General features: G+C 38.1%; 5 protein-coding genes across 33 annotated transcripts; 3 read left to right on the top strand and 2 right to left on the bottom strand.

Moving 5' to 3' along the window:
- Nucleotides 1-5,325: 5,325 nt before the first annotated feature.
- Nucleotides 5,326-39,832, top strand: PLAC8 (placenta associated 8). Its single transcript, XM_007167940.1, has 5 exons — nucleotides 5,326-5,433; nucleotides 18,756-18,897; nucleotides 21,109-21,233; nucleotides 26,138-26,252; nucleotides 39,510-39,832. Exons 2-4 carry the CDS (start codon nucleotides 18,786-18,788, stop codon nucleotides 26,240-26,242), a joined length of 342 nt encoding a protein of 113 aa, XP_007168002.1. The 5' UTR covers nucleotides 5,326-5,433; nucleotides 18,756-18,785; the 3' UTR covers nucleotides 26,243-26,252; nucleotides 39,510-39,832.
- Nucleotides 39,833-45,236: 5,404 nt separating this feature from the next.
- On the bottom strand, nucleotides 45,237-91,022 carry COPS4 (COP9 signalosome subunit 4). Of its 2 annotated transcripts, XM_007167941.3 has the most exons (10): nucleotides 90,869-91,022; nucleotides 82,334-82,413; nucleotides 80,068-80,219; nucleotides 70,721-70,824; nucleotides 65,399-65,552; nucleotides 65,095-65,245; nucleotides 58,387-58,557; nucleotides 53,131-53,246; nucleotides 50,868-50,952; nucleotides 45,237-45,758 (listed from the first exon to the last, which is right to left on the bottom strand). In XM_007167941.3, exons 1-10 carry the CDS (start codon nucleotides 90,940-90,942, stop codon nucleotides 45,625-45,627), a joined length of 1,221 nt encoding a protein of 406 aa, XP_007168003.1. In that variant the 5' UTR covers nucleotides 90,943-91,022; the 3' UTR covers nucleotides 45,237-45,624. The 2 variants fall into 2 exon arrangements, with proteins under 2 accessions (XP_007168003.1, XP_007168004.1); XM_007167942.3 differs by lacking the exon at nucleotides 50,868-50,952.
- Nucleotides 91,023-108,920: 17,898 nt separating this feature from the next.
- LIN54 (lin-54 DREAM MuvB core complex component) lies at nucleotides 108,921-176,702 on the top strand. Of its 6 annotated transcripts, none has more exons than XM_057547203.1 (13): nucleotides 108,921-109,079; nucleotides 122,000-122,052; nucleotides 126,627-126,750; nucleotides 133,037-133,179; nucleotides 158,238-158,454; nucleotides 163,676-163,749; nucleotides 164,113-164,310; nucleotides 165,450-165,541; nucleotides 166,356-166,427; nucleotides 167,213-167,315; nucleotides 167,475-167,612; nucleotides 171,513-171,715; nucleotides 174,244-176,702. In XM_057547203.1, exons 2-13 carry the CDS (start codon nucleotides 122,032-122,034, stop codon nucleotides 174,443-174,445), a joined length of 1,587 nt encoding a protein of 528 aa, XP_057403186.1. In that variant the 5' UTR covers nucleotides 108,921-109,079; nucleotides 122,000-122,031; the 3' UTR covers nucleotides 174,446-176,702. The 6 variants fall into 6 exon arrangements, with proteins under 6 accessions (XP_057403186.1, XP_057403183.1, XP_057403184.1 ...); XM_057547200.1 differs by having other exon boundaries at nucleotides 122,000-122,712; XM_057547201.1 differs by lacking the exon at nucleotides 108,921-109,079 and adding an exon at nucleotides 109,825-109,843.
- A 3,600-nt stretch (nucleotides 176,703-180,302) lies between these two features.
- On the bottom strand, nucleotides 180,303-202,457 carry THAP9 (THAP domain containing 9). 3 transcript variants are annotated; one of them, XM_057547245.1, is made up of 6 exons: nucleotides 202,252-202,386; nucleotides 199,879-199,973; nucleotides 195,359-195,554; nucleotides 193,409-193,712; nucleotides 191,498-191,648; nucleotides 180,305-184,028 (listed from the first exon to the last, which is right to left on the bottom strand). In XM_057547245.1, exons 3-6 carry the CDS (start codon nucleotides 195,500-195,502, stop codon nucleotides 182,048-182,050), a joined length of 2,580 nt encoding a protein of 859 aa, XP_057403228.1. In that variant the 5' UTR covers nucleotides 195,503-195,554; nucleotides 199,879-199,973; nucleotides 202,252-202,386; the 3' UTR covers nucleotides 180,305-182,047. The 3 variants fall into 3 exon arrangements, with proteins under 3 accessions (XP_057403229.1, XP_057403228.1, XP_007168008.2); XM_007167946.3 differs by lacking the exon at nucleotides 199,879-199,973 and having other exon boundaries at nucleotides 180,306-184,028; nucleotides 202,252-202,457; XM_057547246.1 differs by lacking the exons at nucleotides 195,359-195,554; nucleotides 199,879-199,973 and having other exon boundaries at nucleotides 180,303-184,028; nucleotides 202,252-202,349.
- A 131-nt stretch (nucleotides 202,458-202,588) lies between these two features.
- SEC31A (SEC31 homolog A, COPII coat complex component) lies at nucleotides 202,589-281,305 on the top strand. Of its 21 annotated transcripts, XM_057546475.1 has the most exons (33): nucleotides 202,589-202,757; nucleotides 203,215-203,334; nucleotides 203,694-203,788; nucleotides 205,438-205,511; nucleotides 207,839-207,913; nucleotides 223,669-223,751; nucleotides 224,571-224,694; nucleotides 226,316-226,514; nucleotides 228,251-228,346; nucleotides 229,616-229,756; nucleotides 231,094-231,236; nucleotides 235,226-235,325; nucleotides 237,682-237,843; nucleotides 238,044-238,196; nucleotides 240,148-240,384; nucleotides 245,075-245,149; nucleotides 246,581-246,619; nucleotides 247,117-247,194; nucleotides 249,815-249,890; nucleotides 250,327-250,505; nucleotides 251,719-251,845; nucleotides 252,799-252,944; nucleotides 254,199-254,372; nucleotides 256,527-256,703; nucleotides 259,746-259,838; nucleotides 260,525-260,651; nucleotides 262,324-262,665; nucleotides 270,852-270,890; nucleotides 272,398-272,456; nucleotides 273,959-274,222; nucleotides 276,620-276,739; nucleotides 279,168-279,239; nucleotides 280,716-281,305. In XM_057546475.1, exons 6-33 carry the CDS (start codon nucleotides 223,673-223,675, stop codon nucleotides 280,893-280,895), a joined length of 3,801 nt encoding a protein of 1,266 aa, XP_057402458.1. In that variant the 5' UTR covers nucleotides 202,589-202,757; nucleotides 203,215-203,334; nucleotides 203,694-203,788; nucleotides 205,438-205,511; nucleotides 207,839-207,913; nucleotides 223,669-223,672; the 3' UTR covers nucleotides 280,896-281,305. The 21 variants fall into 21 exon arrangements, with proteins under 21 accessions (XP_057402458.1, XP_057402459.1, XP_057402465.1 ...); XM_057546476.1 differs by lacking the exon at nucleotides 202,589-202,757 and having other exon boundaries at nucleotides 203,197-203,334; XM_057546482.1 differs by lacking the exons at nucleotides 202,589-202,757; nucleotides 203,215-203,334; nucleotides 203,694-203,788; nucleotides 205,438-205,511; nucleotides 207,839-207,913 and adding an exon at nucleotides 212,675-212,832 and having other exon boundaries at nucleotides 262,324-262,620.
- Nucleotides 281,306-286,382: the final 5,077 nt, after the last annotated feature.

The raw sequence follows: 286,382 nt of genomic DNA, 5'->3' as shown, positions 1-286,382 counted from the left end.
TAAAAATAATCACAGAGTCACAATAATATTCATATTGATTTTTTTAAAAAACGAATTAGATTCAAACGATTGGGCAATGTACACGTTTCTTAATTATGTGTAGAGAACAGGATGTGAGTTTTATCAACTTCAAAAACACAAAAGTAAAAACAAAGAGGTCACCTGAGTGCAGTGGGATGCCAGTGACACACAGCTCAGTGCCTGGGTTCCTACTGAGCCATCACACAGGGACCAAGGGACACACTGGGTCAATTGTGCCCTCCTCTTCAGCGTGCTTCTCCCAAGTGCCAGGCAAGCCTGTGATAAAAGAAATTTCCACATATTGAGATATAGGGAAGTCATTCTGGCTTATGCATGAGTTAACTTGAATTTTATGCTAACTAAAATAGCCTGTTTGTGGCCTATCAAACATACATTGTACATCTGCTTTAATTACTATAGAAAAAGGCACATTGACCAGTAGTAAAGAATGTCCAAGTGAAAAATAAAGATTAAATGCCTCTCTTCCTGGGACACTAACCCTGGTACTCCTTTGAGGATAAGACTCCCTTCCCAGGTGCCAAGGCCATGCTGACTTGTGCTGATCTATGTGTTTTGTTTTGTTTTTTCTATACGTGCTGATCTATGTGTGTTTTTGTTTGTTTGTTTGTTTGTTTTTGAAACCTTGAAGATATGTATCCTTAACTTGTTTAATGTTCTTTGTTCTGACAAGATATAAAACTGTGCTGGAAACCATGCTTCTCTGGAGCAGCTTCTCAGAGTAATCTGGGAAGCTGGCTTCCAGGCTAATCCTTAGTTTGGCTCAAATAAAACTCTTTTGTTATCAGAGATTGTTTGATTATTTTCGTTAACACTGTGCTACCACAGGTTGAATCTTTGCAGTTTCCGCTCCAGCCTGTCAAGATAAGTCCCATCATTTTATATGATTTTGTCTATCCTGAGGCAGGCACCCACTCCCTATTTCAGACAAGGCCAGTCTGCAATAAAAAAGAACAAAGATGAGACAGAAAGAGATCGCAACCCTATTCAAGTCCCTGGTTCCAGTCATTTTGAAGGGCTGTTTATATCCCTGCCCTCAGGCTCTTGCTTCTTATTTTCATGTTTTGTTTGGGATAAAGGGGCAGGTAAGTGGGTTCTGTTACTTGCAGCCTACACACAGCCTCTCCCTAATGGAAGTTACTACATTTCATGAAGAAAGCTGGGCCTGTCTACAAGTCTGTAGCCACTGAGTATGGAGACAGGGTCCCTCCAAGAAATGGAGAATCTTCCATCTAGCTGCAGAAGGACAGGAATTTAATCTGCAGTTAGGATTCCCACAATAAGATATAGGGAAACAAATGTCACAACTTCTTCCATAGCACCTCCTCATTATCATAAAACTGTGTTCTCAGTTGCAACCTTCTGGAAATGTATTTCCACCAGATATAAACTGACGAGTTGCTGGCATGAGCTGGGGGTGAATGAGCATCTAAGCACAGAAATAGATTTCCACAGAGATTCGTCTTGCAATATTGATCTTCTCCTTTACCAAGCGTGTTGTAAATCATCTGGTCTTTATTTGTTCATTTTCCTTCCCTGGGAGAGAATGTTTGGATAGAGACGTAACTACATGAGCTGGACCCTTTCTCTGTGCTGCACTTACTGTATAAGCCAGCTCCCCCCCAATTTAGAGGTAACAGGCTCTTAGTCTTCTCTCCACAGGAAGGTTAATGACTTGTATACGTTAACTAAAAAACAAGAGCTCATAAACCAAAACGAGCTTTGGCATCCGTCCTTTTTCAGACAGGATATGACTTCTTCTGCAGAGCTGCCAAGATTTCTAACAACGTTTGTAACAATGGGCCCAGAGGACAAGCAAAGGAAATCAAGATTCATTTACACATGACCTGATAAAAGCCTGAGAAATAGAAATGTTTTGCCCTCATTTGCATCTGGAGATGCTCAAATTTTCTATGAAAATTTTTATATCATGGCCAGTTTTCTGGCTCGAAGAATATTAATTATAATTTCACAAGAAACTGGCCCTCTATTCGATATGAATGATAGCTCCAGTTATTCCAGATGCTGATTAGAGAATGGCATTGAACACAGAGCTTAGCTCCAGCTGTTTCCTTTTAAAGAATAAAAAGGATTTCTAACTCACGGCTTTTTAAAATTTGACATATGATTCACATACCATAAAATTCACCCTTTTAAAGCACAATTCAGTGGGTTTTGGTATATTCACAAAGTTGTGCAAAGCTGGGGCTGTGGGTTGGGTCTCAGTCCCTCTCCACATAAGTACAAAATAGATAAAGGAAGATAAACCAGAAACTAAAGAGACAGGGGATGGATAGGAAAGGGGGGTGAGGGGATGGTAACAGGACAGCAGAGATGAAGAGGGAGTGACCTTTTTCTGAATAGATCTTACATTACCACACCAAAGGGGACAGGAAAGAAAAGAAGTAACCTAAGTAACTTTGGAAAACAGTGTTTTGACTTGATCCTGTAAAGCTAAAAAAGCAAAAAGAACTGTCCACAACACTGTAGTCTAGTTGGTAAATTGGCTTCTCACAGAGGTGTCGGTTAGCAATTCTGAAAGCATCATGTGTACATAAAAGGGTTGGATTGAACAAATAAGTAAATATATTGTAGATAATGAAAGCTAAGTTTTTCACTGCCTGAAAAAGAACTTAAAATAAGGCAAGGAGGAAAGCTAGAATTAAACCTCGTGGAATTGGATTAGAATTAGAGGTATCAGTGTGAAGTCACAGTTTGGATTGATAATGATGGGCGTATGCACGCATATCCATATATGTACATGTATACACATTCATTCATGTGTATAAATAAATATACATATATCACCTCTCTTTACTGAAGGAGCCTAAAAGCAATGAGAATCCAACAGCACCCAGATCTTTTCTAAATACCGTTCTCCAATGAAAAGACCCAGGGCTCCTTGGAGAAGAGGTTAATTCCACATAGGTCCTCTTCAAACATGTCAAAGTCATGTAAAGCAAGAAAAACCTGGGGCACTTCTCCAGATCGGAGGAGATTAAAGAGAGAGATGACAACTAAATGCACGGTGGAATCCTGGATTGGATCCTTGAACAGAGAATGGAAAAACTATTAAGATTCAAATAGTTTTGTCTGTGGTTGAGTTAATGTTCTTGTACCAATGTTAATTTTCAATTTTTGATCATCTTACTATGACTATATGAGATGTTAATTTTTTTTTTTTTGTCTTAGATGTATTTTTTTTTAATTTATTTATTTATTTTTGGCTGTGTTGGGTCTTCGTTTCTGTGCGAGGGCTTTCTCTAGTTGCGGCGAGCAGGGGCCACTCTTCATCGCGGTGCGCGGGCCTCTCACTATCGCGGCCTCTCTTGTTGCAGAGCACAGGCTCCAGACGCGCAGGCTCAGTAGTTGTGGCTCACGGGCCCAGTTGCTCCGCGGCATGTGGGATCTTCCCAGACCAGGGCTTGAACCCGTGTCTCCTGCATTGACAGGTGGATTCTCAACCACTGCACCACCAGGGAAGCCCATGAGATGTTAATTTTAAAGGAAGCTAGGTGAAGGGCATATGAGAACTCTTCTATTTTTGCAACTTTTCTGTTAAGTCAAAAATTGTTTCAAAATTTTATAAAAGGTTTACTTCACATAGAATTCACTGTCCTTGAGTGTTCTTCTCCCATTGCCCCCAGCGTAGCTCAAAGGGATAGACTGTGTAGTTAAGCTCTTTTATCCCTTACCCTGGGTAGCATAGTAGGCTAAACACAGACTTGACATGATTTGACCCTTTCTTTCCTGTATTCTTTCAGGCCTGGGACCAGGGTGAGGTAAACAAAAAGCCTATGGGCACAGAATTTAAGAAGACACTCACTCTTAGTGAAATTGCTGGGCCAAAGGATAAGTCTATTTTTTGATTCTGCTACGTAGGTATATAGCCAATACTGCCTGCCAAAAAGAGAGTACCAATTTATAATGCCACCAAAAATCAATGAGTCTATCATCCATTTCGCAAAACCTTGTCAATACTGGATGTCACCTGGGTGGGAGGTGTGCGGCGGGGGGGGGGGGGGGATCATTGTTTCAGATTATAGTTGGTATCTCAACAGTCTTTCAGTGATATCAGCTAACATACATCGAACATTATAATGGACTAAGCCTGACTTCCCTGGCAGTCCAGTGGCTAAGGCTCCACGCTTCCACTGCGGGGGGCTCGGGTTCGATCTCTGGTCAGGGAATAAGATCCCACGTGCCGTGCGGCGTGACCAAAAAAAAATTTTTTTTAATTTAAAAATAATAATAAAATAAAACAGACTAAGCCTTATCAATGACACCCAATGACTTTGGTAGGTAAACCTTATTTTTCTAATCTTAGAGGTAAGGAAACCAAAGTTTAGACTTTTTAGTTGACTTTCCAAGTCCACACAGCTAACAGGATTTTATCCCCTGTCAGCTCAGCTACAAACTATGGCACTTTTTACTACATCACGCCCAATCTCTTTACACCGTTTCTTTTATGTCTGAATTTCTTCCTTTTGAAATACCTGTTCATAACATTTTGATTTCTGATTCCGTAATTTGAGCCTTTCAGAAATAAAAGTGGCCAGCCGTCTCACTCCCTCTGAGGTTGTGAGGAACGGCAGATGTTTCCCACTAGAGCGAGGCTAGCGTCAAACTGCAGGGTGAGAATGCGAGGCAGGATGTGGTGCAGACCTCCAAAGACACAGATTAGAGTCCCTTTTCAGCCAGTTCCTAGCTGCCAACTTCTACCACTTAGCATTGCTGTGACTCAGTTTCCTTGCCAGTTAAATGGGGATGATAATCATACCTACCCCACAGACTTGTGAGGAGAATTCAATAAATTAATACATGAAAAGCATTTAGTACAGTGCCTAACACTTAGTAGGCATTTATTTAACCAATGCCAGGGAGAACAAAGGAGTCCAAAGAGGCAGAAGAAAAAAAGAAAAGTGTCTGATTAGGTATGGAATTCCAGATAGCCTGTTTTCTCCTTAACCCTACCTACAAGCTCCCCAATTTAAAAATGGCAATAAATACACACTAAATCTTATTTATTGTATTAAAGGGAAAAAGTAAAATTTAAAAATTGGTAAGCTCTGCCAGACGTGTAAAACCAGTCAAATTATATAATGAATCAAATCCTTTCCCCCCCCCCAAAAATGATACATGAGTGTACTTACCACAATGTAGGAGAAGGAACACAATTTTGGGGGCAAGAAATGCTTTCGTTTTCAAAATCACAGAACATACCTTGAACACTCCTCTGCCCAGATTGCACTGGCCAATGAAAAACCACTCATTATGTACTTTGTACTGCATACTGCGATGGAAACACACTTCTCTCTTTCCTGTATCTCTCACTTCTAGTGAGATTCTCTCTCAAGCCACAAGATACAGCCTGCCCAGACCTATTTCTTAACTGTAAGTACTTTGAAATGAAGCACTTCTTTAAAAGCTTATCTTAGCCCTGGGGGTGGGGGAAGTATTTGATTTTCTTGTTATTATTTCTAACATGCAATATTTTGAGGTTCAGCCGAAAGACCAATGTTCTCTTATCTAATTGCTTTAAATTTAGTTAAGTTAGTCAAATTCAACATGTGCCAGGCATGTATGAGATGCCATGCTTTTCATAAGGTAGTCTTGAATCGTCATCAACTACTGCTTTCAGCAGGATATATATATTAGGCATTGTGTTTATAACTTGATCATTAATTTCACTCTTTATTTCATACATAGGCATGTTTACTTGTGCTAGTCTAATTTCTTTGTCTTCTGAAACTATTTTGCTTGATTTTTTTTCCATTAGAAAAAGAAGACGGGATTTTATAGATTTAGCTAATGAATCATGAGAATCCTTGAATTTTTGGTATGACAGTAAGAAAAACAGACTAGAAGGCTTCAAACTTAAATTCTGGTGCTTTATTTATATGTATAAAGAAAGAGACCCTTCTCACCTCACATTTGTTAACTTCTGAGATGAGAAATTAGGAAATGGAAATGTTTCAATCAAAGCAAAAAAAAAATTAAAGTTTAACATTGATAAACACTAGAAAGAAGAGGAAAATCTAAGCGATATATTGATTAATATTAATGTAATTAATGTAGTAGATTAATACTAATTAATATTAGTAAGATAGGGGCTGTCCTTCTCAAGAGTGAGGTTTTCCAGGGCAGGGGAGACAGGTATAAGGTTAGTTGTAACTAAAACTAATGGATGAAATTAGGGTGTTTAAAATGTGGGCCAAATCCTGCAAGGTTTCTGGGCATTGAGGGCATTCCACAAAAGGGGTCTTCTAAAGAAAGGGGTCTCAGTCTCTCTTCAAAGCTTGTCCACCAAGATTCCCATTTCAATTCCTCCTGCCTCCATTCTTCCTTTCTCCGGAGTGGCCCCCACCAACTTTTTTCCATCACCTGTCTGCTCTGTGGCATCAAAGACAACATGAAACGAAACAGCTGTGTGGTCCCTCAGTGATGGGCAGAGCTACCGGCTGTGGAGAGGAAACTACAGACTCTCCTGAACCCCTACCATATCTAACACAAGCGCTACACACGTTGGATGCCCAGTAATGTTTGCTAACGTGGGTTGGATCTGCAGTTATTCTTAACAGAAGAGAAATAAAAACGCCCAGGGCCGTGGGTTACAAAGTGTCCTCTGTAAGGGCACTGATGCTGGAATCTCCTGAGATGCCAGGCCTCTGCATGGGCAGGCAGCCCAGGGGTGAGTGGGGCTAGTTCCTGTGCTCCTCGGGAAAGCTGGAGGCCCTGGCATGGTTACACCTGCCTGGAGAAGGGGATGGTATTTTTCTAATTCTCACCAAGCTGTGTCCATGCAGAGGGCCACATTTCTCTACATGACAGCACCCTATGCCATAGGGGCAGCAGCCCTGAGGGTGCTCGGTACAGATTCCTGGACCCCAGCCCATCCCACCTAAATCACAATCTCAGAGGATAGTGCCCAGGAATCTACATCGTAAACAAACTCTCCAAGTGGCTTTTACGCGCACAGTAAGCATTGAAGACCACTGAACGGAGGAGACAAGCTTGTAGACAAGGTCCCAGAAATTCTTGGAAACATTACTGGGCACTAAAGTGATTTCAGGGAAGTTGTCTTTTGTTATCTTCCCCTCAACTCCTACTGTCGATCTTTTACCTTGAATGGTTAAGGTTAAAGACTATTGGGTATTTAATGGCTGAAGCAAAGAGACTTGCAACCGTTTAGGATATTTTGAGTTCGTTTTTATTTTATATTTTATTGCAACCTAAAGGATCCCTAGAATTGTGAAATGATATTTAAACCACAGAGCTGCACAGGAGTAAGTGGGCTTGTTTTCTCTTCTGTTTGATAGCTATCAGGGAGCTCTTTCTGGAGTAAGAAATCTCATGTGAGAAGTTACAAGACCTCTTTCAGAATAAGCCACATTGGTCAAAAAGAAGTCTGGGGCGCTGGTTCCTAGTGCTGTTGTTCTGGGCTGGGCCGGATAGAGTAGCCTTCCCCCCTGCTGTAGGTAACCTTCACTAGAGATGAAACTTGAAACCTCCTGGGGCCCCCAATCTCTGCTCAGTTCTCTGTGCTAAAGTCCACAGAAACACCTGGGGCGCCCAGTTTTCCGTATTCAAAAAAGGAAGTCAAAAGCAGTGAAAGAAACAGAAACCGAGAGCTTTTGACTTTGGGGCTAAAGACTGTTGAGGCCACTACACTGAGAAAGTAAACTGTGGTACAAACTAACTGGCAGTCAGCACATGGATATTTCCGACCAAGCTGCTGGCTGCAAAATGTGCAGTTTACCATTGAATACTCCAGTCTCTGCTTTAAGGGCTAACAGCGGCCAATCTGAATACACAGATATATAAAGTATATACTGAGTGAGGACAGTTAGGAAAAAGAAAGGATGGTTAGATAATTGCAGGCAAGATTTTATTTTGAAATCTTCAGATCATTCTATTCAAAATCACAGCATAGACTTCTTAAAAAATAAGCAAGTTAAATGAACATGTTTTTCCTGAGAGAGATCATGGGAAGGGTATAAGTTCATTCATTCAACAAGTAGTTACTGAATGCCAACTTGTGCCAGGCACTGGCCAGGGGCTAAGGAGAAAAAAATTCAGACAGCTATAGGATAATCAGCACAGCCCTTTACTTTTTTTTTTTTTTTTTAGTCACTGCATTTGCTTTTTGTTTCCAAAGTGGGTATTTCTTGTGTTGATTATAAAAGGAATAAATGCTAATTGTAAAAAATTTTTTCAGACAATGCACAAAATTATAAAGATAAAAGTTAAAAATATCTACCAGCCAATCACCTAGTGATAACCACCGAACATTTTGTATAGCCTTTCCTGTTTTTTTCTGATATTTGATTATTAAAAAGAAATACAAAAGAAAGTCTGAATATCCTTTTTTTAAAGCATTTCCTGCAACGCCTCTTCTTCCCAGGCCCCAAATATGGGAAGCTATCACCCAAAACTATGGTTTCTGTCATGTGAGTACTGGGGTTTGGGATATAGGATGTCTGGCGGTCTAAAGGAGTTCTAGGGAGAACTGCCACTGCTTAAGTGGTTTTCAGGGCTGAGCACTAGCCTGTGTCTGATGTGCACCGGCTCCAGCGGGCATCACGCACTAAGACCGCGGCGGCGGGCGTGTTAATGGGCACCTACTGTGTGCCAGGCCCTGCGCTAAGCTTTTGCGTTACCTCAGAGAACACAGCCCACAAAAATTCCCTGCCCTTGTAGAGCTTACGCCCAGGACTGGGAGCTTCCTTTTCCCAAAACCAAGGTGATTATTGTAAAAAGCTTGAGCAACAGAAATGGCACAATTGCAGTTTCTTTATCTCCTTTTTCATGAATCCACAGAACGAGTGTGTTTAGAAAGCTATGGATGCTTCTTACTAAACCGAAAAACAGGCATGTGCACTAGAAGTAGAATCTGGGGACCACTTAAGAGGTGTTAAAATCAGCGGGGCCAGGGGCAGGGGGTTGGTGATGATAGTTTCTTTCTGTCTTACTTCCTGATCAGAAGTGAGCTGATCAGCCCACTCATCTGATGAAAACTTTACAAAATGTATTACAAATGCCTGGTGAGACGGAGCGGCCGCGGCTGGCGGAGCGGCAGGGTGCCGGGCAGCGGCGCCCCGACCCTGTCCCAAGACCCCGGGCTCCCTCGCGCCTGCCCGGCCAATCTTGGCTCCCACCAAATCCGGCAGGTCCAGCCGCGTACGGCGACAGGGACCAGCCCGGGTCCCAGCCTCGCGGACCCTCCCCGCGTCCGCGAGATGCAGCCGCCTGGAGCTGGCCGCGCCCTGACTGCGGCCGACCCTGCCCGCGGGCTCCGCGCTGCCTGCCCGGAGGGATTCGGGGGCAAAAAGTCAGGTCCCAGCAGAGGAGACGGCCGGGTACACAGCTCACGTACTGGGAGGCCGAACGTGGGTGCCTGGTGGAGAACACGTTCTGCGCCGCCACGCTGCGCGCACTCACCACCCTGAGGGGCGAGAGGTCACGGCGGTGAGAAGCCCACCCCACCCTGCGGCCCGCGCTGCTGAAGCCCCCGGCCCTGCTCCTGCCGAGGCCACACCTCCCGCGTGCACCGGAAACGGGGAGCGAGTGGGCTCTCCGCCCCAAAGGGAAAAGCGGAGGCTGCCGATGGGCCCGTGTGGTTTGATAACTTGGTTCAGCCTGACACCGGCGCGCCCCGCCACCGGCGACTGTCCTGCCCTTGTCCCTTCTCCCTGCGAGGGAGCCAGAGGCAAGTTCGCTTCGTTCCACCACCTGATGATCCTACCCTTCAAGATAGACTCCTGCCTACAAAGACACCCACAGATAACGCAGGCCCCGAATGATCGCCCCCCGCCACCTTCCCTCCTCCCCCACATTTTTGTTCACTTACTAAACCTTCTTTCGCAGTGTTTTCTGTGAGATCCACAGTGGTTAGCCTCTCTCTGTTATTGTAAAAGAGCAGTAAAAAGCCATTATGGCGCGTTAAAAAATAAATAAAGCAAAAACCAAAATAAAAAACCACTTTAATGCATAAAAAAGGACAAACCTAATAAATTTTAAATAAGCTTCAGCTATTCTGAATGCATTTTATGGTGTTTTATGCGAAAAAGAGAAATTCTTTAGAATGGTTCCTAAGAATTATAAGGCGGAAATGCAACCACAGTTCAAAAATCTTCTTATGGCTATGTTTACATTATATATTACTTGGATTTGGGAATATACGTTTTACAGTTTTTGTAACAGATTGCTTTTCTATTTTTCACTCTAAGCCCTATGGGGGCTCTCCTCTTCCCATATTCTCTTATGTTTTGTTTTCTTATTTTTTAGAAATAATTTCAGATTTATGAAAAATGTTGGAACAATAACACACAAAAAGACAAACAATAACAAACGTTGGCCATGATGATGGAACCCGCAAACAAAATGCAGCAGTTTTGGAAAACAATGTGAAGCAGTTCGAAATGCTAAACATGGCCTTGGTGGTATAGTGGTGAGCATAGCTGCCTTCCAAAATGCTAAACATAAAGTTAGTATTTTGACCTAGCAATTCCACTTCTAGATAGACACCCAAGAGGAATGAAAACAAATGTCCGCACAAAAATCTGTGTGGTACGCAGATAGTAATAGGAGCGTTATTCATAATAACAAAAAAGTAGAAGCAATCTAAATGACCATCAGCTGATCAATGGACAAACACAAAATGGTATATCCACACAATGGAATATTATTCAGCAGTAAAAAAAAAAAAGTACTAATACATGCTGTGATAAGGATGAACCTTGAAAACATTACACTAACTAAAGGAAGTCAGTTACAAAAAAACCCATATATTCTCTTATTCCATTTATATGAAATGACTAGAATAAGCAAACCAATAGAAACAAAAAGGAGATTAGAGATTGGACGTAGGGGAGGCGAGAGGAAGTGGGGAGTGACTGTTAATGGACATGGGTTTTCTTTAGAGGATGTGTGCTAAAATATTTCAAAATTAGATTATGGTGATGGTTATGCAAGTATGAATATACTAAGTCACTGAACTGTATCCATTTTAAACGATTGAATTTTATAGTATGTAAAATATATCTCAATAAGATATTTTTTAAAATAACAGGGACTTTCCTGGCAGTCCAGTGGTTAGGACTCCACGTTTCCATTGCAGGGGGTGCGGGTTCAATCCCTGGTCGGGGAACTAAGATCCCACATGCACACAGCACAGCCTAAAAAATACAAAAATAAAAAAGTAATACACAGAGTCCCCATACACCCCTCACTGACTTTCCTGGTTAATGTTTTACATAACAATAGTACACATACTGAAACCAGGGAATTAATATTGGCAAACTGCTATCACCTAATTAATCTACAGATCTTATCCAAATGTTACCAATTGTCCCACTATTGTCCTAAGGAAGAGAAAAGCAGCTCTTGCCATCGTGGAGCTGGCCCAGTGCTGTGAGCTAGGCTTTGGTGTTGCAGCAAGCTGGTCTGGCACTCACACCAGGTCTTATTTTTTTTTTTGAGATATAATTGACATATAACATTATATTAGTTTCAGGTGTACAACATAATGATTTGATATTTGTATATACTGTGAAATGATCACCACAGTAAATCTAGTTAACATGCATCGCCACACAGTTACAAAATTTTTTCCTGAGATGAGAACTTTTAAGATTTATTCTCTTAGCAACTTTTAAATATACAATACAGTGTTATTCACTATAGTCACCATGCTGTACATTACAGCCCCAGGACTTATTTATTTTACAACTGCAAGTTTGTACCTTTAGACCACCTTCACCCATTTCTCCCACGCCCTACCCCTCACCTCTAACAACCACCAATCTGTTCTCCGTATCCATGAGTTTGGTTTGTTTGCTTGTTTTAGATTCCACGTATAAGTGAGATCATACTGTATTTGTCTTTCTGTGTCTGACTTATTTCACTTAGCATAATGCCTTTAAGGTCCATCCATATTGTCCTCCCCACTGGGTCTTGATGCTCCCCTCTAGCACATGAACAATTTCACAGAGCATCAACATCAGATAAGACCATGATGGATCAAATAAAAACACTAACACTCCGTAATCATATTTGAACACAGATGAACTTTAAACATTATCCAAGCCATAAATACCAAACATTTCCCTTTCCTGACTAATATGAGTGATTGCTGTTTCTTTACCTGTTGCAGAGTTAGGCTTGCTCTAGTCACCTTCACTCCCATAGATAAGATTTATTAATATACCCAGTCATAGCATTGTCTCCACTTTCTGGAGCACATCAGTATGTCCCATTACTGATAATATCAACTTTGGTCACTTGACTAAGATAGTGTCTGCCAGGTTTATCCACTAGAGTTGTTTTTCTCTTTGTAATTAATAAGTAGCCTGTGGGGAGATACTTGGAGATGTGTAAATATGTTGTTTCTCATCATACTTTCAAAGTCTAATTTTAGCATCCATCTGTGAGTCTTGCCTGTAACAATTATTACTGTAGTGTTTGCCAAATTGTGATCTTGTATTTCCGTCACTCCCTCTATATTCGTTAATAGGAATTCTCCCTCATTTTATTTATTGTTATTATTATTATTATTTTGGCCGTGCCGTGTAGCCTGCAGGATCTTAGTTCCCTGAGCAGGGATCGAACCTTGCCTCTTGCACTGGAAACGCGGAGTCTTAACCTCTGGGGACCACCAGGGAATTCCCCCCTTCTCCCTCAGAGTAAATAAAATTTACTCTTTTATTTATATCAGTAGAGAGTTATGGATAGTTTAGTCTATGAATTATAATCGGATATTAACATTGTTTGGTTACACAAATTGTCCCAGATTTAGCCATTGGAAGAGTCGTCAAGTTGGCTCTGAGGTCCTATCTCTAATCCATATTTGCACCCTTTTTTACTTTTTGGTACACAAGATGTTCCAGGCTTATCTTGTACTTCCCTTTCCCAGCCCTGGAATCATCCATTTCTCTAATGAACTCAGGCTCTTTTTTTAATTGGAAAATGGTATTTAGAAACCAAGATTTGGGCACAAGGTGTGTTCATTGATAGTGGGTTTTTGTTGCTTCTAGGTCCTCTCAATGGAGAGGGCTAGGAAATATTTATGTATTCATACATATATACACATTTCTATATCTCTCTGTGTGTATGGGTGTGTGTGTGTGTGTGTACTGTAAAGTTGTTGTTTCTTGCCTCAGTGGCTTCCTAAGTGCTTGTTTTGAACTTTTACCAAGTTATTGCCCACTTCTAAGTACCCATCCCCAATACATGTGTTCATAAGCCTTATAATGACTTCCCCATCTTACCCTTTTCCTACTTTCCATGTTGACCCAGTTACATTTAAATTACCCAGTGAGAATGCTTCCTGCATGCCACAAGCTACCCCACTCATGACCCTCAATAAAGGCATTCGCCCATGGGTCCTGGCTCTGTTCTCTCGATGCCTGCTGTTACCAAACTTCAGGCTTTTAAGGGACTTTGCATGGCCCTCTGGGCATGTCATGCCTCCCCCTTTAGGACCTGTGAGTAGAATAAATTCTTTAATTTCATATGCTTGTCTGAATGGAATTTCTGTAGCTGTGTTGGAGTGACCCTTAAAGACCCCACAAAGGAGTCTTACCCCCTCATTTACAACTGTGTGTGTGTGTGTGTGTGTGTGTGTGTGTGTGTAAATAACCATGAGTTCATACCACTGATTCCAATCCAACAGGACTCATACTAGCTGTCCTCCTTTCCTTATTTGTAATTTCTTTCTCTGACAGGGAAAAATCTCAATCTCATTATCCACAGTATATTGTTCAAGCCATATATATAGATAGATAGATAGATTTCAGAATTGCTAATTCATACCCATGTGAAAAACAAGTTTACTAACTAGAGTATAATATTTATGTCAGTTATTTTTTTATAGCTTTATGTTATATAGTCAAAATACTTTCCAAGGTTATTTAGGTTACTTTTTTCTTCCTCAGTGTGGTTATAATATTAATTGTAATACAGTCAGGTCTACTTGTTACTGTTTATATTGCATTTTGGGATCCTGCCACATTCTGGTTGATTTTGACTATCCATTTATGCATTGACTTGATATGTGAAATATTAGCATGGTTGGAAGAGTCAGAGCCATATGAAAAGGTACACTTAGAGAAGTGTTGCCCCCAGCCCTGCTACTCCATTTCCATTCTCTCATTCTTTCCACCTCATTTACCCTGAACATAACAAGTTTCATTTGTGTCTGGTTTATTCTTCCTGTATTTCTTATTGCACAGTTGAACAGATACATGTGTGTTTTCTTATTTCCCTTTATTTCTTACATGAAGGATATCATACCAAAAACATTCTTTTGTACATTTTTTTTCCCACTTACATATATCTTGGAAGTTACTTCATGTCAGTTTATAGAGCTCGTCCTCATTCTTTTTTTGATAGCTATCAAAAACACGCTGCTGTGTGGGTGTACCATAGTTTATTCAACCTGTCTCCCATATAGTGCTTACAATTATTTTGCAAAAACAAACAATGCTGCTAGGAATAACCTCATGCATATGTGTTTTTGCATTTTTGGAGGTATATCTTCAGGATGAATTTCTAGATATGGGATTGCTTGGGCAAATGGTAAGCGTAAGTGTAGTTTTGTTAAGTATTGCCAAAGTTCCTTCCAGAAAGGTTGCACCAGTTTGCATTCTCACTGGAAATACATGAGTACCTGTTCCTCCACAGCCTTGCCAAAAGAATGTGTTGCATACTCTTTAATTTTTGCCACCTGACAAGTGTTTAATTTGCATTTCTTTAATATTGAGTTTGAACATCTTTTTTAATATACTTTTAAGGTCATTTTCATGTCTTCTTTTGTGAATTATCTGTTCCTGCCTTGTCATTTTGTCAACCTTGGGGCTTTTAAATTTCTCTCATTTTAAAGATTTTTTTTTTAATACTTAATGTCAGATTTTGTCCTCTCTTTGTGTACCTATAATCATTTTATTAAAACTTAGAAAAATATATGTTTGCAGACCACACTCACTAATGGGAAGGGAAATACCTAGAGCTATTTTCTGATGGTGATAAAGTTCAACAGACAGAAACCTTTAAAAAAAACGTTTTAAAGCTTCTTCCTTCTTTCTAAAAAAAATAAAAATAAACTCGTTTAATACTCATCCAGAAACACTGTGTCCTTCACATGAGGCTGTTTGCTAGGACTCAGGGGACCATTTATAATGATAGACCTGGTTAATTTACAATTAGCTATGATGAAGCCTGGGCAGATTTAGACATGTTTGAACCATTGTTGATACGCTTTCAATTGTGTGGAAAAACATCCAGGATGTTGCCTTGTTTCATATACTGCTCTCTCTTTTTGTCCATGGGAACTACCAAACTAGCCAGGCATTACTGAGCAATGCAATCTAGAAAGAAACCCAGTTAATTCAAGACATAGAAAAAGTGTAAAGTAATATGGAACAATGGAGGTAATTTGCTTGTTTTTGACACTGCCCTATGAGGGAAATAATACAAGAAAGCATTAGTATAATCACATTGCCTGAGTATCTTGAAGCACTGTATTTTCAATTTTAGTGTTTTTCTTTTGTCCTGAATTCTGAAGTGGAAATGTATTACATCTCAGTGTCTGGCACACTGTGAGTGAGTCAAACATATAATAAGTACTTAATTCAAGAAGACAAGGAAAAGTACCTTCTATTAGATTAACATTGAGGTTTGTGCTAAAGGAATAAATATGAAAAGAGAGTTCCAGTTCTCAAGGAGATCACAACAAACCAATGAAAATGCCACCCTGTAATAAGTGCTGTGATGGAGCAGGGCTCTAAAGCTAAGGGGCAAAGGGAGGGACAGGGATTGTGGAGTGAGCCAGAGAAGGATTTGAATTTCATAATTTACTTAAACTCTCTGAGCCTCCATTTCCTCATCAACTCAATAAAGATAATAATTCCTACTTAGCAGGGCTGTTGTAACATTAAGTGGACAGTGTGAGTCTAGCACAGTGCCTGATATAAGGTAGAATCTCAATGAATATTAGCTGATATTATTGCCAATAGATATTTGTGGAAATCATCAAAAGAAATTTCCTTGCTGCATTTTTGTACATTTTAGCCACTCTCCCTGATACTAATCTGATTTTTTTCATTGTTCATTAAATTCATCCCTAGACTTTATCTCATAGAAGGTACTCATAGAAGGTACTTTTCATTGTCTTCTTGAATTAAGTACTTATTATATGCTTGACTCACTCACAGTGTGCTAGACACTGAGATGTAATACATTTCCACTTCAGAATACAGGGCAAAAGAAAGTACTCTCAATAAGCACAGAAGGTGGATAGGTCAGAAACCATTTCCATTTTTACAGATTAGTAGGAGGAAATTTAAATGACTAGTTAAATAACTAGGCTGATCAATGACTAGTCCAAGATCACACGGTTTAAGAAACCAGAATTTGAGCAAAGATATTCTCACTTCAAATCAAATCAATGTTGCATGACCCCACACTGCCTCTCATGATGGAGAGAAATTAGGACTAACCTAACAAAGTGTACTTCCTAATGAACTTTGCTGGGGCACACCATCAGGGCTTGTCCCTAACACGTACCAAGGGTCTGTCACCACTGACAGTCGGCACTGTCAGAGGGATACAGGCTCCAGGTAAATTTGAAGTGAAGGACCAACTTGGATGCAGGAAGATTGGAGAGGACTACTGTGATATTGTGGTTTTTAATAAGAAATACATATTTGGTCTTCATTCCTGTTCTTGGCACAGAGCTCCTAAAATCTTTGGAATTTCTTACCTGGTAAGAGCGATAAAGGTGTCTTGTTATTCATAACAAGCCCCTCTCAACTACAGAGGAGTTTATGCTAATGAAGTGACTTTTTGGAAAGCCCTTGAGGGTGCTGGTTGCCAGGCGAACCAATCTTTGATTAGAGGGTTGGAACTTTTAGCCCCAGCTCTCAGACTTCCAGGGGAGGGGAGAGGGGTTTGGAGACTGAGTTCAATCACCAATGGCCAATGATTTAATCAATCATGCCTATGTAATCAAGGCTCCATAAGAACCCAAAAGGACAGGGTCCGGGGAAACCTAAGGAAGGGGTCATGGGAACCTCTGATCTAGTTGGTCAGAAGCACAGGTGACAACCTGGTCTTACAACTGGCATCTGAAGTAGGGGAGGGAGGGCAGTCTTGTGGGACTGAGCCCCTAACACGTGGAATCTGACACCGTCTCCTGTAGACAGTGTCAGAATTGAGCTAAATTGTAGGACACTGTTTGGGCAGGCTCCCCAAGATGTCTGTTCTCTTGTTCTCTGTACATTCTCTGCTCGACCAGTCCCTGCTTCACCTACATTCTATTCAGATGACTGACCTTTCCTAATCAGTAAATGCCTATGTACTTGCCCCTGGCCCCAGCTAGTGATTGTTCTAAGCTTTAGATCAGAATATCTCCCCTGTGATAGCTTATCAAAGGGGTGGTGGGAGGCTGTGCTCCTCTGCTGGTTTCCCTGGTAACCAGTGAGCCAACCTGATGTCAATCCCCCCTATAACTGGTAACCTCCCCCTCCCCCCATCCCCTGCCCTGGGAGCGAAGACTGGTGGGCTGTCACTCCAGGACCTTGCTTCAGACATGTAAGATCCCCTTATCCATTAAACCATTGATGTTTCTGTCACTGACTCTGGGCTCTTTCTTCGGTCTCTGGACAAGCACAGGGCTTGCAGGCCTGCAGCGTGCAACCCAATGGACCCCCAGCTGGTGTTGCAGAATTGCTTGGTGTGGAAAAAAGCTACCACACATTTGGTGATCACAAGTGACAGACAGTGTTCTGTGAGTAGACAGAAAACAGGGGAGTTTTTCCTTTACAACTGCTCATGAGAAACAAGTCCACAACAAAAGGGAACATAAAAGAGGGGCAAGAGGAGAAAGTGTGCGAGTGCACGAAAGCTTAGGATGGTGCAATTTTACAGAAGTCTGTTCCCGTAATTCGCTACTCCTTTTGTCAACTGAAAAAAAATGCACAACGTGAGCGTTGTGAGTTAAGTTTTATTTGGAGCCAAATGAGGACTATAGCCTGGGAGACAGCGTCTCAGATAGCTCTGAGGGACTGCTGCGAAGAGGTCGGAGGGGAGGTCAGTAATACATGGTTTTAGTGAAGGGGGCACGTGCCATCAAGCACACATTTTGGCAGAAGGTTGCTGCTGGTCACGAGGACCAGATGCCTCCGTTAATGATTTTAGTGCTTTTCTAGGTATAAGAAGATGTAAGACATGCGGCTCATAAAATCTTCTCCTAAAAAATATCTAACTCTCTGAAGGCCTGTTCTGCCAGTGTTTCCCAGAGCACACAGTGCCGCATTCCTGATCTCCGGCCTGAACTCCTTTCAGGGTGTGTTGGAGGTCAGCGACTGCAGTGGCCGGTGACTTCGTTCTTGTAGAACCAAACAGCGCGCAACAATTTTTAGTTGGCGTGGTCATTATCACGGGTTCCCTCATTTGTTTCCCTGTCTTGTGTGGAGACCAGGCATCTGTTTAAAACAGTTCTTACAACCATGTTACGTTCCCTAACGCCAAGAGAAGAATCTGTACGTTTTACCGGTTCAGCGAATCCCTTCCCCCAGGGGCCTCTGCAGAAATTCTGTTCTTCAAAGATCAACAAGTCACTTGGTCTAAATTGCCTCACTTGCCCGTTAAGCAGAGTGCCTCAAAACAGGCTTCCAAGAGCAACCTCCAGGCTACTTACACCAAGTTTTTCCTTTCAGACCACAGCCACGTAAGACCCTGCATCGAAAATGCAAGCTCCATCTCCGGTGGTCATTGTAACTCAGCCTGGAAGTGGTCCGGTTCCTCAAACCTCTAACTGGCAGACGGGCATGTGTGACTGCTTCAGCGATTGTGGCGTCTGTAAGTGCTGGGGAAAGTGCCCCCGTAACTGATGCGGAGGTGAACTACCAAAGACTAGATCCTTCCCTCATTCCTCCCTTATTGTGTAGTAAACGTTCCCCACTGATGCCAAAGCACCCTGGGTGTCAGGCAACACTTTGTTAACAGAAAAAGCCTGTACGGGATTGTAAATTAATTCTTCTCCACCCTTCGAAGAATAGTTTTACTCCTAAAATAAGTTCTGGAGTTAAGATAACAGGAAAAAAGCAGATGACTCTAACAATGAACAGACTTGGCCTAATGACTATAAATAGACCATACATCATATTAAAAGAGACATTTCAAGTTTTACTTGATTAAAAAAAAAAAAGACTGCTCTTGTTACACATAAATCAAACTCATTATTTTATAGTTACACTGTGCCCAGTAAACAAGGGATAATTTTCATCCATGGTTTCAGCATGAGCTCAGAGAAGAATTATTTTATTTGTACATTTAACTTTGTTATACACCTAAGAATAAAGAATTCTACAGGCAATTAACTTCTCATTGGGTAAAATATCTCTGACTCTCCTTGTTTTTTGTTTTGCTTCTTTTATGAGAGCTCTCTAAGTAAACTTGGGAGAGAGAAAGTTTGTGAGAAGATGGGGGTGTCAGAGAGGTCAAATGCTTAGTTCTCAACACCAAGCAGGAAACAAACAAACCTGCCTATATAACAAATTTTGCTCTGAGGTTTTTGTTTTTTTTTTTTCCCCCCGGCCTCTTTGAAGTCTACACAGTGTTCTGAGACAGGAAAGGAAACCTTGTTAACCTTTAACTTATCAGTGGAATTGAAATTTGAAATCGAGTTAATAATTACATTGAAAAGCATAAAGGGGGGCTTCCCTGGTGACGCAGTGGTTAAGGACCCGCCTGCCAATGCAAGGGACACGGGTTCAAACCCTGGTCCGGGAATATCCCACATGCTGCAGAGCAACTAAGCCCGTCGCCACAACTACTGAGGCTATACTCTAGAGCCCGCAAGCCACAACTGCTGAAGCCTGTGCTCCTAGAGCCTGTGCTCCGCAACAAAAGAAGCCACCGCAATGAGAAGCCCACGCACCACAACGAAGAGTAGCCACTGCCTTCTACAAGTAGAGAAAGCCCAAGCGAAGCAACGCAGACCAAACGCAACCAAAAATAAAGATAAATAAATTAAAAAATTTTTTAAAGTAGATTGTAAAATAATATTTAAAGTAATATTAAATATTAAAAATAATATTTTTTTTAAAAAAGCACAGAGGGAAAGAATTACCTAGGAAATGGAACAGTTGGGTTTATTGATTTGCTCTCATTGTCCTACTGGATGACCTGGGGTGATGACTTACACTTCTCAGGACATTAGTTCAACATCTGCATATCATAGTGATAATGAAACCACAATAATAAAACCTTCTAAAGATGAACATTCTAATCCCCTAACCCCTAGTATTGTTACTCGAATAAGTGAATTACAAGTCCTAATATGAGCTTAATATCTTCATATAGAATTTCTTAATTGTAGATCTGACCAAATCATTCTCCTTTCTTAAAATATTTCAGAGCTTCCTCATGACTTCCATGACCCATTCTGAGCACTCGTACTTCCTCGTTATCCAGTCTCCAACCGGCCTTGGGTCCAGCTTCATCCCCATCCCATCCCTGGCTCCAGCCATGTTGAATGAAAACCAGCCATTGTCGAGACATACCATGTTATCTAAAGAGACTCTTTTCCCTTTCCTCTACCTATAAAATTCCTAATCATTCTTCAATATTCAGATCAAGCAACATTTCCTTCCCAGAGCACTGGAGGCCCCATTTGTGTGAGTGACTCCTTGGCATCTTGAGTAGGTTTCTGTTGGAGAACTTTTCATATTATCTAACTTCCCTTTTAGACTTCAGATAGAGGCATTGTCAGTACTGAGGATAATCTCTGGAACATGGCTAAGTTTCAGTGAATCATTCAATACATGGATGAAGGCAGTACTACAAAAAGAATACAGACTTTCCAAGGTGTGGTTATTCCGGAAATGATTGGGTGGGGAGAAGGGAGAAGCTGATGCGATGCTGAGCAAAAGCAGTGAAGATGGACTTGGCAGCAGGATGTGTGACCAAGGCCCCAGGATTTGGACCGCCATTCATGAAAGCACACTAACTTTCAACTGTGGTGGGGGCAGAGTGGAGTAATTTGTACCTCTGATTTCATGTGTCCAGGTCTCTGTGGCATATTTTGCTTCACGTGTCTTGCATGTCAAGTTGCATCTGATATGAATGAATGCTGTCTGTGTGGAACAAGTGTTGCAATGAGGACCCTCTACAGGACTCGATACGGCATCCCGGTGAGTCTCTTACAATACTGTATCATTCAAGCATGTGCCCACGCTCAAAATAATTGTTATAAACATGGAGACAATTTGATGGTACCCATCATCTGAATTTGATTGGTAGGAGTTTCCTAGCATCTGCAACCTTGTATTCCATTACTGTAGCAATAGATCCTCTGGTTATGGGACCTCCTTCTACGTTTCTGTGAAAACCTTAGAAAATAAACAACTCTCATATTTGCAATGTATGTCATACAGTGGTAGAGGATTGTTCAGAGCCTACTATGCCCCAGGTACATTACGTATGTTACATCATTTAATCCTTACACCATCCCCGTAAAGTAAGTAGGCCCACCAGGCAGAATTCCTTCTTACGCAGGGGAAGTCATTCTTTCTCTATTAAGGCCTTCAACTAATTAGATGAGGCCCACCCACATTATGGAGGGTTACTCTAAGTCTACTGATTTAAATGTTAATCTCATCTGAAATATTATCTTCACAGAAACATCTAGAATAGTGTTTGATCCTATATCTGGGTACTATGACCTGGCCAAGTTGACACATAAAATTAACCATCACAGGGAATATCAATAAATAGGCAGAATATTTTAGGAACTTATTTTATTCCATTGAAATTATTTTATTTTTTCATTTGAAAATATTTCTTACTTTTTTAATTATACAAAATAATACATATATAGGTAATTTTATGACAAATTCAAACACAGAGGTATATAAAATAAAAGGTGAAAATCTCTACTCAGTGATAAATTCTATTAGTAATTTGGTGGCCTCCTTCCTCAGGTTTTTTTTTCCTATGCCTATAATGCATATACATATAGATTAGATGTACCTATAGCTATAGATCTAGACATATGGGGTCTGGGATTTGCAGGGCTCTTTTATCACTTTTTTTTCTTTTTAAATGAGTTCATACTATATTGTAACCTGTTTTTTCCACTTAATATATGGTAGACCCCCTTTATGTCTGTAATACAGATTCTTTTTAATGTCTGCATAGTATTTCATCATAGAGATAATATACTTAATCACTTCCTTGTTGATGAAAGGTTAAGTGATATTGCAGTTTAAATAGTTGTACGTATATGATTTTGTACATGCACTGGTATTTTTGTAGGATGGTGTACTAGATTAGATTGACAGATCACAGGATATGCACATTCAAAATTTGAAAAATACTGTCATGTATCCCTTCAAAAAGATTATATCAATTTATAATTTATTAATATTACAAGTGTGCCAATATAATATTTTTTTCATGTTGCCTGTCAGAGAGGCAAAAATGATATTTCCTTGTTGTTTTAGTTAAATTTTTATTAGATAGATCAAGCAACTTTTCGAAAATTTATTGTCCTTTTGCATTTCTTCTATAAATTATCTGAAATTATCTGGGGTTGGCTTTGTTCATTGTTTTATTGAGTTGTCTTTTCTAATTGATTTGTAGGAGCTCTTTATTTATTACGCTATGACTATTTAACATGAAAGTTATCAACTTTTTTAAAGGCTTAGTACATAATCAATTTTTTTAAATGCTCATTAGGAGTTTGAAAAATTAATAACAGTCTGAAACTAAAACTTTAGTTGGTTTTGACAAAATTTGGGAGATTGGAAGGAAGAGGAAGAAACAAAGATATTCTAAAGGCTTTGTCTGGCATTGATAGATAAATACACATTTTTTTATAAAAAGAACATTACAGAGGTATAACTGACTTACAATAAACTGCATATATTTAAAATGTACAATTTGATAAGTTTAGACATATGTATACACCTGTGAAACCTCACAGTCAAAATAGTGAACATATTCATCACCCCCCAAATTTACTCGCATCCCTTTGTAATCTTTCCTTCTTTCCCCTCCCCTCTTCCCCAAGTAACCACCAATATGCTTTCTGTCACTATAGATTAGTTTTCATTTTCTACCATTTTATGTAATAGAACTGTACAGTGTGTAGCTTCTTTCATTCAGTTTAATTATTTTGGGATTCTTCAAATTGTTGTGTTGTGTAAACTTACAATGTGTTAAGAGGGTAGATCTCATGTTAAGTATATATTTTTAACCCAAACAATAAAATTAGAAAAAAAAGAAAATATTTGAATGGCAAATAAGCACATAAGAAGATGTTCAACATCATCAGTCATTAGAGAAATGCAAATTAAAACCACAATGAGATACCACTACACACCTATTGGGTTAGCTAAAATTAATCAACCTAAACCACACCAAGTGTGAGCGGATATGGAGGAACTGAAACTCTTATGCACTGCTGATTGGAATGTAAAATACAGTTTCTTAAAAAGTTAAATATACACCTACTTTTTGGCCCAGCCATTCTGCTCCTAGATATTTACCCTGCAAAAATATATATCCATACCAAGACTTGTACACAAATGTTCAGAGCAGTTTTGCTTGTAATAGCCAAAAACTAAAAACCACCCAAATGTCCCCCAGCAGGTGAATGGATAAACAAATTGTGACCTATCCATATAATAGAATACTACTCAGCAATAAAAAGGAATGAACTATTGATACCCACAACAACGTAGATGAATCTCAAGATAAATATAGTGTTAATAGCCAGGACATGGAAGCAACCTAAGTGTCCATCAACCGATGAATGGATAAAGAAGATGTGGCACATATATACAATAGAATATTACTCAGCCATAAAAGGAAGCAAAATTGAGTTATTTGTAGTGAGATGGATGGACCTAGAGTCTGTCACACAGAGTGAAGTAAGTCAGAAAGAGAAAAACAAATACCATATGCTAACATATATATATGGAATCTGAAAAAAAAGAAAAGAAATGGTTCTGAAGAACCTAGGGGTAGGACAGGAATAAAGACACAGATGTAGAGAATGGACTTGACACAGGAAGGAGGAAGGGTAAGCTGGGACAAAGTGATAGAGTGGCATGGACATATATACACTACCAAATGTAAAATAGATAGCTAGTGGGAAGCAGCCATAGAGCACAGGGAGATCAGCTCGGTGCTTTGTGACCACCTAGAGGGGTGGGATAGGGAGGGTGGGAGAGAGACGGAGGGAGGAGATATGGGGATATATGTATATGTATAGCTGATTCACTTTGTTATAAAGCAGAAACTAACACAACATTGTAAAGCAATTATACTCCAATAAAGATGTTAAAAAAAATTTTTTTTAATATATAATGTTAAGTTGTGGGTAAAAATTTAAGGGTCATTGCTAATAGAAATTAGTTGTGGAATATCTAAAACTACTAAAGGGAACAAAAGGAACCAGGAAAGGTCTATTCAGCCAAAAAAAGAAAAGAAGGAAAAAATACCATTCGATGAATACCAAAAGTAAAATAATTTGGCTATCTCATGGGTGGGAGTGATTTAGATTTCTCAGCTGTGCTAAAATGTCTTTACCTTTTATTATTTCTTTTAGTGTGTTTGTGGTGAGTCTTTGAGAGTCTGACCTCTTACACGATAGGTGAATAGCTGTCCGACTTATCTCACCCCTCTTCTCTTCTGGGGCCCCAAAGCCCACATTAGGGTCATCTGTTAAACTGCTCTGCAGGCAGTGTTCCAGGCAAGGCCACAGCTGGCCCAGCTGCTCAAGCTGGCATCAGTTAACCACTCATCTTTCACTCCCCAGCCGGTTCTTCCTCCTTTCTGAACTGAGGGGTTTTGGTTTGGGGTTTATCTAATACCGTGCCTATGACTATGTTAGGTTTCATGTTCCTTAGCTCTGTTTTACTTTCTCCATCAATGTAATCCCATCTGCTTCATTTTTTTTTCCAAAAATTGCTCATGATTTCTGGCTCACTAAATCCCCCCAGCCCTGTTTTCTAGTACAGCTTTCATTTTAGTTAACAAAGCTCTGCAAGCACATAGTTTTTAAAATTATGTAATTTATAAGGTTTGTTAAGGAAAATAGTAGTCCCCAAACTTCTCTCCCCTACCTCCTCTTTCCCAAGGCTGATCTTTGGGTGTTTACCTCCGTATCTCCAAATGGTAGACTTGTATTGCTACTTTTTGACTTTTCAGTTTGGGGCATTTCTCTGGACTTCCTACTGTGGAAGATGAGAATTTAGTTCTGTTTTCTCCCCCTTCCCCACCATGGACATGCACCCTACCCCTACCCCACTCCTTCCAGTATAGTTATATATAAATTTGGTTAAATCCATATTTAGTATGTATATTATGATAGCTCTGCTTGCTCTTCAGAGTTGAGTTGAATCGTGTAGTGAACTATGATTGCCTTTTCTACTAAACTTTTTTTTTCCTACTATTAATAATGCTTGGCTTTTTCATTAGTTTTTCATTTACTTAAGAGTAGTGCAGTCCCAAACTCTTTCCCAGTTTTCTAAATCTCTTCCCCAAACATTCAATACATCAGACATTCTATCATTTTCATCTCCTTGATGAAATCACTCCCTGACCCGCTACCCTTTGAACTAGATTCTTTTCACTCCTGGTGCTCTGCTTTTGCCCTGAGATCTCCTTGCCATGACTGGAGAGTCCATTAACCGCTCCCCCATGTTAGTCTCTGGTTTCTTATACCTTTCTTGGTTTGCTCTTTCATTTTGGTGGCGGCATCCTCTAGTAGCTTCCTGAGAAAGGGAGCGGGTAGAGGAGAAAAGAGATTTTACTTCCTGAAACTCCTTATTTTACCCTCATATTGATAGTTTGGTTAGATATCTTCTATTTTCAATATCACAAAGTATAGGAAAACATTTGATGTCATAAGAAGAGACAGGAGATATATAGAGAAATCAACTAACATTTTCGTGAATGTATCCATCCAAACTCCGAATTCAAAGGATCAATGCCTTCTGCTTCTCTTCAAAATGTCTTGAAAATTCACAAGTCTTAATTCCCAAATAGGTGGATTTTACATTTCTGTTTCTTTTATATTTTCAAACAGGGATCCATTTGTGATGACTATATGGTGACACTTTGCTGTCCTCTGTGTTCTCTTTGCCAAATCAAGAGAGACATCAACAGAAGGAGAGCCATGCGTACTTTCTAAAAAAACAATGGTAAGTCTTAAAATCTCTGAATGTTGAGAAATATAATCAAGGGCTTTGTAAACTAAGCATTATTTTGAATAATAATTCAATAATAACAATTATTTAAGTCTCTCAAATGTTATCTTAATATAACGATTGACTTTGATATCTTCAAATGAAGAAAGCTTGTTTGGGCTGCCATAACAAAATAACATAGCTTAAACAGGTTAACAGGAATTTATTTCTCATAGTTCTGAATGCTGGGAAGTCCAAGACCAAGTATGAGCCAGTTCAGTTCCTTGGTGAGGATGCGCTTCCTAGCTTGCAGTTGGCCACCTTTTTGCTGTGTCCTCAAATATTGGAGAGAGACAGAGAGTTTTGGCCTTTCTTCTTACGAGGACAGTATTCCCATCGTGGGGCCCTCACCTTCATGATCTCATCTAAACCTAATTACTTCCCAAAGGCTTCACCTCCTAATACCATCACACTGGGGGTTAGGGTTTCAACATATGAGTTTTGTGGCCGGGGGGACACAAACATTCAGTTCACAAAAATAACTCTATATTTTGAAACTATATTTTAGCAAATAAAGGGATGGTGACTTCTCTAGACTTCTCAGAATTCTGATGGTCTATTAATGAAGCACCACTTGCAAAATACAAGAGTGTGGTGAGATACAAAAGAAGTGGAAAGCACTTTCCCTGCTAATACAAACAAATTGATGAAAGAAACTGGTAAATAATTATAAAGTAGTAGAGCAAATGAAAATTACATTATGTAATATTTGGATTAATTGTGGCATAATGCATCTATCAATAATGAGGTGAGGTTAAACAGGAAAGAGAAGGTGAACTTTGAAAGAGGTGGAATGGAATACAGAATATTTGGAAATGTTCTGTAGAATGTCATCATCTGAAATTCAATCAAGTCATTTCCAACTCATTTTTCCAAGATTCTCAGAATTAGCTATTGAGGATATAGTAAAGTAGAAATCAACATGATTTTGTCAGTCTTCTATAGAATGTGTCTTGAGTATGGGAAGAAAACATTAATTTTCCCATTCTTTGCAAAAATCCCACTTCCTTTCTCAAGTGAATGAGAACTCTGTATAAGTTAACAAACATAACTCTTGGAAGATATGTTTTCAAATATTCATGCATTTAGCAAATAATGTCTCAAGTACCTAGTACCATGCAGGACACTGTTAGGGACTATGGTGAATGAAGGGAAATAAGCTGGTCCTCTTCCCCTTAGAGACTTTATACTCAAAAAGAAGGCATTAGAAAAACCCTCAAATAAAATGCAAACTTTGACTAATGCCTTTAGATGAAGTGCTATTTTATTCTCAGAGGAAAGAAAGATGATATCCTGTGAGAAGTGTAAATGAAAGTTTCTTGAAAGAAGTGGTTTTAATTCTAAAGAGGAAGTGAGCATCAGGGTCACAAGAGGAAATAGATGGCACTCAAACTGTGATAATACAAGGATTTAATGAAGACCACTTACACAGGTGTGGGTGGGAGGTACAGGGAAATGACAGAGGATTGTGCAACAACAGCTGAACCGTTACCATCCCTAGGCCTCGGGAGGAGGGGAGGGAGAAGTTACCTGCATCCCAAAGGAGAAAGCTGTGTGACGGCTGCCCTGAGAGGACCTGAGCAGCCTGGGGCAACCCCTCAGGAAGGAAACAAGGGAAGAACTACCCTGACCTCATTTTCTGATGTCCTTCTGGGCTTCCCATTGGTTGAACCCACCAGGAAGACAGAGAGAAGGACAGTATTGCTGGGGTCCACAGGTCAGCCTCCCAGAACACAGGGCAGGGCAGATAATGGTAGAAATGGATTGGATGGGGCAAACGGAAGATTTCTGACGCAAGATGAATAGAAATGGGTGTTGCTTCTCATCAGCAACATTAGTGAAACTATACAGGCAAAAAAAGGAAAAAACGTCTTTATGAGCTTAGGTTCAACTTGGCAGGAACATATTGTATAAGTAAGAAAATAATGAGAAATGAAAGATTTTAAAAACTGATTTGGGGCCTTGGCATGCAATGTAGTGAATACTGGGCTAATGATTTGGCCTTTTATTTGGTAAGCACTAGGGAGTTATTGCAGGCTATAAAGGAGTAACATATGTAGACTTATACTTTAGAAAAATTAACCTGGTAATGGCATGTGGCACAGACTGGAGAGGATGAGGTCAGAAGCAAAGATTTGGCCTTACACTATTTCAACACTGTTTATCTAAATAAATGCATGAGACAGTTTGGATAAAATATCTACCCACACATATATAATAATAAATCCTGGCATTTGAGCTTTTTTTTAACCTCAAGGAAATTATCTCACGATATTTTGAGCTGGTTTGACATAAAATATCTTGGTGGTCCCGACTCCTGCTCATCAACTTGGACCCTACATTATTCATTGACAATAAAACTTTAGATATACAAATATCTGAAATGGGAGAATAAAGAGATAAAGATAAAAGAATAATGTGATTTACATTAAAAACAGATTGAGACAAAGGGATACAAGAACGAACTGAAAAAGTTCCCAGTAGCCAAAACTGGAACAATTTGAGCAACAAAATAAGGTAGTATTGGATTATAACCCAAAGCATAAAATAAATATCTGAGTATCAGTCCATACTGATATGTATGTAATGGCAATATTATTCATTACTGTGACCAACCTATATGTAAGAATAAGTTTTCTTCAAAAATACACTAATGCAGGGACTTCCCTGGTGGTTCAGTGATTAGGACTCTGCGCTTCCAATGCAGGGGGCGCAGGTTCGATCGCTGGTTGGGGAACTAAGATCCCACAGGCCGTGCAGTGCTAAACAAACAAACAGATCAGTGCGGGAGACCTTCAAGATGGAGGGGGTGTAAGATGTGGAGATCACCTTTCTCCCCACAAATACATCAAAAATACATCTACATGTGGAACAACTCCTGCAGAACACCTACTGAACGGTGGCAGAAGACCTCAGACTCCCCAAAAGGCAAGAAACTCCCCACGTACCTGGGTAGGGCAAAAGAAAAAAGAAAAAACAGAGACAAAAGAATAGGGACGGGACCTGCACTTCTGGGAGGGAGCTGTGAAGGAGGAAAAGTTTCCACACACTAGGAAGCCCCTTCACTGGTGGAGACGGGGTGGGTGCGGTAGTTGGGGGGAAGCTTCAGAGCCACGGAGGAGAGCGCAGCAGCAGGGGTGCAGAGGGCAAAGCGGAGAGATTCCCGCACAGAGGATCAGTGCCGACCAGCACTCACCAACCTGAGAGGCTTGTCTGCTCACCCACTGGGGCAGGCGGGGGCTGGGAGCTGAGGCTCGGGCTTCAGTCGGATCCCAGGGAGAGGACTGGGGTTGGCGGCGTGAACACAGCCTGAAGGGGGTTAGTGCGCCACAGCTAGCCAGGAGGGAGTCCGGGAAAATGTCTGGACCTGCCAGAGAGGCAAGAGACCTTTCTTTTGGGGGTGTGCAAGGAGTGGGGATTCCTTCCCAGTGTGCCCACAGAAGGCAGAACACTGCCTAAGCGAGCTCCAGAGATGGGCATGAGCCACGGCTATCAGCTCGGACCACAGAATGGGCCTGAACTGCTAACAGTGCTGCTGCTGCCACCAAGAAGCCTGTGTGCGAGCACAGGTCACTATCCACACCCTCCCGGGAGCCTGTGCAGCTCACCACTGCCAGGGTCCTGTGATCCAGGGACAACTTCCCCGGGAGAATACACAGCGTGCCTCAGGCTGTTGCAGCATCACGCTGGCCTCTGCCGCCTCAGGCTCACCCCACATCCCAATTATGACTACCGTACCCCTCCCTTCCCCTGGCCTTAGAGAGCAAGAGAGCCCTAATCAGCCGCTGCTTTAACCCCCAGCTCTCTGGGCAGGGAACAGACTCCTGAGGGTGGCCTACTCACAGAGTTGGGGCCAAAACCAAAGCTGAACCCCAGAAGCTGTGTGAAAGAATAAGAGAAAGGGAAATTTCTCTGTGCAGCCTCAGGAGAAGCAGATTAAATCCCCACAATCAACCTGATAAATGCTGCATCTGAAGAATACCTAAATGGACAACGAATGTTCCCAAATTTGAGGCAGTGGACTTTGGGAACAACTGTACACTTGGGGTTTGCTTTCTGCATCTAATTTTTTTCTGGTTTTATGTTTATCTTAGTTTAGTATTTAGTGCTTATTATCATTGGTGGATTTGTTTGTTGGGGTTTGGTTGCTCTCTTCCTTTTTTTTTTTAATATATATATTTTTTTTTTCCCCTTTTCTCTTTTTTGTGAGTGTGTATGTGTATGCCTCTTTGTGTGATTTTGTCTGTATAGGTTTGCTTTTACCATTTGTCCTAGGGTTCTGTCTGTTCGTTTTTTATTTTTGTTTTTTTCTCTCTTCCTTTTCTTCTAAGCTGTATGGCTGTCAGGATCTTGGTGCTCCGGCCGGTCTCAGGCCCGAGCCTCCAAGGTGGGAGGGCCAAGTCCAGGACATTGGACCACCAGAAACCTCCCAGCCCCACATAATATCAATTGGTGAGAGCTCTCCCAGAGATCTTCATCTCAACACTAAGACACAGCTCCACCCAATGGCCAGCAAGCTCCAGTGCTGAACACACCATGCCAAACAACTAGCAAGATGGGAACACAACCCTACCCATCAACAGAGAGGCTGGCTAAAGTCATACTAATTTCACAGACACTCCAAAACACACCACCAGACGTGGCCCTGCCTGCCAAAAGGACAAGATACAGCCCCACTTTATTTTTGATAAAGGAGGCAAGAATATACAATGGAGAAAAGACAGTCTCTTCAATAAGTGGTTCTGGGAAAACTGGATAGCTACATGTAAAAGAATGAAATTAGAACACTCCCTAACACCGTATACAAAAATAAACTCAAAATGGATTAAAGACCTAAATGTAAGGCCAGTCACTATTAAAATCTTAGAGAAAAACATAGGCAGAACACTCTATGACATAAATCACAGCAAGATCCTTTTTGACCCACCTCCTAGAGAAATGGAAATAAAAACAAAAATAAACAAATGGGACCTAATGAAACTTAAAAGCTTTTGCACAGCAAAGGAAACCATAAACAAGACGAAAAGACAGCACTCAGAATGGGAGAAAATATTTGCAAACGAAGCAACTGACAAAGGATTAACCTCCAAAATATACAAGCCGCTCATGCAGCTCAATATCAAAAAAACAAATAACCCAATCCAAAAATGGGCAGAAGACTTAAATAGACATTTCTCCAAAGAAGATATACAGATTGCCAACAAACACATGAAAGGATGCTCAATATCACTAATCATTAGAGAAATGCAAATCAAAACCACAGTGAGGTATCACCTTACACAGGTCAGAATGGCCATCATCAAAAAATCTACAAACAATAAATGCAGGAGAGGATGTGGAGAAATGGGAACCCTCTTGTACTGCTGGTGGGAATGTAAATTGATACAGCCAATATGGAGAACAGTATGGAGGTTCCTCAGAAAACTAAAAATAGAACTACCATAAGACCCAGCAATCCCACTACTGGACATATACCCTGAGAAAACCATAATTCAAAAAGAGGCACGGGGCTTCCCTGGTGGCGCAGTGGTTAAGAATCTGCCTGCCAAAGCAGGAGACAGAGGTTTGAGCTTTGGTCCAGGAAGATCCCACATGCCTCAGAACAACAAAGCCCATGCACCACAACTACTGAGCCTGCGCTCTAGAGCCCGTGAGCCACAACTACTGAAGCCTGTGCGCCTAGAGCCCATGCTCCACAACAAGAGGAGCCACCACAGTGAGAAGCCTGTGCACCGCAATGAAGAGTAGCCCCCGCTCGCCGCACCTAGTGAGAGCCCACGCACAGCAGCGAAGACCCAACACAGCCTATTAATTAATTAATTAATTAATTTTTTAAAAAAAAGAGTCATGTACCACAGTGTTCACTGCAGCACTATTTATAATAGCCAGGACACGAAAGCAACCTAAACGTCCATCAACAGACGAATGGATAAAGAAGATGTGGCACAAGTATACAATGGAATATTACTTGGCCATAAAAAGAAACGAACTTGAGTTATTTGTAGTGAGGTGGATGGACCTCGAGTCTGTCATACAGAGTGAAGTAAGTAAGAAAGAGAAAAACAAATACAATATGCTAACACATATATATGGAATCTAAAAAATAAAAAGGTTCTGATGAACCTAGGTACAGGACAGGAATAAAGATGCAGAGGTAGAGAATGGACTTGAGGACACGGGGAGGGGGAAGGGTAAGCTGGGACGAAATGAGAGAGTAGCACTGACATATATACACTACCAAATGTAAAATAGATAGCTAGTGGGAAGCAGCTGCATAGCACAGGGAGATCAGCTCGGTAATTTGTGACCACCTAGAGGGGTGGGATAGGGAGGGTGGGAGGGAGATGCAAGAGGGAGGGGAGGAGGAGGAACCAAGATGGCGGAGTAGAAGGACGTGCTCTCACTCTCTCTTGTGAGAACACCAGAATCACAACTAGCTGCTGGACAATCATCGACAGGAAGACACTGGAACTCACCAAAAAAGATACCCCACATCCAAAGACAAAGGAGAAGCCAAAATGATATGGTAGGAGGGGCGCAATCGGAGTACAATCAAATCCCATAACTGCTGGGTGGGTGACTCACAGACTGGCGAACACTCATACCACAGAAGTCCACTCACTGGAGTGAAGGTTCTGAGCCCCACATCAGGCTTCCCAACCTGTGGGTCCAGCAACGGGAGGAGGAATTCATAGAGAATCAGACTTTGAAGCCTAGTGGGAATTGATTGCAGGATTTCGACAGGACTGGGGGAAACAGAAACCCCACTCTTGGAGGGCGCACACAAAATAGTGTGTGCATTGGACCCAGGGGAAGGAGCAGTGACACCGGGGGAGACTGAACCAGACCTACCTGCTAGTGTTGGAAGGTCTCCTGCGGGGGGCGGGGTGACTCTGTTTCACCGTGGGGACAAGGACACTGGCAGCAGAAGTTCTGGGAAGTACTCCTTGGCGTGAGCCCTCCCAGAGTCTGTTATTAGCCCGACCAAAGAGCCCAGGTAGCCTCCAGTGTTGGGTTGCCTCAGGCAAAAAAACCAACAGGGAGGGAACCCAGCCCCACCCATCAACTGTCAAGTGGATTAAAGTTTTACTGAGCTCTGACCACCACAGCAACAGTCAGCTCTACCCACCACCAGAGCCTCCCATCAAGCCTCTTAGATAGCCTCAACCACCAGAGGGCAGACAGCAGAAGCAAGAAAATCTATAATCCTGCAGCTTGTGGAACAAAAACCATGTTCACAGAAAGATACACAAGATGAAAAGGCATAGGGCTATATACCAGATGAAGGAACAAGATAAAACCCCAGAAAAACAACTAAATGAAGTGGAGATAGGCAACCTTCCAGAAAAAGAATTCAGAATAATGATAGTGAAGATGATCCAGGACCTCGGAATAAGAATGGAGGCAAAGATTGAGAAGATGTAAGAAATGTTTAACAAAGACCTAGAAGAATTAAAGAACAAACAAACAGAGATGACCAATACAATAACTGAAATGAAAACTACACTAGAAGGAATCAAGAGCAGAATAACTGAGGCAGAAGAACGGATAAGTGACCTGGAAGACAGAATGGTGGAATTCACTGCTGCAGAACAGACTAAAGAAAAGAGAATGAAAAGAAATGAAGACAGCCTAAGAGACCTCTAGGACAACATTAAATGCAACAACATTCGCATTATAGGGGTCCCAGAAGGAGAAGAGAGAGAGGAAGGACCAGAGAAAATATTTGAAGAGATTATAGTCGAAAATTTCTGTAACATGGGAAAGGAAATAGCCACCCAAGCCCAGGAAGCACAGCGAGTCCCATACAGGATAAACCCAAGGAGAAACACACCAAGACACATAGTAATCAAATTGGCAAAAATTAAAGACAAAGAAAAATTATTGAAAGCAGCAAGGGAAAAACAATAAATAACATACAAGGGAACTCCCATAAGGTTAACAGCTGATTTCTCAGTAGAAACTCTCCAAGCCAGAAGGGAGTGGCATGATATACTTAAAGTGATGAAAGGGAAGAACCTACAACCAAGATTACTCTACCCAGCAAGGATCTCATTTAGATGTGATGGAGAAATCAAAAGCTTTACAGACAAGCAAAAGCTAAGAGAATTCAGCACCACCAAACCAGCTCTACAACAAATGCTTAAGGAACTTCTCTAAGTGGGAAACACAAGAGAAGAAAACGACCTACAAAAACAAACCCAAAACAATTAAGAAAATGGTCATAGGAACATACATATCGATAATTACCTTAAACGTGAACGGATTAAATGCTCCAACCAAAAGACACAGGCTTGCTGAATGGATACAAAAACAAGACCCATATATATACTGTCTACAAGAGACCCACTTCAGACCTAGGGACACATACAGACTGAAAGTGAGGGGATGGAAAAAGATATTCCATGCAAATGGAAATCAAAAGAAAGCTGGAGTAGCTATACTCATATCACATAAAATAGGCTTTAAAATAAAGAATGTTACAAGAGACAAGGAAGGACACTACATAATGATCAAGGGATCAATCCAAGAAGAAGATATAACAATTATAAATCTATATGCACCCAACATAGCAGCACCTCAATACATAAAGCAACTGCTAACAGCTGTAAAGAGGAAATTGACAGTAACACAATAATAGTGGGGGACTTTAACACCTCACTTACACCAATGGACAGATCATCCAAAATGAAAATAAATAAGGAAACAGAAGCTTTAAATGACACAATAGACCAGATAGATTTAATTGATATTTATAGGACATTCCATCCAGAAACAGCAGATTACACTTTCTTCTCAAGTGCGCACAGAACATTCTCCAGGATAGATCACATCTTGGGTCACAAATCAAGCCTCAGTAAATTTAAGAAAATTGAAATCATATCAAGCATCTTTTCTGACCACAACGCTATGAGATTAGAAATCAATTACAGGGGGAAAAACACAAACACATGGAGGCTAAACAATACATTACTAAATAACCAAGAGATCACTGAAGAAATCAAAGAGGAAATCAAAAAAAACCTAGAGACAAATGACAATGAAAACACGACGATCCAAAACCTATAGGATGCAGCAAAAGCAGTTCTAAAAGGGAAGTTTATAGCTATACAAGCCTACCTCAAGAAACAAGAAAAATCTCAAGTAAACAATCTAACCTTACACCTAAAGGAACTAGAGAAAGAAGAACAAATAAAACCCAAAGTTAGCAGAAGGAAAGAAATCATAAAGATCAGAGCAGAAATAAATGAAATAGAAACAAAGAAAACAATAGCAAAGATCAATAAAACTAAAAGCTGGTTCTTTGAGAAGATAAACAAAATTGATAAACCATTAGCCAGATTCATCAAGAAAAAGAGGGAGAGGACTCAAATCAATAAAATTAGAAATGAAAAAGGAGAAGTTACAACAGACACCACAGAAATACAAAGCATCCTAAGAGACTACTACAAGCAACTCTATGCCAATAAAATGGACAACCTGGAAGAAATGGACAAATTCTTAGAAAGGTATAACCTTCCAAGACTGAACCAGGAAGAAGCAGAAAATATGAACAGACCAATCACAAGTAATGAAATTGAAACTGTGATTAAAAATCTTCCAACAAACAAAAGTCCAGGACCAGATGGCTTCACAGGTGAATTCTATCAAACATTTAGAGAAGAGCTAAGGCCCATCCTTCTCAAACTCTTCCAAAAAATTGCAGAGGAAGGAACACTCCCAAACTCATTCTATGAGGCCACCATCACCCTGATACCAAAACCAGACAAAGATACTACAAAAAAAGAAAATTACAGACCAATATCACTGATGAATATAGATGCAAAAATCCTCAACAAAATACTAGCAAACAGAATCCAACAACACATTAAAAGGATCATACACCACGATCAAGTGGGATTTATCCCAGGGATGCAAGGATTCTTCAATATACGCAAATCAATCAATGTGATACACCATATTAACAAATTGAAGAATAAAAACCATATGATCATCTCAATAGATGTAGAAAAAGCTTTTGACAAAATTCAACACCCATTTATGATAAAAGCTCCCCAGAAAGTGGGCATAGAGGGAACCTACCTCAACATAATAAAGGCCATATATGACAAACCCACAGCAAACATCATTCTCAATGGTGAAAAACTGGAAACATCTCCTCTAAGATCAGGAACGAGACAAGGATGTCCACTCTCACCACGATTATTCAACATAGTTTTGGAAGTCCTAGCCACGGCAATCAGAGAAGAAAAAGAAATAAAAGGAATACAAATTGGAAAAGAAGAAGTAAAACTGTCACTGTTTGCAGATGACATGATATTATACATAGAGAATCCTAAAGATGCCACCAGAAAACTACTAGAGCTAATCAATGAATTTGGTAAAGTTGCAGTATGCAAAATTAATGTAGAAAAATCTCTTTCATTCCTATACACTAATGATGAAAAATCTGAAAGAGAAATTATGGAAACACTCCCATTTACCATTACAACAAAAAGAATAAAATACCTAGGAATAAACCTACCTAGGGAGACAAAAGATCTGTATGCAGAAAACTATAAGACACTGATGAAAGAAATTAAAGATGATACCAACAGATGGAGAGATATACCATGTTCTTGGATTGGAAGAATCAACATTGTGAAAATGACTATACTACCCAAAGCAATCTACAGATTCAATGCAATCCCTATCAAATTACCAATGGCATTTTTTTACGGAACTAGAACAAATCATCTTAAAATTTGTATGGAGACACAAAAGACCCCGAATAGCCAAAGCAGTCTTGAGGGAAAAAAACGGAGCTGGAGGAATCAGACTCCCTGACTTCAGACTATACTACAAAGCTACAGTAATCAAGACAATATGGTACTGGCACAAAAATAGAAACATAGATCAATGGAACAAGATAGAAAGCCCAGAGATAAACCCACGCACCTATGGTCAACTAATCTATGACAAAGGAGGCAAAGATATACAATGGAGAAAAGACAGTCTCTTCAATAAGTGGTGCTGGGAAAACTGGGCAGCGACATATAAAAGAATGAAATTAGAACACTCCCTAACACCATACACAAAAATAAACTCAAAATGGATTAGAGACCTAAATGTAAGACCGGACACTATAAAACTCTTAGAGGAAAACATAGGAAGAACACTCTTTGACATAAATCACAGCAAGATCTTTTTTGATCCACCTCCTAGAGTAATGGAAATAAAAACAAAAATAAACAAATGGGACCTAATGAAACTTCAAAGCTTTTGCACAGCAAAGGAAACCATAAACAAGACGGAAAGACAACCCTCAGAATGGGAGAAAATATTTGCAAACGAATCAACGGACAAAGGATTAATCTCCAAAATATATAAACAGATCATTCAGCTCAATATCAAAGAAACAAACAACCCAATCCAAAAATGGGCAGAAGACCTAAACAGACATTTCTCCAAAGAAGACATACAGATGGCCAAGAAGCACATGAAAAGCTGCTCAGCATCACTAATTATTAGAGAAATGCAAATCAAAACTACAATGAGGTATCACCTCACACCAGTTAGAATGGGCATCACCAGAAAATCTACAAACAACAAATGCTGGAGAGGGTGTGGAGAAAAGGGAACCCTCTTGCACTGTTGGTGGGAATGTAAATTGATACAGCCACTATGGAGAACAATATGGAGGTTCCTTAAAAAACTAAAAATAGATTTACCATATGATCCAGCAATCCCACTACTGGGCGTATACCCAGAGAAAACCATAATTCAGAAAGACACATGCACCGCAATGTTCATTGCAGCAATCTTTACAATAGCCGGGTCATGAAAGCAACCTAAATGCCCATGGACAGACGAATGGATAAAGAAGAGGTGGTACATATATACAATGGAATATTACTCAGCCATAAAAAGGAACGAAATTGAGTCATTTGTTGAGACGTGGATGGATCTAGAGACTGTCATACAGAGTGAAGTAAGTCAGAAAGAGAAAAACATATATCGTGTATTAACACATGTATGTGGAACCTAGAAAAATGGTACAGATGAGCCGGTTTGCAGGGCAGAAGTTGAGACACAGATGTAGAGAACAGACATATGGACACCAAGGGGGGAAAACTGCGGTGGGGTGGGGATGGTGGTGTGCTGAATTGGGGCGATTGGGATTGACATGTATACACTGATGTGTATAAAATTGATGACTAATAAGAACCTGCAGTATAAAAAAGCAAACAAACAAAACAACTAATACTAAACTTTCATTGGGTTATTTGTATGGAAATATGTTCATATAAATGTTTCAGACATTAAAAAAAAAAGAGGGAGGGGATATGGGGATATATGTATACATATAACTGATTTACTTTGTTATACAGCAGAAACTAACACAACATTGTAAAGCAATTATACTCCAATAAAAATGTTAAAAACAAACAAGGAAGGGAGAATAGACAAATCTCCCAGAAATACAGAATTTTAAATAATTTATGTAGGTACACCTCCCCCAAGGAGATAGAGTATAATTAACCACCCCTTAAGTGTGGGTTTGCATAGCAACTTTCTTTCAAAATGTATAGTATGAAAAGGAGGGATAAAACTAAGTTCACAGTGGAAAAACCTGACAAAACTACCTCAGCCAGTTAATATCAAAGTTAACATCATCAGTGGTGTCCTGTTGATAGCATGTACCCCTAAAATGATGTGATGAGATTGGCACCTTACCTCTAGGGTTTTCCTCTCATAACCCCACAACTCCAGTCTAACCATGAGAAAAACATTAGACAAACAAAAATTGAGGCCCATTGTACAAAATACAAAAATTGAGGCAGATTCTCTTCAAAACTGTCAAGACCATCAAAAACAAGGAATGTTTGAGAAACTATTGCAGTTTAGAGGAGCCTAAGGAAACATGATGACTAAAGGTAATACACCATCTAGATGGGATCTTGGAACAGCAAAGGAACATTAGGTAAAAACTGAGGAATCTAAATAAAGGATAGGCTTTGATTAATAATCTGTCAACACTGGTTCGTGGTCGCAAACCTACGACAGTAAGATGTTAACAAATAAGGGAACTGGTGCAGAGTATATGGGAACTCTCTGTACTATCTTTGCAACTTTTTTGTAAATCTAAAATGATTCTAAAATTAAACCTTTATTAAAAATAAAAAAGTAGATTGAGAAAATTTAACCCTATTTTTTGTCTGTCTCTTATAGGTGAAGAGCTCTTTTTTTTCTTTCCTTTCTTCTGTGGTCTCTCTCCTGACCTCGTGAAGAGCTCTTATTGAAGCAACGAAAATCAGCTCCACACCTCTTCAGCTTGAGTGCTTCTCCACTTTTTGCAAGTGAAATATGATTGTTATGTTTAATCACAATCAATGGGGTAAAAAAAATTGAACTTTGATATATTTTAAAGGAATGTTGTCCCTTAGTTTTGCTAAATGGTCCAGCTTAGTTTCTCCTTGCTATTAAATTTTCTGGCTTATACATTTTGTATTACATTTAAAATATAAACCAAATAAAAGATTTTACTAACATGATTCTTTATGCTTCTTTGCTCTCAATATAATGTCCTTACATCATTAGTCAATTTCAAGGGTCAATCTCATAATTTGGTTCTCGTAGTTTGGTTTCCTAACAGGAGATTTCGGTCCACAGCTACTCAGCTCTCTTTCCTCTAAGAAGTTTAAGAGATAGAGAAAACGGCTACAGACAACTATTCTAAGACGTTTATGGTACATTTAGCCAACACTTTTGCTCCTTTTCACATTATCTATAAGCATTATCAATGCTGACAAAGCAACAATGCACTATGCTCTGCTTCCCAACTGCATACCTGATGGTTTCATTGTTGTGTTATTGATTTTCTTTCTATTTTGGATATGAAGTATCAGAGCAAGTAATAAAAATTCAATTATCAATTCAATATGATTCAATTTTGGTTAAATATTGATGGATAAATGTGTGAAGAAACTATTTTTTTCACATTTCTCATCCTGTTTGATCCTCTGCAACATTGTACCCTGATGAAAATCTCACTTCCTAATTTCCGTTCGTTCTCCTCCTACACTTCTGAGTCCATTTCATTTGTTGGAGTGGGGGGTTGGGAGAGGCAAAACTATCTACTATAAGTAGATATTTCACTATAAGTATACTGTGAAATGTCAGTGAGATAAAACGTAAAAGCACCTGGAACTTAAGAGGCATTCAACAAGCTTGAGTGTTTTGCCCTTCTTTACTGGCCTTATAGATGTAGGTGCTTTGCAAGGTTCTTTCCTGGGTCCACTCCTTTTACAACTCATGTTCTTCTTAGAGTCCTCTACTCCCGTGTCTTCAGACGTCTCCTATACACCAAGGAGGACTGTATTCCTAGTTTCTCCCTTACTATTGATCTTCAGAATGTCTCTTCAGCTGCCTACTAAACAAGTCCATCTGGATGTGCCCTACCCCTTCTCTACACAACAGGTCAAAAGATATTACCACTCAGTTGTTTAAGGTGAGGGAGAAATCTAGATATCAGTGAAAGCTGAACTGTCTCAGCATACCATTCTCCCTTCTCCTCACATCTAATCCAACACCAACTTCTGTCATTTAAACTCCACTTAATACCCCCAGTGGATGATCTATTTTGTTTGTTGCTGTATCTGTGGTGCCTAGAACAATGCCTGACACCTAGTAGATACATACTGAAATCATTTATTGAATGAATTAATCTGTCCTCTCTTCTTTGTCTGCACTGCCATGGATGTAGTCCAAGCCCTAATTATGTCTTTGGAGACTCACATTTGTAGCTCCTGAACAAGTTTCTCTGCCTCTAGTAACCCCAGCTCCCATTGCCTTCTCTCCAATCCATCCTATACACAGCTTGCCATGAGTAAACTGTAAACATCCTAAAAAAATTTCCCTGGTGCTCCACAATATAACCTCAATCTAACTCGTTAGCCTATTCTCCTACTATTTTTTCACTCTACAAATTCCCTATTTTCCCTACGTTCAACACACATACTTATTTCAAATTTCAAATTCCAGCTTTTCATTGTTATATATATAGGAAAGAAACTGACTTTTGTATATTAACCTTGTATCCAGCAACTTTGCTATAACTGCTTATTGTTTGCTGGAAATTTTTTTTTTTTTGATTCCTTGGGATTTTCTACATAATCATGTCAACTTTGAATATAGTTTTATTTCTTCCTTCCCAGTCTGTATTTAAAGTTTAATTTCCTTTTCTGGAGTTATTGCATTACCTAGGACTTCCAGTACAAAGTTTAATAGGAGTGGTGAGGGAATTCCCACTGTTTAGGACTCTGCACTTTCACTGCCAAGGGTGTGGGTCAGGGAATTAAGGTCCGGAAAGCCATGAGGTGTGGCCAAAAAAAAAAAGTGTGGTGAGAGCAAACAACTTCACCTTGTTCCTGATCTTAGGGGGAAAGAATCTAGCAATCTAGTTTCTCACCATTATGATGTTAGCTATAGGTTTTTTGTACATGTTCCTTATTAAATTGAGGAAGTTCCCCCTGTATTCCTAGTTTGCTGAAAGTTTTTATCATGAGTAGGTGTTGGATTTTGTAAAATGCTTTTTCTGTACCTATTGATGTGATCAAATGATTTTTCTTCTTTAGCTTGTAGATGTGATGGATTACATTAACTGATTTTTGAATGTTGAGCCAATTTACACACCTGGAATAAATCCCACTTGGTCATGGTGTATAATTCTTTTCCTGTACTGCTGGATTTGATTCGCTAATATTTTGTTAAGGATTTTTGCATCTATATTCATGATAGATATGGGACTGCAGTTTTCCTTTCTTGTAATGCCTTTATCTGCTTTTGGTGGAAGGGTGATGCTTGCCTCATAGAATGGATTAAGATGTGTTCTCTGCTTCTATTTTCCGAAAGAGATTATAGAGTTGGTGTGATTTCTTCCTTATGTGTTTGATAGAATTCACCAGTAAACCCATCTGGGCCTGGTGCTTTCTGTCATGGAAGGTTATTAATTATTGATTAAAATTTTTTAATAGATATGGGCCTATTTAGATTATTTCTTCTTGTGAGACTTTTGGTAGATTATGTCTCTCAAAGAAATTGGTCCATTTCATCTAGGTTATCAAATCTGTCAGCACAGAGTTGTTCATATTATTCCTTAATTATCCTTCTATTCTTCATAGGATCTGTAGTGATGGCCCCCTTCATTCCTGATATTAGTAATTGTCTTCTCTTTTTATCTTATTCTGGCTAGAGTTATCAATTCTATTGATCTTGTCAAGGAACCAGACTTTGGTTTCATTGATTTTCTTTATCAGCTTCTTGTTTTCAAGTTTCACTGATTTACACTCTATTATAATTTTTATTATTTCTTCCCTTCTGCTTACTTTGGATTTAATTTGCTTTTTTTCCAGTTTCCTAATGTGGAAGCTTAAATTATTGACCTTAGATCTTTATTCTTTCCTAAGATATGCACTGCTTTCACTGCAACCCACAAATTTTGATAAGTTGTATTTTCATTTTCATTTAGTTCAAAATAGTTTTAAATTTCTCTTGAGATTTCTTCTTTAATCCATATGTTATTTAGAAGTATGTTGTTTATTTTTTATTTATTTATTTATTGGCTGCATCAGGTCTTAGTTGCAGCATGTGGGATCTTCATTGCGGTATGGAGGATCTTTCGTTGCGGCACGAGGGCTCTTCACTGTGGCTCACAGGCATCTCTCAAGTTGCGGCGCACAGGCTCCAGGGCTTGTGGGCTCTGTAGTTTGTGGCATGCGGACTTTCTAGTTAAGGCACGTGGGCTTAGCTGCCCCACAGCATGTGGGATCTTAGTTCCCTAACCAGGGATCAAACCCACATCCCCTGCATTGGAAGGCAGATTCTTTACCACTGGACCACCAGGGAAGTCCCGAAGTATGTTGTTTAATCTCCAAGTTTTGAGGGAATTTCCAGGTATCTTTCTGTTATTGATTTTCAGTTTCATTTCATTGTGGTCTGAAAGCATACATTTTAGGATATCTATTCTTTTTAACTTGTTAAGGTGTGTTTTATGGCCCAGGCTGTGGTCTACCTTGGTGAATGTTCTATGTGAGCTTGAGTGTACTCTGCTGTTGTTGGATGAAGTGGTTTAGAAATAACAATTAGATCCAGTCGATTGATGGTGCTGTTGAGTTCAACTATGTCCTTACTACTTTTCTGCCTGCTGAATCTGTCCATTGTTGATAGACGGGTATTGAAGTCTCCAAATATAGTAGTGGACTCGTCTACTTCTCCTTGCAGTTCTATCAGTTTTTGCCACATGTATTTTGACACTCTATTGTTGACGCTCTGATTTTAACTGAGCAGTTTATGATTCCGTTTTCTCCATCCTCTTAGCTATCAACTATATTTTAAAAATTTTACAGTTCCGAAACTTCAATCTGTCTGCTTATATTACCCATCTGTCCTTGCATGTTGTCTACCTTTTCCATGAGAGCCCTTAGCAAATTAAACATAGCTGTTTTAAATTTCTGTTCTGTTCTGAGAATTTCAACATCCCTGCCATATCTGAGTCTGGTTCTCATGCTTGATTTGTCTCTTCAAATTGTGCTTTTTCTTGCCTTTTATCATCCTTCGTAATTTTTTTGATTGGAGGCCAGACATGACGTATCAGGACATAGGAACTGAGGCAATTAGGCTTTTATTGTAAGGTTTTATGTTAATCTAGATAGGAGCTAGGCAGTACTTAACGTTTTCTGTAGCTCTAAGTGGCAGAGGCTTGTTTCCTCTATTTTCCTTGTTGTTTTGTCTTCTTCCCTGTTGTGTTTTTCCCCTAAGAATTCTTTCTTAAAGAGTCTGTCTTGGAGCTCTGTCATACTCCACAGATACTACACTGGAACTCTGTTGTCATGGTGGAAGGGTATTTGGGAAGCATTCAATAATCTTATATCTATCTCTGTCTTTTATTTGGCCTGGGTCCCTGGGCTGTGACCTTCAGAAGTATTTCTTAGACATTTTTTTCTCTTCTCCCATGATATAAGAAGGCTAAAGGGGGCTGAAATTGTCTAACTTGCTTTTCCCCAGGTGAGATAAGGCTCTGGTAGAGTAATTTCCTTCAGAGGGCAGGCCTTTGTCATGGAAAATGATCTGGGTGTATTTCAAAATAGTTACCTTCTCCTCCCCTGAAACACAAGGGGATCCCTGATCTTAATCATGAGAACTTGGTGGGGTTCCTGGGGATAAATGTATAAAGTGTGGAGGTTCTCCTAAGAGTGGGGTTTTTAACTGTCAAGCCAGTTGGCATCCAGTAATTTCTCAAAGTTACCATTTCACTGTTCATATCAGTTACTGGCCCAAGCAGTTCTGCTCCTGGTAAGCTGATCTCTAATGTGATTCTATCTGTCTGTTTCTGCAGTTTGGGAGTGGTGGTTTGCCCTATGACCTCAATTCTCCGTCGGATCTAAGAAAAGGCAATGATTTTTCTGCCTGTTCAGCCTTTTTCTTATGATTCCATTTTCTCCATCCTCTCTTAGCATATCAACTATATTTTTTAAAATTTTATAGTTCTGAAATTTCAATCTGTCTGCTTACATTACCCATCTGTCCTTGCATGTTGCGGGATGTGTCTTGCTGTGAGGACGGAGTGATGGCTTCTGCTCCTTATATGCTGGAGCTGAAACTGGTAATTGCCTACAAACTCTTTTTTAAAAGTTCTTCCCTGTTTTCGCTATAAAGCAAGGCTGAAATAATCCTCTCTGAGGAGTTTTCCCTGATCTCTCTCTGCTAAATGAAAAGCTCCTGCCTGTGTACTCTAGTACTTGGTAAAACTACAAGTATTTCATATACTGACTCTTAGCTCTGTGACTCTGTGAATGCCTGGAGAACAGGCTTTTTGGCTTATCTTTGCATTTCCTGCATATGGTATAAATAATTGTCTGCTTAATTGAAAGGAAAAAGGAACAAAACACTGTTCACTAATTAAAAACAAAGTACTACTTTTATTTGGCTCACTTCTCCATTTATTAGAATAACCACATGTGGAGAGGCACAAAGCACTTAAGTTTTACATAACTACAAAGTTATCACAAATCCCAAACTTTTTAGCCACAGATACTTCACTTACTCTGTTTAAAGAAAAAGCTTTCAAGACATCTGAGTTAGCCTGATACAGAGACCCTGAATAAATGGGAACTACATATTTTTAAATGCTTGTACTTCCTGCTCTAATAATGTCTTCTTTAAATTGAATCCAGCATAAAAGGGATTGAAATATGTAAGGTCATGATGCAAATGCTTTTGAGAGATAGTGAAATTAATCTGTACAACATGGAAAAAGATGTAATGTGCACAGAAGGTCTACAAGGATTCACTGAGCCATCTGGGCTTCCATGGCTTGTGCTGTCCATTCTGGTGCTGTCTGACTGATTTTCTCCAAAAGGTTATTCACTTGGAAACAAAGCGATTGGATCTGTTTGTCCCATGTTGGCAGGGCTTCTCGTGCTAAAGAAAAAAGGAATAATGTACAAAGTTGAAATTACTCCTTTGCAACCACAGTGAATGTTGAGTTAGAAGATAAATACAGTAACATTGATTTTTAAAGTTTACTCCAAAGATCTTAGTTAATGAAATTAAGCTAATTAAAAAATAGATAAGAAAAGTACCCCAATCACTGGCACAAAGTATAAACAAAACAAAACAAAAAAACACACACAAAATAAAACCAACCAACCAAACCACCTCAACCGCAGCAATAAGACAGACAACGTCACTGAGGCCAACTGTTTCCTCACCAATGTTTACTGCTTCATAAGACACTGCCACCTACTGGCGAAAGTGAAACTTGAAAACACTACGTTAAGTGAAAGAAGCTAAAAGGTCACATATTGTATGGTTTCATTCATATCAAATATCCAGAACAGGTAAATCCATAGAGACAGAATAGAAATTGGTTGCCAGAGGTTGGGGAGAGAGGTATGAGGAGTAATTGCTTAAGGGGCGTGGGATTTCCTTTTGGGAAGATGAAAATGTTCTGGAACTAGGTAGAAATGGTGGTTGCATTAACATTGTAAACATACTAAATGTTACTGAATTTTTCACTTTTAAATGATTAATTTCATGTTATGTGAATTTCAACTCAATTAAAAAATAGCAGTGGAGGAATAGGGATTGCTTTACTAACAGTAAAACTTACTATAAATTTATTACCTAATATTGTTACAGATCAATGGAACCAAATAGAGTTCAGAAATAGATCCGAACATATATGTGGAACCTAATATACGCCAAAGATCAGAAAGGATGTTTCATTTAATAAATGATATTGGGGCTTCCCTGGTGGCGCAGTGGTTGAGAATCTGCCTGCTAATGCAGGGGACACGGGTTCGAGCCCTGGTCTGGGAAGATCCCACATGCCACGGAGCAGCTGGGCCCGTGAGCCACAATTGCTGAGCCTGCGCGTCTGGAGCCTGTGCCCCGCGACGGGAGGGGCCGCGATAGAGAAAGGCCCGCGCACCGCGATGAAGAGCGGTCCCCGCACCGCGATGAAGAGTGGCCCCCGCTTGCCGCAACTGGAGAAAGCCCTCGCACGAACCGAAGACCCAACACAGCCAAAAATAAATAAATAAATAAATAAATAAATAAATAAATAAATAAGAAAATCCTTTAAAAAAAAATAAAATAAATGATATTTGCATAATTGGCAATCCATCTTTAAAAAAAAAAAACAACTACACCATGCCTTAAAATTATACACAAAAATGAACTGCAGACAGATTAAATTTCTAAATATAAAACAATAAATAAAATATTAGAAGAAATTTTAGGAAAATATTAATTTTATCCCAAAATGAGGGAGACTTTCTTAATCAATACAGAAAACACAAAAGCCATAAAACTAAAAATGGACATATTTGGCTGCAAAAGAGCTTTTAAATGTGTTTATGGTATGCATTGCGTTACAGAAACACAACTGACAGAAACAGAAAAATATCTGTAACACAGATAGGAAAGGTATGGAGGGGGAAGGAAGGAAATAGACAAGAAAAACTAACATGAATTCACAGAAAAGGAAATACTAATGGCCAATACATGGAAAGATATTAAACTTCACTAGTGCCAAGGAAATGCACAATAAAACAATAACATAGTATTTTCTCCCCAACAATTGGCAAAAGATAAAAAGAAGAATAATATCCAGTTCTTAAAGATTCATTCTCTCATATTGGTGGAAGTGTAAATGGCTACACCTTTCTGGAAAGCAAACTAGCAGTAGCTATTAAGAATCAAAACACATATATCCTCTGATGCAAAGTATACAATTTCTGAGACTCTGTTGTATAGAACTAAGTGTCCCAGTATATAAAGGTACGCACAAGGAAACTGCCTGAATGTCCATCAACAGGTGAATAGTTGAACTCCACGAAATATTATACAGCTATTAAAACAAATAACTTAGATTTATATCTAGTGACTTGCAAATATATTCACGGTACATTAACTTAAAAAAAAACAAAAACACTTTGGGACTTCCCTGGTGGTCCAGTGGCTAAGACTCTGAGCTTCCACTGCAGGGGGCATGGGCTGGATCCCTGGTCAGGGAAGTTCCACGTGCCACAAAGTGTGGCCAAAAAAACCCCAAACAAACAAACAAAAACAACAAAAACCACTTCATAGAACACTATGTACTTTAAAATTAGAAAGTAAAATATCCCATATTCTATCATGTTGGTATACGTTAATTTAAATTGTGTTTACTTGGTGACGCCTCTGCTATACCATTCATCATATACTGTGTTTGCTCATTCAATAATTATTTATTTCCCACTTACAACGTGCAGGGCACTGGAAAAGATGTTGGATATACCATGGAGAACAAGAAACACTTAATATCTATCACTAGGAAGCTGAGCTTGGTTAACAGAAACAGACATTTAGACAAATTCAGAAATTCAGGGTGACAAGAACGTATAACTTAAAGCCATACCTAACCTGGGAAGTCAGGAAAATCATTATTGATTAACATTGTTCAAACTAAGACATGGGGACAAATAGCAGATGGCTGGAGAGGCTGCTTGTGGAGAGTGATGACTATTTTGGAATGTTTAAAGTGAAAGAATTTACAATGCTGGAAAAAACAAAAAGTCCTGTGAGCTGGATTGGAAAGAGAAAACCATAAAGGATCACGCAGGACCTTTTGGAGACTTTGTCGAATCTTACTCTACAAGCAATGGGGAAGCCATTCATCAGCATGTCAAGGAAGAGAGTAACATTTAATAATTTGGTTTTTATTTCTTTTTTCTGTTTGTTCGCATTTTTAAAAGATCACAATCCCTCTGGCTCTACTAGGGCAACTGGACTAGAAAGGAGCTATTGTAGATATGAGAAAAAAAGCTAAAAGGCTGGGGCTTCCCTGGTGGCGCAGTGGTTGAGAATCTGCCTGCCAATGCAGGGGACACGGGTTCGAGCCCTGGTCTGGGAAGATCCCACATGCTGCGGAGCAACTAGACCCGTGAGCCACAACTACTGAGCCTGCGAGTCTGGAGCCTGTGCCCCGCAACAAGAGAGGCCGCGATAGTGAGAGGCCCACGCACCACAAAGAAGAGTGGCCCCCGCTTGCCGTAACTAGAGAAAGCCCTCGCACATAAACGAAGACCCTACACAGCCAAAAATAAAAAATAAATTTAAAAAAAAAAAAAAAAAAGCTAAAAGGCTATTTCTTAAGCCCAGAAGGGTTTCAGGGGTTCAGAACAGGCTGGTGACAGTAAGAAATGAAGAAAAAACCATGGATTCCAGATACACTAGGAGGTAAAATTCGAAGGATTCTGGGCAGTGAAGAAGAGAAGGGGTCAAGGGTAAGGAATGCTGGAGAAAGTGAACAGTGTAGTTTCTGGCTGGCTGGCTGGCTGCTTTAGGAGGCAGGCAGTGGGGGAGATAGTGAATTCAGTTTGGGGTATATTCATTCTGAGAAGCCCACGAAGCAATCAGGTGGGAAACACCTATTAGTCAATTAGAGCCGCTGAATCTGGGACTCAGAAGGGAGATTTACACTAGAAATCTAAGCGCTGTCTGCATAGAGATAGTAACTGAATCAATGGGAATAGGTGAGATTACCTAGGGTAACAACAGAGTGAGGAGAAAAAGGCCGAGGAGCATGTCCTGAGCAACCCCAATATTTAAACTTAAAGCACTATAGAATCTACAAAGACAACTGGGAAGAATACCTGGAGAGATAGGAGGGAAAACAGGACAACAGGGTGAAGGAGATGACAGAAGTCAAGAAGGGGCGGGGGCACTCAGAAAGGAGTGAGTGATCAACCCTATTCAATATGCGGAAAAGTCAAGATGAAGCCTGAAAGATAAAAGGATTTTTGTTAAAATGGAAGAGACCTGACCATGTTTAAATATTGATAAAAAGAAGCCAACAGAGAAAGAAAGGATGAAAATAGACAAAATAATTGCTAAGCTCAGGTTCCTAAAAAAGATTTCTTTTTTGGAGCAGGGAGTGGCAGAGTTCAGAGAAGGGATCCAAAGTGCAAGAGGAAGAACTGGGGAGAGAGATGGAAACCATCTCCCATATAACACGAAAGAAGAAAAAGACAGTATTAGATCTATAGTGAACAGAGAGTGAAGGAGGAGAAAAGTCAGAGGTTTAGGAAAATGAAATCTGAAATAGTCATTGCAGAGTAAGGAAAAAGTGGACTAGAGAAATGTATCAAGAAACCCAGGCAGCGTCGAGAATTCAGGACCTTGAATTTTGCAGTGGTATCAATCTGTCTGGTGCTCTGACTCTTCTCCAGCAACGTTAGTTAGTTACTCAAGTACAGGCATGGAAAAGATGGAGAATGGGTTCATTCAAGGTGAAGTTTTGCTGGACAGCAGGAACAAAAAGTTCGCAGGCAAGTGTTCTGGGGCATCTGTAAAAGAGTAACTGAATCATGAAAATGATTGAAATCCTGATTTCATGATTCATGATGAATCATGAAATCTAAGCTGGATAGGAAGAACAGTAAAGGTTAAAAAAGGGCTGAGCTGACTGAAAGAAAGTGAAAGTCAATAGACCAGAGGCTCCAATGCAGTCAAGGAAGAGGTGAGGTAGAAGTGCCTGAGAAAGACCACTAGAAAGGCTGGGAAAAGATCATGGTCAGAGTGGGATACTTCAAATTAAAACTGTACAAGTGGAATGGTTCTGGGTAAGGTCCAGGGCATAAATGAGGTGAGAAGAAGGGCTGAGGAGGTATTAAACAATGAGAAAGACAAGAGATCTACTTACCTGTCTGCCTTCATCAGTTTAGTGAGCTGCTGAACAGGAAATGCAACTGTCATTTCTACATGCCCAATACATGGTATGTGGTCAATAAATGTTTGGTGAGTAAATAAGTGAACTAATATAACAATTCCAGTTTCAAATTTTTCCACGGCATAGAAAATGCTGCATTAATTAGATTCACGAATATAAGTTCATAAAAATTATTTTAAATTATTTCTTTGGGAAATAAGCTCATTCCAGTAGTAAAATTCTGGGCCAAAGGAAATTGCTCAACATGTTTTAATCACAAATATACAACACTTCATTGCCATTTCATTATGATATAAACAAGCAAAACTTCTTACTTTCAAAATGAACTATTCCATCAATCTGATCAATAAATCCATTCATACGTCCTTCTGTTATCATTTGCGATGCTATCTTTTCTGCCTGTTTAAAAAAAACAATAAATTCTTAGACACTTTAATTATCATTTCTAGTTATTCACATATTCTCACCAAGAGAAAGCTCTTGGTTTAGCTACCCATCACTAAGCTTTACATATGTGTTCATCTGCCATTCATTACAAGAGTAAATCTTGTAAATTTGCCTGTTATATCCCCCTAATTCTTTCTGGGTACAATCCATTATTTTAAGTTAATTGGGATCTGTTTTTCTTGTTGTAAGATTTTAAGCAAGAATCTAGCCTTCTAACCAACTTTGCTCTCTGCTCAAAATCAAACTAACAATTTTTCCTCTCACTGGGATCCACATCTCAAAAAAATCCCTAGCTTTTCTTATTTTATTTCATTTCAATTTTCACAGTATTTATCACCCCCAAAACTCTCTAAGACAGTAATATTTTTGAAGAAAAAATTGAAAGGAGGAATAATGCTCAAATTTAAAAGGGAAACGAAAGGATTTAAAAGACCATTAAAGGGGAGCAAAAGGTCCTCTACCTAATTCCTAAAGAAATACTTCATGTTTACTGTCTGTTTAGCAAACTGGGTTGTGACAGTCATTTTAGTAACTCTGACCATCTTCACAATCAACCCTACATCACTCTTGAACAGACTGTGACTAGCATTTATTGTTAAAAATATATTCACTTGCCTTAGTCTCAGCAAGGGATCATACCTCAAAGCCTAAGAAGAAAGCATCTTTTAATGGTAACTGAAGCCTTGGTTCCGAAATTGTTCCACTTCCTTTACTGTGTGTTGAATGTGTACACGTAAAGGAATTGTATTAGAAAATACTAAATTAAAATCTCACTAACAGATAAAAGGGGATGTGACCATAACTACATGACTTTAAGCTCTACAAATTTTGTAGTGAGGTGGATGGACCTAGAGTCTGTCATACAGAGTGAAGTAAGTCAGAAAGAGAAAAACAAATACCGTATGCTAACACATACATATGAAATCTAAAAAAAAAAAAATGGTTCTGAAGAACCTAGGGGCAGGACAGGAATAATGACGCAGACGTAGAGAATGGACTTGAGGACACAGGGAGGGAGAAGGGTAAACTGGGATGAAGTGAGAGAGTGGCACTGACATATACACACTACCAAATGTAAAATAGATAGCTAGTGGGAAGCAGCCGCATAGCACAGGGAGATCAGCTCAGGTAGATCAGCTTGGTGCTTTGTGACCACCTAGAGGGTGAGATAGGGAGGGGATATGGGGATATATGTATACATATAGCTGATTCACTTTGTTATACAGCAGAATCTAACACAACAATGTAAAGCAATTATACTCCAATAAAGATGTTAAAAAAAAAAAAAGTTCTACAAGTTAGGTAAAAGTAAGGTTGATTGCTTGCTTTTACTGTTATTTAAAATTAAGAGAATGTTTTATAGATGTTACCTGAAATACCCTCTAAATACAACCGGTACTTTTTTGGAATTTAAAAATAGCCACCCAAAGGTTAGCATGACTAAGAATAAAATTAACTCCCTAATAACTCAGTCAACTTCTTAAGTTAAATCAAGCACAGAAGTTACAGTAGAATAGCCTAGAGTATTACCATAGTCATTCTCTCAAAGAGATGAACTTTTTAAACTTTGAGTCAATCTAGGGCAGAAAAAAGAATTAAGGCATAGATTAAATGTTAGTTAAAAATCAGAAACCACTATGAAGTGGATTTAAACAGATACTAAACAAAGATATTCTAACAAAATGGATATCATAACCTGGAACCCCTTTAAGATTTCCATTCTAGGTCACTATACCATAAAACACAACTTAAAAAAAAAAAGGAAAATCAAAGACAATTCCATTACAGTACTATTTTAACATTCAAATAATTTATTTCCATTTACCTTAGGCTTTTTATGTATATTTTTGTTGCAACTGCCAATATTTATCAATTACAGTCGTCTCTCGGTATCCATGGGGGATTGGTTCCAGTAGCCCCCATGAATACCAAAATCCACGGATGCTCAAGACCGTTATATAAAATGTAGTAGTACAATGAATACAGTTGGTCCTCCAAAATATTCCTCCAAAATATCCACAAGTTTTGTATCCGCAGATATGGAGGTCCAACTGTATATATTTTATTTTCTCTTTATGTCAATAATTTAGTCTCTTAACTTCCTTTTATGTATTGGAAATAAGAAAATACCTTAGCTGCAGGAATCTCTAAAAGGGCTCCAAGTTCCTCAAAGGTAATATTATTATATAATTTGCTTGCAGACAATAAATTGTGTTCAATAACAGCTCTGTCCAAGATGCTAGAACCTTAAATATAAATAAGAATGTTATAATTTTGAAACTAGTTTTACACTCTTAACAGATGCATCTTGTTAAAAATTTTCTAGGTATGTACTAACTCATAATCATTGCCTTTATTCCTATCAAAATTTTAAAAGTAACCAAAATCCCTTGATACATTTTGAATAACATGCAGTTAAATACAAATAACATTTAGAAAATGATTGGCAAGTAGTTATTAACTAGCTGAACAGATTTAATCCTCTGGGTTTGGGGTTTTGCTTCCTTGGACTAGCTATCAACTTCATTAACTTTTCTTTTCTTTCTATAAGCACATACTTTTATTAGCAAGCAGCAGCAAAACAATCATGCAAACAGTCATGCTGTTTGTAAGCTTGATAAGTCAAAAAATACTGCTCAATGGAAATATCTCTATTCCCCTGGGCACTTCACAAGCACTTTACTCTGAGGCAAACGTGAGAAATGTTTGGAAGGCAGGATCCCTTCATGAGATATCAGGCACAGGATCCTCCCTTAAGTAAGATAATACAGGGCCTGACAAAGTTATGTACCTCAGGCCCCATCCTGAAGGTGTGGCTCACCCAATTCTTTTTTTTTCCTTTCCAGTTTTATTGAGATATAATTGACATATAACATTGTATTCATTTAAGGTGTACAACATAGTGAGTTGATATATGTATATATTGTGAAATGATTACCACTATAAGTTTAGTTAATTAACATCATCACCTCACACACTTATAATTTTTTTCTTGTGACAACTTTTAAGATCTACTTTTTTAGCAACTTTCCAATATAAAGACCTAAATAAACAGGAAAATATGGAAGACTTAATATTGCTAAGATGGCAGTACTCCCCAAATTGATCTACAAATTCAGTGCAATCCCAGCTGGCTTCTTTGCAGAAATTGACAAGCTGATCTTAAAATCCATATGGAAATTCAAAGGATCCATAGAAGCCAAAACAATTTTAAAAAAGAACAAAGTTGGAAGACTCAAATTTTCTGACTTCAAAACTTACTACAAGGGACTTCTCTGGTGGCACAGTGGTTAAGAATCTGCCTGCCAATGCAGAGGACGCGGGTTCGATCCCTGGGCCAGGAAGATCCCACATGCCGCAGAGCAACTAAGCCCGTCTGCCACAACTACTGAGCCTGCACTCTAGAGCCTGCAAGCCACAACTATTGAGCCCACATGCCGCAATTACTGAAGCCCACGTGCTGCAACTACTGAAGCCTGTGCACCTAGAGCCCGTGCTCTGCAACAAGAGAAGCCACTGCAATGAGAAGCCCACGCACCACAATGAAGAACAGCCTCCGCTCGCCGCCACAAGAGAAAGCCCGCGTGCAGCAACGAAGGCCCAACGCAGCCAAATATTAAAAATTAAAAAAAAAAAACTTACTACAAAGATACAGCAACCAAGACAGTGTGGTACTGGCATGAGGACAGGCATACAGAATAATGGAATAGAATTTAGAGTCCAGAAATAAACTCACATTTACAGTCAACTGATTGTCAACAAAGATGCCAAGGCAATTCAGTGGGGAAATAAGAGTCTTTCCAACAAATGGTGCTGGGACAACTGAATACTCACATGCAAAATAATAAAGTTGAACCCCTACTTTACACCATATACAAAAATTAACTCAAAATGAATCAGAGACCTAAATGTAAGAGCTACAATTATAAAACTTATAGAAGAAAATAGAACAACTTTTCATAACCTTGGATTAGGCAATGGTTTCTTAGATACAACACTGTAAGCACAAGCCACAAAAGAAAAAACATAAATTGGACTTCATCAAAATTAATAACTTTTGTGTTTCAAAAGATACCATCAACAAAGTGAAGAAATAACACACAGAATGGGAGAAAATATTTGCAAATCATTTATCTGATAATAAGATCTAGAATATATAAAGAATTCTTACAATTCAGTAATAAAAGCACAAATAACCCAATTTAAAAGTGGCCAATAAGCATATGAAAAGGTGCTTAACACCATTAGCCCCCAGGGAAATGCAAATCAAAACCACAATAAGATACCACACTTCATACCCACTAGGATGACTAAATCAAAAAGACAGATAATATAACAAGTGTGGGAGAAAATGGAACCCTCACACACAGCTGGCAGGAATGTAAAATGGTGCAGCCACTTTGGAAAACAGTCTGGCAGATCCTAGATAGACTAAATATAGAGTTACCATATGACCCAGTACTTCCACTCCTAGATATACCTCCAAGAGAATTAAAAGCTTATGTCCATACAAAAACTTTTACATGAATGTTCACAGCAGTATTATTAATAGCCAAATAGTGAAAATAACCTAAATGTCCACTAACCGATGAAGAAATAAAATGTGGTTAACAGAATGTTATTTGGCAATAAAAGTGAATGAAGTACTGATGCACACTACAACACAGATGAACCTTGAAAACATCACGTTAAGTGAAAGAAGCCAGTCACAAAAGATCAGATATTGTATGATTCCATTTATATGAAATGTCCAGAACAGGCAAATCTATAGAGCAGAAAGTAGACTAGTAGTAACATTCTAAAACTCTGAGAATATACTGAAACCACTGAATTGTAATAACAACAACAACAAAACTATGTCTCAAGATTGCAAGCCTAGGGTTGTAATGACAATAAACAAAGATGTCCAAGAAAGATAAATAAGGAAGGCAATAAAGTCTAAAATGGAAGAAGAAGAAGACAAAATGCCTGTCCTATATATTGATACATAGTCTCCTATGAGAAATTTGAAAATCATTTGCATTCTCCGAGATCCTTGTGAGTAGCCCTCATTTGAGAAAAGAATTATCTGACGTTATCTTTTTTTTTTTTTCATGGCCATAAAACTCAAAGTCAAATGTGAAGCTCAACTACATCAATTCTGGAAACTCTTTCTTATTTATCTAGCTTTTGTTTGTCAGACATCTTCTTGCAAAAGAATTTATTTAAAGCTGCTCAAAAAAAAAAAAAAAAAAGCTGCTCAGAATACACAGAAGACAAGAAAATTTATAAGTTAAAAAGAAGGGCTTCCCTGGTGGCGCAGTGGTTGAGAGTCTGCCTGCCGATGCAGAGGACATGGGTTCAAGCCCTGGTCTGGGAAGATCCCACATGCCGTGGAGCAACTGCGCCCATGAGCCACAATTGCTGAGCCTGCGCGTCTGGAGCCTGTGCTCCGCAGGAGGAGAGGCCGCGATAGTGAGAGGCCCGCGCACCGCAATGAAGAGTGGCCCCCGCTTGCCACAACTAGAGAAAGCCCTCGCACAGAAAACGAAGACCCAACACAGCCAAAAATAAATAAAATTAAAAAAAAAAAAAAAAAGAAAAAGAATAACAACAATCAAAACACACACATTACAGGTGGGCTACAAGTTTAATTTTTTAAACTTTCTAGCAGCCCATCAAATTAAGAAAACCGGGGGGCTTCCCTGGTGGCGCAGTGGCTGAGAATCTGCCTGCCAATGCAGGGGACACGGGTTCGAGCCCTGGTCTGGGAAGATCCCACATGCCACGGAGCAACTGGGCCCGTGAGCCACAACTGCTGAGCCTGCGCGTCTGGAGCCTGTGCCCCGCAACGGGAGGGGCCGCGATGGTGAAAGGCCCGCGCACCGCGATGAAGAGCGGCCCCTGCACCGCGATGAAGAGTGGCCCCCACTTGCCGCAACTAGAGAAAGCCCTCACACGAAAACTAAGAGACCCAACACAGTCATAAATAAATAAATAAAATAAATAAATAAAGTATTAAAAACTATTAAAAAAAAAAAAAGAAAACCGGGACTTCCCTGGTGGCGCAGTGGTTAAGAATCCACCTGCCAATGCAGGGGACACGGGTTCGACACTGGGAAGATCCCACATGCCGCAGAGCAACTAAGCCCGTGTGCCACAACTACTGAGCCTGTGCTCTAGAGCCCACAAGCCACAACTACTGAGCCCACATGCCACAACTACTGAAGCCCGTGCGCTTAGAGCCCATGCTCCGCAACAAGAGAAGCCACCGCAATGAGAAGCCCACGCACCGCAACGAAGAGTAGCCCCCGCTCACTGCAACTAGAGAAAGCCCGCGCGCAGCAACGAAGACACAACGCAGCAGAAAATAAAAATAAATTAATTAATTTTTTTTAAAAATTAAGAAAACCAACCAGTTTATCAACTCACAGTGTTTAAATAAGATAAAAATCAATTGCTCCGGAGAATCACAACTAATCCTAAGACTGAAAAGGAATTTTTCTGAGGATCTGCATAAAGAATATCCTATAGAATAAATATCTCCTTTAGACAGAAAGATAATAATCAATTGATTTGTTTCTTAAAGTACAAGTAAATAAAAGAAATTCTATAGGTCAATATAATTGCTTCAATGCTCTGGTTTAACTCAGGGCAGTAAGACTGGTGAGGTATATACCTTTCAGCCAAATCTTACATAAATAATTCTTTACAGCTAGATTCTTCCATATGGGATGACGGTGAATCCAAGGCGATGAGTCTGACAGATCTGCATGTTTGTCTTGACCTTCTCTATGATCCTGGTGGCCTACATCTATATTTTTATTATCATGTGTGTTACTGTTATAAGCTACTTTAAAACCTCTGTAGATAAACATACATAAAATAATTGATGTTATGAACGAGCATCTATTACAAAATTCTTTCCTAGCAAAGGCAGTCTGACTTAAACAAATACTAGGAAACATGACACCAAGTTCTATTCTTATTGGAAACACTTTCCCTTCAGTACCTTGGGCAAGCTATTGTACCAAATTTTGCTCTGTCTAAAATAGGACTGGATAATTATGCTCTGTTACAAACTGATGTTTAAGATTAATTAAGGTACTTATCAAATGGTTTGAGTCTTTAAAAAACCAGGCACTATAAGCCTAGCCTATAATTCTTCTGCTCTTACACTTTCCAAAAAATGCTTTATTCCACGAAATGCTCTCCAATAGAGCTACTCTTAAACTTCAAACTCATATCTGTGTATAATATTCATCTTCAGTCAATACTCCTTCTTTTATCATCAAGTGTTACATAAAAATATTACAGAAAGATATCAAGATGCTTCAAATTTAACGTATGTTCTACTAGTGTGACCTCAGTATTTCCTATCACATACTTATAAGAAGTAATCATTACCATCAGCTGTAGTTGCTTTCTGGTGAGGCATCAGCATGGCGGCAAATTCTTGAAGTTGATTTCCTCTGATGATCCTATCTAGGTACATTTTCTCGAGGATTCCATAAGCAGCAAGTTGCTGGCACCTTTCATCCTTAAAAAGAGTAGCAAGCATCCGAGAACGCTGCTGTCCTGAGGGGAACAAATGAGCATCACATATTCTCACAATCTGTTTTTTCAATGAAAAACAATCTTTTTTATGACTCCATTTTTGCCTACTAAAATATGCAGATTGATTCTCATTATTTCTGGTAGTTATGTTCTATACATTTGCTGCCAACACTGTATTAGTGAATACTCAACTCCTGCTCCTAGGGGATATGTGGGGTTAGGTTCCATGAGCCTCTGGTCACAACATTTTTGTCAGCTGGTCAATATGTAACGTTGTCTTGTGTGTTTCTGTTTAAAGGCACCATATTCAACACACATTGTTGATTCATTAACATTGGATTCACGGCTCACACTATAACGCATGCCTGAATTAAGCTTACCTAACTTAAGACATGTAGTTTCTCCAAAGGGCACATCACAGACTTCCCACACTTACGTACAAAAGATAATGCTTCAGCACTATGCTAGGGGCCATTCTGAACAGCAAAACCACCAACAAAATGCATGAAAATGTGGAGAATGTGGTATTAAATAGACCACAAAGAGGACACTTGTTTATAGTATGGCAGCTGAAACAAGGTAGAACATTGCCTTGTTCGATCCCAGCTAGAAACATAAACAGGGGGACTCAAATTTTTTGCTGCTCTGCACATGTCTGCAAATGACTGTGAAAGCATCGTACTTTGAGTACTGATTTGGGGGTGACAAATTTTAGGAAGTAGGCAAAGTCACATATGGAATCTGTGAATAATGAGGATCAACTGTATATTCATTTGTGAAGACTATGATATACAATCATTCCCTCAGTATCCAATGGGGATTGGTTCCAAGACCACCCCCCCCCAGTAAATACCAAAATCTGCAGATGAAAAAGTCACTTATGTAAAGTGATGTTGTATTTGCATTACCTTCATACATCCTCCCCTATACTTTAGATCATCTCTAGATTATGTATAATACCTAGAGATGATCTATCTATGTAAATGCTATATAAATCGTTGCTGGCACATGGCAAATTCAAGTTTTCCTTTTGGAACTTCCTAGAATTTTTTCCCCCAAATATTTTCAATCCACAGTTGGTTGAATCTGCGGATGAGGAACCCCTGGATATGGAGAGCCAACTATATGCCAAAATGTTACACATGGTTCCAGTTATAGTTGTAATTTTCTTCTTCTTGCTTATCTGTACTTCTACAATGAACATGCATTCTTCCCCTAATAATAAGAAATTTATAAAAGATGAACAAACATTTCAGAGATGGGAAATTTGATTTTCATAGTTTCAATTTATACCTTCAAGGACCTTTAAATGGTGAAAAAATACATGACAACTGATGACATTAAAAACTGAACTAATGGAAATAATATTATGAACAAACTTTTTCTGTTTAAATTTATTTTTAGCTCTATATACTGAAAGAGCCTAATGACAATGATACCAAGCATCAATGAGCATATCTAGTAACCTGATCTCACTATCCTCATTAAAAGGAACTAGAGATCCTCAAAAAATAGCTGATTTCATGTCTGAAACAGGGAAAGTACAAAAGGAGCCTGAAGCATCTTTTTATGCTATTGATACATTTCAGGCAAGTACTCAAAAGACTAATGGGGCTGTGTCAAAAAGACAAAATTTGGTCATATTTGGGATAATTTGAGCATCAAAAAGAATAACAACTATAATTTATTGTAACACACTGAATAAATAAAAAAGAGTCAAATATACAAGAATGTTCACAGCAGTACTATTACTAATAGCTAATAAGAAGGCAATAGGATAAACAAATTGTGGTATATTCACATAATGGGATACCACGCAACAATGAAAATGATGAAACTGAATGTAACAATGTGGATAAATTTCATAAAGTTGAGCAAAAGAGGCAAGACAAGAGTATATATACTATATGATTTCATTTATATAAATATAAGAAGCAGGCAAAACTAATATATATTAACCATTGCTCTTGGGGGATAGGGGTTGGGGCCAGTGGTTAGGAGAAAGCAGGACAGAATATTTCAGGGTGCTGGTAATATTTTGTTTCTTGTTCTGGACGTTGATTACATGATGGTGTTCATTTGTGACAATTCATCAAATTGTACACTTTTGATATGTACAGTTTTCTGTATGTATATTATACATGCAGAAAAATAAGCTAAGAAAAAATCCACAGTGATATTTGGGAAAAAAAAAAGGAGAAAAAAGGAAGTAAAAAGGAAAGCTCCTGAAGAATACTATCTAATAAATACAGAAGAAAAGAATTAGTAGATCAACATTTTTCATTTTCATTTTATATTACACATATAATGAGTGATCCAGGCAAGGATTATTAATAGATATTAAATTATGGAAAGGAATATGTGAAAGGAATTTGGGGAACAGGATTTTTGTAGTGTCAAAGCAGCATCCCATGAATTATTTACAAAATACAAAAAGGACAATGTACCTTTACAATGGAATTTCTACCTTAATCAAATGAACAAACTCAGCATCACTAACAGTGGGACCAACCTGACAAAGTGTGTGCTCTCTGATGTGATTCAACAGCAAGTACACAGCACCATTATAAGGTATTCTTGCTAGAAAAAAATTAACCTGAATCTAATCTTACCTCTGGCTATCTTCCATTTTACAGGAAATATAGGGGATTAAGGAATAAAAAAACAATATATATATCAAAAAATCTAGGATGAAGGACATTTTACCTAACAACTTCAAAGTCAGTATTTTTTCTTTTTTTAAGTGAGGCAGCTATACAGTGTTGTATGTCAACTATATCACAATAAAGTTGGCAGGAAAAATAAGGAAACTACTCTAGACTAAAAGAGCCTAAAGACTAAAGAGCCATAACCACCAAATGCCACACAGGAAGTTGCTCCTTGTTCAAGGGGAAAAAGGCAGGTATAAAAGATATTCTTGAGCTAACTGGGGCACTGATAATATGGACCAGCTGCTAAATTCTACAGTGGAATCACTGTTAATTTTTTTAGGGATGATGATGGTATTGCAGTTATGTAGAAAAATGTTCCTGTTCTATGGAGATACATGATGATATATAAAGAGGGAGTGTCATGATGGCCTACAACTTACTTTAAAATGATACATCAAAAAATAAGTGTGTGTGCGTATGAGAGAGAGTGAGAAAGCAAATATGACAAAAAGCCAGGAAAATTTAGAAAAAGAGTAATGAAGGGGAAGTAGATCTGCTAGATAATAAAACACTATAAAGCTATAATAATTTGAAGAGCATAGTACAACTATATTCATAAATAGACAGGCTAATTAACGGAACAGAATACTATGTCCAGAAATCTACTACAGTGTGCTTCAAATCAACAGGGGAAAAAAAGATGGATTATTCAATAAAGAATGCCAGGTCAAATAACTAGCCATTTAGAAAAACAAACAAACAAACGTTAACTTCCTATCTCATTTCTTACACTAAAATAAATCCAACTGGATTAGGATTTATAGGTAAATTTAAGTAGGCGAAACTAATCTATACTAGTGATGACTCTTGGGGGGCAGGGGTTAGAGATCGTGACTAGGAGGAAGCATGAAGGTAAAAAATGAAACCCTAAAGCAGCGATTCTCAAAGGGGGTCCCCATGACCTTTTCAAGGGATCAGTGGTTGACACTAAATTTAGAATAACAAAGACATCATTTGCCTTCTTCACTGAGTTGACATTTGCACTGCTGGTGCAAAAGCAATGGTGGCAAAGATTACTGGCACCATAGCACAAATCAAGGCAGTGGCACCGGCAACAAACTATATTGTGCCACACACTCAACAGTCAAAAGAGATAGCTTCACTTAAGAATGTCCTAGCAGCAGTAAAAAATTATTTTCATTAAATCTTGACACTTGAGAACATACCTTTTTAATATTTTGTGTGACGAAATGGGAAATGTACTTACAGCACTTTTGCTATAAACCAAAGTATAATGGTTGTCCCAAGGAAACAGTGCAAGCTGAACTAGTCTCTTTTTCATGGAACACATGCACTTAAAATAACAACTGACAAATTATGGTTTCCAGACTTAGGTATTTGGCAGACGTTTTCTTATGAGCAGAGTGAGCCTGTTACCACCAACGAACAGCATTTGCTGCCCTTGATAAAATTTGAGTTTTAAAGAAAAAAATTAAAATTTTTGAAAACTTGTATCTGCTACTATGAGGCTGACAACCTTCCAATACTTAAAGGTTTTTCTGATGAGATCAGCGGTAATACATTGTATATGGGATATTGTGTAATAAAGTACATCAATATTTGGAAGCTCTGCATAAATCAGCAAACCAACATTTTCCAAACAACCAATACATGATGGTACAAAACCTTACATGGGTAAAAGATCCATCAACGTTGAAGGCAGACCAAGATTTTAACATTATAGAGTGCAAAATGTTCACTGATATGGTTTCAGATGCCACATTCCAATTAACCCATAAGAAACTACACTACTTGTCAAGTTATAGTATCAAAGATGAATACCCACGATTATCTGAAAAAGTCACTAAACATGCCTCCTTTTTCCAACTACATATCTGTGTGAGGCTGGGTTTTCTTCATATACTCCCACCAAAACATATCAAAACAGGCTAAGCACAGAAGTACATTTAAGAATTCAATTTCTGTCTATTAAGCTAGACAATGAAAAGACTTGTAAAGTCAAAAGTAAAACAATTCCAATTCTCTAACTTTTTTTGTTTTAGAAAAAACAGCTATTTTATAAAAATGTCAGGAATTCCCTGGCAGTCCAGTGGTTAGGGCTGTGCGCTCCCACTGCCTGGGGCCCGGGTTCGATCCCTGGTCGGAGAACTAAGATCCTACAAGCTGTGTGGTGCAACCAAAAAACGAATAAAATTAAATTAAAATGTCATTTATGTTTATACCTAATAGATCTATTATTGTTACTTTTAAATGAATTAATAAATATTTTAAAATTTCTCACTTCAATTTCTAATTCAATAATCAACAGATACACCCTACATAAACAAAAGCTCTCTAGGGTTCTCAATTATTCAGAGTCTAAGGGGGTCCTGAGACCAGAGGATTTGAAAACTTAAAGTACTGGAAGAAAACATGAAGGAATTTAAAATATGTAATTTCACAATAGAGAAGACCTTTCTAAGCAAGTCAACAAAACCCATAAAAGATTAAAATATTTAACTATATAAAAATTTAAAGTTTCTGCATGGCAAAAATTTCATAAACAAAGCCAAAAAGGGGACAATAAATTGGGAGAAAAATTTGTTAATTTCTTACATACATGAAGAGCTTCTATAAAAACAAAAAGATAAAAACACCAAAAAAAATGGCTAATGGACATAAACAGATAATTCACTCAAAAAAATGGGTTTTTCAACAATGTTTTTAAACATGTGAAAAGATGTCCAAGAGTATTCATGATAAATGAAATGCAAATTAAAACTAGAATGAAATACTATTTTTCTTCTACCAGGTTAGCAAGGATAAAAAAATTTGGTAATATGTGTGTGAGTAATCAGGTTCACAAAGATATTGTTGTTTAGAAGGTCTAACATTAAAGGGCAACTTATAATTTCTATCAAAATTTTAAATGTATGTACCCTTAGATTCAAGAATTTAACCTATGCATATATTCATATATGTGTATAATCACTACAGCATTGTTTATAATTGACTAATTATGATAAAGCCAAACAATAGAAAATCAAAAAGAATGAGCTTTATGTAATGACATATAAAGACCACTGTAATGAATATCCACATAAAAAAAGAAAGTTGCAAAAGTGTATCTATCATGCTATCATTTGTGTATAAAAAAGAGGATACACACTTTTATATGGAAGGAAATAAAAGAATCAGTAATAGTTCTTCAGAGTACAAAGCAGTCCATTTTATGTACTGCCTTTTCAATAACAAAAATAAAAACAAATAAGATGACTGCTTCAAAGAGAATGAAATGTGTAGTCTGAACATGTCATTAGGCTCTCAACTAAACACAGTTCAAAAATAGACATGCTAAAATGATTTAGAAAAGCCATGGCTTAGAATTATCAGCATTTCCTCTCAATGCCCTTTCCTGCTTTATAAGTTGAATGATTTACATGCTACAGTTTAGTAAAAAAGAATACAGAATAGTTTATTATTTATATTTATGGAAGAAAAAGATAAGCACCAGGTCTAAAACTGAGGCTTGAAGATTAAAAAAACAAAAACAAACCCAAAGCAGTACATTATCACAGCACTCATTTCTAGACTTTAATTTTCATTTCCCTTTGTCTAATTCTCACTTAATTTAATATCCATTTTTTCAGTGATATTTTAGGGGAACTAAACTTCAGATTATCTCTTAACTATTCCTAATGCCTGTGGGTGATAGGCTGATAAATGCATATTTTAAAATGTCTTAAGTTAGCAATGTGCTGTTTTTAACTGTTTAAATCTATCATAATTTTATTAATAAGACATCTTCTTAAAGAATAGCTCCTTGCTAAATCCTCAAATAGTAATGAACCTGAAATTATTAAGCAAAGATAACTTACTGTTCATTAAAGCGTAATGACGTGTTTACCTGCTGACGCTAAGATGGTACAGTGCAGAGCATGTTTTAAGGCCTCTAGTCTTTCACTTTCGTGCACTATTGTCTTGTAAGAGAGCTCATTGTACCTTTGTGCAGCTTCAATGAATTTTCTTCTATAATCAAGAACGCGTGCATAGCATACCTGTAAGAGGGAAAATGTTTCAATTAGGGAGAAAAATAGAAAGCAAAAGAAAATTTCTATTATGTAACAGCATTTATCAGGTATTCTGGAGCACCTTATTACTGAAGGATTCTGCAATACAAAATTAATTTTTCAAATTAGCTCATCTGTTACCTTATAATGTATCTGTAACTGTTCATTGGTTGATTCATTCTGAAGCAATGATGCCCGATTTATGTAAGCCTCTGCCTGGACTGGATCATCATCCTCCAGATATAGCCTAGCAATCTTCAGGTATGTCTCCAGCTTATAATCTACATTGTACTGTCTAGGGTGTAACAGAAAGACACAGAATGACTAAATATTTCATCAAGAAAATTTGGGGGGTGGTAGGAAATACGTTATTTTTTCTTTATATATATTCTGTTAATATAAGGGAATCATACTTTTTACTGCAGTATATTACATAGACAAGCTAAAACATATTTCCAGAATAAGAGTTATTGAATTTTTATTATTTTTATCATTGTTCATGTTTTATTTTAGCTTCTTCTAATCCTCAGGTAATCTCACAAATCAAAGATCTTAAAAAAAAACAAAAACAAAAAAAGCACAGTTCAGGGACATATCATATACTACCAGGGGAACTATGAACATGTACAACCATCCTGGAAAACAATTTGGCAGTATGCTCTCCAACCATCCTTTGAATCCTTTAAAAATGCACATCCTCTTTACCTACTGTATTTTACCTCTAAAAAATAAATCCTTAAAAAAAAAATCATGGTTGTACGTACATATATATGTACAGAATATTCATTTGTAAAGTTATTCATAAATATCCGTAATAAAAAAAAAATGGAAATCACCCATAATCGTATTTGTGGTAATCAATTAAGTTGTGGTACATAAAGATGGTAGATGCTATACAGTTATTATAATAATTACTTCTGATAATAGACATAAGTTTTTGCTAAGTGAAAAAATTGGATAAAACAGTACATAAAACATCATTCAAATGTATTTCTATACATGTAATCAAGATAGTAATAGCAATTATCTCTGAGAATACAGGTGGTTTTCATTTTTCTTCTTTACCCCAATAGTCACATTTTATGCAAGAAATGCATAACTGAAGACCCAACATAATTCAAAACTCACATAATTCAAGATTAATCCTCACAGAAAAATTAATTCTATTTACCAGCAAAAGTGGAGCCACCATTTGGCAAGAACAGAGTTTACAACTGACTTGGCCCAGCTTTGAAATTAATTCTTCAAAAATTTTTACATCAATTCAAAATTTTTCATAAGTCGTATATTATTATTTTTTATTATATTATTTCCATTCACAACTCATATTTACATAAACTGCTAATAAACAGCACCACATTTTTTGCATTTTCATATTTTATGCCAAGATATCTATTACGTCTATTACTTTCATAATCAGAATGAATCATTTTTTAAACAAACAGGCTCTCAATAATTTACCCACATCACTTTAACTTGTTTAGAAAAACCACTGAATTTTCAGTTCTTGGTATCCTCACAGATAATGTTATAGTACTCTCAAAATGATAATTACCACCACTGCAAAGAACAATATCTATTTTTTTTATAAGTTTTTAAATTTATTTTATTTATTTATTTTTGGCTGCATTGGGTCTTTGGTGCTGCGAGTGGGTTTCTCTAGTTGCAGTGAGCGGGGGCCACTCTTCCTTGCAGTATGCGGGCTTCTCATTGCAGTGGCCTCTCTTGTTGTGGAGCATGGGCTCTAGGCGCACGGGCTTCAGTAGCTGTGGCGTGTGGGATTTTCCTAGATCAGGGCTCGAACCCATGTCCCCTGCATTGGCAGGCGGATTCTTAACCACTGCGCCACCAGGGAAATCCCAACAATATTTATTTTATATTTACATCAACTACCAATGAAAATAAATCATTTGCTCTGTGCTAGGGAGAAACCAAAGCAATTAAGAAAGCCTCCAGGGCTTCCCTGGTGGCGCAGTGGTTGAGAATCTGCCTGCCAATGCAGGGGACACGGGTTCGAGCCCTGGTCCGGGAGGATCCCACATGCTGCGGAGCAACTAGGCCCGTGAGCCACAATTACTGAGCCTGCGCGTCTGGAGCCTGTGCTCCACAACAAGAGAGGCCGCGATAGTGAGAGGCTCGCGCACCGCGATTAAGAGTGGCCCTGCTCGCCGCAACTAGAGAAAGCCCTCGCACAGAAACGAAGACCCAACACAGCCATAAAATTAATAAAAAAAAAAAAAAAAACTTCTAAAAAAAAAAAAAAAAGAAAGCCTCCAGCCTTTTCAAACTATCCAAGAAAAAACCCAAATTAACAAGAGGCCTTAGAAAACAAAATTCAACATCTATGTATGAATGAAGGCTTTTTCATATACTGGTTGCTTTTTCAAGGGGCATCACTGTCTAACAATTTCATAAATGCACAAAAGGCAAGATGCCTGAAGTAGTGTTTGACTTATGATCACAAATATTAATGAAGACAAAAAAAGAATCCTTTATTCACCTGGTAAAAGAGTAGAGAAGTAACTGAAAATATTTTTTGTCATTCAGCTGGTATTTTTATACTTGCCAACTGAAAGAGGAAGTGTGTTTAATGATACAACCAAGAGTTTCACACCTTTCATCCTTCTATACAATATACTTTGGAGGAATGTTTCATAAAGAACTATAAATATTTTTAAAAATACATATCAAAGGTAAGACTGGCTGGATAAGAGTTACAAACTTTCATCTTAATTTTTTCTAATTGTTTTTCCATCTCATTTTCTCTAGTATCTCAAACCTAACAATCCATTGAACCCATTGTGACTCCAAACCACTGATCCTACTACACTGTTACTGTATTTTCCCCCTTAAAGGCCTCACTTCCTCCTTACCTGCCTTAATTCCTATGGTCAATCATTTCCATCACTGAATTGCACGTGTACTCATCTCCCTTGCCCCTCTCATGCTGTCATACTTGTTGGGCAAAATCATAATGCTGGTTAAACGTAATAGTTCATCTACTCCTTTCCAGCAACCACGTAGCCGAACTCTGATGAAGAAAAACACCCAACCAATCTGACTGATCTCGTTTTAGTGACTACAACCTTTAAATGAGCCTTAATGCTGTACACTGTACATTTCTAGTCCATTCACTGTCCCACTCTCCCAGAGAATTTTTTTTGATATTCTTATATCTCCTCAACCTCACAACTCTCACCCCCATCCACACTTCAGCTGATGACTCTGATTCCAACTTCACTAAGAGTATTGAAACAGGGGCTTCCCTGGTGGCGCAGTGGTTGAGAATCTGCCTGCCAATGCAGGGGACACGGGTTCGAGCCCTGGTCTGGGAAGATCCCACATGCCGCGGAGCAACTGGGCCCGTGAGCCACAATTACTGAGCCTGCGCATCTGGAGCCTGTGCTCCGCAACAAGAGAGGCCACGATAGTGAGAGGCCCGTGCACCGCGATGAAGAGTGGCCCCCGCTTGCCACAACTAGAGAAAGCCCTAGCACAGAAACGAAGACCCAACACAGGCATAAATAAATAAATAAATAAATTTTTAAAAAAAGAAAAAGAAAAGACACTATTCATTTAAAAAAAAAAAAGAGTATTGAAACAATCAAAGAAAAGAGTACTTGCACAAACTCCACCACCACATTACTAATATCTGCACCCATATACCCTGTGTTCCTGGCTGTTACCATAGATCACTGGGGCTATTCTGCCCACCAGGGAACAATCTGCAATGTCTACAGACATTTTTGATTGTCACAACTAGGCATAGTGGTGTCATTGGCATCTAGTGAGTAGAGGCCGCTGATGCTGCTAAACATCTGCAATACACAGGACAGCCTCCACGACAAAGAATTATCCGATCTAAAATGCCAAGAGTGCCCAGGCTGAGAAACTCTGCCACAAATGAACTGTCCATGCTCCTACCTGAAGCCTATCCCTCCACTGGATTCCTTCCCCTCTAGTCTACTCCTGCAAGAATCCTCTCCACTACTCCCCTATGTCAAATTTTTGCTTTCCACTGAATCGTAAAAGAAAAAATAATCTCAACCTAACCTCTGCTGTCATCTTCTACCCTACTTCTCTGCTCCCTTTTATGAAAACTTCCCCAAAGAGCTGCCCATGCTCACCATCTCCAATTCTTCTCTTCCCATTCTCTTTTAAACAGCTCCAATCAGGCTTTCACGCTCACCATTTCAGCAAAACAGCTTTTGTCAAGGTCACCAATGACCTTCACGTTACTACCTTTTACGGTTCACCTTCAACTCCTCATCTTATTTGACCATCAACACCATGTTGATCACTTGCTCCTTCTTGATACATTTTCCTCATTTGGCTTCTGAGATATCACACTCCACATTCTTCTGGTTTTCCTCTTACCGCAATGGACAATCCTCACTTGCTGTATCTTCCTCCTGCCCCTGACCCCTTAATGTCAGAGTGCTCAGTACTCAGTGCTCTTCTCTACCTATATGCCCTCCCTTGGAGATCTCGTCCAATCTAAAGGCTTTAAATTCCATTTATATATTAATGACTCCAAAATGTACATCTCTAGCCCAGACCTCTCTCCTAAACTCCAGACTAATATATTCAACTCCCTACTAGATATTTCCACTTGGTTATCACATGTCCAAAACAGAACTCTTGATCTTCCCCCAAAACCTATTCTTCACCACTCAGTAGATGGCAACTTTATTTTCCCAGTTATTCAGACCAAAACTCAGGACTTATCTTGGCTCTTTTTCTTGTACTCCATATCCAAGTTGTCGAGAAACCCCTAGCTTTACCTTAAAAACACATCCAGGGTCCAACATTTCTCACAATCTCCATCTCACCTGCAGTAGCTCATAAGCCTCTTCACTAATGTCCCTACTTCTGTCATTGCATGCCTACAGTTTATTCTCAACCCAGTAGTTAGAATGATCTAACATGATCAGATCATGCCAGTCCTCTGTACAAAATCCTCCAGTGGCTCCCCATTGTTTTACTTAGAAAAAAAGCCAAAGGCCTTACAATGGCTTACAAGACCCCATGTAATCTGGTACCCAGTACTCTCTGATCTCACCCTCTATCACACTCCCCTTTGCTCACTCCACCCACAGTGGTCTCCCTGCTCTTCTTAAAACACTCCAAGCATGTTCCAGTCTTAGGGCCTTTGCACTAGCCATCCTCTCTAAGAGGATCTACTGATACTCTTCCCTCAGGCAGCTCATAGCTACTCTGTTACCTCCTTCAAGTGTTTGAAAAGGTGATATCAGGACCACCCTACCACTCTAATCACCCTATTTAATAATACATCCTGTCCCCCACTTTGCCCCTTTTCCCCATAGCACTTATCACCTTCTAAAATAGTACAAATTTTACTTATTTATTTATTAAATTGTTCATTATCTGTTTCCTGTACCAGAATGTAAGAAAAAAGTAAGTGAACAATTATACATGTTTTATATCCACTATTTACTATACTTTTGTCCTGTTTCCAAAGGAATTCCCACCAACACTTGGGCTGCATTTCTCCAATCTTCTTCTTTTTCATATATGGATGCAAGATGCTGTCTTATGGAAGCAACCTGGAATAGGAGGTATACATGTTAAATTATTTCCACTGATATTAGTAAACTGGTTAAAATAAATAGATGATAATCTATTGTGACAATGCTCTCATTCAACATATTATGTAGGCAAGTAAATAGTAAAAGTTTACCTAGACTACCCAAATTTTTAATGAATTTTGCATTCACAGAATATCAAAAGAGTGAACTAACACATTTTTGCAATGTGGATTATGGCAATAATTTAGTTTAAATATTAAGTTTTGGGTTTCCCTGGTGGCGCAGTGGTTGAGAATCTGCCTGCTAATGCAGAGGACACGGGTTCGAGCCCTGGTCTGGGAGGATCCCACATGCCGCGGAGCAACTAGGCCCGTGAGCCACAACTACTGAACCTGCGCATCTGGAGCCTGTGCTCTGCAACAAGAGAGGCCACGACAGTGAGAGGCCCGTGCACCGCGATGAAGAGTGGCCCCCGCTTGCCACAACTGGAGGAACACCTCGCACAGAAACGAAGACCCAACACAGCCAAAAATAAATAAATAATAAAATAAATTAAAAAAAGAAAAAACTATTTGGGAGATTATTAAAAAAATTAACTTTAAAAAAAAAATTAAGTTTTGCTTTCGTGTCACTGCATATATAATGCTGGAGTTCTCCTATGTTCTCAGCCTAATCAACAATTTTACTGATTTTTAAAAATTATCTAGGGACTTCCCTGGTGGCACAGTGGTTAAGAATCCGCCTGCCAATGCAGGGGACACAGGTTTGAGCCCTGGTCCGGGAAGATCCCAAATGCCGCGGAGCAACTAAGCCCGTGCGCCACAACTACTGAGCCTGCACTCCAGAGCCCATGTGCCACAACTACTGAAGTCCACACGCCTAGAGCCCATGCTCCACAACAAGAGAAGCCACCGCAGTGAGAAGCCCGCGTGCCGCAACCAAGAGTAGCCCCTGCTCGCCGCAACTAGAGAAAGCCCGTGCGCAGCAACGAAGACCCAACGCGGCCAAAAATAAAATAAATAAATAAATACATAAAAATTTAAAAAAAATTATCTAAAGAGTAACATTTGGTTCATAAAACCAAATTATAGTATATGAGCAAATGTCAGATGGACTTAAAACATCATAATATTTATTTGATCTTACATTGTAAAATGCTGCTTGGCTCACTGTTTTGTAAAAATGAAGTTGAATGATTATCTCATTTAAAAATTGAATAGTATCTCTCAAAATAATTGCTGCTATCTTAAGTTTAAAAATCACCGAGGGATAGAGAAGATGGCGGAAGAGTAAGACGCGGAGATCACATTCCTTCCCACAGATACAGTAGAAATACACCTACACGTGGAACTGCTCCTACAGAACACCCACTGAACGCTGGCAGAAAACGTCCGACCTCCAAAAAGGCAAGAAACTCCCCCCGTACTTGGGTAGGGCAAAAGAAAAAAGAAATAACAGAGACAAAAGAATAGGGACGGCACCTGCACCAGTGGGAGGGAGCCGTGAAGGAGGAAAGGTTTCCACGCACTAGGAGCCCCTTCGCGGGCGGAGACTGCGGGGGGCGGAGGGGGGAAGCTTCAGAGCCACGGAGGAGAGCGCAGCCACAGAGGTGCGGAGGGCAAAGCGGAGAGGTTCCCGCACAGAGGCTCGGCGCCGAGCAGCACTCACCAGCCCGAGAGGCTTGTCTGCTTAGCCGCCGGGGCGGGCGGGGCTGGGAGCTGAGGCTCGGGCATCGGAGGTCGGATCGCAGGGAGAGGACTGGGGCTGGCAGCGTGAACACAGCCTGAAGGGGTTAGCGCACCACAGCTAGCCGGGAGGGAGTCCGGGGAAAAAGTCTGCAGCTGCCGAAGAGGCAAGAGACTTTTTCTTGCCTCTTTGTTTCGCGGCGGGCAAGGAGAGGGGATTCAGAGCGCCGCCTAAACGAACTCCAGAGAAGGGCGCGAGCCGTGGCTATCAGCGCGGATCCCACAGCAACAGGGGCGCAGAGGGAAAATCGGAGAGACTCCCGCACAGAGGCTCGGCGCCGAGCGGCGCTCACCAGCCCGAGAGGCTTGTCTGCTCCCCCGCCGGGGTGGGCGGGGCTGGGAGCTGAGGCTCGGGCTTCGGTCGGATCGCAGGGAGAGGACTGGGGCTGGCGGCGTGAACACAGCCTGAAGGGGTTAGCGCACCACAGCTAGCCCGGAAGAAGTCCGGAAAAAAGTCTGCAGCTGCCGAAGAGGCAAGAGACTTTTTCTTGCCTCTTTGTTTCGCGGCGGGCAAAGAGAGGGGATTCAGAGCGCCGCCTAAACGAACTCCAGAGAAGGGCGCGAGCCGCGGCTATCAGCGCGGATCCCACAGCAACAGGGGCGCAGAGGGAAAATCGGAGAGACTCCCGCACAGAGGCTCGGCGCCGAGCGGCGCTCACCAGCCCGAGAGGCTTGTCTGCTCCCCCGCCGGGGTGGGCGGGGCTGGGAGCTGAGGCTCGGGCTTCGGTCGGATCGCAGGGAGAGGACTGGGGCTGGCGGCGTGAACACAGCCTGAAGGGGTTGGCGCACCACAGCTAGCCGGGAGGGAGACCGGGAAAAGGTCTGCAGCTGCCGAAGAGGCAAGAGACTTTTTCTTGCCTCTTTGTTTCGCTGCGCGCAAGGAGAGGGGATTCAGAGCGCCGCCTAAACGAACTCCAGAGAAGGGCGCAAGCCGCGGCGATCAGCGCGGACCCCAGAGACAGGCATGAGACGCTGGGGCTGCTGCTGCCGCCTCCAAAAAGCCTGTGTGTGAGCACAGGTCACTCTCCACACCTCCCCTCCCGGGAGCCTGTGCAGCCCGCCACTGCCAGGGTCCCGGGATCCGGGGACAACATCCCCGGGAGAACGCACTGCGCGCCTCGAGCTGGTGCAACGTCACGCCGGCCTCGGCCGCCGCAGGCTCGCCCCGCCTCCTCCGTACCGCTCCCTCCCCGCGGCCTGGGTGAGCCAGAGCCCCCGAAGCAGCTGCTCCTTTAACCCCGTCCTGTCTGGGCGGGGAACAGACGCCCTCAGGCGACCTACACGCAGAGGCGGGTCCAAATCCAAAGCTGAACCCCAGGAGCTGTGCGAACAGGGAAGAGAAGGGGAAATCTCTCCCAGCAGCCTCAGAAGCAGCGGATTAAAGCTCCACAAACAACTTGATGTGCCTGCATCTGCTGAATACCTGAATAGACAACGAACCATCCCAAATTCAGGAGGGGGACTCTGGGAGCAGGAGATATTAATTTTTCCCCTTTTCCTTTTTTTTGTGAGTGTATATGTATATGCTTCTGGGTGAGATTTTGTCTGTATAGCTTTGCTTTACAATAGCTTTATTTTACTTCACTATATTATAGCCTCTTTCTTTCTTTCTTTCTATTTTTTCTCCCTTTTACTCTGAGCCGTGTGGACGAAAGGCTCTTGGTGCTCCAGCCAGGCATCAGGGCCGTGCCTCTGAGGTGGGAGAGCCAACTTTGGAACACTGGTCCACAAGAGACCTCCCAGCTCCACGTAATACCAAACGGCAAAAATCTCCCAGAGGTCTCCATCTCAACATCAAGACCCAGCTTCACTCAACGACCAGCAAGCTACAGTGCTGGACATCCTATGCCAAACAACTAGCTAGACAGGAACACAACCCCATCCATTGGCAGAGAGGCTGCCTAAAATCATAATAAGGCCACAGACACACCAAAATACACCACCAGACGTGGACGTGCCCACCAGAAAGACAAGATCTAGCCTCATCCACCAGAACTCAGGCACTAGTTCCCTCCACCAGGAAGCCTACACAACCCACTGAACCAACCTTAGCCGCTGGGGACAGATACCAAAAACAACGGGAACTACGAACCTGCAGCCTGTGAAAAGGAGACCCCAAACACAGTAAGATAGGCAAAATGAGACGACAGAAAAACACACAGCAGATGAAGGAGCAGGCTCAAAACACACTGGACTTAACAAATGAAGAGGAAATAGGTAGTCTACCTGAAAAAGAATTCAGAATAATGATAGTAAGGATGATCCAAAATCTTGGAAATAGAATAGACAAAATGCAAGAAACATTTAACAAGGATGTAGAAGAACTAAAGAGGAACCAAGCAATGATGAAAAACACAATAAATGAAATTAAAAATACTCTAGATGGGATCAATAGTAGAATAACTGAGGCAGAAGAAAGGATAAGTGACCTGGAAGATAAAATGGTGGAAATAACTACTACAGAGCAGGATAAAGAAAAAAGAATGAAAAGAACTGAGGACAGTCTCAGGGACCTCTGGGACAACATTAAACGTGCCAACATTAGAATTATAGGGGTACCAGAAGAAGAAGAGAAAAAGAAAGGGACTGAGAAAATTTTTGAAGAGATTATAGTGGAAAACTTCCCTAATATGGGAAAGGAAATAGTTAATCAAGTCCTGGAAGCACAGAGAGTCCCATACAGGATAAACTCAAGGAGGAACATGCCAAGACACATATTAATCAAACTGTCAAAAATTAAATATAAGGAAAACATATTAAAGGCAGCAAGGGAAAAAAAACAAATAACACACAACGGAATCCCCATAAGGTTAACATCTGATCTCTCAGCAGAAACTCTGCAAGCCAGAAGGGAGTGGCAGGATATACTTAAAGTCATGAAGGAGAAAAACCTACAACCAAGATTACTCTACCCAGCAAGGATCTCATTCAGATTCGATGGAGAAATTAAAACCTTTACAGACAAGCAAAAGCTGAGAGAGTTCAGCACCACCAAACCAGCTTTACAACAAATGCTAAAGGAAATTCTCTAGGCAAGAAACACAAGAGAAGGAAAACACCTACAATAACAAACCCAATACATTTAAGAAAATGGGAATAGGAACATACATATCGATAATTACCTTGAATGTAAATGGATTAAATGCTCCCACCAAAAGACACAGGCTGGCTGAATGGATACAAAAACAAGACCCATACATATGCTGTCTACAAGAGACCCACTTCAGACCTAGGGACACATACAGACTGAAAGTGAGGGGATGGAAAAAGATATTCCATGCAAATGGAAATCAAAAGAAAGCTGGAGTAGCAATTCTCATATCAGACAAAATAGACTTTAAAATAAAGACTATTACAAGAGACAAAGAAGGACACTATATAATGATCAAGGGATCGATCCAAGAGGAAGGTATAACAATTGTAAATATTTATGCACCCAACATAGGAGCACCTCAATACATAAGGCAAATACTAACAGCCATGAAAGGGGAAATTGACAGCAACACAATCATAGTAGGGGACTTTAACACCCCACTTTCACCAATGGACAGATCATCCAAAATGAAAATAAATAAGGAAACACAAGCTTTAAATGATACATTAAACAATATGGACTTAATTGATATTTATAGGACATTCCACCCAAAAACAACAGAATACACATTTTTCTCAAGTGCTCATGGAACATTCTCCAGGATAGATCATATCTTGGGTCACAAATCAAGCCTTGGTAAATTTAAGAAAATTGAAATCGTATCAAGTATCTTTTCCGACCACAACGCTATGAGACTAGATATCAATTACAGGAAAAGATCTGTAAAAAATACAAACACATGGAGGCTACACAATACATTACTTAATAACGAAGTGATTACTGAAGAAATCAAAGGGGAAATCAAAAAATACCTAGAAACAAATGACAATGGAGACACGACGACCCAAAACCTATGGGACACAGCAAAAGCAGTGCTAAGAGGGAAGTTTACAGCAATACAAGCCTACCTCAAGAAACAGGAAACATCTCGAATAAACAACCTAACCTTGCACCTAAAGCAATTAGAGAAAGAAGAACAAAAAAACCCCAAAGCCAGCAGAAGGAAAGAAATTATAAAGATCAGGTCAGAAATAAATGAAAAAGAAATGAAGGAAACAATAGCAAAAATCAATGAAACTAAAAGCTGGTTCTTTGAGAAGATAAACAAAATTGATAAACCATTAGCCAGACTCATCAAGAGAAAAAGGGAGAAGACTCAGATCAATAGAATTAGAAATGAAAAAGGAGAAGTAACCACTGACACTGCAGAAATACAAAAGATCATGAGAGATTACTACAAGCAACTCTATGCCAATAAAATGGACAACCTGGAAGAAATGGACAGATTCTTAGAAATGCACAAACTGCCGAGACTGAACCAGGAAGAAATAGAAAATATGAACAGACCAATCACAAGCACTGAAATTGAAACTGTGATTAAAAACCTTCCAACAAACAAAAGCCCAGGACCAGATGGCTTCACAGGCGAATTCTATCAAACATTTAGAGAAGAGCTAACACCTATCCTTCTCAAACTCTTCCAAAATATTGCAGAGGGAGGAACACTCCCAAACTCATTCTACGAGGCCACCATCACCCTGATACCAAAACCAGACAAAGATGTCACAAAGAAAGAAAACTACAGGCCAATATCACTGATGAACATAGATGCAAAAATCCTCAACAAAATACTAGCAAACAGAATCCAACAGCACATTAAAAGGATCATACACCATGATCAAGTGGGGTTTATCCCAGGAATGCAAGGATTCTTCAATATACGCAAATCAATCAATGTTATACACCATATTAACAAATTGAAGGAGAAAAACCATATGATCATCTCAATCGATGCAGAGAAAGCTTTTGACAAAATTCAACACCCATTTATGATAAAAGCCCTGCAGAAAGTAGGCATAGAGGGAACTTTCCTCAACATAATAAAGGCCATATATGACAAACCCACAGCCAACATTGTCCTCAATGGTGAAAAACTGAAACCATTTCCACTAAGATCAGGAACAAGACAAGGTTGCCCACTCTCACCACTATTATTCAACATAGTTCTGGAAGTCCTAGCCACAGCAATCAGAGAAGACAAAGAAATAAAAGGAATCCAAATCGGAAAAGAAGAAGTAAAGCTGTCACTATTTGCAGATGACATGATACTATACATAGAGAATCCTAAAGATGCTACCAGAAAACTCCTAGAGCTAATCAATGAATTTGGTAAAGTAGCAGGATACAAAATTAATGCACAGAAATCTCTTGCATTTCTATACACTAATGACGAAAAATCTGAAAGTGAAATTAAGAAAACACTCCCATTTACCATTGCAACAAAAAGAATAAAATATCTAGGAATAAACCTACCTAAGGAGACAAAAGACCTGTATGCAGAAAATTATAAGACACTGATGAAAGAAATTAAAGATGATACAAATAGATGGAGGAATATACCATGTTCCTGGATTGGAAGAATCAACATTGTGAAAATGTCTCTACTACCCAAAGCAATCTACAGATTCAATGCAATCCCTATCAAACTACCACTGGCATTTTTCACAGAACTAGAACAAAAAATTTCACAATTTGTATGGAAACACAAAAGACCCCGAATAGCCAAAGCAATCTTGAGAACGAAAAATGGAGCTGGGGGAATCAGGCTCCCTGACTTCAGACTATATTACAAAGCTTCAGTAATCAAGACAGTTTGGTATTGGCACAAAAACAGAAATATAGATCAATGGAACAGGATAGAAAGCCCAGAGATAAACCCACACACATATGGTCAACTTATCTTTGATAAAGGAGGCAAGCATATACAGTGGAGAAAAGACAGCCTCTTCAATAAGTGGTGCTGGGAAAATTGGACAGGAACATGTAAAAGTATGAAATTAGAACACTCCCTGACACCATGCACAAAAATAAACTCAAAATGGATTAAAGACCTAAGTGTAAGGGCAGACACTATCAAACTCTTAGAGGAAAACATAGGCAGAACACTCTATGACATACATCACAGCAAGATTCTTTTTGACCCAGCTCCCAGAGAAATGGAAATAAGAACACAAATAAACAAATGGGACCTAATGAAACTGAAAAGCTTTTGCACAGCAAAGGAAACCATAAACAAGACCAAAAGACAACCCTCAGAATGGGAGAAAATATTTGCAAATGAAGCAACTGACAAAGGATTAATCTCCAAGATTTACAAGCAGCTCATGCAGCTCAATAACAAAAAAACGAACAACCCAATCCAAAAATGGGCAGAAGATCTAAATAGACATTTCTCCAAAGAAGATATACAGATGGCCTACAGACACATGAAAGAATGCTCAACATCATTAATCATTAGAGAAATGCAAATCAAAACTACAATGAGATATCATCTCACACCGGTCAGAATGGCCATCATCAAAAAATCTAGAAACAATAAATGCTGGAGAGGGTGTGGAGGAAAGGGAACACTCTTGCACTGTTGGTGGGAATGTAAATTGATACAGCCACTATGGAGAACAGTATGGAGGTTCCTTAAAAAACTACAAATAGAACTACCATACGACCCAGCAATCCCACTACTGGGCATATACCCTGAGAAAACCATAGGTCAAAAAGAGTCATGTACCAAAATGTTCATGGCAGCTCTATTTACAATAGCCAGGACATGGAAGCAACCTAAATGTCCATCGACAGATGAATGGATAAAGAAGATGTGGCACATATATACAATGGAATATTACTCAGCCATAAAAAGAAATGAAATGGAGGTATTTGTAATGAGGTGGATGGAGTTAGAGTCTGTCATACAGAGTGAAGTAAGTCAGAAAGAGAAAAACAAATACAGTATGCTAACACATATATATGGAATCTAAGGGGAAAAAAAAAAAAAAAAAGCCATGAAGAACCTAGTGGCAAGACGGGAATAAAGACACAGACCTACTAGAGAATGGACTTGAGGATATGGGGAGGGGGTGGGGTGAGATGTGACAGGGTAAGAGAGTGTCATGGACATATATACACTACCAAATGTAAAATAGATAACTAGTGGGAAGCAGCCGCATAGCACAGGGAGATCAGCTCGGTGCTTTGTGACCACCTAGAGGGGTGGGATGGGGAGGGTGGGAGGGAGGGAGATGCAAGAGGGAAGAGAAATGGGAACATATTGTATATGTATAACAGATTCACTTTGTTATAAAGCAGATGCTAACACACTATTGTAAGGCAATTATACTTCAATAAAGATGTTTGAAAAAAATAAAAAAATTAAAAAATAAAAAAAAATAAATCACCACTCTAATAGCCAATATTTTATAATAACTATAAATGGAATATAACATTTAAAAATCGTGAATGACTATGTTGTACACCTGCAACTTATAATAATATTGTACATCAATTATATCTCAATTAAAAAAAAAAGAAACACATAATAAACAGAGTCCTAAAAACAAAACAAAAACCACTGCTCTAGGTTTTTACCTGCTCCTCAAATGAAATGACTCTAGGCTGGATCTTTTCCAAGGTGAAATGATAGATTTCTTTGGCTGTGCTATCAGGTAGGTTAGGGAGATGTGTGCAGAAATCAGTCAGCAACTGGCGAGAGATCACGAGGCTGACATTCTCATTTACCACTTGTTAAAAAAAGTAAGGGATAAGAAAACATGAGTAATTTATGTTTTCATTAAGCAATCAATTTTCACCTAAAATTAATACTAAAAATAATATATACCAGTGTACTCTTCAAAGCATTATTTAGGGATCTCCACACCCCTGTGACCTTATATTATAGAACCAGTTTTCCTTATGCTGAATTATTTGATCACATAACAACTACACCAAAACAGTAAAAATACCACAACTTTTCTAAGAAACAGAAATGGCTGGGAAAAAGTTTTAACAGTTGAGAATTTTACGTCATTCTTTTCTCTTCTTTATTTTTCTACAAAGTGAAGGCACAGAAACACTTACGTTTTTATTTATTTTCTTATATTCCACCTAGCTACAAAAAAAGAGTTAAAGAAGAAACAGAGAAATAATTTTCATGAAGTTTAAGTAAAGCGAGTAGTGACAGTTACTGCCACTTGTACTTTCCTGACAAAAACAACAGATAAGAACTTAGGTCAGCACTAGACGCACAGACATATTTTATGACACTGTTTATAAACAGTTATGAGGTATTATTATATATGATTAAGGATGAAAACTCTGGAACCACGCCGCTTCCAAATCCTCCTGATTACATGCCCTCAGGCAAGAGGCTTAACTTCTCTGTGCTTCTCTTTCCTCTTCTGCAAAATGTGCATAAGGTTGCTGTGAAGCTTAAATGGAATATACATAAAGTGCTTTAAACAATACCTGGCACATAGCACTCAGCAAATGTTAGTTATTATTATCACTATTATTACATTTTAAAAAGATGCATCATGCTTGTGAACCACTCCTTAGATAAATTAAGTTTAAATCAGTAGTTACTGGGGAAATAAATGACAGTTCAAAACTATTCAGTTGATGCAAATGATTTTAACAGTAGACTGCTTTTTTTTTTGGTGGTTCATTGAATTCAAAGTTTATATAAAGATCAAAGTTTATAAAAAGCACTACTCTTTTGCTACTAAGTGCAATGGTCTTAAAAAAAAAGCCACTCAAAGAGTTTTTCTGAAACCATTGCCAGTTTGTCTCACATTGCAGGCCCCAATTTTTTGAGGCAGTAACTGACAGGCCTTGTAACTAATCAGTTTATAGTATATTAATGGGAATTGGATGATACTGCATGTGACTGAGAACAGTTTCATTACAAGTGCCATTAGGTATCTATAACTGTTAGAAATTACTACACAAACTAGCACTTCTCAGGGAAATATAAGTAAATAAGAACTATAAGTAAGAAAACCTAATTTCTAGTCTGGGCTCTGCCACTAACTAACTGAATGTCCTCGGGGGAAAAAGTCACTTAATCCTGAGACTCATTTTATAATATATTATATAGGGCTATCTATACCTGCATTGTTAGTCACAAGGTTATGAAAAGGAGCCTGTGTGATGGATAATGTGTATGAAAGCACACTGTAAACTGTAAAGCACTATCAAGTATCATTAATACTGTGAACTCAGGATAAATTCCAGCCTGAATTTTGAGTAATTTTCCAGATAACTGGATATGTTTGAAATCAGGGAGTGGGGAAGAGTGTCTTAAAGGATGGAAATTTCTAGTTCCCATTCAAAAGAAATGTTCTTAACATTAACAACAGCTAACACTTATCTAGTACTTATCATGTGCCAGGTACTATTCTAAGCACTCCGTTATAGATATTAACTCATTTAATCTCCCAACAATTCTACAGGGTAGGTATCATAGCCCCATTTTATAGACAAGGAAAAGGAGGCACAAAGAGGTTATATAACCTACCCAAGATCACATAGCTAATAAAATAGCAGACCAGGATTTGAATCCAGACTATTCTTTTTTATCATTTGCTATATTGTCTCTCCATCAGTTGCTTTATCAATAACTATACAAAACCTTAATTGTAAATGTAACAATGGCTTCACACTGAAAAACAATTGAAAAACAATCAAATATCAAGTTGTAAGCAGTTTAAATTCTAAAATCAATCAAGCTCAATGCATATTTAATTTAATCTCAATGTAAATTATTTTGACAATCTGTTATAAAACAAGGCTTGAGCAAGCTTTTAAGTCCTAACTCAGTAATACAAGGCAAACACGGAATTTTCATTCCACTTACTTGCTTCCACAAAAGCTTTCAAAGCTTCTAGTTGTTCTGCCCCAGATAACTGAATGGCTTTTTCCAGGATCTGACGATACCTAAAACAATACCAAAAAGAAAAAGTGTTTAGAAGGCACTATATAGTCTAATGCTAACTTTGATGTTTGTTCATCTCTACTTACCCTGGTTTCTTTCATAGTGCTCTAGTTTGTGGTTTTCTTTACAGTACACTACAGATTTTTTTTTTTAAGTTTCCAGTCCATCACAAGAAACACTAAATCTATAATTCAAAGTGCTACTTCTTCTAGTTTCCTTTACAGTATATCACCATTTTTAAAGTTTTCATGTCTATCACAAAAAGAGTAAATCTAAGTTAATGGATCTAAGGTGCCACTTTTTCTTTCAAGTTTTAGTTTTGAATTTAAAACGTCAATTTTCTTTCAAGTGCCTCGAAAGATAAGCTATATTTCCTTCACTAAAGTACACACAGGAACATTACTTGAGGTGGCCCAGAACCTTTTCCTTACGGACCTAATGAATCTAGGGTTACCAACAATAGGATAATGTTGACTACGCAATGAAGCCAAATATTAGAGATGAAATGTCTTAGTGTGTACAAAATACATTCCACCAAGCCAAATGTCCTGACAGAACATCCTTCAGCGCCTATTAGTTCTTTATTTGCATTCAGTTCCAATAACTATTCTGCCTAATATTCATGATCACACAAAATTCAAATCAGCATTCTACAAATGATGGGGAAATGTTAAAAACAAGAACACTAACAACTATTAGGCAATGGTAAGTTCCTTCCTAAACTGTAAACTCCATGAGGACAGGGATTTTTGTTTTGTTCACTGCTATGTACACAATGCCTAGAAGAGTACTTGGCACATCCTAAGGACTCAAAGAGACAGCAGGATTAGCAACATTTTATTTCTTAAATTGAGTGGTTGGTACATTGGTATTACATTATTCTTTATCCCTTTTGTTTGCCTCAATCATAATATTTATTAAAAGCATTAGTTAATGCATTTTACAAACCTAATTGCAATTATTCAGAACATTATCCAGAATATAGTCAAGAAATAAAAATATACAGATAGTGCCCAAACTCATTCAAACTTATGACTTGTATTTGTAGGGCACACCCTCAAGCTACAGTTCAGCACTTACTGATTCTCAACTCGTACAATATTCTCACAGCCTTGGTTATACGATTTCTCAAAACAGCAGTGAATCAAGCTGGCTTTGTAAGAAAGCAGGTATACTGACAGAAAAGATAGCTAACTCCAAAAGAAGAGACAAACAATTCCAAGAAAGCAAGGAAATATTATCAAGCTTTAAAATAAAAATTTGTCATTTTAAAAATTGCCACATTTGAGGGATGAAATACAGTTATCTAAAAATTTATTTACATTGAATATCTCATTCTCGGGAGCTCCCTGGTGGCCTAGTGGTTAGGATTCGGTGCTTTCACTGCCATGGCCCAGGTTCAATCCCTGGTCGGGGAACTGAGATCCCACAAACTGTGCATTGTGGCCAAAAAAAAAAAAAAACTCATTCTCTCTCTCTACATATATACATAGATACACACACATATACACATATATTTTCCATATCTATATTTATACATTTATTTTATTGCCCTGGGCATGGTTCTAGTTAATGCATTCAATGGTTTATTATTTCTTTTTTAGATTGGCTTGTTTTTCATAATCAATTAAATGAAGACTATGGCTAAACCCTCTTACTCTTAAATCCCAGTTATTTTATACTAATAATATTGTTTTCAAAGATGACAATGTCTCACTTATAAAAATTTGCTAATAATTTAAGTTTTAATATATAGTTTCATAACTTATCAATCAACTAATCTGTATTGAGAACACCAAAAAAAAAAATCTAAATCAATGGAAAAGATGGAAAAGTGACTGATGTGGAGAACATGACAAGTACCAAATATTTTTTCATTAAAAAATATTATGGAGGAAAAGAAACTTAATTAATTGAGGCACCTCGCATCTGTCCTATCCATTCATCATCATCAACAAATGTTTATCAAGCATCTATTATGTATGTGAACTGAAGTTCAGTATGTCAATTTCTGATTTCTTGGCACTTGAAAGGAATCTGGAGGTAAATAAAACATACACACATGAAAATGTACCACAGTCACTATCTATGCTCAAAATGAGTGTAACAGGTATGTATTCACAGATCTTTCATTTACAGTAATGGTGAAATAGATATTGGACCAATCCTGCCTCCAAAACAACATAAAAAGTTGAAAGAAATGAAAAAAAAAATTTTAATAGCATAAAATCCTAACAAGAAAGAGTAAACAGAAGAGACTAAGAGCGCAAAGACATGAACCATAGCTTCTGCCTGAAAGCATTTGCTGACTGTGGAAAGACAGCTGAGAGGCAGAGAGGCACTTCTGCTGGGGAGAAGAAGTGGGCTCGGCTCTGGGGTGTTCTGCCATCTGCTGGAAACGCTGAAAGGCAAGTTGCAATTTCCGGCTGACTGATAAAACTAGAACAGGGATCTAAGGTTTTTTACCTGCCAATGGAGGAAACACTAGCACTTTGGAAGTACCGTTACAAATTCTATTCCAAGGATCATCTAGTAAGAAGACCAATAAATTTGGAAGCCTTGGTCCTAGACTCCTAACACTGTCAGGTGTCCGGCAGAAGGAAATGAAAATCCTCCCTGAAAGGTAACATCATAGACCTCCGGTTGTTTCTAAAAATACATTTAAAAATAATTTGCCCAACAACAAACATTACAATGCATACGACAATATTAGCTGGAATCAACAAAAACAACAGACAATAGCAACAGCAGGGACTCCAGATACTGGAGTTACCAGAAAGACCGAAATACACTTAAGTTTATCAAGTTTATAGAGACAAAGACGAGCTTTTAAAAAGTTTCAGCAAGAAACTAGGAACCATAAAAAGTGTCATTTGAAAAAAGAATCACCAAAAGCTATAGAACTAAACACTAATATTACCAAAACTTGAAATTCGGTGTAGTTCTTAACAGCAGACTACACACATTTGACGAACTGACAAACTAGAAAGTAGGAGAACTTACCCAGAATAAAGCCTTGAAATGGAAAGAACAGAAGACAGAGTAAGGGGCACAGAGGGCACAGTAACAAGGCCTAACAAGGGTTTCACCCGGATCCTAGAGGAGAAAATAGAATGGGACAGAGGCAACATTTAAAGAGAGAGAGAGCTGAAAAACCTCTCAGGACAATGAATGATCCAATCCATTGATTCAAGAAGCACAATGAAGCTTAACCAGGATAATGCGGTAGAGCAGCGGTCCCCAACCTTTTTGGCACCAGGGATGGGTTTCGTGGGAGACAATTTTTCCATGGAAGGGGGTGTGCTGGGGAGTGGCGGTGGTTTAGGTGGTAACGCGAGCAACGGGGCGCGATGGGGGCGGCAGATGAAGCTTCGCCCGCCGCTCACCTCCTGCTCTCCTCTGCGGTCCGGTTCCTAACAGGCCTCGGGACCATTAGCGGTCCACCGCCCGGGGGCTGGGGACCCCTGCGGTAGAGCATTTACAAAAATTGCCCACAATTCTTTTACTCTCTGTATCTATGCCCCTTTGCAATGTGACTTCGTAACTCTTCACATCAAGAGGTAGAGTTTATCTCCCTACCCTTTCATCTGGGCTTGTTTTGACCAAGAGAAGGCAACAGAAATAGAAGTAAAGTGCCCGTTCCAAGCCTGGACTTTAAAAGAATTTGTCTTTACTGCTGGAACGCGGCTTTGCCACATGAATGAGTCCAGGCCAACCTATTGGAGGATGAGATATGCACCCCACTCACCTGCCACCGCCCCAGCCAACAGAGAAGCAGAGCTGCCGACCTGACCTGACTGCCTCCATGGAGCTGACTACAGGTGCACCTGGAGCCCCTGTGGAACCAAGACCACGTGGAATAGGGAAGAATCAACCAGCTGGGCCCGGCGCAAAGTACCAAACAACAGAACTGTGAGCTAAATAAATGATTGTTGTTTTAAGCCGTGAAGTTCTGGGCCGGTTTATTTCACAGCAAAAGCTGATTGACATAGATAAGTAAAATCAAATCCACAGACACATCATAATGAAGTTGCAGAATATTAAAGACAAAATCTTACAGGTAAGTGTTAATATAATTTTTTAGAAGACAGAAATAATTTCCTAATTTGGTTGATCTTTTTTTTTTTTAAACATCTTTATTGGAGTATAATTGCTTTACAATGTTGTGTTAGTTTCTGTTGCATAACAAAGTGAATCAGCTATACATACACATATATCCCCATATCCCCTCCCTCTTGCATCTCCCTCCCACCCTCCCTATCCCACTCCTCTAGGTGGTCACAAAGCACCGAGCTGATCTCCCTGTGCTATGCAGCTGCTTCCCACTAGCTATCTATTTTACATTTGGTAGTGTATATATGTCCATGCCACTCTCTCCCTTCATCCCAGCTTACTCTTCCCCCTCCCTGTGTCCTCAAGTCCATTCTCTACACCTGTGTCTTTATTTCTGTCCTGCCCCTAGGTTCATGAGAACCATTTTTTTTTTTTTTTAGATTCCATATATATGCGTTAGCATACGGTATTTGTTTTTTCTCTTTCTGACTTGCTTCATTCTGTATGACAGACTCCAGTTTCATCCACCAATGAGGTTGATCTTTAAGCCGTCTAAATATTTGGAAATGGGAAAGAGTAGGAGAAGACAGAAATTCTGGCAAAAAAAAAAATTAGTCTGAAATGCAGTCCAGTTTGCTGAAAGTCATATAAAACCAAAAAGGTAGGTGTTTCGAGTTAAGGGCTCTGAGCCAAGCAGACAGACTGTATTCTGGCTTTGTCACTAGCTATGTGACCCCAGAGCAAAGGGTTTCACCTCTGTTTTCTCACATGTAATGTAAATACTATCACCTACTGTTTAAGGTTTAAAAACGAAAGTAAAGTGGCGCTTGGCATGCGGTAAACACTAGGGTTTAGGGAACTCCACTCTTCAGATAGGAGCCACTGAAACTTGGGTGTAGGAATAACAGAGAACCAGAGAATCTGTGTTAGAAGGGGCCTTTGAGGTCTGACCTCTGTTTTGTGTGTGTGTGTGTGTGTGTATCTCTATTGTTTGACAGTTCTATTCCACTGTATTACTAGAAAGCTGTGATCCAAAGTCTACCTCTGTGAGGTAGAAAAGTCTATTTTCTTTTCTGCAAAACAGCTTTTTTAATAGTCGAGGGCAGCTAAAAGGTCTCCCTTTCTCTCCTTTCTTCAGACTGACAACTTTTTGTAAAATGAAGCATTTAGATTTCAAAGGCCTGATATTTTCCTCTGAATACCCTCCATACCACAGAACTGGGAAGGAAAAAAAAAAAGGTCATATTTATATAGGATTGACTCAACAAAGACCTGTAATCCATGACCTCAAACCTGCCCTCAAAGAGATAACATTCTAGTTGGCAAAGCAAGAAGTAAAAAGACAAAACAATTAAGTGCTATCATAGAGGTAAACATAGGATGCCACTGGGCATGGGAAGAGCAACTAACCAGGTCCTCCATGTGTTGATGGTTGTTCAGAGAAGGTTTTTTGGAAGAAATAACATCTGAACTGAATTTTGAAGAACCACACAGGTTTTAGCCAAGTGAATAAGATAAGCTATCACAACAAATGCTCCCTCTCTCAAGGCTTTTCGCTTCTTCTAAAACTTTACATGAGATAACAAACACAATGCATAATATGTACAAAAGCAGTCTATATAATTTGCAAAAATGCTTCTCATGTGACAATTTCTTACATCAATTTCAGACTGTTGTGTTATTTCATAGTTATGGGAAAGCATTTCTAACTGAAGTTTTGACAAGGAAAGCAGTGTAGTCTGGTGGGTTAAAAATGAGCTTTTTAGGGGCTTCCCTGGTGGTGCAGTGGTTGAGAGTCCGCCTGCCAATGCAGGGGACACGGGTTCGAGCCCTGGTCTGGGAAGATTCCACATGCCGCGGAGCGGCTGGGCCCGTGAGCCACAATTACTGAGCCTGCGCGTCTGGAGCCTGTGCTCCACAACAAGAGAGGCCGCGATAGTGAGAGGCCCGCGCACCGCGATGAAGAGTGGCCCCCTCTTGCCACAACTAGAGAAAGCCCTCGCACAGAAACGAAGACCCAGCACAGCCATAAATAAATTAAAAAAAAATTTTTTTTTAATGAGCTTTTTAGAGTAGACAAACCTGGTTTGAAATATATGCTCTGCACCTTTCCAGCTATTCATTGAGTCAACCAATATTTATTGAATAACTACTGTTATAGATATTCTGCAAATTGCTGGTAACACACAGTATCAATATTTTAAAAAGGAATTTACTCCATTACTTCTTAATATGGAATCCTTTGTTACTCAGCTCCTAACATAAAGCCTAAAACTACTGATATATTTCAAGAGTATTTCTCTCATAAAGCATGTAGCTGGCAGAACTGTTTTCTTATGAAAATAAATATGACACGTTCTTGCCCAGATAGGACCAGATATGTACCCACAGGCAAGGCCAAGACTTTCCTCAGGAAGCACTGGCTATCAGTTATCAAGCACATTATTTTATTTAATCTTCATAATAATCCTGTGTACTAGATTGTTACAGTAATGGCATCCAGTGTAACTTGGCCACTCTTCCCATAAAGAGGTAGATTCCATTTCCCCTCCCCTTGAATCTGGCCTGGTCATGTGACTTACTTTGACCAGTATTTGAGAACTGATGTTGTGAGACTTCCAAGGGTAGCTTTAAGAGACCTTGCAGCTTCCACTCTCACACTCTTGGAACACTCCCAAGGCCCTGTAAGGAATCCTCAGCTAAACTACTGAATGAGAGGCAGTGTGGAGAGAGAGCCAGCCAACAGCTAGATGTGTATGCGAGTCCATTTTACCCCCACCAACCCCAGCTGAGCTGCCAGTTGACCGCACTTGTATGAGTGGGCCCAGACAAGACCAGCAAAACAGCTCAGTAGACCCAAAGCATCTTGAGAAATTATAGTTGTTTTATACCACTAAGTTTTTGATTTGTTTACAGAGCAGTAAATAACTAAAGCACCCAATAAGGTGGATACTATTGTTTATCTGCAATTCAGAGCGGAGGAAGTTTCAGAATCCTGCAAATACATGAAAACTTTCTCTCTTCTGAGAACTAACGCACTTATTTTTTTTCACCAAAACAAAAAGGAGAGCAGGCATGGAAAAAAAATATAAGCTAGTTTTACTTTCATCCAAATCTATTAAAATTACATGCAAAACAGATTGAGCTATGAGACATATTCAACTTATTTCCAACCCAGGGATTATTACGTCGATACGTATTTACTAACTGCTTAATAATAATAATAGTAACAACGACAATCCTATGGCTGTTTCTAAGTGTCAGGTACTGTTCTAAGTGATGTAAGTGTGATATAAGTGCATATACACACACATACTCATTTTGTCCTCAGACAGAATATATATAATCATCCCATTTTCCTGAGAGGGAAATTGCCCCACAAAGTAGTTAAGCCCAAGATACACAGCTAAATTTCCCACTGATAAAGTAGATTACATTTACCACCAGACAAAAAACATTACAGCCTACATAAAACAAAGTCAAGGTTTCAGTGGCCAGGTTAGAACAGTCGTATCCTATTGAATGGATCAAAGTCATCTCAGCCGTAGGGATGTAAATTGGATCAACTTGAGAAGCACACTTTAAACAGAATGCATGTTCATTACAAAAAAAAAAACAGTGCTGTGAAATCTACAAAGAGAAAATTGACATCTATCTGTCTGTCTGTAACTAACACTGCTTGCAGGGCAGGCACATATCACAAACTTTAAGTTGGAGTGCACCTAAGCCCTTCACATAAATTCCGACCAAATTCCTAAACAATCCAGATCCCTCCAAACATCACTACTCTAGACATCCCGACCCATGTTATGGTGACATTCTGCCTACGTGCCCTTCTTCAGAGTTGGTGGCGAACAGACAGTGCCCAAAACACAACCCAGAGAAGATGGTTCAAGTGGCTCTGAATGACATGATAGCGGCCATACCTCCTCAGCCCCCTCAGCCTCAAGAAGCCATCTCCCCGGAAAACTCTACACCAAGGTCCCAGAATATAAATTTCCCTTCAATCAAAAAGAAAAAAGGGGGGAACAGGGGCAAAGAGAGGCCAGGATTCAGTGTGAGAGGCCGGCCGGCGATGGGAAGGGGCACCAGGGAAGGGTTAGAAGGCCATGGGAGCAGTCGTCCCACAGACCGCGCTTCTAGAATCTTAAGATACCAGAAAGGATGCCATCAGGGACTGCAAACGTTGACAGTCACCCCAGATCTACGGTCCTGAGGGCTCCTTACACAAGGTCCCTTCCAGTTTTCTGCTGCTCCCAGCATTTGCCTACACAACCGACCTCAGGCCCGCCCCCTTGGTCATCAGGCCCGCTCCTAGCCTCACATCCGAAAGCCGCCGTCAATCCAAGGAGAACAAGTCTCTGGCTTTACTCTCCACCTCCCAGGCCCCTGGGAAATACTCACTTGCCCGCCAGATCTTTATGAGAGCCGCTCGAATTCATGAGCTGGGCCAAATCCTGTCGCACGGCTGCCGCCATCTTTCTCCCAGCTCAGCGAAGGCTGCGGGGCCTCTCACGGCCAAAAGAAAACGAGTGTAGTCCTCCAGAGTGCGGCTAGAGGGAACCCGAGATGCCACAGAGTAGCGCCTGTGTGGGCCAGACCGCCGAGAGTGGGAGCCTGCGTTAGACCCGCCCCCAGGGTTGAGTGACGCGAAGCTCCACTCCTCAAGTCCGAGGCCGGCCCGGGCCTCCCAGGCTCAGGCGCGCACGCTCCCACTTCGGATTGGCGGATGAACTCCAAGAGGCTGTGTCTCTTGTGCAACCCCAATAAGTGCCCGATACGCAAAACTTCCGGATTTTCATCAAGTTCCGTGTCTCACGTCTGTGGTTTACCGTTCTGTGTTCTTTAAGGCAGCCCTTAACTACCCGTGGTAAAGAACGAGTTGTTTTTGGTTACAATTCACCACAGACCGGTACTTTTTGTAAAGTGCAATAAAAAAGGTCCCCATTCCCCTTCCCACTCTGCTCCCTTTATATGGGTTGATCATACCTCCCAGTTTGTCCAGGACAGTGCCATTTTCCTTCTGTTCTCCTGGAGTAATTATTTATGACATGTCCTTTCACTCTACCAACTGTTCCATTTGGATGACAAATTATATGATCACTTTACCTTGATATGTAATTATATTCATTACTTATGTATCCTTATAGAATTTGTCTGAAATTTTTTTCTGTCCTTTCTAGCTTTCGCAAAAGATAGCACATTCTGCTCTTTTTTTCTCTTCTTGAAGATTTTACCATGTAAGTCCAGAGAGCTTCCTCATTTTTTAGAGCTGGAGAGTATTACATATAATGAGGGGATGCCATGGTTCATTTAATCCGTATAGCTAGACACTGAAGTTGTTTTTAATCAATCAACCAATGCTGCAGTGAATAACCTTGTATGTACATCATTTTATATGTGTACAGGTAGAATACATTCCAAGAAGAGAGTCAAAGGGTAGATGTACTTACAATTTTGAAAGATATTACCAAATTGCACTTTATAGGAATGGGACCATTTTGCCTTACAAGCAGCAATACATAAGAGTGCAAATTTCTATAGCCTTGCCTACAGAGGATGTTAAACTTTTGAACTTTTGCCACTTTATATGTGGAAAGAAGCATGTTCCCTCTTTTGGGAAGGGGAAAGAAAAGAAGACCAGAACAAGGAAATCCTTTGAGAAAGTAATGTGGTGATTACCCACATCAATTCAGATCTCACTCCATTGTTAAGAACTTAGTCAAATCACCATGCCTGGCAACAGTGAGACTGGAAATTTAGTTTCCTTTTTCCCGGGGAAAAGGAAAGGATGGTTTTGGAGGGACAGTCGGCAGTCTTTACTGCCATCTGTCCCTCTGACCATAATATCTGTGTGTATCCTTCTTGTAATACAACACTCATCTCTAAAGAAGAGTGTTCAATTTCCCAATTCAGTTTCTCCAGCAGCTTAAAATCCAGGATGCCTGATGATGCACAACCCTCTTCATCAGGTTGGGATGAAACTTTTCATGGCACTGACACATATACACTATAAAACAAATTATCTGCCTCATGCACAAACATGTAATACAAAACAATAGTGGAGCAATAACAGGAGGAACCAGATAACCACAGTTACAACCCAGAAAAAGTAACAGTGGGAAACACAGCAGTTACTTGTCCACAGCAATGGTAGAATCCTGGGCAGGAATTATGAACACCCACTATCCTGGTTAGACCCTAGTAGTGCATTTTGAGAGGATCATTGCATTGTTCGTTGTATTCTGTGAGCCTGAGCTTTGCCCTCTGAATACAGGTTAACTGGATGTTGGAGAGTAGTCCCTCTTTAGGGAAATGTTTTAGAGCTTGAACAATTGAGGGCATTTGTAGGCCAGGTTTGTCAGTGTTTTGTTTTTTTTTTAACAAAATTTCATTGAATATTCAGTAAATTCTGTTCGCTTACAGACAGTTTCAGGGGCCAATAACCACACCCAAAGTTTTTTCTAGAAGTAGTCGTTAAATCTGCCCTATTTCCTGACTTCCACATGCAGCCCATTCTTAACATCTTAATCATGGCATCCTTGAAATCACCTGAAACAATAAGCTTAGGTGAAAAGAGGACTCTGTTAGTTTGATTTTTGCTTCAGTTTATCTTTCTTTTCTGATTTTTTTTTTATTTATTTGCATTTGCCAAGAAGTCATAATGGGCTCTGAGAAATCCCTAAGCCAAGTCTTCTCTTCTGTTATTTAAATTTATTTATTTGTTTATTTATTTATTTTTGGCTGCATTGGGTCTTTGTTGCCGCGCGCGGGCTTTCTCTAGTTGCAGCGAGCGGGGGCTACTCTTCGTTGCGGTGAGCGGGCTTCTCATTGCGGTGGCTTCTCTTGTTGCGGAGCACAGGCTCTAGGCGCGTGGGCTTCAGTAGTTGTGGTGCGCAGACTCAGTAGTTGTGGTGCACAGTCTTAGTTGATCTGCGGCATGTGGGATCTTCCCAGACCAGAGCTCGAACCTGTGTCCCCTGCATTGGCAGGTGGATTCTTAACCACTGCACCACCGGGGAAATCCCTCTTCTGTTATTTAGGTTTACACAAGCAGTTGGTTTTTTCAACTTAGTGAAGCTCCAGAATTTCTGGACATTCTGTTCTCTTTTTACCCTGACTTCAAACTTTACTTGTAATACCTTGCTAAAAGACAAAAAGAAGCAGCCACACACACAAATTGGCTCTTTCCAGATACCTCCACTAGAGCTACAAGCTAGGGAGGGAGGTTGTCTGCCTTTCTAGTTATTGTAGGCAGCAATTTTACTAAATTTTTTTGACATGACAAGGCCTCCCCTTTCCAAACTCTTTATTACTCCTGCCCAACTTCTAAGAGAATACTATATATTTTTAGGTTTTGCTCATGGCATTGAGAAAAACAAACCTGGATGGCACTGGAAGCTTATTCTCTCCCTCTCTTCAGTTGCTTAGCAGGAAACTAGCTAGGCACATCCAAGTTAAGGGAAGTGCACGGATGCTAGTTCTTTTTTACTAGGTAAAAACTAGGGTCCTAGCCCCAACATACTGAGTCAAAATTGTCATGTTAACAAAATACCTCTAGTAATTCTTGCACATTAAAGTTTGAGTAGCAATGCTCTAGCAGATGTCACCACTGGTATATGAGCTCTTCTCATTAAACGCTTATTTAATAAGGCCATTTCTATGGCCAGGGATCTCCCATTTTCACATAATCAACCAGGTGATCTCTACCCCCTCACAATTTCCCTACAAATATTCAAAGGGAGCCATCCTAGCGTCTTTTTCCTAGCACATCTTCCACTCTGCATCCCATGTGCCCAGCTCAAATATGCCTTGCTATAGAAGCAATAGAAAAAAAAGTATAGGTGAGTGTATGTAGTGCTGTTTTCTGAGCACTAATCGCTACTCTGAATTTGTTCCATATGTTGTTAGTGCTGTTATCAAAATTGTTCTATAGTCATCTTGTGTGTTTCCCAGCCTAGTCCCTGAATCAGCCATTTCTCCAAGAAGCACTTGTTCCTTTAGTTCCTTTTAGGAATGAAAGTTACAGATAACAATCTGAGTGCTAGGGATGCTTACTGCTACTGCGTTGGTCATTGGGAACCTTTTCATAGGATGGATCTAGGGTCTATATATATATATCCTACATATATATACACACATACACACACATAATTAAAGATAAAATAACTCATGAGTTCATAGTGATACTTCCAATTCCAATTTAGGTGATTTTACTTAACCGCTTCTGTATTACATCTGTATCTCCTTAATTCCGCATCCAAAGTCCTGGTTCACAAGTACATAGAGGATTACAGAATCAGAAAATTCCATAATTATTCATTTCATTCATCCCACATTATACACACAACAGTCTCAGAAAAACAATACTAAAACTAACACCCTCAATATGATTGCTGAGAAGAGTTCAATCTTCTCCTGCTAATCCTCTCCCATTTCCTTTCATTTTTCATAATTGTACTGTATCTATATTATGAGCAAATATAGCCAGTACAAAATGGTATTCTTCCTTTTAATCCTTATTTAGTCTTAGTTCTATAAATAATACATATTTAATGCTCACTGTCAGCTCTTATATTGATATCTCTCTAGTCCTTTTGGTTGTCTGAAGCTAGTTCTTTAACAGGTTTCTCAGTAAGGGCTCATAGAAGGCATATTCTCGGTAACATCTTCTGCCTTTTATGTTTGAAAGTCAGTTTTGTTAGATATAATCAACCTTGGCTCACTTTTCTTGAGAATCTTAAATGTGGTACTCTATTTTCTTGGGGCATAAAGCATTGCTGGAAAATATCTCATGAGAGTCTAATTTTCTTTTCTTATAAATGACCTACTCTTTTTGCCTAGATGCCCCAAATTTATTTTCCTCTAACACTGAGTAATTTTACTAGACTATGTATTGGTATTGGTCATTCTGGGTCAATATTCTCAGGTACACAGTGTGCTCTTTTAATATGTAGTTTTAATTTTTTTCAACAACATTGTCTTTCATTATAATCTCTTGTACCTGTTCTATTCCTTTGGTTTCTTTCTTCAGAAACTACTATTATCTATATGTTAAAACAGAAGATCTACCTATCTTTAGTATTAGTCACCCTTCCTCAAAATCTTTTTATTCCTTTTTTCACATAATTTTTATTTTTTAAAATTTCCTCCTTTTCATTCTCTATTTCTCTTAAGGCATTATTTTTCCTTTTTATTTACTCCTGGTTTCCTTCTAGTCTAGTTTTCATTTTGAAAATGATATTTTTACTTCTAATTCTTTCCTGAGTTCCACCGCTCATTCTGGGTATTTCTGATTTTATTATGGTATCCTGTCATGTCCTATATCATCTTCTTTTCTATTTAGTGATTACCTTCCCTTTTCTGACATTCACTGTCAAACACTTTTTCTTTAATAATATATGAGAACAAGTTTTCAGCCATTTCCTTCCTTCTAGACACTTTAGCCCCCAATTACCTCTTTATTATACCTCAATAAATGAGACTTTTAGAATATTTTCTCTTCTATACCCTTCACTCCTAGTGGAGACTTTCAGAACCTATAGTATTTACTTCTGCCCCTTCTACCTCCACTTAATTCCTAGGTTTCACTGAGAAAAGTTGGTACTTTCGTTCCATTTCACCAAGTTTTTTGTTTTCCTTTGCAGTATGTCTCTTCTATTTTAGGAATCCTTAATTTACCACTTGTGTTATAATTCCCACATTGCCATTATTCACTTATATTACTATATAATAAATTCAAGGTGAATTACTCACCACAAATTTCCTTTCTCTTCATCTTCCCTGTCTTGATATGAGGTCTCTGTTCTGATTGTTTTATTGTTTGGTAGTATTTACTCTTTTTTCTTTCCTTTCTTTTTTTTTTTTTTTTTTTTTGGCCGCACCTGTGCAGCTTGTGGGATCTTAGTTCCCTGACCAGGGATTGAATCCACACACTCTACCCGGCAGTGAAAGCACGGAGTCCTAACCATTGGACTGCCAGGGAATTTCCTGTTCGTATTTACTCTTAAGTGGTCACTCAGATGCTGTGCATGGTAACAAACCTGTGAATCTGTGCACATTCACAAATATCTTTCTATCATCCTGACAGTTAAATGGGATTTTGGCTGAGCTGCTGTCCTTTTCCCTCAGTGACCTGCAAATGCTATTCCACAGTTTTCTAGCTTCCAGGATTTCTGATAAGTTCAATGCCAGTGATTTCTCTCTCTCCCTCTCTCTCTTCCCCTTCCTCTTTTTTCCTTCCTTTCTCCCTCCCTCCTTCCCTCCTCCATTCTCTCTCTCCCTGTTTTTCCCTTTCTCTCTCTTTCTTTCTTCTCTTTGAGAGACTGAATATGCAAACAGGCAATGGCAAGACCATATATGAAAATAAAACTCTGACCCACAATCTGTAGCAACCGGTCCAAAAAATCAACTCACTATCTGCAGCAACCCTTCTAGGATCCAAACAACAACTCCTGTAGCCATCAGCCCAAAACAGCCACTACTTGATCAATAACTACCAGATCCCCAAGTTTTTGCCCCCACTTCTAATTTATGACTAACCAGAGAAGGACAAATATGCCCCCTTAACCATTCACATGGAATACCCCACTTCAAGCTAGGCTGCTGACAACCTCCTCAGGTCCACAGCCTCCAATCAGGGAACATTTAAATTCCTTTTTTTCCACTATAAAGCTTTCTCTGCCTGCCTCTGACTCGCTGTCAAACACAAGTGATGATGACCAACTCCCTTGCTATAGAAAGTTCTGAATAAATAGCTTTTACTTGTTGTCATTTGGTTGGTCTTCCTGTCTATTTCCAACTTTCTTCCTCCTTTTTCTCCCCTGCCCCTCCTCTCCCTCTTCTTCCCCTCCCCCACCTCCCTGTCCTCCTCATTGTTCTTCTTGTTTTTCCTATTCTTTTCATAGGAAACTTGTTCTTTCCACCTGGAAGTTTTTAAGAACTTTTCTTTACAGGAATTTCCCTCAAATGTGCCTAGGTGTGTCTTTTTTCATTGATCTTACCTGAAATTCAGTGACCCCTTTTATCTGCAAATGCAAGTCTATCTTCAGGTCAGGGAAATTTTCTAGTATTATTTGTTTAATATTATCTTTCTTTTATTGTTTCCTTTGTTTCCTTCTGGAACTCCAACTAGTCGTATATCAGGTCTCTTGGGTTTATCTTCAAAGTGACTTGCCTTTTTCATCATAATTTCTCCCTTTATATTTTCACTCTGTTTTGAGATATCTTTTCCACTTTTCAGGCCACTTAGCAAGATTCAGTTCTCCTTCAATATAGCTTCAATGTTGTATTTTTAAAATCATGATTTTCATATGTCTACTTGTGTAAAAATGCTATAGCTGCTTTATTTATAATAGCCCCAAGTGAAAACAAAAAAAGTTGCCAGGGGGCTTCCCTGGTGGCGCAGTGGTTGAGAATCTGCCTGCTAATGCAGGGGACGCGGGTTCGATCCCTGGTCTGGGAAGATCCCACATGCCAAGGAGCAACTGGGCCCGTGAGCCACAACTGCTGAGCCTGCACCTCTGGAGCCTGTGCTCCGCAACAAGAGAGGCCACGATAGTGAGAGGCCCGCACACCGCGATGAAGAGTGGCCCCCACTTGCCGCAACTGGAGAAAGCCCTTGCACAGAAACGAAGACCCAACACAGCCAAAAATAAATAAATAAATAAATAAATAATAAAAATAAAGGAATTCCTTTAAAAAAAAAAAAAAGTTGCCAGGAAAGTGGGTAAACAAAGTGTGATATATTCATTCAATAGAACACTACTCAGCATCAAAAAGAAAAACTACAGATACGTGCAACAACATGAATGAATCTCAAAAACAATATGTTGAGTGAAAGAAACCAGACGTTAAAAAAAATACATGTAATAAGGTTCCATCTCATGAAGTTATGAATTAGAAAAAACTAATCCATGATGATAGAAAATCAGAAAGTGCTTGAGGAGGAGGAAATGGAGAAAGGTAGGAATTTACTGGGAAGTAGCAGGAAGTGGAGGTGACGGAAATGTGCCATATGTTGGTAGGCGTATGGGTTACATGGGGTGTATGGATTTATCAAAGTTTATCAAACTATACATTTAAGATCTGTGCATTTCACTGAGTGTAAAACCTTAATTTAAAAAGGGAACAAAATCATGCTTTTTGTTCCATAGTCTTGTGTGTATGTTTTGAATTTAGTCTTCTTGAATGCTTTTATTTATGTATTTTTTATATTTATTTACGGTTAAGGTGTCTTCTGTCTTCTCTAGTAGTTTCAAAGGCTAGTGCTCTTCCAGAGGAAGAGATGCTCAAACACAACTGTTATGCTTCCCCAAAGCTCCTCTGGTATCAAGATGACCAACAGATCCTCTTAATAATAGTGCCAGGGCATGTCTTATCCTTCCACTTGGAGGTCCATGGATCTTCACAGGCTACACTCTCTTCACTATCTAGTGTGTTGTGATCCTCTTACCTTGCTATCTCTAGACTCCCTGTAACCTGAGGCTTCATTTGTGCCATCTAGTGCCCACCATGTCTGTCTGCTTGTTCCCTTGTGTTCATGTTTCAAGTGGGGTCATATAGTTGAAAGTGAGTGAAAGAGATGTGCTAGCTTGATTGATTTTTATAAACCACCCAGTACCCAGAACTATGTTCTTTGTATTAAGTAATCACTCAAAAAATACTTGTTAAATTGAGTAAAGAACATAGTTGGATAACTAGGAGACCTAGAAAGTCCCAGCATCATTGAATGTGCTGGTGTTTCCATCTAAATCTCCCTTCTCTGGGGGTGGCACTAAAATCAAGAAGTATATAAATCCAAAGGCTGAGTAGGAGCTAATGTGGGTAAGGTGGAGAAGATGATCCAAATCTGCCACCAACTGTGGCAACAACCAGAAGCAGATATTAAACTCGAGTCATAAAGCAAGAGTTCTGAGAGCTAGTAAGACAAATAGGAAGGGGTGGGTTAAGAGAGTAAGTAGAAGGACTATCCTGGGTAAAACCTGTGATAAGCACTGTGGTCCAACAATAGAGACCCTCTGACTCTCTTAATAAAATAACACCTGGAGGACTTCCAGCTTCTGCCTAGCTGGAGGGAGCTGCAAAAAAGCATTGCTCCCTCCACACAACAATAGTCTAGGTAATCTATAAAATCATAATTTTTTATTAAGCCAATCAAAGATCTGAGGTCATAGGGCAACCCACTAACTTGAAATCTAAGGAAAGACAGGTGCTTCTAAACACAGATGAGATGCAGGCACTGTGTCATCTATGGCAGGGCATGGGAAGGAAGATGGGGCAGCCATACAAACAGGAAGGAAGAATTCTGCTAAATGTTTAAATAAACTGCTAAAGACTGAGTGTGGGCTGGCATGCTTGTAGAACACCGTGGAAGCCACAGTCATAAAAGGAGTTCACATCTATTCACAGGCTCTTCTCCAGAGACCACCACTGGAAAGCCAGGACAAAGATTGGGGGCAGGGTGGTAGGTAAGGAAAAGACTCCTGGGTCCTTCTAGCCTAGAGGAGAGGAGTGGCTGCCATTGCAGGAAAGGCAGGAAGAAACCCAGACCCTTCTCTCCCAAGGAATAAAAGGCTTAAATTGATAGGAGAAGGCAGCAAGCCCTGCTGTTCCCCAAGGGACCGGTAAAGACCCATTGCAGCTAGAAGAATAGGAAAAATGAAAAGGAAAAAAAAGAGAAACCCAAACCTCTAATCCTGGGGAAGAGACTGGAAACTGCCTACTCTTAGAGGTCATAATGCTCTGGGAGGGTCTGGATTACCCAGACCCAGGGACACAGAGCCTGCCTAAGAATGAAGTTGGAACAGGACCACAGAGACACTGTCTTCCTTCCCCATCACTACAACCATTCTAGTAAGCACCAAGTAACAAGCAGGTTACTGCTGGGAGAAAGACATGAGCTTAGAGTGACCCCCTCTGAGTGGCAAGAGCATAGAAAGCCTAAAGCTGAAAGTGGAACAGCAGCACTGAGAAAAAACTTTAGCAAACCAGCCCCAACTCTAAGCACAAAATAACTTTAGAGGAATTTGAAAACGATGATGCACTGAAGGTAACCGTAGGAACAATAAAACCCAAGCCCAGCTCAGCTCCTGACTAGAATAACTAAACCTCTTACACTAACAGCCTAGCAGAAAAAGATGCATGCCCATTTTCAAGCATAAATAATATTTATCTCCATCTCTGTCTGCACACAAGGTCCAGCATCCAATCAGTAATTATAAGAAATACACACACACACACACACACTCACACAAACACACACCACTTTCAAGAGACAAAGCAATCTAGAGATGTTGAAACTATCTGACAGGGAGTTTAAAATAATTATGATCAATATGTTAAAGTCTCTAACATAAAATGTAGGTAACATGAATGAATAGATGAAGAGTTAAAACAGAAAGGTGGAAAGTAAAAGAGAATATAAAAAGGAAATGCTAGAAATAAAAAGACATGTCAACAAAGATAAAGAATGCCTTTAATGAGCTCATGAATAGACTCAACACAGCCCAAGGAAAGAATCAGGGAACTTGAAGACAGGTCAATAGAAAGAACCCAAATTAAGAATCAAAGAGTAAAAAGAATGTGTAGGTGGAAGAGTGTGGGGTGGGTAGAGCATCCAAGGGCTGTGGAACAAAGCGATCCAACGTATGTATAACTGGAATCCAAGAAGCAGAAGAGAGAAAGGATAAGGCAGAAGAAAAATTTGAAGAGATAACAGCTGAGAATTTCCCCAAAACTATGAAAGATATCAAACATATCAAACCATACATCCAGAGAATCTCAGAGAACTCCCCAAAGGATGAAACATACACACACACACACACACACACACACACATACACACACTCCTAGACACACAATATTCAAACTGCTGAAAGCCAAAAATAAAGAGAAGAATCTTAAAGGTATCTGAGGGGGTCCACATTACATGCAGAAGAATTAAAACAGACTTATAGTCACAAATTATGTGATTCAGAAGACAATGGAGTGATGTGTTGGCAACGTACGGTGTCTGGACTTTACATTTTAATGGTTTTCCCTTGAAGTGTACCTTCCCTTTGGGGATAATTCACTAAACACTATCATTCCCATAAAAGAGAAATGAAAAGCCACTGCTCCCCCATAACATTCTGACACCCATGTGGACACTGACTTTTCCTTTAATTTACCTTAGGAGTGGTGAATAATGGAACTATTCAGTAATGGTTAATAAGATCTTACTCAAGGCTTGGGGAGAGCAGAAGGAAATTACACATATGTGATATGGTGGACCTAACACTGGTATGGTGCTCAGGGAAGGTAGGCCTTTCTTCATCCCTCAAGGTAGATCATGGTTGATCTAGGCAGGAGTCTGCAAACATTTTCTGTTAAGAGCCAAATAGTATTTTAGATATCGTGGGCCACATATGGTCTCTTTGCTTCTTTTTCTCCTTCTTCTTCTCCTTCTCCTTCTTTTTGCATTTAAAAATGTAAAAGAGACAAAGACATTCTTAGCTTGTAGGCCTAACAAAAACAGGCCATGGGCTGCATTCAGCCTGTGAGTCTTAATTTGCTGACCCCTACTCTAGGCCATTTATGGTAATTCCATTTCCTTTTGCTAGTGAATGGTTTAAGGAGACATATACGGTCCAGGTCTGACCAGTGCATCATGATGGGAAGTCTTCTGGGGGACCAGTTTAACCTTGCAGATAACAAGTGGTGCATGGGAAGAAATACCCTTCCTCTGTGGCTGATATTTGTGTGTGGTGTGTATTATGTCTATGTATGGTACTAAGTGACAGCCACTGGAAGGCAAGCCTATGAACTAAGACAACACTCTGAGACTGGTGGTGTGGAAAGGAGGAATGAGCCAGGATCTTTGATAATATCTTTTCTCTGCTGAATTATCCTGGGAAAGCCTATTTCTATACTATTTATTTTATGAGCTGTGCAGACTGTTATGAAATATACAAGCTACTTTTACTTGCAGCTGAAAGCAGCCTAGTAACTGTAGCTAGTAAGTTACAACTATGTGGCAGATAGCTTTGTGGGTAGCTTTGTGAGTTCACAGGTCCCAGGCCAGGGCCAGCTCTAGAATTTTTACATTGGAAGAACAAAGAATAGCAGTTTAACTGGAATAAGGAGGTTAATGCTGTATAGGCATAGCAATTTACAAAAGACTGAAGAGTCATTTGTATTTGTTTTTAAAAGGGGTGTTTTCATGGAGATTGTAAAGTATTAAAGCGTTCTGATCTCCTCCCATGCTACACCTGTTTAGGCCGATGTGCAAGGTGTCTTCACATTCACCTCTTGTGCTGGTTTGGATCAATACTCCCAATTCTTTATTCCCTCTTTGTACTAGAATTTGTAATACATCTACACCCTGTGCAGTGTATCTTTGCAGTACCTCTCACTAGAGTACATCTCACTGATGTTGGGCTTGGCAGTAAGACTTGTTTTGGCCAATGAAACATAAGCAGAAGTGACAGTGTGCCAGTTGGTTGAGGGGGAGGGGTAGCCTTAAGAAGGATATCATGTTTCCACTCATTTTTTGTTGTGTTCTTGTGATCCACTAGAAGAGCATGCCCTAGGTAGCTAATGCCCTATCAGCTTGGGCCCAGAATTAAGATACATGGAACAGATGGGAACCCAACCAAAAGCCTGGGTTCCCACCTGGCCTACCTGAGCCCAGCCTAGATCAATTCATACAATTCATGAGAAAAATAAATGCTTGTGGTTATAAGCCATGAAGAATTTTAAGATGTTTTATAATTAAAACAAAAAACAGAACATCAACGAAAAAACTCTACCTAGTTTTTAGTCCCTCTGGAGGCAGACTTTTCTTTCCCCGACTAGGTGGAAAGGTGGCCACATTCCTTCAAACATTAAACTCTTCGTGTCTAAGTCCAAATAAGCAAGGCTGGGAGAAACGAAGCACTTCCCTCTCTCCGTGTGGGCCCTTCTTGCACGTTCCCATATCCTGTCTCAAGATGTGCCTCCTAGGATGACTGATACTGGCAATATCTACCTCCTCCAAGGGAAAACCCTGCTCCTGACCACAGGGATGGTTATACCCCCAGCAGGACAAGTACATCAGAACGTTACAGAGGAGCCCCTATTTCTATCCCTTTAATTAGAAAGACAGAAACGACTATTAAGGAGGCCAAGAAATCATAAAGCCAGAGGAAAAGTAAATGAACGCTGCCTGACACCAACAGATGATTTTAGTGGTTGATTTTATTTTTTTAGGTGGTTTGACATTTTTTTTTTTTTATAAATTTTTTTTAAAATTAATTTATTTATTTATGGCTGTGTTGGGTCTTCGTCTCTGTGCGAGGGCTTTCTCCAGTTGCGGCAAGTGGGGGCCACTCCTCATCGCGGTGCGCGGGCCTCTTACCGTCCTGGCCTCTCCCGTTGCAGAGCACAGGCTCCAGACGCGCAGGCTCAGTAGTTGTGACTCACGGGCCCAGCCGCTCCGCGGCATGTGGGATCCTCCCGGATCGGGGCACGAACCCGTGTCCCCTGCACTGGCAGGCGGATTCCCAACCACTGCGCCACCAGGGAAGCCCGGTTTGATATTATTAATCACATACTGTACCATAAGTGAAAAAACTTGGAGTGTGTTCAAAGTGATACTGATCTACATTTCCTTATTCCAAACCCTTGGGTACCAATGTGTTTTGAAATTGAGGATATTTTGGATTTTAGATGGCACATGCACAAATTTTAAGAATTGTCTTTTTTTTTTTTTCTTTTAAAACCAACTTTAGGGACCTCCTTGTTGGCTCAGTGGTTAGGAATCTACCTGCCAATACAGGGGACACGGGTTCAATCCCTGATCCGGGAAGATCCTGCATGCCCCAGAGCAACTAAGCCCTTGTGCCACAACTACTGAGCCTGCGCTCTAGAGCCTGCGAGCCGCAACTACTGAGCCCGTGTGCCACAACTACTGAAGCCCACACGGCTAGAGCCCGTGCTCTGCAACGAGAAGCCACCACAATGAGAAGGCCGTGCACCGCAACGAAGAGTAGCCCCCGCTCACCGCAACTAAAGAAAGCCTGTGCGCAGCAACAAAGACCCAATGCAGCCAAAAAAACAAAAACTAAAACTAAAACTAAAACTTTAATGGCGTATAATTTACATACAAAAAAACACATCCATTTTAAGTGTGCCCAATGAGTTTAGGCCATTGTATATACCCTTATTTTTTTTTCAGGGTGGAATAGTTATTTTTTTTAATTAATTTTTTTAATGTATATACCCTTATGTAACCAATACCACAATCAAGGTCAAAAACATTCCTATCACGAAAGATAGGATCAAAAGAATGTGTGTAAATAATGTTAAATTAAATATATACACATTCTGGGAAGGGTACCTGCTGGGGAGCAAGCCTGAGTGGGAGATTACTTTGGCTATGTACGGTACTTTTTTTGTTCGTTTGTTTTGCCATATTGATGTGTAACCTTTATCAAAATAAAAATGTTTAACTTGTAAAAAAAAAAAATTCCCATCACCTTGGAAAGCTCCTTCCAACCCCTTTAGCCTTTATCAAGCTCCATAGTGAAATACACTCATGTTTCTGCACTGACATATATAGATATTCACACTAAATGTTCTAGAGAATATTAATACCTTATGTCATATTGGTTTTCCTACTGAATGAGTTTGTCATAAGCTTCCAGAAACTTTTCAGTTTTCAAAACATTTTGTAATTTAAAATTGTTGATAAGGGGTTATAGATCTGTTATAAAAAGAGTTATGTGATAATGAAAAAGAAATAAAGGTGATAATTACACTTGTATAGATTTATACATGATAGTTGCTTTACAGAGACATCCTGGATTTATGACAAATGGACTAAAGAGCAAAGGAACGTCTAAATAATCTTTTGGAAACTAACATATTTTAAGAAAATTTTATTAACTAGTGTGTACTTTGTATCTAGCAGTATATCTGGCACATAATAGGTGCCCCATAGTACATTTTGTTTTTTCTTCTATGCAACTCATACCTCTATACAATCTTTTTATTTTTTGTATTGATATCTTCTTTAGAAACTCCCTTTATTTATTTAAAATCTCTTATTTTTTCCTACTAGTTTTTGACTGTCACTTCCTATAGGACTGTGCTGTCCAATGCTGTAGTCATTGGCGACATGTGGCTATTTATTTATTTTTAATTAATTAATTTTGTTATTTTATTTATTTTTGGCTGCGTTGGGTCTTCGTTGCTGCGCAGGCTTTCTCTAGTTGAGGCAAGCGGGGGTTACTCTTCGTTGTGGTGCGCGGGCTTCTCATTGTTGCGGTGGTTTCTCTTGTTGTGAAGCACGGGCTCTAGGTGCACAGGCTTCAGTAGTTGTGGCACGGGGCTCAGTAGTTGTGGCTTGCAGGCTCCAGAGCACAGGCTTCAGTAGTTGTGGCTCACGGGCTCTAGAGCGCAGGCTCAGTAGTTGTGGCGCATGGGCTTTGTTGCTCTGCGGCATGTGGGATCTTCCTGGACCAGGGCTCCAACCTGTGTCCCCTGCATTGGCAGGTGGATTCTTAACCACTGCGCTGCGCCACCAGGGAAGCCCCGACATGTGGCTATTTAAATCAATGACGATGAAATGAAATGAAAATTTCGTTCCTTAGCCACACTAGCCACATTTCAGTTGCTTGACAGGCACAGGTGACTAGCGGCTACTGTATCAGACAGTGTGGATATAGAACAGTTCTACCATGGCAGAACATTCCATTGGACAGAACTGCTCTGTCTTGTTTACCACTTTATTCCCAGTGTCTTGTCAGTGCTTAGGATTTGGTAGATGATCAACAAATACTTCCTGAATAAATGCTTTTAGTTCATCTGGGAAAGCTGTCATGCATATATAAACAGAGATTCTGTTTTGTTTGAACAGCAGTGGTTCTTAGGGGCTAAAAATGCTCTCCTTGAAAAAGTAAAAAATTACATTATATTTTAGACTGTATTGTAGCTTAGATTATTATTAGTTTTCAGTCATGAGCTCTTACCATATACCAGGCACTATTCAAAGTGCTTTACACATAGTACCTCATTAATCTTCACAACAACCTTATGATGATACTTTATTCCCAATTTACATGAGGAAACTGAGGTGCAAGAGGAAAGTAACTTGCTTAGGTTCACACAGCTGTTAAGTGGCAGGGCCAGAATTTGGACCCAGGCAGTCTGGCTCTAGAGGCCAAGCAATTAACCACAACACTGAGCTCTTTGTGATTATTTTTAATAAGGATAATTTTGTCTCTTCTTTCCACTATTTCAACCTCTTTTTTTAAATGTTCTTATTTAATTGCATTTAGCTAGGAAGCCCTGAAAAATGTTAAATAGCTGCTATAGCCCTGCATCCTTGTGGGTCCCTGATTTTTTTAAAAAGAATATTCATTTATTTATGTATTTGGCTGCACCGGGTCTTATGCGGCACTCGGGGGCATGCGGGATCTAGTTCCCTGACCAGTGATTGAACCTGGGGCCCCTGCATTGGGAGGGCAGAGTCTTCACTGCGGAACCACCAGGTTAGTCCCTAGATCTGTGATTTTAACATGAGTACTTCTGCCATTTTACTCTAATGTATGATATTACTGTTGTTTTTTGATGATTATCTTGATCCAATTAAGGAACTGTTCTTTTATTTCTAGTTTACTAAGAAATTTTTAAAATTCAGAAATGGCTGTTGAATGTTATATGGTACATCTCTAGAGAATATCATTTGGCTTTTCTCCTTTAATTTAATAAATGTCATGAGTAGATTTCTTAATGTTAAACCACCATTCTTTGTTATGGTGTGAATTCTTTTTCTACCACGTTACTGGATTTTATGTCTTAATACTCAATTTTGTCTTTGTAACAAAGGCATAGTGAGAATAGAAGAATTTTCCTTTTTTTTTTTTTTTTTGGTGCTCTTTGCCTTGGGTTTTGGTAACCGGTTTATGCTAGCCTTGTGGAATAAACTGAGAAATTTTCTCCTTCTGAGGGTGATTCTTTGTTTCCGTAGATTCCAGCCGGATTTGGGTACCCCATCTCACTCTCTTCTTCCTTCCAAAGGTGCCCCACAAGTACCACCCATCATTTAACCACTAGGATTTTTTTTTTTTAACTGCCAAGGCCCTTTTCTTTTCTTTCTTCCTTTATTTTTTTGGCCCGGTGGCTTGTGGGATCCTAGTTCCCCGAGTAGGGATGGAACCCAGGCCCCCCTGGGGGTGCAAGCGCAGAGGCCTAACCACTGGACCACCAGGGAATTCCCACCACCAGGATGTTTTCTTACACCAGCTCTCAAAGTTCCTCATAAACTGGACTCACCTACTGATCCTCAATAAGGCCTGTGTATCATTCAGGTTTCTCACATTCCTTGAACAGGGTTCAGACCTTCCCGCTACCAAGCCTTTGCTAATTTCATGTCACTTGCCTTGCTAAATCCTATCCTAACCATAGAGTTTGAGGTGGAAGGTATGGGGTGCTGTTGATTATGGTAAAATAGAACTAACATTTGAGGCAGAGACTGTGTGTAGCTGCTTGACACTTCTCACTTTATATGATCCGCAGGATCTTGGAAAGCTATGTTATTTTTCTTTTGTAGATGGGAAAAGAAACTTGATAAATGTTATACACTAATTGGTGGAGGTGCCAGAATTTAAAACTAGGACTGCTTAACTCCAAAGTGATTGTTGCTTCCACTACAGCATGTCTCACCTCCTCCTTCGTGTTCCCAGGTTACAGTCTCTCACGTTGACCTGCACGTCCTCCGTGCTCCACTAGCAATTACAAACTGTACCACACCATTTTATACTACGTATATACTCTTTTGTATTTTCTATTGTTTCCTCTGTAGTCTTCTCACACAGGGCAGTTATTCACTGAATCTCTGCCTGCTTATCCGACTCCAAATTTGGGTATCTTTTCTTACCTTATAAAAAGAATACCGGGAAAAATAAAAGTAAATGGTTACCAAATACAAAGAATTTTGATTGTGTTAGTCTTGACTGTATACCGTAAAAAAAGTCCCTTTCAAAATAAGTTTAACTCTCCGTGGTCTTCCAGGGGCTTTTTAGCGACCCCCACAAAATCAGTGCCTAAAAAACAGAGATTTGGCATTTGAGATTACTGATCACTTCCCCACCCAAGAACATCAAACAACGGCAAGATGCTGGAAATCGCACCTACAGCACAGACTTCCTAACAAGGAAAGCTAGAAGATAACACACTCCCTCCCAAGCTCAGGCGCGACCCCGCCTTCCCCCTCCCAGCTTCAGCTAGATGGAACATTCCGTGCGAAAGCTTTGACAGAGCGCACACTCGGAGTCACGTGGAGCAGGAGCGTACTCGCGGCCGCCTTGCGGGATGACGCTAGCTAGGGTTGCCAAGGGGCGGGGCAAGGCGCCGCGGAAAGGGCGGGGCGAAGGAAGCCATGGAGGCGGGGCGGGCAGAGTGGAGGGGCGGGCAGAGAGGGGCGCGCGGGAGGGGAGGGCCCAGCGTATTATGGGATGCGGCGGTGGAATGGCGCTGGGCGCGTGATTTTGAACAAACCCGGGTCTGTGTCTCGGAGGCGCCGCCGCCGCCGCGGCTGCGGGGAGCCCAGGGAGCGCGGCGTGAGAAGGAGGCGGCGGCGCCGCCGGCTTTGGTGAGTGTCAGCCCCCGGGGTGGGGGCCTCTGGGCGGGCGAGCGGGAAAGGGGGCGCTGCGGGTGGTGGCGCGGGCGGAGGGCGCCGGACCGCCCCCTCCGGGAGCCCGGGCTAGTGGGTCGTGGCGGAGAGCGGGAACCTGCAGTCTGGGGGCCGCCGCGCCGCATCCCCGGGCTGCAGGGGGAGGGAGGATCCTCCGGGCTCGGCCCCTTCCCGCCGGCACTCGGGAGGGCGGCTGTCACCCAGCGGGGCCGGCGCTCGGCCGGCAGCCCGCCCTTCCCGGCAGTCTGGAGGCAGGGCTCCCGCGGCTGTTGACACGCACACTGCGCGGCCCGAGGAGCCTCCGTGTCGGCCCCGGGTTTCTGGGAACCGGTTTTGCTGCTGTGTCATTTTGTACCAGCTCCTCCCTTCCCTACCGCCCGCCGCCCCGTTCTTCCTATGCCTCTTTGTATGGTGTCTTCTTCGTGTATGTCCGTTTTCCTCGCGAAGCCCACCAGCCAAATGTCACAGTGTTCCCGAGGTGCACGGGGGAAGGGAGCGGGCCAGGACTTAGCTTGGCCAACCAACGGTAAACACCAAGCAGAGTGGGGGTGAACAGGGCTGGCGGTGGGGAAATAAAGTATAAAGATAAAGAAATTGGGAAGGCTTGATACTCTCAGAGTCTAGCAGGCTGCATATAGAAACGGCGACTGGGCTGGGTGATAGATAGCACTTGTTTAAGCCTGAAGCTACCGACTTTTATATGGAGTTGTCATTCAAGCAAGGTAAGGAAATTTAATGCCTTTTTTCAACTTCTGCCTTTCTCTTCTTAAACTAACTTTTTAAAAAGGCAGTAGAGTGGCTCTGTTCGAAACCTTGAAATTCAATTTGCTCATTTCAGACAGGTCTTTTAGAGCTTATGCTGTAGTTGAATGGTAGGTATAGAATTCACCTTTTCAATGGGTGGTTATCAAATCTGAAATTAACAAAGGTAGTCAACTTAGTTTTTTAAAAAAAATTTTGTTCGTCAGAAGCCTTGCAGCTTATGTTTTACTGATATTTCTTTGATGATTAAAATATGCGTGTATTCTCTTTTAGTTATTTATTAAACTGCATGATGAGAGGAGCTGGTGGAGCTGGGTCGGTAATGCTAGGGTCTTGCTCTGAAGCAAGCTGCTTATTTTCACAGTATCAAATAAACTGTATCAAATAAATTTTTTTTTAAATTTGGTGACTTGGATTCTAAAAGCATTTGGCAAAGAATTTTAACTTAGAGGTATATTTTCTGTATTTTAGAAATTGTTCACTCATGAATAGGTTCAGTACATTTTAAACCTAGTGGCACTCTGACGTCTTAAACCAATGACAAACGAACTGGAAGTCACAGTGTTTATGGACAGAAATGATCAGACGAAATTAAGTGGAAAATAGTTCAGAAATATATTTTGAAAACTAGACCTTTTGACCACAGTATCTGCATGCGAAACAATGCCTGTAATTTACAAATGTATCAGAGAGGTCGGACGTGCAGTTGGAAGTAGCCCATTCTGTCAGAAGTAGTGCTGACGGTGGAGGAAAATGTCAGAGCTGGTGAATGACACTAAAGGTCTTGATCCTGTTTTTAGTGTCTGAGAGGGACACAGTGAATAAAAGGCATTCCGTCATCTCTCTCAAGTTGCTTTCCTGAAAATGAAAGAGTTTGGGCTCTTTATTGCCCTTCTGCGCCCTTCCGCATGTTTTTTGCTCTTCAAAACAAAAATGTGCCGGACGTGGCGCCCCGCAGGTAGCGCGACTTGCTTTCGCGTTGCTACCGGGCCCGCCGGAGCACCATCTTTCGTGGCAGGGTGAAAGGTTTCAGCGTGGGCTGTGTGTGCATTAGTATCTCCCTGAGCATTTGAAGGTTGGCGGGGCCGGCGGGAGGTTTCCCCGGATATGTGGGTGTGCGCCTCTCCGGAGGGGAGGGCCGGGGAGGGGAGGAGGAGGAAGGGGGAGGTTACTGGCGGCGGCGGCGGCGGCGGCCCGGGCTTCGGCTGTCGGGGAAGCTGCTGAGCTGTGATGGTGATGACGAGGTGAAAATGGCGGATCTTTCGAAATACAATCCCGGCCCCTGACATACCAGAGGCGGCGGCCGTGGCGGCGTCGCCACCCGGGCTCCCTCCTCGGCCCACGGGATCCCTGTAGCGCTCCAGTTCGGGCAGACTGGGGAAGGAAGAGGCTGGCCGGAGCTACCGTGCACAGGCAAAACAAGCACCGCCCGGGCTCGGAATTGCCCGGGACCTTCTGGAGTCCCCACCTCGGAGCCGGAGGGAGGAGACAGCGGCAGCCGCCGGAGGTAGAGGCGAAGGGGATACCCGAGGGCTGCTCTGTTTTGAGCTCTCTTTATTTGGGGGAGGGGGTGGGTGGGAGAAGAATTGCGTTGTGGGTCAGGGAATGACTAGTTCAGAGTGCAAAAAATCAGTAGCCTCATAATGACATCAACATTATTCTTTGAGTGGTAAGAGGGCTTGAGTTTGCTCTTACGCCTAAGGCTGCTGCTGAGGCCTAGATGAACCGCTAGCAGTTATCATGATTACCTGATTTAATATTTAAAATATCTACTCTGGCGGGTGTTGGTTTGATGATGTTGAGCAGTTTATGGGGTTGTATGTTTCTTTAGGGAGGCAGAGCATTGACATTTTATTCTGCATTTAAGCTCTGTGTCTTAGATCATAGTCTGTGACTTGTTGGGGTGTGGATGTTCACATTTTTTGAGCATAAGGACCAGTTTTGTAATCATTAAAACTGTTGTCGTTTTCTTTTATGGCTCTGTCATCTATAGAGGACCCCTTGGGCCCTGCCATTTGGCAAATAACAATTGAGATACTGTCAGTCATGTTTGATATCCATGTTTTTCCCTGCCTCTCATCCATTTCGTGAATTCAGAGAGTAAAGTTATGGAAAATTTCACAGTAGATTTTATGATCCAAGAGAAGTGCAGCTCTGGGTGCTCTATTTTGGTTCACAAGTTTTGCCTTCATTGTTAAGAAGGAAGTTGTGATGGCTTGATGCTCGCACTTGATACGAGTCAAATTTTAAGTTGGTTAAAGATGAATTGAGACCTCTGTTTTATTTTACATGCTGGACTTGTTAGCCCTTTGTTTAAAGAGCTGGAGAATTGGGTTGACTGACTCTGTGACAGCCATTGTCTCATTTTGTTAGGTTCCCTAAAGATTCATGCATGTTTTAGATTGTGCTGCAGATCCCCAACAGTAGTGTTATTGAAAAGTTACATGTGAATCTAATTTTTATACATTAATTTGGGGCCCTCTGTTTTTTTCCAGCTTTTGTAGTGGAAGGTTGGGTCACTGGAAGGTTGAATATATGAGTGAACAGAGAGGTGAATGTTTAAGAAATGTCCCCTGGTAATGTTTATGATTAGCAGTGATTTTCCTTATCCAAGTTTCCTACAAAGAGATGATGTCATAGTATGTCATACAGTATTATTCATTGAGTGTTTTATTCAGAGAGGAAGTATTTGTGTGTATAGCGTGGACATTTGAGTGTCCGAATTCATTCACTAGAAGAATAAGAGACCAAAAAAAATTTTTAGGGGAAATAACTGAGAAGTACTCAGAGGTTTTAGTTAATGAATTTTCTAAATCATTTTTTTCCTGATATTCTCGTTTTATCCAGTAGGAATTTGGTTGTTTTTGTTGTTGTTTTTTCTTATAACTTTTATGTTGCAGTTATTTGGTCCATGCCAACCCAGCTGCTAAGTTAGTAGTAAAACTAAGAATTTTTAAAATAATTAAAATAAAGAGGGAGATTTAATGCTTTTTCACTGGCTTTTTTTTTTTTTTTAATCACCGAGTGCTATTGTCTTTTTGTGATTCCTTGTGATTGTCTTTCAAGACCAGCTTTTAGATTATTGGGGTTAAAACAATTAATAATTAGAAGTGTGTTAGAAAGAAATGAAGAGTTATGCCAGTGGAGGTAGTCGGTCATCTTTTTTGGTGGAGAGGAGCATTACAGATTCCTATTACTTTTTTCAAATATTACTATTGGGTATCTATTATGTGTCACATACCATGCTAGGGATGGGCGATACCTCAGTATCTTTGCCTCAGGAAACTTTAGGAACTGGTGGAGGTAAAGTTGGAAGGATAGGTTGGGTAGGACCTTAATACAGAAGGCCTTGAGACTTACAGAAAATTTTTGAGTAGGAGAGTGACAGCCTCAGAGATGCACTTGAGGGAGATAAGTCCTGTAGCTTTTTCTGTAGGAGGTATTGCAGGTGAGAGGAGATAAAGGTAAAAATACGTAGTTGGCTCCGAGCTTTGGAGATTTGGAAACTCTTGGTTACAGTGGGAAGGAGACATTGTGAAGGTGTAATCTGCATGATATATGACAGATTAAAAGTTCTGTGGAGAGGGGATTCCCTGGTGGTCCAGTGGTTGGGACTCCATGCTGTCACCGTCCAGCGCCCAGATTCAATCCCTGATCAGGGAACTGAGATGCCACGCGGAGCTGCCAATAAATAAATAAATAAATAAATAAAGTAAAGTAAGTAAATAAAATTTTTAAAAAAGGGAGAAATCAGGAGAAGCTAATTTAGATAGAGAAAGAAGAGAATAATTTTCATTTGAGCTTTCGTGTACCGCATAACTGTCTTCACAGTAACCCTGTGAGTAAACTAGGGCTTAGAGAGATTATTGCTTAGGGTTACATGATAAGCAACTAGGAGAGTCAAGATTTGGAAGCAGATCTTTCTGATTTGAATCTCCATGTTTTTTCCACCAGGTTAATCTTGAGCATGAATAATATACAATCCCCCTTTAAAGGGGAAAAAAATATTGTGGATCCTCAGTATTGGCCTAAATAGTTTTATTTTATTAAAATATTTAATTTTTAGATGTATATAAATTCCTTATGCTTATTGCTTTTATGGAAGTATAAAAGAAAAGTAAATTTATAAATGAAATATAAACAAAACTATAAAGCCTGTAAAACCAATTAAATTTAGGGTGATGGATGATGTTGTTTTGCTGAAATGAAATCTTTCTTTGCATAGTGAATATACTATTGTGGGCCTTGGCTAGGTGTGCAGTTTTCTATATGCTGTCTATCCTATGATAACTCAACTCCTACACTACTTTTCTGTGTTTGAATGCCGCAGAGCTTTCCTCCTTAAATCACTGGTTAGGTGGTTTGGCTTTTACTTGGCATAAATATATCATTTACCTTGTAAGACCCTTCTATGCCCACTCTAATTCTGGTACCATTGATGGTAGATATGAGGTGGTTATCAAGGTGATCCAGAATATACTTTTAAAAAATATATATTATTGAAATGAAAATATGAACTTCTCAAAATTTCTTCAGAACTCATGTTTTACAGTTCACTGCTCCCAGCTTAGTTTGAGAAATTTAGTTCTGTACCTAGTTTTTGAGTTGTTGATGTTTGATCTTAGAAATGAAAGCTAAAATCCAAGTAGTATAGTTAACCAGATAGTGCTGGTGGTAAGCTCTAGGTACAAAAGTGTAATTCTTAATTAAACATTCAAATGTTTCTGTCCCAACATCTGACCAATTACTCACCTATAATATGATGATAGGTCGTCGCCATTTTCTATTAGTATGTGCAAGAATGAAAACAGTTGTTTACCAGGTTGTCCTCCACCTGTAACTAAGGGAAAGAACAGTGTTTCAGCACTGGTAATATTCTCTAAGAAACCATTTAAAAATGTGAAAGCGTAGAGCATTTATCATTTCTATCTTATATTATTTTTTATATTATATTTAACTCATTTCTTTTACTGCCCTAAATCCGTCCCTCCATTTATCTCTGTCTTGAACTAATTACTGTAATAGCCTTCTAACTGGTTTCCCTGCCTCCAGTCCAATAAAATACTGAGATGAAGTTAATCCTCCCAAAGTACAGCTGTGATCATGCCACTCTTCTGTTGATTTCTGAGGTCTGTCTGGGCAAGGACTTTGGTTAATTTCCCTCCACAAAGTTGGGAAGCAATACATATTAATTAAATGCTGATAAAAAACATAAGTTAAAAACTAAGGCTTTTAGAACTTTGTTTTATGAGCAGAACTATTGGAGGCATGGAGAATGCATTGTATGTTCAATATTCTTTTCTCTCCATACCTTGAAAGGTAACCTTCCATACAGATGAGGTAAACTAAAGCTCCTCAGTCCCATTGGCTTGTGAAGATCCTCTCTTTTCTTGGAGTGGTCCTCAACACGGAGATGATGACGTTGCATGTGCTAGTACATCTCTCCCATTCCTAAGGGATAAAATTAGAGTGATGATTCATGTAACTAGATGGCCAAACCCTTTCCTGCCATGCCCACAAGCTCCTTTTGAGAGTTTCTTTTAGCATAGGCCACCATGCCTTGCATGTGACCCTGATTGAAACAGATATGGATGTCTAATCATAAAGCAGTTATCACAGTCTGCTCAGTGGCCTGTGAGGTGTGCTGGCTCCTGAACTGTGCACAGCCCATACTGCTTAGAGACTGGCCAAACGAATCAGACCTTTTCTTGTTAGAAGTTTGAACTTTACTCCTACTTCCAAGGGAGACTCCTAGTTCTATAGCCCCTAGTCTCTTTTAATAGGACAAATAGGAAGACATGTTCTGCCTAATAATAGAGCTTTAAAATATATGAAGAAGCAAAAATGCATAGAAGAGGAGAAAATGACAAAGCCACAATCGTATTTGGGAATTTTAACAGCCTTTCTCAATAATTGATAGAAAAGGAAAAAGAAAGACTGTGGAAGGTCTGAACAACACTATCAACCAACTTGACCTAATTGACTTTTATAGGTGCTACCCTCAGCAACCAAAGAATACATGTTCTCTTCAGGTGCGCGTGCAGTGTTCAACAAGATGGACCATACACTGAGCCTTAAACTAGTCTCTAAATTCCATCTACGCATGATGGAAATGGTAGAGTATTACAGTCTCTGACAATAATAGGAGCAAATTAGAAATCAATAATAAAAGGTAGAAAATCCCCAAATGTTTGGGAATTAAATAACACACTTCTTTATTTTCCGTGTGTCAAAGATGAAATCACAAGGACTATTAGAAAACATTTGAAGCGAATGATAATAAAAACATGTTGAGATTAGTAGAATGCAGTGAAAGCAGCATTGGGGGAATTTTTAACATTAAATGTTTATTTTAGAAAAGAAGGTTTAAAATCTTTATGGTTATAAATTTGGTAACTGAGAGGAATAGACAAATATCTTAAAAGATACAAACTATCAAATATCAAAGGTTTAAAATCAATGATCTAAACCAAGTGTTGACAAATTTTTTCTATAAAGGGCCAGATGGCAAATATTTTAGGCTTTGTAGGGTAGTGTGTGTATATATATATATACACAGACACACAGAGTGTATATATATGTATGTGTGTGTGTGTATATATACACACACACACACACACATACATATACTGCCTCTCGCCCAACTATTTACAAATGTAAAAATCATTCTTAGCTGCAGAGAAATACATAAACAGACTGTGGGCTTAATTTGGTCTATAGGCTATGGTTTGTGGAATCCTGATCTGTGCTTCCATCTGAAGTTTCTAGAAAACAACAAATTAAATCTAAAGTAAGCAGAAGGAAGGAGATAAAGGTAATAGTTAAATAAAAAATGGACAAACTGTTGGGAAAAATCAATGAAGCCAAAATCGTTCTTGAAAAGATCAATAAAATTGAAAAATCTCCAGCTAGACTGATCAGAGAAAAAAAGGAGAAAAGACAGAAACTACCAAAATGAGGATCAAAGAGTTGCCATCTCTACAGACATTAAAATAAAAGAATATTTTGTATAACTTTATGCTAATAAATTTGGCAACTTAGAGGAATAGACAAATTCCTTAAAAGATAAAAACTATCAAATATCAAAGGTCACTCAGAAAGAGAGAGATAACCCGAGTAACCCTACACCTATTCAAGAAATTGAATTTATAGTTAAAAACCTCACAAGAAAGCTTTATGTTTAGATGGCTTTACTGGTGAATTCTAACAAACATTTTAGGAAGAAATTGTAACAATTCCATGCAGACTCTTCCTGAAAATTGAAGAGGAGTGAAGACCTCCCAACTCATTTTATTAGACTAGCATTATCCCCAGAGAGCCACTACAAAAAAACTACAGACCAGTAGCCCTCATGAGTATAGACAAAATTGCTTAACAAAATATTAGCCAGTAGAATTTGGCAATATGTACAAAATATGATTTTATACAATTTTATGTAATTTTGAGTGGAGTTTATTTCAGGAATGCAGAATTGGCTTAATAAAAAATCAGTATAACTCACAGACTAAAAGAGGAAAGCCATATGATTATCTCACTAGTTGTAGAAAAAAACATATGATTAGATATCCATTTATGATTATGATTGAAAAAAGAAACAACTACAAACTGGTACTATAAATTAGCTTCCTCAACCCAATAGAGGGAATTTATGAAAAACCTACAGCTAAGGGTAAGTTTGGGAACAAGGTAAAGATGTCTGCTCTTACCACTTTTTATTCAACATTTTACTGCAGGTCCTAGCCAGTGTGGTAAGGTAAGGAAAAGAAACAAAAGACATGCAGATTGAAAAGGAAGAAATACAGATCTTATTCTCAGACACCATGGATTATCTTTCTAAAAAATCCTAAGGGCTCTACATCGAGATTTAGTGAGTTTAGCTAAATTGTTAGATACATGGACAATATAAAATAATCAGTTGAATCTCTGTATACTAGCAACAAACAGTTGGAAAATGGAAAAAAAAAAAAAGACCACTTACAATGCATCAAAAAAACGTGAAACACTTAGGGATAAATTTACCAAAATATATATAGAAAGAAGACCTATACACTTGAAGTACAAAAAACATTGCTAAAATAAATAAGTAGAGAGATATACTTTTGGGAAACAGTTCTCCCTGGGTCTTTGCGTTTCTGTACTTCTTACAAGTGAGGCGGTGACAGCCCTTTTATTTACTTTTTTTTTATTTTTAAAAAATTTTTATTTATTTTTTGGCTGCGTTGGGTATTTGTTACTGCGTACGGGCTTTCTTTAGTTGTGGCGAGCGGGGGCTACTCTTCGCTGTGGTGCGCGGGCTTCTCATTGGGGTGGCTTCTCTCATTGCAGAGCACAGGCTCTAGGAGCGCAGGCTTCAGTAGTTGTGGCACGTGGGCTTCAGTAGTTGTGGCTTGCAGGCTCTAGAGCGCAGGCTCAGTAGTGTGACAGCCTTTTTAAACAATTTTTTCCAGGATGTTTGTATAGCATAAAGCCTTGGATGATAGTTAATGACTCCTGCTGTTGCAAAGGGCAGATTTGCTTATTGTCTAGTATAATAAAGATAATATCTCCCTTTGGACAAAGGGCAGGTGTGCTTCAGGTTATAAATGATTCAGGTTCCTTAAGCTCAGGGTCCCTGAGTTGTGATGCAAACCTGCTGCCTGCACAGTGTCTACCTGGGCTCCTCTCCGCACCTGCCCTGTAGGACTTGGGGGTAACAGGGGAACTGATACACACATGATACTTATGTTCCTTGCTGTGCTTGGAGTAGTGAGTCCTGTGTCTCTGACCTAGGCCTACTGTGTTGTCTGCCAGTATTCACGAAACAGTGACAGGCTGCTTTGTTAGCTTGCAAGGAGAGTCTAAAATCTCAGCCCCCTCCCAGTACTTGACAATTTTAGCCGTAAGAATGGAGTGCTGACAGAGACATGGCTTTTTTTTTTTTTTAAGTTTCTTTTTTTTTTTTTTTTAAGTTTCTTTTTTTTTTTTTTTTTTTAAGTTTCTTTTTTTTTTTTTTTTAATTTATGGCTGTGTTGGGTCTTCATTTCTGTGCGAGGACTTTCTCTAATTGTGGTAAGCGGGGGCCACTCTTCATCGCTTTTTGAAAGGGAAAGGATGAGGGCCTTGAGGGTTGGGCTAGGGGATATGGAAAGACTCTCTGGCATCTGGTAGCGAATGCTCTCACCCAAGTGGTGGGCAAGTGTGGCAGAGGCAAGGGAAGTAGGAGCGCTTCAGTGTTCTACCTCTTAATGAATATTTAGGGGCTGAGCTGAGAGGTAGCCTGAATGGTTTACCTTGGCTGTTGTACACTCAACTCCATGGCCCTAGCAGAAGGGCGGTGGGGCTGTAGCTGCTCAGTCAAGGAGTCCCCAGAGCTGAGAAAATGATGTTAGAAATGAGGATCTGGGTGGATCGAAAACATTAGAAGTTTGTTTGGTTGAGCTGCAAGTGTGGGGGCTTGAAACTGAAAGTAAATGCACTGTCTGACCACTGTCTCCTTCCGTGGGGTGACCTCTCCTCCTCTTACACCTTGACTTAAGGTGTTTTAAGGAGAAAGATGAATAAGGGTTGGGCTGAGGTCTCCCTATCCTTAAGGGAGACCAGAGGCTACACCCATCTGTCTAAACGTGCTGGGGGAACTTCAGGGAGAAGAGGCGGTCAAACTTTTATGGTTGTGTTGGATACTGACACCCAAGTCATCATCCTACCTTGTTCTATGGGGGATGGAATGTTCAGAGACAACTGACGGGGCTTGGGCAAGGTCTGCTGTAGGGAAAGGGAAGCTCATGTGGCACTGTGGGTGGGGCCGTTTATTGTTGTGTACTGTTATCGAGGCTTCCATTGCTGAAGGTATAATTGGTGTTGATGTTTTAACGAGCCTGTCTGTAAATGCCCTGTTCTGTAAGTGCCAGAGGGGATTCTCCTGATTAGGAAGAGCCACATCTAGAGAAGTGCTCATACCTTGGAAACCCTAGTGATTCCTCTGAGCTACAAGTTACTGTGACTGATGATTTTGCAATACATATAAAGAAGTCATCTAACTCAATAAGAAGATAAAAAACCCAATATTTTAAAAATTTGGCAAAAGGCTTTAACACAGGCACTTTTTAAAAGAAGATATACAAATAGATAACATTCATATGAAAAGATACTCAACGTCTTTAGTCATCTGGGAATTGCAAATTAAAACCACAGTGAGATACCACTTCACACCCACTAGAATGGCTAAAGTTAAAAAGAGCGACAAAACCAATTGTTGGTGAGGATGTGGAGCAGCTGGGAGCCTCATGCATCGCTGGTGGGTGTACAAAATGGTACAGCTGAGTTGGGAAATAGTTTGGCAGTTTCATGCAAAGTTAAAAATAAACTTACCTTATGACCTAGCAAGTCCACTTCTAGGTATTTATTCAGAAGAAATGAAAATATCTATCCATAAAAAACTTGAATGTTCATAGCAGTATTATTCATAATAGTCCCAAAGTGGAAACAGTCCAAATGTCCATCCGCAGCTGAATGGATAAACAACTTGTGGTAGATTCATCCAATGGAATGTTGCTCAGCAATGAAAAGGAACTAAGCTGCTAATAAGTGTAAGAATAAAGATAAATCTTAAACATACTGAGGGAAAAGGCTTATACTGTATATTCCTTTATGTCATGAGTACGTAATATATGATTCCATTTATATGAAGTTCTAGAATGGGCAAAAAGGCAACACTAATCTAGTGAAGTGATAGAACAGACCAGTGGTTGTGTAGAGTAGGATTTTGGGGTAGGAGGTTGACTGTAAAGGAGTAGACTTATTTTTTTTCTCCATTTAAAAATACCAGTGGTAAAAATTTAAGGCAGTAAATTTTGTGATTAAAATTATGAACTTTGTATCATAAAACATATCCTGAGTTTGAGTTCTGGCTCTACCATTTACTGGCTAGCTGTGTGACCTTGGGCAAATAGTTTAACCTTTCTGAGTTTCCTCATCTGTAAAATGGGGGTGATAATGATACCATATTAGAGTTGTCAGGATAGATTAAATTATGCCATCATTGGTAGATAGTAAGTGCTCAATAATGAAGATTAATTTTGGCAGTAGTAGTATTTGTCAATGCTAATAATTATAATTTGCTGTTCATGTCTGTTACTCTTAATCTTGGAATGGGTATTGCATGTTTATATTTTTTTTAAAAAAAGAGAAAAGAAAGAAATACTGATTAGGTTCCTGTGGATCTTAGATATTCTCTGGGCAGATAACTTATTTAGTCAGTCATAAATATGATGAACTCTTTAATATGTGAAGGTAATGGTAGTGACTCCTTTATTGGAAGTTCTGCATGACCTTTGGCTGAAAGCATCGCAGTTCTGATTTGTTCGTAATCTGCTTTATTATTATTACCATTTTTTTTTTCTTTATGGGGACTAGCTGTATACCTCTTAAATGGTTCCCTTTGTGACATTTTGAATGGCTGAGGAGGATTTGAGACTCTTCTTTCCAAATAAAGGTTTCTTTAGTATGAAGCTAATTGATCAAACTTGGGCCAGATAAGCCATTTGACCTACAGTTGCTGAGATGGATTACTCTAGAAACTCCTTTAACATTAATTTGAGTCCTTAATGGATTTTTATAAGTGGTATAGTAACCTCATTTTAGGACCTCGCTCACTGGAGATTTGAATATATTTTCTAAGATCTGTTTATATTTAAATCTTTATTTCCTTGTGCAAATCAGCAGTTTTCAAGTCTGTCAGTAGGAAAAAAAAAAACAACCCATAACTGGGAAGAAGTAAGATGATCAGACATGTCAAAGATTAAAAGGTTTTATTTATGAGCAGGAACTGGAAAGGAGTTTCCTGTAATTATGTGACTTAGTGTTGCCTGAATGCAGTATACTTTTGGGTTGAGACATGGCGAATGAGAATGTTTGCTTCTAGTTTTGTGTCCCATATGACTTACATTTCAGACTCTCGAAGGCTGAGGATTTGTTAAAATGGTTTAACCCAAATATGCAGCAGGAATGTCCTTCGTTCAGTTATACGTCAGTAAAAATTTTTGTTTTGTCATTTGCATTTTTCTTGAATAATTTTTTTCCTTCTCTGAAATATGTTTTGGAAACCTAGTAATTTATTCATTTTTCAAATTTTATTGCAGTGCCCGGTCAGCTTTCTAGCAGGAGAACGATCATGGAGGTGGTGCCAGCTGAGGTGAATAGTTTGCTTCCAGAGGAGATAATGGACACTGGTATAACTTTAGTGGATGATGATGGTATTGAGGCTGTTATTGTTTCATCCCCAATTCCCATGGAGACAGAACTGGAAGAAATTGTCAACATAAGTTCTACTGGTGACTCTACAGCCACGCCCATTTCCACGGAACCAATAACAGTGTACAGTAACCACACTAACCAAGTTGCAGTGAATACCACAATTACTAAAGCAGATTGTAATACCACAGTGAAACCAGCTTTTCCAAGTGGCCTTCAAAAACTTGGTGCTCAGACTCCTGTGACTATATCAGCCAATCAGATTATTTTAAACAAAGTATCACAGACATCTGATCTTAAACTTGGCAATCAGACCCTTAAACCAGATGGACAGAAGTTAATTTTAACAACTTTGGGCAAGTCTGGTTCACCAATTGTTTTAGCACTACCCCATAGCCAACCCCAGGCTCAGAAAGTTACAACTCAGGCCCAGTCAGGAGATGCTAAGTTACCACCGCAGCAAATTAAAGTAGTTACCATTGGAGGGAGGCCAGAGGTGAAACCTGTCATTGGTGTCTCAGCATTGACCCCAGGAAGTCAACTGATTAATACTACAACTCAGCCCTCTGTGTTACAGACCCAACAGTTAAAAACAGTACAGGTAAAAAAAAAAAAAAAAAAAAAAAAAAAAAAGGGGGCTTACTAATTAAAATGCATGTTAAATATTAAATTGATTCATAGTTGCGTGTGTAGGGTGATTAAATGCATAGTTGTTACTGAATTCTTTTGAATGTTGCTTTTAGTAATAGTGTGGTTTTTTTTGTAAAGTTTGATATGTCTAATGCTTTTGAAAATTTCTGCCAGAGAACTTAGAACTTAATTTTGGTTAAATTCCAATTTAGTGTATTTATAGCTTTTTACTTATTTTAAAACAATTTTATTCTCGGTAGTAGTTTGAGTACAAGGATGTTCTGCTGGTATAAAGATGCCAGAGTTGATGTCGGGCTGTCAAAAAATCATTCAGACATGATATTTTCAGCTAACAGATGGCCAAAGTCTAGGAAAACTTGCTGCTCTGAGAAACCCTTCAAGCCAGCAGTAGTGCATACCAGCCAATGTGTGCCTCTTCTTTGGAATTTACTGTCCATTGCATTGCTCATGTTTGCAATGTAGAAAGGCAGTGCCATGTGATGGAAGGTTTAGAATTGGACCAACTGGATTTCAGTCTCTTCTCTGCTACCCTCCCAGCTGTGGAACTTGGGATAGGCTACTTATTTTCTCTGAGTTTTTGATTTTAGCTGTAAGATGGCTATTTGATCGTGATGAAACACATAAGAAAAGATAACTCTTTGGTATGGTTCTCAAAACATTGAGAATCCTTCAAAATGGTACCCATTGTTAGTATGAATAGGACCCTAAGATAGAAGGTTACCAGAACATATGTTAAGTGTTTCCCCATTTTTCATGCCCAATAGGCCTTTTTAGGTCACCACCACTCTTATAAATACAATGATCCACTTAAGACCAGGGAACACAAATGCATTTCCTGTTTGAAAGAGTTGGCTTTTAGAAAGAAGGCATGAGTTAGAGAAGTAAAGCAGGTGTATAAGGAAGGAGGAAGATTTGGGGAACTATCCACTCTCAGCTGATATTAGAAGTAATGTTTTGGTTATTATGTTGGCAAAATAGTTAGAAACTTATTTTTCACAGGCTTTTTATTTAAGAACTTCGTAAGATTTCTCAAACTTTATAATTTGTCCATGTCCCTTCTGCCACTATTAAACATTTAGTGCTCTTTCTTGTTCACTGTCGTCTCTCACTTAATTCTGACTTCCTTTTACTTTTTTTGGTGAGGATCTCTTGAATGAGATATCCTATCACCATCAAGCACCTTGTCCTCAGCTTGTGTTTTAATCAGTTTTAAAACTTGTTTTTATTGGTTTACCAGAGTTTATCTGTCTTTGGGGATGTGAATCATAACCATGTTCGCAAGATACTGAAAATGTACATCAGAATGTCATTTTTTTTTTTTTCATTTACAAGAGCAATGTATACATACTGTTTGTAAGACCAGTTTACTTGTATCCACTAGTTTTCTACTATAATCCCCTAAGTACTGACAATAAAAACAAAGACTGGGGTCTAATTCTTATAACTTCTCTTCTTGTCCTTACTTTTATAAAATCTGATTCGATTTATTTAAAAAGAACTTCTGTTTAAAAACAAAAACAAAAGAAACCCCATTTAGAATATTGTTCTATTTGTCCAGTTATTTTTAGGCAACTCAAATCTTTTCAACTCAAGAGTAGCCTATAAAGCTCTGAAGCACTGAAGCACAGAAAAAACAAACAAAAAGCTACACATCTATCTGTGTCCATTTTAGGCAACAGAATATTTGGTTTACTTTTACATGGTGTGTATATGATCCCCTGATTTTTTTCCCAGATGGTTCTCAGCATTGTCTTAAATTTAATCTGAGTATTGAAACTTACTAGGGTGTGGACAATAGGAAAGGGTAGAAGAAGGAGACCCATCTCGAAAGGTGACAGTTGAGGCCAGAGGCCGTAACAAAGAGGTATAGTTACACTTAATCACAGATACATAAACACTTTCCTATGCTTCTTGTGCATAGTATATAAGAATAATAGATAATTAGCCGTCTGGAACAACATAACTCCTTATTAGTTCCTGAATCTGTAAAACACAGTGCCCAAAATTACCTGCATGTATTATTTGATCACGTTTTTGGCAGTCTTATTTGTAAATTTCCTTCTTTGATTCATTTTTGTTTTAATCTGCTAATTAGATACATTTGTTACAAAATGATCCTTTATGCTCTGTTTTATTTAATAAAGTAAATTTGTTCTAGGGTAGTTTAGAATTCATAATGCAAAAAGCCTGGTTCCTTGACAGAACTGGAAATCCTTATTCTCAGCAATGCTACACTAAAGAAACAAAACCACAAGGGCAAGTCGACGTTGTTCATTTGAATAATTAATGTGCTTTTGGTCATATTGTTTACATTTTTTTCCTGGTTGGTAAGTATTCATATAGTTTTATGATTGTGAAAATCAGTTAAAAATGGGGAAATACTTTAAGTTCCCAAACTCTATAGCTAAGATTATCTATTTGGAGACACAGATTTCCAAGAATATCAGTACCTCTACCTCTTGAGATTCTTAATACTAAGTCAATAGACAACATATTCTAACTTATTTTAGAGTTTTAGGCCTGTAAATACACTTGGGAAATATTTTCTCTGTGTGTCTCCCAAATTGCGTCAGTTTTTAAAAGTACAATTATGGATTTATTTGGGTATATCAGAGTTTTGCAAGCTGGATATTTTTTAATATAGTAGGGGATCTCTTTGGTTCATTTTTTTAAAAGGTGATTTGTGTTTCCTTTACATTTTGTTTTGTCAGTAATATGTTCTGAGTGTAAGAAAGTAATATATTCTAAGTGTAAGAAAATATGTTATTAAGTTTAATTTATAGTTTGAGCACAAAGCTGATATTTACTTAGTTCTGTAATCAGTTACAGCTTCTGGTATGTTTTGTCGTTTAAGTTGGTCATGTTTGTTCATTTTGAGTTATTATTTCCAATAATAGTACTTTCAGGGCCTCAATTTTCAATCTGCCAAAGATAAAATTAGTATTTAATGTCCTTCCTGCTCTGAAAGTCTATGATTTTTATCATTGCTAAATTTCTGTTTCTGACCTTTAGAAAAAGCTGTGCCTTGCATACATTGCAATTTCAGTATGAGAACATTGGTAACTCTACCTTCCTTGACTTGTGGAGAATTTTAGTTTAGGGCAACAGTGTACCGTGTATAATGTAAAAGCAGAGATGAATAAAACATAGTATAATGTAAAAGCAGAGATGAATAAAACATAGACCCTCCCTTCAAACAATTTATAGTCTAGTAAACTGTATTTTAGTAAATAATATTTCAGAGGCTTCACCTTTAGAATAGTCTTTGTTTTGCCAAACATGTCTCTTTGTATCCTGGGGTGTTAACTTGTGCAGTTCCTCATTTATCTGCCCCTGATATATAGATCTAAAGTTGAAGAGATAATCATGAGCCTATCTTTTATGTGTATTTATATTTTGCTTCCAGGGGCCAATGAAATTATATTTATCATTTGCACTATGCTTTCTTAACGTACTCTACGCCATCTTTTTATTATTGAATAATTAGTTATTTGGAAAAGGATATTGCTGTGCCATATCTGTGTTTCATTATTATTATTAAACGGTTATTTTAAACATTATTATTGAACATTAAACATTATGTTAAAAAATTAATTTGTTTTTCATTATATGCATATGTCCCAGAGACTAAAATAAGGATTTGCAATAAAATCCAAAGGTATTATTGTATAATGGCTTAAGGATGTGATCATATTAGTATTTTAATGAATGGCTGCATTTTAAATGTTTTTAACATCAATACTTAGATGTGTTTTGTTAAATGAGCTGGTTTTACATGTACTTCTGTATATCAGTCTTGTCTAATTTTAATTGAATAGGTGTTTTATAGAAACAATGGTCTTTATAGTTATTTATATATTTCAGATTGCGAAGAAGCCTCGAACACCAACCTCTGGTCCAGTAATCACGAAGCTGATCTTTGCAAAACCAATTAATAGTAAAGCAGTTACAGGACAGACAACTCAAGTATCACCACCAGTCATTGCAGGTTATATTTCTTTATAGTTTGTTTAGCTAAATATTTACCTTCCTTTTAGGTTTAAAAAAGGCTGTTCTACCACCTTGAAATGTTTTAGTGCTTATTACTGTAAATCAAACTGGTTCGTAAGAAATGTTACACCTATTAAATGTATCCTTCAAGCAAAATGCCTTATCTCAAAATCAGTCCATTACTTTAGCCTCTTTCGTTTTTGGTATACCTTTAAAGTAGTGAAGTCTCAGACTCTGATAATACTAGCTAACATTTACATAGTGTTTGCTATGGCCTCCACGCTATTCTTAGCTCTTTACATAGAGTGACATATATAATCCTCTGGCAATCCTATGGGGTAGGTACTAATAACATCCCCATTTTGCCGGTGTGGAAACAGGCACTCAGCTAGTAAATGGCCAAGTTGGAATTTGAATCCAGGCAATTTGTCTGTAGAGCACATGCTAATAAGTCTATTAGGTTTAAAGTAATATATGTGAGAGTATAGTATTTCATGGTTTCTGTTTGAATTTTTGGTTTCAGTATTTTAATATTCTCTGTATGCAGTTCTCTATGAAACAGAAAATTATCACAATGATAATAATTACTTAAGTGAGAACAGAATTTTAGTTATATTACTTTTACCAGCAAATTCCTCAGTGTGGCCCAGTTCTCTTTTATTATATACTTTTAAAATATGTCATCACCAATAACACCTCAGAAATCTTGACGTTGAGGTTTTCACTCTTTATTATTCTAGTTTATCTGCCTTTGTACTTCCAATCTAGTAATTCTTTCACTTTGAAATCTCTGATCCATTAACTCTTCCACTTTCTCATTAATAATCCCTTTCCAGTCCTCAAATTCTTTCTTACTCAGCCATGAAGTTCATGACCCATCATTATTGCTCCCTGAAAACACCATTGATTCTCTTTTCACTGTCTCTTTCTGTAATGGCTTGGTTAAGCCCGGCTCTCTTATTTCTTCTTGCCTGGCAAGCACCTCAGTACTTCTGGAGAAAATCACACAGCTGTGGTGACTGGTCTTTAATTCAGAGCTATACTAACATTACTCCTTTCACCATTTAGGAGCTCATTTTTAATTTCCACTGTTCTAATAGCTTATGGAAGCACCTCTGGGTGGTAGACTTTGACTAGAGACTTTCAAATGCTAATTACCCATTTCTAGAATGTGTATTCTTGATGAAGGTACTTCAAATGTTAATTAACCATCCCTGGGATATGTATTAAAACCACCTCCTACTGTCTTGGATAAATTTACAGACAGTATAGCAGTAGGCAGCTCTGAAGTCAGTGGCAGTGAAATTATCATTTTCCTAGGCTTTGAATTATAATATATAGGGAAGCTTCTCTGTTTAGCAAGTGAGAGAAGGCATGGGGAGAGTGTAGTTTGAGGGCAGTGTTGGGTGAGTGAATGTTCTCTTTTACTTTTGGCCTTCAGTAGTGATTTGGGATGGTATAGGATGCTCGTATCTAGAGGGCTGTCATGGGAGATAGGTATGGCCCCAGAGGAAAAACTGGAAAGGGTTTGGATTTAGAGCTGCTTCAGGAAGTGGGCTTTAGTTGGCTGAAAGTGAATAAGGCTTGGATATGTTGATGATAAAGGGACCACCAGACCCTTAGGAGGTTGGGTGGGTAGAGGTGGTTAACAAGGAGGAATGTCTCAGTGCAATGTTCTTTACTGTTTTTGAGTTTGAGAGAGTCCCTTAAAACTTTTTAATTATGTAGGGGCGAAGGGGAATTGTATGGTAAATAATTGTGATTTTGCAGAAGTGTCTGAGTGAATATTTGGTAATGTCAAGATTTCACCTCTCTTACATTTGAGTATAATGGGTGTCATTGCTGGGTCTTTGGGTGATTTACAGTGTGTTGAACACTAATCATAGCTTCACCTTTTAATTACAGACAGACTTATTAGCCCTCCCAAAATGCATAGAGATAGACTTCTATTAAATTTCACTAGAACTGTTGGCATTAAGTTCAGTTTGGAGGGATAATTTCTACTGTTAACTAGTAGTTTATAGCTTTTTAAATTCATGTAAGCCAAATTTTAAACCACCAAAGTAGCTCTCCTGCTGAATTGTCTTATCACAAGGAGGTTCCATTATCTTTATATTATAGCTAATGATCTTTCAAATTACATTTAGACTGCTTTTTAATGACCTTTGGGCTTTTCATGGAAGATGGGTATCTTTTTCTGTCTTTCAATCAAGATGAGCTTAGTGTTTGTATAAAATCAATTTTTCTAAAATGCAAATATGATCTTGTCACACCCTTGCTTAAATTTTCTTGGCCATATCCATTTCTTGGCCTTAATCCTTCAGGAATAAGTTCAAATGCCAGAGCTTTCTTAACATTAAAGTCATTTATCATATAACACATACCTTTTTCATTTTCACCTTGTATTAGCTCCAGACCTACTGATATAACTTACTTCAAGAGATCACCAAATGGCCCATGTTCTCTCAGAACTTAGGCTCTTGGCACTGTTGCTTTTACCTGAAATGACTTTTTTTGCTTTCCTTATGGCTGACTCATCCATTTTATCTTTGGATTATCTCCACCTGTCTTCGAAGTTTTTGATCCCTAGGTTTAGTTAGGTTCTCTTTTCTCTGACCATCTCCTATATATTTCCATAAAACTTGGTTATACCTACCAAATACTTAACTTTAATCAGACTTCTGTTAAATTTCACACTGGCTTTTAATGTTTCCATTAGTCATGGTATGTTGTAATACTTGGTTTCCTTGTCTGTCTGTCTCCCCTATTACACTTAAGATTTTTCTTAATAGTAATTTTGGATTTTGTTTGCCATCTAGTTTTTAAAGATTAATTATTTTTTTAAAAATTGTGATAAATACACATAACATATAGTTGACCATTTTAACCACTGGTGGTGTTAAGTACATTCACGTTGTTGTGCAACCATCACCACTGTCCGTCTCTAGGACTTTTTTCACATTGCAAAACTAAATCTTTGTATGCGTTAAACAATAACTTCCCAATTCCTTCCTTCCCCCAGCCCCTAGCAGAGACTGTCTCTGTCAATTTGACTTTTCCATGTATCTCGTGTAAGTGGAATCGTACAGTATTTGTCCTTTTATGACTGGCTTTTTATGACTCTCCGATACCTAGCACAGTTTCTAGCACATAGATGTGGTTCAGTGAATGTGTATTGTTGAGTGAATGTGTATATCACGGAGGCAGTGTGGTGTATGGGAGGAGCTATTAGGATTCTTGGGTTTTAGTTATGGGTCTTCTGTTCATTTTCTCTGTGATCTTGGGTAAATATATTTTCTGTTCATCTTACTCCTTTCTGTAAAATGTTGATACCAACCACTTCACATGACTTTTGAGGTGGTTAAGTGAGGTACAGAGGTCCTCATCATCAGAGCTCCCAAGGTACAAGGTTGCTGCTATAGCAGAGCAAACTCCATCAATGTGAAAATATTCACTAATGAATTAATCTCTTATAGAATTAGTCCTGGCTCCGATAAGCCAGCTCTCTGCCCCCAGCCTGTCCCATCTGTAGCTTTTTGGTTATGTCTCTTTTGATTCTTGGAGAATACCTGACAGTAGAGTGTAAAATGCTTTGCAAATTGATTTCAAGGTGAAACTGTATAACTTGTATACTTTCTTGAATCTGTCTGTGGAGCCAAGGATAAACAGGAATTTGGAGGTTAATCAAGAGAAATGCTATGTGGATGAAAAACCAGTGGCCCTTCAAAAAAGAATAATTTGAATTTTAAAGGATATAGAGGGTTCTTGGGAAAATTGATGAAATCCTAAAATATTTTGGCAGAAATAATCTTCTGTATCATCATGTTGCGCCCATCAAACAGAATCTGTCATTGTGCTGTCATTACTAATTTTCAGAAGAATCCTCTCCCCCTCAAATTAAACAGTTCATTCTAAGAGATAGTATAGTTATAATTATAAACTGAATTTTTGTTAAATATAAGCAAAAAAAGTTTTAGTTTTAGGGGTTTTTTTTTTTGTTATTTACAATGAAATTTTTGTCCTTGTTTTAAATGTAATTCACTTGAAGTGGCCTTTTTCTGGTATCAGTTATCCTCAGGAATAGAGGATTTTTATGTGTATGTTTTCTGAGATGTATGTAATGCTTAACAAATAAGAAATTATAGTAATAACTGTAAATGATGATCATTTTATGAAAATGTGTCTTTATTGGTAGTTTCTTTTCTTAAAATAATGATTGTTGGGGCTTTAGGCTTGTCTCAGAGGTATTAGTTTTGGAAACCAGAACAGACAAACATGCTACTTCAGGCAGGCTCCAAATTTGAGGGTGCCCTTCTAAAAATATTTGATATGGATTCATTTAGTTTATATAGAATTGACTTATTTAGTTATGATGTAATTCAGCCTAAAAAAACCCTAGCAAAACTCTCAACTGAAATTCATTAAGGAATATGTCAATAATATAAAATGTAATCGTGTACTGAAAGAAATTGAAAAAATATATTTAAAATATTTTAAAAATTCATGTGTCAGACAAAACTTGATTCATTTAAAAAAAAAAAAAAAAGTATACTGTCGCATTGTTATTAGGAAAAAAAACAGCCCTGAAACTCTTACATGCTAGTTCTCTATTTTTGTTTGAAGGGTAAGACCCTTCTTTTTTTTCTCTTTTTCCCTTTTTCTCTTCATCTCTCCCTCTCTCTTTCATCTCTAACTGTATCTGTAAGTTAAATCATAGCATCTAAAGGGATTTTAGAGATAATTTAGTTATCTACCTTCTGTTTCTTGAGTGCTTGGAGTTCCTCTTCAGCCAGTGGATTTGATTATCCAGCATCTGTTTTGAACACCTTCAGTGAGTAGAAACGCACTCATAAAGAAACAGTCGTTTCAATTGGAAATTTTTGTTAGAAGTTCTTTCTTACTGCTTAACTGAAAATTTTCTGTTTCTGTATATTAGTGTGTGCATCTGATGGATACAGAGTGGTTCTAATCCTTCAACTTGACAGCGTGGATCAATCAGGACAGTCTTGGTTCTCTGCCATAATAAACAGTCTTTAAATCTCAGAAGTTTAAAAAAACACAAATTTTATTTTGTATTCATACTTCATGGTTATCTGCATGTCTACTGTGGGTTAGAAAGGGGGCTCTTCTCATCATGGTCCCTCAAGGACCCCGGCTGATGGATGAGCCACCGTCTCAGACGCGGTGAGGAAAAGAGAGCTTTGGAAGGTCTTGCATAGGAGGTAAATGTTCTGACCCAGAAATGACACACATCACTTCTACTCATAATTTGTTGGTCAGAACTAGTCGTATGGCCCTAATCTAGCCATAGGGAGCAGCAGGGACGGGTAGGAAGGGCAGTCCTACCGTGTGCCCAGAATGGAAGGGGAGGAGGTTGGCGCCAGAATGGTGAATGGCAGTATCACACAGTCTTTCAGGAATTTGGAGCTGTGTCATGTCTTTGTATTCCTCTCTCGCCTAGGATAAAAATTCAATATTTCAACTCCTTGTGATATGATTTCCAATTCCATAAGCCATCCAGACACACTATAGTTTTTCTGTGTTGTTCCTGAAGGATATTTCCAGAAGGGAACACAGCATTCTTGTTGGAATCTGGCCAGGACAGCTAGAAGAATTTTTTTTTCCCCTTTTGGCAGACTAAAATGAGACAGTATTAAAACCAGTGTCCAAGTTAGTTCAGTGACTATCTGTTTTATAGATGTGGACTTAAATTGTATCCCGAATGCTTTCAGTTCAAAGAGAAGAAGCTGAGGTATAGTAGAGAACAGAGACTGAAATTTTAAGACTTGGATTCAAGTCCCAAGTCCTGTTACACAGGACTTGTTCCTTAGTTGTCCTGAGCCTATTTTCTTATAGATATAACCTAACACTATAGATGAGGGAATTCCCTGGCAATCCAATGGTTAGGACTCGGCGCTTTCACTACCGAGGGCTCGGGTTCAGTCCCTGGTTGGGAAACTAAGATCCCGCAAGCCGAGCGGTGTGGCCAAAAAAACAAACAAAACACAAAGCAGTATTGATGAGAATGTGAGCAGAAGTGTTTTCGTGGACTTTCATAAGGTGGTATTAAAATACTAAGTGTTACTAAGAAGCATCGTTTTGTTTCCTTCTGCCTAGTTTCACCATAGTTCATTAGACCTACTTAAGTGTTTCAGTTCATAAGTGGCTGCGTATGAAATATTGAACATATATACTACAGTCCTTGTGGGTATAAATCATCATCAGATACATTTTTATATGATTATTGAAAAGAGTCAAACTGATGTGCTGCCTCTCATTTGCAGGTAGGGTTCTTTCACAGTCTACTCCCGGGACTCCATCAAAGACCATAACAATATCTGAAAGTGGTGTTATTGGATCAACTTTAAATTCTACAACACAGACACCAAATAAAATAGCCATCTCACCTTTGAAATCGCCAAATAAGGTAAAAAAAAAAAATTAGCCACAAACGCCAAGTATTGTGGTTAATGACTTTATTTTCTTACTAGTCACTTCAGATACTTCAGTTTTAATATATTCCCAAACAGTTAATAGGTATTTGGTGAATATCGGATTAATTTAGTAATCAAGGATGTACGACAGATAAAAAACTTACCCTGAATGCATAGTTACACAGTTATCATTTTGCATGCTAAGATTATTTTAATGGCCCTTGTGAATGTGGGTACAACGTAAATCTTCTGAACGAGGCGCATTATGTAGGTGTTTGGTTCCTCTTCAGTTAATACTTGTGCAAAATTATTGTCTTTGGGTCAGTCACATATATAGTGACTCTATAAATATAAAATGTTAAATGTAACTTTTTAAAAAATAAAATATTCGGTGTCTTCTGCTTAAGCTGTCCTTGATTTTATGGAGAGCTGAGCTTTTGCTGGGTAACAGAGTACCCATAGTACTAGAAATTGCCATCAAATGCTGGTGATCATATCATTCGGGTTTTTTAGGCTTAACACAACTCATTCAAAGCGTTTGAAAGCTTGTCATAATTTGTTTTCTTTTTAAGGGGGCAAAGTACCTATCATTTTAGGTCAAGTTAAGTAGTCTTAGTTCACTTTCCTAAAACATACAGATGTCATTATACCAGCATAACATTTTGGAACAAGTATGTCTTAAAGGACATATTCAGGTGGAAAGCCAAGCATCATTATTCTGTAAGGTGCCACCCTTGCGATTCTGGAAACACACTGCCCTTTGTACCTGCCTTTTTCCTTAATTTGCTACTATTCATGAGTAGAACAAACATTACTCGTTTGTCTTACATGTTTAAAAAGTCTAACTGTTGGTTTCTGTTTTAATGAGACTTGACTATAGTGTATAAATATGAAGTCTGTTACAGTTTATTAAAATGGGATTCTACCTGCATGATAATACAGATAATTATCTACTTAAATGGAATGAATTCAACAGATATTTGAGTGCTCACTATGTGCTCTGCATAGTGATAGGCACTGGGGATAAAAGCATGAATAAGATAAGTTTTAAATTTCAGGTAGTTCAGTAGGGAAGTTAGAGTTAAACATTAAGAACTGCCCTACAGAATGATAACCGTCACAGGTGGATTGAAGAGCCCTGTTGTGTCTGTCGGAGGAGGGTTATACAAAGGATGCTGTTCCTGAAAGGTCTTAACCTTAAAGGTGGTTTGGGCCTTAGCTATGGGTGAGCATAGGAGCTTTCCAAATTGAGATAATACTTTACACAAAAGTGTTAAAGCGTGGCCCCGTGTAAAAGGGTAGCGTAGCGAGCTACATTGCTTTGGTAGTGTGAGAGCCGAGGGTGCTGAAGTTAGATGGAAGGTTTCGTTACCCTCAGGGGAGTTTGGATTTTACTGTTCTTAAAGACTTTCTGTGACTTCCCGTTGCTTCTAGGACAGTGGTTCTCAACCTTGTCTGCACATTGGAATCACCTGGGGAGCTTTAATAAATACCGATGCCTGGTTCGTATCCCCAAAGACTCTGTTTTAATTGGTCTGGAGTTTGGCCTGGTATCAGGATTTTTTAACGCTAAGTGATTCTAATGAGTAGCCTAGATTAAAAACAACTGCTCTAGGATAACATGAGATTTGCATTTCAAAAAAGATGACTCTGTAGCATAATGAAAGATAGTTTGGAGGAAGCTAAGGCTGGATTCTAGAAGAGACCAGTTGGGTTAGTTATTCTCAACCTTGGCTACACTTTGGAAGCACCTGGAGACCTCTCGAAAAAACTCCTGGCTGGCCTCCACCTGATCTCACTTAAATCAGTCTCTAGGCTGCGGTCTAAGTATTAGATTTAATATTTAAAAATTTTAAAGTGTAGGCCAGGGTAGAGAATCACTAAATTAGAGTATTTTAGTACTTCGCATTTGAGCTAGACTAGTAGCTAAGGGGCTAGGAAGAAGAGACGTGTTGAAAGAGGTTTAAGACATAATGACTGGATGTCAGGGTATTAGGGAGGGGGAGAACCTAAGCGATGACTCCTAGATTCCTAACCTGAAGAACACAGTAGATGGTGGCACTGTGGACTGGTATGTGGGCTATATCTGATGGCATACAAATAAGAACTAGCTTTATTTTTCTCTTATCCTTGACTTTAGCCATGTCATGTTGAATCTTCCTTCCCTGGCTCTTGACAAGATGTCGTTTTTACTATAAGAACAAGCCTTATATTGATGATTAAATTCAAAGGTGTGAAAAGTCGACTTCAAACCTTACATCCAGTTGAATGGCTGTAACTCAGACCTAATCATGATTCAGGGACCATGCAGTAGAGGAGTATTATCTGTTTCTTCACTCTTCTAATTCTTCCCTCTTTCTGCTTTTGGCTTCTGATCGGAAGGAAAATTAGAAGAGGAACGACAGAGTTTTATGTGACTGGGAGTATTGTAATCCAATTGCCAATGTCCTCTGTGTGGCAGGTGTCCAAGTGTGGCCTTTTAGACTTGTGCATTTAGGATGGTTTTTGGAGGCCCCCGTGGTATGCCCACATTGCCCAGGTCCCTTTTATGGTGCACACTCCAGCTGCCTTTGGCAGGCTTCTAACTATCTCTTCCCTCCTGTAGTCCACCTACAGCCTGTTACTGATGAGTCTCCTTCCTCAAGAAGGCCCATGTCTTTGGCCTACCGAGATGCTTTAGCACTTCTGCAGCATCTGTTGTATTTGGCTAATGGGAAACCTATAGAACCCAGTGGTAGACATGTAGTTCATCTAACTGCTGTCCTCTGACCCCTTGCTCTGCCATTTTGAAGCTCCATCCAACCTCTTGCTTTCAGAATTCTCCAGGCTGGGACCAGTTTCTGTGTTCACACATGGCCTAAACTCCTGGGGATACGTCAGGTTCTTCTGGGCTTTTAAGAGTTTCTTTATCTCAGTATGTTGCCAGCCAAAGATTCAGATGTCAGTTTCCCTTCTTGTAGTTATCACCCAGTCTGTCCCAGAGGTTTTCTTGGAGAACCCCTGCTTTTGTTCTCACTAAGGTTGTAAAGCCCTAGCATTCTCTATGTTTATGAATTCACTTCTGTTTCTAATCTTGTTTAGTTTTGTTTCATTTTCAATAGGTGGGAGGTGGATGATAGAGATGCTGTCTTTTAGCAACTCTGGCATGGATGTGTTGTTCTTTTTAGAGTGTAGGGGAGTTTATCATTTGTAGTTCTCAGCTTTGGGGGTTTCACTAGAGCCACATTTTAAGATCGGAGAAAACATCCCATTATCCTTTCATACTAGAGAGGAAATACAGAAGGCATGGCTGGTTTGGGCAAAGAGATACTGTTCAGTTCTTGGAGACGTTTGTCATGGAAGTACCCACTGCTTGTCTAGAGGAGGATGTCCATTAGGAAGCTGAATATAGGCAGTGGCTAAAACTATGTGGATAGATGAAATTAACCAGGGAGCATGCGGTTGTGTGTAGAGTGAAAAGAAAAGCAGGACTGAACCACAGAATATTAAGAGTTAGCAGAAGAAAAGAGCCAATGGAAGAGAAGGAATGATAAGAGAGGAAGTATGAGAAACTTAAAAAAATGAGAAGGGAGGATGGTTTCAAGAATGATGCCGGTCTACAGTTTCAAATGTCATAGAAATGTCAATTAAGAAAAAGACTAAAAGGTAAGGATTTGCTGGAGATGTCCTTGCTCCCATTAATCAAAAGTGGTCAAAAGGAAACCTCAAGCACCCATTCTTCCTTCCCTGCCAGCACTCACAGTCTGACCACCATCTGCCTTGAATCTGCCAGGACTTCTCTCGTTATTTGTTCCTGTTTATACAGGGTACCATCAAAAGGCCCAGACTCCTAGATTACCTTTCATTTCCCACATCTAATCTCCTTAAAGTTGTCAGTATCTTCTGTCCCGTTACCCACCACCCATCCCCAACTCTTAAAATCCTTCCACTGTGCACTATTTGGAGTTCATAAGCAAAATAATCCCCCAAATCCTCAACCTCTTTGCTGAATATTCCTTTTATTTTCTTACTGTAATGGATACCTGACTCTTCCCAATGGTACTGCTTCCCCTGCAGACCTCTTAAGTGATGACTCTCCTTCAGCCGTTTATATCATCGAGCCTGGAAGAGGGGCCTAGGGAGTAAGTGTCTTCCTTGCTTGTTCTCATTACAATTTGCAGACCATGCTCACTCTCTTCTCCATCTTTGAAACTAATGTTACCAGGTTCCTTGTGGAAAGTCGGGCACATCTAATGTTTTCTCAATTTACTTGATATTGTAGTTGTCTTTTGGGGCAGATTTCTTCCATTATACTTATTTTCTAAAGTAATCCTCAGTTTTCTTAAGTATTTATTAGACATGCAAATAAGCATTAAAAGCTAATAAAAGTATGATTCTGCAAGGTTTGCTTTCTTTTTGCTTTAGATTTTAGTAATACTGTTATCTTCTAGTTTCAGACTTTCGGACATTTAATGTTTCTTTTGTCCTGTAATCTTATTCTTGCCTTTTAGTATTTTTTTTTCATGGCATATTTTAGTTTATTTCAGAAGTACAGTGGTTTGACATTAAAAAAAATCTATCCATTTAATTCCCAACATTAATAGGAAAAAATAATTATATGACAATCTCAATACATGCAGAAAAATTCTGAAAATAGCCAGCCTTCATTCTGGTTAAAACTACTTGAAACAGTAAAAATAAATACTTTTGTAACTTGAAAATGAGGACGAATACATCAAACTTCACGTAATGATGAATGTTGAACAAAGATACCCAATTTCAACACTTGTTCAGTTCTACTGCAGCTCTGAGTTAATGCAGTAAGGCAAGAAAAAGAAATAAATGGTGTAGAGCTTCAAAAGAAAGTAAAAATTTGTCACAATTTACATATTACATTATAATATATGTGTAAAATATAAGAATCTGCTATTGAAGTATTAGAATTAATGTATAAATTTAATTGACGGTTATATATGTGGTCAATATAAAAAAAGATGATTAGATATGTGGTCAGTATAAAAAAATCAATATTTCTAGACTTTTACACTTAGTAAAGTTTTGTTATGATTGATTTTAAATCTTCCATCTTACTAGTTACTTTTTCTTTTTCCCATCTGTTCTTTTTCTTTCTTTTTAAAATATTTATTTGTTTATTTATAATTTATTATTTTTTTATTTTGGCTGTGCTGGGTCTTAGTTGCAACATGCGGGATCTTTAGTTGCGGTACAAGGACTTGTTAGTTGCGATATGTGGGCTTTTTAGTTGCGGCATGCGGGCTCCAGTTCCGCGACCTCGGATGGAAACTGGGCCCCCTTACACTGGGAGCGGGGAGCCCTACCCACTGGACCAGCAGGGAGGTGCCTCTTTTTCTTTTAACTCTTTTTCTGCCTTTTTTGGGGGTGAATTGAGTATTTTTTTATGATTCTATTTTACCTGCACTATTGGCATGTTATAGTTTAATTTTTATTTTTTTGGTTGCTCTCGAGTCAAATATAAATTTTTGACTTATCACAGTCTACCTTCAAATTTATATCCCTTCGTGTAGGGTGGGAACTTTATATAGAGTGCTCCCAATTCCTCCCTCCCATCCTTTGAGCTATCATTGTTAAACATTTTACTTTTACATGTTATAAACTCCATAATAGATTTTACGGTTTTTGCTTTACACAAAATTACCCTTTAAAATGATTAAAAATCAAGAAAAACAAATCCAGTGTTTATTTTCATTTGAACTGAATCCTACACATGCTTTCTTTATGTAGGCCCCGATCTCTGTCTGGTATCAAACTCCTCCCTAAAGAACTTTCTTTGATGTTTCTTTTAATGAAAATCTGCTTATAAGAAATTCTTTCAGCTTTTGTTTGCCTGAAGAAGTCTTATTTTGCCATTATTTTTGAAAGATATTTCTGCTGGGTAAAAGATTTTTGGTTGTCAGTTTTCCCCCCATACTTTAAAAATGTCACTTCATTGACTTCTAGATTGCTTAATTTCTGCTGAGAAATAATGTTGTAATTTTTGTCTATTTTCTCCCTGTATATAATGTCTTTTTTTTCCTTTTCCTAGCTGCCGTCAAGATTTTGTCTTTATATTTGGATTTCTGTCGTTTGACTATTATGTGTCCAGATGTCCGTTTTGTTGTTGTTCTTTTCTTTTTAAAATATGTATTTTTCTTGATTTTAAAGCTTCTCAGACCTGTGATTTATTGTCTTTTATTTTTGGAAAACTTTTGACCATATCTCTTCAAATCTTCTTCTGCCTCATTCTTTCTCTCTTTTCATTCTAGAACTCCAGTTTCAAAAATGTTAGACTGAGATAGTTCCGTAGCTCTTAGATGCTCTGTTCTGCCCCCCCCACCCCAACTCCTTTTTCTTTGTGTTTCAGCTTGGATAATTTCTATTGACCTATCTTCAAATTAATTGATTCTTTCCTCAGTTGCGTGGAGTCTACTAAAGGGCCGATTGAAGGACTTCTTCATCTCTGATCATTGTGTTTATTCTATTTCTAGCATTTCCATTTGGCTCTTTTTTATAGTTTCCATTTCTCTGCTGCAATTCCCCTCTGTTCATTGCACGTTGTCTTCGTTTCCCACTAGGTCTGTTAACATATTAATCGTAGTTATCTTAAAGTCCTTATCTGATGGTTGGAACATCTAGGTTATCTTTAAGTCTGGCTTTCATTTTAGAATGGCCATCTGGGCTTTTTATTTATTTATTTATTATTTTTAAAGCTTATACATCTAGGGTGGGGAAACTATATTCTATGAAAGGTAGATAACTTAGCACAAGGAGTGAAGCTGGGCTGTTGATTCATATCAAATCTGATCAGAAAGACTTCAGGATAGTTAAACTTTTGGATAACTGAAGTTCAAAAATGGTAAAAGTCTGCAGAGCTTGGGTCCTGGAAAATTGGATTAAAGAATTGAGGGTTAGAAACCTCAAAACCCTTTCTTTCTCACTAATTTGGTCTTAGAGTAAGTAAATATTTCTAAAATGTCAGGCCTGTCACACTTCATGTAATGTTGATGGGTTCTTTTTTTTTTTCCTGACTATCTTTATAATGAACATGAATACGTCTTCAAAATATACTACTCTTTTAAGAGTCTATGCAAATTATCCTCAACATCCTTGAATACACCTTATACATACTTCTTGTCAGTCTTTCTCTTCTACCCAGGGGAGTGCTCTTCTTTTTTGGCCTTATTTGGCAAACAGATCTTTCCTGTTTGCCCTGCCTGTGGTAAGTAATTGAATCATCACATAGCCATTTAGGATGCAGAATGTACTTAACTCCCAGGGAAGGAATTTCAGAGCATAAGCTACATACACATGGTTCAAGAAAAGTTTCTTACTTCTCTGAAATCTATGACCAGTATAACTTATTGAACTCTTTCTACTTTTAGATCTTTTAGCTTGGGTAGAATTCTATAAAGCTTCTATAATTAAATTCTAGAGTCAACATTTTACTATAGTTGCTTCATCATTTATTTACCCATCCCTCTATCCATTAATCATCTTATTTTTAAAATGCATTTCAGAGTAAGTTGCACATGTTCAGTATATGTCCCCCCAGATATTCCATCAAGCATACCATTAACTAGAATTCACTACTTGTTTAGAGGGTTTTCTTTTTCCTTTTGAGGTAAAATTCACATATACTGAAATATGCAAATCTTAAACATTTGTATGTTTTCAGCTAAAATGCATACATCTATGCAACGAAAAAAACCTCTGTTAAGATAAAGAACATTATTATCACCTCAAGAAGTTAACAATTAAAAAAATTTTTTTCCTATTTCTGCATGTATTAGGGTAAACAGTGCACCTGTCATTTGATAGGTTTTGGTAAAAAGCCTTTATGACATATTTCCTAGAAACTGAGAAACAAACAACTGCAGATTATTAATTCTTTTGCTTGTAGTTCAGAGTTTCCAATTTTTTTTCCCTAATAAATTGAAGGAGGACGTAAGTTTACAGATCATTAAAAATAATTTTTGATGGTAGAATACAATGTGATTTTTGTATAAAACTCAGAAGGAATTCCAAGTATTAATGTATATTATTACAATAAATATCCTTCTGTTCATATAAACTTATTTGTGAAAATAATATTTTTCAGTATTTATAAAAACAGGAATAGAATTGATGCTAAACTCTGTAGTGATATGAAATATTCATTTATGGATACAGGAAGTAATCTTTTAAAATGAGTCTGATCATCTTATTGAAAGATGCATTTCAATAAAGTCTTTTTATATTGTAATAATCACAATTTGTAATATATTTGTTGTTTTAAGTGTATACAATAATTGTATTATGAACTCAAGACAAAATTATTTAACACTTAGAGCTTTACATAAATACATCTTTTTGTTTCAGAGAATTATGATAAAAGAATTTCAAGGATAAAAATGTTACACTAGAATAAAATTTTTAGAGGATATGGAATTCAAACACAAGTTCACAGAGGACAAGGAATAATATAAATTTCTGACTGCTAAAGAGTTCTTTGTTTATATTTTTAAAAATATAATAGATACTCGTGAGTATCAAATCAGTATGTTGATTTGATTCCATTGAATGCATTTTAAAAAGTAATGTGACAGTTTTATTTTTTAAATGCTAGTATTTATAGTGGGCTAGAAATTACAATAAACTGAATGATGTTCTCAGTCTCCCTGAAGGTTATCTCCACTCCAGCCAACTGGAAGGGAAAAGACATGGAAAAGCACATGTTGGGAGGCTTTTATGGACCAGACCAGATGGATGTTACATCATTCACTGCACTAGTCTTGTAGGCTTACCTTACTACAAGGGAGCCTAGGAAATATAATCTGGCTCTATGCCTAGGAAGCAGAAGAGAATATGGATTTTGGTTAGCAATAAGCAGTCTGTAGTGTAATCATCCATATATAGCCTAGTAGTGCTATATTAACAAAGGTAGTTGACATTAGTTAGGCAGGAAACTGGAAGCCTGAACAATAATGAAGATTTCCTGTTACAAAGAGTCACTCTTCCATTCTCCGTTTTTGAGTGGCTATCAGTATTTATTGAGGTCCATGTGTGCTGTGTGCTGAGGCTGTGGGAACTATGGAAGAGCTTACAGTGGTTGGGCAGACAAAATTCAATGCATGTAAAACAATAATGAACAATGAAGTAGGTGCTAAGTTGTGTGGTATAGACAAGGTGGTATGAAACTAGAGAGAAAAGAAAAAGAGAAGTCCTGACGTTCCTTCATTCACCACTCAGCAGTGCCTGCGCTGTGTTAGGGACTATATTCTTTGGGGAAATAGAAGAGAGCAAAAATAGACGTGTGGAACCTAAGGTCTACGGAGATGTGGAAGGGAATGTGACAGAAATGAATTAAATGATATACAAAAATATAAAATTATAAAAGACATGTAATGGCATGAGATCCTATATAAGGGGATTCAACCACAGTTGGGATGATTAGAGAAGGCATCCCTGAGCTAAGGGTTTTTTATGGGTAGAATTAGAGTGGATGTCAGCCACAAGAGTGAAGGACTAGAGGTAATAATACATATGATGGACACATATGTATGCATATGAGAGTACATACATACAGAGTACTAAGACAACTACTCTGATTAGAATTAGTAATCCTTTGCAGGGAATGGAGAACATAAAAAGATACGGTTAGATTATGGATAATTTTCAAAAGCAAGCAAATTTAGACTTAATTTTGTCATTGAATGGAGACTCATGAAATGTTTCTAAGGCAACAAGAGATATAATAAAAGTATGAAAGTGAAGTTTGCAAAAAAATTACTTAGGCAGTGTTTGGTAGATTCAAGGCAGGTAGAGACGAATCATAAAGCTGATTTTGAATTTGTTTTGCAAATATCCAGGCAAGAAGTGATATGAGCAATGACAGTATTGGAAAGTTGAGAGTTAGAACAGTTTTGGGACAGAGGTTTCAGAAGTTGATAGCTTCTGCTTTTGCTGTGAAGCTCTTAAATGTTTGAGTTAGGGGATGGCCCAATGAGTACAGTGTGAAGTGAAGGGAATCTGTTTTCCTGATAAACTTTAACACAGGTTGTTGTAAGATTGATAAGAGTTAGAGTTGAGGTGACTGCAGGTTGTAGGTCCCATTGATTCTGTAGCCTGAATTATTTTGTACGTATATAACTCTCATGTCAGCACCCATTAGCCAGGATAAAGGAGTAGAAGGAGTAAATGACTGAGAATTTACTTCTTTTCTATGTTATTATATTGGTTTTGTTTTTATGCTTTTATAATTATGTTGTTTGAATACCTGTGGGGTTCTGTTGCCGTATTATTAACAGCTTTTTTACTATAGAAATTTAAAATATATTTAAAAAGTTAGAATAGTAAAATTAACTCCCATGTACCCTTCATCCAGCTTTGGAATTATCCACTTAATCTTGTTATCATCTATAACTCTCTTCCCACTTTTTTTTTTTTTAAAGTAAATCATGTCATTTTATCTGTAGCTATTTCTTTATGTATATAAAAGATAAGGACACTTTTTTTTTAACTTATCCACATTCCTTTAAATGCCATTAAATACCTAGTTAATTCACATTTCCCCAGTCATCTTAAATTTTTACACTGTGTTTGAATTCGGGATTCAGATAAGTTTGTGAATGATTGATATTTCTCTTACTTTCTTCATCTTCCTTTTTTCCTCTTGCCTTTAAAAAAAAATCAGGTTGTTTATATCCTATAGTTTTTCATAGCCTGGAGTTTGCTGGTTGCATCCCTATGGTGCTGTTTAGTGTTTTTTTTTTTTTTTTTTATAAATTTATTATTTATTTATTTATGGCTGTGTTGGGTCTTCGTTTCTGTGCGAGGGCTTTCTCTAGTTGCGGTGAGCGGGGGCCACTCTTCATCGCAGTGCGCGGGCCTCTCACTATCGCGGCCTCTCTTGTTGTGGAGCACAGGCTCCAGACGTGCAAGCTCAGTAGTTGTGGCTCACGGGCCTAGTTGATCCACGGCATGTGGGATCTTCCCAGACCAGGGCTCGAACCCGTGTCCCCTGCATTGGCAGGCAGATTCTCAACCACTGCGCCACCAGGGAAGCCCTGCCGTTTAGTTTTGAGAATTTTTGGAATAGAACTCAGATGGCTCCTACATCTTTAGACCTTAGCATGTGTTTTGCAGGTATTTTCTCCCAGTCTTTGGCTTGTCTTTTTATTCTTTTAACAGTGTCTTTTACAAAGCAGAAATTTTTAATTTTAACGAAGTTTGACTTATCAACTTTCTCTTTCATGGACTGTACTTTTGGTATTGTATCTAAAAAGCCATCACCAAACCCAAGGTAACCTAATTTTTCTCCTGTTATCGTACAGGAGCTTTATAGTTTAGTTTTATAGTTTCAGGACCATGATCCATATGTGACAGATGTTAAGATTTGTGTTGAAATTCACTTTTTTGCATGTGGATGTCCTGTTGTTCCAGCACCATTTGTTGAAAAGATTATCCTTTCTCCATAGAATTTCCTTTGTTCCTTAGAGATGAGTTGCCTGTATTTGTATGGGTCTACTTCTGTGCTCTCCTGTTTATCAGTCATTTTTAGTCTTTGCCAAGCTGATTAAAAGATCTCACATAGATTTGTATTTTTAAAAATTGTTCATATATTTGTGTCTTCTGGACTCCTCTTCTGAACTCTGATGCCCTTTGGGTGGTTTGTCTTTTTTTTTGCTTGCTTGGCATATTAAGGAAAGTACTCCTTTGTTATCAATGTGGTTACAAACATTTTTCCCAGTTGGCTTTGTCTTTTTTTTCTTGCAGACATTCTGCACATTAAATTTGTCAAAATAGTGTCTTCAAGTATGAATTTTGAGTTTTTGAGCTATGCTTAGATAAGTCTTCCTTACTCCAATATTTTAAAATATTTATCCATTAAAAATCATTATTTGGTTTTTTTTATGTAATTATTTTACATATAATATTCTTTTATTACAAATTAAGTACAAGAACAGATAGACTTGTTTTTTAAACTTCATGGAATGGTTAAATTAATATTAGCCTCTGTATCAGTTTGATCCTGACTGATTTTTATAACCCATCTTGCAAGGTGGGTATCTAATTTTTGTATTGTGGTAAAATAATGCAACATAAAATTTACCATCTTTATGTACATTTTTCAGTGTTCAGTTTAGTGGTATTAAGTGCATTCGTATTATTGTGCAATCATCTCTACAATCCATCTCCAGAGCTCTTTCCATCTTGGAAAACTGCAACTCTAAACCCATTCTTCGTGCTCCCTAGCCCTTGGCAGTCACTATTCCACTTTCTGTCTCTGTGATTTTGGCTACTCTACTTCATAAAACTGGGATCATATGTTATTTGTCCTTTATTTGTGATTGGCTTATTTTACTTAGCATAATGTCCTCAAAGTTCACCAGTCAGAATTTCCTGCCTTTTTAAGGCTGAATAATATTCCATTGTATGTATATTCATTTGTGGATGGACACTTAGATTGTTTCCATATTTTAGCTTGTGTGAGTAATGTTGCTATGAACATGGGTGTACAAATACCTCTTGGAGACCCTACTTTCAATTCTTTTGAATGTATACCCAGAAGCTGAATTTCTGGATCATATGGTAATGCTATAATATTTAATTTTTTGAAGAACCACTATACTGTTTTCCACAATGGCTGTAACTGTTTTACATTCCCATCAATAATGCACAAGGGTTCTAATTTCTTCATATCCTTGCCAACACTTTTTCTTATTGTCTATTCTCCATTTATTTATTGAAACTGGACATTGTGGGGGAAATAGCAGTATTTAAAATGCCCTGGTTCTTTTGTTACATCCAAGAAGCTCTGCTAAGATACTCAGTGAGAACATTTACGGATGAGATAAAGAGGGGCCTGTGAAATCGTGAAATTGCAGGCTGAATTCTATATGCTTTTGTGCCTTTTCCTGGAGAAACTTCCATTGATTTAATTAGATTATGGGAAGTGGCGGGAAAGGGCAGAACAGGAAAGAAAGAGGGGAGGGAAAGAGGCGCATATACATGGTGGGAGAAGGCAGCGCTGTGAGGTTAGGTTAGGGAATTCGCATCCGGATGCTGCGGCCCCAGGTGCGCGCCCACCTGCAGGTCCTGGCGCCATGCAGTGCATTCCCGCCCGCCGACGCTGGAGGGCGCGCCCGCGCACAGCCCGCCCCGAGCGGACCCGGGAGACGCTCCAAGGGGCCGACAGGGGGCGTTGTATAAGGACGGAGGGAGCCCAACCCGGAGACTCCGAGCCCAGCCACCTTCCCGGTGGAGGGAGGCTCCGCGGCCCTGGGTCTGGTGGGCGGGGCCGGAGGGAGGTTTTCCCTGCGCACCGGGGGGAAGAGACCCCACCTCTTCCAAATCCTGAGGTCGCCTTTTGCTTTGGGGGAGCATTGCCCCGAGTCCAGTGACCTTTGCAAAATCGTCTCAGGTTGTCTCGGAGGCAGGTGTCCCTGGATTAGAATCTTAGCTCTTCACTTCGCTGTGTGACCTTGGACAAGGAATCCACCTCTCTGAACCTCAGTTCCCTCCACCCCTAAAATGGGGCTAATGACCATGCCCAGATGGTACAGCCGGGGCAAGAATTAAATGAGACCCTGTGCCTGCAGGGCGCCCACGTAGCAGGGCACCTGGTACATGGTAAATCCTCAAACTACTATCTTACCATTGTTAGTATTACTCTTATTACCTATCATTGTTACTACAGTATTACTACTGTATGATTACTATTACTGTATTACTATATTATTGTATTTATACATTGGGCTGCAGTTTGGCCATTCTAGATATCTGTCTCAAAAGACCTGTTCTTTTGGTTAGAACACGTAGTTCTAAAGCTTTTTAATCTTTTCCATTCTTAAAAGTTATCCAAGGGCCTAAAGTGTTTCTGTTTTTGTGCCATTCACTCCCATGCCATTGAATTTCACCCCATTTAAATTGATCTGGCCAAAATAGCTCTGTGAGCAGAGCGATCAGATGAAGACTCAGGATTGCCGGCTTGAAAGATTCCTGCCGGCTTCTTGCAGGAAAGAGAAAGAAAAGCCAGCCTCTTCAAGGATAACCCCAAAGGCCATGTGGCCCAAAGGCCCCAGGCTGGGAGGCAGGCGGTCTGGGTTCCGATTCGGGTTCTGCCCGCATGACTTCAGCATTGTGCCCCGTCTCTGAATGTGCGCTCAGCTGGACACGACGGGGTCAGTGGATTTGCATCCTTTTGGTGCCTGCAGCTGTGATGACCTGGCTCCTGGTTCTCCCTTACCTATTAGAAGAGTCTGGTATTTGCACGGATGCGTGGGTCCGAGGAAGGAGAAACCAGCCGTTGCCAACCTCAAGGGGAGGACATGGATTCACAAAGTCCTCTGTTGGACTTAAGTTCAACCACTGCCCACACATGACCTTGGCAAGTTACTCCTTATTCCTCCCCCAGGGGTCAGCATGTGGTGACATTCAGGGTAGGACACGTGTCCTTCAACCTTCACTTTCAGCTGGAGTCCCAGCCCGAAGCCCTGAAGAGAGAGAGGTGGCCAGAGGTGTCCATCAGCTGGAGCTCAGGGTCACCAGGGACCATGTTACGAAGGGAAAAGTGTCTGGCACTGATTGATCTCAGGCTCCCGTCAAAGGCAAGTCCACCATCCTTTATGGAGCCCTTCTCCAGCTGAGCAAGGTCACAGCGCCCTCTGCAAGGACTCTGGATAACCTAAGACTGGGTTCATGTCAAAGTCCATCCCTCTCTAGCCGTGCAACGTTGATGTGATGACCTAACCTCTGAGCCTCAGTTTCCTCCACTGGAAAATGAGGGTGTTGATTCTCCAAACTGATGGCACAGACATCACCCATGGAGCACTCCCCCACTCTGGCCTCTCACTGTGCTCGGGTTTGGATGCTTCCGTGCTGGTGTTGCTTTCTTCCTCTCCCTAATCAGGAGAATTGATACACTCTGCCCACCATCAAAGCTGAAGGTCAGGAGTTTAAATTGTGAACCAAGCTCCAAGATAAATGTTTCTCTGCGCCGCAATGTTCATAGCAGCACTATTTACAATAGCCAAGACAGAGAAGCAACCTAAGTGTCCATCAACAGATGAATGGATAAAAAAGATGTGGCACATATATATATAGTGGAATACCACTCAGCCATAAAAAGGAACGAAACAATGCCAGTTGCAGCAACTTGCATGGACCTAGAGACCATCACATTAACTACAAGTCAGACAGAGAAAGACAAATGCCACGTGATATCGCTTATATGTGGAATCTATAAAAAGGGGTACAAATGAACTTATTTACAAATTAGAAATAGACTCACAGACAGAAAACAAACATATGGTTACCAAAGGGGAAAGGAGGGGGAGGGATAAAGTAGGAGTTTGGAATTAACAGATACACACTTCTATATATAAAATAGATAAACAAGGTCCTACTGTATTGCACAGGGAACTATATTCAATATCTTGTAATAACCTATAATGGAAAAGAATCTGAAAAAGAATCGATTCATATTATATCATAACAGAATTACTTTGCTGTACACCTGAAACCAACTCATTTCAAATCAACTGTACTTCAATTTTTTTTTTTTAATAAATTTATTTATTTATTTTTGGCTGTGTTGGGTCTGTTGCTGCCTGCGGGCTTTCTCTAGCTGCGGCAAACAGGGGCTACTCTTTGTTGCAGTGAGCAGGCTTCTCATTGTGGTGGCTTCTCTTGTTGTGGAGCACAGGCTCTAGGCACACAGGATTCAGTAGTTGTAGCACACAGGCTCAGTAGTTGTGGCTCTTGGGCTCTAGAGTGCAGGCTCAGTAATTGTGGTGCACGGGCTTAGTTGCTCTGTGGCATGTGGGATCTTCCCGGACCAGGGCTTGAACCCGTGTCCCCTGCATTGGCAGGCGGATTCTTAACCACTGCACCACCAGGGAAGCCCTCAATTTTTTTAAAAAAAGGATACAACACTGTTTTTCTGATAGTAGCCATCCTAATGGATGTGAGGTGGTATATCATTGGAGTTTTCATTTGCATTTCACTAATGATTAGTGATGTTTGAGTATCTTTTCATGTATTTATTGGTCATTGTATATCTTCTTTGGAGAAATGTCTATTCAAATTCTTGGCCCATTTTTGAATTGATTTGTTTGAGTTCTAGAAGTTCCCTATATATTGTGGATCTTAATCCCTCATCAGATATATGATTTGCAAATTTCTCCTATTCTGTGAGTTACCGTTTTACTCTGTTGACAGTATCTTTTGAGACCCAAAATTTAAAAATTTTTAGGAAGTCTGGTTTGTCTGTGTTTTCTTTTCTTGCCTGTGCCTTTGGCATCCTCTAATAAGTCATTGCCAAATCCAATATTGTAAAGCTTCTGCCCTGTGTTGTCTTCTAAGAGTTTTCTAGTTTTAGGTCTTAGGTTTAGGTTATGGATCCCTTTTGAGTTATTTTTTGTATATGATGTTGGGAAAGGCTCCAACATCATTCTTTTGCATGTCGTTATCCAGTTTTCCCAGCACCATTTGTTAAGAAGACTGTCTTTTCCACTTTGAATGGTCTTGGCACCCTTGTTGAAAATCATTTGACCAGGTATGCGCAGGTTTAGTTCTGGGCTCTATTCTGTTTTATTGGTTTATATGTCTGGCTTTATGCCAGTACTGGCTTTATTTTTTAGGTTAAATCTTTGATCTATTTGGAATTTGTTACAAGGAATGAGTTACAGGGATCCAGCTTTTTTTTCTTCAGACTAAATGGCTAATCCATATCATTTATTAAATAACTCTGATTCTCCATTGATGCCAAATTTCATCATGAACTTTTCTAATATATGGGTCCTTTTATCTATTCCTTTGATCTTTAGCACTCTGTTCCTAGGCTAATCCCATATTTTTTTATTTACCCTATCTTGATAGTACATTTTAATCCTTAGTAAGGCTGGTTTCTGATTTGATTTTTGTTTGTTTGTTTGTTTTGGCCATGCTGCATGGCTTGCGGGATCTTAGTTCCCCGACCAGAGATTGAACCCATGCCCCCTGCAGTGGAAGTGCAGAGTCCTAACCACTGGACCACAAGGGAATTCCCTGGTTTCTGACTTTTGGAAGGCTGATGCCTTATAGAGCACATTGTCTAAACTTGCCTGATATGGTCATTTGACCCTTACCTTGAATTCTTCCATAGATACTAGCACATCACTTTAAAATTACTTATCTTTGTTACTATAACTCATGACTATGAATAAAACATAAGTTAATATCCATGAAAAATTTGCAAATGAATACCTTAACCTATTTCATATTATTTCACCGTCAGTAAATCAGTGTTGAAAGTTCTGCTACCCATCTCAAGGTTTGACTCTGTTTTTAGTCACATATATTTATCTTTTCTCATTTTCTCATTTGTCTCTTTTAGCTTGAAGGCATTTTAAAACTTTCTAATTTGATTCTTGGTAGGTTTATTTTAGTAACCTAAAGTTTGGGAATTAGGATAATATAAACAAAGTTTTTCCATGAAGTTAAGGTCTATAAACATTTTGTCACAAATTTTTTTAAAAAGCATATTAAGATGGAACCCTATAAATTCCTGATTTCAAACTATATTGCAAAACTATAGTAATCAAAACAGTGTGGTATTGGTATAAACAAAGATAAATTGATCAGTGGAACGGAATAGAGAGCCCAGAGATAAACCCACACGTATGTGATCAATTAATTTGCAACAAAGGAGCCAAGAATATACAGTGGGTGTTGGGAAGACCAGACAGCCGCATGCAAATAATGAAACTGAACCACTATCTTATACCATACACAAAAATTAACTCAAAATGGATTAAAGACTTGAATGTAAGACCTGAAATTATAAAACTCCTAGAAGAAAACATAGGAGGTAAGCTCCTTGACATTGGTTTTGGCAGTGACTTTTTGGATTTGACACCAAAAGCAAAGGCAACAAAAGCAAAAGTAAACAGGTGGGACTACATCAAACTAAAAAGTGTCTCTACAGCAAAGGAAACCATCAACAAAATGAAAAGGCAGCCTACAGAATGGGAGAAATTATTTGCAAAACATACATCTTATAAGGGGTTAAAATTCAAAACATATAAAGAACATATACGACTCAATTAAAAAACAAGCAATCTGATCTAAAAACGGGCAGAGGAACTGAATAGACATTTTTCCAAAGAAGACATACAAATGGCCAACAGGCACATGAAAAAGTGCTTAACATCACTAACCATCAGGAAAATGCAAATCAAAACCACAATGAGATATCATCTCACACCAGTTAGAATGACTATTACCAAAAAGAGGAAGAAATAGCAAGTGTTGGCAAGGATGTGGAGAAAAGGGAACCCTGGTGCACTGTTGGTGGGAATGTAAATTGGTGCAGCCACTACGGAAAACAGTGTAAAGGTTCTTCAAAAAACTAAAAATAGAACTGTCATACCACCCAGCAATTTCACTCCTGGATACCTATCCAGACAAAATGAAAACACTAATTTGGAAAGATACATGCACCCCAGTGTTCAAAGCTGCAATATTTACAATAGTCAAGACATGGAAACAACCTAAGTGTCTATCAACAGGTGAATGGATAAAGAAAATGTGATACACACAACACACAGACATAGACATATATACAGTGGAATATTATTCTGCCATAAAAAAGAATGAAGTCCTGACATTTGTGACAACATGGATGAACCTCGAGGGCATTATGCTAAGTGAAATAAGTCAGACAGAGAGACAAATACTGTGTGATCTCATTTATATATGGAATCCAAAAAAAGAAAGAAAGAACTCATAGATACAGAGAACAGATTGGTGGTTGCCAGAGGCAGGGTGTGTGGTCGAAAAGAGTGAAGGTGGTCAAAAGGTAGAAACTTCCAGTCATAAGATAAATAAGTTCTGGGGATGTAATGTACAGCATGGTGACTATAGATAAGGTTGTATTATATATTTGAAAGTTGCTAAGAGAGTAGATCTTAAAAGTTCGCATCACAAGAAAAAAATTTATAATTATGTGCAGTGATGGATGTTAACTACACTTATTGTGGTAATCAGTTTGCAATATATACATATATCAGGTCATGATGTTATACGCCTAAAACTAATACAATGTTATATGTCAACTGTATTTCAATAAAAAAGAAAAACATCGGATCCTCTTATGAAATTATGCAAAATTATGAGTGACCAGTTACTTAGCTCTAAAACCTAGTCTTAAGTCATATTCTATGTAGAAATGCATATGAATTGCAACTTTAAGAGATTTCACAACTACGACTTTCAAGATGCAGGGTACTTAGGATTCATTGTATGTCTTCTACCATTCTTTAGTACAACTTCTGTGAAAAACTATTTCCTGTCGGGTGTCATTACATGATACTTTATCTTGCACCAATGTATTACATTCACATTAAAAAAAAAAAGAGAGAGAGAATCATTCTCTCCCCAAAAAGGGATTGTTAAGTAAGTTTGGGAAACACCCTATACCATACCCATCTAGGAGTTTTGTCATGCTCATTAGCATATTAAAGACTCTAAGAATTCCCATAGCAAAGACCTTTGTCTAACTTTGTTTACCTCAGGGTTTCATAATTAATGTGACAGAAGTAGGTTGTTTCATGTAATCTCTGATCTTGAAGAGCTTATGTTTAATGAAACAAACGCACTATAGTAAATGCTACCCAACCAGCATATGATTTTGTAGTAGATTCAGCAAATACCAACTTAATGTCCGTTCAGAACAGCAAAATTTGTACAGGTGTCCTAAAGCAGTATGTGAATTTCATTTAGTGGTAATATTCTCTCCATACAAATAGAGACAAAATATAAAGAAGTGTTAGGTTGCTCGCCAGAATACACACAGGATTGAGACAAACTGGAACCAAAGCTCATATGTCCAAACAAGGATGTCTAGGCTGTGTTTACAAACAGAACCAAATTTCAAAGTGTACTCCCCGCCCCCCCCCCCAAAAAAAGCAAACATATTTATATGGAATCCCACAAATTCAGGGTTTGGATATTGGTTGAGCTGTCTGTCAATCTCCAACTTCACCAAATAGGAATCCTCATTTACAGAACAGGAAGAGTGTTTTATTTTTCCCTTTTTTAAAAAAAAATTAATTTAATTAAAAAAATTTTTTTAGGTAAATCTTCAATTAAGCAAGGACTTCTGGCATTTGCTAATTGGAAAATAATAAAGAAATTTATTCCTGTATATAATTATGACATAAATGTGTAAATAGAAATGGCTTAGGAAATAGTACAGATTTTTAAAAAAATCTTTCAAGTCCATGTTTTTCTGGACAATTACCAATACATGTTAAATGTAGCTATTTTGAATTTAAATTAAGATATTTGCTTTTTAACCCAGCTGTCAAGGGTGTAAATCAGGAAATAGCAATAACTGAAGATTTCTATTGAATGTACATGAACTGTTTTTCTGGTAATGTGGTTATGTTCAGAGAGGCATTCACACGGAGTTTCTCAGGCTACTCTACTTCAAGTAAGGTACCAACTTGTGAATTCTCAAAGCAGTTAAGTGTAGTATTCAAATGCTTTTGTCTTTTACAAAGTTGGTAGCTTTTATATGTTACTTAGTATTTTAGGTGTTAAAAAAATGCATTGTAATCAGTGGTTGCCAAGAGTTAGGGTTATAAAGGGAAGTGCAAGAGAGTTTCTTTGTGATGATGGAACAATTTTGTATCTTGATGGTGATGCAGGTGACATGAATTTATACAGTCTTTAGTGTACATCCAAAAAAAAGTCTGTATAAAAACTGGTAAAATCTGAATAAGGTCTGTTGTGTGGTTTAGTTAATAGTATTATACCAAATGTCAATTTACTGTTTTGATAATGTCCTATGGTTATGTGAGATGTTTTTCTTTTGGGGAAAGTGTACATGGGAACATTGTATTAGTCTTGCAACTTCTTGTGAAATCTAAAATTATTTTAAAATTAAAAAGTTTTTAAAAAATGCTATTTATACTTCTTTTCTATTCAGTATACTAACCGATTAAAAAAATACTTTCATGTTTCTCAGAGCCAGATGTGCAACTTTAGTTCTTAACAGATTTCTTGAGGACTAAATGCTATTTACTTTTATTCAGTCATTTAGTAACTGTTCATTAACTGTCTACAGTAGGAGGCATTACAGTGTCTTAAGAAAATGGGCTTTGGAGTTGGCTCTGGTTCAAATCCTGGCTCTTCTACTTTTAGCTGTGTGAACTTGGGGAAGTTACTAAATCTCTCTGAGCTTCAGTTTCTCCATCTATAATGGGAATAATGATAATGATACACACTAATTGAGCATTATGATATGTGATGAGTTATTATTTGCACCTTACATAATTTAACTCATTTAATCCTTATAACAATCCTATGAGGTGCCATTTTAACATTTTCAAATGAGGAAAGTTAGGCACAGAGAAGCTAAGTTACTTGCACAAGGTCACTCAACTGGGAAATGCTGGAACCTAGATTAAAACTCAGCTGGATTTTCTGTTTTTGCTATACAGAACTAGCTTGTTGGCGACCAACTGTCCCACCAAGAACAACTAAAAAGAAAAATAAAATGTATTTAAAAAATTTGTTTGAAGGTTTTGGAGACCTGCCAGGGGAGCCAGGACATTAGAGGCCACCATCCTGAAGTCACGGGAAGCCTAGGGAAGTTGCCTGGTGTTCAGTGTGACCCTTCCCCTTAGGGCATTTGCTGATTTGTAAGTTGTGGCTGAGAGACTGAGAAGATGAGCAGAAAGTGGTCCCAGAAAGTTGAGGAGCTGAGCAGACCTGTCAGTCTTACAGACCTTGTGGACAAAACTTTGGGTTCAGGCGCCAACAAGGAGGAGGAAGCCTGGTAGATACTGGAGTCCTGGTTGGGGGAGGAGTGAACCAGAAATGGACAAGGCCTCCCAAAGATTGAAGCTCAGCTTCCAATCAGCTCGTTTGTTATTGGTTTAGGGTAATCTGCCCCTACTCTTAACTGCCTGCCAGAAGCCGAAGTGAATGCTTTCTGGAGAAATATAAAATCATTCTAAGCCTCAAATTATTTACTTAATTTTCCACAAACGAAGTCTAGCACTTAGTCAAAAATCATTAGGCGTTTACTTAATTTTCTGTAACCAGTGTCTGGCACTTAGTCAAAAATCATTAGGCATATCAGGCAACCAGACCAATTTATTCAAAACAGAGAGGTATAGGTAGTGGAGTTATCAGATTTGCTTTTTAAATAACTAAGATTAATATATTCAGAAATTTATTTAACAAGATGAGGAACTTCAGCAGAGAATTAGAAACTATAAAAAGGAATCAGATGAATATTTTCAAACTGAAAACTGAGATTAAGAATTCAGTAGATGACTTTATCAAGCAAAAGAGAGATTAAAAAAAAGGATTAGACATTTTTTGAGAACCAAAGTGTAGAGAATTTCTCATTAGCGGACTTGCACTTAAGGAAATCCTAAAGTGAGTTCTTTAGGCAGAAGGAAAATGATCCCAAATGGAAGCACAGAAAGGGTATAGAAACGACAGAAAGGGTAAATTTGTGGGTATATCTAAATGAATGTCTTATAGAGTTTAAATTATATGGAGAATTAAAGAATACTTAATGGTAGCACGAAGATGGGGCAAGAATAAACAGTGTTAACGTTCTGTGGTTCTTGTATTGTCTTGCTGATGTGTAAGTACTAATTTAATTCCTACATGGAACATTGTAATCTCTAGGGCAACTACTATAAGAATAGTAACATAATGTATAAATAACAAGCTACCACGGGGGAAATGAAATAATGAAACATTTAACAATAAAGCAGGCAGAAAAGGAGAGAAAAAGGAACAGAAGAGGACAGGTGGTTCAAATAGGAAACAGTCCAAGGGTAGATTTAAATCCAAACAGTTAATTAACTATGTTACATGTAAATAGACGTATGCTGATAAAAAATATAGTCAGATCTGGCTTTGTTCTAAAAGAGCCCTGGCGGTCCAGTGGTTAAGACTTCGCCTTCCAATGCAGGGAGTGCGGGTTCGCTCCCTGGTCAGGGAGCTAAGATCCCACATGCCTGGCAGCCAAAACACCAAAACATAAAACAGAAGCGATATTGTAACTAATTCAATAAAGACTTTTTAAAAAAAAAAGGTTCACATCAGAAAAAAAATCTTTAAAAGAGCCAGTTATATACAGCTTGTAAGAGTTGTAGCTTGAAGTTTAGGATACAGAAAAGTTGAGGGAATTCCCTGGCGGTCCAGTGGTTAGGACTCTGCTCTTTCACTGCCGTGGCTTGGGTTGGATCCCTGGTTGGGGAACTAAGATCCCGGAAGCCGCGCAGCATGGCCAAAAAAAAGACAAAAAAAAGTTGAACGTAGAGTTGGAAAAAGGGTATGCTGTGCAAACTTAACTAAACCAGCCCTGGTACTTGTGCCATGCTGTACCTTAGCTCATAACGTGGTTGCTAGATTTAAATCAGATAATCTTAGAGTTTTCAAAAGCAATGTCCTCTGTGTTAGGTACCCAGTAAATTTAACTATTACGTCTGAGGCACCTTGTTTCTTTTTTTTAAACATAATTTATTTTTCTTTTTTGTATTAAAGAAAATTTTCAACTTAAGTATAGTTGATTTATAATGTTAGTTTCAAGTGTACAGCAAAGTGAGTCAGTTATACATATATATATTCTTTTTCAGATCCTTTTCCATTATAGGTTATTATAAGATATTGAATATAGTTCTCTGTGCTATACAGTAGGTCTTTGTTGTTTATTTTATATATAGTAGTGTGTATCTGTTAATCCCAAACTCCTAGTTTATCCACCCCCCTTCCCCTACCTTGTTTCTGGAAATAGTATTCTTTTTTCATTTTGAGTCGATAGACCAAGGACAGTGTCTCTTGTACCATTGTACGCATCTAACTCATGGGTTGCTTGATTTTTCAGTAGCTTCCATATGTACACATTTTATCCCTTTTCTTAAGTTTTATGTTTTCATTTAACTCACCATCACGGCTGTTATCTCTTATCTTTATTTTAAATCTACTCTGTGGTGCCTCTGCCTACTGATAATGTGTGAATTATTTTATGCTGAAGTAATCTACTTTGAGTACTATCTGTAGAGTTTCCAGACTAATGACATTCTTCCTTTTTTCCCTTGTACTTTTATGAAAATGTTCAAATTCTTCAGAATTATTCTTTTATAAATTATCATCCATATAATGAATATAGATTTCCTCAGTCATGTCACCTGTCTTTTGGTATGAGGGCTGTTTGAAGAATAGGTAATGGTGTAATTATTTATAAAATAATACCATAGAACTAATTAGAGAATCTTGTCTGGATCTTTGCTTTGTATGACAGTCTGTCGTACATTGGTTAAACATCAATTGGAGACATCTTAAAAGGCTTTTGTTCTGTTCTGCTTTTGATGTTTCATTTAGCTTTTTGGGAAGTCACATTGCTTTTTGTTGGACTGAAGGAAAGGATTAAAAATGATTAAAATGATTATATTGAGTCAGATCTGAATCATCCAAAATTGGTTTCCCTAGACAACCAAAATAGTGGTAATTTTGGATTGAATTTGGCCTTCTACCCATAGGTTAGTGGGTACATTTGTATCTGTGGAATATTATATAAGCCTTTCAGAATTGGCTAGACTTAATGAGGGCTTTTCTTTGGGGTTTCTTTCTCTTTTAGGACATGTGAAAATGAAATTTGCTGTAGTTAATTTGGTGGGTAGCAGTAAAACCAAATATCTGTGTCCTTTCTTTCTGAATATGAGGCTTAATACTGAAAGTTTTTAAATAACCTTTTTCTTATAAATTTTAACTGATGTTAACAAAACTGTGTGAGTTCTTGCAATTTAAGTAATAGTTTCTTCATAGCAAGTCATCTGACCTGGACTGTCAAGGAAGTTAACTACTAGGGATGGTAGAACTCATTAATTTTGGTTTCACTCCTGTATTTATTACTATTCATTTCTCTTTGAACAGGTTGTTCCTTTCAACAGCTTTTGATGAAATTCAGGAACATACTTTTTTACTTGAGCAGTTGTCATGAGTAAAAATGAAGTAGGAAAATAAAATCGCAGATTAATGAGAGCCATGTTGTATTGTTCACTAGGCAGTGAAATCAGCTGTGCAGACCATCACTGTTGGAGGAGTGAGCACATCACAGTTTAAGACAATTATTCCTCTGGCAACTGCTCCCAATGTCCAGCAGATTCAAGTGCCCGGAAGCAAGTTTCATTATGTCCGACTTGTTACTGCCACAACAGCCAGTAGCTCAACCCAGGCAGTTAGTCAGAATCCCAGTACAAACACTCAGCCTCTTCAGCAAGGTTAGTAACCTTTTTTTTTTTTTTGGCTGTGTTGGGTCTTCGTTGCTGCACGTGGGCTTTCTCTAGTTGCGGCGAGCGGGGGCCACTCTTCATTGTGATGCACGGGCTTCTCATTGCGGTGGCTTCTCTTGTTGTGGAGCACGGGCTCCAGGCGAGCAGGCTTCAGTAGTTGTGGCACACAGGCTCAGTAGTTGTGGCGCACGGGCTTAGTTGCTCTGCGGCATGTGGGATCTTCCCGGACCAGGGCTCGAACCCGCGTCCCCTGCATTGGCAGGCGGATTCTTAACCACTGCGCCACCAGGGAAGCCCTAGTAACCATTTTTTTAAAAACAATAATTAATGCTTTGAACATTATTATAGAAATTGGTCCTTTTCTTGCTGAAATCCTGATTAAGTATGGCATTTCAGCTGAGTATGAATCAGCAGCTGTTGCAGAAGGCAGTGAAGTAGAATCCCAGTTGTATATAACTATAGTATTTTGTTCTGCTAGAAACTGATACACGGTGTGCTGTAATACCAGATAATCATACTTAGTCATCAATTTGTGGGTAGCCATGTTATTGCTGGTTTAAAAGCCTACCGTTATGGCAGTGGGATAGTTTAAATGGAACCAAATTATTTATCTTACTTTCTAAACTACAAAGCCGTCTAAACTACACAGGGTTTGGGGGTCAGTTGAAATGACCAGTAGGCAAGGTATAAATGATAAATATGAACTTTCATCCTTTACTTACTTTGAATCTGTAATTGCTAATGAAAGTCAGTTAAAATGTTGTTATTTTACTCATTGGTATTTTTCCTGAAAAGTATTCCTGTTTGTAGTCCTACTTTGTTTGTGTTTAATCCTTCCAGCCACCTGATATACATACACAGACTCACACACATAACCTTTCTCCATATTTATCTACTTGTTAAAAAATTGAAACTGTGAAAGGATGAAGACAGTTTATATTTGGGGCCTAATTTTTTTCCTTGGAAGACTACTGCATATTCTGTCAATGTCAAAATGACATGGCAAGTGAATGATCTGTTGTTTGCTGGCTGTAAATAGATGAATTAAAGACCATTTGTTGCGCCTTCAGTTTTATTAAGGGATCAGAGGGTTGGAGCTGTCCATTGCTGATAGCTAGTTCATCTAAGGGAAAATGGAAGAAAAAACTTGGATTTTAAATTACTGATGGGAGAAAATGGAGGGTGCATGAGGGAAACAGTATTTTAGTGTGTATTCTATTAAAATTAGACATCTCAAGTAATTATATTTTCTATTTCCTCTTTAAACTGATTTTGAAAGAAAATCTTCTATTACAGTGTTCTCAATGAGAGGAAAAATGAAATTTGCATGTACTGCTGACTAAGGAAGTCAAGTGTATATTCTCTCATTACTTAGCAAGTGCTACTAAGTGCTACAAGTCCAATTTTCTTATATATCATAATGATATAAAGCAGTCATTAGATATAGTTGGTTATATTTTATGTTTGTGTGTATACACATATGCTGAGTATCCATTTCCAGTGTAACGTTAGCACTGATTTACTCATTATCAAGAATAAGCGTTTGGTATGAGTAGAAGAGGAAGCTGAAGATCCAGGAAGAGTGGAGGAATGGGTTGGACATTTCATAATTCTAGTGTATTTGCCATTTCCTTCTTTTCCAACCTTATGTCTGTCTTTCTGCTTCTCTCTACCTCGCTGTTCTCTTTGCCTCCTAGCAATCCCTCACCCCACTCCTGCTTCCCTGCTGCTTCCTTTTTTGCTTTCCTTCACTTTCCCTTTCTGTTCTCCCCTCTGTCTCTCTGGCTTCTTCACCTCTCTCTGTATATTCCCTCTTCCCACCTACTTAAATACATATACCACCCATGCTATTTCCCTCATATCCACCCATATTTCCCTCTTTTTGTCTTGCTCTCCTATCCCATAAAAGATCTGGGTAAATGTAATATATATTATTTCTTAGGAATAACGAGTCAAATTTACAGTTTTCATTAGAGATACACTAAATAGTTGCTGTAGTTCATAAAATGTATTGATGTGTTTTTCTAAAGGCTTAATTCCCTATGAGGGATTTGCTTAAATGCCAAAGGGAATTGGGCTCATCTTATACATTTTCCCATCAAAGCCATACAAACACCAGTATTCAAACGCTCCACCATATTAATTGCTGGCTGGATGGCAGGTAGCACAGTAGAAGGACCCAGAAGATTGCTTGGTTAACCTCTTTAGAATATAATCTACAATCTTGGTTAGGGAGGAAATCAATTTAAGAAATTAAAAACCCTCAAACACTTGAAGGTATGGTTTCTAAAGTTTCAAAGGAGACTGTTCTAAAAGGATTGTTCAGAAGACCAAAAACATTAAAGATTATGCCAGCATCTATGAAAACTGCAGTAGTGGTAATGTGGGACCATGCTGAAAAGTTGAGGAGGAAGCAACTATGCCCCAGTTAAAAAAAAAAAGTTGAGGAGGAGAAATCCAGACTGTTGACGTAGTTATATAAGTATGACCCCCTTCCCATGTATATTTTATAATGTTCTTTTTTCTGACCACTACGTTTTCTGTTTTCTTCATTCCCCAGATTTCAGTTAAAACGCAGCATGCATATGCCAAGCTAATGTAAACCCAGAATTCCCACGTTTTCTAGCTCTGTGTGTGTGTGCGTGCATGCGTGGGGACACTTCCCTGTCCTTATCCTTATGAGAATCATCCAAGTCTCCCATAGGATGTGAGTAAGGGCAGGACACACACTCCTTCCCTGTCATTTCGCAGACCACCAGGAAGTTCCTACATTTCTCTAGCTGTGCAGTTACCTCGGAATTGCTGCTTGTGTGCTCATGAACCAATGACCATCATCACCTTTTCAAGGAACAAGTGGTGTAGGGTGTCCTCTCTTCAGTGTCCCAAGCATGAATTCAGGCTTTTAATTCCTTTTAAGTCCTTATAGTATTGCTACAGTGGTTATTATAATCAAAACAGAACAGGAAGCAATTTCAAATCGGATATCAGATGGCACTGCTCCTGTAATTCATGGTCATACACTCTTTTTGTAGAGCAACGTTATTGAGATACAGTTCTCATCTACCATAAAATTCACCCTTGTTAAATACAGTACAGTTTAGTAGTTTTTAGTATATTCAGAGATATGCTATCACCACCACTGATCATAAGCTCCTTCTGGAGGTCTCCAACCTTCCCACCTTCCCCCTTCTCCCTAGTTTGTCACCTTGCTGCAGGGGCCTGCTCCCTTTTAGATCAGAGTACTCTCTCTCTAATGTTCTTCCAGGGCTCTCAACTTCCCGTCTTCAGCCATCAACCCTTCCATCCCCACCAAAAGTAAAAAAAAATTTGTTAACATTGTTAACAGCCTTTCTATCCAATGAAGTCTGTTCTTTTTCTTTTATTGTTCAGAACAGTTTGTTTGATTCAGTGTTCACAGCAGTTTAGATCCCGTTATCTCAACCTCTCTCTTTCATAGCAGGCTCTAGGCCTTTTGCATAAATAAGACCCGAAGGGATGTCCTTTCTGTCTTCTTAAATCCCTCCTTTAGACTGAGGAAATGGCAGTAGGCAGTATTAGAAATGGTACTTCTTTTGATCCAGACATACAGGTCTAGTACCAGCCTCTTTCCTGAACTTCATCATTGTATTTCTCCCTGTCAGGTTTCATCTTCCCTTTAGATCAGCTCATCCTTGCATTTGTAATTCTAATAGCTGTCATTTTCCCATTCACTTGAAAGCTCTGTGATAACCGATTGTTTTTCCCTTGTACCTACGGTTCCTGCCATCCTTTCACCTCCACCCTGTCTCTTGCAGCTGTTCTCTCCTTTCCATTCCCAGTGCCATCACCCCAGATTAGACTCTCATGTTTTGTACTCTTCTTTCTTTGTTTCTTGCAGCTCTGTTCTATTTTACACACGGCTGCTGCGTACAGTTTCTTTTTGTGCCATTCCAACAATGTTTCCCAACACCACAGTCCTCAGAAACTTCTCATTGCCTGCTGAATTAAGTATACAGATCTCTACCCTTACATTCAAGGCCTTCAACAAAACAGCCACAGTCTGCCTTTTTTTTTTTTTTTTTTGCCAGCGCTTGCCTACTTTAACCCTAGGTTCCAGCCAAACCCGTCTGTCCCGTAGCACTTTGTGAAGTGCGCAGCATCAAGCCTCCACTTCTCTTGCTCTGCCTCTGTGTGGACTGCCCTCCTCCAGTCTGTGTGCCCGCTCTGCAGCCTGAGCATTGGTCAGGACTGTCTCAGGCACTGTCCTCTACGCAGCTTTCCCCGTTCCCAGCCCCTGCCAGTCAGGTGTATGTTCTGTCTCCTTTTGGTCTCCCACAGTGCTTTCTCTTTTTTTTTTTTTAACAATATTTATTTTATTTGGGTACTCGTCTAATCTGCTCTACTTGAATGTAATCTCTTTGAGCAGGTGTCTTGTACTATAGTTTCCCTGGAACACTGTCTACAGTGACATTTATGTAGCAGTAATGGTTGTAATAACAAGAACAAGAACAATAACGGGAACTAACATTTATTGAGCGCTTACTATCTGTTGAGCACTGTTGTAGTAAATTTTCATGAATTAACATATTTATTTCTCTTACCCTGTAAGGGAGATACTATCCCTATATTGCAGATTGGGGATACAGGCAAAGAGAATTTAAGTAGTTAGAAAGCAGCAGAATTGGGATTTGAACCCCCAGGGTCTTAAGACTTAGGAGACTACATTCTTTTTTTTTTTAATTTATTTTTTATTGAAGTATAGTTGAATTAAGGAGACTATATTCTTAACCTTGCTGCTATGCTGCCTTTTAGTAGTACTCTGTAAATAATGAATTGTACACAGAATTAGAAATAGTATAGAACAGCATTGTTACCCAAGTTCCTGGATGGCAGTTTTTAATTTATGCATCATTTCATCTCACTGGATTTAGTAGTGAATATATAAAGCATCTGAATACAGACTGAAGTATTTTCAGTAGAATATCTTAAACGACAGACATTCTCTCATAAAGTGGATAGACTATAGCTACCTTAGATATAAGTTCCCTAGTTAGATGGGTTAAAGAATTTTGAAAGTAACTGTCTTGATTAAAGATTCCTCCAAATAGGAAAGCAGTGGAATTCTTTAAGCTCTCTCATGAGGATATCGTGAGGGAACTAAGTATCTTAAATGTTTTAAATACTATTTTCTGTATACAAACTGTCCTTTTCCTCCTTCCTTTTTACAAAGCAAAGCCAGTGGTCGTTAATACCACCCCAGTGCGGATGTCAGTGCCACTTGTCTCAGCGCAGACTGTCAAACAAGTGAGTATCACATCACTTCTTCTCTCAGTCTCTCCCAAACAGACAATTTACTTTTAAAATTGAAAGTTAAGATTTACGTTTAAGAGATTTATTTATTTATTTTTATTGAAGTATAGTTGATGGACAATATTATATAAGTTACAGGTGTACAATATAGTGATTCACAATTTTTAAAGTTTAAACTCCATTTATAACTACTGTAAGAGACTGGCTATATTCCTTGTGTTGTACAATATATCCTTGTAGCTTATTTATACGTAATAGTTAGGACCTCTTAATCCCCTAAGTTTAAGAGGTTTATACTGAATTGAGAAACTGTGAAATTTATTTTCGTGGTCGTTGACATACTTCCTTTCGTTTTAGGTTGTTCCGAAACCAATCAATCCAACTTCCCAAATAGTCACCACCAGCCAGCCGCAGCAGCGGCTTATCATGCCTGCCACCCCACTGCCACAAATCCAGCCAAACCTCACGAACCTGCCACCAGGCACTGTGCTGGCACCGGCTCCGGGAACAGGGAACGTCGGCTATGCGGTGCTTCCTGCTCAGTATGTGACTCAGGTATGGGCAAAAAGTTAAGTCATTGCATTTCAAAAAGGTTAATTGGGTCGAAGATGTCTAGCATTATCACATTCTAAAACTACTCAGAAACATCTAACTCAGTGTTTGGACTGTCTCCAAAACCTTGAATTGTTAATGAAAACTTCTGAGTTTATTTTTATATATCTTTAGTATTTAGAAATATACAGCACAAGTCAAGTATACAAGTCAGGCAATTTGGAGCTGAGAACAGTTTGGTAGGAGGGCAAGATCATGTAGATACAAGAGAAAATACGTTGAGTTAAAATCAGCAGAGTCTCAGTGAGTTTAGAAAGCGCTGTGACTGTAATGAAGCTCCTCCTCACATGATGAATATGGTGCCGCTCACCTGGTCTTGGAAAATAGGTGGCATATCGGTAGTGATCTGTCCAGATCTGGGTATCTTTGGAATCAAAGCCACATATTATCCAGTTGGCTGGCTTGGGTTAGGAGTGCTGCTTTCTAGGAAGAAGATAGAAGTTGTTTTCTTTTTCATGTAAGAATCAAGCATATTAATTAGCACCACGTTCTAAGCTGTTGAGTTGATCTACTCAAGATTATAAGAGAGACAGAAACCTGTGTACTTTAAAGAAGTGTACTTTGGAGTATGTTATGTGGCTACTGATTGAAAAAATTAGTGTTCAGTATTTTTATCATTAGCATCTCTTTTCTTATGTTTAGAAATCAGTGTAAAATAGAAACTTAATTATTACGTATGTAACTTCTCATTCTCTATAATTTGTGATAAACGATCACATTTATTTTATTTATTTTATTTACAAGTAGACACATTGCATTTTTCAAGCCAACACAAGTTTTACTACGGTACTTTCAGGACATTCATCTGGAATTTCCTAATTCTGATATCCTTATTCCTCTGTGAAAGAATTTCTTATATTTATACCATGTAGTACTCTAAAATGTCCACATTGTTTTTAACTCTGGTATTAGTTTTGGGTCTTTAGAAGAGCTCTATGAGGTAGTGAGTATATTTGTATGAAATTCTCCGTTCTGTTTTTCCTATTTTAATAGATGAATTTGTGCTTCTTACCCATCATTATATTTAGGAGTATTGTCCATTTTTGTAAATATGGTCTGAAATTACCTTTCTTTATATGTAGCTACAGCAGTCTTCCTATGTGTCTATAGCGAGCAACTCTAACTTTACCGGAACACCTGGTATCCAGACCCAGTCAAGGCTTCCATTCAATGGGTGAGTGAGCTATTTGAATATATGTAAGTTAAGTTGTTGGATCAGGTTAAATGCAACATCAAATATATATATATATATTTCAAAATACATGTATTTAATTTTTTTCCCCTCAAAGCCATGTGAGTGTGCCTCTGCAGTACTTTTCATTTTGAAATACTTTAAACAGAAAAGTTGCAGGAATAGTCAGAGAACTCCCAAATTACCTTTTACTCGATTCACCAGTTCCGGCACAGGTGATTTGTTATTTCCTCTCTCTTTTCTCTCTTTCTCTATCTCCTCCTGAATATGCTTTTAAAATGATATTAACTAGCTTTTAGATTGTTATTTAGGTCTTTGCTTTTTCTTTTGTTTATTTGTTTTTTAATCTGTCAATTGCTGCCTTTCCAGTATTGGTTGAGAAGCAGTGCTTTAGTTAATTACATGGAACCAGCCTACCTCTCCTCTCCCCTCCTAAATTCCAACTTCACACACCCTTTTCTACTTACTACCTTTTATAATTGAATCCCAAAAGAGTGTAGGAGATTTCAACTTTAGTTCTCTTAGAAGAAAGAGTATATTTTGTGGAATGTCCTTCAGAAACTATTGATAACTTCCGTTTTTTTAATACATATCTTGGCTCTCTACCTTTCTTTTCATGTTACAACTTGCTTTTCAACTTAATGTAAATGGAATAACATAACAAACTTTTATTAGAGATGGGTACATTTGTTAAAGCTTTATTTTAGGAGGAATTTACAGATTAGAGACTTTTCTCAGTTTAAATAGTTACCTTTAGTTGATTAAAATGTATATCTTTTTGTTTGTGTCTGTGTAGCATAATGCCATCAGAGTCTGCCAGTCGGCCCAGAAAGCCTTGTAATTGTACAAAATCGCTGTGTTTGAAATTGTAAGTCTTTTTGCTGCTGTTTCCTCATTTGATATAACTGAAAATGCTTTTAGAAATAAGTGGAGTTAACTAAAAATTCTTAAGAGACCAATTTCATAAGTCTAAGTAATTAAACATACAAATGAATGAACATATATGACAGTGTAAAAAGACTCTTTCATTCATTCAGAAAGAAATAATTTTAGAGTCTTTACCACAGATGAGGCACTAGAGTAGGGGTTAGGGATCCAGCTGCATGAGACAGACATGATCTCTGTCCTTGCTAATAAATCTGATCTTATTTATGACTTTTATATTTGGTCTCTTAAATGAGATGATACTCTGAGTGGTTTTTTTAACTTGTTGATTAATTTGCTTGTTAGTACTGAAGAGATTTGACATGAAACAGTTAAATAAAAAGCAATGGTCTTATGGGGGTTTAGAATCCAAAGAAACATGACAGTAGTTCACGTGAGCAGGTTCCACTAATATAATAGAATATAGCCCATGTTTTTCCTTTTTGTGATTTTTAAATAACTTACTTTTGGGGTGCATAAAAATCACATAGCTCTTGTGTTGACAGCTGTTACTACTGGAACTAAGTATCTAAACCAAAATTCTAGGAGCTGGTGACTTTACCTTTGAGCCTTGTCAGTACATGTTGTTAACTCTATAAGTAGGTGGCTCTGAGTACATTTCTAAAATGCTTTACTGCATATATAATGCTATTAAATAAGATAATTTCTAGTTTTGTTTCTCTTAACAATGACTTTTTTATATGACTTACAATGATTTTTATATTCCAGATACTGTGATTGCTTTGCAAATGGTGAATTTTGCAACAACTGCAATTGTACTAATTGTTATAATAACTTGGAACATGAAAATGAAAGGCAAAAAGCAATAAAGGTTATTATTTCTTATTTCATTTAACTGGCAAAAGTTTACAATTTCACCTGTTTTTTTGTTGAGCTCAAGTATCTTATGAAGAAAATTAATTCCCTTTGCAGAATTTAAGTTTAATCTACTGTGATTTAACATCACTTGGTATTTGATCTGTTTTGATAGGCATGCCTTGACAGAAATCCAGAAGCTTTTAAGCCCAAGATAGGGAAAGGAAAGGAGGGAGAATCAGATCGACGTCACAGCAAAGGATGTAATTGCAAACGATCAGGATGTCTTAAAAACTACTGTGAATGCTATGAGGTGAGTTGAGGTTGGGAAAAATAATCTAACCATCTTTTGAAAATAACTTTAGAAAGTGCATACAAAAAAATTTACTTGTAAACTGGGAAATTACTTTGCTATTGCAGTTTGAAAAGTCAGCCCAAGGGCCCTAATTTGAGGAAGACCTACCTTCTCTCCTCCCAAGCAGGGCTTCAGAGGAACAGTACCTTTGTTTTGTCATTACAGCTTGGGGTCTCATTAGCAGAGTTACCAGCTCATAACTTCGTGGTCATTGCACCTGAAAGTATGCGAACCACAGCACCAGTTTATTGATTTTCAATAAAAATAACATCAAAGTGGACTGGGAACTCTGTAGTAGTGGTTCTCCACTGAGGGGTATTACTACCCAGTTTCTCCCCTACAGACTTTTCGGAAATATATATGGATAATAGCCTGCATTTCAGGGTGCAGTCCTGAGCGTATAGTCTTATCTTGTTCCAAATGCCAGTAGTGCCCTGTTGAAGAACACTGCTCTGTGGAAAATTAAATTATGTTAGAAGGTTTGCCTTGTGAGCATAAAAATAGGTAAGGAGGAATACGTAATTGCTGGATGAGGTTATTGGCTATTGTGAGGTGACTGCATCCATTTTACCATCTAACCATCCCACTCAACTGGCTGTTTTTATTTATGGGTCAGGCAGCATCTTTTCTGGAAAATGTATATTGAAACTCTGCTTTGATAGATGCCGTGTAAATGATCCACTTGTTTCAGACAAAGTACTATTTAGTTTGTTATTTTTATTTTCAAAGCTTAAATAAAACAACCTACTCATGCCCAAGATTAATCCAAGGTTACTACAGTTGGTTTCTTGGTGCGCCCGAAACTCTTTACTGATAATCTTTTGGGTTGAGTCATTCCTACGGCGGTTGGCTCTTCTCATCTGTTATATTTTCATTCGTTCAGATTTCATATGCAGAGGGAAACCCTTATTTTAGTTTTGGCCGAAGGCCTGGCCTGGTAAAGTAATACCAGCAAGTACTGCACTCTCCCTTGGCCAGGCGTGCTCTGCTCTAGGAGCGTGTACCTGCAGCCCAGTGCCCCACCCCCATACCAGGTGGGTCGTAGTAAAGACTTTGTGTACTGTATTCTCTCTGTAGTGAATTCTTAATTTACATATTTCAGAGGTCAAATACTCCTCTCAAGAAGTACAGTAAAGTAACATTTTGTTAGTCCTAAAGTCAGTAGGAGTGAAAATTGCACACAATCAAGATTATTTTTGAAAGTCTCTTAAACAGTGTCGCAGAGTCCAACAAGCCAGTTTTTCATCCACATTGGGAAAGACTGACTCTTGTTTGCACACCTGACAAAATAGGTGGCTTCTGTTCACAGACCATATCATACAAAAATTGTCATGAATATGTAAGCATGTAAGCTATAAAACCAATTCCACACACAAAAAAGAGAAAATGGAAACTGATATAAAGCTGGGTCAGAAGGGCAAAGAAAGCCTTTCTTGCATATGGCATTGAACAGTCAATACATGCTAAGCATATGAAATTCAGACATACATGAACTAAATAATTGAACTGGTTGACAATTCTGTGAACTAATAGAAGTAGAAAAGGCAGTGGACTGGTTGAAATATGTTAGAAGAGAGAAAGCTGCTCTATCTATTATGATAAAATCCTTGACATTCAGGACATAAACAATGTCTAATAACTAATATGTTGTTCTAAAAGACCAAGCAATGGAAGAACTTGGAATACAGTGACCTCTGACTAGCAGTGGCCAGTTGGCTCACTGTGAATTAGTTACGATGTTGTCTGACGGTTTGTGTTGTTCATCTTTTGAATTGACTTGGCTTTTTTGGTCCAGTTGGTCTGCATCTGGATAAGACATTCATGTCCCTTTCGCACGCCTTTCAGGGCTTGTTGATTGAATGAGTGACTGTCCACATTATTTAAGTGATGGTGACTTTTCTTGTGACCTTTTGTCCCCCCTCCCTCTTTTTTTTTTTTTTTTTTTGGCCACAAGAGAAGTTGAATTAGCAATGCTAAATGGATGACTTGTAGTTCTAATTTCTCCCTCCTGAGTTCCTATTAGACATTATTAGAACCTTTCTTATAATTCTTAACACTTAATCCCAATTACCATTATCAGTATGTCTTCTTCCCCCAGAGGTTAGGAATTTTATCTCTTCACCATTAGATACTTATTAAGTATTGCTTCAGTTGGATCCCAGACTGGCTCCTAGTAAATAAGCCGATTAACTCAAAAGGTATATTCGTTTTTTTTTTTTCCTTTGGTAAATGGAATTTATTAGTGTATTGTAAGAAAGGAACAGGGTAGATGTATTCATAATATGATCCATTTATCTTACTGTAGAGAGGAAGGACAGTAGGTTTGTTTATTTATTTAAATTGATGTGGGTTTGCACAAGAAAAAGTAGCCAACAAAAGATACTAAAATTTACTGGGAGTCTGGGAAATGTAAATTAAAGAACGAGATCTCACTTTATTAAAAAGAGCTATAGTATACATTGTTGGAGGGAATGTGGGAAAGGCTTCCTTTATCCATTGCTAATGAGATGTGAGGTGTTAGAGCCTTTTGAAAAAACAATCTGGCCGCATCTATTAAAATTAAAATACATGTACCCTTTGACCAGTGAGCCCAATTCTAGAAACCTAGCTCATAGAAATAAAAGCGTAATACATACAAAAAAAGTTTTTGTTTTTTTTTTAAAAATGATAACGCACTCCACTTTTTTGTTGTTGTTGTTTTTAATTATTATTTATTTATTTATTTATTTATTTGGCTGTGTTGGGTTTTCGTTTCTGTGCGAGGGCTTTCTCTAGTTGCGGCAAGCGGGGGCCACTCTTCATCGCCGTGCGCGGGCCTCTCACTGTCGCGGTCTCTCTTGTTGCGGAGCACAGGCTCCAGACGCGCAGGCTCAGTGGTTGTGGCTCACGGGCCTAGTTGCTCCGCGGCATGTGGGATCTTCCCAGACCAGGGCTCGAACCCGTGTCCCCTGCATCGGCAGGCAGATTCTCAACCACTGCGCCACCAGGGAAGCCCCCCAAAAATGTTTTCATGCATTGTTTGTGGAACTCAAGAACTGGAAACAAAATAAATGGCCATCAGTAGAGGAGTGAATGCCCGAATAAAATGTGGCACATCCATACCAGGGATTAATAGCCAGTCATTAAACAGGATGAATTCAGCCTATGCCAGATGACTTGGAGGGAGGGATTTCATGAAGTATAGTGTGAGAAAAGGAAGATGCAGAAAAGTGGGTATATGATTATGTAAAACAAACAAAAAAAAAAGAAAGACTTCTGTATTGGTTGAGTTAATATATGTACATAAAGGCTGTGTTTTTCATAAATATACATATAGTTTATATATCTTTACATGAAAGGACACACTGGTTTAATATGGTCTGTTGAAGGGTTTGGGGACTCTGGACAGGGGATTCAGGGAGGGGGAGGTATTCATAATAAAAATAGCGTCTGTGGAATCCCTTTGATATGATACTGTGTGTGTGTTTGCATAAGTGGGAGGTCACCAACATGTTAATGGTGACTTGATTGAGGTGGCTGGATTCTGGATGACCCTTATTTTTTAATATTGTAATGTATCACTCATTTTTTAATAAAAGAACATATGTTATTCATATCAGTAGGAAAATCTATAGTGGGGGAAAATTGGCGTGGAAGGCCTCAAACAAACATAGTATAGCCACTTTCAGAGTGGCCAAGAATGCTGGACCTATGCACATGCATAGCTGGCCCCTTTGGTGTTTGCCAGCAAGAGATATTTCCATTTTATCTATGTCAGTTGACCAGCTAACTCTGTTACCTATTGACTTGATCGTGGAGTCTACTATAGTAATGTCTTTTGGTTTTGATTTGGAAGCTTTTCTTTTGTAAATCTTTTAGGCAAAAATAATGTGTTCCTCAATATGCAAATGTATTGGCTGTAAGAATTTTGAAGAAAGCCCAGAAAGAAAGACATTGATGCACTTGGCAGATGCAGCCGAAGTAAGGGTACAGCAACAAACAGCAGCAAAGACTAAGTTATCCTCTCAGATTTCGGACTTGCTTACTAGGCCAACACCAGCTTTGAATAGCGGAGGAGGAAAGTAAGTCAATATTTGAATATCTTTTTATAGTATGATATATTCATTTTTGGTGAAGTTTCTTTTTTTGGGCAAAATTGGGCTCATACTTTTGGTTGTTGCACACCTGACTTTTGCATTTTCTATCTTTAATTACTTGTAAAGGAATTTAAAAGTAACAGAAAAATCACTGTCAGATATATTGTACAGTTCTAAAATGCACGGTAGTGTATTAGGTCACTGTGCTTAATTTAATTGGATTTCTCCCTACTAAGATGAGGTAACTACATAATTTGACAAACCCTGAAGAAAACCAAAATTTTTATACCTCTTACTGGTTGTGTTGTTATTCATATTTTTTCACATTCTTACCTTCCCGTGCCCTTGTGGCACTTTCCCCACCCTGTTGGAGAGCCTATCACACACTGTGTTATTGTACAGGAATAACAAGGAAAATAACAAGGAAATATTATTATCCTTATTTCCTTAGACTGCTGAGCTCTGGAGTAGGAAAGCTGGAGCTTTACAGTCAGGCCGACCTGAGTTTAAATCCTGTCTGTGCTCTGTTGTAATTTGTGACTTTGACAAGCACTTCACCTCTCTGAGCCTTACCTCCGTTTTCTTATCCTTCACATCACCCTTTTCACGTGGCTGTGCGGAGTAAAGCACAGCTTGGCAGGGCTCAATGCAACATAGTATGCTGACTTGAATTTGTATTAGAGAGTTTGTTAGAGGTTAATCTGAGGAATTATTAAATGGAATGAGCCTTGAAAATGGTATTTCATTTAAAATGCCGAAGTTGAAATAAGATCCAACTTATAAAACTTATGAAAGTAAGGCTTTTGTACAAAATATTTCAGATATTAGTTCTAAAGAACTCTTGTAACTGGAGTATAATCAGCAAAAAGTTCTTGACTGAATGAAGTGGAAATGGGCAGACACCTTAATGAGGGATATCACAAGGGGTCCTTTCTGGTCATCTGCTTTCAGTAAACCTTAAATTATTAAGTCTAATCTCTATGAGGAGATTAAAGATATTGCTACACTAAAATATTTACAATTAATTTTTCAACTTGGGAAGAGATCTGTTATTATGAAGTGTGAAAGAACACAAAATTATGCACTGTTATCAAAACTAAGTATAAAAAAACTGTATTAAAGCAGTCCTAGTAGCGTATTAACAAGCTTTTGTCTTTGAGTGGCAAAAATTTGAATTTTTTTTTCCATTTTCTTTCCTATAATTTCCAAATACTATATAATGAGTGCTACTGTTATACACTATTACTTGTTCAATTTTATTGTAATAGTTTAATAATATTTTCTAATTTAAAACGCTTTTTATATTTTAAAGATTTCTATACAAATGTATAACAGCCTATATCCTGTCACCCTACCTTGTCATAGTGGGCCTTAAGTTCAGACTTCATTCATTTTGTTGTTGTTGTTTTTAGATTTATTTATTTATTTATTTTTGGCTGCGTTGGGTCTTCGTTGCTGCGCATGGGCTTTCTCTAGTTGCGGCGAGCGGGGGCTACTCTTCGTTGCGTTGCGGGCTTCTCATTGCGGTGGCTTCTCTTTGTTGCAGAGCACGGGCTCTAGGCACGCGGGCTTCAGTAGTTGTGGCTCTTGGGCTTAGTTGCTCCGCGGCATGTGGGATCTTCCCAGACCAGGGATCGAACCCTTATCCCCTGCATTGGCAGGCAGATTCTTAACCACTGCGCCACCAGGGAAGTCCCAGACTTCATTCATTTTGTTTTGAAGTTTCCTTCTATCAGTGACTGCTTACTTACAGGTTGTTGAGTTACTGGTTAGATTAGGTTACCCAATTTTGTCTCTTAGCCTTTACAACTTGGCTACATATAGCTAGCCTCGGGATGGATTCCTCTGCTTTAATACTCAATAGTTCAGGTCTTTATGAATGAAACTCCATGTACAGAACAGCATCTGGTGTCCCTGTTGTTTCGTTTTTGATATCATGGAATAATGCAAAATTTTGGTGTGCTTTTTTTGTTTTTTACAAACATTATATGGGACTGTGGGAGAGTGCTTTATTTTCCATGTTGTCCACGAGATAGTGCTTTCCAATATTATTATCCAATTGGAAATTATCCAATTTCCAGTATTATTCATTCATTCAGCAAATATTCATGGAGTGTCTCTGTGTCAGGCACTGTTCTAGGCAGTGCAGAAACAACAGTAAATAAAACAAAAACTGCACTCAGAGCTTACATACATGAATCAGGAGGACTTTTGTTATAGCAGTATCCAGTCAACATGTAGAGTTACGTTTCAGTTAACCAGGTAACCTTGTCTAGGTTATATGTATTTTACATAAAACGCTATATTTTTAAAATATGTTCAATAATAAAACCAGGTCTAACTTTTTAGAAGTTATCTGGGATGTGCTTTTGTTCATCGCACAAACTGTGATGTTCAGTGTGCTTGCTGAATCGTGAAAATGTCGACAGATTTCTGGGTGAAAGAATGTCAGCCACTTTTGCTGTTATTCAACACCATCATCATCTCTCTCTCTTTCTTAAAAATCATTTCAGATTGCCATTTACGTTTGTCACTAAGGAAGTAGCTGAAGCCACGTGTAATTGCCTTCTTGCCCAGGCAGAGCAGGCAGACAAGAAGGGGAAATCAAAGGCAGCAGCTGAACGGATGATACTTGAGGAATTCGGGCGATGTTTGATGAGCGTCATCAACTCTGCAGGAAAAGCAAAAAGTGACCCTTGTGCCATGAATTGCTAACTCTTGCACAAAAGACTGATAAATCGAACTGTACAGAAAATTGAAGGTGCAGGGACACTTGATTTTCTGGAAGATAGTTTAACAATTATTGTATTGTTAATTCAGTCTTGTGAGACCTGACATAATATTGAAAGAGGAGAAATTTTAAACGAGGAAATTACATTTTAAATCTTAGTTAAATCTGCTTATGCCCCTTCTAAATTGAATTTTTCTTTATTGTATTATATAGATTTTTAATGTGCTTGGGTTTCTTAAGAACTAGATGTTCTGTCCTTCTGATTCTATTGACAAAGAACATTTACAAATTACTATTATATAATTTATAATGTATGGCGTTGTATGACTTTGTTCCAGTAGAAAAAGCCAAAGAAGCACTGGTATTACCCAGTCATTCTTTGGTACTAGATCTAGAATATAAGCAGATAGAATGTCTACATAAACAAAGTCTTATGAAACATATTCAAATGACATTTTGTCTTTAGAAAAGCACTATCTTTTTTAAAAAAACCAACTTTTTAGGGTGGATTCTGGAATATATCCTGTTGTCACTTTGGGAATTGTCAGAAGGGGAAGTACTCCGTAGGCACACTTTAAAAAAGTTATTTTGTTTTTTTAAAAAACATATAAAGTGTTAACAGACAGAAAGTAATTCTCCAAGGACAGACAATTTGTTTCTGTAATAAGGAGTGACTAAGAAATGCTCTGGGGTGTTTCCATTTTCTTTCAAGGAGGCAGTATGTATTTGAAATAATAAATTGTCAGTGATTAAGGGGTACTATTAAAATGAGCGGTGCATATGAATAGAAGTAAACATTATGATTATGTAGTGACAAAATAGAACCTTACATAATTACCAGTTAACAAATTTGGCTTGGATGGAGAAATAAAGAATATTGAAGCTCTAAGAGATGAATTTAGAGAAGGATTTTTCATCTATACAGTTCTTTTTATAGACTTTTGAACTAAGAGGTTTCAAACCAATCTATGACTCTTACTTGATTTACTGAAAGGGGCCTCCTAACAAAGCTTTCAAAATTGTAGTGGGATTTCTTTTTATAAGGGAAGCTTATTATGGCATTATTTTTAGCCAGTGATTTGGTTAGCTAAAGGTATGAGTGTTTTCATATAATTACTAAGATAACCTAAATCATTTTCAGTAATTCAGAATTCAAAAGCTTTATGAATTTAAGAGCCTGTTACAATAGGACTCTGGATTTTATGATGCGAAAAAACCATGTTGGAATTCAGGCATTTTGCTAGGTACCTTAATCCTCAGTAATTAGTAGTATATGATTATTACATTTCCTACAAGGTATCTATAGTTGTATGTATTAAGTGTGTATATATGTTCATATGAACATGCAAGATATAGGCAATAGAAATTAAGTAATCCAAAAAAGATTCCGTTATTCATTAAGCATTTTCCTTTTAAAATTTGGATTTATAAAATTATAGTGCAGTAACTTTAAATGTAGATAGTGCAAACATTCTTAGCACCTCAATCTAGTATGTTTAATTAAAATTTGTAAAAATGTAAACTAGTGTAAGAGGATAAAATAATATCTAATCAAGTTATTTTTCAAAAGATTACAATACCTTTTTTGTCTAAACCTAAACTTTGTTCATTCTGTACATATTCTGTGTTTAATTCTAATTGCACCTTTGTGATGTGTATTTATATACAGTGTGCATAAAATGTTTGTGAAATTTGGATTACAGTTGTAGATTATGTATGACGGCATTGCTTGAGAATGTTTTGCTTGTAAAAATTTGAAGGTGCAATCAAATGCTACTAGTTTTTCTGATTTTCAGGAAGCTATCTAAAGTATTAAGACTTTTCCTTCCTGTGTAGTACTTACTAAACAACTTTTTGTATTTAGGCATTTGCATCAAATTGCTGAACAAGATTAATATCCACATTAATTCAACAATTTTAAAAGACTATTTGGGGAGGGTTGGGTATATAATTTTTTAGCTCTATTTACATCCCAAAGTAGAAAGATTAAATTTATATTTACTAGAGCTATTCAAAGAATACACTTTTCTATATTGTAAAAACAGGACAGCAAAGTAAATCATACAGAAAATAAACATTTATACTATTCTGTAAAAAAAGGGTTTGCATTTTTTCTTTAATAACACCACTTTTAACCATTTAAGATGTAAGAAACCTTTTAAAATATCTGATATTAAGTAAATTTGACATGACTTCTGAAAGCACACAACTAAAAAATAAATCTATCATTTTGCCCAGTTACCATTAACATAAATTGCTTTGAAATGAGAATATGTCTTGTCTTTTTTCCACTGTTTCTTTTAAGGGCAGAAACTCTTTTCTCTTAATGTTTGATGTTCTTATGATGAGCCCTTTCTTAGTGTCCTTTTCTCTCAAGCACTAAAAGCAACCTGTAGGTCTTACCTCTGGACTATTATGGGAAACAGAAACAATGTTACAGGTAAAAAAAAACAAGTGGAGCAGTGACCTTGGGGGAGAGACTACTGTTTTGGCTTCCCCATTCTTTGATATGGACAACTGACATTTTCTCAGTCTTATGTAAAATGTGAATAAAAATACCTTTAGAAAAGTTTTCTATTTTTATTGTTTTATAACACAAATAGCTAAGAGAATGAATGCTTCTTATGTAAATGAAGCTTCAAACCAGGACCTCCAGCCCTGTGATCATATTGCATCCTTTATGTGTTTTATAAAGGAATTCTGAAGCAGCAGCCCAAAGGAGAGGGAAGCCAACCAGCTAGAAAGCCTTTACTATTGTAGTCATTTTTCATTATGTAAGTAACTTAGGACTTGTTTTTTCCTTGTTAGGGCTTCTTTAATGCACATTTTGTCCTTATCTATAGACCAAATGTGAGCTTTTTATAATCCAAGTGATTTTATAAAATGTTAAGATATAAAGGCTTTAATTAAAATTTTATTTTAAAATTGTTTTATGAAAGCATTTAAGGCATTTTTAGTTTATTCAAAAGCCATAAGGGTATATGCAGGGTAATGTTTAAAGGCACAGACTTCAATGTAACTCTGTAATTTAGTATATTAGTAAATGAAATCTGGCAATATGTAAAAAAAAAAAATACATCATGATTAGGTTGGGTTTATCCCAGAAATAAAAAGTTGACCCAACATTCAAAGAAATCCATGTAGTTCAGTGTGTCAGCATACAAAACAAAAACTACATGAGCATCTCAAAAATTGCAGAAAACCTTTTGAATATACCAACTACTACTAGATTATATGCTTTAAAAGGGTGAAAACTGTGGTATGTAAATTATATCTCAAAAAGGTTTTTTTCCAAAAAGGTGCAGAAAATCATCTGACAAAATTCAACACCCATTTATGATTAAAAAAAAAAAAAGAACTCTTCAGCAAATTAGGAATAGAAGGGATCCTCAACCAAAAAAGCCTACAGCTAACATCATATGAATAGTGAAGACTGAATGCTTCCCCCTAAGATTGGGAACAAAACCCTCCTAAAACGTTGTGTCTGAGGTCACTGTACAATAAATTTTTTTTTTTTTAACAAAAACTATAGATTGGGAATGAATAAATATGACACTATTTGTGGATGGTGTGATGTGATTGCCTATATAGGAAAGTCAAAGGATCTTAATAAATAGGTACCAGAACTAATAAGTGAGTTTAGCAACATTAGTATGCAAAAGTGTATTTCTATGTAGTAGCAATGAACACTTAGAAACTGAAATTCTAAAATTAGCATTTATAGTAGCACCACAAAACATGAAATGTACAAAAATATGTATAAGATCTGTATGTGAAATGTAGAAAAACATTGATTTAAAAAAATCAAAGACGACCTTCAAAAATATACACATATTATCATATTCATGGATTGGAACATTAAATGTTATTAAGATATCATTTCTCCCCAAATTAATCTATAGATTCAACATAACTCCAGTCAAAATCCCAGCCGGAATTTTTGTAAAAACAAGCTGATTATAAAATTTATATGGAAAGGTACTAGAATAGCCAGACATTTTTTTAAAAAGAACAAAGTTGGAGGATTCCTACCTGACTTCAAGCCTTATATAAGGCTAATCAAGATAATGTGGTATTGATGAAAGATCCATGGATCAAGGGAACAGAATAGCCCAGAAATAGATTCATATTTATGTGGTCAATTTTTGACAAGGGATCAAAGGAATTTCACTGGAAAAGAATAGCCCTTTAACAAATGGTGCTGGGATACCATCAATATGTGAAAATATGAACTTACACCACACACCAAAATCAACTGAAAATAGATCATAACCTAAATGCAAAACCTAAAACTGCAAAATATCTACAAGAAAACATATGAAGAAAAATCTGTGACCTTGGTTTAGACAAAGGTTTCTTAGATATGAAACTAAGAAGTATGATCCCTAAAAGAGAAAATGTCAATAAATTAGACTTATCAAAAGTAATGTCTGTTCTTCAAAACACTGAAAAAGTAAAAGCCACATTATAACCTTTAAAAATTGTGAACTATGTTGTACACCTGAAACTAATACTGTATATCAACTACACCTCAGTAAAAAAATTTAAAAAGCCACAGACTGGGAGAAGAAGGTATTTGCAAGACTCATTTGATAATGCACTTGTATCCAGAATATATAACTAACATTCAATAAGAAAACAACCAACCTTCCCTAAAATATGGGGAAAAGACTTGAACAGACATTTCACCTAAGAAGATTGTGAATGGCACATAAGCCTGTGAAAAGATGTTCAGCATCATTAGTCATTAGAAAAATGGAAATGAAAGCCACAATGACATATCACTGCACACCCATTAGAATGGCTACTTCAAAACAAAACCCTGACGATACCAAAAGCTAGGGAGGAAGTAGAAGAACTAGAACTTTTCATACATAACTGGTTGAAGTACTGCACGGTACATCACTTTGCAAAAAAACAGTTCAGGCAGTGTGTTATAAAGTAAAACATACACTTACCATGTGACCCACTGAATGGGTACAACACATTTTTTATTTACCCATTCATCAGTTGGACATTTTTTAGCTATTACAATGCTGCTATGAAATTTGTACATTTCTCTTGGGTATATGCCCATTGGTAGAACTGCTGGGTCACACGGCAATTCTACATTTAACTAACCTTTTGAAGAACTGCCAGGCTGTCTTCCAAAGTGTGCATTCCCACCAACATTGTATGAGGATTCCAGTTTATCGACATTCTTGCCAACACTTGTTACCTGTCGTTTTTATTATAGCCATCCTAGTGGGTGTGATGTGACATCTCACTGTGGTGGTTTTGCATTTCCCAGACGGCTAATTTTGTTGAGCACATCTTCATGTATTACAGGCCATTTGTGTATCTCCTTTGAAGAATAACTATTCATATTTTTTACCCATTTAAAAAATAGGGTTATTTGTCTTTTATTATTGAGTTCTTTGTATACTCTAGATTCAAGTCCTTTATCAGATATATGATTTGCAAAAATTTTCTGTGTTGTCTTTCACTTTCTTGATGGTGTCCTTTGAAGCACAAGTTTTTAATTTTGCTGCAGTACAATTTATTTTGTTTTGCTTGTGCTTTTGGTGTCATATCTAAGAAACTATTGCCTAATCCAAGTCTCCAAGATATACTCTATTTTATTCTGAGAGTTTTACAGTTTTACCTCTTACATTTGGGTCTTCGTTCCGTTTAGAGTTAACATCTTTGCATGTGCATATCCAGCACTATTTGTTGAAAGTAAGAAGAATAAATTTCTGAAAGGAATGTTTGTTTTCTCCAAAGGGGGGGAAAAAAAAAAAAGAACAAGGGTGCTGAGTAGAAATTGTAAACTAAATTACCCTAATCAAATATGAACAAATAATTTATTTTAAAAATTTCACTGTCAAGCATATCACATCAAGTAAATCTGACATCAGACCTGGACCACTTCACTAGGGCAAGAGCAATTAACTGTGCTATTGGCAGTGATGGAAAGATTCTTGTCTTCAAGGTTTGTCCAATTTATCCAGCACTTAAATAGCGTAAAACACTATTTTAAGAAATTACAGAATATATAGGACATGAGTGAAATGTAACAGCAAAGAACATAAGACACTACAGATATGAACCTAATTTTAAGTAAAGATCAAGTACAAAACTTGGATTTATATAAGCAATAAGATAAAGGTGGTGATCTATAAACAGGCTTCCTTTAAATAAGATTTATCCCGGTGCATCGAAACTCATTCTATTGCAAACGAAACAAAAACCACAATATTTAGACTTCTCAGCGATAGCCCCTTATAAAATGTAGTACAGTACAACTCTGGTTACATTTCAGAATTGAAGCCTTTGTTTGAGGTAGAACCAGCAGAAATATATCAAAATACACTAAGGGGAATTTCAACTAATAAAACTCAACTTTCACCTACTCATTAATCTTTTACAACTTTAAGTTTTCATATTAACTGTACTTTGTGAACATTCACTCAATGACAATGAGTAGATATTTTACATACACAGGTGAATAATGTGCTTGTTTCTTCTTTTTCCATTAAAATACTCCCATTTGTGAAACAAATGTTTTTCTATTTATCGTTTCAGATCTGGGTATGAGAGAATGGAGAACATTGTTCTTAGTATGCTTCCATCTTCAGATTATTTAAGCTAAATTTCTGAAAAAAACTCATCATGTAATTAAGACAAATTTTTTCACTCTCATTGACTCAACGGACCATCTTTTTCCAATTTATTCATCACATGCTATGAAATGCCATTATTCAACGCTGAAAATATGTTTCATTATTTTCCTCTTCAGAAAGAGAAGGTGAAATAAGGGCTTCTTTTCATTCTCTGGTGAGCACTGGCCTCCTCCGACAGGAGTCAAGTTAAGTATCCACTCTATTTTATTACTCCAAAGTAGTATTTTGAAGTCCAGAGACAATGGACTGTGAAAATTACATCTCCTATGTATTCCCCAGATAACATTTCCCAGCTTGGTTGCAGCACAAGGAATCATCTCATGGCTCGTGTTTACCTTCTGCCTGATAAAGCATAATTATTTCTATTTTAGGGTACCCCAGCAAAAGGATTTTTGTGGTGTTTGATGTTTAATTTAGCCTAATTTTCAAATCATATCTTAATTTTCATGTGTAAGTAAAGATTATATTCAAGGTTTGATAGGCATTCTATTTTCTTTTTTTTTCCATTTTTTTTTAGTGTTAACATTCTTAAGAGCTGTAAACCAAAGCTCTTTTAGGGAATGTAGTCTTTATAAAAAGGGTCAATGTTTTGGTGACTCCTCGTCATTATTCTCCCTTGTTTTCGAAGTATGTCCAGTCAAATTACTCAGTCGTATAACAGTAAATTCAAAGACAGCACCTGTTGGCTAGTCTGTTCCTACTGACTTACTTACTGCTTTCTACATTTTGGGTAACTCTGAAATGCTTGCAAGCCCCACCAAAGTCCGAGCAGATGTGATAATATGCATGATAGAAATTCCTAAGTCAGAACCACAAACTTGTCCACTCTGCAGAATGGTCAATTTGTAAAATATAGTAAGTTGAATTTTAAAGTAAATGTTGACCAATTATTTTTAATAAAAATTTTAATATATTTTAGGTCCTTCATTTGAACAGATAGCCATCATTCCTTAGCAAATGCCTGTATTTATTGGTATTAGCAAAACTTGAACATTTGTAATTCTGTAAAGATGACCAGTGTTTCCTTGACAACGTTTTCGTTTCAGTTCTTTCTGAATGGTGTTTTAGAGGGTACTGAGTTACACCTTTAGCTCTGATCTTTAAGAAACAGATTATTATGTCCTTTAGTAACTTTACAAAGTGATTGATGGCACACGCTTCTCCATCAAAGAGATGCTTATCTAAATCTACAAAAAGATAAATATGCCCGGAAAGCTCATGTAATATTTTTTGCTGAAGATAAAATTCCCTCTGTTTAGGAAGTAGTAGTTCATAAACTGCCATTCTTGAATGGGTTCTTACAACTCGCTCACAAATATCTATGACTCGGCACAAACCTTCTGAAGGGAAATGCAAGCCATTTTCCTTTTTAACACATAACAGGGATCCAATTTTAGAGGACTTGAGATCTGATGCATATAGTGCACTGATGCAGTCCTCACATGTTAAAAGAGCTGATAACTTATTTGCAATATAACCAGCACAACAGGTAAGATTTTGCCTATGATCTGACAGGTCTAGTAATGCCTCACTTAGCGAACAGTCAGACCAGTCTTGGCAAATATCCTCTTTGCGAAAAAGAGTCTTTATAACGCTGATACCGTACTGACGCTGAACTGCCCAAAGGGCCAAGTCCGTCCTTCGAGCAACTGAAATGTCAAGGATGCTTACTTCACTTAGAAAAACCTCATCTTGTAATCTGTGTCTGGTCTCCAAATTATGGTAAGCTTTCTGGAATGCCATGCAGGTAGGGTTAGAACTGGTTACCAATACCTTTCTAAGCATCTTTAGAAATAATTCCAGATGATCTTGACTGAATTTGTAAGTCAGAAGATATGGAAAAGGCATGACTTTGGGGGAAACATAATTTTGGTAGAGCCATTTTAAGCTCTCAGCATTAAGCAAAAATCCCAGGAATCCCAGTTTTCGCTTACCTTTAATTATTTGATTATTGCTAGTGTCAGATAACGTAACAAAAATAGTCTTGGCTTCAATTAACACATGGTTGATTTTATTAAAAGTTTCGGGTAAGAGAGGTCCTTTCAGTCCCTTTCCATAATAGTTCCTACTATTAAAAATGTCAAACAGATTGTTAATTAAGCGTAAGAACTGGACGGTACCAATACAGTTTTGAAAAGGAGGCAGGCCTAGTGACAGCAAACATTCTAACGCGCTGGCCACGCTCTCACTGAAGAGTTGGGCGGCACAATTCATTTTCAGTATGTGGTTCTTCAAATTTGCAAGTTTTCTTGGGATTCTCTCCATATTTGACAATTCCTGTTCCTCTAGTGCTGCTAACTCCACAACGTGCTGCCAGTGTGCTGTGCCGTTAATGAACCGAATGCTCTGAAAATTCTGAAACGCATTTCTGATTAATCTAAGCAAGTGGCAAGAATCAAAGAAGTACGCAATCTGTTGACTAGAAGATGAAGGATGCTGAAATGTACACTTCATGTTGTCTCCGTCAAGATGTATCCCCAGTGCTTTTGCCATCTGAACACTGTGAGCTGTAGCATCAGACGTGACAGCTAGAACTGTGATCCCTATGTCACTCAGTTTGCCAATCGTCAGACGAAGCAGCTGGGCTTGCAAATACCCAGATGCCCTGTTTACAAAAAAATAACCAAGAGGTGTCCTCCAGTGACCAGAAATACCCACTGCCATGAGCAAAACGGTTTCTGAGGCAAGTGGCGTTTCATCAGCATCAAGTTTGCCAAGACCAAAGTCCATAAACCCTAGCAAATGGTGACTGCTGGGGTCCCACTGAAGTTGCTGCTTGAGAGATACACCTGTTATTATCAGTGAACAATATTGATATAGCTGGTCTCCATTCTCTACTTTTCGTTGAAGGAAAGAAAAAACGTTGCTGCTGAAACCTGGACCGGGTTTGCATTTGGACAGCCATCTAGAAAATGTAAAAAATGAAAAACATAAAACACAAACGAAGAAATTAAAAAAGGGAAAATGCCTTAAATGGCCTTTTCTACTAAAGTAGCCTCAAATCCCTGCTGAAATAAAGCCAAGTATAGTAGCCAAATTCTACCAACGTTTCAAGCATATATTCACAGTTATGATAAAATAGTAAGATAATAGAGAAACTTAGAAACACAGAATAGCAACTGAAGATGCAAACGTACCACAAAATTTTTAACTTCTTACTCACTTCTTAATAAAAATCAATTACCCAGTTTGTTCTCATTGATGTGTTTGTAATTTAGATCATAAACCAGTCTTACCTGTACATTCACTGAGATGAGAAAACTGTTGAGGGGGAAGGAAAGTGAGAACAGCTAGTACATCTACCCCATTTTATAGATTAGGAAACTGGGAGGAACAGGGAGAGGTTAAGTTGCCTGGCCCACATTGTGCTGCTAGTCACGCACAAATGTGAAAACCAGCTCTCCTGAGGCCCTTGTTCGGGGCTTTTTCTCACTGCTCTTCGAATTATGCCCTTTGGGGCAATAGAGTGTCTGCATCTGTTTGCTCCTATCCAAAGTACCTATGCTATTATCTTTATCTTAGGAGTTCTTTCATAGTATTTCTTTGACCTTCCCAAACTGCTGATTATTCTTTCCTATTTCTGTTAGTGTCTGTCACTAACAGAATTCTTTTCACTCAGTTCTAATTTACACTTTCTAATTTGTTATAGATCAGGAAAGGAAGTAGCCAAGTTTAATAATTGTCTAAAATAAGACTAAATGCATTCTGAGGTAGACTGAAGTGTTCATCTTCACTGAAGTTTACTTTTATAACTCAAATGACTTTTTTTTTTTTTAGGTTGAATTTCTGATTTGGGGGCTATATTCCAGGCTGCCAAGGTTTCTTCCTGGACAGCCATCTCTATTTAATTGAAATTTTAATGTACTTCCAGAAGTATTTCAGGACAGGGCTTTCCAAATATTTTGCTGCAACCAAGAAGTTTCATGAACAGAATTTACCCTTACTATATGCCAGGTACAAATATATGTGTGTATATAAATGTATATACAAAATTTAATGCCACTTATGACCCACTAAATTGATTTCAAGATGCACTAACAGATTTGAAAAACACAGTTACAGAATGCAAAAGACATACTCTGACTATTTAGGAGACAAAAGTATTAATCAGTTGTTTATATTTTAAAATAGGGCAAAATAATAAGACAATGAGAAAACAGAATAGTGGCTCTCCACCAGGGTGCTACAGCCCACTAGTATGTTGAAAAGCCTTTTCAAGTGTGTCACCAAATTTTAATCAGTTGTTTAAAATTTATTCTTTTGCAGTAGGATTCTCAAATGAACACTAAAGATGCTAAATGTGTTACATGTGCAGTAAGTATCTAATGAAACTACTTAATGCTTCTAGGTAAAAAAGTTCTAGTTTAAATAGGTTAAAAAAAGCTTATGTTCTGGTGAGCTTGCTTTTTAAATGAAAATTTAAATGGAATCTTAATGTCCACAACTACTAGAATGATGTTTCTCAGGCAGAAAAATATGTGGACTTGTTGATTTTTTTTTTAAGTTTTTAAAACTGAGAGTAGAAATACTCAAACCAAGTTTTTAGTGTTGTAGGGAAGTGACTGATTTCTCTCTCAAACCAACTTTTTCCCCCCACTCAAAATGAAAAAAAACTTTTTCTGATTGTATAAAATGACACATCCAAGTGCAAAAAAGTAAAAATCACTGTTAATACATAACTTATTTACAAAACAAAAATAGACTCACAGACATAGAAAACAAACGCATTACCAAAGGGGTGGCACGGGGCGGGGGGGGGGGGGCCGCGCCTAGAGGGATAAATTAGGAATTTGGGATTAGCAGATACACACCACCATATATAAAATAGAGAAACAACAAGGGCCTATTGTATAGCACAAGGAACTATATTCAATATCTTGTAATAACCGATAATGGAAAAGAATCCCAAAAAGAATATATATATGTATACATAAATCACCTTCCTGTACATCTGAAACAATACAGCATTGTAAATCAACTACACGCCAATAAAAATAAATAAATAAATAGATATTTTTAAAAAATCACTTAATATTTCAGGGACATTCTTCCAGATCTCTTTATGTATACATAACTAGATATAATTTTCAAAAATTATACTGAACCTATTTTTCTTTACTATAGTAATGTTATAGACATGCTTTTGCATGTTCTTAACTACTGACCTACAGCAATATTTTAAGTGTACACACAGTAAAACTAAAGCATAAATAATTGAACCAACCTGTATTGAAGGACACTTAGGTTGTTTCTATTTTTTAAACAATACAAAGAGCACCACGATGTGTGTTTGTGGGCACACATACACTGATACATATCTATGTCATTTATGCAATTCCTAGGAGTAGGATACAGAGGTAAATTTACTTATGCATGTACTAGAATAAATGAACTCAACTTTTAAAGAAGTTTTGGGCTGCAGGTGCACATAATTGAGTGAGTCAATTTAAATATAATCCACATTCCCAAATTGTCCTTCAGAAAGTTTATACCAATTATAATTGACATACTCATCAACATATTTTAAATTAAACATTAGCTTAGTTATGGAATAATTATAGCGAGTCACTTGGGTAGCTTAAAGCTCTCCTTAGGAAAAATATTGTGCTAAAGAGCCATAATGCTGAGCTGGGCGTTCTTCTTTAAGACTATTAGCTCCTCCCACTGTCTTGGTTATTTCTGAAGCTCTCACATCAACTCACCTATACAGGGAGCTAATTTACTAAACTGCAATGAATACCAAAATAGAAAATTAATTTAGAAACAGAAAAGATCTACTAAGATCATACTAAATGTACCACTATTGTAATTAGGAAAGCTGAGGGTGCTATGACATTATTTCAAAGGAGTTGTGAAAACAAACTACCTTAAAGACCCAAAGCTCTGGAATTATAAGGAGCACAGCTGTGGGAAGGTTCTGGACATAAAGAATTCAAGGGAGAACTGAAAAAGGATCCAACATCAGTACAGAGAAAATTAGAGAGGTGACTGATAGTTGCTAAGAACTGAAGAAATAGTGGTTAGAAATGAGTGAGTGAGGTACCTATCTAACTGAATCAAGGGTTTTTTAAAATGTAAGTCTGGCTTGGTCTGTCTATCCATACAACTGTTTCTCCATTATCATGGAGGGGAAAAACAACTATTCATATTTTCTCCTTTCTCCCAAACTTCTAATGCTTCCTTCCCCAACTCTTAGCTATTAACTTTACGTCACTGAGAAAATAGAAGCAATTTGATAAAAACCAATTTTCTTACCACCAAATCTGTTAACATGCTGCATCTGTATCTCTTTTTCCTGTTTTGACGCATGATTTGTCCCTACTCCTAATTAAGGCCAGACCTCCCTCCACAGCAGTGCTGGATGTTGCCCGCCTGCAGTTATCCTTTCTATTGTGCATCACTGATTTTCTTATCTGCGCTAGATCACTCCCATGAGCAGGCAAACAAGGTGCAGCATCTGCTATCTCATCAAATATCCTCCCCTCCATTTATGTTCCTTCCACTTACGGACACATTTCTCTTCTTCTTTCATACCAAAACTCCCTGAGAGAGTCCATAATCACTGTCTCTGCTTCTTTGCCTTCCAGTATCTCTTGATTCCACTTCAGCCAGGCTTATCTCTCCATCACTGCACTGCAACTGCTTTTATCAAGGTTGTCACTGACGTCTCCATCTTGCAAAATCCAATGGTCAATTGACTGTTCTCATCTTACTTGATCTCCAGCAGCATCTGACACAGTGCAATACTATCTCCTTGAAATACTTTCTACACTTGGCTTCTAGGCCATCACAATCTCCTGGTTTTCCTCCTGTCTCACTGGCTGCTCCTGATCAATAAATGCTTACTGAATAAATGAATATTCAATATGATTAGAGATCTAATACTTAAGCACAGATGTGTTGAAAATAGATATAAATGGGGGAAATGAAGGGAAATGTAATCAAATAAAAATTTTTGACCATTCAGATTTCTCGGTATAAAATCTAGGTATTTCTAATATATTGGAATAATAGATGGCCATTAAAACAAAATTTGGGTGATGGATAGGTTTTTTTTAAAGTCTGGGAGAATACATACCGAACTGCTAACGGTGGTTATTTTGTGGGATTAGGGGAATGGAAGTATTATAAATATTTTTCACTTTCTGGTATTTATATCCTTACATATTGTTTCAATGTTTTATACTAAGCATGTATTACTATCACATTAAACAAGGTAACTTAGTTTCAGACGAAGCATCCAAAGAAATAAGCAACCCTTTGAGTACTAAAATTGTAAATCGAAATAATGACACGGCAAAGGTTACAAAATGAAAAATGACGTGAAGAGAAAAAAGATCAGTGTGAGCTGGAATTACCAGAGAAGACTTAATTCAGGAGTTGATGTAGAACTATAGAAATGAAGAAAACCATGGGGGGGCGGGGGGCAGAGGGAGATGAGAAGTCATATGGAATGTCTCACATAAACCATAGCATAAAATCAGTAACTAATGCTTTAAAACCATTGCAAAGGAGAGGACTTGACTAAAAAACGTGTGGAAGTGATAGCAACATAGTGTCTATAAAAATGTCTCCTGCTTACCAGAAAATAGACATTTATAAATAAGTGTAATATCTGGCCTAGATGCTAAAATCACATATGGAAGAGAGTGAATCAGCCTATACACAAATGTTCATCTCAGTATACAAAATAGCAGTTACAACCAAAAAATAAAAACAATATAAATGTCCAAGAGTTGGAGAATACCAAACTTAAGTAGGGTACGACTGCCTGATATTCTGCAGCTATTCAAGATCATAACTATATAAAAAACTAGTAAATCTAAGCACAGAAAAAAGACTAGAAGAAAATTCCCTATGTTAATAGTAATTGTTTAAATATAACCTAGAGGAACAATTAATGAATTTTCCTCCTTTTTCTCTCATTTCTAAATTTGTTAGTAGTAGTATTATGTTAATAGTATGTGTGGAGGAAAATTCTCACTCTTTTTTTAAAGGGCATGTGATGTACATCATGGTGACTATAGTTGATAATACTGTACCTATATCTGAAAGTTGCTAGGAGAGTAGATCTTAAAAATTCTCATCACAGACACAAAAAATTTGTAACTGTGTGTGATGGATATTAACTAGACTTATCTTGGTGGTCATTTTGCAATATATACAAATATTGAATGCAAATATCAAACACACAATTACACTGTATACCTGAAACTAACATAATGTTATGTGTCAATTACATCTCAATTTAAAAGAAGAGGGCTTCCCTGGTGGCGCAGTGGTTGAGAATCTGCCTGCCAATGCAGGGGACACGGGTTTGAGCCCTGGTCTGGGAAGATCCCACATACCGCGGAGTGACTAGGCCCATGAGCCACAATTGCTGAGCCTGCGCGTCTGGAGCCTGTGCTCCACAACAAGAGAGGCCGCGATGGTGAGAGACCCGCGCACGGCGATGAAGAGTGGCCCCCGCTCACCGCAACTAAAGAAAGCCTTCGCACAGAAACGAAGACCCAACACAGCCAAAAATAAATAAATAAATAAATAAATAAATAAAAATTAAAAAAAAAAAAAAGAAGAGGTTTCCCCCCAAGTGGGAAAAAAAACCCTCATAATAATCAAGGTCCTTCCTCCCACCTAACCTCAGTTTCCCCCTTCTTTAAGATGAGGGGGTTGGACTACATGATCTCTAGGAGTTTCTCCAGCTCAGAGCCCCTGTGAGTCTGTTTTCAAGTTGAAGCGATAAGAAACCAAGAAGCACCTTCCAGGAGAGAAGGCTCCTGCCGTTCCTGTGCGGCCTCTGCCCCGATAGCAGTGGATTAAATGCAGTGTTGCTCTTTAGACAGCGATTTGAGGTCCACTGCAATTCTTCCTTACATCTGTTCAAAATCCTCAACAACCATCCAGGCATTCTTTCATTCCACAAATACTTATCAAGAGACCACTGTGTTCCAGGCACCCCTCCAGGGCAGGAGGTGTAACAGAGAACCAGACACAGACCTCATACTTGGGCAGCTCACAGTCTAGTGGGGAAGACAGTGTTAAGTACTAAGATTCAGTTCCACATTGTGTGCGCAAGAGGGTACCTAGTCCAGAATCGGAAGCATGGCAGGCCGGGCTTCGGAAAGGATGTGATATCTAATCTGAGCCTGAAGGGTGAGGGCCCATCTCCTGGACTAACAGGGAGAATGGGCATTTCAGGCAGATGGACTTAGTAAGTCTCCAAGGTAAGGAAGCAGCAAGAAACGCCTTACACTAGGAACATGGACTCTAAGAGGGCAGGGAGAGAGGCAGGACATGAGCCGCAGAGTTCAGCAGCAGCCATATCACGCCACAGAAGCTCAGTGAGCCACAGGAAGAAGTCTCCGGGTAACGGGAAGCTTGGGCAGCCGGAAAGTGACCGGTATGGGTTGACTTGTGTCCCTCAAAAAAGATATATCATAGTCCTAACCTCCAGTACCTCAGAGCGTGATCTTATTTGGAGATAGGGTCTTTACAGAGGTAATCGAGTTAAAATGAGGTCATTAGGGCACACTAATCCAACATGACTTGTGTCCTCATAAAAAGAGGAAATTTGGACACAGAAACATACATGGATAATGGAAGACTATGTGAAGAAACACAGGGAGAAGACTACCATCTACAAGCCAAGGAGAGAGGCATGGAACAGACCCTTACTTCACAGCCCTCAGAAGGAACTAACCCTGCCAGCACCTTGATTTTGGACTTCTAACTTCCAGAACTGTGAGGCAATACATTTCTGTCATTTAAGTCAAATAAGTAAATAAATAAAAATAAAAGAATCTGTAAAACCCGTGATGAAAAAAACAGTAAAAATTGAGTATTAAATTTATAAGGCATTACTATAAAGTCACTATGTTATTTGCTTCCCACTAAGAGAATATAAATATGGCTATGTATTTTGACCACAAATTCTAAAAAATTATTTTTCATAATCTGGTTTCTGGACAGCCTGCATTGGCACCAACTACACTGCTTACGAAAAATTCAGATTTTTGATCTTTGCCTCAAACCAATGGTTATCAATCTAGATACCAATCAATTGTTCTCGATTTTCTAGATTAGACACATATTAAAACTACTGAAGTGTCTGAGAAATTCCAATATTTCAAGATTTAGATTTTACCACCCAGAGTGTCTCTACCATCTGAAAGATGCAAAAAAATTTGTCAGCCTATATGTCTTCATTCTGTGGGTGAAATATCGACTGTGATAATATGTAAATACCACCTAGAAGTTTTTAAAAAGAGAAAGTGGACAAAAGGAGAGTACGAATACTAACAGCATTAATGTATAAACTACAGTGAAAGAACAAAATGTTTATTTTATTTAATATCTAGAAAGTAATTCACTTACGTTCTGAGGATAGAAGAATGAGGCAGTTTAAGAATCTTTCTTACATAATCATAGACTTTGCTACTGCACAAGTAGAGTGTACACGCAAATTGCTTCATTTCTGTGGAGTACTCGGCTGTTTCTCTCCAGTTATACAACTCCCACTTAAAATCTGTTAAAATAAATTTATTCTTTGTGATGAAAAATGTGTACAGTAACATTTTCAGGCATAGATCATAGCATTTGGATATAAAATATGCTAAGCACCAAAATTCAAATACAGTTACTTTTTTTTTTTTTTAATAAATTTATTTATTTATTTTTGACTGTGTTGGGTCTTCGTTTCTATGCAAGGGCTTTCTCTAGTTGTGGCAAGCGGGGGCCACTCTTCATCGCGGTGCGCGGGCCTTTCACTGTCACAGCCTCTTGTTGTGGAGCACAGGCTCCAGACGCGCAGGCTCAGTAGTTGTGGCGCACGGGCCTAGTTGCTCCGCGGCATGTGGGATCTTCCCAGACCAGGGCTCGAACCCGTGTCTCCTGCATTGGCAGGCAGATTCTCAACCACTGCGCCACCAGGGAAGCCCCAGTTACATTTTAACTGAGTTTGTTCAGAGGTTACTATCCAATCTTAGAGACTGTTAACCAATTTATCCTGTTCATCTTGGATCATTTCACTAGAAAGAGGGACGAAAAATGTGTCAACCTGAGTCGTTACATTTTACTATTCACTGGCAGCCTGAGTGGAGATTTTTAGAGGAAGAAGGAAGAAAATGAAATAAATGGATAAATTAAGTCTCTGGATTATGAAGACATTTATTAGTTTTAGTTTGTTCCCTGGTTATCATTTATCTGAGTGAAAATTAGACACAAGAAATATTTTGGGGGATAGGGAACTATTCAGAATGAACAATCTTCCCTACTATTGAGAGAGAAAAAAATCCTCTGTTCCTGGTGCAGGCCCCTATTTATAAACTATATTCCCCTCTTGGAAAAACACAAAATACTCTCTTCCACTGGAGAGAACGACTCTTTTCTAGAAAAGGACATGCTTCTTTTACCAGAATGCAAATCCAAAATCTCTGCTGCTTTCATCAAAGAGTAAGTTGGCAATTCTTATTTTGCCCCTCTTCAAATATCCTGGTTCACAAAGAAGACTAGGTAGTCTTTCAATGAACATATATATACTCTATAGAGTATTTTAGAAAAAAATTTGGAAACACAATTTTCAAACTCAAAGGGATTTTGCAAATTATCTAGTTCAACTCACTGCAAAAAAAAAAAAGACTTTAGTGATAAATTATCTAGCAGTTAAAATTGTTTCTAAGGAATTTGCAGTGACAAGTGTGTGATTATAAAAAGTGAAAAGTAGGGACTTCCCTGGTGGTCCAGTGGTTAAGAATCCATCCTTCAATGCAGGGGATGCCGGTTTGATCCCTGGTTGGGGAACTAAGATCCCACATGCCACAGGGCAACTAAGCCCACGCACCACAATTAGAGAGCCCGCATGCCACAACTAGAGAAGCCTGGGTGCCACAACAAAGAGCCCATGTGCCGCAACTAAGACCCGAGGCAGCCAAAAATAAATAAATAAATAAATAAATTTTTAAAAAATTAAAAAAATTTTTTTCAAAAAGTGAAAAGTACAATATATGGTATAAACCATATGATCTCATTTCTGGGTAGTACGATTATGTGTTATTTTTATTATTTATACATTTCTTTGCTTCTCCTGTAATAAACATATTACTTTTAAAATTATAAAATCATAAAAGGATTTTGGTGATTATTTTTCATTCTTCTTGCTTATGGTAGAGACTTTTCACTTCTCAGCTAAAAGCATATTTCCATTGGCAACACAAAATAAATATGTAATGATATTTCAGAAAAATTAAGAGCTACATTGTAAATATTATAGGTCATTAGGGAAGATACCGGAAAATTGTGCTCGTAGCAGACACTCTGTTTCCTCTGAAAGGAGCTTCTCTTCTACAAGTGCATCAATTAATCGTAAGCCCTTTCTCTTCTTGATCATCCTGTAGTTTTTTGCAGAAGCAAGTCTTTTTTTGGACACCTGTAGCATCTGTTGCACCTCAGCCAGCTTCTCCGCTCCTATTGTGAGAGGTCTCTTTAAACTGTAATTATGGTCCTCAGTAGCAACCTCTTGAGAATTATCAGGAAGTGGCTGTTTTAGGATTTTCTGTCTTGCTTTACCTTTAAGGTGTACACCTTGGAGAACCTATGACACAAATAGGAAGTGAAGTTTACTTTAGAAATTATCACACAATGATTATCTATAAAAATACCACTGAATACAAAGCACTCACCTGGTTGCTGTGGAGTGTTAGTTATGAAAGAAAAGGTCATAATCTCTGACTTTTTAAAATATATGATCTCTGGGACAACGTATACAAGTTTTGCTTTTTTTTGTTTTTGTTTTTGTTTTGGCTTTTATACAGAAGTAGTAACATGATGCTGAAAGTTTCTGAAATGATTAAAGTAACTAGAGAAAGGTGGTGGTAATTTGGGAAGGTTTCACAGGAGTTTTGAGTTGTTCTTTGAAGGAGTAATAACATGGTTTAATGGAGGGGACAGGGAAGTTATTTGCACAAACAGGAAGGCACAGGACAGAGCATGGGCTTTGGAATTAAGACTCCTGGCTCCCCTCACTTGTTAGCTGTGACTTAACGTCTATAATCCTTTATCTTCTCACTTATAAAATGTGGATAATAATACAGAGTTGTTTTGAGGATACAATAAGAAAATTTATGTAAATCGCCTAGTGCAATGCCTGGACCATTGTAGGTCCCAATAAATTGTAACTATTATTGATTTTAAATGAAAGCATAAAAGCAAGTCAATTTATCATATATACAGTGGGTAAGTACATGTGGTTCAAAAAGAGAATTCAGGGCAGTTAGAGATGCACAAATCAATTATAGAAAGCTCTTCAAACTTATGAGTTTGGATTTGACACCAACCATTTTCTTCTGAAAGAGGGAATAAGATAAAACAATACCAAAAGAAGGAGACTCCAATGAATAAGAGGAAGGCGAGGGTAGAGTAAGGATAGAACAGTTGGATGACTATTTGCAGACTGCAGACAGTGATTGAGTCACATATGAGCATGTGGCTAAGGGGTAAAAGGATAAAATAAAAATAATCAAAAGAAACAAAAGAATGTAACACCAATACTGGTGACTGGGATAAAATAAAAGCAATCAAAAGAAACGTAAGACTGTAACACCAATACTGATGACTGACTTATAGAAAGTCTTCTATTTTCCGTATACCTCTTTCTACATCAATGCTAATAATTAGGTATGTTTTTGGTCAAGATCAATAACATTTTTGGGGAGAGCCAAAATAAAGGAGGGGGTAGATAATTTCAAAGTATTGTGAAAACTGTCTCATACTTACACAAAAGCCTGCATTCTAAAGCTGTTTATATCTACTAGTTGACTTTTGTGATCAGTTTAGTAACCTTTATGTGTATCTAGACGTATGGTTTGCATTTATACATTTCATTTATTTATTTTTTTGGCTGCACCACATGGCATGCAGAATCTTAGTTACCCAACCAGGGATGGAACCCGTGCCCACTGCATTGGAAGCACAGAGTCTTAACAACTGGACCACCAGGGAAGTCCCATATACACTTTATTTTTTAAAAAGCTCCAAAGCACAATTACTAATATTACATATATATTTTTAAAAAACCCAAAAACTAATTTTCTAGGCATTTAAAGTGTATTATAGGATTTATTTTAAGACCTAGGTTTTTGGTTTTGTGTTTATCTCTGTAAAATCTAGCTATAATGTGAGCTGTCTTGATTTTTAAAGGCTCTGTAAAATTTAATTTTGTTTACACCTAGATTTAAATACCTTGTATAGAGAAACAGAAGGCACAGCTCCTTTTTTCAGCTTTCTTCTTATGCCATATGACTCAAAGTCACTTTCTTGAAAGTGTTTGGAACATAGCATAGCACCTGGTCCTGGAATCCAAATCTTTTTGCTTCTGGGGTCCATACGATTAACAGCCCTGATCCACTTTGAGCGCTGAATGGTATCAGTTGGAAATCTACAGCAATCATATTAAAATTCCATTAACACGAAAATATAGTAATACTACAGTAGTATTTATTATATAAACCGATTTATTATTTAACTGCTTTACATAAACATGAAGTCCAGTTAATTAAAGTTTAATTCACTTGATCTAATTTCATTTTTCAAAGTTCTTTGACTTTTTAAATACAAAAGCACGGGCTTCCCTGGTGGCGCAGTGGTGAAGAATCTGCCTGCCAATGCAGGATACACAGTTTCAAGCCCTGGTCCAGGAAGATCCCACATGCTGTGGAGCAACTAAGCCCGCGAGCCACAACTACTGAGCCCGCGCACGCCTAGAGCCCGAGCTCCGCAACGAGAAGCCGCCGCAATGAGAAGCCTGCGCACCGACCGCAACGAAAAGTAGCCCCCACTCGCCACAACTAGAGAAAGCCCGCGTGCTTTTTTAAATTTACTGAAATAAAATAAATTTAAATCCAAAAGCTCAATATCTAAGTGATCTCATCTGTTTCAATTTGTATGTGGACAATTCTATTAAACACCCTGCACATTCTATCTTCACAGCCTACACTTAACAGAATCTGCTCAAATTTAATGTGTCTTTCCTTTCCTGTGTCAATTTTTTTAAATTAATGTATTTTTGGCTGCACGGGGTCTTTGTTGCTGCCCGCAGTCTTTCTCTAGTTGCGGTGAGCGGGGGCTACTCTTCGTGGCGGTGTGTGGGCCTCTCATTGCGGCGGCTTCTCGTTGCGGAGCACGGGCTCCAGGCACTCAGGCTTCAGTAGTTTTGGCTCACGGGCTCTGGAGCGCAGGTTCAGAAGTTGTGGCGCACGGGCTTAGTTGTTCCGTGGCATGTGGGATCTTCCCGGCCCAGGGATGGAACCCATGTCCCCTGCACTGGCAGGTGGATTCTTAACCACTGCGCCACCAGGGAAGCCCTGTGTCAATTTTAAACTATGTCCACAAATTCTTCAGTACTCCTCCTTTCAAGGGGTGGAGCCTAATTCCCCTCCCCTTGAGTGCGGGCTGGGGTTAGTAATTTGCTTCTAAGCAATATAAAAAAGCAGACGTGATAGTGGGCATTAAACAAGATCATAAAAAGCACTAAGGATCTGTCCTTGCTCTCTCTGTTGAATGGTTTTTCTCTGGGGGAAGTTACCTGCCATGTCATAAGGAACCCTATGGAGAGTCCACTTGGCAAGAAACTTGAGTTCTCCAGCCAAAGGCCACGTGAGGGAGCCTTTTTGAAAGCAGATCCTTCAGCCTCCGTCAAGGCTTCAAATGACTGCAGTCTTGGCTAACATGACTGCAATCTCATGAGCTACCCCGTAACACCCAGCTTATCCACTCCTCAATTCCTGACCCTCAGAAATTATGTAAGAAAATAGATGCTTCCACTGAATTTTGAGGAAATTTGTTACTAAGCAGTAGGAAACATTTCCTATACTCAATTTTCCTATTTTTTTTCGAAAGGACCACTTTTCCTAGACTTGAACATAAAAATTATCTTGTATTTCTCTACTTGTCAATCCCAGCCAAATGATTATATTCAGCAACGGGTGAGGGAAAAAACTTGTGAAAGTATTATAATGAAAATCACAGAACTATTTTTTCTGTCCCCTCTTCTCCTTCCTTTTTTTTTTTTTTTTGGCCATGCTGCGCGGCTTGTGGGATGTTAGTTCCCCAACCGGTGACTGAACCCGGGCACTCAGCAGTGAAAGCACGGACTCCTAACCACTGGACCACCAGGAATTCCCTGCACCCTCTTCTTTGATTTATTTTGGAGATAGATCTATAGGTAGCTCTATGACTTTTATATATTTTAACTCAGGCTTTAAAACACATAGTTGTTAGAACTGAAACTGGTGAAATTTTAAATTTCCTTAGCCACTTGTTAGGGAAATGATATGACAGTATGATAAAACTTAATTCTGAGATACTCTCTCAATCACCTTGAGAAAGAACATTGAATTGGAAAACCTCTAAGTCTCAATTCCCTTTTACCAGCCATGTGGTATTAGATACATATCTCAATCTCTCAGCCTCCTCCAGGGCTATAGTAAGAGTACCTGAGGATACAGATGCGTTCAAAAGCACTTTGTAAATGGTAAAGTACTATTCAAGGTTTGTTCTTTCTTAGGAACAACTAATTCCACTTTTGGGACTTTTTATTTTATTGTTCCAGGAAGATGATGCTACTTGATCAAGAGAGAATGTACAGGCAATTATTTTTCCAATAAAGATGAGGCACACCTTTCTCTTTTCACTGGGCTCTTTCCTTAACTGATGGCACGTGTTTGTGAGGCCACATTTCTAGATTGGGTGTAGTCTCTAACCATGCAAGGGACCATCAAAAGTTGGCTAGTCCACCAAGTTACATTACCAGCCTGATTCTCTGATGCAAAGCTTCCCAACTGGCATGCCTGCTGAGTACAGTTATTAATCCCCTTAGCCCATGGGGTGGGCCTGGGCCACCTGGAGCCCTTGAAGTAGTTTCATCAAGCTAGTCCCAAACTGCTTTGTAGGTGTGCCCCAAAGTATTAAACAAATATTTCCAATCTGCAAAAAGACATGAAAAGGGTTGGTAAATACTGCAGTCTAACCAGCATGACGGACTAATTTGAGTTCTGGACAAAATTAAATTGGTATTAACAATTGATACCACTTTTAAAGCATTTACTTTGTGCTATATATATATATTTTAAAGACTTAGTTTTGGTCTTAAAAAACTCTGCAAGACAGGTTTTTATCCTTTTACAGAAGATGAAACCAAGACTGGAGCAGCCAAGTTTAGCCACCAGTAAATAGTCAATTAAAATTGGAATTCATGTTTCCCTAGTCTAAAGCCACCTCTGGCAGAAGAAAAATCCCAAACCAATCACCATCTCATATACACAGTAATGAAATGGCTTACACTGTAATACAGAATCCATTTTCTTCCTCCTGTCGACTATGTCTTTTTTATACTATTAGCAGAGATTTACTTCTTATTTCCTGCACATCAAATATTTTCCAGAAAAGTGGCTAACAAAACCAATTCTACTGTGGTTACACTAGAGAGGGAGAGAAATGATTGAGGGGCAAGGCTTCAACTATACCTACAACTTAAGTCTCTTCTAAACAGAACAAAAGCAAACATGTTAACATCTGCTTATTCCTAGTGATGGGTAATAGGTGTTTGCTACATATAAATAAAAGTTTAAAAATAGAATTCATTACAACAATTAAGGCAAAAACTCTTCCAAATGATCATGTGTATAATTCCTTGGTTATGAAATAAACAGAATTTCTTAATCTCTTTACACCTACAAAAAGGGAAGGGTCACTTTAAATTTTAACTTCCCAGTCCCACTTTGTATTTAGCCATTTATGTGTTTGACAGAGCACCAATATTCTCATAGTAACAGTTTCCACACCTGTGAGTCATTTTGATTCAGGCTTTTCAACCACAGCACCTTGCTTATGTCCTTACAACCTCTTTCACGACTCTGGTGATGGTGCTGGGGATGCTGGGAAAGGCTTCAGAGGACATAATATCTGAGCTAGAGCTGAAGTGTCAATAGGAGTTTGCCATGCACAGTGGCCACTCCAAGCAGATGCAAAAGACACAGAGATATAAAATGATTACTTGGAACTTTCTGGCTGATAAAGCTTGGAAAAGTAAGTTAATTTGGAGGCTTGAAAGGAGAGTACAGAGGTAGCTGGGAGTAGTTACAGATGGGAGGTAGCTAGAGGTCAGAACACAAGAGGTCTTGTATGCCTTATATAAGCTTTGGATCCATCCTTCAGGTCAATGGCCACCACAGAAGTCTACACTCATCTATTGAGAGTTGAAGAAATTACTAGAATTCATTTTTATAACTCTTTGCCCCATCTTCTAATTTTTGTGTTTCATAATATATATTAGTATATCATTTCATATATAAATTTATAAATTATTATAAATCACTATCCATATATCAGAGGCATGTATTCAGGTTTTTTGTTTTTGTTTTATTTTGTTTTTTATGGAAAGAGCACCAGGATCTCACATAGCTTGAAGATGGAGGCTTCAGGCAACAGCAAGTTGACTAATCCTCTCCTTCCCAGATTACCTTTTTGCTGAGCCCTTACTTCAGATCAATATTACCTTGTCACCAGGACTAACACCATAGTATTCTAACTCCTTTTCCTGTCTCTATTCTTTCCTGCCTTCCTTACAACTTCCTAGGTGTCAGGAAGACAGACAATTCCATGTGTTTAATTCCGCACATATGTGTTATAAAATAATAGAAATATATCTCGATTGGAAGAGAGGTGTTATGAGGAAAGGATTCACAGAGGAGCTTGGACTCTACCTTGTAGGCACTGAAGAGCCCAAGGGATTAAAATCCTTCCTTCAGGGAACCAGCATGATAAAATTTGCATTTTTAGGAAACTCATTTCCAGAAATCTAGAAAATGGAATGAATGGGGAAGAAATCAGGCTGGAAGAATCATAGCAGACAACTGTAATAAATGCATCACTTTTTTCTTTTTAAATTAAGCAGGTCTTACTGTGGTTCTCAGCATATAAAACAAATAAAAGCAATAAGCCAGTTCTTCCCTATTTAAAGAAACTAGGAAAAAGGCACAGGAAAAACAGGGCAGCAAAAAGTTGAGAAAGAAATTAAAGAAAAGGGAGAGAACGAGGGAGAGAGTGTCAGTACAGCTACGGGAGATGAGAGTTTCAAGGAGTGGTCGATGTGACTGAAAGTTAAAAGAGGTCAAGAGAAAGATTTACAAGCGCTTATTTAGATTTGGCAAGATTACCAATGACCCTCAGTTAGTGCTGTTTCATTATAGTGGTGACAGACATCTGGCTACAGTAGGGTGAAAAGGCAACAGGACTTAGGGAAACAGGTGTATGCTTCTGTTTTGAGGAACTTGGTTATAAACGGAAGGGGAGGGTAGTGTAGAGGTGCACAAAGGTTCAAGAGTCTGTGTGTCTGTGTTTAAAAGTGGAAGTAATGCGAACATGTTCAGTGCTTTTAGGCAAGTAACCAGTAGAGCAATTTACAATAAAAAGAGGACAGGAACTAACTGATGGAAACAAATCCCAGAGCAGAAATGATACAATTATAACAACTTAGGCGGAGGAAGCAGCCCTACTTGAACTAAGCAATACTACAAAACGCCTACCATGTATAGTTGAAACTCCTTGACATATTAAATTTTTTTAGATAATTTGTCTCCAAGCTACTTTTCCCAGTCTTCTACATTACATCTTCACTTTCCATCCCTTTATATTTTTCCATGTTGTTCCTATTTAAATGCTATCTTCCTTCCACCCCACTCTCCAATCTAGGTAAGGTTCAAGGTCCAACTCAAATACCACTTGTCCCACACAGCTCTTTTTGATTTTTTTCATAAAAGTCCTTTGTCAGGGGTTTAACTCTCTACCCCTCATATTGCCTTAATAGGCTACCACTTTAAAAAAGACACTGTGCATTTCTTTTTGTTTGTGAGTATCTATTCTATGCACTTTTCCACTTCTCATTGATCTCAATGACCTTTACTAGACTGGACCACAGATGTGGGTTCAAATTAGATCAGTCTGAAAATAAGCCCCACTCTTGTGCCAAATATAATTTCCTTGCATAACCAGTTATAGCCAGAGTCAGACCAGGCTTGCAGAGCTGGGCTAATGATACTGAACAACTGGTAATGACAGTACTGGTGAAAATCTGAAACTGAGCAGGTCCCTTCAGGGCCCTCCTGGGTACAAAAGCCCTGTGTCTCCCAGTTCGTGTCAAAAAGACAAACAAACAAAAAACTTCAGTCTCCTAGGCCTTCCCTGAGTTCCAAAGAGCGGACCCAAGCAATGACTAATTAGGGAAGTTAGAGGAGTTAGGGAATGGGTGGGGGGTAGGGGGAAAGCAGTTAAGCCAGATAGCCTGAACAATAGTGAGTCCTAGTTCCTCCTCAAGGGATATACAAAACAATCTGATGGCATATCTTTGGGTAGTTCTGCAAAAACTAACCCCCCACCCTGGTGGAGGATGGTGACTACCTGCTGACCACAAGTACTTAGACCTCAGACTGGCTGGAACCATAAGGCCGATGATTCACATTCTCTAAACACCAATCTGTTACCTCACCCCCATTCAATCAGAATAATGTCATGCACCCTGCAGCCCTCACCCCAAATGTTGCTTTTAACAGTCCTAAAAGCCATCAGGGAGTTCAGGACTTTTCAACACCGGCTGCCCATTCTCCTTGTTTGGCACCCTGCAATCACCACTGGACTTATCTTCACTACAACCTGGAATCAGTAAAGTGGCTTTCCTGCGCGGTGGGAAAGGGGACTCCAGTTCAGTTCCATAACAAACTGATTTGTACTCATGCTCCTGAGCAAGCCACACACTCTAATGAAAGCGCACGCCTTCAACAGTTCTTCTAAACTGCCTTCCCTTCCGGTTTCCCGAAAGGAAGCAAGACTCCTTTCGAGTAACCCCTGCTAAAAGCTAATGGAGAAAGCAAGCACTTCGAAAGCAAACACTGAGCAGGAAGACAAGGAAGAGCATTAGCTCTCAAAGTTGCCCAATTCCCTCCCCCGCCCCACGCTACGCACGTCACGCCACGCCACGCCACGGCACGCCAATGGCATGGCGCCCCAGCCGCCCCGGCCTACCCTACCCTGCCTCCCGCCTGGCCATGCTGGGAATTAGCGTGGAGGCTGCTCTCACGCACTGGTGGAAGGAGAGGCCGCGCTCCCGGCTCAGCACGGTATCCCGCGTGCTGCAGCCCACTGCCGAGCAACTTCGGGTCATCTTCTTGCTACGTGGGGCTCCACCGTCGGTGTTCCCGCGACAGCATGAATCCCGATAAAGTTAGCTCCACCCGCAGACACTGCGGCTATGACCTTTATTTGTCGAGCAAGGCGGGCTCTTAAGGCGCAGGGCTCCCACCCTTTCTCTCCGGGGGCCCTGCGGCAGTCGCCGTGGCCAATCACAGACCACGTCATGTCGCAGCAGCCAATCGGAAAGGCCAGGGGTATTAAGACGCGCATTGGGCCGCCCCTCCCCGCTTATTGGAGGGTGGTTAGTGGGTTTAGCTGGCGTGGGCTTCTTTTCATCCGTGCGCTCTGGTTAAATCCAGTGCCATCGCGCTTCTTGTGAGTCCCACCGAGAGAATGCGAAGGGGAGAGGCAGGACCAAAGTTGAGGCGAATCCTGTGGCATGCCGATGGGTCTCCAGGTGCGAGCTCTGAAAGTGACGGGAGGATGTGACGGGAGGGATAAGAGGGTGAGGGGTAAACGCAGCGCCCTAGAAATATTGAAGACAAAATTGGACCCCAAATAAATGATTTATTGAGAGGCATGTCATTTCCTTGCATTTTATTTTTTATAAATTTATTTTTGGCTGCATTGGGTCTTCGTTGCTGCGCGCAGGCTTTTTCTAGTTGCAGAGGGTGGGGGGCTACTCTTTCTTGCAGAGCGCGGGCTCTAGGTGCGTGGGCTTCAGTAGCTGGTGGCGCACGGGCTTAGCTGCTCCAGGGCATGTGGGATCTTCCCGGACCAGGGCTCAAACCCGTGTCTGCTGTATTGGCAGGTGGATTCTTAACCACTGTGCCACCAGGGAAGCCCCTTGCATTTTATTTTGTAGTTCTCTGATGCGGAGATAATGTAGGAGCTGTTGGTATGGTTGACTGTAGGTATGTGAGCTCAGAGGAGCTTGAATGAGAATATAATACCAAGATAAGTCGACTTTCAGTTCAACTGATTCTTTCCTGCAAGATCCTTTGCCGCAATGGGGGAATTAAGAAGGGAATAAGGTAAGAAGGTCCTCGGGGTTTGGGGGTAAGCGCACGGTCTAGTTCGGACTCATCAATAGCAGTACTAGGAGGGGCAGGAGAGAGGGCCAATGAAATGGTTTTGGTTGGGGTGTGGGGCATCCTGGATAGCTTTCAGGGTGAGAAGATCTTAGAACGATGTCTTCGTTAAGCTCTTTATGTTTACAGTATGAGATTTAAGGTTTCATAGAGGAAACAAAATGGGGCCAAGGTAGGACATAGTTTTTATTTTGTATCTTTGAAGAGGTCCTTAGTATATTATGTGGCATCTTTCCTGCTTAACTGTGGAGGCCTATTTTAGAAAACAGAAATGTTCCTAACCTTTTTATTTCTATCTCCAGCTGGCAAGAATGTGTCCAACATTTCCAAGCAAGATTGTTCTTTTTCCCTTTTTGTTTACTTTATCCAGACTCTAGCCAAAAAGATTCATCTCAAGGTATTACTTATTCACGATTGCTTTCCATTATAATATGCTTATATCTTATTTGAATGAAATTAACATAGCTTTTGCTTATGTAGTTTTGTTAAAAATCACAAGGTCTAAGGATAGTACCATGAATGGGGGGAAATTGGTCCATGGGGGATGTACTTAACTTGGCTGTAAGATGTGCAAAGGGTAGGACCTGGATTTAAATCACTGTCAGTTGGTTAGACTATTAGAAGCTTTTCTAGCACTCAACCAATTAAGACCTGAATAAGGGTAAATAGAAATAAGTAAGTTTTCAATTAAAAATTGGTTGCCTTATTTTTTTTGGCAAGAGTTTTATTGAGATATAATGCATATGCCATACAATTAACCCATTTAAAGTGCACAATTCGATGGGTTTTAGTGTATCATGAGTTGTGCCACCATCACCACAATCAATTTTAGAACATTTTCATCACCCCAAAAAGAGACTCCCTTTTCATTAGCAGTCCCTGCTTACATTTTCCCTCCCCCAGTCCCTGGAAACCACTAATCTTTGCCTGTGTAGATTTGCCTATTCTGGATATTTCATATAAATGGAATCAGAAATTAGTCTTTTGTGACTGGCTTCTTTCACTTGGAATATTTTTAAGGTTTATTTATGTTGTAGTACCAGTACTTCATTTCTTTTTATTGTGAAAAAATATACCATTGTATGAATATATACCACATTTTGTGTGTCCATTCAGGTTGTTTCCCTTTGGGGGCTGTTACAAATAATGCCGCCATGAACAGTAGTGTACGAGTTTGTGTCGGGGCATGTGTTTTCATTCCTCTTGAGTATATGCCTAAGGGTGGAATTGCTGGGTCATATGCTAACTCTTATGTTTAACCTTTTGAGGAAATGCCAGACTTTTTCCAAAGTGGCTGTACCATTTTGCATTCCCACGAGCGATGGGCGAGGGTTCCAGTTCCTCCACATTCTCGTGGGTGTGAAGTGTCATCACTGTGGCAGTTGCCCTTTTTTAAGGACTCAAAAGTTTGTAAGAAACTTGCTAGAGGATGCTCCTTGAGTGCAGAGACAATGTCTAAGGTGAATTTGTGTTTTCAATCCCTGGTGCACAAGTAGATACATGTGTTTCTGCTGCATTGTTTCCTGATAATGTGGCTCCCACATTATTCTGACAATAGTCTTCTAATTATTAATTATAGATGAATTACAGAAAACTGCTACATTGCAGAACTGATTTACTTAAATGGAGACCTGCTAAATGAAAATAATCCACCTACTTTACAGAAGCCACAAGGGGTCGCTGCTCTTGGTATTCTTAGTGTACTTTTGGATAGGGAAGTATGCAGTCCCTTATAAATGGAATCATTGATTTTGAGTTGTATTTATGTATTTTTACATTTGCTTATAAGTTTTACGTGCTTTTTGTTGCTATTTTTTATTGTTTTACTGGTGACATTGAAGTTCTCAATTTAATCATTTGATTACATCTTTGCTTCCTTTGATGACTTCATATCCAATGATTAAACCTTTTCACTGCTGTTCACATAATGAACTTTCGTGATTACTGCATATGAAAATGAGGATATGTCAGCTGTATTAAAGATTTTATTTGTCAAAAACATTGACCAGTGCAGAAAATAATTTAAAATAAAATATCTCTTTTCAGGAATTATATTCTTGGAGATGTTGGAAGAAGATTCCTGGGTCTTGGAAGATAATTACTAGAAATATGCAGGGGAGGTAGTATATCTTTCTTTTTTTAATGTATTAAGTATTCCTGAAACGAAAGCAGTGAATTGGAAGGGGAGGATTGTCCAAGTAAAAAATGGATTTATAAAGGCTTGAGTGAAATCTAATTTTCTGTTTTATGGTATAGAATCTCATTAATTGGTTACTTGGGGGAAAAAATAGTAACAGCTAATGCTTATTGAGTGGTTACATGTAAGACATTGTACTAAGTGTATTATACACACATGCACACAGTTTTTTGTTTTTGTTTTAAACACTTATTTCTCTCAACAACCCTATGAAAGTAAATAGACTTTTTGCCTTCTAGGACTGGTATCATCCTTATTGAATACCTACCTTTTTATCAGATTTTTAGCTAGTTTTACATTTATTTGCCATCCTGATATAATAAAATGTATTTCTAGTGACTGACATATTCTTGCTGAATTTTTCATCCTTTTAGTTCTCTGGGGGGTTTTCTGCTTCAGAAAGCCTTGGGGTCTTGAAATTATTGGTGATTAAATATAAAGACAGTTCTGAACCTGATCCTTTCCCAAGAATTTTAGACCTTTTCAGCTAATTTGTAAGTTGTGCGTTTTAGTTTTTGGATATGGATTGTGACCTTCTGTGTTAGTTGTTTATTGCTGTGTAACAAATTGCTCAATATTTGGCAGTTTAAAACAACAAACACTTACGGAACACTGGGGAGAGGAGGTAGAAGAAAGACAGCAGCTTCCAAACTGTCTCAGTTGGTAGGCCTGTGTTCCCTGATGGCTGTTGGCTAAAGGCTTCAGTTCTTCTTCACCATGTGAACCTCTCCATGGGCTGCCTGAGTGTCCTTACCGCATGATAGCTGGCTTTCGGACACTGGCCCAAGAGAGAAAAGCCAAGATAGAAGGTTGTCTTTTAATAGTCTTGAAAGTGACAAAACACCAACGGGACCCTACTCTGTTGGTCCTGGTATGGTATAGGTGGGCAGTATACAAAGGTGTGACTACCAAGAGGGGGAGGATCATTGGAGACCATCTTGGAGGTTGACTACCACACTTTAATTAAATACTTTTTAAAAAAAACTGTTTCAGTTTATTAAGTCAAGAGATTTAATATTTGACCCTCAAGTCAGATAATTAGAAGTATGAGAGCACATGATCCAAATAAGTGCTCTCTTTGCTACGGTACATGGTTTCTTTCTCGCCTATGTATATATAAACTACTTAAGTGGTGCTACATTCATTTTGGAAAGTTTCTAAGGAGTTTATAAGAAAGTTGAGCTTATAGTCAGAATCTTCTGCGTTGATTAAATATTGTTTTTCTCGGACCCATTTCCCCTCTCCCAATTCCTCCTAGGTGGAGGCGGTTAGAGAAGCTGGTGGCACTAGACTATAGATAGAAATTGTGTGTCCCCTTCCTCTATTATTTTGCTTGGGGTTCAGATTGACTTGGAAGAGTTGAAATTTCTGTTTAGAGTTTTTCACGGAATGTAGTCCAGTTACTTATAGGCAATTTCACAAATATTTGACATAGGATAGAGTAAAGATACAAATATGCAGCAGCAGAATTAGAGCAGTTTGCCCTTTTCCCCCAAAGCTTGATTTTTATCCAGTAGGGTGAGTATACTTTCTTTTCTTTCTGCTACTTTCCCCCCACCATGGGCTCGATCCCTCTTAATGAGCAAAACGTAGACCTCATCAAGAAGTCAGAATGTTCCAAATGGGCAGAATTCTAATTAGTTCCTGAGATTTGTAATCTTTTGAGTCTTTTCCCATTATTACTGCTTAAAAGTTCTTTGATAGCAGAGACAACTTTCCCCCTTTTCCTTTAAAGCTTTAGTGCTTCTGATCATTGGAAACCTTGTCTGATAACAAAAACATTACATATAAAGCAAGGCATAACCAGTTTGGGAATGTATTAAGGTACGGTTACCCTTCCCATATCAGGCTTGATGTTGAGAAGACGACACCTCCAAGTTAGCATAAGGTAACCTGTGCAAAGTAGTAAATGATATGCTTGAAATTATCTTTGTTATGGGTTTTTTCCAATCATAGTAAAATTGGAGGTTTTATCTGTTCTATGTGAGAGAATTGAAAACTATAGAAATGTGCATTTATTACGTATTTTTTAAAAGGAGCTAAGCAATAAAAACTTTAAGACTAGAGCTTAAGTTGAAAATAAGAAGAAAATATAAATGTCCAATGATTAAACTTTTCCACTGCTGTTCACATCATGATTTGTTGTGATTAATGTATGTGGATGAGGACATAATGAAAAAAAATCATGAGGCTTATAGATAAAATGTGGTTTTTGTACATTGACTTGCCTATAAATGTTTTTCATTTTAGGAATAAAATTGAAGGGTGTTTTTCTTAGAGAACACCATTTGTCAGATTTATCAGGAATTTGAAGATTTATATAAGGTAAGAGGTGTATAAACTTTTTAGTTTTGACAAAAGAAGACAAAAAATCAAATCTGAGCAAAAATTGGGTATTGTATTCATTATATATTGAGCATAATGTGGATATCGTATTCAGTTAAAATTTTTCCTTATTTTTTCAGCTTTCAAAGATAAATACTATTTCAAAAATAATATAATTTTCTAAATCAATAGATTTGATTCAGCATAGGCAGTTGGGTGGGTGGGGGGTAGGACTTTTAACCTTGACAGTCATCTTTTCTTAAAAATAATACAATTCTTTTAGGCCCTGAATTAGAGACCATATGTTCTGGGATTTAAATTTGCTGAATTATTGGATATTCTGTAAATAATTGTTTGGTGTGCCAGTGGATGACCATCCTATAACTTGAGCTTTGTTCAAGAATAGCAGATAGGCCAGTGGTCAGAAGCTAAGAATCTCAAATCTAGTACCAGATTAATCTGTCATTAATCAAGCGTGTAATCTTGGGGTGTTTTTCAAATTGGAGGAATATAAAGCGGGAAATTTTTTGTGAATACTCAGTGTTGATTTAAGTTAATTTTCTATTTCTTAAAGTTGATATAAACTTTATTGCCCTTAATGAAAAGATTTACAAAATAAATGCATTCGAAAACAAAATTTAAACTAACGGGTGGATGCTACTGTTTTGCAGAAGTAAACATAGTACTGGCTGCTATCCAGTGAATTTTATATACATACAGTCTTGTGCCTTGTGATGACTGTGAAGTTTTACAATCTGGACAGCAGTATGGTTGTCCAGAACTTTACTCTTTTGCAGACCTAAAGATTATTGAAATGAGGGGAGGGGGCCTAAATTCACAAAAGGATGTCTTTGGACTGTCTGCAAATCCTTATTTGAAGAATTCTATATTACATTATCTCCAAACATTCTTCTAGCTGCAGTGAGTAATTCAGAGTCTTGGAATTAACATTCTTTTGAGAAAAACTGAAGTTTTTGATCTAGGATTTGGCTTGGCTAGTAGTTAACTAAATTGGGTTAAAAGTTGACTGTTGGGCTTCCCTGGTGGTGCAGTGGTTGAGAATCTGCCTGCCAATGCAGGGGACACGGGTTCGAGCCCTGGTCTGGGAAGATCCCACATGCCGCGGAGCAGCTGGGCCTGTGAGCCACAACTACTGAGCCTGCACGTCTGGAGCCTGTGCTCCGCAACAGGAGAGGCCGCGATAGTGAGAGGCCCGCGCACCGCGATGAAGAGTGGCCCCTGCTCGCAGCAACTAGAGAAAGCCCTCACACAGAAATGAAGACCCAACACAGCCGAAAATAAATAAATTAATTAATTAATTAAAAAAAAAAAAGTTGACTGTTTTGTTAACTTCCAATACAAGTTTTTTCTTTTTAGATACAGGTAGTCCTTACTTTGCACCATTTCACCATGCGTGAATATCAGTTTTCACAATGTAGTTAAACAACACCTGTCCCACAACAACACAGCTGAACTTTTAGTTGTCACAATATTAACTGAATTATTGCGTAAACTTTGCTACTGGCTCTTTATTGCAAAATCATTATGCAAAGAAAAGATGTGCATCATGAACAGTAATAGTTACATAACTTCTTTCAAAGTCTTGGTGATTGGTCACTGAACATCTATTAGTTACACACAGATAGTAAAGCATATAGTTGTGTCCTTGTCTCCTACGGATAAACCCATGTGAGATTTTACAAAAATAGAAAATCAGAAGAGGGAATTGGTCGACAAATATGACAGAATAGCAAAGAAATGAAAAGTGATAATACTGGAAGTGAAATTAGATGTGGTTAGATTTGAAAATGGCCACAGCAAAGCAAAGATAGGATGAGACCTAGGCCTACGTGAAGCTACAGTACAAGCCACGGTTTAAAAGTCTGATGAATACAAAAACAACGTAAAGTTGCTTCAACATCTTTTCGTTTAAATTGTACTAGGAACAGAAAGCCACTGACGGTTGAAATGGAGCATTCACTTCTTTGGATTGAGGACTGTAATCAAAAACAAATCCCAGTCAGTTTGGCATTGAAGTTAGTTGCTGCGCTGAAGGAAAATGGTAATTACAAGGACATCTATTTACTGCCAGTAAAGGCTGGTTTCCTTGTTTCAGAAGTCAACATGAATTGATTAATGTTAAGCTGCCTGGTGAAGCTCCAAGCTCAGATAAGGATGCTACTGTGAAATTTGCACTCAAGATTCCAAGAATTACAGGCAGTCCTTGCTTTGCACAGTAGTGAGAGACTACTATGCAAAAAACTGCAGGATATGGATGGGATGTAAATGGAGTTAGAAGATAAAGATGACCTTGGGAATGCTGACACTGGTGCCATTCAAGAAATAGTTCTAGATACGCAGGAGGCAGAACGTAGTGAAGGCGAATATAAAGTTTTACGTGAGTAAAGCAGTTGTAAAGGATGAACGCGTCTCAGAAATCATGCTGTTGAAAAACTTCACATTGAAGGAACTTTCAGAGATGTTTCATGACATTGACAGCACAAAGGATAAAATTATGGAAGCTGATTCAAACTTAGAAAGGAGTATGACAGTTTGCCAAGGCAGAGATAAGATGCTCATTCCGTGTTATGTCATATAATGTGAAGAAAGCAAGCACTTTTCAAACTACTTGATACATTTTTTATAAAGAAATAAAACATTATAATTTTCAGTGTTTCTAGTGGTTTGTTTTGGGGTTTTGTTTGTTGGGGGGGTTTGTTTGGTTTTTGTTTTTTTGGGTTTTTTTTTTTTTTTTTTGGCTGCTCTGCGTGGCTTGTTGGACCTTAGTTTCCCTACCAGGGATTGAACCCCAGCTCCAGCAGTGAAAGCGCCAAGTCTAACCACTGGACCGCCAGGGAATTACCAGTGTTTCTGGTGTTTTAAATATTAATTTTACTATATTACATTTATAACCAACACCAAGAAGGTTTTTAATGTTTTGGCAAATTTTAAGGTTACAGAATAATCATAGATTGTTAATCCCATAGATTAAGACTTTGCAGAGTTTCAGCTTACATAGTCAAAGCCAGAACTGCCTGCATTTAAAACAGGGTAAGGGTCTTTGTATTCAACCAGATATAAATACATCAAGTTTAGAAACCACTATATTTTAGCCTTATAACCATATATATTATAATTGACTTTTTTCACATTGTCTTTATATGCTACTACATCAAGGCTTTGAAATAAAAATTTATAATACTAAATGTCTCATTTGGACTTTGAGCATTAATCCATTTGTAGGCAAAATCCTGTCTAATAGAATAGGGGTTGGCTAACTTTAAAGCGCCGTATAGTAAATATTTTAGGCTTTGCAGGCCATATAGTCTCTAGCAAATACTCAAGTTTGCCCTTGTAGCACCAAAAACAGCCAAAGACAATAACATAAACCATTTAGCATGGATCTGTTCTCATAAAACTTTGTGGATACAAAAATTTGAATTTCATGTAATTTTTTCACGAAACATTTTTCTTTTGCCATTCTTAGCTCACAGGGCCTACCAAAGGGGGTTCCGGGGTAGAGAGGTTTGCAGTTTGATTTATGCAATAGGGACATGTAATTGAACTGTACGATTGTATACCAAAGAATGTAACCACTGCTTGCATCATTGAGTTTTGAGAAAGTTGTTCTTATGAATACTTTTCCATGCCATTGCACCCTTCCAGGTAGTAGGGCGGAGGATCTTTGGGGAATGGGGCAGTAGGAAATTCAATGTTTCTTTTCACTTGACTCAAATGATGGTCCCACTTTTAAGTCAGGGATTTTTATTGACACCTTTTTAGGTAAACTAGTCCTTGCAGCGGTTAAGTAAAAATGGAAGGCTTTTTAGAATTCTAGAAATTAGCAACTGTATCCTAAGACTCTTGAGCAGGTCTACTTCAGCCCTACAGAAATAAATTTGCTTTTTAAACGGAACCAGAAGTATAAAACGCTTAAAGGGTGTTGGAAGGAGTACAGCGAGTACAAAAATGTGCCTACTGTCTTAAATAAGTGTTTGCTATGTTTTGCTTTGTGTGTGCAAAAAAGAGAAACTACTTCCAGTGAAGGTGTTTAGAAAAGACCCTTGACTGGTGTAATGGGAAGAGAACTATACAGGTTCTGTACTTTAGCAAGTGATTTTCCTCTGGCTTTACTCTGTTCGCTGTGAAATAATTCCAACGAAAACTAGAAACAGCATCCAGGCAACGCACTAATTAGATGCCAGGCTCTGGTGAAACTAGTATAGTTACAGTGACTGAAGGCAAATGCTAACAGATCTCAAATAGTACCGCACGATACTAACTGGAATACCTTATTTACGCCAGTATGCCTCTTTAGAGTAACAAATCAAGTACGTCCACAATAGCCTTTGGGTATGAACAGATCCGTTCGGTTTTAAAGAAGTCTCAGTAAGCTACACCGTAGAACCAAGTAAGCAATTTAAAGAGCCCAGTCACAGTTGCAGTTGCTGCAATAAGGCCCTTGCAGCCCGATTTTCGGGCTGGTCGCGTTGGCAGTGTCGCGGGGCTGCTGACGTTTCACAGGACCAGTGCTACGTGGCGTTCCTGCCGGCCGGGGCCCTTCTTCCGCTAGGCAGCTACGCCCAGCAGGACTGTTCTTCGCGTCGTGCTAGCCACCATCGCCCGCCACCGCCGAGAACCGATCCTTAACCTCACGGGGGCGCGCGCGGCGCGGGAACGAGCCCCCTCCTCTTCTACCACTGCTCCCGGAAGTGCCCTGGTCGGCCGCGCGCCGGGGTGGGCGGGGCGAGGCGTCGCTCCCGGAAGCGTCGGACAGCCGGCTGGGCGGGGTTGCGGCTGCCACGTTGGAGCGGAAAGTGGAGGTGGCCCTGGGCAGGAGGAGGGGCGGCGGCGAATGCTGGGAGAGTCCGACGAGCGCGGCGCTAACGCAGGAACTGGTCGCCGGGGGTCCCCGCCAGGTGTGTCCGCCTGTCCCCTTCTTTCCTCTTTGCGGGCCCTGGGCCCTTCAGGGAGAGCCCGGGCCAACGCTGGTATCCCGGCCTCGGTCTCCGCTGGTTGCCGCCAGCCTGCGGCCCGGTCTCTGGTGGCGGCGCGCCCCGGTCTTCGTTTCGGGCCCGGCGGGTCAACGCCTGGCGTCACGGCTGCTTCGGGGATCGCCCGGTCCGCATCCGCCGACGTTTCCACTGCTGAGCAGAGGCGCCCCTGAGGCTTGCGACAGGGTGTCCTGCCGGCGCCCGTAGCTGGCGTCTGAGGTTAGGAGACCTTCAGATCCTTGTGCACAAAGAGGTGCGGTCCCCAAGGGCGAGGGAAGGAAACAAACCTCAGGATTACTTTGGTTGACTTTAGTTTGGTTGGGATTTTTTGTTGCTATTTGAACTGTTGCCAGATTTAAAGGTTCGTAGGTTTTAACTATATATAGGCTATTGTCATTTAACCAGGATTGGATTATTTTAAGGGCAGTAGTCGCCGGTCGCAGCCTATACCTCGAAGGAAGTATCGAGTGTTGTATGTTTTTGCTAATAAGTTACTATAATAAGAGGTTAAATGACGGGGCAGGTGTAAAATAAATCAAAATATTGCCTGGGCTTATGAGCATTATAAACTTTTACATGAGCGCAAGGAACTGATTTTACCTAGGTCATTCTGAAGTTGCATTGATGGTCTGTGACAAATCCTTCCTCCTAAACTGTCTTTTCTAACCACAGAAAACTGAAATTTGATTGTCTTTGTGGACAACTGTAACACTATTTAATCAATAATTATGAGCCTCGTCCTTGTTTCATGCTGTCTTATGTTTTCTGTACATAACGATTGTTCTAGAGTTGGCTAAATTTTACTTACCTTTTCTTAGTGGTTCTTCTGTGCTCCTGGTTTCTCATTGTCCCTTAATTACAGCTCTGGGAAAGTTTCGTAGACTCTAAGAACTTTTGGATAAGTTGAAGTGTTTTTGTTGTTGTGAACTTGTTACACACATCTAAGTTTACTTAGGAAATGTGAGATTTTGAATGGATTTACAATTATACTGCTTAACTGTATATAAGTTCTTTTCTGAAACTAATAGCATAAGAACGGAAAGAAATTTTTGTAGACTGTAAAGAGCAATAATTCTCAACCTTTTGGGATTCCACTCTCTTTTAAGGATCTGATGAAACCATTGGATCATCTTCCTAGAAAAATGCACATATACACACGGATAGGATTTTCTGTATAATTTCATGAGGTTTACAAATCCCAAATTAAAGATTCTTGTAAGTTGATATTATTAAATTGATTTTTCAATTGTTTTTAGAAGTGTTGTCATTCTTAAATAAGTTAATTTCAGCTCAGAAAGTTTTGTTTATTAGACTGCAGATAAGTGTGACACCATTTAGTTCACCAATGCACAGTTGCTTCTTTGATTTGGTTTTTGTTGAGTGAGATGAGCCTAGAACATCAATAACATTAAACAAATTCTCTAGAACAAATGTGCCCATCCATAATGAGGTATTTTGCCCACACAAGATGGATTTTTACTAAAGACAGTGGCAGCTAGGGATTGTGTTCCTGGTTTGGGAATCAGTTTCCAGTTCTGTTACCTCTTTCACATTTTACTTTCTGGTTTAGGTCAGCTCTATATGCAGCATTGTAAGATTGGTGTTTTTTTAGAGAATAGTGCTGTTGGGTTTTAGTGTTGCGTCACAAAATTAGCGTTTAGAAAATGCAGAAAGAAAAAAAGTTTTCACTTAACTGCACACAATTGCTGTGGAGAGAAACTTGGATGAATAAATAAAAGTTTTCCAGATCGTATATTTTCTTCAGTAGATGTATTCTTTTGAAGATTCACTGGGGTAAACATTTTAAATTGTGACATTTGTGTTAGCTGCCATTTACAAACATTGATTTACCAGGTGCCAGGGACTGTTCTCTGTGAATTCTCACAACAAACCTATGGCGTACTTTTATTACAGTTATTTTACCAAATGGTTAGCCAAAACACACGTAGATAAAGTTACATGCCTAAAGTCAGAGCTAGGACATGGTGAAGCTGGGATTTAAACCAAGGATGTCGGCTCCAGTCTCCATACTTTTAACTGCTGTGCTATAGATACTGTCTTATAGGGGGTGTATGTAAACAAACCATTGTCCTCACAATTTTCTTTTAATATTTTCACAACTATGTTCTGTGTAAAATAGTCTTGAATGAAACAAATCTACATAGTGTGAATTCTAATCACATACAATATTGGAAAAAATTACACAAAGTTTTTAAAGCAAGTCTCACTTGGGAAATACACGTTTTAATCTAAAACTTCTTTCTTCATATTTTCAAGAAAACTAGTTACAACTAAATGGTCATTTTTAAGAGAAGGAAATACACATGTATCTAGATGAAGCTGTATTTCCATGGTATTCTTAATAGTTTTGAGAATGATTGTAATATGTAGTTTATGGTATTCTTGTCTAATTAGATTCAGACGGCTTAATATAGTTCTAGGCCATTTGTAGTAGAGCGATTTGATGTTTTTGTTAAACAACGGTATTTAAGCCTTATGTTCAGTACAGGTTCATAAGTGGAACTGCTTCTGGTGGAACATTGAGTACTAAGGCCAAGAAATAGACTTTATAAATGCTTTGAATTCCCACTTAACCATTTTTTGTTCTTGTGAATTTGTCTCTCTCTCTTTCAGTAAATGTTACACATTAACTAAGTGTTCATGAATTCAGTAGCCCTTGTTGTACCTTTACTCCTAAAGATACTGTAATTATATCCAATTGGGTTTTAAATATATATATATATATATGTAGCTATTTTGTTTTCACTTTTAGAAATTATTCTAAAGGCATTTTAGTACTTTCCCCTATTTTTTAAATAAGTTTTAAACAGTGAAGAATTTAAAAATTAAATATTTGACTTGAAATTGGTCTTTCTAGCTCATCAGTCTTTTTGTATTCCCATAAATACAGACACTCAGAATCAGTCAAGCAAAACTGTCTGCGTATCTCACTCTGTGCTAAGCAATTTTGAGTCCAAAAAGGGTAAAAGCTGTAACACTTGATTGAAAAAAAGACAGTATTTGTCGATTTGGTGAGACAAGATGACATATAAAACAGTTTGTAAAACAGGCAATGGGAAAATATGTAAACAATATGTACTAATAGAATGGTATAAAGTTTTGTTGTTTTTTTAAAAAAATTTATTTTATTATTTATTTATTTTTGGCAGTGTTGGGTTTTCGTTGCTGCATGTGGGCTTTCTCTAGTTGCGGTGAGCGGGGGCCACTCCTCGTGATGCGCAGGCCTCTCATTGCGGTGGCCTCTCTCATTGCGGAGCACGGGCTCCAGTAGTTGTAGTGCATGGGCTCAGTAGTTGTGGCTCGCGGGCTCCAGAGCGCAGGCTTAGTAGTTGTGGCGCACGGGCCCAGCTGCTCCGTGGCATGTGGGATCTTCCCGGACCAGGGCTCAAACCCGTGTCCCCTGCATTGGCAGGCGGATTCTTAACCACTGCGCCACCAGGGAAGTCCCTGGTGTATAAAGTTTTATTAAGATAAGATACTTTATTGTAAGATGCTTGAAGTGTGGTACAGACTAATGTAAAGAGTTAAGAGACTATTTGGATCAGTGTGGGTTGGACCAGTAGGGCAGATTTCATGAAGGTCCTGGGATTTGAACTTATTAAAGACAATTGGCTGAGAGGAAAAAGAGGGCATTTCATATAAAGAAAATAGGCCTCTTTTTCACTTCTTAGAAAATTGGGATTTTTTTTCCTTTTTTTCTTCACAATAATCTTAGGAAACTAGATGTGCAGTTTTCTTGATTAATCTCATGATAGTAATAATCTTTAAAGTAGTTAGCATATTAAAACATTTTAATTTATGTGCTCGGCATTGTGTTTGGACCTCTGTAAAATACATTATCTCATTTCAACCTCACAATATCCCCTGAGGTAATCACTCTTAACCCCATCTTACAAATGTAGGTAGGAACTGGGGCTCAGAGAGGTCAAATAATGTGTTGAAGGTGTCAAAAGTAGCAGAGCCAGTATTCAAGTTGAGGATTAACTCTAGAGGCCCTGCCTCTAAGCTATGTGATTCAGCCTCCTAATCCACTTTTGCCTAAACTAGGCAGTTTCTAAAATATATTTCTTCTTCCCTTAATTTCATCATGCATTGTAGTTTCTTTGCCATTCATTATTTCTCCTAAATGTTAATATTTCTTCTATGATTAAAATTGAATACTTGAGCTTGGTGTAATAACAAGTTAAGAGCCTGGACTCTGGAGCTAAACTTCTGAGATCAAATCTTGGCTCTGCCCCTTGCTAGTGTGTTCAAATTATTTAATCTTTCTGTGCCTTCATTTTATTATCTGTAAAATGTTCATCAAGTATAAACAATTTGGACATGTGAGACTCAGGGCATGTTTTTAGTCTAAGCCCCTCTTAAGGAAACTATTAGAGGGTGACTTCATCCTCCAGAGATGAGTAAGAAAACTGGCAAGAATACTGTTGGAGAACATTGAGTATATTTAACTACAGTAGACCTGAGGCTAAAACAAAAGTGGGAATAAGGAAGAAAGAATAAAATGTACATATTAAATATCTGATGATGTAGGAATTGGTCATAAAAGTAAAAAATTAAGAGAACTGGAAAGTAAGAAGAAAATTGGAGGTAGAATAAGTTTGTGGATTGCCTAATCTATAATGGCTAGGAGTCAAAGAACATCATTTAAAGCTGACAAATCAGTTAGTAGAAGTATAAGCATATTTAACAGTACAAAGGTAAACACTGAGAAAGATAATACTGTGATTATAACTGTGTAATGCAAGAGAGGCAGTAAGATTATATAAGCTAATTTTGTTAGTGCTCATAGTAGTTAACTGTGTAAAGAAATAGAGGATTAATAGTACTAAGTGAAATTATTTAAAATTATAGTTACAAAGATGGAACCAGAAACATATACTAGAACAAAAATACAAATCACTCTAATTATCAAAAAAATTAAAAATACACACAAAAAACCAGATAACAGTGAAAGACATTTTTTAACATAAAACCAAACATAGCAGACTATGATAGAAATGAGAGTAACCATTTCTGTCATATCAGTAAATTTTAAATACATTTATTAGCTAATCTATTAAAAAATTTTCAAATTGGGTCACTAAGCAAAACCTGATTTTTTTCACTGTATTCAAGATAGCCAGGGAAAACAAAATGGTTCAGAAGTTGAAAAGGCCAAAGAGCAGACATAAAGGCAAATAAAAAGAAAGCTAGGCTATTGATCTCAATATGAGACAAAGTGAAATTTAGGCCCAAAGGCATTATTTAAGATGAAAAATATCCTGTAAAGCTAAAGTATGTATTTGACAGGGAACATTTAGCATTGTGAATATCTGTCTACCTGTATTCCATATGCAAATATGTAACTATGTACTGAATAACAAAGTAACTTTCATAAAGCAAGTTTTAGGAGATACCAGGAGAAATAGGCACAAATGCACTAGTAGCAGGATACTTTTAATTTGCCGTTCTTGCTCCAGGACAGATCAAGTGGGGAAAAAAAAATAATAAGGATATATAAGACTTAAACAATTAAGTCAGTAGGGTAGACTTGATTAACATATATTGAACTCTGAAAACAGAGCACCCCTTCTTTTTAGGTCTCCTGGAACATTCACAAAAACTTGCATAGGCCCCAAAGAAAACTTAAGTAAATTTCATAAAGAAGAAATAGTACAGAAAAATCACAATGTAGTAAAAATAAAGGCCCCTCCACTTGGATATTAAATTCAAACACTGTTGGATCAATGGAGAATACAAATGGAAATTGTAAAATGGGTGATCATGGTGATGAAAACACTAGTAATGTATAGGATCCAGTTAAAGCAGTGCGCAGAGAAAATTGAAAGCCTAAAGAAATAATAAAAATGGGTAAGTGAAGCATTTAACTAAAAAGTTAGAAAAAGAACAAAGTAAACCAAAAGAAGGTACAAGGAAGGAATTAATAAAAATAAATGCAGAAAGTAATGAATTCAAAAACAAGAAAGGTGGAATAAGTAAATCCAAAATTTGGCTGTTTGTAAATACTCAGTAAAACAGGCAAGTCAGTAGCTAAGTTAATTTCTAAAAGGAGGGTAGGGGAAAACAAAACACGAATATTCTTAATAAGTAAGGACTAATCACCATACACAACACAAATTAGAAGAATTATGGGGGACTTCTCTGGTGGTCCAGCGGTTAAGACTCTGAGCTCCCAATGCAGGGGGCCTGGGTTTCATCCCTGGTCAGGGAACTAGATCCCACATGCCGCAACTAAAAAAAGATTCTGCATGCCGCAACTACAGATCCCCCATGCTGCAAGAAAGATCCCACATGCCGCAGCTAAGACCCAGCACTGCCAAATAAATAATTATTAAAAAATAATAACATTGAATAGAAGAATCATGCGTCTATGTTTGAGTCTAAACAAATAAATTAGAAAATTGTAAAAAAAGATAAAGGAATATCATAGGAAAATGTAATTTACAAAAAATGACCTTGAATAAAGAGAATTTAGGACTTCCCTGGTGGTGTAGTGGTTAAGAATCTGCCTGCCAATGCAGGGGACACAGGTTTGAGCCCTGGTCTGGGAAGATCCCACATGCCACGGAGCAGCTAAGCCTGTGTGCCACAACTACTGAGCCTGCGTGCCACAGCTACTGAAACCCACGCGCCTAGAGCTCGTTCTCTGCAACAAGAGAAGCCACCGCAGTGAGAAGCTTGCGCACTGCAACGAAGAGAACTCCCTGCTCGCCACAACTAGAGAAAGCCTGCGCGCAGCAACGAAGACCCAATGCAGCCTAATTAATTAATTAATTAATTAATTAATTAATTAATTTAAAAAATTCAAATAGATCAATATCCATAGAAGAAATAGAGAAAATTACCAAAGGAGTACATTCCCCCCAAAAGCACCAGACCCAGATGTTTCACGGGAGAATTCTGTTAAATCTTTAAAGACTAAGTAATTCCAATGCTGTTATTGAAAGTGTTCCAGAACATAGAAAAAGAAGAAAAACTCCCACATTTGTTATGAAGCAAGTATAACATTGATACCAAAACCTGACAAAGACTGTACAAAAGAAGAAAACTATCAATTGAATCTCACTTAAGGCTCTAGGAGGGAAACTTTTAAACAAACAAAATCTAGCAGCACAGTGGTAGAACAACACATCATGGTCAAGAGAAGTTCATTCAGCATATGAAAAGATGATTCAATATTAGGAAATCTGTTAATTTGTTTTATTGGTAGACCTAGGGAGAAAAATCATATGGACATCTCCAATTACCTAATGAAAAAGCATTTGACAAAATTCAACACCCAGTCTTTATGAATAGCATTCAGTAAAACAGTAATCATTGGCCATTTCCATATTATATTTGTATATATATATATATATTGTACAGATATAAATGTGTGTATATATGTATATATACACACAAAAATATATGTATGTATATCTCAAATTCCAAAACCATGCTCAATGGTGATACAATAGGCTTTCCCACTGAAGAACAAAACAAGACAAGAAATATCGCTGTTATCACTACTGTTGAATATGGTACTATTAGTACTAGCTAGCTCACACAAGAGAAAGATATCAGAGGAATGACAATTTGAAATGAGGAAGTAACTGTCACTGTTGGCACATGGTATGAGTGTATATGTGGAAAACCCAACAGAATCTACTGAAGCACAACTCCAAGAAGAGAATTCAATAAGATAGCAGAATTAAAAATGAATGTAAAGAAATCATTAGCCTTCATATAACAATAAGAACGTAGACATTATAGTGGAAGGGAAAAAAAAGCCACATTTACAAACAAACCAAAAGAAAATACTTAGGAGTAAGCAAACCCAATATATCAAAAAAATTTCAGACGATACTGAAAGATAAAAAAGAAGGCTTAAATCAAAAGACACCAAGTTCTTGATAGGAAGATTCAACATTGTGTCAGTTCTCCATAAATTAATTTACTAATTTGGGTACAGGTTCAATAAAAAACACTAACGTTCTTTTTTTTTTCTGGAATTACACAACAACTATTCTGAAGTTTAGTTAAAAAAAAAAAGTAATAGCAAGGAAAATGGGGTGGGGATGTGTGCTGGGGAAGCAGTGGATAGGGGTTATTGAAATCATGCTCATATAAAGCCTCAGTATTTAAAACAGTGGCATGCCTAGCGTGTAAATAAACAAATGGACATAAGGAATGGTAATCCCAAAATAAACCTAAATAAATACTGGAATGTAAATCCTAACCTACACCCTAATACGTATAGGAGTATATACCTAAATATTAAATCTAGAAATAAACCTAAATATGGAAGTTAGTACATGATAAATGTAATACCTAAAATTAGTAAGAAAAAACAACTTTCAGTAAATGGTTTTGGAGTAATAAGAAAAAGATAAACCTTGTATATACATTGTATATCATGATACATTTCAAGTGAGTCAAAATTTAAATGTAAAGAATAAGCTATAAATGAATTTGCTAGAAGAAAACTATTGATGAATGTCTTCATAACTTTAGCATGCAGGAAGCCTTTTCTAACTAATCAAAATTCAAAAACCAGTTTTTTTAAAGTGATAAATTTGACTGTAAAAAAATAAAAATCATGGTACATTCATACAATGGAATATTTTTTCAGTGCTAAAAAGAAATGAGCTATCAAGTCACAAAAAGACGTTGAGGAACCTTAAATGCCTATTGCTAAGTGAAAGAAACCAATCTGAAAAGGCTACATGTTGTATGATTATAACTAAATGATGTTGCGGAAAAGGCAAAACTATGGAGACAGTAAAAAAGATCAGTGGTTACCAGGGAGGGAGGGAAGAGGAGGGACAGAGGAAGAGAAGGATGAATAGTTGGAGCACAGAGAGTTTTTAGGGCAGGGAAGCTTCTGAATGATACTAAAACGGTGGATACTAAAACGGTGGATTATACATTTGTCAAAACCCGTAGAATGTACAGCACAAAGAGTGAATCCTAGTGGAAGCGATGGACATTGGTTGATAACGATGTGTCAGTGTTGATTCATTGATTGTAACAAGTATACCACTGCGCTGTACAAGATGTTGATGAGTGGGGAGGCTGCATTTGGGAGGCAAGAGGACAAGGGAGGGAGGTATGTGGGAACTCTATACTTCTCACTCAAATTTTCTGTGAACCTGAAACTGCTCTAATAAATAAAATCTATTTTTAAAAAAATGGAAATTTTGGGCTTCCCTGGTGGCGCAGTGGGTGAGAATCTGCCTGCCAATGCAGGGGCACGGGTTCGAGGCCTGGGCCGGGAAGATCCCACATGCCACGGAGCAACTAAGCCCATGCACCACAACTACTGAGCCTGTGCTCTAGAGCCTACGAGCCACAGCGACTGAGCCCACGTGCCGCAACTACTGAAGCCCGCGTGCCTAGAGCCCGTGCTCCGCCAACAAGAGAAGCCACCGCAATGAGAAGCCCACGCACCGCAACGAAGAGCAGCCCCCGCTCGCCGCAGCTAGAGAAAGCCCGTGCGCAGCGGCGAAGATCCAACACAGCCAAAAATAAATAAATAAAATGTAAAAAAAAAAAGGAAATTTTGTGAAAGGTAAAAAAAATAAGCAAAATCGAAAGGTAAAGTCTGACAGCCTAATAGAAAAATGGGCAAATGATATAGACAAGAATAGACAGAAAAGGTGACAGAGAAGGAAATATGGATGACCCATAACCATATAAAAAAAGATGTTCAACGTTATTTATAGTATGAGAAATGCAAATTATAACTATCCAGAGCTAACATTTTTCATCTATCATGCTGGTTACCCTGGAAGGTCTGTAGGGCAGCAGCTACTTATGGATTACTCTTGGGAGTATGAAAAGGTACAGTTGCCATGGAGGCCAACTTGGCAATATCCATCAAAATTAAAATTACTTTTATCCTTTAATGCATCAATTTTACCTCTGGAAATCTACAGCTTTCCTTGCCCATGAGTGAAATAACATGTATATATGGCCATTTATTTCAGCATTGTTTGTAAAAATAGCAAAAGATTAGAAACAGCTCAGGTGTTCATCAGTAGCAGACTAAGTAATTAAATTATGGTACATCTTACAGTGGAATACTATGCCATGTGAATGCATTTATGTAAAATAACAAATTTTTTTTTTTAATGCTATATAGCACAGTACCTCCTGACGTTTTCTCCCAGAGTAACTTTAACAGAGAATATATAAAATAATGGCATGTGGGATTGTAACTTGGAGTGACCATTCAAAAAAATTTTCTGCTTTATCTTTATCAAATCTGTGGGTTTGCTTTATTCTCCTCTGTGTTAGTCTGTTTTAATTTAAATTAATTTTTCATACTGCTCTTATCGTTGAGTAATCCTGCTCCAGGAAGATGCACTTTGTTTATTATGTGCCTTCTCTTACCCCTGATATACTGCCACCCATATTGTCTTGTCTGAGAAACATATTGTGTACCAAGATTAATTAACCAAATACTGTCCCTGTTTCTGCAAGTTTCTTTCCAGACTGATTTTTCAACTGAAGAACTATACTCTGTAAACAGTTAGAATAGCCCTATATTTGTCTCAAAATAATTTAACAAGTTTCTCTTCTTTCTACTATTGAACATTTCCCAACAAATGATACCTACCTAGACCAATTTGACTTATTGGCATTCCAGCACTACTAATGATGTATTGGTTTGTCTAGTATATTTCTATGTAAAAAAATGTTTCTTTGTTCCATATTACATGTTTATTATATTTCTGTGTGAAATATTCTCTTTAGCAGGATGAAGTTAAAGGAAATAGATCGTACAGCCATGCAGGCATGGAGCCCTGCCCAGAATCATCCCATTTACCTAGCTACAGGTAAGTTCAACAGAGAGAAGATAGTATGAGTCACCTAATTTCTTCTCTTCCACATCTGACTTATTTACACTTGTCCTTTAAAATTCAGTTCAAGCTTCATCTCCTCTAGAAAGTCTCTCCTTCCCTGGCAAGATAATGTCCAACCTTCATATCAGCTGAGTTCTATGCTTGTACATCATAGCATTAATCATGGTCTGTTACATTTATAGTGTCTTCCCCACTTCATAGAATTGTGCTTTATGTTTATTCCTCCAGTATTAAGCACAATAGATAACATGTAAAAAAGTTAATAAATATCAGTTTGAATGAATGAAGAACAGTTTTGGTGCTAGCATTTTTATATAAAAAGAGTTGGAGTTATATCATTTGTGACTATAAGCATGGGACTGTTTTTTTTTATTTTTTTTTTATTTTTATTTTTTTTTTTTTTTTATTGATTAATTGATTGATTGATTGATTGCTATGTTGGGTCTTCGTTTCTGTGCTAGGGCTTTCTCTAGTTGTGGCAAGCGGGGGCCACTCTTCATCACGGTGCGCGGGCCTCTCACCATGGGACTGTTTTTACAGAGAGGTTTTAAAATATCTATAGGCTTAAAAAATTATCTTCACTACCCACTCGTACAAACATTTCTGAGCCTTGCATCGGAATCTTATTGCTATAGTAATTTAAGCATCTGCTCAGTGGTATATGTGCTGAGATTTCAGCCACTAGTGCAGCATTCGTGAGTGAGATAATTGAAAAGTATGCATTATTTTGTATGGTTTTCTCTGAGTCTTTTATTTTTGCATGTGTAGTTACCATGAATGTATTTTCTGTAGGAACATCTGCTCAACAATTGGATGCAACATTTAGTACCAGTGCTTCTCTTGAGATATTTGAATTAGACCTTTCTGATCCATCCTTGGATATGAAATCTTGTGCCACTTTCTCTTCTTCTCACAGGTATGAGATTCAACCTTAAATTCACATGATTATTCAGTTATATGTTGTGGTTGATGCCTAGTGTGTCTACAAATGTTCCATTATTAGAAACTGTAAGGAATACTATCAATGACATGAAATATTTTGTGAAAAAATATATGAGTGCATTTCTACGGAAGTAAAAGGAGTGTCTATTTTATTGAATTTTTTACTACTGTGTAGGATAGGAAGGAGAGGCTCTAGTTTCTAGTATTTTTTTCTTATGATATAGTAGAGTTACTTTATTTTATCTTCTTTATCTCACCTGTTTACAAAAAGTAGGTACGACTAGAAAAAGGAGTAGTTGGATGAATATTAAGCTGTTAAGGGGCTTCCCTGGTGGCGCAGTGGTTGAGAATCTGCCTGCCAATGCAGGGAACACAGGGTTCGAGCCCTGGTCTGGGAAGATCCCACATGCTGCGGAGCAACTAGGCCCGTGAGCCACAATTACTGAGCCTGCGCGTCTGGAGCCTGTGCTCCGCAATAAGAGAGGCCACGATAGTGAGAGGTCCGCACACCGCGGTGAAGAGTGGCCCCCGCTTGCCGCAACTAGAGAAAGCCCTTGCACAGAAACAAAGACCCAACACAGCCATAAATAAATAAACCCAAAAAGTTTAAAAAAAAAAGAAGTTAGAAAAACTTTAAAAAAGAAAAAAAAAAAAAGATGAGATGTTAATAGTGATTTTCCCTGAATGGAGGTTGTTTTTTTTCCCTTGTACTTATCTGTATTTAAAAATACATTTCACAGAGAATTTTATTGACGTGATTTCTGATACAATAGGTGTTTAGATCACCTTTCCAAGTACTTAAGCTGTACTATAATGCAGAGAAGGACACTTTCCTTTGAGTAGTAAAATATGCTTTATTGCCTTAATAGCTTGGCAAATTTTGTTGAAGAGTTTTACCTTAGCTAACAATACAGTTCAAATGATGGAGTCTCATGGGACCTCCCATAGTCTTCCAAGCCCTCCCACTGTGATGGGAACCCCAGATACCTTTCGTCTAGCAGTTTTTCTCCTCACCACCATTTGTCTTGTATATCTCCACGCTGCCACCATGCCAAACCATAATCTTTTATTCTCCACCAATGGGGTACTTGTCATAATAGACATAATTTTGATGTCACTTTTCTACTCTCAGAATACATTATTTTTCTTAGAAAATTTCAGATGACTCCCTTAACTCCTTTACTATTTAACAGGTAATTTGTTAGTGAGTACTTGTGTAGTCAGGTAAAATCAGGGAGGTGGTTGATTAGCTCTATTTTATAAATGAACCAAAGTAACTGGCTTAGGGTCTCACAGATTCTAAATGGTAAAACCATTCTTAAGCTCATATCTTTTGACACACAAATCAAGTGTACTTTGTCATATTAGCTCTACAAAAGAGTTTTTATACTCTTTAAGATTATAAAATGAAACATGTATGTATGGGTATAAATAAAAACTAAAATGCCATTTCACCAAGTTATGCAGTTACCAGAAATAGAGGAGAAGCAGTGTTTTTGAAGTATTTATGAAAACAATTAAATGTATAATTTCAGATTCTTTTCTACATTTATTTGACTTCAAAAAAGAGTTATTTTGCTCATTTTCTCTTAAAGGTACCACAAGTTGATTTGGGGGCCTCATAAGATGGATTCCAAAGGAGATGTCTCTGGAGTTCTGATTGCAGGTGGTGAAAATGGAAATATTATTCTTTATGATCCTTCTAAAATTATAGCTGGTGATAAGGAAGTTGTGATTGCCCAGAATGACAAACATACTGGCCCAGTGAGAGCCTTGGATGTGAACATTTTCCAGGTTAGACTTTTGACATTTATTCTTAATTCTTGAGATAATGTGCTGCTTATTTTATGTAAGTATATGAATCTGCTGTGCCTCAGTCTTGGAATTGAAAGCTAAAACTGTGCCTGTGCAGATTGATGAGTGAGTGTGTTTGTTTGAAGAATGGAGGGTTCAAGGGCTTCCCTGGTAGTGCAGCGGTTGAACATCCGCCTGCCAATGCAGGGGACACGGGTTCGATCCCTGGTCCGGGAAGATCCCACGTGCCTCGGAGCAACTAAGCCCGTGCGCCACGACTGCTGACCCTGCAACTCTAGAGCCCGCGAGCCACAACTACTGAGCCCATGTGCCTAGATCCCGTGCTCTGCAACAAAGAGAAGCAACTGCAGTGAGAAGCCCATGCACCACAACAGAGAGTAGCCCCCACTCGCCGCAACTAGAGAAAGCCAGCGTGCAGCAACAAAGACCCAACATGGCCAAAAATAAATAAATAAATAAATTTTAAGTAAATAAATAAATAAAGATCTTGAATTATTAGGATACTTGAGTATAACCAGAAAATGAATATTATCTTAAGAAAGTTTAAAATAGTTATTTTTCTTGTATTATCAATAGATTCTTTGGGTATAGAAATGCAGAAACCCTAACTTCTTCATTTCTACGTCTACTCTTTAGATTAGATAGCTAATTCCTTTGTTAATTGGATTAAACAGCTGCTGATTTTTGGTTAGTGTCTTGTATCATAGGTGGCTACTACCAGAATTCCTCTATTTTCATAGTTATATGTCAGTTGTTTATAGAAGTATTAATGAGAGTGAACAGTAAAGGATGAAGGTCAATATATGAACCTCATTATCTTCCTGTACTTCATATCACAATTTTAGGGTCTTTTTGACCCTAAAATTGTGCCACCAGGAGCAAGATTGAACATAAATGTAACAAGATTGAGCATAAATGAAATGTAAATACGTGAGGACAAACAGAGAAAACAAATTTATGGTTACCGAAGGGGAAAGGGCTAGGGGAGGGATAAATTAGGGGTTTGGGATTAGCAGATACAAACTACTGTATATAAAATAGATAAACAATAAGGCACAGGGAACTATATTCAATATCCTGTAATAAACCATAATGGAAAAGAATATGAAAATATATGTGTATAACTGAATCACTTTGCTGTACACCAGAAACTAAAACAACTATATTTTTTTAATTGAAGTAAGTCAACTATACTTCAATAAAAGAAATTTTTTAATAAATAAATATGTGAGGATTTGAGACAAGAGATTTTACTAGCCCTATCTTGGTCCAGCTCCAGAGGCTGGCTTTGAGGTATCCTGAGATAGATGCCATTATTTTAGGAGTTGGCTATTTGTCTGAAGCAATAATTGGTGACTTATTTTTGTCTCCCACAATCAGGTCCCATTCCAGAGATGCAAACCACAAGCAGTAATCCCCATATAGTTGCATGATTAAGAGTTTATCCATACATTTACTTTTTACTGTCTTGTATTAAAATGTCAGTAGATGTATTGTCTTTTTAGTTTAATAGAATTTTATAATGTTTCTTTAAAAAACTATATACATTTCAGATTGTTATGCATAGTTTTTAGGAATTCATGCATTTTGCTTTTTTAATTAGAAAAATTATATGCCTTAAAATAGATAGGTCTTTCCAGCCCTGAATTGGATTATTCTGAGTTCTCTTAATTATTTGTAAGTGCTATTTAGTTGTTAATTGTTTCTTATTACAGACTAATCTGGTGGCCTCTGGTGCTAATGAATCTGAAATCTACATTTGGGATTTAAACAATTTTGCGACTCCAATGACACCAGGAGCCAAAACGCAGGTATTACATTGATTTCAATGTAATCGAAAGAACCAAAATCAGTTTTTCTACACTTGTTTTTTTCACACAAAATATATTTGTTTAAAATCAGTTTTTAAATGTCTCTGATTTTCCTTCAACATAGTAAAGTATTAATAAATATGTTTCTTTAGAGCATCAGTGAGTCCTTCAACAGTAAATATTTATTTAGCACTTACCATCTGCCAGACACTGTTTGATCTACTAGACTTATGGTAGTAAATGAAATAGACGAGTCTTTAATAATTTTCTTAGATATAATATTTTATATAGTATAGTATTTTATATAATATGGTATTTTAACAATATCCAACCTTATAATAAAAATCATAGACTAGAGAGGAAACTTATTTTTTAAAAAAACACTCAACCTGTTTCTTATGTGATTCTAATAAGTTGAGAAAGAACAGTCCTCCCCCTGCCTCCTTGAGTTTCTTTATGTTGTATAGACCAGCGGTCCCCAACCTTTTTGGCACCAGGGACTGGTTTCACAGAAGACAGTTTTTCCACGGACTGGGGTGGGGGGATAGTTTCGGGATGATTCAAGTGCCTTATATTTATTGTGCATTTTATTTCTATTATTATTACGTTGTAATATATAATGAAATAATTACACAACTCACCATAATGCTGACAGGAGGTGGAGCTCAGGCGGTAATGTGAGCAATGGGGAGCGGCTGTAAATACAGATCAGATGAAGCTTCGCTCATTCACCCGCCACTCACCTCCTGCCATGCAGCCTGGTTCCTAACAGGCCATGGACCAGTACCGGTCCGGGGGTTGGGGACCCTTGGTATGGACTACTCAATTTGAGTGGCCATTATAACGGGCCCTAACATTTTGGCAATCTGAAAGGTAGCATAATGATAGTGTGTGACCTACCATTTATTAAAGATAGTTTTCTAGGTCTAGGTTGTAACTTTTGCTCTGCCTAGATGTCTGTCATATTGACCAGCATCTACTTTGTGGTCTGTTATCTACCTTGGAGCAGTTGCAAAGTAAAGAAACAGTGCTTGTTTTGTAACAGGAGCTTAATAAATGCTTGGTGATAAACAAGGTAAAATACTTGAATTGGCATATACCTGAGCTTTAAACTCTATTACATAATGTTGAGAACTTAAAAATATAAAAATAAATTTTTGGAATGAATAGATCAGATTTTTAAGTAATCCAGTTTTTAAAAAGAATTAGATTTTGTAGTTAAATTTGATTATTATTGAGAAATGGCTTTTAGTAGTTTATTCCTTATAGCCCCCAGAAGATATCAGCTGCATTGCATGGAACAGACAAGTTCAGCATATTTTGGCATCAGCCAATCCCAGTGGCCGGGCCACTGTGTGGGATCTTAGAAAAAATGAACCCATCATCAAAGTCAGTGATCATAGTAACAGGGTAAGTTTGTGATTGATTTGTGACAAACATGTTTTATTCCTGCTGTAGCTATTCCTATATAGTTTGTCAGAGTAGGCAACAAATCAAATTTCTATAAAGTCAAATCCTGTCTTTTTATGGACCGATCATGTTGGAATGAGAGGTTTTTTCCTTTGGGGAAAATAATATAATTCCTACTAAACCACACTGGATATATTAATGATGAAGAAAAAGATTGGTTAATCAAGGGGGTTATTCCATGATATACTGGTTGTTTTGCTTTGCTAGCTGTTCCAAAGCATTATAGCAACTTTTTAATTCATCTTTAGCTTTCTCAAGAATGTAAAAATTTTCCCTGCTAGTGATTTTATGACTATGAAGCTGTAGTTCCCAGACTCCTGGCTTCATCTTTTCTGATTAGGCACTGCTAAAGTGAGCTGATATTCTCCCACTTAACACAGAATATGCTGTTGTATAACACATTACATTTTCAGCTTTATAGATTCATTAATATTATGTCATCATGTGCTATAAAGTAATTTAGACACAGTTTAGGCCTTGTCTTGTTAATTTGTTTTTAATTACATTGTTTAGTTGAACATTTTAAAAAAACGAGTTTGCCTAAATCAGAGAATACATATATAATTTAAAAACAACAACAATAACCAAAAAAAAACATTATTTACAAGAATGTTTTCTTCAGGGTATTATTTTCAGTGAGTCAAAAGTTTTAAAACAAGTTCCAGTGGAATAAAGTGTACAATAAGCATTTCAGTCATCTTTTGGAATACTTAATAGGATCTGAACTTCCAGGTGGTTCTCAATAATAATGTTAATTTATCCCATGTGAAAATTGAAATAGTAGTTGTTGCTTTAGACACTTTATCTTGATTTTTCTGATGAAATAGAGGAAAGATGTGAATTTTTTTGTCATTAAAATCTTACCTCTTTATTTTAATTTTTCTGAAAGTATTAAATTTTAAATTTATATAAAACTTTTCCCCTAGTTACAATTTTGACAGGAGAACTCATTTTTGGTATAGAATTATTCTGGCCCAGAATGATTTTGTGTATCAAAGGGTTGGCTGAATTGAAAACATTTAAACTTTTTATGTTTAATACTACTGTTTAAGAGTGTTTAATAGAATTTAATAGTTGTATAGGTTTTTTTAATAAACTGAAATTTTAAATAAATAAAAATAGATTAAAATAATGAATAAATAAATAAGAATTTTTTTTTAATAAGCCTGAGCTGATGTTTGGTACTCTTTGCTTTAACAAAGGCATATTCCTCATGTTCATTTTGGCTTTTCATAAAACAGTATGACTGATAAAATGTGAGCCTTAACTATGTACAGATGCATTGCTCTGGGTTGGCGTGGCATCCTGATGTTGCTACTCAGATGGTCCTTGCCTCTGAGGATGACAGGTTACCAGTGATCCAGATGTGGGATCTTCGCTTTGCCTCCTCTCCACTCCGTGTCCTGGAAAACCATGCCAGGTATCTTGCCGCTCTTCCAAAAAAACTTGATTTGTGTATTTTAAAAAATGTATTTACTTACTACTTCGAATTATCAGATAATTTTTTTTTTTTTTTTTTTTTACTTAGTTAGTTAGTTATTTTTGGCTGCATTGGGTCTTCGTTGCTGTGCACGGGCTTCCTCTCTAGTTGTGGCAAGCAGGGGCTACTCTTTGTTGTGGTGCACGGGCTTCTCATTGCGGTGGCTTCTCTTTTTGTGGAGCACAGGCTCTAGGTGCGCGGGCTTCAGTAGTTGTGGCACGCGGGCTCAGTAGTTGTGGCTTGCAGGCTCTAGAGCGCAGACTCAGTAGTTGTGACGCATGGGCTTAGTTGCTCCGCGGCATGTGGAACTTTCCCGGAGCAGGGCTTGAACCTGTGTCCCCTGCATTGGCAGGTGGATTCTTAACCACTGAGCCACCAGGGAAGTCCCAGATAATTTTTTTAAATTAGGAATCTACTTTGTCTCTGTCTTGTAAAAGTTAATGTAAATGGTTTATTTTTATTTTAAGCAATAGTCATCTGATTTTCTATACCAAAAAATGGTAACCAAATCATATCACAAAAACATGAAAATGTGTCAATGGATTTTCCACTACTTATTTCAAGTAACGGTTAATAGATCAAAATTCTAGTATATCACAACATTTTGGGACAACTCATGACATTATACAGTTTGATCTTTATTTGGTTCATTATACTTACCAAGAGTCTTCCATAACATTAAATGTCAAGCAACAATTGAAAAGTTTGTTTTATTTCTGAGTGTTTATCTTAATTTAAAAAGCAAACATTTTTGAGAAATTAGGTGGTTCATTCTGCCTTTAATTTTAATAAATGTGTGGATGCTCTAAAAAAGGTATGAGAATTGTCTTGTGTTAGTTTTAGTAGCATTTAATTTAGTTTGTGGGAATTCGCTGCTGGTCCAGTGGTTAGGGGTCTGTGCTTTCACTGCAGGGCACATGGGTTCCATCCCTGGTTGGGGAACTAAGATCGTGCAATCCTCGCGGCGTGGCCAAAAAAAAGAAAATTTAGTTTGTAATTGCGCACATTTCCTATCAATATTCAGGTACCCAGGGAGTTTATGCACATTTGTTCAATGTTTTTAAACGAGAAACAAATCCCTTTTAATGTTATAATACTTTCTAAGTACTTCGGGCTTTTTTCTTCCTTCCTATTTAGGGATATGCAAACTAAAACTTTAAATCCCTTTCTCCCCCCCCCCCCCGCCCCCCCCATATAGTGGAATTACACACTTTGAGAAGTCTTAAGGTTTGTGACCTCTCCTTGAGCTTCTTATAAAGGAGAAAAGAGTCTGGTCAGAATGTAATCCTGTTTAGATATTATGCTTCAATAAGCTTTTTAGTAAAGAAGGGATGATTCTGAGACGTTTTAATATTTTTCTCACGTTGGGTAAGGTTTTATTTATTCATTCAACACTTGCTTATTGAACACGTACTCTGTACCAAGCACTGTGCTAGGATTCAGTAATATAACAGACAAAAATCCCTGCCCTTTTATTACAGAGTATTGAGCAGAGTTCCCTGTGCTATACAGTAGGTCCTTGTTGGGTATCTGTTTTAAATATAGCAGTGTGTATATGTTAATCCCAAACTTGCAAATGTTAGCTTGATTTAGGCTCATAACAAACCTATGGTGTAAATACTATTATCCCATTTTACACATTGGAAATTGAAGCTTGGCAAGACTGATAAGCTTGGCTTAGGTCTCGAAACTAGTCAAGTGCTGACTTCCAACCCAAACTTCCTGATCCTAGTATCTATGGTCTTAACATTACATTCTGCTGCCAATTTTAAGTGGTCATAATTTAACAAGACAGAATACCATACTGGGTGCCAGGAGCAAATCAACCTCACTAGTTCTCAATTTTCTCCCTCTAGTAAATGCAAGAGTTGGAGTATATTATGATTATAATATGATCTTTAAGGTCCCCTCCAGTTCTACAATTCAGTGATTTTTTTTAATACTTAGTAAGAACCTAAATGTTCCTTAACATGTGATATTAAATATGATATTGATTTCTCTAAAAGGCATTCTTGACATACCTTGAAATTTTTGACATGCATGATTAGATTCTAAAGAGCAGAGACAATAAAAGTTCATTATTGCTACAATTGGGCAAAGTTGAAAATTGCATATAAATGATAAATATTTTCAGTATGTAATTGTATTGTGATTGTATAGGAGAATGTTCTTATCCCCGGAGATAAGTGTAGAAGTGACATGTCATAATAGCTGCATTTAACTCTCAAATGGTCAATATATATACGTAGAGAGAGAAAGAGAAAGACATAAAGTAAATGTGGCCAAATCAGTGAATCTAGGTGAGGATACTCCTCACCTAGGGTGTATATCACACTATCCTTATAATTTTTACAAAGATTTTAATGCTTAAAAAATAAAATGTTGGAAACAAAAGGCATTCTTAAATAATTTGGGTCCTTTTCCTATAGCATATTTTCCTGATTCTGAGAGGACTTAGATTGTAAGAAATATCATCAAATTAAAAACAACTTTTGGGGAAAAGAAAAACAATATATACTTGGATGATAAAGTTTATCTGTATTTTAGAAATTGAAAAACAAACTGTATCTTAGAATTACTGTAATGTTTTCAGGAGAATTTAAGATTATTAATTTGTATGTTTTTATTTTAAGAAATACACAAATGTAATTCTAGTTTCTAGTGTTTTTCTAGTCCCTGTTATCTACTAGCTGTATTTCTACCCTTTTCTAGTATCCGGTATGTAAATTGTAGTTTCTAGTATTTTTCTTCATGGTCTGGTAATGTTAACTTCCTTCTTTCATCTCTAAACAGCAGAGGCATGAATGTAGAAAAAACAAACTATTATATAGCACTTTTTTCTGGATGGTGGGATAGAGGGGTTTTTTATTTTTACAGGGGATGCTAATCTGAATTTTCAAAATATCTACTGAAAATACTACTTTGTTTATACTTAGTATAAAAAATCCAAAGGATATTAAAACACAAAAAATTATAAAATCAAATCTTTAGTATTTAGATCTATAATATTTCTTTGAGAGACAAATTTAAAATGTTTCCTTTTAGTTTAAAAAAACTCATGTAATAGGAGAACTACTCCAGTAACGGAAAGTAGAAAGTTAGTAAGCAAAGAGTAGAAAACATGAAATAGATTTCCTACCCATCCATAGGTAAAACTTTTTTTTTTTTTTTTTTATAGCTACTTTATTTATTTATTTATTTATTTTTGGCTGTGTTGGGTCTTCGGTTCGTGCGAGGGCTTTCTCTGGTTACGGCAAGTGGGGGCCACTCTTCATCGCGGTGCGGGGACCGCTCTTCATCGCGGTGCGCGGGCCTTTCACTATTGCGGCCCCTCCCGTTGCGGGGCACAGGCTCCAGACGCGCAGGCTCAGTAGTTGTGGCTCACGGGCCCAGCTGCTCCGTGGCATGTGGGATCTTCCCAGACCAGGGCTCGAACCCGTGTCCCCTGCATTAGCAGGCAGATTCTCAACCACTGCGCCACCAGGGAAGCCCCCATAGGTAAAACTTTTATTGTACATATCCTTATATATACATAACCCCGTTTATACAAGTATTTAATGTAATTATATGTTTTATACAAATTTATGTACAGAGTTAACCTTTTTTCATTGGTGAACAGCGTATAATAATAAGAAACAGATTTCTACAGCATAATTTTTAACTACATATTTTCTCCTCAAAAGATGATCTGCAATTTATTATTACGCTGTCCATGTTGCGCATTTGTTTTCAATTTTTGGTGTCATACACTGCATACTGTATTGAGTATCTTTGTAATGATCAAAGAGCATACACATTGCTAAGTTGCTTTCCAGAAAGATTATATGAAATTATACTTCTCTTAGCAGTGTGTGTCTCCAAAACCTAGAGAGAAATAATTTGGTTTTCTCAAGATTAAAAATTTCTTCATCTCTTTGTGTTTCTTATAGGGGGATTTTGGCAATTGCTTGGAGCATGGCAGATCCTGAATTGTTGCTGAGCTGTGGAAAAGATGCTAAGATTCTCTGTTCCAACCCAAACACAGGAGAGGTATGGGGAGGAAATGTTTCTCTAACTTACAGCTATTATAATATTTTATCTCTGGTTGAATAAGAAAATTTCCATATGAATTCTTTAGTACATGATTAAAATTAAGAACATGAAAGTAGACGGAGGTGTATGTGAAATGTAACTCTAGCAGAGATTTTATTATGAGCATTATCTAAGCTCAGCTGTTTCATCTGGGAATATCAATTATTGAAATAGTGTCTTTGAACCTAGTAATCACCCCCCACCGGCCATTTCCAATGAAAGGTGTTTAACTAGACTTAGAAATATTTGGTTTGATTTATTTAATGTGTTTTCTGGAAATAAGTGTCCTCAAAGTAGGAGTGTTCAAGGTTTGGGTCTTTTTCTTGCTTTACCTTTCCTGAAGATCCTCCTTGATTTTTGGAAATCAGTGGACGTAGGTTTTTAATCTCTCTTCTGAACTGTACAGCAAGAATATAATACTTTATAATAAAATATTTCTCATATGTTCTACCCATGGAAACTTAGATGGGGAATTTTACCTTATTAAATTTAAATATTATATAAATATAATTTCATTTGCTTTGGGTTGTGGGCTAAAAATCTCTTTTACCTGTTATTTTTCTTCTTCTTAGTAGTTGAATGGTTTCCCTCTCTTTCGCTAGTGGGCAAGAGACTTCTAATTACAGCTTTTAAACTTTTATTGCAAGTGCCTTCCTAGTTGCCCTGATGGTATGCTAGTAAAAATAAGTATCTTTGATGGGTTTTTTTTGTTGGTTTTTTTTTTTGTTTTGTTTGTTTTTTTGTTCTTAATTAATTAATTTATGTATTTATTTATTTTTGGCTGCATTGGGTCTTTGTTGCTGCACGCAGGCTTTTCTCTAGTTGTGGCGAGCGGGGCTACTCTTCGATGCGGTGTGCGGGCTTCTCATTGCTGTGGCTTCTCTTGTTGCAGAGCACGGGCTCTAGGCGCGTGGGCTCAGTAGTTGTGGCTCACGGGCTCTAGACCGCAGGCTCAGTAGTTGTGGCGCACGGGCTTAGTTGCTCCGCGCTATGTGGGATCTTCCCGGACCAGGGCTGGAACCCGTGTCTCCTGCATTGGCAGGCGGATTCTTAACCACTGCGCCACCAGGGAAGCCCTCTTCGATAGGTTTTAATCTGTAACATTAAAATTAAAGCAAGCACATTTGTTATTTGATTTGTGGTTTAAAGTTTTCAGATGTAGTGATGTCTGTAAGAATATAGAAACATTAATGTTAGAGGAGACAGGAGAAAAAATAATAATTTTTGCTTCATAAGATTTGTAGACTAAATAATAAAAGTGTTTCATTTTACACTGCTTTCCCAAGTGAGTTCAAAATTCATGGAAATTACTGTTCTTTTTCAACTATGTAATTTGATAAAATGATTTTTTGCATATGCTTTGTTGTGTGTGCTTGGACTTTGAAGGAATAAACTTTTAGTGCATGCTGCAACTAAAAATTGTAGTAGATTCTTATTCAAATGCAAATTAGGAATAGACAAGTGATTCAGATATCAAGAAGCTAATAGTCTTATAAATCAGTTTAAGCATCAAAGAGGAGCAGGCTAAATGCCTTTTCACTTAATTTTGTTTTCTTATAAAATAAAACATTATTTTAAATGTCAAGGAAGCCAAAGTTAAGCAAATTTGATTTATTTCTTAAAGCCATAAAACCTGTGCTCCTAAGAGCATCAGTTACCATCACACTGAGTTAGCAACAATTATTACATTATTACATTGTAAAGTTAGTAAACAATTATTACATTATTTATATCAGCCATTTTTAATAGTTTATCTGTATTCTTTTCCTTTTAAAGAAAACTGATAATGCCAAATTCTCTTTTGATTCTGCAGTAATAAGAATGATGTGTACATGTTTTCTCCCTTGACAAGAAGCCAAACTTCTCGGTGAATTCTTCCTTCTCAAGAATTTTTTTTGAAATTTGATCTTCAAATAATCTAAACGTGGTTCTTTGGATCTTGGCAGGCAAAGTCGGTTGGCTAGGACCCCATTGATCTTTTAGAGTTCAGCAAGTTGACTCTAATAGAGTATTCTGGTCTTTCGGGTGCATCCTCTACTACCATTTCAATAAAAACAGGAAAACCTCATTTTTTAAGATGTACTTATTCCAAATCTGGTCAAAATTTTGAGCAGCATTCCTTTTTTTTTTTTATCATAAGGAACTTTTCTTGTACTTTCAAGAAATTTTTACAATTGTTGTTTTTCCTGGCTGGATACTTTCTAAAAGTAAATGTTTAATAAAGTTGTACTTGTTGATCATATTAATTCAGGTGTTTTGGCTATAAAGTGGCTATACTTTTTTCTGACTTTTTTTTTTTTTTTTTGCGGTCTAGGTGTTATATGAACTTCCCACCAACACACAGTGGTGCTTTGATATTCAGTGGTGTCCCAGAAATCCTGCTGTCTTATCAGCTGCTTCCTTTGACGGGCGTATTAGTGTTTATTCTATCATGGGAGGGAGTATAGACGGTTTAAGGCAGAAACAAGTTGACAAGGTAATAAGAAGTGTTAAGGTTTTTTATTACAACACCTGAAAAAAATCATCTTACTGTGTAATTATTTTGAAAATAACTATACTGATCAATGATACCGATTAATTGGATAATTGTGATAACAAATTTCTTGGATATGACTTGAAAACATGTAATACAGCCTTGCATAAGTTTAAAAAATCTCACTTTATTTTATTTTTTAGCTTTCATCATCTTTTGGGAATCTTGATCCATTTGGCACAGGACAGCCCCTTCCCCCGTTACAAATTCCTCAGCAGACTGCTCAGCATCGTATAGTGTTGCCTCTGAAGAAGCCACCCAAGTGGGTCCGAAGACCTGTTGGGGCTTCCTTTTCAGTAGGTGGATTTGCTTTTATGGTCCATAAACATAAAGGACTTACAGTAAAGTGTTACTATAGGATCACTCAGATGGAAGAGGGCTGAGTTTGAGATATGTTTGTGAGTTTTCATCACTCAAAAAGGTTTCTCGGGAAAAGTGAAACCTACTCCTTTCTTTTCTTTTTTCTTTTAAATTGTAATAAAATATACATAACAAAATTTACAATTTTAACCATTTTAAAACTTAATGTTCAGCAGTATTGAGTACATTCACCTTGTTGTGCAACCTTTGCACCATTCTCCCTACCCCACTTTATTAAACATGTCTTCCTTCTCTATCTCTCCTTCCTTCATTCCTTCTTTTCTTTTTGAGAGGGTCTACATTCTAATTTGTTACAAGGTCCACTATGATTGCACATCTAAACTATAGCCTCCAACCTAGCAGCACTTATGACAGCACTAAAGCTGATGTTTTGATTCTCCATCTCTTGTACTTGGTTCCAGACTCATGTGGGGAAGAAAGGAGTGTTATTTGTTGTCTTTATAATACTTCAGTATTAGTGAGTGAACATGCACTTTTCATTCCAAAGATAAATATATAGTGAACATCCTCTGTTTGTCAGGTACCACTTTAGGCACTGGAAACATACCTGTGAACTAGATAGAGTCTCTGTCCTCAAGTAGCTTATATTGGGGGGCGGGGAGGCTTTTCTGTACAGTTTGATTTTTCTTTTAAACCTTGTCCATACATAATTTTATAATAATAAATGTTTTAATTACTTAGGGAAGGAAGGAACTAACTAGATGGATGGTTAGGATTCAGTAAGTAAAGTGGAAAGTGATAAAAGCAAAGATTCAAAGGCAGGAGAGCAGATAGTGGAGAAGACCAGACAAGAGGGATGAGAGATTAATTAAATCCAAAAGTGACGTAATCAAAGATCTATTATTTAGGAAGATGAAAGTATGTAATATGGTTTGGAAGGGGAAAAGACAAGAGTAGATGTGCAGTCATACAGCAGTTCAGTGCAAAAAGAATTAGGCAGAAAAATAGCAATGTAAAAGGAAGAAATAAATCCAAGAGATTTCAGAAGAGATCAATACCTAGACCTGAGGAATGAATTTGAGAGGCCAAAGGAAGAGTTCTGAGCCTGCTTAATAGGAGAATGACAGCAAACGTGTACATGGGAGCCTCCCCATAGAGAAATGAAGATCCCAATGAGTGGCAAAACCTAAGTGCTTATATGCTAGGTTGAACAAAGAACGGCAGTTGTGGAACAGTAACTAAAATATGTAGAGACTGATGGAGATAATTTTTATTTAACAAGGTCTGTTTGTATAGAGTTCTCCCATCCTGGACTCCCATATCTGGTGATAAGAATGTATCTTTCCTCCTGGTGTAGGGAGAGCAGCTCTCAACATGTGAGTTTCATCTGCTTTCAGAAAGAAAAGAGGACGTCAGGGTGCCTTTCTTGCTCCTGTTGTTTTTCAGTGTTCTTCAACTCAAAATAATCCTTACGTCAAATGGCATATTTTGTAGCGGCATAATCCACCACCTTTTAAAACTTAGAGCCTAGAGTAGAAAGGGAGGCAAATACGTACAGCTAATAGTTGAATCAAAAGAGAGAGAGATATATAATATACTGAGGGCATCTGGGATGGCAGAGGTGACATTTGCCCAGGCTTTGAAGAGGAGTAGCATTTAGTATATGGGAGTTAGCAAAAGCAAGTAGGTGAGAAATTGTGGGGCACAGCAACTGGGGCCTTTTATGTAGAAGGTGGGTGGTGTAAAGAGGAATAATAATTGAAGGCTGGGGTCAGATTGTGGAGTAGGGGAGTGTATCACCAAATTGCATCCAGAGCGAGATGTATTTAGGCCAGAGTTCTTTTCCTTTAGCCGGTTTACAGTCAGTACGTTTGAGGGCCACATCCTTGTCGTTGGAACTGATTTTGTTTACTTGTTCTGTTCTAGTTTGGAGGCAAACTGGTTACCTTTGTGAATGTCAGAACACAGCCTCAGCAGGGAGCTGAGCAGCAGCTGCAGCAACACCACGTCTGCATCAGTCAGGTTGTAACAGAAGAGGAGTTCCTTAGCCGGTCAGACCAACTTCAGCAGGTCGTGCAGTCACAAGGATTTGTCAGTTATTGTCAGAAGAAGATTGATGCGTCTCAGACTGAGTTTGAAAAAAATGTGTGGTCCTTTTTGAAGGTAAAGTTGTTGTTAAGCAATTTCATTTCATTATCTGCAAATTCAGCTGTTTCCATCATATTCTAAATCTGTCTTCCTGTTGAAGAAACAATCGAGAGAATGTGATTTGGGGATCTCCTGATGAAATTAAACCATATGGAGAGTACATGACCTGACACTTTATGTCAAGAGTTCTTCCTTCTCTGCTTTGAAAAGCCTAATATGAAATACTTTTTTAATAAGTAAAAAATAATATAATAGCTATTTTTAAGTGAGAGAGACATAACATTCAGCAGACCTATTTTAAAATTAGAACATAGAGCTTAGTATAATAACACAGAATATTTAATTTTTGTAATAGGTCCAATTAAGGAAAATGGGGAAAGAGGAAATAGGTATAGGGGAGAGAGGTTGGAGGCATTTCTCATTCCTTTTACTGAGTTGCATTTACGACAGTAGAATAATAAATAGAATTTTCCGGTTTGTCATTTTGTCTCCACGGGAATATCTATTTCTCAATTCTCAGTTTTCCAAAGAAAAGAAATCTTGAATGCAATAAGGTTAAATTTATTTTTATATTTTGTGAGTATTAGTTTTAAGAAAGAGTTTTAGGACATCCCATGTTTCACATAATGTGAGTTTTGCATTCATGTAACCTTTGGACATGACTTTGTTTTTATTTATTTTTTATTTATTTTTTATTTTTTTTTTCCTGATTTCAAACTTTATTACAAAGCTATAGTAATCAAAACAGTATGATACTGGCAAAAAATAGAGACATAGACAAATGGAACAGAATCAAGAGCCCAGAAATAAACCAGCTCATACATGGTCAACAAAGATTTGACAAGGGAGCCAAGAGATGCAATGGTAAAAGAATAGTTTCTTCAATAAATTGTGCTGGAAAAACTGGGTAACTACAAGCAGAAGAATGAAATAAACCACTTTCTTCTACCACTCACAAAAATTAACCCAAAATGGACTAAAGGCTTAAATGTAAGACCCCCAAACTATTACTTCTTCTGTTACTTGAAGAAAGCCTAAGGAATAAACTCCTTGTTTTGTTGTTTTTTTTTTATTAACGTCTTTATTGGAGTATAGTTGCTTTACAATGGTGTGTTAGTTTCTGCTTTATAACAAAGTGAATCAGCTATACGTACACATATATCCCCATATCTCCTCCCTCTTGCGTCTTTGATACTGGTTTTGACAAAGACTTTTTGGATATTTGTACCAAGGGTGCAAGTGACAAAAGCCAAAATAAACAAGTGGAACTTGTTTCAAATGAAATAAAAACTAAAATAACAAACAAGCAAAAAACACTAAACTAAAAAACAACACTTCTACATAGCAAAATAAACAATCAGCAAATACAAAGGAAACCTACAGAATGGGAGAACATATGTGGAAACTATCTTTCTGATAAGGGCTTTATGCAAAATATATAAAAATCTATAAAGCTCAATGGCTAAAAATATAAAAAATAAAAAACTGGGATAAAGACTTGAATAGACATTTCTCCAAAGAAGACATTCAAACGACAAACAGGTACATGAAAAGATGCTCATCTAAATATCAGGGAAATGCAAATCAAAACCACAATGAGATATCACTTCACACCTGCTAGAATGGTTATGTGAAAGAAAAAAAAAAGGGCAACTCTTATGTACTTTTGGTGGAAGTGTAAACTGGTACAATCATAGGAATCAAAAAGAATGGAATTGGAGCCTTATCTTACATCACTCACACAATTTAACTCAAAATGGATTAAAGATTTAAATGCAGGACTTGAAACAATAAAAATCCTAAAAGAAAATATAGGAGAAAAGCTCCTTGACATTGGTCTTGGCAATAATTATTTTTTGCATATGACCCCAGAATAACAGGCAAGAAAAGGAGAAATAAACAAGTGGGACTATGTCAACCCAAAAACCTTCTGCACAGTAAAAGAAAATATCCGAAGAATGAAAAGGCAGCATATGGAATGGGAGAAATTAACAAACTGTCTTATCATAAATGGTAATTACCAAAGTATATAAAGAAATCACACAACAGCAAACAAACAAAAACAAATAATCTGATTAAAAATGGTTAAAAGATCTGATTAGACACTTTTCCAAAAAAAAAAATACAAATGTCCAACAGGTACATGAAAAGATGTTCAGCATCATTCAACATCACAGAAATGCAAATCAAAACAGTAATGAGATACCACCTCACACCTGCTACAATGGCTACAGTCAAAGAGACAAGAGATTACAATTGTTTGCAAGGATATGGACAGAAGGAAATCCTTTTTGGTGAAAATGTAAACTACTACAGCCACTATGAAAAACAGTATGGAGGTTCCTCAAAAAATTAAAAGTAGTCATTTTGTTGTCCCAGTACCATTTGTTGAAGAGACTATCATTTGCCCATTGAGTATGTGTGACTCCCTTCTCAAATATTAGTTGACTTTATATGCAGGGGTTTATTTCTGGGCTCTCTATTCTGTCCCACTGATTATGTGACTATTTTCTTGCCAGTACCATACTGTCTTAATTACTATATCTCTGTAATATAGTTTTAAATCAGGAGGTTTGATGCCTCCCAACTTGTCCTTTCTCAGGATTGCTTTGGCTATTTGGGGTCTTTCGTTTGACAAAGTTTAAGGTTTTTTTTCCTATATCTGTGAAAAAGGTCATTAGAATTTTGATAGAGATTTAATTGAATCTATAGATGTGTAGTATGGACATTTGAATGATATTAATTCTTCTGCTCCGTGGGCACAGTATATCTTTCTATTTTATTTTTTCTTCTTCAATTTCTTTCATCAAAATCTTCAAGTGTTTATTGTACAATTATTTCCCTTCCTTGGTTAAATTTATTCCTAACTGTTTTATGGGTTTTGATGCTATTGTGAATGGAGAAAGAATAGTGTCTTCAACAAATGCTGTTGGGAAAATTGGAAAACCACATGCAGAAAAATGAAATTAGACCCTTATCTTATAGCACTCACAAATATTAATCAAAATGGATTAGAGACAAACATAAGGACTGATACCCTAAAACTCCTAGAAGGAAACATAGAGGAGAAGTGCCTTAACATTGGTCTTGGCAATGATTGTTTTGGATATGACCCTAAAAGCATAAGGTAAAAAATCAGTAAGTGGATCTACATCTACCTAAAAAGCTTTTGCACCGCAAAAGAAACAATCAACAAAATGTTAAGGGAGAATACAGAAAAAGGAGAATATGTTCTCAAAGCTTATATTGGATAAAAGGTTAGTATCCAAAATCTGTTTATACTGAACTCATACAACTCAATAGCAAAAACAAACAAGCAAAAACAGGAAACAAAATCCAATTTAAAAATGGGCAGTAGAATTGAATACATACTTTTCCAAAGAAGACTTCTAAACGGTCAACAAGTACGTGAAAAGATGCTCAACATCCCTAAAAAGTAGGGAAATACAAATCAAAACCACAATGAGGTATCATCTCACAGCTTTAGAATTGTTATTCTCAAGAAGACAAGAGATAAGCATTGGTGAGAGTATGGAAAAAAGGGAACCCTTGTGCACTGTTGGTGGGGATATAAATAGTTTAGTCACTATGGAAAAACTGTAGAGGTTGCTCAAAAAATTAAATATAGGACCATATGCTGCAGCAATACCACATCCTGGTATATAGCAAAAGGAAATAAAAGCAAGGTATCAAAAATATATCTGCACTCGCATGTTTATTGCATCATTATTCACAACAGAGGAATCAATAAAGAAGATGTGGTGTTTACATACAATGGGATATTATTCAGCCTTAAGAAAGAAGGGAAAAAAAAGAAAGAAAGAAGAAAACCCTGCCATTTGAGACATCATGGATGAGCCTTGAGGGCATTATGCTTAGTGAGATAAGCCAGACAAAGACAAATATTGTATGTTACCTATATATGGACTCTAAAACCAAACCCTTAGCAACAGAGAGTAGAATGGTGGTTACCAGGGGGTGAGGAAGGGGAGAAATTGGGGAGATGTTGTTAAAAGGCACAAACTTGATACCAGAAGATGAATAAGTTACGTTGACCTAACACACAGCACAGTGATCACAGACGACAATACTGTTTTATGTATCTCAAAATTGCTAAGACACTGGATCATAAATGTTCTCACCAAAAATAAAGTATAATTATGGGATGTGATACAGATGTTAAGTAAAGCTATGGTGGTAATCAGATTGCAGCATATAAATGGTTCAGATCACACTGCAAACTTTAAAAAAATTAAAAGTAGGGCTTCCCTGGTGGTGCAGTGGTTAAGAATCCGCCCGCCAATGCAGTGGACACGGGCTCCAGTCCTCGTCCGGGAAGATCCCACATGCCACAGAGCAGCCAAGCCCATGCGCCACAACTACTGAGCCTGCGCTCTAGAGCCCGTGAGCCACAACCACTGAGCCCATGTGCCACAACTACCGAAGCCCGCATGACTTTGTTTTTACAAAAATTAGTTTAAAAGTAAGTTTTATTCAACCTGGGTAATTAATTACTAGTAGGCTTACTATTTTAAAAAATAACTTCTTTAAAAAAAACTTCTTTGGATTCTCTTACAAACAACCTTCTGGTTGATACAGTAAACTTTAGGTAATTTTAATAATTCTGCTTGGAATTTGAGCAGTTAATTAAAAATTAGGCCTTTAAATGCAATTCTTTGTTTCAAGAATATGTCTTTTTTTAAAGGTAAACTTTGAGGATGATTCTCGTGGAAAATACCTTGAACTTCTAGGATATAGAAAAGAAGACCTAGGAAAGAAGGTAAACTTTTGGAAAAGTTTAAAGGCTGTGCTTACACAAATAAAATATTTATGTAGCATAGGTGTTTTTATTTTTTAAAAAGTTCTACACAGATTGTTTCAAATCATTCAGTAAACATTTAATAAGAATTTATGCTTGGTTGCCAAAGATTTGCATACACATTGTTAAAGGTGAAACTCCTCATTGTACCTGAATTTAGAGGCTGCTAGAACCACCTTTAATTCAAACTCGATTTAAAGAGCTGTGTCAGGGAGAATTGGACCTTGAAAGATAAGAGGCTGTGAACCTCAAACACTGGGAATGACATTTAGTTTTTTAAGAGGAGGTGTAGCCAGCGGCCCTGGAGGAAAGAGAGAGGGAAACTGTTAAGAGATCACCCTGCATTCACTACAGCTTAAGTGACGAAAAGGAGGGTACTGTTTTGCACCCCAGCTGTTTATGCCTTCAGCCCACAATTCCCAAACTGTTTATTAAGTTGGTCCAGCTCACAAGTAACTAGTAAATATTTTGGAATAAGGGTGTTTTATTGTACTAAACCTGAATAAACAAAAAGCCCAAGTGATTTGCTTAACATTTTAATGTTAAAAAAAAAAAAAGATTACTTTTTAAAAAAGGAGGTTATATTCCAGTTCTATAGTTTTCTTCTCAGAGGGGCTTAATAGTTATTCCACAATGTTGACATAAACAGCAATTAAAACACTCTGACTTTGGAAACCTTGAAGGATATATTTAGGATTCTTTGTATAATTTGTATTAACCCTTTGTCATTCTTTGAAAATGACTGAAGTTTTTTATAGCATTGCAGAGTTATCGCATATGCGGAACAGGTTGGATACTGTGCACTGTGGGCAGTCAGTGCCGAGCACATTGAAGATTAGTGCCCCTTTGATGTCAGATAGACCTGGGCTCACATCACAGCTCCGCTGCTTACTGGTCGTGTGTCTTTGCTCGCTCCTTTAGATTTTTTATATTTAACTTTATTATTAGTCTAAACTTCTTGATGCTATAACTTGGTTTGCAAGAGATTAATATGAAAGTTTTACTGCACACCTGTTAGCAGAAAATGAGGAAATAAAATTTGATTGTCAAAATACTTCTAGTAGCAGTTCTTTCCATAGTGAGTCTCTGAAGAAATATTTTTTTAAATTATAGTTATTTTATTTAAAACAAAGTAGAAGAAAACATGCTTGTTTTGAGGTTAGTTTTACAATTTGAATAGCAGAGTAAGATGATGTGTGAGCAATAAAATAGATCCATGTAACTGAAACTAGCACCATTGAGAATCAGTTCTGCAAAAATTTTATTCTTTTCTTAAACATGCTACCCCTGATTTTGGATTTTTGCCAATGAGAATGGAGTAAGAGGTGAACATTTGCTATATGCCTTGAAATAGAATTCCATTTGGTAGCTGAGTTGTTGCCTTTATTTCAGATTGCTTTGGCCTTGAACAAAGTGGATGGACCTGATGTGGTAAGAGAATGCCTTTAAAAATAGCTACCTTCTAAAATTTTGGTTTAGGTCATAAAGAAGAAAATATAATTTAGGAAATTTGTTTTATTGCTTTACAGTTTAAAAATAAATGCTTATTGTAGGCATTTTAATACATGAATAATTCTCATTTTAAAATAGCATAAGTTATAGCTAGTAGAGCTAGTTATAGCTAGTAGAAATTCCTATGTTTGAATTTCACAACAGAAGTAAAATGAAATCAGTGACTGCTCAGATACTTAAGGTTAAGCTCTTTGTTGCTGAGGGACGTTTGGCAGGAAAGAAGTGTTAGGTCTTAGCAGTAATGGCTCTCTGCTTTTCCTCTAATGATGTTCCTCAGATAAATTTACTTAGTGTTGCGTCTTATGATTAAACTAGCTCTGAATGTTGTTGGTTGGGTCTTTTGTCTTCCTTGTTCACTAATAACCTTTTAATGCTACATTCTTCAATTTCCTCTGTCATTGTTTTGTGTACCAAAGGCTCTTAAAGACTCTGACCAAGTAGCACAGAGTGATGGGGAGGAGAGCCCTGCTGCTGAAGAGCAGCTCTTGGGAGAGGTACTTACTTTTCTCATTTTTAAGTACATTGGGAAAATATGTGATATTTGTTCATCTCACATTGAAATATGGAAAATTTTCTTGACTACTTGTTCCAAAATAAAGCTGGAGTTTTCTTAGAGATGTTTAAGGTAGAAGTCTGTTTACTAATTTGATAGAAGTATCATCTCTAAAATTTTTAGTTCTCTGACCTAGCTTCTGGATTATACGGTTTAAAATTAACAGCTGATGTGAGATTGACTTAGTTTGGTCAGATGCATAGCAGGATGCCAAATTGAAAAGATACTTTTTCAGAAATCCACAGTGCATTGCATGTAAAGTTAATGTTTTTTCTTGACACATTAATACTTACAACTCACTATCAGTGGCATAAGCTTCTGAATTAATCTTGAACTTTGAGTCCAAGTAAAGAATATTTCCCTAAATAATCTGATCGTCCTGATTCACTATAAATGCATCCTGAGTTGTAGTGACAATTTTTATAACTAGGTAAAAAGAGTCCTTGAACACAGAGTTGTATCATTAATTTTTTTCCTTTTAATTTTCTGGGGTTTTTTAAACCACTAATAAGTGATTCTATAATTTACTTTTTTGCTTTCTAATTATATTTCATCTTAGAAAATTAATCAACAAGTTCTTGTTTCTCATCTCATATTTGACTTTTTCATTGTTCTTTGTGATATGGGGATATTCTGATTATATAAAGTTTCTTACAACCTTTTACTGAGTTATAATTCCTCAGTAAACAGACTATTACAAGATGATTATTAAAAATACTTTCCTTAGAAGTGGATCTTCTAGCACTTATTTAACTCAGGAATACAGGATATGGGTAAAATCTTGCTGAAAATTTGAACTAATTTTGGGAATACATAGAATTGTAGGATACATTAAAGAAACGTACTTTCATTTATATACAACTGGACTAACTGTATTATCAAAGAGAGGGCCATTTGTAAATACACTCGTGAATTAATAGGTAAATATATATTTAACAAAACAGTAGTCATCAATGTGTGCTTTCAGAATATTTGAAAAAATATTGTTTAAGGTGGTAATATCTTCCCCTTTATCTTGATGATGCTATTATTATGTAAAATAAAACAGTAGCTTACACACTAAATATACCCAGCACATAATAAGTTGTGCATTTTTTCACTTTATGTATATTTCAGAAGTCCATATATAAAAGTTTATTAGTTGCTTTTTGAAAGCAAATTTGAAAAATTGTTAAAAGATTTTTTTGGTAAGTTTGTTAGTGAATATAATCAGATCAGTATCTGATTTATTCCTCAGTATGAATAACAAGTTTTACAATTTTTTAATTTCAGTTTTTAAATTCTAAAATGCTTCTCTTTTGTTGGCGAGAGAATTAAGGTTATAGTTATTCTCCTGTAATAGTCAGTATTAACTAATTAAGTGTTATTTACAGATGATGCTGTGCCGTGCTCTACACTAAAATTATCCAATTCAAAAATGCTCCTGACTTTGAATTCTAGGCACTAACATTCAGATGTGTAGGTAACACGAGCACAGAAGATAGATATTTTATCTCATGTAAGACAGATATGTTTTTTTCTTTGAATTTCTCTATAATCTCTGATACATTTTATTTTTTGTCTTCTTCTGAATTTTTATGCATAGAAGAGAAAACATTTAAAGTATTTGCCAGCAGTATGCCTCCATTATATCTCTTTTCTTCTAAAGAAAGAAAATATTGAATTTATTTTTACTCAGTCTTACAAGTAGTTTCAGAAATTTATAACAGAACTGTATATATTTTTACCAGACCAACCTGCTGTTCCAGGTATGACTAATTTAAGAGAACACAAAATCTCTAATTGAATTTCAGTATATTTATAAATAATCTGTTTATATTGCATTTATATAAGGACGCCAGGTGGTTTTCTTTTTTCACGACTGAGTCAGTTAAAACCGAAAGACTCTTATAACTATACCTATTAGACAGAATTTTTAGATGTGTTGAAGCAAGGTTGTTTTAAGATCTAAATTAGAAAAATGTAAAAAAAAAAAAAAAAGATCTAAATATAGTATAATTTAAAACATTTTGTGGGACTTCCCTGGTGGTCCAGTGGCTAAGACCCTGCGCTCCCAATGCAGGGGGCCTCAGTTCAATCCCTGGTCAGGGAACTAGATCCCACATGCTGCAACTAAGAGTTTGCATGCCTCAACTAAAGATCCTGCACGCGGTAGCGAAGATCCTGTGAGCCTCAACTAAGACCTGGTGCAGCCAAATAAATAAATAAATATTTTAAAATAAATAAATAAAACATTTTTTGTGTTTCAAGCTACTGTCAGTTGAGGTATCCAAGAAAACAAAAATTCTTCAGCTTCAGTATCTTCTGAGCTCCCAATACGGATATGTACACTTAAGTTTGTTTAACATTATTTCTGAGGACTTTGGGTTTTATTTATGATTGTATAATGAGAGCTAATACTTAAGGAAGTCATAGATCTTAGTTTAAACCTGGATCTGAGAAATTTTCTGGAATAACTTGGCATGTCATCTAGTCAGTGAATAATCATATTTAAATTTTGTTTTGCTGGTAAATTATTCCAGTTTCATCTAGCTAAATTGCTGCCGTTTTCATCTCCTTAGGGCATTAAAGAGGAAAAGCAAGAATCTGAATTTCTACCATCAGCTGGAGGAACATTTAACATCTCCATCAGTGGGGGTAAGACTCTGTTGGTTTTGATTTCTAATTTTTTTTAACCATTTGAAAGCAAATAGTCCCTGAGTTTAAGTTAGAAACGTTTTGTCACAGGTGGTAGAGGGTTGAAAAGAACTCAGTTATCATTTAGTACATGTAATCACTACCTTAAAAATGATGGTATGATCTGAAACCTATGTGATAGAAACTGTAAATGATCTTTATTATTACATTTTAGGCAATCTGGAAGATATGTTATTTTACCTGATTTTACTTACATGTATCTCAGTATATTTCCATAGATATCAACAGTTTGTGTTAGAAATTAATCCACCAGTAATATTCAGAAATCAGCATTGTGTTCTCCATTGTGTGTGCATGTAAAACTTCATAGGTGTAGTGTTTTTTTCTTGTAACAAAAAACTTTATTTAACTTGGGTGTGTTATTTCTTTATTGCAGATATTGATGGTTTAATTACTCAGGCTTTGCTGACGGGTAACTTTGAGAGTGCTGTTGACCTTTGTTTACATGATAACCGCATGGCTGATGCCATTATATTGGCCATAGCAGGTGGACAAGAACTCTTGGCTCGAACCCAGAAAAAGTACTTCGCAAAATCCCAAAGCAAAATCACCAGGGTATGTTATTTTAGAAATAAACAAACAGTAGCATTTGTTTATAAGAGCAAAGCACTCTTATTATAGATAATTGAGATTCAGAAAACAGTAAAGAACAAAAAAACCCACCCATAATTCCTTGACCCAGAAATAGTTATTGTTGATAGCTTGGCATGATTATCCCAGTTGTTGTTGTTTACATATATAATTTTTTAAATGAAAAGCACTTTTGATATTTTTATTGTAGAAAAGCTAGAACATAGAAAATGTTAAAGATAATAATTTTAATACCCCCTAATTCTTCCATCAGATTGGTACATATCCTTTTGTATCTCTTTCTATGTACTTGTAGAATTTTTAAAAACAGAATCAATTATACAGGTATATATGTGTGGGGTTTTACGTGTAAATATTGTCACTTACATTGTAATCATTTTCCCGTATCATTTAAAGATTCTTACAAAAATTTTTAAATTGCTCTATAATATTCTATAGTAGGGATTTATTATTTCCCTTATTTGGGGATGTTTAGGTAGTTTCTAATATTTTCCTAATGTAGTTAAGATAGCAGTAAACATCCTTGTTGTGCCTAAAGATTTGTGCGAATTTCTAATTGTTTAATGAGGCTGTAGTCCTAGGAACGGAATTTCTGGTGCAGAGGGTCTGTACATTTTTAAGCCCCTGCTTGATGATATTAAATTTCTTTCCATGAAAGTTGGCCCAGTGTTCAGTCCCAGCAGCTTTGGTTGCTGTCAGTGTCCCCAGCCTTGTCTTGTGTCACTCCCTCCCCTGTTATCTTTTAGCCACACTGGCTGCCTTTCCGTTCCTCCCACACTCCATGTGCCTTTCTCTCCCAGGACTTTGCCCCTAGTGTTCCGTTGGTGGGCAGTGTTTTTTTCCTTCTCGATGAAATTAATTCTGACTTCATATCTTAAATGTCTCTACGCTCAGAAAGCTTTTCCTGATCCATCAGACTAAGTCATGTCCTCCTGTTAAATGTTTTGGTAACACCCTATAGTTCTGCTTCTCAGCATTTTATAAAACATGTTAGTGTGATTTTGTTGTTGTTGAGGAAAATATCTTTTATGTCAGTTGGTTTAAGGATATACTTCGCTTTGCTGCTACTTTTTCATGAAATACTGTGAGTAGTAGTTTTGAAAGATTGATTAGCCAGAGTTAATTTTTATCAATATACCAAAAGCTTTTAATTCTCCTTTTGTTTTCCTTTCCTAAGCTAATTACTGCAGTAGTGATGAAGAACTGGAAAGAGATTGTCGAGTCTTGTGATCTTAAAAATTGGAGAGAGGCTTTAGCTGCAGTATTGACTTATGCTAAACCAGATGAATTTTCTGCCCTTTGTGGTAAGAAAATGAGCTTTATATTTATATTACATATATGGCGTGGTATATTGTAAATAAAATTAATGGCAGATTTTATTTAGAAATTTTTGTAAACCTACTAATAACAGATAAGAAAACAAAGTTCTCATTTGAATGCTTTTCTCAGTTATTATTAACTACATTGCTTCTCCATACGTACTAGTCATTTTTTAAAATAATATTATTTAATGATTTTGGTTCAGACAGACCAAACTGAGACTCTTGCTTCTGCCACTAACTAGCTATATGACCTAGGAAAAATTAATTTCTAAGTCTTAGTCTATTCATATGTAAAATGGCACATAATCAGCTCTCACTTAATAAATGTTAGCTTGATAAAATTAATAATTATAATTATTTGAGTAGAAATTACCATTAAAGGCCATGACTGAACTGATGACTAAGGAATAGTATTCATTACGTACAAGAACAGAAGCTTTAGGCTGCTAGTATAAAAATGAACAACCTTGAAAGTATTATGAGAATGTAAAACTTAGAAGATACTAACTTTCTATCATAAATAATGTAGAGTAGTCTAGCTATCATTGATGTTTATTCCAAATGTGCCATATTTTAGTCCACTGCTTACGAAAGCACCTGACATGATGAAATGCAGTTAAATGTTCATTAGGATTTTTCTCTTCAAATATTTTTCCCACTTTTAATTTTTTCTAACATAATAAATATAAATCCATTCTACAGCTAGGTATAGAATCTTGTGAAATTGTTTATTATATAAAATTTGTCACTCATTTTCCACTCATTTAACAAATAAATATTTACTGATCATTTACATGACAGTGATTTTATTTCTGCCTGCTACTCATTGGTTATGAAGTTTGATCCATACCTCTGAAAATATTATTGGGCTGCTCATGACGTCATACACAGATTGCCTTGTGTATAATCTTATTTGTTTTCCTGTTGATCTATAGATCTTTTGGGAACCAGGCTTGAAAGTGAAGGTGATAGCCTCCTGCAGACTCAGGCATGTCTCTGCTATATTTGTGCAGGGAATGTAGAGAAACTAGTTGCATGTTGGACTAAAGCTCAAGATGGAAGCAATCCTTTGTCCCTTCAGGTTAGTATCTTTGAAACAAAAGGTGCTTCCTTTCTAGTACTGTCTTTCACCCTATTTATATTCTAGAGATTGATTTGTTCCAGAAGTTCCTTGCTTTCACCCTACTTAATTATGTTTTAGAAGCTCTTTTGCTTCATAATTATGTGTATTTATTGCTATGTTTGGAGAGGCAGAGTTTGAGATGATGGGATGGTAAAATGGGAGTGCAACTGTTTGTGAGAACCAAGCTGTGATGTGGTAGTTTCTGAGGGAAGTAGGTGGCAAGAGCCTGAAAACAGCTATAAAGTTTACCTCTCGTCCTCCTGCTCCCTCCTCTGCCTCCAGTGATCCTGTCTGCCTTGGGCAAAGAAACGGTGCGGGGTAAGGAATGGGAGGGTCCCCAGTACCAGTGGGCAGTCTTCATGGTTCGGGGAAAATGAAAGTAAGAGGTAAATGGAATCCCATGTAGCACTAATACATGGGCAAGAGAGGAAGTGAAAAACGTGGGGGCTATTCTCTGGCGCTGAGTAACTATATATTTAGATTTTTTTATTCCTAAGCATTTAGTCAGCAGAGTCTCAAGAAATTTCAGTCTAATATTTCTTTTTGTCTCTGCAGAGAGATTTTCTCAGTATGGTTGTTGCTTTAAAGATCACTATTGAAACCGAAAGTCTTGTAGGAATCAAGGTTTTTCCTTCTAAGTGCTTCTGAGAGAAAACACACTTGTTTTCACACTTCTGGATTGGTGTACTTATGAAGGGCAGATGGTACTTGTACTTTATACCTGAAGCATAGCTCTCTAGTGTTGAAAGAATAGGTATTGAAGAGCATTATGAGAAACTTCGGGTTGAAATATTAAGCCTGTTTGGAGGCTTAGTAGTACTATTTTTATAGTATACATAGTATAATAGTATAATATTCCCTCTTATACATGCTGGAACCCAGTTTCTGCCTTCAGACATCAGCCTGTCACTTTCACTTTGGATATTTGCCTGTTTTAGCTCAGGAGACAAGTCTCTGGCAGTTTAGGATGTTTGGGAGAAGATGGTAACCTATGCCTTAACCATGAGTAGGAGACCTTCCTCCTCGCTTTTTCAGTTACCTAAATGGTGGTCAACTCTTGCAGACCTTCTTAATATTGGTGATAATAGGTACCGTACTTTTGGTAGGCTTTGGAAATCTTAGTAACTCCTTATCTTTTCCTGCTTCCTCTCAGTACACATCTTGTTATCATTGTCTGTTTCTCCTTCACTCTCCTTTCTTTTTCTCATTTAGGATCTGATTGAGAAAGTTGTCATCCTGCGAAAAGCTGTACAACTCACCCAAGCCATGGACACTAACACTGTAGGAGTCCTTTTGGCTGAGAAGATGAGTCAGTATGCCAGTTTGTTGGCAGCCCAGGGCAGTATTGCTGCAGCCCTGGCTTTTCTTCCTGATAGCACCAACCAGGTAATTAGAACTGGCCATTTTTCTTCTTTGTGTGAGTAAGGTGAGTTCAGTAGATAGCACTCAGTATGAAACATAAATGTACTAGTAGGTGGAATGATTTGGAGCAGTTGAATTTCTGTCACCTAATAGGTGAATATTATTGACACGTCTTCAAGTGTAATTTCAGGTGTACCCAGGCTGTGTCAGAGAGATAGAATGCTTGTCCCTTTGTACTGAAGGGCTTAGTATTTGAGGAAAATAAGTAGGAAAAGGGGCAGCTTTTTGTTTCCTAAGCCAAATGCTGATTCTGTGCACAAGACTCTATGTAGGTATCTTCAAAAATATAAATGTTAATACTTAAACAAATTGGGGTCGTGATTTTAAAATTCTCACAAATGACACCCCAGGTGTTAACAAAGTCATTCATTTTATATGCCATTTCAGTCCGATGCTGTCTGTGGGTGAGTATATTTTTAAAGTATTCAAGGCAGAGAGAACTATATCACATTCCTAATTTAGTGTCCTTATTTGGTGTGCAATAAAACTTGGGCTTTTTCATGATATTTGTTTCAATTCAATAAGTGACTGAATATGTAGTGATGAATAGGATTGCCAAGATCCTTTCCCTGAGGGAGTTTCCAAACTGAAAATGACAACAGAAGTATACATGGGATTCCAAAGTGATAAGGACAATGATAGAGGTAGTGGGAGCACAGAGGAGGGAAATCTAAACCCGATAATGCAGCATGGGTGGAAGCTGGGGTGGGGAGTGAGGAAGATTTTCCACAAGTAGGATATTTCTATCTGCATTGTGTATCTGCTAGAGCTTAATTCGGAGCCTTTGCTTATTTCTATACTTTTTGTTCTAAACTTTATTCTCTTTTTGACGAAATTTTTTAGTTAGTTGTTTTCAGTATTTTGTCTATTCTAGGGAATTATCAATAAATTTGATTGAGTAAAAATACTTATATCTGTGTTCCAGGACTGTGGAGGTATGACTCTCTAGTTGGTTTTGTGTACACTTACATGTAGGATCCAGCTCACATCTTTCTAAATTGTTCATGAGAATATTAAGTAGAATAGAAACAAAGTCTTTATCTTTATAATGACTTTGGTATAATAGTTTTATAGGATTTTTTACTTAATAAGGTCTTCTTATTATATTGAGGTATAAGACCCTTTATCTTAAGACTAACTTACTCTAAGACCTTTAGACCTTCTAGCCTGAGAATTAAACTCTTTATTTTTAATACTGTTTATAATCACATACATTTTCTATACGTTATTCTTCATGCTTTTCTTTGGACTTTTAAAGAACATTCTTTATGCAAAACTTGTAATTTTGATGTTGCTTCCTCCTATATATCTCAGTATACCCTTAGTATTTTCTGGGGACTATTTCCTGAGACTTTGTAATATCATTATAGTATATAGTTACCATCCATAAAAGGCAGGTTTACCTAAGTATACTTACAAAATTTAAATGATGTGTTTAAACATTTAATGAATTTATAGAAATGTATAATTTTTATAGATATTAAATGAATTCTTGCTGAAACATTTTAACACATTGCTTTTTTGTTGTTTGTTAATAACTAGAACATGTATATGGTAAACTCATACTTACTATTGATCTAAATAATTATAGATCTGTGTGAGCTACCCTGAGTTTGACATCTTACTCTTTTAATTTATTTCAAGCATCTCTTTTTTAATTAATTTTCATGTCTTTCATAGATCACCATTTTCTTCCATCACCGTCTTTAGCAGTTGATTCTCTTTTGGAGCCTTTTTTCCCTGCAGAGAAACAAAGTTGTATTTTTTCAGCTGCTTTTGTGATTTGTGAGCATTACTCAACTGCAAGAGAAACAACAAAAGAGCAGTGATGATAAGTGACATTGATCTTGCATACTACCATGTGGTAGGCATGATTCAAATCCCTGCCTCAGTGAACTTACAAGTTACACTGTATATAATGGACCTTTGGTGTCAGTCTTGAGTATTAGAAACCATGATGTCAGACCCTAATGTGCCGGGGTTTATTGCATCATACACAGCATATGAACAAAAATCATATGAATGATCAAGCTTACTTTAAGAAGATCAACATGCTGTCATATATAGTTGGGTGAGCTCTTAACAATTTGCTTTGCTTTCTTCCATTGCTTCTTATAGCCAAATATTGTGCAGCTTCGTGACAGACTTTGTAGAGCACAAGGAGATCCAGCACCAGGACAACAGGAGTCACCTAAAGTTCCTTATGAGAGGCAGCAGCTGCCCAAGGGCAGGCCTGGACCAGTTGCTGGCCACACACAGATGCCAAGAGTTCCAGCTCAACAATATTATCCCCATGTGAGTGATATGGTCCAGATTAAAGGAGGAACATTTATGTATTTCAAATTGGTGGTTTTAGTGTCTTGAGTAAGAGACCAGTGATAAAACTAGACAACGTATTATTTTAATGGTTATAGTTTTTCTGTTCTTGAAAGTAGCATTTATGATGTTTTTAAAAATTATCCCTTTAATCTAGTCAAATAATTTACAAACTAGGTAAAATTAATTTAAGCTCTCTGGGGAGATTTCTTCTTATTTCTCCATCACTCAAGCTTAAATTACACATGTACATCTGTTCTTGAAATTTTTACAATTTGATTCATCTAACAAACTGTAAGTAAAGTAGTGGGAACAATTTTGTGGGTAATTTGGTCAATTTTTAAAAATGTTTTTAGAAAATAGTCTCTTTTTAAGTATTATTTTCTGAGTCATTAGTGTGGTTTTACTATGTCTTCTGTATCAGCACAATAAAGAGTATCCAGAATACAAACATTTTTTTGGACAACTTTATATTAGAGAAAAGTGAGTGACCAAAGGTATATGAAGTTGTAGGTCATGGGGAATGTAAAGATGATTAAATAATTTTTATTAATAAACTAATTTATTTATTAAATTTAAATTACCAAATGGTTAGTGGCATAAAATGTGACCTCTTATTGTCTTTTACTATTTCATGTAGAAACTTATATTTCCAGACCAGCAGATAACCTTCATGTTCTTAAATAAAAAGTATATTTTCGTAAGTAATAAATGGTCTTGATTGATAACAAAGTTAGTAGGTACTCTGCTCATTTTATTTTTGAGATGAAACCACCTCGATGGCAGTCTCTCTTTTTTATTTATTTATTTATTTAAAATTTTTTATTTATTTATTTATTTATTTTTGGCTGCATTGGGTCTTTGCCGCTGCGTGCAGGCTCTCTCCAGTTGCGGCGAGCGGGGGCCATTCCTCGCTGCGGTGCCTGGGCTTCTCACCGTGGTGGCCTCTCCCGGCGCGGAGCAGGGGCTGCAGGCACGGGGGCTCAGCAGCCGCGGCGCACAGGCTCAGCTGCTCCGCGGCATGCGGGATCCTTCCGGACCAGGGCTTGAACCCGTGTCCCCTGCACTGGCAGGCAGATTCCCAACTACTGCGCCACCAGCGAAGTCCCTCTGCCCATTTTAAAATAGAACAAATTGCTGATAGAATTGATGGGGTCATTTTTACATTTTGTAGCAAAACTAAGCATAAAACCATGAAAAAAAAATTCATGCTCTTCTGTCTGTCATGCTTTTGATTGCTATTTAATCAGGATAGATTACATTTGAATATAATTATGACTGTACTACTCTCTGTTTTGTTTTTTCGTTCATTTGACAAATATGAATTTAAGGGCCTGTCTTTATTCTCCCTGTTGAAGGGTATATTGGTAAACAAAACTAAATTCTCCACTCTTGTTGCTAGACTTCGAAAGTCTATGGCATAGATAGGGCAAATCAGGTGATGGCTGGGAAACTGAGAGGTGGAGAAGTCTAGCGACTAACCAGAGTTTTAAGACATAGAGCTTGAATTTGTCAGCATGGCTAGTTAATGGTTAACAGGATTGGAACTCCTAAGCTAAGCACCTTGAGTTTGACCTCACTGTGTCAGGGCACTGAAGTAAGGCGTTCTCTGCATTGGGAGAAGAGAATATTTACTCCTTATGTCCTTTGGTTTAATCTATCTTTCTGGGAAAATGTAAAAACCATGAAGGACTTTTATTATACTGTGACTTAGCAGTCTCATACTTTAAGAAAAGGAAAACAAATTCAGTCATAAATTATGCAGTGATTTTCTTAATTAAAGCTTATGATATGTTGAATGAGGACAGTGGCTTGTGGTGTTTTTTTTTTTTTTTTTTTTTTTAAAGATTTTCTTTATTGATTGATTGATTGATTGCTATGTTGGGTCTTCTCTTCTGTGCTAGGGCTCTCCCCAGTCGCGGCAAGCGGGGGCCACTCGCCATCACGGTGCGCGGGCCTCTCAGTATCGCGGCCTCTCCTGTTGCGGAGCACAGGCTCCAGACGCGCAGACTCAGTAGTTGTGGCTCACGGGCCTAGTCGCTCCGCGGCATGTGGGATCCTCCCAGACCAGGGCTCGAACCCGTGTTCCCTGCATTAGCAGGCAGACTCCCAACCACTGCGCCACCAGGGAAGCCCTGGCTTGTGGTTTTAAAGGCATGTTTATAGGCAGGAGTAAAGGGATTTCTGAAAGGGAAGCCAACTGAGTAGGAGTTCTCCTACTACGACCAGCACATCTTTGCTATTAATTGTTTATATGATAGAGTTTCTTCTACAAAGATTTACTTGACAAAAGATATTCTGATAGCTTAAAAAAATGTTTTTGAAAACCTCTGGACTCCAGGGTAAGCAACATGGTGTAGCGTGGCAAACACTGGCCTGGGAATCAGGAGACCTAGAATCAGTCCTAGCTCCATCAACAACAAGTTGTATGGGCTTCATCCAGCCCCTTCAGTTCTCTGGGCCTTGGTTTTCTCAATGGTAAAGGGTGGGGATCAGATTGGATGATCTTTAATATGCTCTGATTGTATGATTCTAAGCCTCATACGGAACTAACATAATTTTTGTGGCTCTAATGAAATCCGGAAAAGGGAGCTTATAGCAATATGTTTACAGATCTAATAGTAGCATGAATACAATTAGTGCTTCAAAAATCACTTTTTCACTCAATTACCTTTTTTTTTTCCCCCCTGGAATGTCTTCTTTCCTTCCCTACTTACAGAACTTACTTCTTCCCACTTACTCTTGACACTTGAATGGCATTGTTCTTTCTGCTTTGATTTAGTTTTCATATTGATTTTTCTACTGCCTCCCTTCCCCTGTTCTGTTGTGAAAGGTGTTTTTTTCTTTTGGAATCCCTTGAAAGGGATTACCTGAAAGCAGTTGCCTGGCTAACGTATGCTATCTTGCTGCTCTTATTTTTTGCTTTGCATCTGGCTATTAATGCCTGTTGGGTTTTTTGTTTCTTCTTTTAACATTTTCATGTTTTATGTTCTGTGATTGGTATTTCTTTGTTCAATTCAGGTTAGAATTGCCCCCACTGTCACTACCTGGAGTAACAAAACTCCTACCGCCCTTCCCAGCCATCCACCTGCAGCCTCTCCCTCTGATACACAGGTATATCCTTCATTATTCCTCTTTGAGCAGAATTCTGCTCACCTAAATATATAGTTATATATTCTCTACCCACCTCCCTTAAGTTCCCCTCCCCCCATCTGTCTATCTGCTTATTGCATTTTAGTGCTTTTAGGATGCAAGAAGCAGTTTTTAGCACAATTAATTTATTTTCTTATCACTCTCCTCTTCTTTTGCAGTTCTAAATTGAACTAGAAAAACATCAACCAAGGTTCTATCAATGGTTTAAAGCTGATTTCACTGAATATTTTTTCCTTTCTTCTTCTTCCTCCTCCTCTTCTTCTTCTTCTTTTTTTTTTAGCATCGTAGAGAAGATAATATCACCTGTGGCATTTATACTTATATTTCCAAAGCATTAGTTGTGGATGGACTTTAGTTGAGATGGAAAACCCTAGTGACTTACTATAAACATCATAGATCCTATTTTATGAGGCTGTGAGCATCTCTTGCCATTCATTGTTATTATTACTTTGGACCTGTCTAATCTTTAAATCACACAAAATGTCTTGCTCAGAAAATGTGTCTTGAAGAAGATAGTATGCACGAAATGCAGTTTTTTTACACAACTTTTTTTTTTTTTAAATTCCATTTCAAAGATTATAAATCTGTCTGGCAAGATTCTTGGTTCCAGATGTAATCCTCCTTTTTACCATATTCTCATTTCCTAGGGAGAAAATCCTCCACCTCCAGGCTTCATAATGCATGGGAATGTTAATCCAAATGTTGCCGCAGCTCAGCTTCCCACATCTCCCGGCCACACGCACACCCAGGTGCCACCTTATCCACAGCCACAGCGTAAGTAGTGTGACCCTGAAGTCCTGTCACGGCAGCATGTCTTGTCTTATCCGGTGTAGTAACTGTTTACTTTGAAGCTCCAAAGCCATGATCAAATCAGCGGTAACAAGTAAAGAAAGAACCATTCTGTGTAGGACTTGAGTCCTTGCTCTAGCGAAGCATGGTTTCCCTGGGAGGCATCCTGAATCAGCATGCGAGGAAACAGCTCCTGTGTCAGTCCATTCAGAACAGTTGGCTCTTATTCCTGAGCCTGTTAAAGAGAGTCAATTGTGCCATGATTTTGGTATAAAAAAACAGAATTTTAGAAATTATTTGGTACATATTCTTTTCCTTTAGGCAAGATGATGCAAACCATTTTTGGAAAATTGGTTCCAAGGGACATTTGTTGTCGTCTTCCATGTATTTAATTTTTTTAGGAAACAGACTATGTTTTAGAGCAGTTTCAGGCTCACAGCAAAATTGAGTGGAAGGTACAGGAAGACTCGGTATACCTCCTGCCTCCGTGCACAGCCTCCCCACCACAGACATCGTGCACCACGGTGGTCCATTTGTTACAGTCAGTGAGCCTACACTGACTCACCATTTTCGCCCAGAGTAGTTTATCTTAGGGTTCCCTCTTGGTGTCAGACACTCTGTGAATTTTGACAAATGTATAATAATGACCTTTCCCCTATTGGCTTTCATTTTTTTAAGAAACTATTTACACCTGGAAAGTAAAACATCACCTCTATTTTAAAATTTAAAATAAGCAAAAATGCAAATCTCAAAGTGGACAGTTACATGACTGAACAACTACTATAAAACAAGAGGATGTTACCTAGCAAGAACTAATCTCAACGAGCGTGTTCTGTGCTCATAAGATGGGTGTTCTTACTTAACATGAGTACAGATTTGATGCAGCTTTTCACTCAGTGCTCAGCATGAAAGTGCTGTCTTCAGGGTAGAATGAGCACAGTTCTGTTGGATTCCCTCTGCAGAGGTTCATATTCTGCCCATGGTCACACAAAAGGTAATGGTATCTGGGTTCAGGTCTTTGCATTAAAACACTAGTTGGCTGTCTGACTGCTTACTAACCAACTTTGTACAGTGTAAGAAATATAATAATTGTCTTGTCAGGGATCATACAGAGTTGCCGGTTAATCTGGAACTGTGCTCAAACCCAGAATTTGAGTAGCTGATGATTTTACTAGATGTTGGAGAAGGTATCTGATTCGTAACAATGGTGCTCACCCTACAGTTGTTAAGGTGGAAGAGGTCTTGAGCTGCCACCAAGCTCCCTTAACTTTTACTGTAAAGGGGACTGCTTTGGATGTGTAATTCCTGCATGGCTCCACCTGATGGCTAGTAGGTGTCACTGCAGTCTTCACAGGAACAGGATGTCTCAGAAAAGGGTCAGTCTTTTGGTTCTCGGGTCTGATGACTCAAAGATTTTCATAGCCAGCAGCAGTCTGGAGATGGCAGGGTTCAAAGACTGGATCCAGTGACTTTTGGCATAGTTAGGGCATCCAGACTATCAAAAGCATAGCTTGTTTTAAGTGGGTAATGTTTGGTTGTAGCTTATTATTAGAAGAATTGAAAATAATTTCCATAGAATGAGATAACTTTGGTTTTCTGTTGCTGTGTGAATAAATGTGTAACTAATTAAAATCTCTGCTCCTTCTCCCTGGTGTAGCTTCTCAGCCAGCCCAGCAGTATTCCTTCGGAACAGGGGGGTCAGCAGCGTATCGACCTCAGCAGCCTGTTGCACCCTCTGCTTCAAACGCTTACCCTAACACCCCGTACATATCTTCCGCTTCGTCCTATTCCGGGCAGTCTCAGCTGTACACAGCACAGCACCAGGCCTCTCCACCTACCTCCAGCCCCACTGCCTCGTTCCCTCCTCCCCCTCCCTCTGGAGCGTCCTTCCAGCACGGCGGACCAGGAGCTCCACCGTCATCTTCAGCGTATGCGCTGCCTCCTGGAGCAACAGGTACACTGCCTGCTGCCGGCGAGCTGCCTGCATCCCAAAGAACAGGTCTGCGCTTGAAAGGGACTTGGTTTGCCTCCCTCTTTTATTTTTTCATGATTACATGGGTACATGGAGGGGAATTAGTTCTAACTATAAACTGGGCAAGGTGAGGTATTGATTTAATTGTATAACAAATTCTAAAACTATTTCTAAAAGTGTGATTTTTCCCATAGTGAACTTTAGTTGCTAAATGAGAAAAGCTTTAGAGCTTTAAAAGGGTAAGAGTATATAATCTGCCATTGAATTTAAAATAAGCAGTAAGAAATTAGTTGGCCAGATAAGTGGTGGTTGGAACTAGATTTAATTGACACTAATTTCTTTGCCAGAGTAAAACAATGCTCTGTGTTCTTCCTGGATTTTCAGTTTTTAAAATTATTTGTGCCTTAAATTCATTCATAGAGATTAAATAATATAGGGTCTTAATGAGGCTGTACAAATTTTGTAATTATGTTTGTTTGTAAAGGTGAGCAAGGATCTCGATATGTATTGAAAGGAAAAAAGTGAAAGAATGCAACTCTGACAGAATCTCTAAGACAGCAGAAAGTATACAGTAGTGCAGGGATTCTCTCCATTAGGACAATTCTACCCTCACAAACATTTTGGAAATTTCTAGGCATTTTTGTTGCTCTTGGCAGTGTAGTTCTGCCTGAAATTTTCTAATTAAAAACATAATTTAAAATTATTTTTATAGTAAATACACATTTTATCAATTCTTTTTATCTTTCATGTTACAATTAAAACATTATATTAATTTTTTATGAGTAGGTAATATTATCTGATTTTCATGTTAGGATTGTAAAAGGGGCCTCAGAAGTATGTATTACAAAAAGAGATCAATGAATCGGGGCAAGAACCACTAACATAGTAAAGAATTCAGACTTTGGAATCAGACTTCCTGTGTTTGTATCACAGCTTCACTCCTTTCTAGTTATGTGACCTTGAATAAGCTACTTAACTTTAAGCCTCAGTTTCCTCATATAATAATAGTATGTACGCATAAGCTTAGGAAGAGATTGAAAGCATTTGGGGACGGTGACGGCAAAGTTAGCCGTGATGACACCTTGCCCAGAATTAGAGCTCTGGGCCTTTTTCTTTTGTCCCTGGTTTAATGTATACTTGTTACTAAGGGTATTTGAAAATAGTTTCCCTTTCAGATTATAATTGATGGTTTTAAACGAGAGGGTCAAAACAGAAGTGAGTCTTGCTTTCTAATACTGAAGTTGTTCCTGGAAGGCCAGTATATGTTCTTCTCTTTTTATCTGCTAAGCAGTAGCTTTAATAACTGAAAACACTGGTCATATAATAGGATTTATTGAGGAAGTATTTTTTTTCTTGGAAGTCTTATGGATCCAGAATTATACACGTATCTCCTTCTCTCTTCTTTGATATATAATATTAAAGTCCAAAGTACCAAAAATCATACACACAATATGTATCAGCCTTTACTGCACAAATAAAATTTGTATCATTTTCAATACAGATATTTCAATAGGTTGATATTTAGAGAGGAGTGTTCATTCAATTGTAGAGTTCAAAAAATTACCTTTTAAAACCTGGATGAGCGAAAACAGTATATATTCTGAATAGTTGGGTAATAGCTTGAGTGAAAGATGGATTCAAGTAAATCCCCACATAGGAAAGTGGTGCAGGGAAGTAGGAAAGCGAATTATCATTTATTGAACATACATTGGACATGTACCAGCACTGCTGTATATTTTCTTATTTCTCATGAGAAATAGGAATAATTATTTTTTTAAAAATTGCCATGAGGAAGCTTGAGTTTCCTACGGGTGTGTATAATGCTTTCATGATTGCACAGTGATAGTCTCCAAGTTGAGATACAACTGAGATGCCCAGGTCTCTCAGTCTTCAGAGCCCATGTTCATTCTTCTTTACCAGATAGTCTAGTCCTGATGAAAGCAGTAGAAATAGCTATCAGTGTTGGAATTACAGAAACATTTAGCATCACTATTTTAAGCATTTGTTACTTCATCATCTAAGTTAAATATTTGCATGGGTAATTTTTTCCTCCTTAAGCTAAAGGGCATTTGGCCTTATAATAAAGTCTTTGCTTATGTACAAAGTAACAATGTTCTAACCTGGCTGAGAAGCAGAGTAACTAATAGGAAGATGAAGCCATACATTTTGCATTACTCAGCATGCACTAAGCTAGCTGCTTTGTCACTTCTTGCATGTTAGTAGTCCCTGTATTTTAATTAACAGAGCTTTATCTTATTTTATTTTTTCATTTCCTAAAAAGTTTGCTTAGGTTATACAGATAACTGTGACTAAAAGTTTTATCTTTGTTCTAGTATGTCTTAGATTATTATATCATGGTTTTCTACGGGACTTGGAAATTCCACTTGTCCGGTGGATTCTTCTTGATAGACACTAGGATTTTCAAGCCCTGTAACTACTAGTGAACCACAAAATTATGTGCGCACTGCTCAGAGAAACTCATGTTGCAATCATCAAAACATTCATTCAGTAAATTCTTAATGAGAACCTGTTCAGTCTATAATCAGAATTATTCTAGGCACAGGTAGGAAGGCAGAAAAGTACAGTACATTTCTATTTCTAGTGAACAGCACATAGTTTTGTTGTAAGTTGGAACATAAAATTTGTATTTGGGCCAAATTTTGGAAGACATTAAATGTCAGGGCAAGAAATTTATACTTCATACAGTAAGAAGAAAATTTCTAGTGGAGGAGTTTGAACTACTGAGAGGCATGTTCAGAGTGGTACTTTAGGGAGGTTAACCTGGAGATGGTTCTGCAAAACAGATTGTGGGCAGGATGGCAGAATCAGAGGCAAGGAAAACAGGCTGTCTCCAAGTTCAAGGTATAAAGTGCTAACAGCCTCAGTTAGTGTAGTGCGACATGTTTCAGTGGTGGCAGCACAAAAAGCAGGAGGTTTTCCTAGCTTTACTGTGCAGGATAAGTTAAGATACTGCTTGTACCCCCCCCCCCACCTTTTTTTTTTTGTCCCTGGTTTAATGTATACTTGTTACTAAGGGAGAGCACTTTCAAATGTGAAGGCCCAAGAAGTTTACTTAGAAAAATTTTCTGATAAAATGTCAAGCTCTCATGAAGCTGTTTTTGAGTAAACAGTATTAAAAAATGGAAAATTTAATTTGGGTATATATATATATGTATATATATATAGTCTTGTGCTCCTTCACATAGAAGAGTCTTGAAGGGGCATAATAGTGAATATTTTCGTGAAACAGTGGGCTGAAAAAAAATTTTTTTTAATTTTCATAAACATTCCGTAGTCAAATTATAAGTACCTGGTTTTTAACCCTTTAAAGAAAGGAAAGGAGCATGATAGCCTTCCTTATTTTTCTTTGGATAAATCTGTTTTATCTCATGTCATTGGAAAATGACCTTAAGGATTCATTCTCTCTAAATTTAAATTTTTAATTTTGTGGTGCCTTTTTAAAAATGTGACGTGCGAGGCTAACGGCAAAGGGGGAGGTGTATGATTAACAAGGATGCTCTGTCCTCTCTGTCTCAAATTATCTTTTAGCCAAAAGTCTCTGTACCATTGGCACTAATATTCTTCTGTGAATCCACTGAGAGTATCTTAGCCAGTGCCTAGATCCTACCATTATGCAAGAACACCTTGAGAAGGTTCCCATTGAGAAGTGAGATTCAAGTAAGGAGGGTAGCAACTCCACTTCTGTATGTGAGACCAAGCGCTTCTCTCTTCCTTCCCTAAAGACCATGTGGAGGACTAATCCCTACACTAAGGTGGATAAGGGTCTCCAGAATCCAGTGACATGCCATATTCAGTTTTTAAGTTAATTTTCCCTTGATTTTTATTAATTTTTTACTGTAGGATTTTGAAAGGCCTCAAATAGTATAGAGAATAAAATTAAAATTATCTATAATTCTGCCACCCATATATAACCACTAATAATTTAGGTGTATTTATTCCCTTTGTATGCATCTATGCACACATATATGTATGTATGCATATATTAAAGTTCTTTTAATGTAGAATATACATAACATAAAATTTACCATTTTAATCATTTTTAAGTGACATCAAGTGCATTTACATTATTGTACAGTCATCACCACTAACTACAGAACTTTTTTGTCATCCCATACTGAAATGATGTAGCCATTAAAAACTCCCCGTTTTCCCCACCCCTGGTAACCACCGTTCTACTTTGTCTCTATGTATGTATTCTAGGTACCTCATATAAGTAGTCATACAGTTTTTTCTTCTTGTAACTGGCTGTTTCACTGTCTTTAAGATTCATCCATATTATAGCATGTAATCAGAATTTCGTTTTTAAAGCTGAGTGATATTCCACTCTATGTATATACCACATTTTGTTTATCCACTAACCTACACATGGACATTTTGGCTGTCGTGAATAATGCTGCTATGAACATGAGTATACAAATATCTGTTCAAGTCCCTGGTTTCAGTTCTTTTGGATATATACCCAGAAATGGAATTATTGGATCAAATAGTAATTCAGTGTTTAATTTTTTTTTTTTTTTTTTTTTTTAATTTTATTTATTTATTTATTTATTTATTTTTGGCTGTGCTGGGTCTTCGGTTCGTGCGAGGGCTTTCTCCAGTTGCGGCAAGTGGGGGCCACTCTTCATCGCGGTGCGGGGACCGCTCTTCATCGCGGTGCGCGGGCCTCTCACTATCGCGGCCCCTCCCGTTGCGGGGCACAGGCTCCAGACGCGCAGGCTCAGCAGCTGTGGCTCACGGGCCCAGCCGCTCCGCGGCACGTGGGATCCTCCCAGACCAGGGCTCGAACCCGTGTCTCCTGCATTAGCAGGCAGATTCTCAACCACTGCGCCACCAGGGAAGCCCCAGTGTTTAATTTTTTGAGGTGGTGGCACTATTTTACATTTTCACCAGCAATGCGTAAGGGTCCAATTTCTCCACATCTGCACCAACACTTGTTGTTTCCTGTTTTTTTGTTTTTGTTTGTAATTCTTGCCATTCTAATGGGTGTGAAGATAGTAGTATCTTATTGTATGCATGCATTTTTAAAGAATTGAGATCATAACTCCCACATACTCATAATTTACATCTTACTACTTTCCTAAATATTACACCATGAACCATTTTCCAATGTTCTTTAAAGTCATTGTCATGTTTAAAAAGAGAGTAAGAAAGAGATTTATGCCCATTTTTAAGGTTTTTTGAAAAGGTAAAAAAGATTATCTTCCCTTACTAGTTTTATGAGAGAATTATGTCCAAGATTAGACTGTGCTATCTTTTTTTAAACATATTGACCAAGAGTATCATTTTGCACATCCGTAATGAACCCCCATAATACTGTCTCCTGTAGATATTCACACTCTTCATTTAGTTTGCTTTACCTAGTGTTGCTATTAAAGTGTGTCTCCATAAAGTAGAGGTTAATTTAATTGTTTTTTTTTTGTTTTTGTTTTTGTTTTTATGGCTGTGTTGGGTCTTCGTTTCTGTGCGAGGGCTTTCTCTAGTTGCGGCAAGTGGGGGCCACTCTTCATCGCGGTGCGTGGGCCTCTCACCATCGCGGCCTCTCTTGTTGCGGAGCACAGGCTCCAGACGCGCAGGCTCAGTAGTTGTGGCTCACGGGCCTAGTTGCTCCGCGGCATGTGGGATCTTCCCAGACCAGGGCTCGAACCCGTGTCCCCTGCATTGGCAGGCAGATTCTCAACCACTGTGCCACCAGGGAAGCCCTAATTGTGTTTTGAAAAAGTCATATTTAAACAATTTAAAGATATAAAAGCAAAAGTATTGAGGGGTTAGAATCATAGCTAAGCTAAAACTGTTAAATTGATCAGAGATTTGAACAAGGATTTTCTGGGCTGAAATAAAACATATTGCTAAATATATTGCATGGTTTGAGGTTAGGAGGGGCCAGTTAGGCATATGTTTTGGTGGGAACTTTGATTATTGTACAGTCGTTATTTTCAATTCAACAGGCAGCCCACCCTCAAGTTATGAGGGATAGCCAACTGGCTATATGTTCCTGTTGAAAATCTTTTTGTTTCTTATTTCATTCAGTTTTACTTGTAACTTTCGATTTAATTTGATTTCATTATAACTTTGGTGTCATTCTACCAAAGGGTCATATGAAATTGTTCCACATACTGTTTTGTGCTGCTGATAGTTGGTGAAATCAGGATACCCACTCAGGCTTTAATATCCAAGGCTAAGATCACTGCCACGAGAGGTTAGAGGAAAAACTGGTCTCACCTTCTGCTCCCACGTTTCACGGGGCTAGAGAGGAGGCATGTTGTTGAGACTGCTCCCTGAAAAAAACGATCAAGGCCAGGGTACCTCCAGTACTTTTAGGTTTTTCACACCGTCGACTCCCCCCTACCCCGCCCCAATACCAAAATCCAAGGATGCTCAAGTCCTTTATATAATGTGGTGTCGTATTTGCATATAACCTATGCACATATACTTTTATGTCTAGATTGCTAGTAATACCCAATACAGTGTAAATGCTGTGTAAATACTTGCAGCAAATTCAAGTTTTGCTTTTGGGAACTCTTTGGATTTTTTTCCTTCCTGAATGTTTTTGATCTTCAGTTGGTTGAATCTGCAGATGTAGAACCTGGGGATGGACTGTATATTGACCCCCTCAGCCCAGAAGCTGAAGTCTGGTGCTAGAGAGTACATCACTAGTTTCAAGTCAGGTCTGTCCTCTGTCATAACACACACACAGTGACTCCCAGGGATTTATTAACTGTAGTGCTGTGAGGTCATATCTTGCATGGGAAATTAAATTGTAAAGTCATCATTTAAGACAAAAATAAGAAATCACTTAAGAGTCAGTTATCCGTGATCACCGCTTTCTTCAGTTAAGCCCTCACGAAGAAGTTGCCTGTGGTCAGAAGCCATATTGCATGAGAAACATCTATCCTTAGCGCCATACAGAGAAATTCCAAACTGTGGCATTAGTTCTCCCACCTCACAGTTTCTCTGGGGCATGTGCTTCTTGAGTAGAGCTCAAACTGAATTGAACTCACTAGTTAATGCTATATACTCTCGATTCCTCTCTCCCCAAGTTCAACTATCATAACTCCCACATACTTACGGGATTCCCGTAAGTTGTATGTGCATATGATGTATCCCGTAAGTTGAATTGCCGTAAGTTGTATGTACATATGATGTATCTACACTGCATGCTTTTGATTGGAGACTGGGCCTGGACCAATCCTGAACATCCAACAATTTTGGAATTGCTGTATTAGTTCTCAGCCTTCTTTCCTCTTGTCCACTGCCAGAAACTTCAGTTCTTTTAAGAGAAGTAGTGATTTCTGGAAGATTTGTGCTAAACAGTCTGCAAGTCTGTATATTCTTATAGAGAAGACCATATGAGATGGTTACATACTTACTGGGCCTGTTCCCATTTATGCTCATATTCATGGTGTGACCCCAGAAATTACAGTTCCTCCAGAATGCAGATCCTTGGGGCCTCCCAAATCCAGCAGTAAAGAAGCACCTCCTTGTTAAGATCGTCTAACATGCTTATTTAACAATGTAGTGTTGAAGTCTGCACGACAATGCAGAAATCCTCCCATTTCTCTTTAAAACCCTACTACTTAAAGAGGATTTGGACCAGCAGCACTGGCATTACCTGGGAGCTGGCTGAAGCAATAGAATCTCAGGCCCTACGCTATACCTAGTGAATTAGAATCTGCATTTTTGCAAGATCTTCAACTGATTTGGATTCACAGCTTTAAAAAATACTAAAATGGACACAGTTATAATATGTTAGGAAGTGCTTTCATGAATGAATTAGCTTTGCCCACAAACTGATTACTTTCTTAATTAGATAGAAGCCATTTCATGTGACTTGATTAAAAAGTAAGTTTTATTCCCTTATAAAATTAGTTTGTTCTTTCTTGGGGTTGATGGAGGGAGGAGAAACAATTATAAAATGAGTAGAGTTTACAGTTTGCAGGGCAGAAATAGAGACACAGATGTAGAGAACAAACATATGGACACCAAGGGGGGAAAGTGGTGGGGGGGGGGGTGGTGTGATGAACTGGGAGATTGGGATTGACATGTATACACTAATATGTATAAAATGGATAGCTAATAAGAACCTGCTGTATAAAAAAATAAATAAAATTCCAAAATTCAAAAAAAAAATGAGTAGAGTTTAGAATATCTTTGATGATAATACTGTTTAAGTAACTTTTACATTTTGTCTACAGAAAATCAGTCTATGCAAGACCAGGCATCTATGTTGGAAGGTGAATTAGTTACAAAATATATCTTTGGAAATCTTTGAATCACTGACTATAATTAATGATTGGATATTCACAATTATGCATGTGAACTTTAAAGCCGATAATACCCTAAATCTGATCAGTTCTTAATGGAATCAAATCTTAGAACTGACTGAATTAACATAGTGACACAAATGATCTTGAATCATAAAAGTTGTCTATTTTATATAGACTGAAAGACAAGGCTATACCAAGATTGTCTTAGATATAAGAAAGATTAGAAGGTGATGGGAGAGATTTGAATGATTAGTCTGTGTATAATGAGAACTTTAAGAATTTGTTAAGCAAATAGCAGCATGTGGTTTAATATTTTGTGATTAGCTCTTGAATGTTTTGAGGCTCATTTGTCGTTCTGTCTCCTAGTCACCTTGTAGAAAATTAATTCTACTTTTAAAATCAAGGCAAATGAGTGCATGCTGGTTAGGAGAAGATCTTGTTTTTAAAAAATTTCTATGACATTATGTTCTTTGGTTTGCTAAGCAATTTTGTTGTGATTTAATATCGTAGATATCAATAAAACAAGCAAAAGTAAAATACTGAAAGAATGTTTATTGAAAGAAGAAGAATTTTTTGCTTTTACATATACACATACACCAAACTTAATAAGACGTAAAATGATTACATTTTGATTTAGTAATTATCTTATCTCTGGCATGTTTTATTCCATTTTTCTTTAAAGATACAGGCATTCAATAAAGATGTTTTAAAAAAATTTTTTTTAAAGATACAGGCATTAAGTACCTTAATGAGTTCTGCTACTCATATTCATTTCTCACTTTGAGATGACAGGTTTTGGGAGATTTGATGGGGGAGGAAATTTCCTAAAGGTGACAGTAGTTTAATTTTATATTTGCTGCCAGCCTGGAAATTTTTTTTTTTGAGGGGGGGTATTAAAAAAAAAATCTTACCACAGATATTTGAATGCCTTTTTCTACTTTATAGGTTGTTCTTAACGCAAAGGTGATAAAAACATACTGGTGTTGCGTAGTTGGGCTCTGTTTTTTTAACAGTGTTTCTACCATGTGGATGATTTGGGTATGCTGAATTGCTCTCTGGGGAAATAGGAGATTGCCACTTTTATTCTTTTTTTGTGTGTTGAATATATCAGAAGCCTTTTTTTTTAGCAGACTCAGGTGATTTATTTTGTCTTTCTTAGGAGAGAATTGTTTGAAGGTTGTATACCAATATAGACATAAAAGCTTCACTATCCTTAAATTTAGTACAACTCTTTCACTTTAAAAGGAAATAATGTCAAGATATGCTGCTTTCTAAGCCAAGGCCCTGTGATTATTAGAGGTAATGAGTTTGAGAGTCCAGGGCTACATAGTGATCCCAGCAGCTCAGCTGGTAAAACTTCTGTGACAGTTATCTCAGGGTGAAAGTAAAATTTGAAGGTATTATATGATGGACACAATTTAGTTTTCTTCTTTTCAGGATTCTAAAGGAAAATGCCCTCTATTATCTGTTATAGGTTCTCAGAATGGTTGGAATGATCCTCCAGCTTTGAACAGAGTACCCAAGAAGAAGAAGGTACTAGAAAAAGATGTCTGTTCAGTTGCCTACAGGTGTCCTGTCAATCATGTAGCCACCTGAAGCGCACCACACTTCACTGTTCCTTTAAAGGCAAAGCTGACTGACTGATATACTTCATATGTGTGTTTCAACTTACATCTTCTAATCCATGAAGGGAAGGAAGGAAAGTACAAAATAGTATGGTGGTATGAATTAAACCCTTTTTAAAAAACAAGATGTAAATTCCCAGCAGATCTTTTCCAAAGAGTAGGAAACAAAATTTCATGCTTCTCAAATGGTTTTTTTTTTAGGAGTTACTTTGGTTTTGGGTTCTAACAGTAATCATGAATTTGTAATTATATTTTGGACTATTTGTGTCTATCACATACAATATGAAAAGAAATAGCCTTGTAGCTGAGCATCATTTAGATGTTAATAACTGTTGAGAGCTGTTAGAGCATAACTTAAGATTCTTCTTTCCTTCTTTTACCCCAAGCCTTTTTTTTTTTTTTTACTCCTAGTGATTTCTGTCCCCCAAGTATAGTAATGAGAGGCCAGAATATAAAATTGGGAGATACTAAATGATGAAACCCCCCCCAAAATTAGGTCAATGATAATCAGAAATGTAATCTACTACTTTGAGTGTGATTGATCATTAAGTAGGTATCACTTAATGATCTAGGAAAAAGGTATTACATCTGATCACGTAACACACACAAACACATATTTGGCATATCTGATCCCAGTATGGCTAGATATAATTCTCCAGACTTTGACATCCTCTTTCAAAAACACCATGGTTTTGGCCCATTACGGGGTAAGTGTGGAAGGTAAAGGGGAAACAAAGGTCCAGGTTTGAGCTCCCAGCCCTCTTAGCTAGATTAGCTTTACTTTTATGTTTTTCTCTAGAATTCTGCATAAAATTTCATTTTAAAAAGTATTCTAGTTATTAAAAAAAATTTTTTTAACCATGGAATAGTCTAACTCCCTTATTTATTTTTTTTAATTTTTTTATTGAAGTATAGTTGATTTACAGTGTTGTGTTAATTACTGCTGAACAGCAAAGTGATTCAGTTATACATGTATGTGTGTATACATTCTTTTTTAAATATGTTCTTTTCCATTATGGTTTATCATAGGATATAGAATATAGTTCTCTGTGCTGTACAGTAGGACCTTGTTGTTTATCCATTCTATACATAAAAGCTTACATCTGCTAACCCCACCCTCCTATTCCAACTCTCCCCCAACCCCCGTGGCAACCACCAGTCTGTTCTCTATGTCCCTGATTCTGTTTCTGTTTCATAGATAGGTTCATCTGTGTCATATTTTAGATTCCACACATAAGGGATACCATATGGTATTTGTCTTTCTCTTTCTGACTTACTTCACTTAGTGTGATAATCTCTAGGTCCATCCATGTTGCTACAAATGGCTAACTCCCTTATTTAAAGCTGAGGAGATGTTGTCATCATACCGTTTTTTTCCTTACTCTTGGTGCCTTTTATTTCTTTTCAAAGATGCCTGAGAACTTTACGCCTCCTGTTCCCATCACATCACCGATCATGAACCCCTTGGGTGACCCCCAGTCACAGATGCTGCAGCAACAGCCTTCAGCTCCAGGACCACTATCAAGCCAAGCTTCCTTCCCGCAGCCACACCTTCCAGGTGGCCAGCCCTTCCACGGCATACAGCAACCCCTCAGTCAACCAGGCATGCCTCCGTCTTTTTCAAAGCCCAATATTGAAGGTGCCCCTGGGGCTCCTATTGGAAATACCATGCAGGTAACAGTAAATCTGTGGAAGTGGGAGATGGCTCTATTTCGGTATGTTTTCTTAACGTTTTAACTTTTATGGTTATACCTTTATTATTACCTCAATTTGATTTCAATTGAGACAACTTAAAAATAATACCTTTTTTTTTAAGCTTGTTCATGTATGTGTATTATTTTTCAATGACAAGGCTGTATACAAACTTTCTAGAAGGAGCTTATGTATTTACTAGTATATGTTAACAGTAACTTGGCAATTACAGTATTTCATTTGATCTAATCAGTAGCCACAATTTAAGATCAGTTGAATCCATATTTGCATCCAAGGTTGCTAAGCAGAAGCTGTTTCCAAAGGTTTTTTCCTTTAAAATAGAAAATAAAAATGTAATGAGTTATATATTTTCTTGTGTATGTGTAAGAGCTAATAATATAGCCATATCTTTAGATGGAGATATAAATTTGTGCTTGCTTTTCACATACAAACAGCTAGTTGGCAGGGCTCTAGATGATGAAAAATCTATCATATTTCCATATAACTGACTTAGACATACAAAGAGAAACATTTTGATCTATTCATGAAAAGTAAAGAGGTTGGGTCACAGCTCAACATAAGATGAAATCAATTCCTGCCCAAGTATAAAACTAGCTCTTCTGTCTGTTACTGTCTTTGACTCTCTGAAGTCAAACTTGTAAAGATTATATCTCTACCACAAGACTATGTTTTGCTGTTAAGAGATTTCTGCCTAAGGAACTTCTAAACATTAACCGTTGCATTATAAAAACAAGTGTTTTGATGGAGATGGGAGGACCCTCTTCCTTCCACGAGAATGTATAAAATTACAGAGATGCACTGTTAATTTTTTATAATTACACGTCTGTGGTGTTTGTGAAGCCATTCACTTTTGTTTAGAGCTGGGTGCTCATGCTGTGCTCATCTGGGCCAGAACCCCAGTTACCGCTGAAAGGGAGAGCTGCACGGATGCGTGTGTTCAGCCAGGCCCTAGTGTCCAGCTTCCTCTCCACCTGGATGTCTCTGGGGCACCTCACACTTAACACATCCAGAATCTAACTCATCGTCTTCCTCCCAAACCTAGTCGTCTTTTGGTGTGTCCTGTTTCAGCTAATGGCACCATAACCCTTCCTATTTAATCCAGCCAAAAATCTGGGCATCATCTTTATATTCTTTTTCCTTTAACCTGTTTTTCAGAGCTATCCCCAAGTCTTGTTGATATTACTTTAAAATCTCTCTCAAATCCCTTCTCTACATTTCCAGTCTAGTCCATGCTACCTTCGCCTCCAGTCTTAAGCAGTGCAGGAGCCTCTAGTTGGTCTGCCAGCATCTACTTTGACCCATCTCTTATCTGGTCTTATCTCCTCATTGCTTTAAACGTTACAGCTTCCCATTGTTCTCAGGATAAAGACCAAATATTTCACATTGTCTGGAATCTCTCAGCTCACACTCCTCCTTGCTGCTCTCTCTGCTCCAGCTACAGTGACCTCCTTTCAGTCCCTTGTACCGTGATCCTGCCTGTGTACACGTTCTTCCCTCTGGAATGCATTTCCTTCCCCATTTAACTGGTTAACTCCTACTTACCCTTCTGATATAACTTCCTTAAAGAGCCTTCCCCTCAATTAAATCCCAATTATATTGTCTTTTGGTTCCAGTGATGTTAACTTAACCACAGTTGCTAATTTTACATACATTTATGACATTTTTAAACATTCTCTCTCCTCCATCAGCCTGTAAACTCCCTGAGGGATGAGATCATTTCCGTATTGGCTTACCAATACCTAGCCAATGCCTAATACATGATTGCCTAATGTTTTCTATGAATGAACTAATCAGTCAAAACCTTAAACACTTACACATTCCTTCTTTGTTTTCCCATCTGTACATTCAGTAAGATCATGGTCTCTTCTGTCCTCACCTTTGGTTTAATCTTGCAGTTTGATAATAGCCCAGTTAACACCCTCCAAGAGTAAACCAAAGAATAGAAGAACGTCAGGATAAACAAAAATGAGCCAACAAAAATGAGCCAGCAAGCAAAGCAAGCAGCCACTCCAACCAGCCAACTTTGTAAATGCCTTGTTCTTTTCATTTCCTACTGGCACAGGTCTCCTTCCCATCAGTTATACGAAATAGTGATCAACGTATGTTCCATAATTAATCAAATACTTTATATCCATCCTATTTTTGAAAATAGAAGCTGTAGAAAGAGTACCTGTATCTTCTACTGAATATCTGATTTTTATGTTTGCTTATCCCAAGTGATTTCACATGTTAATTTTTCATTTGATTTTGAATAGCCTATCTACAAGGTCGTTGGTTTCTCTTTATCACAGATTCAGGGCTTTGTGTATAGGTAACTTCTGGTCATTTCTAGTCATTTTATGGTATTATTTATTCCAGCATGTGCAGTCTTTGCCAACAGAAAAAATTACCAAGAAACCTATTCCAGATGAACACCTCATTCTAAAGACCACATTTGAGGATCTTATTCAGCGCTGCCTCTCTTCAGCCACAGATCCTGTATGTATTTTTTATTTTGCTTAATTCAAAGAATCCCTTATGGAGCGCTTCTATAATGATTGCTTAAAGTCTTACAAGATGTATTTTGAAAGTTTATGCAAAAGTAGTAAAGCTAGCACTTATATACAGTTTGCTGTACATATAAAAACACATTCAACTGCTTTTTACATATAACTTTAATCCTTAAAACAACCTCATGGTAGGTAGGTTTGTCATATTTACTTACAGAGGAGGAAATTAAGGCAAAAAGCAGTTACGTAATAATTAAGGCAGAGCCAGCATTCGAACCTAGTCTGGCTCCAGAATTCATGCTTTCCACCACTATGCTGCACTGAGTCTCATCGGCAAACCTTATGCCTAGCACAAAAATACAACAGAACGGTGAAACTCAGATTTGGGGTTTCTTTCTGAGCTTACATCAAAGCTTTTAAAAGTAGATAGACAATCTTTAACTTTGCAAAGACCTTAAAAATAGTTCAGTGCTTTAGATATTGGAGTCATATTCATAGTCAAAGTAACTGATTTTACTCAGTTTATTAGAGGATGACTGTATTGGCAACAATAAAAGTTCCACAAAGCCAGTTTTGTTTTAGATGAAATTTCACTTTCTGCCAACAAACATTGAATATGTTTATTTAGTCACTGGCCGGTTGTCAGCTTGAAAAGCAGCTTCTGGAATTTGTTGTTTCATCAAACACTGAGTATTAATATGTGCAGCCTTCTGCCCGTCTTTTGGAAAGCAATTCTCTGCACTGAAAGTGTCAGGAAAGCAGAGGCAGGGGAAAGGTAACATAAACCTTAGCGCCTGGCATTCTGGGAGCGATGGAAAGACGAAGCTAGGAACAGAGAACAGGTGAGGCTGTTAAACAGGTAAGTGTACAGTGTCTCCTAGGCGGACAGGTCCTCATCATACAAAATGGAGGAATCCTAATAAAAATGTGGGAAAGCTCCAGTCTTCCTTCAGGCATGAGTTAATGTAAATAGAGGTTGGGAGGACACCTCGTACATGGCCTAGCTTAATAAATTTTTGTTGAGCTTCACCTCCTCCAGGTCACCATATCACCTTACTTCTGGTTACCCAGGACCCCTGGGCAGAAGAGAAAGACAAACTGTTCCTGTCACTAGTTGGGGAGGAAGTTCAAATACCGCCCAGGACTCCTGCTGGTAGCTAGGTGGGATTAACTTTGAACCCTCCACAAAAGTCCATCTTAATCAATACTTGACATCATTTTTATAGTATGGCTTTATTCTTGTTTCCACTTCAGTTATGTCCAAACAGCACAACGTAATTTTGCAGCGCAGCTTAGTTTGTAAGGTTATCCTCAATGGCGTCACCTCTTCCGCACTCCTCTTCTGACACACTGACATTCCCTCCTCAAACACACCAAGCACGTGTCAGCATCAGAGGCTTTGTACCTGTGGCTCCTTCTGCCTGGAACTCTTCCCCACAGAGCTGCATAGCTCTTGCTCACTTGTTCCTGGTGTCTGCTCAGATGTCCCATTAGCCGTCAGGACTTTCTTACCACGTCATACTGCCAACACTGCTGACCCCCTTACCCCGTTAACTTTTCTTCGTGGCACTCACCACCATCTGACATACAATATATTGTTTATTTAGTGTCCTTTCCCCACCCAATAGAATATGAGATCCATGAGACACAACACTGTCCCAGCATGGCGTGTAGTAGTCACTCAGTAAATATTGAAAAGCAGTGTCACTTTTAAGGCTGTTGCATAATGTAGATATTAAGTTAATCACAGTATAATTTTAAACCTTTACTTTTAGGATAGTTTTCTCTCACTATACTTACAGTACTAGGATGAGGGTAGGAGGACTCCTTAATTTTAGAACTCATTTTAACACTTCCCTCTTAATAATCTTAAGCCACCAAAAGATAATTTTCTCCTTTTTTTGGTGTTTTAAAGGCCCAGAATAAGACAGGATTAAATGTACCAAATGTGACTGAGTGTATAAGTAGTACTTTTGAGATTCCAGAGTTCAACTGTATGTTTGCCTTCTAGCGCCCATAATGTTCATTTTATTTAATTTACAGTAACTGTTAGACCTTCCTTTCTGTAGTACACTGACCCCTTGCTGCCTCCAGGTGGCCCTTCGTGTTGCCTGTGCACACAGTGTAGATGGGCACTCACTCACCTCACGTGAGCCGCAGTCCCCGTGAAATCAGCCAGTGCTCCACTTTGCACCCTAGGAGGAAGGCTCTCACTTTCTTGCCCTCCCTGCCTTAATAGATACTGATCTCTGTTCTAATAATCTGTTCAAGTTCCTCGGTCCTAGCTATCTGCATTTCTTTATAAAATGAAGCTGTCCAACATCATGACTGTGAGGTTTAGTGAAATGACGTAAGGCAAGCTCTTGGGATAAAAGTTATTGTTCATACATAACATACCTGTTTTTTCTCTCCTGCAGCAAACCAAGAGGAAGCTAGATGATGCCAGCAAACGTTTGGAGTTTCTGTATGATAAACTTAGGGAACAGACAGTAAGTTTGTGGGAAAAGAAGGATTTATGATAATCATTTATTCCTGGTTGCTAGTAAAATAAGTGTCTCATCAGCACTTGCATGTAATATATAGTATGCTTGGGGGCAAAATGATCGTGACAGTTCATAGAATGGGCTTTTCTCTGTCTAAATCTTGCATTTCAGTCACCGGGGAAAAGGGGATAGGGCAGTGTGTGTGTGTGTGTGTGTGTGTGTGTGTGTGTGTGAGTGTGAGAGAGAGAGAGAGAGAGAGAGATTAAGAGGGAGAGAGAATTTTTAACCTTTTTTATGACAGAGCAGATATACAAACTGGCTTGTACTGGTCCTACGGTAACTGGCCTTCTATTCATTTTTATATGTCCCTTGAATTAAGAAATCAGAGAGTGGGCAGATACTCTGTTTTCCAGAGACCAAATGTGTAATCTCTCTCATAGTCTAAGACTCTGATCCTTTTCTTTTAGAATAGCTATTACACAAAGGCAAAGCCAAAGGTAGCCACAAATTGAGCAGATCAATGTGTATAACTATGAAGATGGTCGGCAGTAAGGAGTAAATGCCCTGTGTGTTCTGTTCTCTTGTCCCTCCCAACCTCTCCATTCCTTTCTAGAATTGTTGTGTTTTATTAATGAAAGCACTAGGAGAGAAAAAAGAATTGGGACTTTTTCACATTTTTGCATTTTAACATCTCTTCCCCATTCCCCATATCAATGCCATCAGCTAAAAATAACCATTTGTCTCATGAGAACCAAACCAGAGAAAGTTGATGTAACAGTGGAAGTGGCGTGGCCCATGGACTGATCCAAAATAAAGTCTTCTCTGAAAAGTATGGACATGTATGCCAAGTAATGACATGGGGGGAAAAAAACTAGAGGTCTTACGATTTTCAGAGATGACAGGATTATGAAAAGCAGTTAAGAACTGGCAAATTGAGTACATGATGAGGACTGTTGCCCTCCTAATGGCAGTGGACCAGAAGTGCAAGGTTTCTATTGTCCACAAGGTTTTAGAGTACATTGGGCCCCTACTTCGAGATGTCATGATTAAGAATCGTGAAACTCCTTCATGTACATAAGAAAACTTTTAAAAGGTGTGAGACAGTTACCTAAAATAATTTAGTTATTTAAAATATTTAAGTTATCTAAAATAAATAGTAAGAAAGCTCTTAAGTGGAGAGAGACATTAACATTTCAACTTGGGGAAGGAAATCTGGCTTTTCTGTAAGAAAATACCTGGCTTATCATACATGTATAATTCGTAAATAATTCCTTACATAAATCATTTTGTCATGGTTCTATTTTATAACTTAAGTGTTGGTTGGTCTGAGAATCTTTCTAGAAATGCTCACCAGTTTATACATTTTTGAAATAATGTTTATTTCAAGCTCCTCTTAAATATCAGGGTTTAATGTTTATAGAGGGTCTCATGGAAAATTCTTCCTTAATTTAATTCTCTCTCTCAATTCCACCTTTATTTCAGCTTTCACCAACAATCATCAATGGTTTACACAACATCGCAAGGAGCATTGAGACTCGAAACTACTCAGAAGGCTTGACCATCCATACGCACATAGTTAGCACCAGCAACTTCAGTGAGACCTCTGCTTTTATGCCAGTTCTCAAAGTTGTTCTCACCCAGGCCAATAAGCTGGGTGTCTAAAGGATGGCTTCACTCTCAGCCACTATTGCCGTTTTTCCAAAGAAACATGTTTTAAAAAACGATAAGATGTGGACCAGTCCTCCTTAGCATGTTTCCATAGCAGCCAGTCAAGAACATTTACATTGTTTCTGCAGATATACTCACCTTAGACCTGCTCAAAACCCTGGTGCTTTCTTTTGTTTTAATCTTTGATTGCCTGTGATGATTTTCCTATTCTGCAAATAATGTATTTCCTGGATTACACATAGTATGCTTTCCTGAAGTATTCTGATAAAATATGGTTTCTGAAACCTCAGGTTTACTTTTTGGAGAAGGAGCCTTTGGTTATGTGTAAAGCAGAGCTGCAACTAAATTTCTTTCATGTCTTCCCTACTTCCTCCGTGTCAATCAGATTAAAGTGTGTAATCCTATTTATGTGTATGTAGTCTTTTTTTTCAACAGCTACTCACAGTTTAGTTTAATCTCTATTTTTTGTGGCTTTGGCTTCACTTTGGTCCTGAACAAATAACTAAATCTAGAGGCTGCTACATAGATGTTAGCAAATATTAATGAAAAGTGGGATCACTAGTTTTAAGTATCTATAGGAAAAGATTGAGCATTTTCATTCTGTAGGATGCTTAGAACTTTTTTCTATTAATGTTTTCAATATTCTGTTTGAGTTTTAAGATTGAATTGTCTCCATTTTATATTTAGAAACTTATTCATCCATTTTTGAAAAGTTACCTATTTCTCTGAGGTATTTAAGTTCAGAAAGAAAGCTTTAACTTCTGTCAGCCTCCTGAATCGACATATTTTCAGACAGTATTTTCGTCAAATGATTTTATTGTAATCTGTCTTAGGAACAGTGCGGTAAACAAAAGATAATGGTCCCCAGAGAATCTTGAGGAGAATTAGATACTAATAATTTTTGTTGTTTAAGCAATTTTACCTAAGTGAGTTGGAAAACCAGAAGATAAAAAGTGTGACTACTGTGAAGACAGGTGCTGTTTCAAGGACTAAGTGCAGATCATCAGGCATTTTGCAGCCTAAGTGACACAGTTTGCAAGACCCTCTTAATTTCCTTTGCTGGGATTCCCTGCTCACCAAATAAAACCCCTCTTTTAAAAAGAAAAATAGGGACTTCCCTGGTGGTGCAGGGGTTAAGAATCCGCCTGCCAATGCAGGGGACACAGGTTTGAGCCGTGGTCCGTGAAGATCCCACATGCTGCGGAGCAGGTAAGCCCGTGCGCCCCAATTAGTGAGCCTGCGCTCTAGAGCCCGCGGGCTGCAACTACTGAACCCACGTGCCACAACTACTGAAGCCCGAGTGCCTAGAGCCTGTGCTCTGCAACAAGAAAAGCCACCGCAATGAGAAGCCTGCGTACTGCAACAAAGACTAACCCCCACTGGACTCAACTAGAGAAAGCCCACGCACACCAATGAAGACCCAATGCAGCCAAAAAAAGAAAGACATTAAATAAAAATAGTTTTGTAACTAAAAAAGGAGAACCTTGATAACATGTATGAGCATTGGAGACTCACGAGTGGGGTGATATATCAGCTCCCTGGGAGTTTGGTGGTCTGTCAGTCCTACGACTCACTGAAGTGGCGACTTGACCTTCTGGACCTGACCCTCGACTGTGGTGTCAGCCCAAGACCCCATCTGAACAGCAGGCCGGCCTCTAGTAATATTTTTGATGTATTGCCCTTATAGTTAGGATTTGTGTTATGGCTGCATGATTACCTCGACGTGACAATGGCATAACTGGCAGCGTTTTACAAAAAAAACATTCCAAAAGATGAGAAACAGGAATAGGTGGCAGTGCAGCTCTGACCAACCCCAAAGATTTTACAAATATGAGTATAAAAAAACGATTTGCCGCTGACATCTGAGCAGCTGTTACAAGTGGATGGAGGTAAGAAGACTTGAACCCAAAATAGAGTTTAGTCTTGCAGTATGAAGATAACAGGAGATTATGGGAAGAGAGCAGTTTGTTTTCCTGAAGAAAAGCGAACAAGGAAAGGGGTGCGAGGGAAACTGGTAGGTGGGGCTGGGTGTTGGCTGGGAGACATAGCAGATCTCTGGGACGTGCTTTCTCATACTTCACCTGCTCCTCTCCTCCACTCTGCGTGTGACCTTTTGGGCTGGATGGGATAGATGTACCTTAGGCCCCGTCTGAGAATCTTTATGTGTGTGGGATGCACGGCTGATGGAGATGGTGGTCCATTCTAATAGTGTGGCAGCAGGAGAAAGTTGGAAACAACCGCTCTGCATCTGACTGTTGAGAGTCCAACAAGCCTATATATTCCTCTGGATTCAGAAAATTCCCATGTATGCTGGAGGACGGAAAGATGCAGTAGGATTCCTGGCAAGCAGATGTACTCTATTTAACACCTGCCTGAAAGATAAAGGGAGGGATGGTGATAGGTTAACACTTTTCTGATAACCGCTTGTCTCCTGAACCAGATTTGTGTTCACCTAAGAACGACTGTAAGGCCATCTGTTGACTGCTCAGCCATGGTGGAGACTTCATTTGGAATGGACATCTACAAATGCACACATACATATATACGTATGCACCCCTCTTTGTCGTTGAACTGCTGCGGTGGCAGCATTCCCAAATGTCACCCCTGACAAATCTATCAGGGTGTTCATCAGATGCTGAAGATGTCACAGGCAGGTAGCATCTCCAATTATTCAGTGAAGAAGGACTGCCTATGCACAGAAGCTCTTAACTGTTTCCTCTAACAGATAAATGCTCCAAATCTTTTAACCAAACTGAATTACAAAGAAAAAGTGCTCAAATTAGCTTTATAGTTCCACTTTTCCTGGCACACTGGTTTTACGTACATTTCTGTAGCATCTGCTCTGCTCAGGGCTTTGGTGACCATACCATTCACTCAGGCTCAGGTTGAGTAGTGCACCTACGAGCTGATTGGGGTCAGACTGTGCCACTCTTAAATTTCCAGCTGTTTGCTTTCTCTCCCCCCTGGGAGATACGGAATGTGTGGGTTTTAGGGTGTTGGGACAGACCTTGAAAAACCTAATAAAATCAAACAAAAGGAAATAGACTTTGCTTTAACCGTGGTGCATGTTTTTTACACTCTGGATTAATGTTTCCACAGACCTGCTAAAGTATTTACTTAGCAAACAATGTTAGTCACCTAGTATAACTTTGTATAAACATCATTACTCAGTAATGTCTGAGATCATTTTTTTAGTGGAGCTGCACACCCTGTTGATTTTTTTTAGTCCATTTCTTTTTTTTTTAATAGATGTATTTATTTTTGGCTGCGTTGGGTCTTCGTTGCTGTGCGCGGGCTTTCTCTAGTTGCGCCGAGCAGGGGCTGCTCTTCGTTGTGGTGCGTGGGCTTCTCATTGTGGTGGCTTCTCGTTGCAGAGCACGGCCTCTAGGCGCGCGGGCTTCAGTAGTTGTGGCATGTGGGCTCAGTAGTTGTGGCTCAGTGGTTTTGGTGCATGGGCTTAGTTGCTCTGTGGCATGTGGGATCTTCGCGGACCAGGGCTCAAACCCATGTCCCCTGCACTGGCAGGTGGATTCTTTTTTTTTTTTTTTAATAGATCTTTATTGGAGTATAATTGCTTCACAATACTGTGTTAGTTTCTGTTGCACAACAAAGAGAATCAGCCATATACATACACATGTCCCCATATACCCTCCCTCTTGAGCCTCCGTCCCATCCTCCCTATCCCACCCCTCTAGGTCATTGCAAAGCACTGAGCCAATCTCCCTGTGCTATGCTGCTGCTTCCCACCAGCCAACTGTTTTACATTTGGTAGTGTATATATGTCCATGCTACTCTCACTTCACCCCAGCTTCACCCTCCCACCCCATGTCAAGTCCATTTTCTGTGTCTGCCTTTGTATTCCTGCCCTGCAACTAGGTTCATCAGTACCTTTTTTTTTTTTTAGATTCCATATATATGTGTTACCATACAGTATTTGTTTTTCTCTTTCTGACTTCACTCTGTATGACAGACTCTAGGTCCACCCACCTCACTACACATAACTCAATTTTGTTTCTTTTTATGGCTGAGTAATATTCCATTGTATATACGTGCCACATCTTCTTTATCCATTCATCTCTCGATGGACACTTAGGTTGCTTCCACGTCCTGGCTATTGTAAATAGTGCTGCAGTGAACATTGGGGTACATGTCTCTTTTTGAATTATGGTTTTCTCAGGGTATATGTCCAGTAGTGGGATTGCTGGGTCGTATGGTAGTTCTATTTTTAGTTTTTTAAGGAACCTCCATACTGTTCTCCATAGTGGCTGTATCAATTTACATTCCCACCAACAGTGCAAGAGGGTTCCCTTTTCTCCACACCCCCTCCAGCATTTATTGTTTCTAGATTTTTTGATAATGGCCATTCTGACCAGTGTGAGGTGATACCTCATTGTAGTTTTGATTTGCATTTCTCTAATAATTAGTGATGTTGAGCATCTTTTCATGTGCCTCTTGGCCATCTGTATGTCTTCCTTGGAGAAATGTCTATTTAGGTCTTCCACCCATTTTTTAACTGGATTGTTTGGGTTTTTTTTGATATTGAGCTCCATGAGCTGTTTGTATATTTTGGAGATTAATCCTGTCTGTTGTTTCATTTGTAAATATTTTCTCCCATTCTGAGTGTTGTCTTTTCGTCTGTTTATGGTTTCCTTTTCTGTGCAAAAGTTTTTAAGTTTAATTAAGTCAACTATACTCCAATGTAAAATAAAAATTTAACAAAAAATAAAGAATATCTACGTGTAAAAGAAAAAGCTACTAGAGAGCCCGCTCTATCCCAGTTGCTATAATTACATCTTCACGAGGGACAGTGAAGCAGGGCACCGATCTGAGAGTCAAAGAGCTGGGTTCTAGTGTCTTCTCTGCCACTTACTGTTGGTCAAACCACCCCATTTCCTTTTGCCTCCATTTCTCACCTGTAAAATGAGGGGGTAGGACTAGATGATCTCTAATTTCACTTACAGCTCTGGAAGTCTGTGACCCATCTACCTGTCCCACAGTGTCTTTGTATGTTACCTACAAGTCTTCAGAAGGAACCAAAGACAATCTTGGGATAGTACCAAAGCTTTGAAGAAAGATAACAGAAACAACTCAAGCCTATTTATATTTGGATACCTTTTTTCCTCTCGTAGACTTGATTGATTTTTCTGAAGAACAATCAATGCAGTGCTTTCCTTGGTTGGAAATGAATAGGCGGGCATTTAAGAAATAAGTTTCTAATTTGAGGACTTGGGACAGATATATTTGCTGGGCCTTGAGGTCCTTAAGTAGTGAGTCCCCCTCAGCAATGATAAATATTTCCATGAAATTAACCTTTCTACACACCCGTTCCCCACATCAAGAATACGCTAGGCCTTCCCTGGTGGCACAGTGGTTAAGAATCCGCCTGCCAATGCAGGGGACATGGGTTCGAGCCCTGGTCCGGGAAGATCTCACATGCCGTGGAGCAACTAAGCCCGCGCGCCACAACTACTGAGCCCGTGC

This window comes from Balaenoptera acutorostrata, chromosome 5, assembly GCF_949987535.1.
Source record: "Balaenoptera acutorostrata chromosome 5, mBalAcu1.1, whole genome shotgun sequence".
Lineage (NCBI taxonomy): Eukaryota > Metazoa > Chordata > Mammalia > Artiodactyla > Balaenopteridae > Balaenoptera > Balaenoptera acutorostrata.
This window is presented reverse-complemented; position numbering and strand designations above follow the sequence as displayed.

What these genes read in the sequence shown, in the direction of transcription:
- PLAC8 (XM_007167940.1), top strand. Translation starts at nt 18,786, where the DNA reads ATGCAAGCTCCATCTCCGGTGGTCATTGTAACTCAGCCTGGAAGTGGT. An exon ending in CTTCAGCGATTGTGGCGTCT is followed by an intron (nt 18,898 to 21,108) that starts GTAAGTGCTGGG and finishes TCATGTGTCCAG; the next exon opens with GTCTCTGTGGCATATTTTGC. An exon ending in GGACTCGATACGGCATCCCG is followed by an intron (nt 21,234 to 26,137) that starts GTGAGTCTCTTA and finishes ATTTTCAAACAG; the next exon opens with GGATCCATTTGTGATGACTA.
- COPS4 (XM_007167941.3), bottom strand. Translation starts at nt 90,942, where the DNA reads ATGGCGGCAGCCGTGCGACAGGATTTGGCCCAGCTCATGAATTCGAGC. An exon ending in GAAAGCAACTACAGCTGATG is followed by an intron (nt 53,247 to 58,386) that starts GTAATGATTACT and finishes TTTATATTTAAG; the next exon opens with GTTCTAGCATCTTGGACAGA. An exon ending in TGGAATAGTTCATTTTGAAA is followed by an intron (nt 45,759 to 50,867) that starts GTAAGAAGTTTT and finishes TTTTTTCTTTAG; the next exon opens with CACGAGAAGCCCTGCCAACA.
- LIN54 (XM_057547200.1), top strand. Translation starts at nt 122,032, where the DNA reads ATGGAGGTGGTGCCAGCTGAGGTGAATAGTTTGCTTCCAGAGGAGATA. An exon ending in CACTCAGCCTCTTCAGCAAG is followed by an intron (nt 158,455 to 163,675) that starts GTTAGTAACCTT and finishes CTTTTTACAAAG; the next exon opens with CAAAGCCAGTGGTCGTTAAT. An exon ending in CTGCTCAGTATGTGACTCAG is followed by an intron (nt 164,311 to 165,449) that starts GTATGGGCAAAA and finishes CTTTATATGTAG; the next exon opens with CTACAGCAGTCTTCCTATGT.
- THAP9 (XM_007167946.3), bottom strand. Translation starts at nt 202,331, where the DNA reads ATGACCCGAAGTTGCTCGGCAGTGGGCTGCAGCACGCGGGATACCGTG. An exon ending in CGCGGCCTCTCCTTCCACCA is followed by an intron (nt 195,555 to 202,251) that starts GTGCGTGAGAGC and finishes TGATTGCTGTAG; the next exon opens with ATTTCCAACTGATACCATTC. An exon ending in CATTCTTCTATCCTCAGAAC is followed by an intron (nt 184,029 to 191,497) that starts GTAAGTGAATTA and finishes TACATTTTCTAG; the next exon opens with ATGGCTGTCCAAATGCAAAC.
- SEC31A (XM_057546475.1), top strand. Translation starts at nt 223,673, where the DNA reads ATGAAGTTAAAGGAAATAGATCGTACAGCCATGCAGGCATGGAGCCCT. An exon ending in AAGAAGACCTAGGAAAGAAG is followed by an intron (nt 245,150 to 246,580) that starts GTAAACTTTTGG and finishes CCTTTATTTCAG; the next exon opens with ATTGCTTTGGCCTTGAACAA. An exon ending in AAGTGGATGGACCTGATGTG is followed by an intron (nt 246,620 to 247,116) that starts GTAAGAGAATGC and finishes TGTGTACCAAAG; the next exon opens with GCTCTTAAAGACTCTGACCA.